The sequence below is a fragment of the Bacillus rossius genome, chromosome 7, assembly GCF_032445375.1.
Source record: "Bacillus rossius redtenbacheri isolate Brsri chromosome 7, Brsri_v3, whole genome shotgun sequence".
Taxonomy (NCBI): domain Eukaryota; kingdom Metazoa; phylum Arthropoda; class Insecta; order Phasmatodea; family Bacillidae; genus Bacillus; species Bacillus rossius.
The window spans coordinates 3,233,684-3,522,041 of record NC_086335.1 but is presented as its reverse complement, the minus strand read 5'-3'; the positions used below and the strand labels follow the sequence as shown (position 1 = coordinate 3,522,041).

The following is a 288,358-nucleotide window of genomic DNA, read 5'->3' as shown; positions in this document are numbered from 1 at the left end:
AGAATGAGCGCAAGCAGTTAAAAGAAGCATAGCGACATAATGCAAGCATGGAAGCCATTGCCATCGGTAAAATAAACGGCGCAGGACTGTACTTACGACCTCACAAGGCAGGTCGAGGCATGAGAAAGAAACGAATGAAAAAATTCTAAGTTCTTTGCCGAAACGTCCGCTCACCAATATAGATTTTATCAGGTATGCTCGAAAACTGAAAATACCAAATTTACGAGGCGTGTTTATGCGAGACACTTTGCCCAGCAAGCCAAAGACACGTGAGCGCGCCATCATTAATTTAGATACGTCGACGGGTCGCGGTACGCACTGAGTGGCTTATGTAAAGACTGGAAAAATGGCCGAGTACTACGATAGTTTCGGTAATTTGAGACCTCCGCCCGAACTGCGACAATACCTGGGTCGAACCACTACATTTTTCTACAATTACGAAACAGAACAGAAGCCTAATCAAACAAACTGTGGTCACTTGTGCTTGAGATTTCTGACAAAATATTAAGTACGAAATATATTAATATTATTTGTTTTATAAAATAAATGTACAGTAGCGAAAATCAATCAGTCATGTCGATAACACTTACCTTGACAGGTCATGCATCTGAGCTGCGGGCGGTTCATTTCCCGCCTCTGGATTTAGACGGAGAATGGTGTATCGGACTCGTAGATTTTCAATCGTATAATGCCATACCTAATATCGACGAAGAAAACTGCAAGATCCGCTTCCTGAAAAGCGATGGGACCGCTCATGAAATACAGTTACCTGTTGGCTCTTACGAAATTGACGACATTGCAAAGTACATCAGGGATATGTTACCACAGGATGTAGACTTTCAACTACGTGGAAATCCAAACACTCAAAAAAGCATTCTAACATGCAGTGAATATGTCGACTTTACGAAACCTGGCACCATAGGTACGATGCTCGGATTCGAATCAAAGGTATATGATACAGGAAGAACGTACGAATCTACGCGCGCAGTAAACGTTTTACCTGTGAATGTCATAAGAATAAACTGTAATTTGGCAAGTGGAACGAATCTCAACGGAAGTCTAAGCAACATGCTGCACGAGTTTTCGCCGATGGTCCCGCCAGGATATAAACTGGTCGAAGTACCGCAAAGTATCATTTACGTTCCAGTCGTCGTGAAGTGCGCACACGAAGTCGTCGTACGAATCGTTGACCAGCGAGAACGATTGGTGAATTTTCAAGACGAAGAAATTACATTACGTCTGCATTTGAAGCGATGGGCATAATGTTTCGTAACACCGAACAGTTATAAAAGAAATCGTATTGGTGTGAATAAGAACAGTTCTCTACCAGACATCGGTGCATTAACACCTGACAGCATAAAGTATCTTCTCAGTATTGGACAAGTGCCGAATAAATATGGAAGACGAAATCCTCAACGTGGAAGATCCGGTCATTTTTGATGACCGCATTACGAAAATGGAATTGCACGAGTACCAGCCTTTCCTGCTCGGACCGTACGCACTTCCATCGGAAGTACGCATTGCTGTACAGCACCAAGATATTTGTACTTTACCTTCGCAGTCATTTATACGTATAAGAGGCACGCTGACAAAAGCGGTTGGTATGCATCCGACAACGACATCAATATCCTGCAATGGTATTCTTCACCTAATCGAGCGCATTACATATGCACTCAATGGTGTCGAGGTAGACCAGACGAGAGATGTAGGCATAACATCTGCTATGAAAAATTACCTTTCGCTCACGCCAAATGAACTGTCTGCTGCAAAGATGGCCGGTTGGGCTCTCGAGGATGAATATAAGCTTCCGGTTTATGCGAAGGGAAGTTCGAAGTTTGTGTTCCTCTGTCCATGCTTCTTGGATTCGCTGAGGACTACAAGCATATAATCATTAATTCAAAACAAGAGCTCGTACTGCTTCTAGCCAACACGCACATTAATGCAATTGTAGCCGCTGCAGAAAACCCTCAAGATGTCACGCTAACACTACAGTCTATCGAGTGGATGCTGCCCCACATCCAAGTGAGCACCATTGAACGAGTCAAGATGTTGAAGAACATAGAAAATGGCAAGAACTTCGATGTGCCATTCCGATCCTGGAGCCTGGAAACTTATCCTGGTTTGCCTCATAGTCAGCGTATCAATTGGATAGTAAAGTCCAGCTTCGCTACGGAAAAACCAAGATACATCATCGTCGGGCTTCAGACCGGAAGACAGCTCAATGCAGGAGTGAGTCGCTCCGTATTCGATAACTGTCAAATACATAATGTAAAAATATTTTTAAACAGCGAAAGTTATCTGTACGTTGACATGGACATGGACTTTGAATGTGGAAGATTTCTTCTCGCATATCAAATGTATGCCAAGTTTCAGCAAGCTTACTACGGGCGGAGACAGTCACCGATACTAAGTCCCGACAGTTTCAAGAACAAGGCTCCGTTAATGGTGTTTGACGTTTCCAAACAGGATCGACTAAATTTAAACATCATCATCTGTAGGATCGAGCGGAAATAGCGGAAATATTCCACCAAACACCTATGCTTCTTGTCTGATACTTCACGATCGGCTGGCTTCATACAATTGTAAAGGACTTACTTCGTCCATTAAGAAGACTTTTTGAATCGAGGAATCCACAAAACTTTAGTAATTTGTCTGTGTTTTTTTGTGTACTTGTAGTATTGTAGAATTTATGTAATAAAAGTTTTTTTAAAAGAACTTGCGGTGTTTTTATTTTCTCAAACCTGCCACTTTTGTGGTACTTTTTTTAAATTAAAGTTGTTTTGTATCGGCCAGGGATCGAACCAAGGACCTTAGTCGATATAATTAATCATTATATAGATTACAAATTTATTTAATGAATTTGGAACTTTTTCCCGCATCTCTAGCATTAAAATTACGGATTTCCAATATGGTGGTCTTGATGTCTGATAGGATGATGGTAGTAGATGATTTAAATTCTCTTTAAGAATGTTGAACATGGTTTATTGAAATTATTTTTTACATAAAATTAAACATTATTGCATCGATCGTGTATCGAACCGAGGACAGGAATCGATCGAATCAATATGAAAATTAATGAGTGATTTATTTAATGAATTTTGGAACTTTTCCCGAATTTCTAGCTAAATAATTACACAATTCCAATGTGCCCAGAATACAAAAGTTTTTTTTTTTTTTTTTTTAAATATTTAACTTCTAAACACACGATTAGCTAATAAAAAGACTAACTATTGCTGCCGGCAGACGAATGAGTTGGTACGTCTGTTGGCGTCTCTCTCAGAGGTAAGCGACCTCCGGGACTTGCGGGAATCAGGGGGGTGTGTGTGTGCGTGTCCGCGCGAGCCTCAGACACGAACGAGATATGATAACACCGCCGGTCGCCCGGGGTGCAGGGGAGGAGGGGATGTCTATGGCCTTGTCAACAGCACCTTCGGGGACGCGCGGTGGGGAGAGGACAGCTGGCTGGCTGACGGACGTCTCGCGCGCTACGCGCTAGCCTAAGTCCAAACGGAAATTTAACTCAAGATAAATTTTAAAATTTTAACTCAATATAACTACAGGGTGTACCAGCGATGAGTTTACAAATATTATTACAAAATTGCTATCATCAAAAAAAAATTATTTAAAAAAAATTTTTTTTTTTGCTTATATTATTCAGGTATGCATATAAAACAGGTAACCACGCTCTGCTACCAAGTTGTTACACCCCTCGTGTCTCAAAATGGAATTATTTTGAATTAATTAAAAGGAGCCTTGGAAACTTGCTGGATAAAAAAAGTTAAATAAATTGATTTACCAGAGGCGACACGAGGTGGGGAACAAACAAAATTTAGGAACTTCCTGTAACAAGCAAGGAGAAAGTTGTTGGTGGATCGTTAAAATCAATAAATAAAAACTACACGATAAACTTGATCTATAGTTTCCCGGTTTTATTTGCCCTGATGAATTATCTTGTTTCCATTACTTTACACACAAAAGGTTTTAACAAGTTTCAAAGATTTAAAAAAAAACAAAAGAAACAAAAAGGGGCCGGCCCGCGATTATTTAAAACAAAGTACATTGTATTGATACATTATTACAACTTGCAAGGTTCTACTACATTAAATTTGTCGCTGATTAGTTTACCATATCAGTGGGTTAAGTGGATAGTCACTTATCGCTGGTTTGTCTTTAAAAAAAGGGGGGGAATAGAAATATAAACCATATCACCCGAGTCTTCCAGGTGTGGAGATAAAAATGCCGAACTGTAGAATGGAAGGAAGCTGCTTCTTCTAATGGGTGGATCTCGGACTGCCGAAAAACATACTGATGGACAATTCGTCCACCAGTAGTTGCTGGATCTCGAATCTAGCTGAATATGTGCATCGCTGGGAGGTCGAACCCCTGACTGTAACAAGTCAAATCAAGACTGATTAGGACTTGAATACAGACAGTATATGGGGCAAGAAATGCCCGGAAAAATCTAAGGGGAGGTAGGGGAGGTCGCGAATTATCACTCACCAAAACAGGGGAGTTGCCTTCAAGCTGCCATCGCGGAGTCAGCCATGGTCCGTAGCTCGCGATTTGCGCGGCTGGGCACGGATGATTTCTTCATGGTTAGAAAATTCAAAAGGAAAATTTCAAAACAAAAAACTTACTAACACTATGCAGACAGACTAATCTACTTGAATTTAGTTGAGGGATAGCATCCCTTATCTAGGACGATTACATAGTCGCTAGCGGTCGGATGAAGTCTTCCAGAGTCTTCTGAGCTCGCCGGAGATCTGTCTGCAAACGTGACGCGCGGTGATCTGTGTGTCGCGGCAAACCGCGTCTCGTAATTAAAAGTGTGCGCCGGCTCTTACAGGAGGAGGGGGGTCTGGGCCGCCGAAAGATTCCGAACTTGCCCGAGTGCGGGCGGAAAAAACTCTGGCAGGAGTTTTGAAGTTGGCATCACTGGGCGACAGTAGAGAACTCTGTCGGAGGGGTCTGAGTTGAAAACAATCGACTCGCCCACGGCGTCCATATAACTCAAGGGAAAGCAGGTGCTGCTCTCTGGCGCCCTAGCGGGTAGGCTAGCGGAGAAGTTCGCGACTTGGTCGCTAGGTAGCGCTTGCGAACAGTTTTGGCGCACTCGTTTTTGCGAAGAGACCTTGGGGACGGTCACTGTTGTCCAGGGGGTTACGACCGGTCATTGGTCTTACTTGGAACTGAGAAGGGGGGGGGTGAGGGTAAAATGCAACGCTGCTAGGAAACTACGTCCCGTCGTGGCTGCAGAGGAGCGAACTTAACACTAATACGTGATGAAAAAGGCCAATCTCAGCTCGTCTCTGAGAACTGGTCGCCTGCAAGCTACAGGCTTGTCTATGCAGTTAGGGTCACGAAGAGAAATGATATTACAGGCTTGAGGCTTGACTGAAGGCGGGGGAAATGGTAAGCAGTCTGCCAGTCAGGGATTAGGCCAGCAAAATATCCGATACGCCGATGGGAAAGGGGCTTCAGAGCACTGAGACAAAGTTTAACTCAGAGGAGTACACCAGACTAACAAAGTAAAATCACACTATAGTAGAGCAAATAAAATTTCCACACAAAAAAAATTTAAAATCATAATAAAAATTTAAAATATATCGTGTCGAAATTACTAATTAACGGCACACCAAGATGGCGGCCAAATGACAAGATGGCGGTTGTCACAGCAATAGTAATAAATGATTACTGCACTCTAGCATATAAAAGAGTTAAACTAACATGGCATCAGCGCACTCTAGCCGACGATACAATGATGATGGCTTCCAGCGGACGAGGACAAGATGGCTGACATGACATCATGCTAACTGGCGATATATATGCTATGAACAAAGTGGTGGGGTCAGTCTGCCAACACCCACCACGGGGGAAGGATCGGTCACCATTTATATTTTTTTTACCCTCACCGGGTTCGAACCGAGGACTCCGAGCTCCATGTCGTAAATGTATGTTTTTAAAAATATTTTTATTAAAAATATTATTATTTGAATTTTTTATAAATTTTTAAATTTTCCTTTAAAATCGGATAATAAATAAAAAAGTTAAAGATGTCGACCGTAACGGAAATTGCAATGGTGACGTCATAATTCAAAATGGCGGAAAACACAACGCCGGAAAGTTCGCGAAAACATAATGACGTAATCCAAAATGGCGGATCCAAGATGGCGGATACAAAATGGCCTCCGGGGTCAAGGTCAAGGGTCAATGATCTACTTGTCCCATTACGCTGTGTCCCGTTACGCTGTGTCCCGTTACACGCATCCAAGATGGCCGCCGTGACGTCACAATCCAAGATGGTGGTCGGCACCTCTGGCACCTCCTGCGAGTGCCATTTGTATACTACTGGTAACCTTTTTAGTTTAAGTATTTCTTAACATTTAAAATTAACCTGCTTTGTTTTTTTATTAAAAAAAATTCACGTAATTATGTTAATGCATTTAAGGTAAACAACGTATTTAGCCACGTAAAACGTTGTTTCTTCTAAAAGATTTTAATTATAATTTTGGTGATGTAAATTAACCATTATGTGTTGAACTCTTTATAAACCATTGTTTAATGATGGTGAATTTGCGTATCCAGATTAAGTTTAGAAATAATAGTAGTTAAGAACCAAGCGGTTTTTTCTGTTATCCTGTAAAATTTATTTATGTTTGGATACAACGATGTTCGTGTGAATGATCAATTTGTTTAAGCAAAAATTCGAAAATAAAAACTAAAAATACGATAATTTTAAATTACTTAAATATTTATTTTTTTGTCGCTGGTTAGATTTTCAGTCCTGTGGTAAATAAAATTAAAGCTTAAAATTTATTACTAAAATAATTTTTCCCATTATCTTTCGAGAGCCTTATAGTCTAATCATCGAGCTATTTTAAAGGAATTTTGAAATCTGAATATGTATAATTTGTAGCTACCATAATCCCATTATTTAATTATTATATTCCACTGAATGAATGGTCACCAGTGTATTTTCAACGAATATTTACTTAATTGTTTTTAAAATTTGGTTACCTTACAATATTTCATATCCAAACTACTTTTATTTTGTGACACTTCTGTCATTAATAACTTTTTGACGTGACATCTAATAAATCGATGAACGCCGTCTGCACGCACGAAAGAGTGTCCCGTACCGCACATTGTCTCACTACGATGTGTCCCGTTACGCTCATTGTACGCTTGCGCCGCATCTCTCTTCCACTCGACTGGAACAACCATCGATTTGACTTTTCAATCATGTTTTCGTCGTTTAAATTATTAATATTATGTAATTTAAAGATCATCCACCGATTTTCAGCACAATCGGTACGGGTTTTTAAAAGTAATGTTGAATTTTCAAATACGTTTTTGTACGAACAATGGTGTTTTACATTTACACATAATAATTCAAATTACACCCGGGATCTTTGCAACAATGTTTTAAAAAAATATTGTAACACAATATAAATAAGTTTGTTGTATTTGCGATGCGTATTTGTTATAAAATCGTATTATAAAAACGAAATAATATTATTCCCCTACGGTGCTGTCATCTACGGTGACGGACGCGAACCGAACGAATCGGCTATCTAGCCGCTTCCGCGGCAACCAGGCACTCTTTAATACATATTTTCCTTTGTTTATCGCGAGGGGCGTTTTATTAATGAATTATAAATAAAATTTCGTGCCCGGGGCCACAATTGAATATCATTTTGAGCACTGGAAGACATAAAAACGTAAAATATTCTCGACGAATTTAATCTCGGCCCCAACGCACCACGAGCGTCTGGGTTGGAGATTAAAGCCGAAATTCTTTCTTAAACTTACTAATACTTTTTTTATTAACTGCAAGGGCATTTTTATTAAATTCTACGTTTAATTTCACTACGAACAAACTTCGTCGTTAAATGTGTAATTGCGAAAAAGCGTAAAACATTCTCGACTATCTTGAAGTTAAATAGCAAACATGTATAAAAGTTATAGTTAAAATAATCTCTTCGTTAAAGTAATAAACATATTTGAATTGATGAGTGCAAATAAAAGTAAATTTATCAATTAAATTGTAGATTTCATTTCACTCCTTCTTTGTATACATACAAAATAGTGATAATTCAATAAAAATGATTCAATTTTATTCATAAAAGTATGCAATCATTTCATCAATATTTTGTTATGACGTTGTCACGTTAAACTATCGTCCGTAAACCGACCTTACAGACAACCAATTTTTTTTTTCTTATTTACACTAGAATAATTGTTAAGCCGTACCATTCTTGATATAGAAGTATAAGTTTCTCCAAGTGCGGAACAATTTTTAGATTTATAATTATTTTTAAAAATGAAAAAATTTGATATCACCTTAATTGTATAATAATATGCTATACTGTACGTTTATGAAACGAATTAAAACTCGCAACACAGCATTTAAAGTGTGTAAATTTATACTGAAACATAAAGTAAATTAATTTTGTTTGAACATTTTTTTCTATTTCTGCTAAACGTATAACCAAGATTTTTTTTTTGAAAGCAGGTATATGTATTTTTTTACGAAATTAATATTTAATTTGTTTGTTACGACCATTCCTAGCACATGTCCACCATACTCTGGCCAAGTTTCCCGACACTGCAATGGCCGGCCAACTGCGCGGGGTGGTTGTCTCGCCGCCACTCGTGTTGGCCTCGGCTCGCTCCTGGCCCCGCCTCCTCCGCACGAGAGATGACTCTGGAAGGCCCTCAGGTCACAAGGTCATGGAAGGTCATGGAGACGGCAGCCGGAAGTTACCTAACCAGGAGTCGAAGCGCGACCTGACAGTGGCGATCCACTAGCGAGTAGTTGCGTAGAGGTTCTACAAGGCTGTAATTAGCTGTGCAGTTTGATAGTAAGCAACACTTCATAGCTAAAACAAAAATCACATATAATAACTTGTTTTTAAAAATATCTGAAGTCTTTATAACTTGGTAATATAATTTCTGATCCCTGGTCTATTAAATAGCTTCCAAATACGACAAATGTTTTTATCCAGCATTACAGTAAAAAAGCATTTCAAAACATGCCAGCACATTTTATTTATCGACAAACAACTTAATTAAAATTATAAAAATACTTAGAAATAATTTTAATAATTGGTCATAACATGTTTTGATTAATGGAATCTTGGATATGAACACCATAGGTGTTTTCAGATGAAGCGATCTAGTTACACAGGTCGTGCCAGGGTCAGAACAGTAAGTGGTCGGACATGCAGGACAGAAGAACAGTGGTCGGACATGCAGGACAGAAGAACAGTGGTCGGACATGCAGGACAGAAGAACAGTGGTCGGACATGCAGGACAGAAGAACAGTGGTCGGACATGCAGGACAGAAGAACAGTGGTCGGACATGCAGGACAGAAGAACAGTGGTCGGACATGCAGGACAGAAGAACAGTGGTCGGACATGCAGGACAGAAGAACAGTGGTCGGACATGCAGGACAGAAGAACAGTGGTCGGACATGCAGGACAGAAGGACAGTGGTCGGACATGCAGGACAGAAGAACAGTGGTCGGACATGCAGGACAGAAGAACAGTGGTCGGACATGCAGGACAGAAGAACAGTGGTCGGACATGCAGGACAGAAGAACAGTGGTCGGACATGCAGGACAGAAGAACAGTGGTCGGACATGCAGGACAGAAGAACAGTGGTCGGACATGCAGGACAGAAGAACAGTGGTCGGACATGCAGGACAGAAGAACAGTGGTCGGACATGCAGGACAGAAGAACAGTGGTCGGACATGCAGGACAGAAGAACAGTGGTCGGACATGCAGGACAGAAGAACAGTGGTCGGACATGCAGGACAGAAGAACAGTGGTCGGACATGCAGGACAGAAGAACAGTGGTCGGACATGCAGGACAGAAGAACAGTGGTCGGACATGCAGGACAGGGAACGCGGGCATGCCGGGGCTCGGGCCGTGAGTAATTGATGCGGGGGAGATAGCGTGCTGTGATTGGCGCGTGTGGCGTCACGGGGCCGACCCCAGGAGTCAACAGCGGCGCCAGATTGCCATCAGGTGAGCGAGGGGCCTGGGGTCACGTGGGAACCTGGCTCATTATCAGCGGGCGTGGGACACTCGCTCGCCGCTAATTGCCACCCCCCCCCCCCGGACTGGCCAGGGGTCGCGTGTTCTGGCGTCACGAGGGGGGTTCAACTGCCCCACTCACCCCCTCGTTCCAGGTCATGTCATTGCAGGTCGTCTGATTTCATTACAGTTTTTATCACCCGGTTTTCCAGTCGCTGAACCTTCTATTTGCGCTCTCGGCATTACTTTTCCTCCGTTATTTACACCATGTTTCTCCAAGTCCGTACCCACCTCCACTCATGGTGTCATGTGACGGAGCACTTACTTAGCTGATGGTTACTCTTGAGGCCTTCACACACTATCAGTCCAGCTCAGCCAGAACTGACAGTGTGGGTTGAAGTGAGGCCATCTTCACACACTATCAGTCCAGCTCAGCCAGAACTGACAGTGTGGGTTGAAGTGAGGCCATCTTCACACACTATCAGTCCAGCTCAGCCAGAACTGACAGTGTGGGTTGAAGTGAGGCCATCTTCACACACTATCAGTCCAGCTCAGCCAGAACTGACAGTGTGGGTTGAAGTGAGGCCATCTTCACACACTATCAGTCCAGCTCAGCCAGAACTGACAGTGTGGGTTGAAGTGAGGCCATCTTCACACACGATCAGTCCAGCTCAGCCAGAACTGACAGTGTGGGTTGAAGTGAGGCCATCTTCACACACGATCAGTCCAGCTCAGCCAGAACTGACAGTGTGGGTTGAAGTGAGGCCATCTTCACACACTATCAGTCCAGCTCAGCCAGAACTGACAGTGTGGGTTGAAGTGAGGCCATCTTCACACACTATCAGTCCAGCTCAGCCAGAACTGACAGTGTGGGTTGAAGTGAGGCCATCTTCACACACTATCAGTCCAGCTCAGCCAGAAGTGACAGTGTGGGTTGAAGTGAGGCCATCTTCACACACTATCAGTCCAGCTCAGCCAGAACTGACAGTGTGGGTTGAAGTGAGGCCATCTTCACACACGATCAGTCCAGCTCAGCCAGAAGTGACAGTGTGGGTTGAAGTGAGGCCATCTTCACACACGATCAGTCCAGCTCAGCCAGAACTGACAGTGCGGGTTGAAGTGAGGCCATCTTCACACACTATCAGTCCAGCTCAGCCAGAACTGACAGTGTGGGTTGAAGTGAGGCCATCTTTACACACTATCAGTCCAGCTCAGCCAGAAGTGACAGTGTGGGTTGAAGTGAGGCCATCTTCACACACGATCAGTTCAGGTGTTAAGTTCGGACCAAGCAGCCCGAACTGACAGTTTGGACTGAACTGAAGCCTCCCCGACACAAGATCAGACTTGTGGTGGTGGTTGTTGTATGTATCGTTTCATCTGAACTAATAAGAAAACAGTTTGAGGCAAAATGTCTGTACATTGGTTGAACTATTAGAAATGGCTACTTAATTCTCGAGAACACAAAAATATAAATTTTAAAAGGCTTGTCTGTTTGTAGTTGTCTTCGAGCATCGAAAACTACTTGAGGATTTGATGTATATTTTTTATTTAAAAGGTCTTTGGCTAAATTTAAGAAAATAATTATATACCTATAAAAAATTTAAATCTTGCGAAAATCAACCCCTAAAGAGTGAAAAATGGTTAAGTATATTTTCAAGATGAATAATTACATCTCCGAATTTCACTAAGCATAATAAATTATAATGTGTGCCAATTTTAAACATACCACTACAAACAGCCATAAATTTAATATTTTGCAATATTCACTCCTAAATGGTGAAAAAGGGGGAAGTATGCTTTTAAAATTATTAATTATATCTCAGAATTTAACTAAGCATAATAAATAGTCTTGCATACCAATAAGAAACACACGAAAACTACCAACCGCAATGTTTGTAGATTGCAAATTTCAACCTTTTAAGATTAATAATTATATCTCCGAATTTAATTAAGCAAAATATATGATATTGGGTATCAATAATAATCATACTAAACCAACCAATAACCAATTTTATATTTTACGAAAGTCTTATCTTAAAGAGAGAAAAAAATTGGTAAGTATGTTTTTATGATTAATAATTATATTGCGGAATTTAATAAAGGTAACTAGTCGACCCGTTCGGAATCCCGCAGTGCGCGCCAAATCGTTTTGTGTGGCATTCCATTCTTTAAAAATTTGAGAGAAATGACATTTTGAAGAAGAATAGAAAAAATTAAACGGGTGTTGGTACAAAATAAGACATGTAATTGAACACATCAGTACAAATAGCTGTTACATATTTTTTTACAGAAGTATTATATTCAAACATACCAATAATATACGCGTTTACAAAACCTCTTAAAATACAATGTTGGAAGTGATGTAATCATCGTTCACTTCTTGGTTGTACGTATCTTCAATACTAACTGATGCTATGAGAAGTAAATGTAAGAGGTTATGTTTGTGATACAAAATATCAACAGTAATTTCAAAATACTTTCTTATAAGAAAAGTCTTTCGTGCCAGAAGTTTTGGTTAAGTGGTTTTTTTGTGGAATTTTTTGGTTAATATAATTTGAAGGATCCTCTAAGATTTCTTTATCACAAGTTCTGTGTATTATGATGGAAGTGCAATTTAAAAAAGAAATATGTAAACGCTGATGTTTCAAGTGGATATCCGATTCGATAATTATCGATTTAGATTCTATATCTATCGAAAAATCGACGCATCAATTAAAGGACACCTACATCAATGATTTTAAATCTCAAATATAAGAGAAGGGGTACATTTTTATTTGTCTATTTTTGGTAATTAGCCGACACGATAAGCTTTAAAATGAGGGGTAAATCATGGCATTTGATAAAGGAATATGGAAGATCTCGCGGACTGACATAAAAACAGGCTAGAGAAATAATAAATATATTAGATGAATTATATTAGGTGAAAATAATAAACATACGAATACAAACAACCACATTTTTTTATATTTTGAGTAATTCAACCACTTTGGGAGTAAAAATTGGTTTTATTTTAAGAATTATTATTATATTTCCGATTTTAATTAAACATAATAAATCATATTAACTACCAATAATAAACATACGAAACATACAATTTTTATAGTATATAATTTTTATATCTACAGAATTTCTAACCCTAAGGGTTGAAAGAGGGGTAAGAATGTTTTAAAGAATATTAATTTTATCTCCGAATATAATCCAGCATAATAAATTATATTGAAACCAATAATAACCATATGTATAATACTGCAACCACAATTTATATTTCTTCGAAATTCAACCTCTAAGGGGTGAAAAAGTTGTAAATATTTTTGTAAAAGTAATAATTATATTTCTGAATGTAATTAAGCATTATAAATTATATTGGGTTACCAATAATTACCATACTAAACCAACCAATAACAATTTTTATATTATCCAAAATTCTTACACTGAGGATTGAAAAAAAAAAGGAGTCAGTATATTTATAAGATATTAATAATTATATCTCCAAATTTAATTAAGAGTTATAAATTATTTTGGGTAGCAATAATAACAAGACTACAAACAACCACAAATTTTAATATTTTGTAAAATGCAACATCTAATGGGGTGAAAAATTTAAATAATTTTTGAGATTAGTAATTATGTTTGCAAATAGAACGAAGCAAAATATATTATATTTGGTACACAAATTTTACCATTTTGTGAAATTCAACCCCTAAGTGGTAAAAAAGAGGTGAATGCGGAGTGAAGAAGATTCTATCTCATAAGCTAACCAAACATAACAAAAGATGCAAGGGACCAATTATAAACATACAAAAAACTACCAACCTGTATGTCCACATTTTTTTAAATTCCCGTTCTAAGAAGTGAAAAAGGGGTGAATATGGTTTTAAGATAAATAAATTTGACTTCGAATTTAACCAATCATATTTTAAAAATTCTGTACAAATAATAAACGAACGAATTTACCAATGAAAATTTTTATATTTTGCGAAATAGAGGTTAAAAAGGGTATGTATGGCTTTAATATTATTATATACATCCAAATTAAATGAAGCATAATAAATAATGTTGGGTATCAGTAGTGTAGAATAGGGGCTCCTGCGGCAGGCTTCAGGCTGGTGGTGCCAGTGCCGGGATCCCGTCACGGCGGCCATCTTGTATGACCTTGACCTTGTTACCTTTGATATTTGACCTTTACTTTCAACATTTTCCAAGATTTGCCAAAAGTTATCCCAATTTTTCCAAAATTTTCCCCTAAATTCGCCTAAATTTCCAGTTGTTTAAAAAAACGCCAGAAAAATCTAAAAAAATTGAAAAAATTGAAAATTTATCTTTTTTGGAGGAACAAAATTCCCGCTTTGAGGGAAAATTTCCCGTTTTATTCCTCGAAAGTTCAAAAATTCGAAATTTGAAAAACCTCAAATGACTTTTGCCTTAGAAAGAACCAAAATTCCCAGAAGGGGCTTAAATTTCTCAACGACAAGAAACCCTAAGACTCTGTAGGCCATCTTGGATGACCATAACCATGAAATTTAATTTCTTTAATTTTTGACCAAAATATTCCGAAAAATTTCCAAAAAATATAAATAATTACTTAAATTAAATGCTTAGTTACTTGGTCGATTGCGTCCTTCGTTCGATTCCCGGCGGGTGTAAAAAAGTTAATTATTAATAATATATTATAAATCTAACTAAAAATTAAAAAATAATAACAATTTCAGTTTTTACCGAACTGCTGAAATTATCGTTACGCTCGCCATCTTGAAAATCTGTAATTTTTATGCTAGAAAATCGTAAAAAAATTTTAATTTATAAAAAAATTTAAATTATAACATTTTAATCAAATATTATTTTAAAACATCGTTGCACATTTCTTTACGCCCGCCATCTTAAAAATCCGTAATTATTATGCTAGAAATTCGGGAAAGTTTTAAATTTATAAAACAAAATATTAAATTTTAATAAGTTTTAATAAATTACACAATTATGTCCTCGGTTCAAACCCAGCAATGACAAAAAAAAATTATGACATATTCTTCCTCCACGAAAGCCGCCGGCAGACTAACCTACCACAACCCGTGGGGTACATTTATCGAATTTGTGCAAATAAAACGAGGTGTTCATTAGAAATACCTGGTATAGTATTTGAAGGACTCCTGCTGTGTATTATTGAACACAGTCTAAGAGCCATATTAAATGGGTTGCATCTAGATGATATACCACAAGAAGACACACATTTTCCTAAACTGAAGAGGAATGGAATACCAGAAATCCCGGATACTAAATATATAGACGATTTTAGATTAAATTATCTTTATGACACCATTATAAATCACAAGCCATAAAAGGTCTCTGGAACTGGTGATGTAAGAGTAGAGATTATATGCAGAATTTATTCCAGCAATATGTGTCTTAATACAAATGAATTCCCATAAATGTGGAAAGAAGATATTTTTAAAATATATAAAGGTAATGGCCAAAACCCTTCTTTGGTCAAATCAACAACCTCTGACTATTTTATGAAAAATTTATGAAAGATTACTTAACAGAAGACTATTTGAACATCTGCAAAGGGTGTATTCTCAGCCAATTTAATCCTTAAGTTTTAGTATTTCTATTAAATTTTAGTAAAGAATATTATAAGTTTTTCCAGACATTTTATATGCTTCGCTACAGTGGTTCAAAGACTGTTAAGTTGGTACTGAGCTTCTAGAATGTTTGAGATCTTTCACTGTAACTTTATATATTTTTTCCTATTTTAGTATTTAATTTTAAGTAATACATTTCAGAGTATTTTTTAATATTTGTTGGCTACCGAACTATGAGTTATAATTTTCTTTCATAGTTTGGTTAGGTTTTCAGAACTTTGTGATGGTTTGAGGGCAGAAATATTTTATTTGGTGTGTGGCGGGCGCGCTATGTTTGTCCACGCTCAGCTGTGTGCCGTGTGCCGTGTGCCGTGTGCCGTGTGCCGTGTGCCGTGTGCAGGGTGGCTGGTTGACGTGGCAGTGAGAGCCAGCTAGAAGCCCTGAGCACTCGCCACCCACAAGTAGTCATGCATGTGTTCCTCTGCCTAATGTCTATTTTATTATTTTATATGTAAAATACACAATTTCATTATATATTTACATCAAACTGCATTTACTGTAAATCCAGTTTATATTGTACTGCACCATAAAATGTAACTTTTTAATATGTCCCCAGACAGAATAAAAAATCGCATTTTATCTTGTGTAATAATTTATGTTGTGATAAGAACGTTTCACTAAGCTTCGAATTTGCATAGGAAATAGACGTTTTTGCCGCGCATTCCTTGTAGCCTACTAGTAATTTTAACGTCACTAATACCCAAGTATAATGGCCGAACATCAAAGAAGATATAATTTAGTAATTTTTTCAAGTCCAAACAAGTGTATTTGTGAAATTATATGAAGAATCTGGAAGTGAATATTCGTTAAATTTGACGAAATATCTGGGGCATAGCTTCGATGATCAAAGATTCATTACGAAGCTGATAATATTAACGACTACAACAGTTAGAGCGTGCGAAATCAAAGTAATAACTACCTATCTGGAAGACTACCTGAAAATTAGTGTCTAATGAAATAACAGCATGGACGCGTTGCTGCAGAAATTCGTCTCGCAACTCCCCGTTGAATCGACACCTTCGTGTGACGACTAGTTCGACGCTGAGCCGATAACTTCGAGGAGTATAGGAGACCTCATCTGGTTCCAGTGTCGTGGTGACGTGATGCCGTTCACTCCGAGGACAACCAGAGTCAACTGTTTCCAGTCTACTACCGGCAATCCGAGGAGTACTACTGGATAGGGAAGGACTGCTACAGGAGTAACTGCTAATAGCATTGTTGTAGAAGTGTTAAAAAAAATTTTGTCACCTATTAACATACAGTTTTGAAAGTATCCCTGCTGAAATATTTATATTTGATATAGAATTAATGTATTCCTGTTAACGTTATTTTGCAAATGTTTAATTTAAACTTCAACTACGTTTACAGTGACTATCAGTTAAATTTCAGCCCAGAGGATACTGAATTTTATTAAGAAGTCTCAGAATTTCTGTACCTAACGAGAGCCATAATAATTTTGCTTTATTTGCTCAATTTGATTTAATAAACAAAAAATCCTTATGTTTGTGATAATTGAGTGATAATTTCTACTATTTAAACTTGATACTAATATCGTTCGTGTTTAAGATTATATTTTGAGGGGAAATATTGATATTCACAACTGTGTGGCATTAAAATTGTTAGTTGTGGGTAAAGGTAATTAAGAATTACATTATTTTTCGTTAGTATAAGCTTAATACAGTTATCTTAATGTCTAAAACATAGCTATTTATTTACTATAAAAGAATATTAATTATATACAGGGGCCAGCATTATCATAACATACATATTCTACTAGTGTTGTATATGAAAGACTGGAATACACCTTACAATATTAATTGAGAAAGCAAGTTAAACCAAGTATTAAATATTTAAGTCAAATATAGTTAATCTTAAAACCAACTTACGGCTAGTTCCTTATAGAATAATTGGCGTCCACATAAACGTAGCGAAAGATTCGCTTAAAGATTTTGGTGCCCATGATCGGGCTAAATTCTCATAGATGTTGGCGACAAGCAAACCCACGCATCCTGTCTGGTCCCGCGCGTACAGCGACAAGAAGCGGCCCTGAAGCGAGCACTCAGCCCAGCGACAACAGGCGGCCCTGGAGTGAGCGCCGGACCTCGACTCATTAACGACCCTCTCCGAGAATAATTACCGTGACGACATTATCGCCGGGGACTTAGTCTCGGTCTCCTTACATATTCATAACTCTCCTTAACGACCTCGGGGTGGCGTCAACACGAACAAAGCCCCCTACTTAGCGCCAGGCCCATCCTCCCATCATGCACCGCGCCGCCTGGCCGCTGAGCTGAACACTGCCTGGGGGCAGACGAGCTCCCGCGAGCAGGGGAAAACTTTCCTGAGCGGACTGTGCTTCTGATGCCCAAGTTTGAAAATGCTTCTCCAACCACCCTAACTTCTCCTAGCATCTTATATCCTTCGTTAATCGCTCCTGGCTTCCTTCTCGTCACTCAGTCACTACGGTGGCACTTCAAAACTGTTCCAATGAACAGGATTTCTAAACAATCATATATCAAATAGTATATGCACTCAAAACAATTATGTTATAACAGAAGTTGAGGTGGCTTGTTATAAATGCATGGCTGTCAAAATAAACTGTTTAACCGGACCAATGATGAAATGTACAGATCTAACGAAGCCCTCTTGCGACCACGGGAGAGCATCCTTCGTATTGTGACACCTTTTACAACAAACATATTATAAATATTTGTTACTTTTTATGACTAGGTTAGATTTAGATTTATTTTTAAAGATTATTTATAAATTGATCAAAAAAGTTAACAAAACATGAAGCAATATTTGTTGGTGAAAACCAGAACTACAATGATTTCCTCTGGAAACTGGTGCCAGTGCATGGATTATGAATTGGGATTGTAGTCCACCATCTTGAATTGCGATGTCACCGCCACCATCTTGGACAAACTCATCTCTACCTTTGACCTAAACACCTACCCTAATCCTGTATAAACTTGAAACCGGCCACCATCTTGGATTCCGCCATTTTTGAATACGATATCACAGCCGATATTTTGTTTTTTAAAACTCTCTGCCAACTAGGATTTTAGAACCTTCCACCATTTTGGATTCTAGGATATTCTGTCAGCTTGGGTTATAAGAATTTCCCCCATCATGGATTGATTCTAGAATATTTTGTCATCTTGGGTTCTAGAACATTCCGGCATTTTGAATCCTACTACCTTGTTTTCGTCTGCTGGAGGTTGCCATCTTTGTATCGTCTGCTGGAGGCCACCATATTGTTTTCATCTGCTGGTTGCCACCATATTTGTTTCTGATGTCTGGTCCAAGACTGCACCAGTGTGGCTCTGTCTCATGCAATAATGTCGATATTCAATTATCTACCAATATTGTAATAACACTTATAGGCAAAATATATAAACATTTGTATACAAAATATATCGGAAGCGAGGTAATTCGAACAGTGGCAGGTTGGACCTTCGGCATGGAATAGTGACACCTTTCACCACACGACTATCGAGACATATATAAAAGACTGAGAATAAAATAGTTTATATATAAATATAACATATTTTGACTGGTAGGTAATGGAACATTGACCGTATATGCACGAGGCAGAGAGATCTGTTGCACTCTAGGAACAAACAGCAAAAGCAAAGGTGGTGACATCCAGCAGACGAGAAAAATATGGCGGCCTCCAAAATATGAACATAAATATGTTGCTTCCAGCAGACAAAAAACAAGATTGTGGACGTTATATCACCCAAGATGGCGGCCTCTAGCAGACTAAGAAAAGATGAATGAATTCAAAATGGCGGAATGTTCTGGAATCTCAGCTTTCGGAATGTTATAGAAAACAAAATGGTGATTGTAACGTCACAATCCAAGTTGGCGGAATCCACGATGGCAGCTGGGGTCAATGTAAACCAAGATGGCGGTCAGGGTCAAAGGCATGGTCAAGTTTATCCATGATGGCGGCCATGATTTACACTCCAAAATTTCGGACTTAAATTGCAGTCCACACACCGGCACCAATTTCCAGAGAAACTATTACCTACTTTTCCAATGGCCCTGTATTTTTTAAATTGAAATTTTACTTTTTCTGGTAAACAATATTAAAATGTTATTATAATAAGTAAAGAATCAAGCTTAGAAAAATAATTATAGAAGATTCATGCGGTACTGCATTAAGATCAACTAGCATGGCTCCAAAGTATAAGTTATGCCTTCTTCAGTATATATGACAAACCCACGGTTTTTCGTTCACCAACACCAACAGTACACGTCGTGGTGAAAAAAATCAACAGTACAAAGTGTTCCTTGCAGAAAATTCATAGTTTTGACAAATACTACACTTTGAAATTCATCAAAAACTGTAAAGGTATATATAAGGAAATTTTCATTCGTCTGCTGAGAAGTAAAAGTCAGCATTTGAAGCGAATCCTTGCGGAACTGTTAAATATCATTATTATTGTACGTCTAGACTAGATCGTCCACAATGGAAAGAAATGTGATTCCAGCGTTGAAGAAATGTAAATGACACATTAAACTAAAAGAACTAAATGAAGATAAGTACCCTACATGAAACGCAAAGGAGTTTGCATCCCTACCTAATTTACAAATAGAATATGTATGCCATAAGTGCGATTTATATTTATGCATTTTAATAAATTTTATTCTAAATTTTTAAAATATTTGGGAGTATTTTATTAATCGCTTTTGCTGGTTTCGAACCTAAGGCCCCAAAATGGTCGACGTACGAAATCAATTTTTCAATACTTTTATATTTTTTAATTTCTTTAATAAATATTATATTTTTTAGTTTTCAGTTTAGAAATGGAATCATAATGTGGAATTACACTAAACGTATCATATTTAAGTTATAATGGTGGTCAGGGGTCACTATTAAGGCTTAGAGGCTTAAATTTCAAATTTAAGGTCTCTTAAGTTTCCTTTAGGGCTTTTAAAGGCACCGGGAATTTTTTGGATTAAAACAGGAAAATTTCTCTTAAAATAGGAATTGTTGTCTTGAAATAGGGAGACTTCATAACGTTTTGAGTATTTTATTTCCTAAAAATCCAAGGTCATTGACTCCCTTCTCAATCCTCAGCCTGCAGCCTGTGCCAGACTCGCCATATGCACAGCACTGTTGTCCTCTAACATGCAAGAGCCTGCCACTTCTATCACGACTTAACCTTTTGCGTGGAGGACTTTTTACTCAATAATTCACTCTCAATATCTGCAATAACTCCACATGTGGCCCTTCGTTAACGATTCAGACATCGATCTGGAATCCATATTAGTTTCTGTGACTGCGGTCAGATTCATAATGAAAATTATATTAAAATTAAATATATAATTTAAATAATCTATTGGCGAGAGTAGATTTTTTTATTTTCAAAACTTTCTGCTTCAAGTATATATATATATATATATATATATATATATACTATATATATATATATATATATATATATATATATAGGTCAGATTTTCACTAACAGATGTCGCATCATGAAATGACTCAGAGTGTGTCAGCTATAAAAATAAATATCTGAATCTAGCCAAGTATAAGGTACTATGATTAGTAACACATAAAACGTAAAACGTAAAACGTGTATTTTTTCCTGAAAATAGGAAAAATTTTATTTTCTCAATTTTTTTTTTTTTTAATTTTTGTTGAAATTTATTTCTAAAATAAATGAAATTTGGCAGATTTTGTTGAATTGTGGGCAAATTTTGACCAATTTTTAGTCATTTTTGTAGAATTTTGTAAGATTTTTAATGGTCAAAGTCAAGTGCATCCAATATGGCCGCCATGGCGTCACAATCCACAATCCACAGCCTGAAGCCTGGCGCCCGACACGGCCGAACATAGTCGAATCATCACTATTGGCAAGCCACCACAGCAATCCTCCACAAATCGTAGTACCCTACCATAAGAAATGCATTCATTGTTCCCATGTGCTCTTTTACATACTACTGACTAACTTTGAACTGTGAACAGGAAATTTAACATTGCCCTGGTTATTTTTCCTTCAACGGTAATAAAGACAAATAGGGTGATGTATCATGCGACTACCTGGTATAAGTTTGAGATTAAACATGTGAAATTCAAAGAAAATGCATTTGCTGATGATCTGTCAGAAATGTTTAATGCTCAAGAATTAGAAGAGGCGCGGATATAACAATGTTTTCCCGTGTTTATGTACAAATACATGGATGGCCCGATAAACACCAGAATGTACCGGCTATGATAACTAACGCAAATGCTGTTACTATAGTACAATACCATCTGAGGACACCTGCTTCACTGGTTTATCTTTGGTAAATGTTGGGCCCGTTTGTCCCGCCACGAGACGTTTGTTTTAATATTCCACCTGAAACACATTTAAGGGCACAAGAGAAACATATCCTGGCCTGTTTACAATGTGGAATCATTAGTCGTGACATCACAAGTCAAAGTCAGGCTATTGTTTTTTTTTTTTTTTTTTAGGTGGCCATTTATTGGACGTGCCAGCAGCCAGAGGGTAATGTGTCCTTATTCGAATCGCTATCATATCTTATCAATCAAATCACAGTATGTAAATTGGGGCATTGTAGCGTAGTGCAATCATCATTGGTAATCAATTATCATGTAAATTTTACACCCATGCCTTACCCGGGACTCGAACCCAGAACCCCTCGCACCGTAAGCCGGTGTGCATCCGACTACGCTACGGAGGTCGGCCAGGCTACTGATATGTACTGTTAAAGACTATAACTCAACAAAAACTATGAGGATTCCTTCCGAAACAGTTTCAAACCCAGGGGTAGCAACCGAGATCTCAGCAAGAAGAACAATACAACCGGGAGACTCGCCTGTGTATCGATTGTTTGGACTACAGTGAAGAACCTTCTAGAACTTCCTGTAACCGTACCAGACTTTCTACTTCATCCCAGAGAGGTTGTGAGTAAAAAGAATTGTGGAGGAAGGGCGGGGGAGAGGAACTAGGGTAACGGTAGTCCAGTATGGAGCAGCCAGGACCATCCAGACAGCGCCACCACGAATCAATGACATCAGAGACAGAGAGGGGCATGAGCGTATGGAGGTCATTGGATAGCTAAGTATAAGTTGTGTTTATTTTCTTTAATGGCCAGTAATTTTTCTAAGTCTGAATGTCTACTCTTGTACAATAATACTTGTATTTTTCACTAATGTTTCTGACACATTTTTTCCTTGGACATTTTGTGCATGATACAGCTGGTTAAAGTGTTAGTTTGTTATGCTCATAATACTAGTCTGCTTCCTCTCTGCTCTTGTTTGTACTTTCTGCACCTTCTGTGATATTAACTATGGTGGCAAAATTTGTTTCAGAGAATTAAAAGTTACTTAACCCTCCCAAGCCTTGAAACTACATGTAATTGTATATTGTGTTAATGTTTTTGAGATAAATTCGTGTGATAAAAAACATGTATAATAACTTCAATGTACTGAAAACAGTAATGTAGATCTGATCATATTTTTGTTATTGTTCATGGAATGTTTTTCATATACCTATATTTTATATTTACAATTGAATAAATTAATAAAACTTACTTGTTTTGTTTTGTTAATGTCCTGCCGTCTTCTAAAGTTTTCAGCATTTAGGTTAATTCCTCTGATTTTTATTTAATATGCAGGTTAGGCCCCATCTGGGGGTGAGTTGTGCTTGCAGCGAGAGTTTGGGACCACCAGGAACCGGCCTATATCTGTGCAGTTCATTCCGGGCCAGTTCATTCTAGTACATAATTAATCACTCAAGTACATTCACTGACGGGTGGTCGGTGGTCTGCTGTTTGCTGGTCGGCGGTCCACTCGTAGACCCACCACACTCCTCAAACTGGAGAGACGCCGACATTTTTGGATATTACGAACATTTTGTCGAACAATTTAGTCAACATGTCTGAAAATGGCCGAGTTCGACCACTTTTAACCACCATATCTTCCGCCCACACCGCCACAGCTGCCGACACGCCACCGCCATAGTGCACGATGGGAGACTGGAGGTACTACCACACACAGACACCTGTGCTCTCCGGTGGGTGTATGTGTGTATAACATTTCACTTGATTTTCCATATCTATATAGAAAACAACCTTAAATGTTCTATGAACATGTTTCTATACGTAAAAATATTTTAAAATATATTTTTAAAAACATCAATTACTACAGAGAAAAAGCACTGAAGTTATAAAATAAGAGTTTTACAAATTCGGGTTGCAAAGAGGGGGGGGGGGGGATATAATTTTCATTAAATGAAAGGTCAGACGTAAAACTCACTTTAATACTGTTTGTTGTACATTTGTTAAGCTTCAAAACTGTATATTTATTACGAGTCCGGCTCGCTAGACCCGAGACCCGAGTGCCGCAGTGTGCACTTTGTTGAGGCCAAGCTAGTCGCTCGTGCTGGGGCAACATTCCTTCCCATTAAACAAAGGTTTTAACTCTCTGTAATATTTCCCCTAAGCTGCATTTAAGTAGACTACAGTGTTAGATAACAAGAGTTTATCACCATAGATAAAATTTTTTCACAGTTTGGTGCCTTTTACGTTGTTCGTTTTCTGGACTATGTGCGAGCTCGTAGCTTACTGCTAAGCTGGGCCGAGGTGTTGGCAACACTGCAGCTCGGCTGACGCTTTAGCAATACTGTAGCAGGGCTGAGGTGTTGGCAACAATGCAGGAGGGCTGTCTTACGAGCTGACAACTCGCTCCAGCGGTGATCCTACAGTCATCTGAGACTAGTTGCCATCTGAACATATATGTACTTGCACTGGTGTAAAATACAGCTCGCTCAGTAATTATGGCTTGTCACGCCGACGATCTTGACGTCGTTTGCGCTATCTATCTTTTACATTGTTTCATTGGTTTTTTTGTCATGTTCGCCCGCCTGGCGGCTGGAGGACAGTTGTTTTTGTTTGGTGTCACTGGCAAAAAACAGCGAGATACGGTCGTTCCCATTGTCGGCCAGTTATAGCGGAAGTCGGCGGACTGCCTGTGTGTGTTTGTGCTGGGTGCTGTGCGCGGGCTCAGTGCTGTCGCGAGGAGGTTTTTTGTCGTCGGGACGGCGCATCCCAAAATACGATTTTGAAAACAATAAGTGTTTGTGTGGTTGGGGGGGGGGGGGGAAGGGGGGCACGAGGGGATGATGTGTGAGCGCGAGCGAGGGTGGGCCGTGAATTCCCACCCTCCACCCCCCGCGTGGCTCTTCTTCCAAACCCCCTTTTCTGTCGAGAGCCGTGAGTGATGTATCGACGGGGGATCGATAGTGAAGCGAGAGGTCGTTCGCAGCGAAAGTGCTCGGAAGGGCGGTAAGGGTGGTAAGGGGGGTAAGGGGGATAAGGGTGGTAAGGGGGCTGGGGAGAGGGGTGCGGCTACAATGAAGCGTTGATTCGCGCGGAAATAGCTAACTACAGCGGCGCCCTCGCTTCGGCCGCGCGCGCGCGTGAAGCTGCAACAACTCCGGTCCTCGTCTTGTGATAGATAGCGCTGCGCCCGTGATGGACCCCCCCCCCCCCCCCCTCTCGCTCGGCGGACCGACGCTGCGTCCAGAAATAAAAATTATAGCGACACCGCTCCCCCGCCCCCTCGACCCAACACAATCCGTCTTTTATTGTTTCTTGCCGAACAACGGGGCGGACGATAAGAGAAGGGCGCTGAAAAATTGCTGTATATTTTATTGTTTTCCTATTGTTTCCCACCGCTCTTTTTTATTTGCCCTTTGTCTCTGTTCGCCCTCCTCTCGAAATTGCGGTGACGGTAAGTCTCGTTTCTACATACGTATAAATATTTATTTATTTATTATTTACACAATTTAATACTTCGAGCCCATTCAAAGCGTCACTTCCATTCTCTAACAAGTAAAAACTGAGAGCTAAGGTACAAAACAATTGTCGTGTTTTACAAACAAACACACGCGTGCATTTCAAACATTGTTGCTTCAAGTTATTGCTGATATTGCACCATTGTAAGGAATGTATGTGAATAATTCCAAACCGTTCTACTAAAGGATTAGGCACAATAAAAGGTTAGGTGCATGTAAGAATTAGTTTATAAGGTTGAAATTTCGAATGTGGTAATGCGTGAGCCTGTTTAATTTTTATTATAGAGTTTGCTGATGTTTCAACTCCCGTTTTAATGTACTCCAGTATATATTTTACTTTGAATAATCACACTTAGCCTATCTCATTTCCATTTTATGAGGGAGCCGATTTTAAAATGTGCAAAACTCACGCATTTTTCATTTTAATTTACCTTATCTCATACTTACAAGTTACACTTTCGTTTAATTTGGTTATATGCTCGGAATTATTAAAATGTGACTTCCCGTTGCTTCGCCTCATCCCATTTACTTACATTATTTTAAGATTTTTTAAACCATCACATTTTTGACGTGTCAACGTCTAATAAATCGATGAACGCCGGCTCAACGCACAAAAAAGTGTCCCGTTACGCACATTGTTCCGTTACGCTGTGTCCCGTTACGCTCATTGTCCCGTTACGCTGTTACCGTTACGCTCATTGTACGCTTGCGCCGCACCGAAAGAAGTGAAAACTTAAAACTTTGTTTATAAATGTGTAATATGAAATAATTTCTATGTAAAATGTACGTAAGAAAATGAATCTGATTACTAGTATAATTTCAAGTATTTATTCTTTTATTATTTAAAAAAAGTAGCATCTGTCGGCGAGTGCAGTAATAATAGGTTATGTTACAATTGACTAAAAAATGATTGTGATTCATATATTTGATGATAGATATTTGATTACAGTTTATTTATATGAAAACTTGTTCATAATTATATTTAAACTTTATAGCTAAACGCTAGTTTTTAAAATTAATTACAAGTCATCTATACGTGAACTGTTTCGTCAACTGTTTATAAAGTGAAGTGAAAAGTTATTGTGGTTTTCATTGCTTATTACAACAACAATTTCGGCAATAAAGGTTAATTAATATTCTTGCATTTTAAAAATCTGATTACTAGTATAATTTCAAGTATTTATTCTTTTATTATTAAAATAAAAATAATTAAATTTTATTCATAAAAGTATGCAATCGTTTCATCAATGTTTTGTTATGACGTTTTCACGTTAAACTATCGTCTGTAAACCGACTTTATAGACAACCAATTTTTTATTCTAAATATTTTTCACAGGTTTTGAAATTTTTGTCTTATGAAACGAAACTCAACCAATGTTCACATTTCCTCCCTTTTCCCCACTATGTGAAAATTCTGACCAGTAGTGTATAATAGCCGGTCCGAGACCTGGGTTCTAGGTGGGGGGGGGGGGGAGGCGGTGACAGCTGCCTTGGAATCTACCACTGCGATTACGTCACGGCTAACAACTTGGACTCTAAATTCCTCAAAAATACCACAAAATGACTCAATATTTAAAAAAAAATCCTATTTAGAGGAAAAAATTCCCTTTTTGTGGCGAAAGTTCCCATTTTATTACTCCGAAATTCAAGAATCGTAATGTCTCAAAGTAGTATATAATATATATTTGTTTATCCGATCCCAGGTTCTGGCTCAGAATGGAGAATTGCTGACGCCATCTTAGATTTTGACAGCACACGGTGGCCATACTGGATGACCTTGACCTTAAACTTTGACCTTGACCCCGACAGCCATCTTGTATCCACCATAATGGATTCCGCTATTTGGTTTTCTATAACTTACCTCCATTTTGAATTCCACCATTTTATTTTCTAAAATTTACAACATTTTGAATTATGACATCACCATTGTAATTTTCGTTACGACAGCCATCATTACAAACCATAATTTTTATGCTAGAAAATCAGGAAATTTTATAAAGAATTTAATGAATCAAATTTTAATAAAATATTATTTTAAAAAACACCATTGCAATTTTAGTTATGAAAGTCAACATAAAAATCCATAATAATTAACAGGATTTTTTTCAAATTACATTTATAAAAAAATCTCATTAATTAAAATTTCATAAAATATTATTTAAAAACGCACTTACATCATGCAGCTCGGAGTCCTCAGGTCGAACCCGGTGAAGATAAAAATATAAATGGCAACCGATCCTTCCTCCACGGAAGCCGCTAGCCTAGACTGGCCTCCCACCACTAATCCCAAGGTACTGTGCCACAAAATACCATTTTCCGGCAAAATTGTAAATTTGAATTTTTACATTATTATTTTAGCAGGAATTTTATAACCAAAATTTAAACTTGTCCATACACACCCACTTAATTTTTGTTCGACTAGTTCTTCGAGTCGTTCCCAGCACCTCATCTGAAACTTTGCAGATATAGCACTTTGCCTCATTTTCCGCCGTGCCCCGCGCATGAATCCTTTTCGCAACTCAAAAGCATCCTGGCCTGCCCACTGTTACCCTTCCGCGGACTACTTCTTGTGAAGTTGTCTGTCTCTCCCCCCCCCCCCCCCCTTCTGGCCATAATACTAACATTTTTGACCTGCCTCGACTTCTCGCACTACTTTCGGCTCCCTGCGCACTGATACACAGTGTATCCCGCGTCCCTCGGCTACCGCCGTGACGCTACAGAGTGAATCCTTCGCGCCAGACGCAACCACCTGCTCGTCTGAGTTCTGTTGTGGTACAAGTGTGGGTGCCGGGTGTGAATTAAGATGTAGTCATTACAGGATGAGATAAGTTCCCAAATATTATTTCTTATCATTATGTAAATATTTTGCCAGCACCTTAAATTTTGTTTTAATCTTCAAGTGTGTAAAACCACGCTTCTAAACATGAACACTAACATGTTCCAACTTCTTCTCGTCATGTCTTGAGACAGTAGTATGCTTTGGTATGTCCGGGCACAGGGTTCAGGGTGTGGTGCCTGGTGCCGACCGCCATCTTGGATTTTGACGTCACGGCAGCCATCTATGATGACCGTGACCTTGAACTTTGACCTTGACCTTGACCCCAGCGGCCATATTGGATCCAACATCTTGTATACACCATCTTTAAATCGAGCGCCCCACTCACTCGTGATGAAATTTTCGTCACGGCCGCCATATTGATTTTTTTTGTTATGTAGGAGGCCGCCATCTTGGATATCGTCGACTTTGTTTCTGCTGTTTGTCCTAGAGAGCGCCAGCGTCGCTCTGTCTCATCACATAAGGTCGATGTTTTAATTTACCTACCAGACCTATTATGGTCCTTATCGACATATTAAATTTAATTTTTTGTGCAAAATACATTAGAAGCACTGTGATTCAAACCATCGCAGCTCTGATCTCTGGGTTGGAAAACATACGCCTTTGACCGCACGGCCATCGAGACATATGCCAGACTTAGAATTAAATAAGGTTTATATAAAAATAACATGCATATACGGACTTGTAATTATTTTTTAATTTGAAGTAATAATAGCATCGCCTGTTCGAGACAGAACCTCGATCTGGTATTAAGGCGTAACTGTTGTAATTATCGTTAAGACCGCGATCTTGAAAATCCGTAATTTTAATTATAGAAATTCCGAAAAAAATTCAAAAAAATATTTTAAAAATTGCATACTTCAAATTTTTAGTTATTTAATTGATTTCGGTCCTCGATTCGATTCCCGGTGAGAGTAAACGAGTAATTTAATAATATATTTATAAAGTTCTCAATAAAAGTAATAAAAATGTCTTACGCCACACCCATCATTTTGAATTATGTCTTCACCATTGCAATTTATGTTACGGGTGTCATCTTGGATTTTAGAAACATTGCTTGATTCATTACATCTGCCATCTTGGATGACTATGAGGTCATCGTCACACTTTTCGTTATGGCTACCATATTGGATTCTAGTACATTGCAATTTTCGTTAAAGTCGCCATCTTGAAAATCTTTACTTATTATTCGATTTTAATGAAAAAAATTTCAAATTTATAAAAATATTCAACTAATTAAAATTTAATAAAAATATTTAATAACGCCTTTATGTCCTTGGTTTAACCTGGGGAGGTCAAATAAAAATAAAAATGGCGACCAATCCTTCTTCCATGGAAACCACCTGCAGACTGACCTCCCATCACCAATACCAAGGTATAAATATATCGCCAGCTAGTATGATGTCAGTCCGCCATCTTGTTTATGTCTGCTGGAGGCCACCATCTTGTTTTCGGCTCCTAGAATGTGCCACCATCATTTTAGTTTAATTCTTACCCGCTAGAGTGTAGTAATCATTTATTATTACTGTGGCACCCGCCATCTTGACATTTGGGTGCCATATTGTAAATTTATATGCATTTATCAAGAAATATGGGGAAAATCCCAAAATTCATCAAAAAAATCACTCAATAATTTACTGGTTATTTAGATCGACTTATGCCCTTGATACGATCCTAGACGATGCAAACAAAAGCTAATAAAATATTACATCAATTTAACATAATAGTGATACGTTTGAGAAATAAAACACCTCAAGTTCTTTTGCAAATGTTATATTTATTACTTAATTTCTATTCTACTACAGGAACACTTGCGAAAGCCAGCAATCTTATAAACATTTAGGCCTGCATAGGCGTGAAATGAATAATTCTTAGTTCCAATCGGTTTATACTAGACAGAGACCAGCCAGAACCTTTAATGACAGTCCTCCTCTTCCTGACAGAGTTTCTGGATACAGTGTTTAACAGTTTGCTTCACATCGTCAGAACTGTAGATTACAGCAGCCGATGTCTTGAATGCACACTTCTTCACTTTTTTATCTAACATATATGGTTTGGCATATATATAGTCCAGCCACATGTTATATTTTAAAGGACCGTTTGTTGCTACGTCATCAGTAATCTGATTTATAATATTCTGCATGATATCGCCAAGGAAAGTACAAATGTCTTTGGATCCAAATGCTCCATCAGCACCAAATGCTCCAACAGCTCCAACAGCTCCAATTGCTCCAAAGCTCCAACATCTCCAAAGCTCCAAAGCTCCAACAGCTCCAAAGCTCCAATGCTCCAACAGCTCCAAAGCTCCAACATCTCCAAAGCTTCAAAGCTTCAAAGCTCCAATGTTCCAGTTGCTCCAATTTCTCGAAGTGCTCCATGTGCTCCATCTACATTTGGCTCCAACTTTTTTCAATTAGAGGAACTTCGGTATTATGGAATACCAATTACTTTTTTCGAAATATTTTTGGTTTATATTTACTTTAACTCAGTTTCGTTGCAGAGCAGTAACAAATAAGAAAGTGTGAAGTGGTTAGTCACCATACAATGATTTCAACACTCTTTACTTTAAAGAAAAAACAATTTATACCGAAAAAGGTAAATGGAGGCTAATATGGAATACTGTGGGTAATATGGAATATTAACATTTCTATTATAAAAAAATGGTTTTTATCACTATATTTATACAATTATACAAAGTGCATGTCTGTAACAACAGTTTTCAATTACTTATCATTATATTTGTCATTGCAAAAATCGCAAAGGTATGCTTTGTTGTTTTCCTCTTCGGATGTACAGTCCAAATGAGCCCACTGACTGCACAGAATGCACTGGACCCATGTTTCCCCTCTTGTGTCCTCAGAAAAATGCCCACAACAAAACATGCATTGTGCAACGTCGTCGTCTTCATTCCTGTTGGAGTTGTCACTGTCCGAAACTCAGGAGGCATCTGAAAGGATGGAATCGTTGTGACTGCTGCTCATTGGGCATGCTTTCAGGCATTTCTTCTTTTTATCGTCTTCCTTAGATGTTCTGCTTGCTTCTTGTCTAGGGTGCTTCTTCTGTGATACCTTCGCCAGGGACTCTACAAGTCTTGTTTTAAATGGAGAACCAGTGATGACTGCTGATGTTCCGGGTCTTCTACCTCTGTTTGATCCCTTCTTTTTCTTAGGTGGAGGCGTAATGTCATGTGGAAGGACAAGACAAGGTAATGCGGAATACCTGTTTAAAGTAGTGGCTATTATGGAATACCTGCGGGTAATATTGAATAGTATTCCATATTGCCCTTCTCGCCATTTTGCCATTTGCAGCATTATTTACAAATTACAGCACACTCCTACATATTTGTTATTATATCATATTCTACATTGATCTTTTAACTATTTAACCCTATATATAGCAGCACAATAAAATACATAAATATGTAGTGTGAAAATTACTCAAAATACATACCTAATAAAGTTTTCGAAACATTAAAAACAGACAAACTGCAATAGAACAACTACGTTACCGCTGACTGTTGGAGTATCTGCCGGCGCTTACTGGCTGTATGGAGAAGTAGTTCAGGCGGTTACCACTAGATAAGACACTTGTACTACGAAACAAAGGGGTATTCCATAGTACCCCCATATTCCATAATACCCGAAGTTACTCTACTTTTTTATTGATCGAATTTGACATGATTACTTGTATGACTTTATTAGTCTACATTTTGTCTGTCAATGGTGATGATTTTTACACCTTTAAGTTATGAGTTTTAATTAGAATTAAGAAAACAAGAAATGAAACATTAAATTTGTACTTTAAATATTTAATTTATTTCTCAACATAATACAAATGCAGGTAAACCAAGTCATTATTGTATGAAGCCTGCTTTCCCTTTTTTTTTTTGAGTATGAAGGATATTTCTTTGATGCTTGTATAGTTTTGCACAAAGCGAAGCATTTAGAAGTCTTAGTCTGTCAACCAATATGTTACGCTCTTCCCATGAGGTATAATCAATCTCTTCTGCTACATTCATCTTCCTTGCATGTTTATAATAAATATTATTATCTCTGGTGTCTTCCGTTTTAACACCAACCGCAGGGTCACTTTCATCATCGAGCCAGTGATCATCACAAGCTTGATAAGAATAATTTATTTTATTACGTCGTATCCATCGTTTTGGTCTCAGGACACCATCACAGTCTTCGATCTTGCCTGCTTTAGGTGCTTCAGCACAGTACTCAACAATGTCAGCCTTAGATGTGTCAGCACAGTCCTCGAACGTGTCAGCCTCAGATGTGTCACCACAGTCTTCAATCATGTCAGCTTCAGATGATACAATACAGTCTTCATCCTTGTCAGCTTCAGGTGGTTCTCCGTCGTTCACATTTTCATGGAGATGACTAGATATTGGTGTAAATATCTTTTCATTTCTAATGAGGTTGCTAATTTTTTTCCTTTGATTTAAATTTTAAATTATTATCGTGATTTAGAGCAGTATTGTTAGCATTAGAATTTTTACATGCTTCGTAATCATTATAGTCGTCTATTATTTCACCTTCGTTCCTCTTCCTCGATGTTGTAGCCCAGTCTTCGTTATTTTTATTCACCTTAGTTGTACAGGTCTTGCAATGTCTATTCAAGAAATATATTCTACCAAAGGATTTCTGACACTGACTGCAACTAAATGGTTTTTGGCAAGGACCCCGAATACACTCGTTTCTCTCATGTCGTTTAGCATTTTTCTCAAGGTAAACACCTTACTGCAGTATCTAAAGTGATGTCGTTTTGATACAGCTACAGACAACGGACCAGGATTCAAGTTAGCTTCTGCGACTAATGTCAGATGCAAACTGAGAGTTTTAAATCGAAACCATTACTTAAATATAATTTTTTTTTAATATTTCATCAGCGAGAGTTAAATTATCTCATGCAAAGGAACTTATTGTAAGTAGTTCTGATTTTCAACAACAGATGACACCATGTGACCATGCGTCATTAGTTAGGTGTGTTTCTGATTCAGGGAATGCCGACACCTGAACCAGAAATGGCGGACAGACACACAGCCACCCCGAAGAGGCGCAGGTGTGAGTGTCAGACACTGGTGGTACACTAAAATGTGACAGGCACACCTAAAGCAGAGTTATCAGAGAATACTGATGGGCCTATGCCGGGAGAATACTCATGGTCACAACACCCCTAACCAGGCATTGCAGGTTCGACCCGGGCTGCGAACAGTCACACTTTGGCCACCCAGATGCGATATGATGGGGATTATCTGCAAAGGTGCAGATCAAGGTCATGACTGACAAATTAGGAGTGAACTTACTGTGATTGGAACAGTGAGTTGCCCCCCTCAATTTCGGGTATATGGGGCTACTATGCCTCAATAGCTGACACTGAGTTCCAAGTGCGGGTAGAAGATCCGGATGAGGCCCCGTGGCGCCGATGGCACCAGTACACTTGTAAGGCTATGCCACAGGTTCGGAGTGGAACGACTTGAAAGGAAGCTGAATGGAGGAAGAATCCCTGCCTGCTTTCCTAGAATGAGAGAGGTGATCCTATAACCTACAACCAAGACAGAAGATGGCACCCCGATTCTGCTCCCAGAATCAAGCATGTGGCTGGCCTTGACCCAGGCTTCTCCAGAGGGTGCACCTGATGCCATACTGGGCCCAGTCCCATCCGCAGGACCCTGTGGTTTTGGAATGTGCCCCATGTTAATATTGTCGATGCCAACAGCCACCACAGGTTTAAGCGAAACTTCTTTGGAAGTGATGGGAGTAATATTTCAAGGTCGGATTTTAATGCAACATTTTCGTGAAACATTGTTGTGAAACAATTTCTGATGCTAAGAGGTTGTGGACGGTGCAGAGAATTTGGCTGGCCCCGGGCTCCACATGGCGGCGTGTGGCTCAGGTTTAACCCTGCCGTGCTGCAGGGGTAGGTGGGTCGCGCCGATTGGAGCCCGCCTGTGCATTACACCACCCAGTCTTGGGCAGAGGGTAACACAACAGGGTTTGAGGTTTTTGTGCCGCGCACCACTGGCCATCTTCGCAAGAAAATTGTGTTCTTTTAAGTATGTATTATTTTAATTATTTGTGAAAATCAGAATTGGTAGTCAGTGTTACATGAGTATTGTTTTAGCTGTGTAACTAAATATTTTTGGTTGGTATAATGCTTTTCATGCATTAGTTGCACAGAGTAATTATGTGTCACATACATATTATTATTTGATTAACTAAATCACACAGTATTATTTTTATCAGCCAACGAACATGTAAATATGCTGAGTCGAACTAAGAATAAGCTAGTTTTAAAAAGTTTAAACAATTACTGTGTGTAGAATATTAATTGTTTTACTTTTCACTTTGTATAAATATAGTAATAATGTAAATAATTACTGTGAGGAAAGTCCAGGCCTTTTAGTTTTCGCGTCGCGGAGCAGCGAAAATGTTACTCATTGTTTGTAAACATGCTGCCATGTGTGCGACATGTTAACTCCCGAAGGACTTGGACCTTGTGACATAAGAAATACAGGGAAAACAGAAACAGCTGAGGGGGTATTGTTGTGGGACATGGAGGCATCACTGGAGAAAATGCAAAAGGAAGGGTCGAACCTAGCGAAAGCCACGTACTGGGAAAAAGGGGTGTGTGATTTGCATAGAGGCTGTTCGGGCGACTGTGTCGGACCAATGTTGCAGAACCAGAAGCCATCATCGCCTAAACTAATTGACTGTGATGCACCTGCAAGTATGGTAGAGCCATCAGGCACACATGCAGTGGCAGAGCATATAATTCTGCTTGAGTTCAGTTGGTTTGCGCACTAAGACCCACATGGGTTTTTGCAGTGCTGTGAGGATGCATGGCACTGTATGTTGTGTCAGAAGAGGAGTGGATACGATGCATGAGCGAACAGTTGCGTGGTCGAGCTCGTGAGTAGTGGACCCTGTGAGGTGTTATGACATGCAGTGTTGGAAGTTATATTTAATGAAAGCCATACTGTCCTGAGCTGTAAGACCCACTTCTTTGACGAGTCCCAGAGGGATTTGTGGGTTGCAGTTTTATTGTCGCTTAGCCCCAAAAGGAAGCACAAGAAAGAGCATTGCCAGATGTGACTGCATTGTTGCAGGAAGAATCACTACCCTTCCTCAGGCCACATTGCAATGGGACTGTTGAGGAGTAAGTGCAATAGGCCATAGCAACCTGCAGTACCTTCTGGGATGGCTGACACTCACATCTACACCTAGACTGAAAACAGACAACAGTTAAGGATGCCCAATCTCCCATATGGAGATGTGCTACCCGAACATCCAAGGCAGGTGGCAACATGGACGATCGAAGGTCCGCCAGATGTGACAGGCAAAACAACCACCAAAGAATGTCGGAATGCAGGAAATCAGTGTAATGGAAGCTGAGTTACACCACCATGACGCCGTCCCCGCTGCCTGTTTTGTAATTACGCTAAATTATTAGGTTTTGCTGAATTTTGATCTCTAGGGCGGGGTTCCTGGCCTCGTGGCTGCAGGCAGGGACGCGTCGGCAAAGGGCTCCCCGGGCTGTTATGGCCTCCCAGGACGCCGTATTAGAAAAAACACACACGTAGTTTTAACTGATTTATTACGTCGCACACGTTACACTTCGCTACGTCACATATGGCACTCGCACGCGACTGGCCGCATCATCGTCGACCTCCACTCAGACTACACCACCCTCAATTGGTGGTACTCGTTACGGTTGCTCGGTAGTCCGGCGGCTAGTACGTTAAGAGGGGTAGTTACCCGGCGAGTTGCGAGATGAATGCTCGGGTGAGCGGCAAGCCTGTTTCTGCACATGTTAAAGTTTGTGCGGGACGTAACGTGAAATACGTTTACGACTGGTCATACAAAGTTACTTAATACAAAACAATACACTATAGTCACTAGGGCTAGTCCCGAGTTCAAGCCAAGTTCGAGTGTCCCACTCAGGTGGTCATACAATGGCGGCTACTCTGCGTGGTGGCGAGGGCCACATTATGCTGGGATATCGCGTCCGTGACTGTGGCACGTCCCAGTTGCTGAATCGTCCGTAAACTTAGTCTCGTGTTTGGCGCAGTGCCGCCCCGCGTGGGCGATGAACTAATTCCCCGTGGGGAGTTTCAGTAGCGTGAGGCGCAGGTACCACGGTGGGTCACCTAATTAACTTACGTAGCACAAGAAAAACCCGGTGGCGAGTCACACATTATATTGAAAGACCGCACAAAGTATCGTACGGCCGATTGGGGCCGACCTGGGAGCTGTTGAAACGGTTTGACTATAATTACCTATTGCTGTTAATGGTGAGATTGGCGCGAAAGGTGAAGGCTCCCCGTGTGCGGGGCTGCCGGCCCTGGCGAGTGCTGGATGGCTACTGACTAACCTCCCTGGCCACCGTGGCCAGGGAGGGGGGAAATTCCGCGGGAAACTGCGGAGCACGGGAAGATGATTTCGGCCAGTTTTGTGAACGATATTGGTTTACAAAAAGATTATTTAATTAACATTAATTGTTAGTTATTTTACAAGTATTAGTTTTTGCTTGTTTTATCGAATGCATGAACAGATTATTTAGTTGCGCAGTGCCACACCTGGCTGGGCGCTTTGCACACGTAGGAGGCCGTGACTGACGTCACGCCGTTCGGGGCACTGCACTACGTTGCACGCACGGGCGTGTTCGAGGCACAGCACTGATCAGGTGTTGAGGACACATAATGGCCTGTGCTCTCCGAGGGAGCACTGACGGCGGCGTCAACCTTGACATAAACCATAACACCATTGGCATGAAGACTGTAACTGCACGTACCATTGGCATAAAGACTGCACAAGATAACAAAGGCATGGCAACAACAATAACCAATGGGAAATGGACATCCATGAGGACAGTTCTGCCCTCTGCACTACTTCACCCCCTTCCCAGAGCCACGAACAAGACATGACTGGCACGACTTACTCATTACATTGGAACACCAACTGATACGGGTCCTCACCATCCTTATCAGAAGATAGATGGCCACTCTCAAGCACACAGGTGCCAACCATGTGTTTGTGGCCCAACATTTGGTGCCACCAGTAGACGTCACACCGAGATGCTGCCTGTTGTGCTTGGCCACGATCACCAGCTTTGTTTGGTGGAGTATGACACAGTGATAGTGTCAGGTAAACACAATTGCCTGACAGTGTATGTGTACGCACTTGGTAGAGCACCACATTCCCGAGAGAGCCCAAGAGGTTAGAAGACTTGGACAATGATGTAGTGCCCTCAGAATATCAGGAGGCATTCAGGCAGCTGTTGAGGGACAGTCAGAACATCTTTACCATTACTCACCCACTTAGGCATACAACTGTAACAGAACACCGAATACTTACCATGCATGACCAGTGGACATATGAAGACCCCGGGGATATGGTTTCTGTAAGCAACAGGTGCTACACGACCAGGTGCATGAAATGTTGTGAGATGACATCATTAGCCCTCCAACAGTGTATAAAACTCAAGCATTGTCCTATATGCTAAGAAGATAGAACCATGTATTTCTGTGCAGACTTCCATCCCCTGGACAGTTTAACTGTCAGTTCTCCATTCCCTTGGGTAATGCCCAGATGTTTACAAACCTTGACTTACATTATGGTTACTGGCAGGTTCCAATCCACCCTGATAACAGAGAGAATACAGCATTCACTGTGCCCAATGGTAGATGCTTGCAGTTCTGGGCCATGCCCTTCCGCATGGATACTCAAGTGCGCGCCGCAAACATTTCACACAATGATAATCCATGTACTGGAAGGGAACATTGGTCAGTTAAAGACAGCCCAACTGGATAATGTGATCATGTACTCTGTGACCTGGGAGGACCATATCCATCACCTGTCCCTGGTTCTAAAACAGCTCAAGATGCATCACCTGACCTGCGCCACACAAAAGTATCACATTGGATGAAGAGAACTGGAGTTCTTGGAGTATGTGGTAGATGTGGTGGGTAATCACCCGCATCCGACACACCTAATGAAAATTGCAGGAGCAGAAACAAATAGAACACACAAGCAACTGCAGAAGTTCTTGGGCCTTGCCAACTGGCTACAGAATTACATCCTGAAGTTCTCCATGCTTTCAGTCCACCTGACACATTTGTTGTTACTGTGTCAGTGTTAATACTGGACCCCGATCGCATAGGAGGTGCTGGACAGCTTTAAGGTTGCTTTTTCCCAATGTCACACTCTGTTGCTGTTAAACCTTGAGTGAGTACTGTAAGTACATATGGACGCGAGTGCTGAGGGGGTAGTTGCAGTGCTATACCAATGGGACGAAAATGAAGACATGTGCATAATTGACTACACCAGGACTAAGTTTGGCTGCACCGAATGGAACAACTACAGTAATGAACAGGAATCCTGGTCAGTAGTATGGGCTCTGATAAAGTACCATCCCCACTCAGGGGAATGTTATTTGTGCTGTGAATGCACAACCAATGCCTCACGTGGTTGTGGACCCTTCAGGGGCAGAAGAGTAAACCTGTGATATATGTGCTGTTTCTACAAATGTTTGACTTCGTCGTGGAACACATCCCCTGAGTGAAAAACGAGCTTCCAGACACCCTGTCCCAGGACCTCGATGAAAGGTTGTCTGGATAATGATGTATCATGGGACGAATTACTGCCGCCTTGCAGCGAGATGTATGACCACAACTTAAAGGTTCCTGATGCCTGTTTACACTAGGTGCGGACGATGTCCTGATTCTGGTGAACCTGGTTGAGTTCAAATGTCAAGTGGACGATGCCTAAAGTACATCCAAGGATGCCGAGCGCAGGCGAGTGAAGCAAGTCGAGGAATCATGAGAGACCTGGGCAGTGCAAGACAGAGTTCTCTACTTGCGAGGAATGAGACCCGACTAGGAGTGGCGCACATGTGAACCACCAGAGATACGCGAAGCAGTGTTGCGCTTCATGCACGAACCATAAATGGCAAGACACTTAGGGGCAGACCAAACATGATGAGTGGTCGGTCGGCATTACTACTGGCCCAGCAAGGCCCTGGACATGCAGGAATATGTGCGAATATGCGAGATGTACCAGGAGCGAAAGGTATTGTGGAGTGATGGAACGAAGCAACTGCAGCCTCGCCTCCCTACTGCCCCTTTCCTGTGTATTGTGCTGGGCATAATAGGGCCGTATACCTGCACATCCCGGGGAAAGAGGTTCATAGTGGTGGTAACCGATATCTTCACCTGCTGAGTAGAAGCATAGCTCATCAGCAATGTTCAGGCCAGCAACATTGAAACAATATAGATGGCTGAATTGTTCCATCTTTGGGGCAATCCCAGGAACCTGCTGATGTACAATGTTAAGAGGCAGTGGTGGAAGATGTGAAACTCATGGCACATCTAACGTCAAACCACAGCCTCCTACCACAACCGAGCCAAACCTATGGAGAGGCAAAACCAGGAGTTGAAAGTGCAGATGTGCATAAGCTGTGAAGCAACCATATCAAGTGAGGCGACCACCTTGGAGAGGCTCTATTATGCAACCAATTTAGAATCAATGTAGCCACAGGGATGACCCCAGCAGAAATGATCCAAGATGACAGTAATCCCATCCATGACAGGCAAATGTACAACCCATAAGGTAGCTGACAAAGGAAAGTATCGAGAGGAGTGCTGTCAGTGGCAAGAGACATAACTGGCAACAATGCCCAAACACCAGAGGGCCTACATCCAACAGATAACAACACAGATGACCCGACCACTGCTGGAAGTGCAGCCTGGAGGACAAGTGTACATGTGTACATAGCCCCGGTCCAGCATGCTGAAGAATTATTGTGCTGGGCTGAGCCATATGTGGTCAACATCTCACCCGATCCTGAAGTATCTGAGTTGGAGCATCTTGTTGGTTAAGAATGGATGGGTGGATGGAAGGTGATTTGCGAAAAGTGTACTGGGACAATAACTGTAGATCAACACTCCCAGAAGTAAATCTCCCAAAAAGAAAACGAACAAACTGCTTACTATAGATGATTTGATCTCGCCCTGAGGCATATTGGGCCTGTTCCATGCCACAACCAGCTCAGGGACTGTAATGCCGGGAACAGCAGGAGGCCCTGCCACAACCTCAAGGTGATGCTGCTAAGGACGTACAACTAGGACTCAGATCTGTGACATCACCAGGATGCCCGCGGCAGACACCGACATGCTGAATGAGTAGCTTCTGGTGACAGAGTCGGACAAGGAGGCAGCTGAGCCATCCTCCTCCACTTGCAGTGGTTGGGGGCAAGGCACTCCCCTCGCTGATGCAGAATTCCTGGTCAAGGTGGAGGAACCGGCCTAGATGACCCCGAGACACCGCGGATGGCAGTGCCAAGTCCCAAATTATATGGCAGAATATGCCACAGGCTAGGAGCTGAATTTGCTGGTGAATGCCAACCTGGTGAGTCTGAAACCAGACACAATCCTTATCCCTTAGATCGTTTTTGGGAGAGAGTGTCCCGATCATGCTGCCTGCAGTAAGTATGTGGACGACCTTGACTTGGGATTATCCAGGGGGCATGTGATGTACCTCCTTGACCCTTAATTAATGTTCGGACATCCTGCAAAGGCAAACTCCAAGACCAGGCGCGATCGGGATGCGAGTCACCAGCTATTCATTTTTGGTTTTCCTACTATTATGCATCTGTTTCAATGGTGTTTTAGTGAATTTTTAATTTAGAAACAGAACTGGCAGCATGACTAGAGCGACAAAGCAGTCTGGTAGATGCATGTCCACAGACTGTAACATGTGGACAACTACTGCAGAACAGCCTGCACAACACCGTTCTCCCACGTGGGTGAAGTTTCTCGGTAGGTAATCAACATGGGCCGGACGGTCCACGACCTACATCGTAGTAGGAGGCTGCCCCTCCTGAGCGAACTGGCGCCAGGCAACGACATAAGCAGCTTCGCTACCGTGAAATATCCACCACATCTTCACACTCCTGCGAAGACGGGACAGCGACAAGTTAACATATTCAGGTGCATACATAGAATATTATTTTTAATATCTTATATTAGAGCAACTTTTCGCAATTTTTACTTTTAAATTCTTTCAACTTGTTGATTAGAATGATAGGTTAGGATGGTTACGGTATATCATGTCCAACTCAATCTCGCTCCTTCTATTTTCTCCCTACATCACCCTGACGCCGCCGTCAGTGCTCCCTCTGAGAGCACAGGCCGTTATGTGTCCACAACACCTGATCAGTGCCGTGCCTCGAACGCGCCTGTGCGTGCAACGTAGTGCAGTGCCCCGACAGCGTGACATCAGTCACTGCCTCCTACGTGTGCAAAGCGCCCGGCCGGGTGTGGCACTGCGCAACTAAATAATTTGTTCATGCATTCGATAAAACAAACAAAAACTAATACTTGTAAAATAACTAATAATTAATGTTAATTCAATAATCATTTTGTAAACTAGTATCATTCACAAAACTGGCCGAAATCATCTTCCCGCGCTCCGCAGTTTCCCGCAGAATTTCCCCCCTCCCTGGCACCGGTGGCCAGGGAGGTTAGTCAGTCGTCATCGGTGACTCGCCAGGGACGGCAGCCCCGCGCACGGGAAGCACTCACCTTTCGCGCCAATCTCACCATTAACAGCAATAGGTAATTATAGTCAAACCGATTCAACAGCTCCCCGGTCGGCCCCAATCGGCCGTACGATACTACGTGCGGTCTTTCAATATAATGCGTGAATCGCCACCGGGTCTTTCTTGTGCTACGTAAGTTAATTAGGTGACCCACCGTGGTACCTGCGCCTTACGCTACTGAAACTCCCCACGGGGAATTAGTTCATCGCCCACGCGGGGCGGCACTGCGCCAAACACGAGAATAAGTTTACGGACGATTCATCAACTGGGACGTGCGACGGTCACGGACATGATATCCCGCCGGATTCCGCCGTGCCCGTACCCAGCATAACGTGGCCCTCGCCACCACGCGGAGTAACTGCCATTGTGTGACCACCTGAGTGGGACACCCGGACCCGGTCCTAACCTGGGACTAGCCCTAGTGACTTTAGTGTATTTTTTCTGTGTTTAGTAACTTTGTGTAACCCCCCGTAAGCGTAATTTATACCACGCCCCGCCCAGACTCTCTCGGGCGCAGAACCAGGCTTGCCGCTCACCTGAGCATTCATCTCGCAACTCGCTGGGTAACTACCCCTCTTAATGTACTAGCCGCCGGGCTACTGAGCGACCGTAACGAGTACCACCAAGAGAGGGTGGTGTAGGTTGAGCATAGGTCGACGATGAAGCGGCCAGTCGCGTGAGAGTGTCAAGTGTAACGTGTGCGACGTAATAAACCAGTTAAAAGTACGTGAGTGTTTTTTCTAAGTCGGCGTCCTGGGAGGCCATAACAGCCCGAGGAGCCTTTTGCCGACGCGTCCCTGCTTGCAGCCACGAGGCCAGGAACCCCGCCCTTGAGATCAATATTAATCAAAACATTTCTAATTCACGTAAATTCAAAACAGGCAGCGGGGACGGCGTCAAATTGTCGCCCAACTTGTGTTGCTATAACATCATCAAACTCTTTCGACACACAAGCCAAGAAAACGAGACGGAAAAATTAGCAGACAAAGGGCTCGAGTAGGGATAGGGCAACAGCGCGCAGCGTGGCAACACCGCGCGACGGAGCGGCGCCGCGCCAGCCAGACAACCTCCCCTCCTCCGCTATCCATCCCGCACAACACCCCTCCCCTCCTCTGCTCGGTACCACCCCTCAACCCGAATGTCACTCCGCTCACCACCCCTCCCCATCACGCTTCACCCCTAGGCCAGCTGTGAGGGGTGACGTCACAAGGCTGCGCCACTACGGAATCGGGACAGCGACGTCACGACCCGTGGCCCGGGCCGTCCTGCCGCGGCGCGATGCAGACCGACGTCAAGATTGACATGGGGGAGTGGTGGAATACGGACTTCTTGACAGGCGGGGCGGAAGGAACCACGAGGACAGAAGCGCAGACCACACGGGAAGGCGGCGCGCGGGAAGCAATGGCCCAGGTCAAAAGGGAGGTTTGGGTCGCGTCGGCGCGACGCTGCCACGCCGTGGGGTGCCACTGCCAGCTCGACGAGATAGCCTACTGCCACCAGTGCGGCACCACTAGACACCGCACGTGCACGGAGGCTAGGGAATTCCTGAACTTTCGCGATGGCCTATTCATGTGCACGACTTGCGAGGGCAAAGTGAACTCGCCCGCACCCGTGACCGTCGTGAGCGAAACCCGACGGGACAACATCCGGGTCAAGCTGCCAGAATTCTCCGGGCACCCATATGAAGACCCGGAGAAATTCACACGGGCGTGCCAGGACCGCCTGGCCAGGTACGGCGTCTCTAAGGAAGAGTGGACGGAACGCGTCACGGAGCAGCTTAGGGGGCCAGCAATGGACTGGTGGTCCATGACAGGCGAATACGGGGTGGAGTGGGAGGACTTTGCGCCACGCCTGGAAGCCCGGTTCAATACAGCCCGCACACGCGCCCAGGGCCAGCGCGCCCTGTTCTGTGAACCGCAAAGAGCAGACAAGGACGTGGAAACCTTCATCCGGTCCAAGGTGAGGCTACACCGACGTCTAGACGCCGGCGGGCCGGTCAACGCGGCACTTGACGTGATGGTAGAGCTAATGAAGAGGGAGCTGCGCCCGCACCTGCGGGGGGCCATGGACAGGGAGCTCGAGGATTTCGTCCAGCTGGCGAAGGAAATCGAGCGGGACCTATGCCTGTCACCGCGCCCGCGGGACACCGCAGACCGCCGCCGAGGGGCGTCCCCGTCACCCACGACCGCCCCGGAAGATGCTTGGGCGGTAGTACCGTAAATGAACCCCCCTTCCCCTTCCGGCACCACCCGCCGGGGTTGGCGAGGCGAGGGAGAGAGGGGCCACGACGCAACCCGCCACGCTCTAGGCCAACACCACCACACCGCGGGCTGCGCGCACTAACCCGCGGGCCGATGGACAGCGAGACCGGCCCCCACGGTGCCGCTACTGCAGGGAGGAGGCCTACCACTGGCACGAGGTGTGCCCCACCCGGGCCGCGCTATGGCAGGACCGCCTGCCCGGCGCAACGCAGTCGGGAAACGCCCGCTAGGGAACAGGATACCGGCGGGCTACTGTTCCTGGATCACGGCCAGCGCATCAACCACGAGGCCAGCCCGCACAGAAACATCGCCGCCCGTCAGACCAGGCGGTGGTGTCCCCCAGCACCCGTCAACGTCCTGCACCAGGTCGTCGGTGAGCGGCGCCGCATCACTGGCGCCCCCGACGCACCTGGCACCACCTGCGGGGCCTGACCGGGCACCATCGCCGCCCGTCAGACCAGGCGGTGGTGTCCCCCAGCACCCGTCAGCGCCCCGCACTGGGTCGTCGGCGAGCGGCGCCGCGTCACTGGCGCCCCCGACGCACCCAGCACCACCTGCGGGGCCTGACTGGGCACCATCGCCGCCCGTCAGACCAGGCGGTGGTGTCCCCCAACACCCATCAACGCCCCGCACCGGGTCGTCGGCGAGCGGCACCGCGTCACTGGCACCCCCGATGCACCCAGCACCACCTGCGAGGCCTGACCGGGCACCATCGCCGCCCGTCAGACCAGGCGGTGGTGTCCCCCAGCACCCGTCAACGTCCTGCACCGGGTCGTCGGCGAGCGGCGCCGCATCACTGGCGCCCCCGACGCACCCAGCACCACCTGCGGGGCCTGACCGGGCACCGTCGCCGCGGCTGGGGCGAGCGTAAAACAACACGGACAAGCTGATGCGGGTGCCCATCCTGTTGAATGGCCAGCCCGTCCACGCCCTGGTGGACACCGCGGCGATCCACACCTACGTCGCGGCCAATTGGTGCCCAAGGCGGACCTGGAGCAGCAGGAGGGAGGCGTCAAGCTGGCCACCTGGGGAGCTAGCGCGCTCACGACGGGGCGCGCCCAGGTAAGGATCGCCGTCAGGGATATGTGTAGTCGGACAACAGCCCTGGTGGTGCCGGAGCTGAGGGACGACCTGATCCTGGGACTACCATGGCTCGTACAGGAGGACGCCGCCATCGACGTAGGTGAGGGTAGAATTCACGTCGGGCATCAGGGGCGGAGGACGCTATACAGCGTCAACCAGAGGGGGACAGCCCCGCCAACCCCCGCCATCACCCTAGCGGACCTGCAGAATGAGGTGCCCCTGAGTACACGAACTTGTTCAACGAGGTACTGGCCCAACAAGCTTAGGTGTTCGCCGCCGCGGACATGCTGCGGCGGACCACAGTCACCCAACACACCATCCCGACACGACCCCACGAGTCCCGCTTTGTCAAGACCTTCGGTTTTGGACCAAGGGAGCGAGAGGCGATTCAAACCCAGATCGCGGAGATGTTGCGGGACGGGGTAATCGAACCGAGTGAGTCGCCGTACAATTGCTTGGTAGTGATGGCCAAGAAGAAGGACGGCTCACTCCGGTTCTGCGTAAACTTCAAGCCCATCAACGCAGTCACCATCCCCGCCCCTCCACCGATCATTTACATCACCGATGCCCTAGCCAGGTTGGGGGAGGCAGGCATACTCACCTCACTGGACCTCAAGTCAGGGTACTGGCAGGTACCCGTCTGCCCGGAGGATCGGCCGAAGACGGCCTTCACCGCGCCCTGACGGCCGCAGGTTCCAGTTCTGCGCCATGCCGTTCGGGCTGATGGACGCCCCCGCGGCCTTTCAGACCATGATGGTGCGCGTCCTGGACGGGTTCGTGGGCAAGTTTGCCGCAGCCTACCTGCATGATGTCATCATCTGGTCGCGAACGTGGGAGGACCATGCGCACCACCTCGCTTTGGTCCTCGAACGGCTGGCCCGCCACGGCCTGACCTGCGCGCCCCACAAGTGCCATGTCGGCGCGGTGGAGCTAGCCTACCTGGGGCACATGGTGAGCGCGGACGGGTGCCGGCCTCTGTCAGCCCAGCTCGATCTGATTGAGTCCAAGCCTCCCCCACGTACCCGGAAGCAGTTGCAACAGCTGGTGGGGCTGCTCAACTGGCTCAGGAGCTTCATACCTAATTTCTCCGTCGTCACTGCCCCCCTGACCGACCTTCTGTCGCCAAAGTACCGGTTTCGGTGGACCCCGGAGGCCGACCACGCCCTGATCGCCGTCAAACGCCTGTTCCGGGAGTGTCACACCCTTGCTCGTCTACAACCCACAGAGCACATATACCTGCAGACCGACGCCAGCCAGGAGGGCATGGGCGCGGTCCTGTATCAGCTGGGTCCCGACGGGGAGCGGCGCGTCGTAGAATACGCCAGTACCAAGTTTGGGCCGGCGGCGCGCCGCTACCACGTGAACGAGCAGGAGTGTCTGGCGGTCGTGTGGGCCGTGGGACGCTACCGGCACCACCTCGAGGGTCGGCCCTTCACACTCCGGACTGACAGCCAGTGCCTGAAGTGGCTGGATTCGGTACAGGGGCGGAAATCAAAATTCACCCTGTGGGCGCTCACCTTACAGACCTTTGACTTCCACGTAGAGCACGTGCCGGGTCGGGAGAATCAGCTGGCCGACGAGTTGTCACGCCACCCCGACCCGGGCACCGAGTTCGAGGATGAGGGGACGTGGGATGAGTTGTTGCCGCCACCAGGAACTTCCCATGACCATCCCGAGGGGGAGGAAACAGCCACCCTGTACGCCACCAAAAACCCAGCAACCCCGGAAGCACCCCGGCCCGACAATCTGGCCAGCCTCGTCCAGGTCGTGCGTCACGCACAACAGACGGACGCGACGGGGCTCGCCGATGTGGCCGCGTGCACGGCCGGGCACCGCTCCTTCCAGCGGTGTCTGGACGGCGAGCTACAGACACGCGCCCCCGGCGATATGGAGAGCTGGCGCACACACGTGCCCGCCGCCGCCCGTCCGGCGGTAATGCACTTCTATCACGACCACGACTTGGCGGGGCACCCAGGGGCGGAACAAACACAGGAGGCGCTGCGGCACACCTTTCACTGGCCCGGGGTAGCACGGGACGTACGGGAGTACGTTAGAGGCTGTCAGCTGTGCCAACAACGCAAGGCCCGGAGGGCCGACGGGGTCGAACAGCAACAGCCCCGCAGGCCGCACGCACCCTTCCACACTCTGGCGCTAGACGTCATGGGCCCGTACCCGAGGACACCTAGGGGGAAACGCTTCCTCGTGGTCGTCACCGATCTCTTCACGCGATGGGTGGAGGCGTTTCCGGTGTCTAACGTCCGGGCTCGGACGATCACCAACCTGTTGGAGGGAGAGGTCTACTCCCGTTACGGCTTCCCGAAGGAAGTCCTGACGGACAATGGAAGTCAGTTCATGGGCAAACAATGGCGGGCGGACTGTCGCTGTTGGTGCATCGCCCACCACACTACACCCACGTACCATCCCCGCGCCAACCCTACAGAGAGGAGGAATCAGGACATCAAGGCCCAGCTCCGGCTACACCTGGGGGATGACCACACAAAATGGGACGTTCACTTACCAAAGATTTTGTGTTGCCTGAGGCGGCGCGTCAACGCCGTTACCAGACACACTCCCGCGGAGATTGTGCAGGGGCAAACCCTGGCACTCCCGGGGGAGTGCCGAGTAGCCAACACAGCCACCGAGAACTGGTGGGGGGAGGAATTGCGGCCCCAAATCGAGGCCATGCGGGAGCAGGCGAGGGAGAGACAGGCCCAGTTCCTCGCCCACAAAACGCCCACCACCACACACGCCCCTGTCCCCCTCACACCCGGACAGTGGGTCTACGTCCACCAACACCACCTCTCGGCGGGGGCAAAGAACTTCTGCGCCGGGCTGGCCCCGAAGTGGTCCCTGCCGTGGCATAAACTGTGGAAGACGGGGCTGTCCACCTACGCCGTGCGCACCCCAAGCGGGCGCCCAGCCAAGGTACATCGGGATGATTTAAGGCTAGTAACTACCCCCCCATATGCACCAAACCCCCACGACCCCGGACTCAGCGGGGGCACGATCTGGGGCGCGGGAAACTCGTCGCGAGGCGACGACGCAACGCCGGGACCGGGACCAACTCCCGACACACCGATCGGCGAGACAAGGGAAAGACGTACGAGGGACTCCAACTCTCCTGAACCCACTGACGTCAACCTCCAGACGAGTCCAGACACCGCCCCCACTGACGACCAGCCTGACGAGGCAGGCGCAACGACGCCCTCCCGTAGCCATCCCGCTACTATCCCTCCCGACACGGGCGAGACCACACCCATCATTAGTCACCCGGACGACGAGACACACGTGCCGGAGGCGGATGAGGGGGACGAGCCGTGGTGGCCACTAGACCTGAATCTGAGCACGTCAACGTTCCGAGTAGTCATCGAGGAACCAGCGGCCGAATCGGGGGACGAGGAGATAACTGATAGGAGGTATCCACGCCGGAGGCGGCATCTAGTACGACCCACATGCTGTACGGGAGAGCCGTCGGCAGTGGGAAGAAGAGACGGGGCAGCTGGTCCGCAGGATAGGGCAGTCAGGAGCACGGGGGACCGAGACGAACAGGCCGACACAGGGACAGTCCGACCCCGTAGGGACCGGCGGACCCCTTCGCACCTGGATGACTACATCACTAGCAACCAGGCCGACAGGGGGACAAGTAGCAACAGGGAGGTGGGGGTCCCCACTCGTGCCCACCTGCCCGAAACTGAGGCCCCAGGTCCCCGTGGTCGACTAGGCCGCACTCGCCATGCCCCAACCCACCTCCGGGACTACTTTTTGGGGACAATCACGTCACTTACCGGAGGCACACAGCCAGGAGCTCCCAGCATCCACAAGGGGGGGGGGGCGCCCTAGGGACCCATCACCGCCCGGGACACGGTACAGCCCACCACAAGGGGGGCCCCTATTCACCTGGAGGGACCACACCTCACCCCAGTACACTACTCACAGCTTAATCATACCCGTGTGCGAACCAGTGCAACGTCAGAGTGCTGCGATCCACCGTGTGTAGAGGTGTTGAGGCACAGAACGGCCTCGTCGAGGGGGGGGGGCATTTGACACTGCTGTCAGTGCTCCCTCTGAGAGCACAGGCTGTTATGTGTCCTCAACACCTGATCAGTGCCGTGCTTCGAACGCGCCCGTGCATGCAACGTAGTGCAGTGCCCCGAACGGCGTGACGTCAGTCACGGTCTCCTACGTGTGCAAAGCGCCCGGCCGGGTGTGGCACTGCGCAACTAAATAATTTGTTCATGCATTCGATAAAACAAACAAAAACTAATACTTGTAAAATAACTAATAATTAATGTTAATTCAATAATCATTTTGTAAACTAGTATCATTCACAAAACTGGCCGAAATCATCTTCCCGCGCTCCGCAGTTTCCCGCGGAATTTCCCCCCTCCCTGGCACCGGTGGCCAGGGAGGTTAGTCAGTCGTCATCGGTGACTCGCCAGGGACGGCAGCCCCGCGCACGGGAAGCACTCACCTTTCGCGCCAATCTCACCATTAACAGCAATAGGTAATTATAGTCAAACCATTTCAACAGCTTCCCGGTCGGCCCCAATCGGCCGTACGATACTTCGTGCGGTCTTTCAATATAATGCGTGAATCGCCACCGGGTCTTTCTTGTGCTACGTAAGTTAATTAGGTGACCCACCGTGGTACCTGCGCCTCACGCTACTGAAACTCCCCACGGGGAATTAGTTCATCGCCCACGCGGGGCGGCACTGCGCCAAACACGAGAATAAGTTTACGGACGATTCATCAACTGGGACGTGCGACGGTCACGGACGTGATATCCCGCCGGATTCCGCCGTGCCCGTACCCAGCATAACGTGGCCCTCGCCACCACGCGGAGTAACTGCCATTGTGTGACCACCTGAGTGGGACACCCGGACCCGGTCCGAACCCGGGACTAGCCCTAGTGACTTTAGTGTATTGTTTCTGTGTTTAGTAACTTTGTGTAATCCGCCGTAAGCGTACTTCATACCACGCCCCGCCCAGACTCTCTCGGGCGCAGAACCAGGCTTGCCGCTAACCTGAGCATTCATCTCGCCACTCGCCGGGTAACTACCCCTCTTAATGTACTAGCCGCCGGGCTACTGAGCGACCGTAACGAGTACCACCAAGAGAGGGTGGTGTAGGTTGAGCATAGGTCGACGATGAAGCGGCCAGTCGCGTGAGAGTGTCAAGTGTAACGTGTGCGACGTAATAAACCAGTTAAAAGTACGTGTGTGTTTTTTCTAAGACGGCGTTTTGGGAGGCCATAACAGCCCGGGGAGCCCTTTGCCGACGCGTCCCTGCCTGCAGCCACGAGGCCAGGAACCCCGCCCTTGAGATCAACATTAATCAAAACATTTCTAATTCACGTAAATTCAAAACAGGCAGCGGGGACGGCGTCAACCCTTTGAACACATAAATGTATATTATAACGAAAACATTTAATATAAGGGTCATTTATAATAAACATTAAACAAACTGGCAGTTAAAGTTTGTACATAATGATTCTCTTATATTTAACTACTTTTTTTCTATATTCGTTAAATAGTCTATAATATTTGTTCTATTTAAATTTAATTTTTTTTTCTTAAATTTCACATTCTAACACATTTATTAACTCATTTCACAGGAGGTCTTTCCCTTTTAACGTGGGCTTCTTAAAAGTGTATAGTATTTTCTGAAACAATTTGAATCTAAGAAATCATTCGCTGTTTCAATCTCGTTAAGAAGTGACCAACGCGCTATCTAGTGAAATTATTCTCGTACTGTTACAATGAATTCACATATTGTTTTCTTCTGTATTTATTTTTCTTCCTGAACTCGTTTTTTTTGTTTTGCGTAATTTCAACTGTCTGGATAAGTGTCAAAGGCCAACGACAACTTGTTACTCTTATTTTGTTGTTGCTAGGTTCATACTATTTTCAAGTAAAAATTGCATTTTTTGTGTCAGAGGTGAACGTGTTGGGTAGATAAATTATATTTGACACTTTTTTTTAAATAACAATATGAGTTCTGCACATTTAGGTTTAGGTAAGATACCATGGTTATTGTGTAAGTAAACAGGGTAAACGTCAAATGTTACTAATAAATGTAAATTCCTTTTTTTTTTATGTGCAGGTTCCAAGTGCCCCCCGGCACATAAGTGCAAGTTAAGGCTCTACAGTATGCGATTCTGCCCGTATGCCCAAAGAATTCATTTGGTTTTGGACGCGAAAAAAATCCCGTAAGTATTTTCATTGTTAATGTTGAAATAATATACAGTGATGGTTCTATATAAGTGTTGGGCAATTCTGATGGCGAACCACTTTTCTAAAAGAAAAAAATGAATAGAATAAAAGGGTAAATATGTAGTTGGGCGGTATTTGCGAATAAAAATGTTAAAAATCCGAAAATACTTTTATTCTATGCTCTTTATCTTCCTCTTTTCATTATAAGCGGCGAAGATAAGAAATTTCAAATACTTTAGAAGATATCGAATTTTTAAATTTCATCACAATTATACCAGTGCATTATGTGGCATTCCGCATTGTTTCTTGTTTACGAGTATATATTTTTTTTATTGGAAAATGATGTCACGTGATTGATCGTAATAGGCCAGAATTCAAATGAACCAATACGTAATTATTTAGTTCATTTATTGTTTTAAAACGGTGTTTAATTACCGCCTCCAACTTAGGCGAGTTTTTAACGTTTCTAATTTTAAAGTCTTATTTTTTATTGTTGCGCAAGTAATAAGTAACAAAAAAATTTTACGTGAGTTGTTACCGTGCTTCCTTTGTCCCGGTTTGTTAGGTCAGGTCAGTTACATTATAAATACTTTAAAACTAAAGAACCATTGAAATAATTTCATATTATTTTTAATGTACGCTTAGTTTCAAAGTATTTATAATGTAACTGACCTGACCTAATCGACCATTTTCATTAATTAGGTATTCACAAACACACGGCAAAATAAAAAAATGGCGACGGTCGTATGATAAACACAGGTCTTGTATGCAAAATAAGAACGGCGATATCTTCTAAAGTATTTGGAATTTATTATCTCCGCCGCTTTGAATGAAAAGAGGAAGTTGAAGAGCATCTAATAAAGGTATTTTCGGACTTTTAACATTTATTTTCGCAAATACCGCTCAACTACATATTTACCTCTCATTGACTATTTACAGGAATTTAAACAATTATTTCTTCACACAAATTATGATGCAACAGTTCAGAACATGGCGTAAGGACAAATCTGAGTAATTGCAGAACAGTTGTAGTGTCAAAGCAACTCGTACAAAAGAAATACTCGCCAGCAGGTACGAATGTCATGCAGAGAAACGTAGTAGAGAGCGCACGCGATTGTCGTGGCAGCACCGAATCCTCACGTCTAATCCGCACGGCCGCCAGTCGCCAACTGAGGAACAGGGACACCAACCATCTGGCTTGCACACACAAAAGTATGCCACGAACCCCTAACAATACTAACCTCGAGCAACACGCACATTTATGCAGAACTAAGGCACCAACCACTCTTAAAACTAATAATAATACTGAACATAAACTATTGAATGCATTAATACTTATAGCTAACAAAGCACTGGATTAGTGCATGTACTGTTCAATGCTTACTGCAATCTGTACATTGATGTTGAGTGGTGAATGGTCTGAGGAGAAACCAGGGGCAATGAAGTTGCACACACACACACACACACACACACATAAATTTTTGTATTTGTGATTGTTGGATTTAATAAATATTAGTTTCAAAAGTAAGATTTCGCAAAAGTAGATGATTGTCGAAATGAGATTCACACACCTTTTACTTTTCGATAATCACCTAATTTTGTGTAAACTTAAATTTGGAAACACACATAATATTTAAATCCAACACACACCAATAGTTACTATAAATTATGAAGAAAAATTAAGGAGGATTAGGCCTCGCCATTGCAATTTAAAATATTTTGACACAGCTTGCAATACCAATGCTTCCGTGCTCAATATTTTGTTTTGACTTGGCTTAGTGGACACTTGTGAACTGGTGTGGTGTGTGGTTATCATGGTAGTTGCAGTCGCCCTCACGAAGTAATAAGCTGTTTCCTCGCGGAGCTGACGGACTAGAGCCTGATAGCAACAAGGTATAGAAGGTCTGAAAGATTTTATTTATGCCTTGACATGCCAACAATTGGGATAAATAGTTCATAATTAGAATTTTAGCAAAAAAAAAAAATTTCGAAAAATCCATTATGACGGGGCCTTCTTGAACCTTCTGGAAGACTGTAACATTCTGAAACATCTTGAACCTTCTGGAAGATTTAAGAACATTCTTGCCAGTCTCTGCTACTAGATTCCCACCTGCTTCGCCGACTACTTCCCATAAAAGTCCATTTGTGTGATGCCTTGTTTTTACACCCAGCCCCTGCAGTTACAAACTGAAACCTTCCTCGCGGATGGGCGTTCAAGGGTTGAAGGAGGGGGGGGGGGGCGGGAATTGTGGAGTTATATCAACATGTAAAGACAAGCCACGCTTACTTAATATATACATACGTATTGATTTTTCTGAAAGATGGTGTATTTAACCATTTGTGGTTTGGTTTTAAGAAACTTCATATTTTATTTTTTTAAAGCAGGGTATTTTAATGTTGTGTTTATATAATATTGGAAATATTTAAATCCATTTTTGCTATGTCAAATTTTTAAAATTTAATTTTACTTCATCGTATATAGTTTTTAAAAAATATATAATGTTTAGGTTATTTCTTATTTATTGCATAGAGTTTTCATGTAATATTATTATAGCATACAAGAAATAAGATTAAAAAATATTCAGTATTCATGTCGGACAGTTAAGAACAACATACGTCAGCTGTCTTGCAGACCTCAGCTCCGGGATTGTCAACTTAAAACGCACAAATTATATCTTCCCACAAACTTGCAACTGGAAAGTAATTCTGCCTCTGGTAATAAAATTAAGCAAATTCACAGTCATCCAAACCCTGCTATTTAGAAAATCTGGCTAATGCGAATGAGCTTATGGTGAAAAAAGGTATTTAAAAAAACCTTGAATAATTTTTAAAACTATTTTTGATTTGGTCAAATCTGGGAAAAACAAAATCAGGCACATTTGTGCCCAGGAAAAAAAAAATACTGTTAAAAAAACATTCAGTAAATGGTCAGAAATACATTAAGAACTACATTGCAACACTACAAACTAAGAATACATTACAAACTTTAAACAGAACAAAATGAACAAACTTTACAAAGTGGCTGGAAAATAAGTAACAATATTTTTCTTTACTTAAGAAATTAGTCGGTTTGTTTGGAGCAGTGAACTGAATCAACTTGAAGCCACAATGTTTAAGTACAAGCTGCAATAGCCTTATCAGCAAGGTTTCCATAACTTGAGCCATCTGCGTCCATTCTTTGGTGTTTCTTGTAACAATTGAAGGAAATTTGGAGTCTTTATTAGTTTCTTCATTAATTTCAGTGATATTCAAGGTCGGTAATAAGTTATACCCTCCATACTTCTTTAAGCACGGATGGGTCGCTCCGCTTGACGATTCAGCAGCCCAGTCTGTGATGTACTTCTTTTAACTTGTTATGCAATGAGAGTTTGCTTCTCCCATGTTCTATGAGAGTCCTGAGAAATGAGCTTCGATGCTTGCGAGACACTTTGTTCCATTGGTCGAAGTAACGCTGTGACATTTGGTGGTAAGAACAGGGCCTTGATTATGCTACAATTCATATCTGGGTGAGATGGGGCATTTGTCCAGCAGAATTGCCTGAGATGCTAAGTTGTTTTTACTAAAACTCTTCACTGCAGGATCTAATTGATAGTGTAACTACTCATTAAAAATGTTTGCCATAATTGTGTTTATAGTACACTGGAAGATTTCTCATCTTATATATTGTGAATGCAGGAGGTTTAGTGTATTAACCATCAACATAACTGTAACGTATGTTTACTCTTAATAGTTCTGTAATCCATCAGTCGCATGTTGCTTGCTCATTTTGAAGTCTGGAGCATAGCTTCAAAAATCAAATCAGCTATTTTGGTTAATGACTCGGTTGCAGTGTGATCGGTCAGTAACATTGGAAATTTTTGCCTGTATCCTCTGGAATGCTGACTGAGTAGATACATAAGCATTAGTTAACTGTGTGTAGTTATTTATTAATACCACAGTACACAACACATCACATACACTTCCTCTAAGTACATATGGTGTGTTGTGTACCGTGCACACAATTGCCGGTATTGCCTTGCACAGGGATTCATTGTATCTCATTGTGAACTATACCAACTTTAGATAAACCAAAGCTATTTTGGACTTGTTGATAACATTTCTGCCTCTCTGTGACCTGTATGCGTAGCCACAGTTACCCACTATCAAAGCTGCAGTACCAAATTTTACCATAAAGAGCAGTAAAAGCATTAAATAAAGTTACTTTTTGTTAATATTGTAACAATAATAAGAAAAACATAAATCACCCCATCTATATATATATATATATATATATATATATATATATATATATATATATATATATATATATATATATATATATATATATATATATATATATATATATATATAAATATGATGTAGGTATGTATAAATTCAAAAAACTCCAACACTTTTTGACAGTTTGCTATGAAAGTTGGCACATTGAAGTGTTTTTTTCATGGAAAAGGTTTTTATGCTATTAATTTTTTTTGTAACTCTCGGCTAGATGGCTCTGCACCGCAACAACTTCTAAACCGTTCAATCAATCGCCATGAAAATTGGTAAATTGTGATTTTTACGGTCATTAACCTTGGTAACAACATACAGTGATTGCAACTGTGATTAGTATTTGGTGAGTGAGTTTAAAATGAAATACCATTTCAAATGCTTTATAGATTTTAGATGACATCCAAACCATTCATTTGAGATAGAGATAGGTAACAAACACCTGCAGGGGGACAATGTCTGCTGGGTTATGCTAGTACATTATAGAATATGATCCGAGCAATAAATAAACACACTTTCCTGGTATTATTATTACTTTACACTGCCATAAAAATTATAGTTTAGAAAGAAAATTTGCAAAAAATGTTCAGTTAAAAAAATTTATTTGTGTACATGTAAATGAAATTCATCAACAATATTATATTTTATGAGCAGGAAATTATTAGTGATATTTACAATATTGATATTCCCAGTATTTAGTTATTAAATTTAAATAATTTTTGTAAAACTTTTTTTTTGTATTTAGATTTTAATACATATGCAGCTGCTATAGTCGCATATATATTGTGCTGTAAAAATTCTTATCGGTTAAAACCATTTACACGAAAGAAAATTTTTAGAGCATGTTCTAAATTTAAAAATAGGATGAAAATTGTTGCTATCAATTGCATGAAAGATATAATAATTTTTCAGTGAATTAATGCACAAGCAAATTAAATAGAAGATGATTTTAACACTATTGATTGGAAAATTTGATATTGTGAGAGGGTCTTAAGAGATGAACATGCATGATGGTGCATCAATCAACATGTCCCACTTGGTTCTTGATCTGTTGTTTGTGTTATGTATGAACTTGGCGAGACTCATTAAAATAAATAACTACTGTTGGTTTATCATTTAGGAACTGTGAAGTGCAAGCAGGGGAAAAGTAAAGATGATGGCCGAGGTAATTAGAAACCAACACAGTCGTATCACAGATCGTATTTGGGGAAGGCAGCTGGTAGTATGTGTGACAGACAGAGTGCAGGTCTGAGGGCAGGCTTCTTGCAGGTACGAGGTGGTGAACGTGAACCTCACTCAGAAACCAAAGTGGCTGTACTCCAAGAGCCCCCAGGGCAAGGTGCCAGTGCTGGACGGAGACTGTCTTCACGACGGACAGAGTGCAGGTCTGAGGGCAGGCTTCTTGCAGGTACGAGGTGGTGAACGTGAACCTCACTCAGAAACCAAAGTGGCTGTACTCCAAGAGCCCCCAGGGCAAGGTGCCAGTGCTGGACGGAGACTGTCTTCACGACGGACAGAGTGCAGGTCTGAGGGCAGGCTTGTTGCAGGTACGAGGTGGTGAACGTGAACCTCACACAGAAGCCAGAGTGGCTGTACTCCAAGAGCCCCCAGGGCAAGGTGCCAGTGCTGGACGGAGACTGTCTTCACGACGGACAGAGTGCAGGTCTGAGGGCAGGCTTATTGCAGGTACGAGGTGGTGAACGTGAACCTCACACAGAAGCCAGAGTGGCTGTACTCCAAGAGCCCCCAGGGCAAGGTGCCAGTGCTGGACGGAGACTGTCTTCACGACGGACAGAGTGCAGGTCTGAGGGCAGGCTTGTTGCAGGTACGAGGTGGTGAACGTGAACCTCACACAGAAGCCAGAGTGGCTGTACTCCAAGAGCCCCCAGGGCAAGGTGCCAGTGCTGGACGGAGACTGTCTTCACGACGGACAGAGTGCAGGTCTGAGGGCAGGCTTATTGCAGGTACGAGGTGGTGAACGTGAACCTCACACAGAAGCCAGAGTGGCTGTACTCCAAGAGCCCCCAGGGCAAGGTGCCAGTGCTGGACGGAGACTGTCTTCACGACGGACAGAGTGCAGGTCTGAGGGCAGGCTTGTTGCAGGTACGAGGTGGTGAACGTGAACCTCACACAGAAGCCAGAGTGGCTGTACTCCAAGAGCCCTCAGGGCAAGGTGCCAGTGCTGGACGGAGACTGTCTTCACGACGGACAGAGTGCAGGTCTGAGGGCAGGCTTGTTGCAGGTACGAGGTGGTGAACGTGAACCTCACACAGAAGCCAGAGTGGCTGTACTCCAAGAGCCCCCAGGGCAAGGTGCCAGTGCTGGACGGAGACTGTCTTCACGACGGACAGAGTGCAGGTCTGAGGGCAGGCTTATTGCAGGTACGAGGTGGTGAACGTGAACCTCACACAGAAGCCAGAGTGGCTGTACTCCAAGAGCCCTCAGGGCAAGGTGCCAGTGCTGGACGGAGACTGTCTTCACGACGGACAGAGTGCAGGTCTGAGAGCAGGCTTATTGCAGGTACGAGGTGGTGAACGTGAACCTCACACAGAAGCCAGAGTGGCTGTACTCCAAGAGCCCTCAGGGCAAGGTGCCAGTGCTGGACGGAGACTGTCTTCACGACGGACAGAGTGCAGGTCTGAGGGCAGGCTTGTTGCAGGTACGAGGTGGTGAACGTGAACCTCACACAGAAGCCAGAGTGGCTGTACTCCAAGAGCCCCCAGGGCAAGGTGCCAGTGCTGGACGGAGACTGTCTTCACGACGGACAGAGTGCAGGTCTGAGGGCAGGCTTGTTGCAGGTACGAGGTGGTGAACGTGAACCTCACACAGAAGCCAGAGTGGCTGTACTCCAAGAGCCCCCAGGGCAAGGTGCCAGTGCTGGACGGAGACTGTCTTCACGACGGACAGAGTGCAGGTCTGAGGGCAGGCTTGTTGCAGGTACGAGGTGGTGAACGTGAACCTCACACAGAAGCCAGAGTGGCTGTACTCCAAGAGCCCTCAGGGCAAGGTGCCAGTGCTGGACGGAGACTGTCTTCACGACGGACAGAGTGCAGGTCTGAGGGCAGGCTTGTTGCAGGTACGAGGTGGTGAACGTGAACCTCACACAGAAGCCAGAGTGGCTGTACTCCAAGAGCCCTCAGGGCAAGGTGCCAGTGCTGGACGGAGACTGTCTTCACGAGGGACAGAGTGCAGGTCTGAGGGCAGGCTTGTTGCAGGTACGAGGTGGTGAACGTGAACCTCACACAGAAGCCAGAGTGGCTGTACTCCAAGAGCCCCCAGGGCAAGGTGCCAGTGCTGGACGGAGACTGTCTTCACGACGGACAGAGTGCAGGTCTGAGGGCAGGCTTGTTGCAGGTACGAGGTGGTGAACGTGAACCTCACACAGAAGCCAGAGTGGCTGTACTCCAAGAGCCCCCAGGGCAAGGTGCCAGTGCTGGACGGAGACTGTCTTCACGACGGACAGAGTGCAGGTCTGAGAGCAGGCTTATTGCAGGTACGAGGTGGTGAACGTGAACCTCACACAGAAGCCAGAGTGGCTGTACTCCAAGAGCCCTCAGGGCAAGGTGCCAGTGCTGGACGGAGACTGTCTTCATGACGGACAGAGTGCAGGTCTGAGGGCAGGCTTATTGCAGGTACGAGGTGGTGAACGTGAACCTCACACAGAAGCCAGAGTGGCTGTACTCCAAGAGCCCCCAGGGCAAGGTGCCAGTGCTGGACGGAGACTGTCTTCACGACGGACAGAGTGCAGGTCTGAGGGCAGGCTTCTTGCAGGTACGAGGTGGTGAACGTGAACCTCACACAGAAGCCAGAGTGGCTGTACTCCAAGAGCCCCCAGGGCAAGGTGCCAGTGCTGGACGGAGACTGTCTTCACGACGGACAGAGTGCAGGTCTGAGGGCAGGCTTATTGCAGGTACGAGGTGGTGAACGTGAACCTCACACAGAAGCCAGAGTGGCTGTACTCCAAGAGCCCCCAGGGCAAGGTGCCAGTGCTGGACGGAGACTGTCTTCACGACGGACAGAGTGCAGGTCTGAGGGCAGGCTTGTTGCAGGTACGAGGTGGTGAACGTGAACCTCACACAGAAGCCAGAGTGGCTGTACTCCAAGAGCCCCCAGGGCAAGGTGCCAGTGCTGGACGGAGACTGTCTTCACGACGGACAGAGTGCAGGTCTGAGGGCAGGCTTGTTGCAGGTACGAGGTGGTGAACGTGAACCTCACACAGAAGCCAGAGTGGCTGTACTCCAAGAGCCCTCAGGGCAAGGTGCCAGTGCTGGACGGAGACTGTCTTCACGACGGACAGAGTGCAGGTCTGAGGGCAGGCTTATTGCAGGTACGAGGTGGTGAACGTGAACCTCACACAGAAGCCAGAGTGGCTGTACTCCAAGAGCCCTCAGGGCAAGGTGCCAGTGCTGGACGGAGACTGTCTTCACGACGGACAGAGTGCAGGTCTGAGGGCAGGCTTATTGCAGGTACGAGGTGGTGAACGTGAACCTGACTCAGAAACCAGAGTGGCTGTACTCCAAGAGCCCCCAGGGCAAGGTGCCATTGCTGGACGGAGACTGTCTTCACGACGGACAGAGTGCAGGTCTGAGGGCAGGCTTGTTGCAGGTACGAGGTGGTGAACGTGAACCTCACACAGAAGCCAGAGTGGCTGTACTCCAAGAGCCCCCAGGGCAAGGTGCCAGTGCTGGACGGAGACTGTCTTCACGACGGACAGAGTGCAGGTCTGAGGGCAGGCTTGTTGCAGGTACGAGGTGGTGAACGTGAACCTCACACAGAAGCCAGAGTGGCTGTACTCCAAGAGCCCCCAGGGCAAGGTGCCAGTGCTGGACGGAGACTGTCTTCACGACGGACAGAGTGCAGGTCTGAGGGCAGGCTTGTTGCAGGTACGAGGTGGTGAACGTGAACCTCACACAGAAGCCAGAGTGGCTGTACTCCAAGAGCCCCCAGGGCAAGGTGCCAGTGCTGGACGGAGACTGTCTTCACGACGGACATAGTGCAGGTCTGAGGGCAGGCTTATTGCAGGTACGAGGTGGTGAACGTGAACCTCACACAGAAGCCAGAGTGGCTGTACTCCAAGAGCCCCCAGGGCAAGGTGCCAGTGCTGGACGGAGACTGTCTTCACGACGGACAGAGTGCAGGTCTGAGAGCAGGCTTATTGCAGGTACGAGGTGGTGAACGTGAACCTCACACAGAAGCCAGAGTGGCTGTACTCCAAGAGCCCCCAGGGCAAGGTGCCAGTGCTGGAGCTGGACGGAGACTGCCTTCACGAGAGCGCCATCATCGCGGACTACCTGGACGACAAGTACCAGCACTGGCCGCTGCACCCCCGCGACCCCTGGAAGAAGGCCAAGGACAAGCTGCTGCTGGACCAGTTCAACAAGGTGGCTCCCATGTCACACATGCCACTTGACACAGTCCGCACGCCCCAGAAGTCACTGTCTTGGCTTGCCTCAACACCATCAGTTTGGATCGCTGGGTCAGGTCCTAACTCTTAATCTGGGTGTAATGTTACTATATCAGCAAAGCTCACCTCGTAACCCAGTTGATATACTGAGTGGGCCTCCGCTAGGGGCAACCACTTGCTGGACAAGTCCTCGCAGTCACCATCACCTGGCCCTGCTGGCTGCTGGTTCGAATCCAGGCCAACTTCCTGGCAATCTTCGTCAGCACCACTCCACAACTGTCTACACTCTCACACAGTCTCTCACGTACAGCTTGCTGACTAGGATTGGCAGTCCGTGACGTTCGAGCTGAAAAACTGAACATTCACCTACTGTATAACTGGGAATGCATGCACTACGAAGAAGAAAACCCAGTGTTGCGAAATTGGTTTTGTACGAACTTAATGTTTTCTTTGGGACAGCTGTTAGGCTCAGAGTAACAAACGTAATTCTTGTTGCACTTTTTTAACTAGCCCACCAAGTTACATTGCAATTTCATATTTGTTACTATTTATTATTTATACATATTTTGCAGATCTTAGGAATCACGATAATCGAAAAAAATTCATCTTTTAGAAGGAAAATTTTGGGGATCAAAAATTTAATGTTGCTTCTAACAAAATTTTACATGAGGTGCATGTTATTCAAAATCTAGCTTTGTGCACTAAGTTTCAGCTTGGGAATGTAGTAAAAGGGTGTTTTTATAAATAGCAGAGAAATGCTTGAGTTGTAAAACATCTCCAAATACCCATTCAAATGATAAGGTATAGTTTCCAAATTCAAACACTGTCTCACAATTATGATACTCTCATTAGACATGGTTCTCAAGGCTTGCAGATTGATAAGTCCACGTAGATCTGAGTGCAAAATATCTACCAACTACCTGAGGCGTATCATCCAAACTTAGCGTTCGTTACGCAGCAGAAAGTCGCGAAGTGCTCCGGACCACCTGTTGGGTAGCGCAGCCTCTAGTTCCTCCTGGTCCCTCCCTTGTGACTGCTCTCTTGGTGTGTGCCGACAGTGGCCCAGCTGTTTCATATTTACTGTATACTGTTACTTCCAAATACTTGTGTATTTTAAAGAAATATAATAGATTTAAAAAATTTAACAAAATACCTCCATAACCAACAATGAGACAAGTGTAACCACCAGTATAGCTAAAAAGCTAAGGCCAAATTGTAGAATAACAGCATCTTACAAATACTAGCAAAAACTAAGACAGTCAACATCTAACAAAATATATATCTATAAATAATGAGAGGGCTGCACGCCTCAAATTACACGTTTAAAACATTAAACATATTGAACACAGAAAACAATTAAGCAAGTTCATTTTGAAAAGTATTGATCATGAAAGTAACAAATCTGGTACTACTTGGATTGAAAATATATGATGTTTTATTTGATTTACATCATTCTCACCAAATTAAGAGGAGAAAATACAAATAAAAATCTTAAAACAATATACAAAGTAAATAAAGACATTTATCAAATATTGGCATTCATAAATAAAACTTATTTAAATGGCACATTATTATGTTACCTTAGCCACAATGATAGCATCCTTGGGAAACGATCATTCCTTTTACGTGTGGGAATTACAAGTGTTCAGTGTTGCAACCCTGGCTTCACCGCTTCTCAAGGATACACATGACAACCAGACCCACGTTCCTGTACACTTTGCTCTCATCACATAACCACGAAGAAGTCAGCCATACTCCACAACCACACACTAGCAGTTGAGCCTAAGGCGCAGAAGACAGATGGATAGGTTTGTTAGACTGTGTCTAGTTTTGAGCAGGATAGGAGATACTAAAGCACAGATGACGGATAAGTTAGTTATGCTGTATTATATACTGAGCAGGTTAGAAATTATAATGGACAGAAGACAGTTGGTGAGGCTAGTTAGGCTATTCAGTTCTGAGCATAATTGGAGATCCTAAAGGACAGTTGATGGAGAGTGAGTTAGCCTGTATCAAGAACTGTGAAGGATGTAAAAGCCCAAGGGACAGAAGATAAATGGTGAAGATAGTTAGGCTGTATTATGTATTGTCAGGTATAGCTGACAGATGGGTAGGTTACCAAGTGTGTGTCAAGTATTGTACAGTTTGGGAGAGCCTATAGGATAGAAGATAGGACAGGCTAGTTAGGCTGTATCAAGTACTGAGCAGGTGGAGAGAGCTGAGGCAGTGAGTTGCAAGGGAGTAGCCGAGAAGTAGGTTTAAGGATCTTAGGAATGTTTTTAAGGGGAGAATGGGTGCACTAAAAGGGTGTAAAACTCAATGATTGTGAGAGCGATAGAGGAATAGTATTTCTTGGACTAGGAGTGTAGCTAAATTAAGGATAGTGACACAAAAGCGGTGTCAATGCTTGCTACCGGGTTGTGCCTAATTGCACCAGTCTTACAATCGCTTGAATATCAGTTGTCCGTATTGAGGAATGTGTGTGAGCGCAGCTGGTGTGTTGGGGAATGTGCAGGTGGTGTGTCTCCTGATGAGGATGCTGCGCAGCCCTCGCAACATCGACAAGCTCTTCATGGAGGAGCTGATGGAGGAGCTGGATGTGTTCGAGGCCGAACTGACAGCGCGGGGCACGCCATTCTACGGAGGTCAGCTCTCTCTTTCATCATGCAGTTCGTATACATTCTAAAAATAAATTATTTAAAATTTATAGTACTGCAAAATTTCTGTAACATATATAGTTTGAATCGCTTTAAAAATCAAATATTTTTTTTAAGGTAGGTTTAGCAAAAAGGTTTAACAAAAGTGGATATTTAGAAATTTATGTTTGCTAAACAGTTAAAGAATATACATCTGTGAATTTTTCTACATTAGGTTTTACAAAAAAATTGTTTTTGTGAATTGAGAAATACCAAAATGTGCTAATTTTCAACCGATATTTTTCAGGCATGAAATAATTAAAAAGAATTAAATATATTTTTCAAATTATTTAAATCAATTTGTTAAATGCAGTAACTGAACAAATCATCTGAAATTTATTGTTTTTACTGATAAAAACTTGTTAAGCTATTCTTATAACATATATAATTTAAAATGTTATTTGTTACATAATTTTTTTGTTGCAATTCATGATTTTGATATATTACTAAGTACTAAAATTATAGCTTAAGCAAAATGCTAGGAAATTCTCAACAAAAAAATATCAGTAGTCTAGTAATGAGGTCACATTAGCCTACAGGAAAGCAATTTACATTTTAATTTAGCTCGAGTACATCATAAAACAACATATTTTACATGATTCATCTTTCCTCAGTGTAAATATAAAGCCACTACAGATATATTATTTTATTAGAGAATGAAACTACGTAAATTATTGCTACAGAAAATATGCCGCAGTGAAGGGTAGTAAACAAATCATTGTTGCATTGTTTGTTTTGTTTTTTATAACTTGAATTGAATGGTGAAAGCCACCAAATTCTCTCCCTTGCACTTTTTAAAGTTAATTCAATTTTGAGTATATAAATTACACATGTTTATTACACTAGTGTAGTCAACTTTGAGATGTATACGTACTACACTCAGCATCATAACAATTGCACCTATTTAAAATCTTAATCAAAGTTTGAAAGGTGATTCAACTCGCCGGCCACTGCATAACAGGGTTCCAAACCTCTTCCATATAATTCCTCATAGCCCAAGAGCTCATGACAAATTTCGGGAAGGTCCTTTCGGCAAAATAAAATTGCAAAAAAAATGTAATTTCGTCAATTGGCGAAACCAGACCTGCAAGTCTGGCAGAGAGTTTGCGGTTATTTTGCTACTGCGCAGCATATAACATTTGCAAAATAAATCTCAAAAAAAAATATTTTTTAAGCAACTAATTTTTTTATCTTTTAATTTAGTTTTAAAAGAATTTTTAAAAAAATCCCAGACTTTTTTGTTGGTTATAAAATATTACCAGACCCCTTTAAATATATTATATGAAAATTCCCAAAAAAAATATAATTTTGGCAATCTGGAATTTTTTTCACATATTTATTGAGTAATTCTGATACTACCTGCCAATGGCCAGACGGATTGAGCGGTTTTAAATAACTCCCATACGTGAATAAAGTTCACAAATGTATACGACGAAAAAGTCTTATGCGTAGCCATAGGTGCGACAACGACAGCTTATTGAGTCATTTTTATGTATTTTTTTTAAAGTTTATTGCTCTAGGATTTAGCATGTGTGTGTGCGCATATATGAACATGTAAATATCTGTGAATATGGTTTTAATTTTTTCGGATTAGTGTAGTAATAATGTTTTATAGTAGCTACTACTTTTAAGGTTACGTACAGATAAATCACGATGAATAAACAACTTTTAAATTGTGTTATGTGTAAAAAAAAATTAGTGGTAAGGTCATTCTTTTTAATGAAGAACAATTGCAAAAGTGCAAAAATGTTTTCAAAATTTGTCAAGAAGATAATTTAAAATATCGTGATGTGATATTACCAGAAAATGTGACCCAGAGAGACGGTTATCATTCTCAATGTTATAGACAATTCTCAGCTTTGATGAAGCATCATGTCTGGGCTCAATCGACATAATGGCTGTATAATTACTAATAATCACAAACTTCTACTGTCGCGCACGGCCGACCTACCGAAGCGATAACAAACGAGAACGAACTGGTCACAAGATGGCGTGGGAGCAGCAGCGTCACGATTCCAACGCTGCGGGCGGGAAATTCAAATTCAACATTTACACCCGGCCTGAACACATCACATTCAAAAAAGTTTCAGCACACATTCTGAACCATCAACATCTTCAACAGGTAAAATACACAATTTTATAATTAGCATTTAGATGAAATAATACATTTACTTCAAAAAATATTATAATTTTACCGAGTTCAGGATAGTTTAAAACTACAGTTACCTTTTTCGTGTTTCAAGCAACCTTCTTTATTTTGATACTTAAGTAACAAATTTTTTATTTGACTTTCCCTTGAAGGTTTTGTGAGTTTGTAAAGAATAAATTTCTATGGTTTTCTATTGTAGTACATGAATAAAGCTTAGTCGAGTTTCGGGTTAAACAAGAACAGTGTACTTTTTAATTTTTATTATTATATTCCTTTTATTATAACAGAGTTGAGCCTGTCTGATGTTTCTATAATTCTCAGCTATTTTGCACCTACCTATATTAAAAAATTTTTTTTTTTAAATTCGTAGATAGTAAAGTTTATATAAAATAGTAAAATTTAAAAAGATAATTGAGTTAATTTTAAGTCGAAATAGCTTCAGATGAGATTTTCATGTACAGACCTTGAAAAATATTAAAAGTTACCTACCTATTTTATGCAATGGAATAATTATTAATTTTTTTCAAGGTGATTCATTGACTAGTATAGATGCAGAGGAACCAATTATGATGAATAAAATACCGTCAACGCCAGAAAATAATGAAAACATTGAAATTTGGTAGGAACATTCAGCACGACTCAATAAGCTATCTTCGTCGCACCTATGGCTACGCATAAGACTTTTTTGTCGTATACATTTGTGAACATTATTCATGTATGGGAGTTTAAAACCCCTCTATCCATCTGGCGATTTGCAGGTATTATCAAAATTACTCAATAAATATGTGAATAAAATTCCAAATTGCCAAAATTATATTTTTTGGGAATTTTCATAAAATATTATTTAAAGGGGTCTGGTAATATTTTGTAACCGACAAAAAAGTCTGGGATTTTTTTTAAATTCTTTTAAAACTAAATTAAAAGATAAAAAAAAAATTAGTAGCCAAAAATATATTTTTTGTGATTTTTTTGCAAATGTTATATGCTGCGCAATAGCAAAATAACCGCAAACACTGTGCCAGACTTGCAGGCATGGTTTTGGCAATTGACAAAATTAATTTCTTTTTTCACAATTTTATTTTGCCGAAAGGATCTTCCCGTTATTTGTCGCGAGCTCTCCGACTATTAGAATTAATACGGTGTGAGAACGAGTGTTGTCATGTGTTAATGTGAACCCATCGCCACCAAAGCCCAAACGCGAGACCAAATGCTCTTGTAGGATCTCTGTGATGTATCATTGAACAGTCAGCGATCCTTGTCCGGGACACGCACACGAGCTCGGTCTAGCCTCGATGGACTTGCACGAGCCACCTCCGTACTCCGCTGTCTCCTCAACACAGGCTTGGGCTTCGCCTGTCGTTGCAGAATAGACGCACCCATATCTCACCCGAGCAGAGCACAGTGCTCACGGGCTACTGCAACCGTTCCCCGTGATGCCGGGCCCGAAGCAGTACTTCTCGCAGCCTTCTCTGTTGTCCTGCGAGCTGCAGCTAACAGCATCGGAGATTGACTGAGCAAACACGTCGAGACAATGGAGCGTGCAACGTCGTCGTCCTGATCCACATCTCCGGACGATGCCACCAGTCTCTGGGAACAGTCGAAAACCCATTAGATGTATTGGCTCGGGAAACTTACGCTTGAAACTTATTTTCGAAGATGTGTGATTTTTGTGATGTTGAGTGTGGTTTTCATTTTATTCTCTGGATATTCTATTCTGTTTTTCAAATCTAATTGAAAGCTAGTTTGGCAGGCAGCTAGAGGTGTGAGGTGTGGGAACGTGGTGCTTGCAGGCAGCCGGCCGGGCATGCTGGACTACATGATCTGGCCGTGGTGCGAGCGCTCCGACATGCCGCGCATCGTCGTGGGGGACCGCTGGAACCTGCCCAAGGAGAGGTTCCGGCACCTGGTAACTGCTCCCACCACTCTGCCACTCTGCCACTCTTGTGTACCGTGGTTCCATACAGTTCATTGAATTGGCTAACCATATCAATTAAAAGGGTTTAATTTCAATTGATGCAATCGCAGTGGTTAGAAATGTATATATTTTTACTTTGACTATAATTCACTAATTAATTTAATTTTAGTGGAGTATTTTGCTGGTTAGAATTTCACATGGTTGTTTGGTCATTATTAATTATTAGAGACATACATGATTCACTTTATTTTCTTGCATTTAGGTGGACTCCATGTCCTTTTACAATACTTGGATGGTTTTGTTTGTTTTTTGGCCATTGCACATGACTTTTTTGCAAATTTGCAAATGGTTTCTGTCTCCCAGGGCTTGTTAATAACCTGTAAACCGCACACAGAGGTGATTAAAATGTACATAAGTTTGCAGTACTGTTTGCTGCTAAAAAATAAATAGATTTTGCACATCCCTATTAATTAAAAATCATTGCTATAGTTTAAAATTGCTGCAAAATTCTTCGTGAATGAAATGAAGCACTTAGTGAAGTTGGTCGGACAGTCATGAGGAAATTCATAAATATGTTTTTGTTATTTAAATGTTCTAAAATAAAATCACATGTTAACTTTCCAGTTACTATAAAAAGTGATGAATGTTTATACTCGGAATGTTTAGCTCATAAGAGATAAATAAAAATTTGCAGTGTGTTTTCTAACAAAATGAGTAGGTACTGTTCTTAAAATGTAATGAAATGTAATAATTTGACGTGTCCCGGGCAGAGACGGATGGTGATGGAGTGTTTAAGGTGGGGGTGAAACCCCCTGAGAGGTGGTGGTCGAGCGGCGAGTCCGGCCGAGGGTCTTGGGGCGGGCAAGGCTCCGGGGGCCGGCGGTCGGGGAGGGGAGGAATGTCGATGGGTAGGGACCCTGAAAAATGGTAAATAAAAACTACCAATAGCGGTGCAAAAAAACTAGAGAAAGCGGTGTTAAAAACCTGGTAAGAGCGGTGTAAAAAAAACCGGTAGAAGCGGAGTAAAAAGTCAAAATTTTTATTAAAGCGGTAAATAAAATTTGTTTCACTTAACACACAGTAAATTTATGGAAAAAAAAAAAAAAAAAGAATACAGGAAAAGTGAAAATAACTTACCTAACTGTTAGCTTTTAACTTTCATTATGAGATAATACATTGAAAACATCTTGCTATTTTAAACACTTTAACATTTGCACATTTAAAATTGTAATATTTATATAAACCCTTGTTGGGAAGTTGAATAAAATGTCTTCAAGAACTGGTCTTCACTTACGCTATATGAATTATTGAAATTACATGTTACAATACACACACCTATGTCAATTGCCAAAGTACATAGAGACCATCAGTTCCATGTTTTCTGGTTTCAGATTTGTTCTCATATCGGTGAGAATATTCCCATATACTGAGAAAGCCCTTTCGCTGTCTACATTTGAAACTGGAATCCACAAAATTTTAATACAGGATTCTGCAAATTCCTGATGGTCTTCCTTTAGCCCCAATAAAACTGATACTAAATCAACAGAAGTGGCACTGTCCAATTGGGATAAAACTTGCCTTTTGAAAGCAGAATAGCCTTCCAAAAAGAGTTTGGAAGAAATTTTCTTGATGACAGGAATATTCTTTGCTGCATTTAACAGGGTGTCATCTACAGTATTTATAGATATATTTCTAATGTCAAAAAGCTTTCCCATGCACTCAAAAAAAGGTTTAGCAGTAGGAGTGTTTTCTAAAAGTAAGAGGGATAGCTTCCTTTCACATGCAACACCCAAAACTTGCAGTTGCTGGGCTACTACAGATTTCATAGTAACAGTCATTGTGTCCAGTGTAGCATTTGTTGCTTCACCAAAATTACCCTGAGCAACACTTCTGAAACTATCTCGAAGATCTTGTATTTTTGCTTGTAACTTGTGGGCATATGGGTAAGACGAACCTTCAAGTTGAACAATTGTTTCAATGACAGACTGGCAGTGTTCAGACAAAAATTTTGCTGAAGCAATGATGTGCACAACTGCAATGTTTGTCAAATCTTTGAAATACTGTACTGCAGCCCCTCCATCATTGTTTGTCTTGAAATATTCAACCAAATCGCTGAGATACTCTGCAATGTACAATGCTGATTTGTACCAAGAATTCCATCTTGTCATAACTGGCGATGGAAATAGTACACACTTCTTTTCTTCGTTTGGGTACTTCTCCCTCAGAAAGGAAATGTATTTGTGTTTCCTCTTCCTGGTGTTAAGGAAAGCCACTTTTGCATTAGCAATGCAATTGTTAAGTTCAGGCAGTTTGGTGGACCAAATGTTCGCAACTAAATTTAGCTTATGGGCCCAACACTGAATATGAAGTAGATCAGGACAAAGTACTTCACACATTTGGGCACAAAGAGTCATGTAGCGTGCTGAATCTGTAACGATTCCAACAACATTGTCGTACTTCACATTGTAGTCAGTTAGTACATCCAAAATAGCCCTGGAACACTCTGCAGCATTTGCATTTTGGAGAACTTTAACACCCGCAACAAACATCTTTTGTTCTTGATTGGGACATAAAGTTCTCAATAGCACAACAAAAACACAGCGCCCATTCCTATCTGTCGTTTCGTCGCACAATACAGTTACAAGCTGATCCTTGACCATTTGGCAGACGAACTCCTTCCGTTCCTGACGAATCTGTGGTACATATTTTGATCTTGCTGTGTCTGCAGAAGGTAGGTCCCCAGCTCCTGCAAAATACAAAAATTCATCTTTTTTTTAAACAGTACTGCTTTGATTTAATCCAAATTTAGACTATGTTTAACATCAAAAAATTAAAATAAAAAACATTGTTACTTTTCGATACCTAAGTTACTTTACATGTATATGGTTAATAAAATAACCTAACTATCTGATGATTAAATAACCTGACATCACATTATCCAGAAATGTGAAAAACTGCTACTTGCACAAATATGAGTATTTATACACAAAGATACTATCCCTTTGTTAATCTTAAAAAAAAAATACCTACCTTGAATGTACTTTCTGAGCCATTGCTTGAGGTTAGGATCTTCTAATTTTTCTAATGGAATATTTGCTTTCATGAATGCAGAAACTGTGTCACAAATAAACTCTTCTTTCTCCGTTTTCATAGTCTTTGCTTTGTGAAGAGAATCTTGCACTGAAATCTGTCGCTTTGGTCCACTACTGCAGCCAGCAGTAGCTTTTTCTTTGTTTTCTTTGTGCTTGCTACTATCTTTCACATGCTTCATGCATGTGTCTCGTCGTTCCCAATCTATTCGAATGTTGCAAAATTTGCACATCATTATTTTTTTCTTTGCATCAAATACATAAAATCCGTCAGTTGCAAATTCCTGCTGACGGTTGTGAATTGATACAATTTTTGGCATGATTTAAACGCTTGTAACGCGTTTAGATATGGCGAATTTGCAATTGTATTAACTGTTGATTAAATTACATGCTTCATTCGAGGGCAAAATACTAGATAAATTCACGAGTAACACATAAATCCACTTTTCAATTAAAAAATAAAAAATAAAAAGTGCGTATTCAACAATAAACAACTTCAAAACAAACAAGCCCGGAGTTTCTGAGCCAAAGATGATAAATCTGTTTTTTCTGGACGTCTCAGAAAAGACGAGATAAAGTGTGTAAGTTTTGTTCACAATACATCAAGGACGTCATTTTGTATGGAAGGACGCCATGTTGGTAAAATTAATGTTCTTTTTGTAAATTACCGTAATTCGGTATTGACTTCAGATATATTGTGAATGGTCTAGAAATTTACTACGTTTTTTTCCCCGTATAAATGGGTTTTGAAAGAAAATAGTAAATATTCACAGCGAAAAATTATAAAATTCAACACGGCGTCGCTATGATAAAGTGTTTATGTACTTTCTTGTCTATGGCTTGCAATGGCCGTAAGGAAAACCGTTGGCCAACGAATGGAAACAAAACAGTTGTGTTATTGTTATGTTAATAAACGTAATAAACCCGTTTCTTGAACCCGAGGGCGTTAAAATACGAAGTTATTTATATTATCAAATTATAAAGTGAAAAGATGATTTGCCTAGGCGTCGTTCTGTAAAATATTTTCGTGTAGTGTGGAGTTTTATCTTTGACTTGTAGAAATGTTCTTGCTCAAATCTTTAAAATAGTGATTTTAAATAGAGTATTTCGTGCGAAATTTCGTGAAATAGAGAAATTTAGCCCCATTTCGCGCAAAACGAGAAAAATGGCAAATTTCGTGAAATTTCGCGGAATTTCGCGACGCATAAACGGTTTGGAACACCATAAAAATAACATAAATTGTTGGTATGTAGACCCTATATGCTTGTATAAAAATTTCGTGAATAAACCATTCGCGAAATAAAAGGGTCCCTATCGATGGGGGTTGACTTGGTAGGGGAGATGAGCACTGGAGGAGTTCCGTAGACTGTAGGTGATCTGGGGAGTAGGGGACAGGGGGAAGTTGTAGGCCGGACTAGGCTTTTCTTCCTTGACCTGCCTGGAGTGTCTCCGACCGGACCTCTTGCTCGGCATGAACGAAGGAAGGGGGAGCCTAGAGCGTAATCCCCAGAGGGCCGCTCCAGGAAGGAAAGGAAGCTAGAGCGAAATCCTCGAAAGGCTGCTCCAGCGACGAGGGAAGGAGACAGAAAGAGAGAAAAGGAACAGTAAAAGAAATAAAAGTAAATGTAGAGCTCAGTAACCGCTTGAAGTATTTACTACCCAGATTGCTCCAGTGTAAGAACTCTCTCCTGGTCAAACATTGCTGGATGGTTATGTCCTCCAGCTTCACAGATTGGTCAGTGAGAAACCATTATAATACACTGTATACACATCACAGCACACTGCATATTATTAATTAAATATTTACAACCCTTATATAATACATATGACAGATAATTAGTGCCAGAGATCCATTGTGGCAAAGGTACAATAATTATTTAGTCTGTTTGTTCATAAATAGGTTGTCGCCATCTATGGGCGCTTGCTGCACTAACGTCCCATAGAGGTGCCAGGTAGGAGATATGTATAATGTCTTTCAGACGGGGGTCTGTTCTTAAAGGGGGCGGGTTTACTGGCCGAGGTCAGAATAAGGGATAAGACAAATTCTTGGACCACATTTGCAAAATATTTATTTTCTGCTCGATTACATTTGATAATCAAAAGCCACTACAGTAGAACCCCGATTATCCGCGACTCGATAATCCGATTCGCGGATTAACCGCGATTTATGTCCATCAAGTCCAATTTTTTAGTTACATATAACCAATGATTCAAAATGTATGTAAATGTTAAAATACTTTGCAAAATGTATGTTGGTCAAAGTACTTTGACTCAGTTATGTTTATATACACAGAAAGTAAAAAAAAAAATTACTAGTACATACATACGTATGTACATAATATTTTTGTGTTCCATTTTACGTGAATAGATTATACACTTGAAGCTAGGTGGAAGTGGGAGATCGATGTAACTTCAACAGGTTAAGTGGGAACCAATGGTGTACCATTCCAGTATGATACAACAGCAGTTGTAAAAATGTTGTTATATTAGAAAAAAAATGAAAGTAGAAAAAAAAATATATTTTATTCATTAAACAAAAATGATAATGTATTAAGGTACAAATAGATATAACAAATGTGCAGACAACACCCATTAATCGTTATGGTTTTTACAAACATGAGTATAAAACAGATGCTTGAAAAGAGAGCATCATGAACAATTTGCGCAATGAAAATGCGCCTGACGTAACACGTATTTAAGTACTGCGCGTAAGGAAAATTCTTTTAATTAATGTACATTTAAAAGACCTTAGCAAGCAGACAAAAATCATATAAACGTCTCACGCAGACCAAATTCGTTATCAAGCAATTAAGTATAAATATTAAGGCTTTAAATTATGCATTAAGTTTACACGCAACATAAGTTTTCATGGCAAATTTAAATGGGAATCGCGAACCCCAGCTAAAAGACATTAAAACAAAAAATATTACGACAGGGAGGAAGCCCAAAGCGCAAAACAAATAATCAAGCAAACACTCATGTAAATTAAGGTCGGTGATAAATGGAACATCCAACAAAATTAGGTACAAGACCCATCTAGACCACTCAATCAAGAGCAGAAGGCTCGTAAGAAAGAAGTTAAACTTGAGCAAACAGACCATTAATGCCCGCGGAAATTACAAGGCAGAGATCCATAGTGGATTTAAAGCGAAGCTTCTAACATAACTAATCAACCATGAGCATAAGTAGCGCGGCCTCCTCCCAGCGGACTGCCTACGAGCGAGAGTGACTGAAGACAGTGCCGGCCTAAGCAAACTCGCGGCATTATATACAGGCGAACTGTCTTTCGAGAACAATAGAGAAAAGCGGCGGAGGGGAAGGTTCGAGTAACGAGGAGAAGGGAAGACGGGAAGCCTCGGGAAAGGAGGGGAAGTGCGGAGGGGAAGGCTGGGGCAAGGTGGAGAGGGGGAAAGGATGGAGGGGAAGGGAGCGCTCTGCTAGCCCGGGAGGCGGCAACTGCTGCAACCCCCTCCCCCCTTAAGTGGCCCTACCCTGAGAGCATAAGATCACGAAGTCGAAAAACAATGCGAAGCCACGCAAGCTGCAAAAACATGGATGCTGGAACACCAGCATGAAGAAATCTTTAGCGGCTCGCAGCTCGAGCCAAAACGTTGACGAGTCCAGAAGCGGGGCAGAAGACGCCATCAGTGTCGCTTGGTGCAGGGAATCCGCGAGTCTCAACCACCCAGGCCTAGGTGGGACTCCAGCGGAACCCGCCGTAGACCGAAGTGCCGAGGCAGGCAATCCAGAGCGGCAATCGTCGTAGATGAGGGATCACCTCTGATGGGCTCTGGAGCATCCGAGCGCTCACAGGAGCGCGAAGGCGTTCAAACTGGAGACTGCCGGCGCTCAACAGGGCACCTCAACAGGGGGCTTGCATCCGGGCGCCGCGAAGGAGCCATGCCATCAGGCAAGAAGTCGAAGCGAAGATTGCTCTCAGGGGGACACGTCCCGGCGGGGGGAGGCGAAGATGACGACGACGCCCTGAAGAGACGTCTCTCCTCGAGGCGAAGAAGCAGGCTGGTGAAGATCGTAGAGATGCGGGGCCAGCAGAGCGAGGGCAGGGGAGAAGAGGATGGCGCGCCAAACTAAAAAGGAGAGAAAAAAAAAAAAGGAGAGCCGCAACAGCAAACACAACAAACAAACAACACTGAAACTTAATAATAAAACAGTTATCTAAACGCAAGCCTAATAAACACTCTCAAGTAATAATAGCAAAATACTTTAACTCACAAAGGCCTTGACTTGACTCACATGAGCCTTCTTAAACTTATGTTTAAACTTACATGACTTAAGTAACAAGGTATTAGCGGCCAAAATCCTATGCACACTATAAGGTCCTTCATAGGGAGGCAAAAGTTTCACATTTAATTTACTGGCCAAAGAAGGGAGGGTGAAGCTGCGACAGAGAACAAGGTCTCCGACTTTGTAACCATGAGGGGATCTGGATTTGTTATAAGATTCAGCGACAGCCTGACGGGCCTTACGTAAATTTCAAGCTACCGAGTCGAGCACACTGTCAAGGCCCGAGGCATCGAGGGCGGAGTCGAGAGGGGGGAGGCCCCACTGGTTAAGTAAGGGATGAGTGAGCTCACGCCCAAGGAAGGGAAGAGAGGGAGGAAATCCAGAGGAGGAATAAGTAGCAGAGTTCAAACCCACGTTAATATAATCCAAATTGGAATCCCAAAGAGTTTGGTCAGAACGATAGAAGGATATAAGGATGCTCTTCAAAACCTTATTTACTCGTTCGACCATGTTACCCTGAGGAAAGTAAGCAGAGCTATAGATGGGTTTCACAGCCCACTCAAAAAGAAAATCACTGTAAACAGAAGATCTGAAATAAGGAGCATTGTCAGAAACCATGATACAAGGGGGACCAAATGATTTAAACACCTGTTCTCTAAGAACCCTAACGATCGTAGCAGCCTTCATGTTTTTAAGAGGAAGGAGAATGACAAATTTCGAAAAAATGTCCAGAACTACTAGTAAACAAATATTTCACTTTTTGGACCGGGTAAGAGGCCCAAATATGTCAATATGTAAAGCGTGCCAAGGAGCAACAGGAGGATCGGCGGCATAGAGCCCTACCTTGGAGTTGTGAGGGGGCTTTGATACTTGACAGTCTACACAAGAGCGAACATAGCTACGAACATCGCTCAGTAACTCGGGCCAGAATAAATGCGCGGAAATCCTGCGCTGGGTTTTCTCGATACCCAAATGGCCACCGAGAAGTGAAGAATGAAAATAATCCAATACCATGGCCCTTAAGGCGGCTGGAACGACTGCCTTGCGAGCTCTACCTGAGGTTCCAGTAAAGTAAAGTAAACCCTGTTCTTCAATATAAGGCACAGGCCTTTTGTGATGAAGATCTCTACGAATCTCCTGGCAAAAAGGGTCATTGCTCTGACATTCTCTAATATTTAAGTATGACTCTGGAAAAATTTTACAAACAGAGAGGAATTCAGTTCTCTCAGAATAGTCCTCATCAACAGGCTCAAACTCATCAGTACAAAACATACGGGAAAGAGAATCAGCAATAATGTTTTCTCTACCTGGGATGTGATGAATGGAAAATCGGAACCGCGACAACCGAAGGATCCAACGACCCAACTTACCCAGCTGGTGTGGGTGGTTAAATAGCCAACTAAGGGCTTGGTTGTCGGTAAATAGGTCAAACTCATTAGCATCCAAATAATTTTCGAATTTTTCAAGAGCAAAGAGGCACCCAAGGGCCTCCTTCTCGTACACACCCAGGCGCTGCACGGATTCCGAAAGAGAACGGCTTGCAAAGGCGATGGGTCTGATCTTACCCTCTTCCAAATGACCTAAAACTGCTCCAAGGGCGATAGAAGAGGCGTCAACCTGAACTGCGAAGCGTCTACCGAAATCGGGTAAAATAAGAACTGGAGGAGAGGCCATACAAGTCTTCAAGGCCTGAAAAGATTTTTCTTGTTCAGGACCCCACTCAAAAGCTACATTCTTTTTTCGAAGGTGATTTAAAGGAGCACTTAGAGAAGCAAAATTATGAATAAATCTGGAAAAGTAACCCAGCATGCCTAAAAAACGCTGAACTCCCTTAATGTTGATAGGCTTAGGAAACTGTACAATGGGTGCAATTTTATCTGGATCCATGAGGAGGGTTCCCTGAGAAATGACATAGCCAAGGAATTTTACTGACGTCTTTGCCAAAATGACCTTATTAGGGTTAACAGTCAGATGAGCAGCTCGTAAACGAGTAAGAACTTCTGTTAAGTGGGCAATGTGATCGTCAAGAGTATCGCTATACACAATAATATCATCGACATAATTAAACACAAATTTATACTTAAGGTCCTTTAGTACATGGTCCAAAACACGACTCATGGCCTGACTGCCAAAATTAACCCCCATGGGTATGCGATTAAATTCAAAATGGCCAAACGGGGTGGAAAAGGCGGTATATTTACGACAAGAAGGATCCAGGAGGCATTGATGGAAGCTTTGATTTAAATCAATAATTGAAAACACCTTGGCCTTGCCTAAGTGCTGCAAGGCACTTTCTACAGTAGGGAGGGGATAAACATCCTCCATGGCTATTTTACGATTCAAGGGAATGTAGTTGTGAACCATTCGCCAATTAACCCCATCCTTCTTACGCACTAGGAAGGTGGGAGTGCTAAAATCAGAAGTGGAAGGAGAAATAACGCCAGCAGACAAGAGCTTATCTACGATATCATGCATGGCCTGAAGTTTAGGAGGGGAAACCTTGTAATATTTACTGCGAACCGGAGTTTCATCCTTCAAGTAAAACTTGTAGGGCAAGATGTCGCAGCGTCCGATTTTAGGAGAAATAACATCGGAAAATCTATGCACGAGGTTGGCAACGGCTTGCTTCTGTAGAGAGTCGTTACTATCACGACATTCAAAAATGACAGGCTTAGAAGAGTCGAAAGTTAAAGGGATTTTGACAGTAGGTGCGAATCCAAAAGAAAGCTCATGAAGACCAAAATTTAAAACTGCTTTAGTCTTGCCCAAAAAATCTAAACCCAAAATAAAGTCAGGGTGTAAATCAGAAATAACAGCGAATTTCCAGTTCCAGGAAAAATGTTTAATCTTTAAATGTAAAGTAACTGACTTGTTAGATCGAATGCATTCACCATTTGCAACACAAATATTAACTGGATCATTGCAATACACATGTGAAGCAATAGTAGGAAACATTTTAATTAAATTCTGCAAAAAACCTTCGCTAATAACCGAATGGGTGGCGCCAGTGTCAACTAGAGCCGGAAAAGAATGCTCCTGAATATGAATTGGAAGAAAATGCAAATAGACTGGCACAGAGGATTTTTTAACAAACCGACAGAAACGACCTCTCTTACGTCCCGTCAGACGGAGTTTCCCGGACACTTAGCCCGGTAATGCCCTGTTCCCTTACAGGAAAAACATTTCCGGTCATTGTGCGGTATGAATGGCTGACCGCAGTCTTTAGAAATATGTCCAAAAATGCAACAGTTTGCACAGCGAGTGCGTACATTTCTTTGATCGCACTGTACATGACCTGTGGCTTTAAGAGCAGAGGCGGCAGCAAGGTGGGCGGGAGCACTTACACGAGGCGAAGAGAATGCGCCCGCTGCCGGCGCGCTAATGCGTTCAGTGTTGTGTGACTGAATGCGTTGCCGGAATGCACCCCGACTAGGATTTGAGGGGCGATAAGAATGACATGCCTTATCATTTGCCTCTGAGCGAAATGTGGGTAACGAGCGAACCTCGCACTTACAGTCGCGAGGCTGCCACTTACTATCAGTGTCACGACGCGATGGAAATTCCGTCTCGTATTTAGAGACGGCTAACAAACGGGCCTCTATTTCACTGCCCCAGGCTCGTAAAGAATCAAAGGTGGAAGGAGGAGTTAACATGCTAGCAAGACTGAGAACACGAGGGGCAAAGTTACCTAAGACAAGCTGAACTAATTCCGCCTCGGGGGTATCAAGTTCCAACACATCCGCGTACGAAAGTACCGAATCAATGTACTGAGTCACCGACTCATCAGGGCGCTGAAAGCGAAAGACTAAGTCTCTCTTGCAGGCGTCCAACACCCGGGGGGGGGGGGGCAAACTCCCCTCAGCACGGATAAATTAAATGTGTGAAAATCCGACTTTTGCACAATAGCCTCAGTTAGCCTATTCACAAATATACCAGAACACTTAGTTAAGAGCGCCTTCATAAACGCCTCAGAAGGAACCAGGTTCAGCTTAATGAGGCGCTCAGCCTCATGAAAAAATTCAAGAACACGCTTAGGCTCACTGCTGTCAAGAGCAGGCATACACTTCAAAGAGGAAAAGAACAACTTTTGAGAAAAGGAATGAGTGGGAGCAGGACTTACTTCCAGTGAGGCTTCCACCTCGCCCCTCACAGGTGTGACGTCACTGCTGTCACGCATAAACCGAACGAGTCGGGCACGCAAGGTCGTGACAGTGTCGCCCGACTCGGCAGGCAGTTGATTTTCTTCACAGTACCGGACAAGTTCATCCCGGTGCAGCTGATAGATCCATGTGACTCCAGGGCGGCTCATGGTAACAGAGAACAAACAACAAAGTAACAACTGCCGAAGCAGAGTAGCGCAGACGTTGAAGCTAGGTGGAAGTGGGAGATCGATGTAACTTCAACAGGTTAAGTGGGAACCAATGGTGTACCATTCCAGTATGATACAACAGCAGTTGTAAAAATGTTGTTATATTAGAAAAAAAATGAAAGTAGAAAAAAAATATATTTTATTCATTAAACAAAAATGATAATGTATTAAGGTACAAATAGATATAACAAATGTGCAGACAACACCCATTAATCGTTATGGTTTTTACAAACATGAGTATAAAACAGATGCTTGAAAAGAGAGCATCATGAACAATTTGCGCAATGAAAATGCGCCTGACGTAACACGTATTTAAGTACTACGCGTAAGGAAAATTCTTTTAATTAATGTACATTTAAAAGACCTTAGCAAGCAGACAAAAATCATATAAACGTCTCACGCAGACCAAATTCGTTATCAAGCAATTAAGTATAAATATTAAGGCTTTAAATTATGCATTAAGTTTACACGCAACATAAGTTTTCATGGCAAATTTAAATGGGAATCGCGAACCCCAGCTAAAAGACATTAAAACAATAAATATTACGACAGGGAGGAAGCCCAAAGCGCAAAACAAATAATCAAGCAAACACTCATGTAAATTAAGGTCGGTGATAAATGGAACATCCAACAAAATTAGGTACAAGACCCATCTAGACCACTCAATCAAGAGCAGAAGGCTCGTAAGAAAGAAGTTAAACTTGAGCAAACAGACCATTAATGCCCGCGGAAATTACAAGGCAGAGATCCATAGTGGATTTAAAGCGAAGCTTCTAACATAACTAATCAACCATGAGCATAAGTAGCGCGGCCTCCTCCCAGCGGACTGCCTACGAGCGAGAGTGACTGAAGACAGTGCCGGCCTAAGCAAACTCGCGGCCTTATATACAGGCGAACTGTCTTTCGAGAACAATAGAGAAAAGCGGCGGAGGGCAAGGTTCGAGAAACGAGGAGAAGGGAAGACGGGAAGCCTCGGGAAAGGAGGGGAAGTGCGGAGGGGAAGGCTGGGGCAAGGTGGAGAAGGGGAAAGGATGGAGGGGAAGGGAGCGCTCTGCTAGCCCGGGAGGCGGCAACTGCTGCACACTGGTGCGCGATTCCACGTCCGCATGACCGGACTGTACACTCCCGCGCGCAGCACGGCGCCGTGCCACAGAGATTACCCGGCACATGGAGACAGTCCATTCCATTAGTGTATGTTGTTGAAGCGTGAAGGTGGTGATAATTTTATGTATTGTAACAGTGATCAGCATTCCGACGGATTATACCGTTGTGTTGTGCGGAAGTGTTGAGCGCAACATTTCATCATGTCATCAAATGAACAGAAAAGAAAGCGAGTGGTACTGTCCATCGACAGCAAAACAAAAATTATAGAAAGATTTCAGAGTGGAGAAACGATTGCAAACTTGCGACTGAGTTTAATGTCGGTAACACAACAGTGCGCGACATCATAAAAAATCGCGAAAAAATCCTTCAGTTTGCTTCACAGGCTGACACTTCAAGTGGATTAAATAAACGCAAGACGATGAACGAATCCACATTTAGCAGCTTGGACACTTGTTTGTTTGAATGGTTTCAACAGTAAAGGTTGGAGGGTGTAGCATTAAGTGGCGTAATTTTATCACAGCAGACGTAATTTTTTTTAAAAAAACTAGGCTCCACAGAACAACCATTTTCCTGTTATATTACTTCTCCGTTATTTTATGAGCACCGACTGTAAGGAAGCCTATCACTTGCTGACGCGGCTTAGTGATACGACGGTGTTTGTTTATTTCAAAACTCAGCTAAGAGTGAACGGAGAATAGATATAACGACCCCTCACGGTTCCCGAGATTAGGGTCGTTATAGAGAGGTAGTCGTTATAAGATTTCCGACCCATCTGCAACACTAAGTCATAATAAGCTGTTTTTGCACTAATTCCACGTTCAGCAAACTAAAAATAAAAAATCTAACATTTTAAATTCATATAAATAAAGGGGGATAAAAACACCGTGAATTATACGAGACAGAGACACCGTTTCAAAACCATCAAATCAAGTCTCAATGCACTGGTATGAAAAATCTTATCTCGAAAAGAATTTTGAAGGCAGTCGTTCTGTAAAACAATAACCAGCCCGATGGTGTTACTGACAACAGAGCAATGAGCGAAGTGTGGCAGCGTCGCTTACGGGCGATGAAAAGAATGCGTGACCTTGGCAGCTATCAGCTGTCTTGGGCCCTCGGACTGGCGGGCGGCTAGTCACACACCTCGGTGCAACAACGACTCGCGTGCCCACGTCTCCGCACACGAAAGACTTAAAAACCACTGCTGCCCAGCACTAAGCAGTCCGCTTCTATGTCAACAACGCACACGCACGCAAAGCATGTGTATATATGTAATCTCCGAATGTCCACAGATGGCTGTCTGTGGGCTAATGACCTTTGAGGCAAGCATGACTCGGCTAACCGCGATTTTCGATTATCCGACTCACTTGTCCCCTTCATTAACACGGATAATCGGGGTTCTACTGTACTTCTAAATAAAGTTAATAATTATTTTATTGTGTTACATTTTTTAATAGCAGAAGACTGTGCATAAAAACAACAAAATTATTACAATTATTTGGCAATGTTAATACCGTATTTTATCACATGATTGTCGCACTTGCATAATCATCACACAGTTATTTTAGGGCATCAAAATTTGGGGGGGAAAATTATTGTTTATAGTCTCGCTGTTGCATTCCAAGAACTTTGTGTAGGTAGTAAACATGACCTGGACAAAGATCACAGGACAAAGCACTGTGCAACAGCAATCGGTTTTCGAGTTGCTGTAATTACAAGTAAAACTTTTAAAATGTACTTACACAATACGTCCAATATAGTAAAATATTTCAGTCCTGCTATTTTCTCTGTAAAACATACTTTTTTTTTCATGTAATATTTTGCCCATAAACTTCTTTTCCTGTATAAAATGATGTGGTTTAAAGTTAAAATCCTTTATTTGTGAGAATATTACTGCTTACTTATTTAACAGGAATACAAAGTTGTGCACTGTTTATAATTTCTTTTATAGAAGTTTTCATACGTTATAACCTTTACCTGTTCAGTGCCGCTGAGGAGTACATATAAAAATATAGCCAGCGTTAGGCTGGATTCACTATTGAAAAAACAACAGTAACAGTTGGTTGTGAGCACAAGAGTTGACAACCATGTTTTTAAACCTACTTAGAGAACTGTTTATATTTATCAATTATACCCTCTTTTTTTTTTCATAATTGTCGCACACGTATAATCGTCGCATGATGTTTTTGGTCCTACTATTATATTCCGAGCTCTTTGTGTAGATATTTTTTTGGTATAAAACAATGTATTTTAAAGTATAAATCTAATATTTATTCGGACATTACCCTTACTTATTTAATTAACGTAAATACGAAGTTGTCTGATGTGTAAATTTTCTTTTAAAGACATTTTTAAACGTTATAACTATAACCTTTATCTGTTCGTTTGCGTCGCCGCGGTGTACCACTTACAAAAATGTAACCAGTGCTAGTTGGCATCATTCATGTTTGGTTATGTTGCTTCCGTTTAGAGCGCGCACACGTAGCCGAATATCGATATCTCGTTGATTGCATGCAACGCGCGCTCTCTGTCAAGTGCCGAGTTAACTACATTTGATGGCCCGCACTCTTTTGTGGTAAGTGTGTACTACAAAGATAGTTATGCATTTGTTCAGGCTCGCATTCGGGTCACAGATTTTGTTTTTCTATTTAAAATTGAAGAAAGGTTTTTGTTGCATGACTTATTAATTTAAATTGTTTGACGTACTCTTGTATACTTCACTTTTAAAATAAACTTACTTTCCATGAATGGGTTTTGTTTTTATGAATAACTGTACCTAACAAATATATATTTTTTTCACATAAACTTCGCTCCCATACTTTTTCAAACTTTATTTTAGACTAAAATGTGTGACAATTGTGCGATAAAACACGGTATTGTGGCAAGAATTTAAGATATTACAATGCTCAGGTGTGATTCCTGCTTTAAAAATTAATTACATAATGCTATTCCTTATAAGTCACTAGCAAAAATTGTAAATAACAAATGTGTGTGGTTAGAATGGTTAGCAAAAAAATTTATATTACACTTATTTATTTACATGTTAAAAACTGCGCTAGCAAATTGCTGGTTAGATGTCACGGAATAATCATTTGTTGGTTAATATAGTTACTTACACTGCCAACAGGTGTCGGATACATCCCGAAATTTCATTGGCTGAAATTAACAGTAAGATTTTATTTGTGAACCGATTTCATACAGGTTGTTTGTACAGTCATGTGCATGGCCTGCTGTGCACTTGCGTGTGTTTTATAATTGTGAACCCAGCCTTAGTTTGCATCAGTCATGTTTGGTTAAGTTGATGCCCGTACAGAATGCGCGCACGTAGTCTACTATCGATAAATCGTCAATTGCATGCAACATGCGCTGTCTCGTGCCAAGTAAACTCAATCAAATAGCTCCCACTCTTTTGTTGTTAATGTGTACTATGTAAGTTGCGACTCACAATTGGGTCATTGTTTTTGTTTTTCTGTTTTAAGTTTGAAGAAATATGGTTTTTTTTTTGCCTAATTAATTTAAATGGTTTGGTGTGCTTTTATATTCTCTGCTTTTTAATTAAACATAATTTCCATGCAATATTTTGTTTTTACAACAAAAACAAAAATGCTTTTCTCACTTAAAAATACATCCCTACTTTTCGAATTTGATTTTAGCATTAAATGTGCGACGATTATGCAATAACACACAGTAACTATATAAAAATACTCTAAATTGCAGCTCTTGTAATATTATTTTACGTTTGAGGTTAATTCCGCTTCCCGGACTTTTCGGCAGTGTTTTGTTTTGTTTCTCACGTGGCGGCGCGCAGCTTTTTCTGCGTCATCATGACGACGCCTCGTGTAAATAAATCGCACGGCTCGGGGACAGTTTCAATATTCCTCTGCATGTTATAAAGTGAAATTTAATTGGCCTACTTGAAAAAGATGCGTACGTGTCATGACAGTGATTGGTCCGTTTTAATGAGCAATGATTTTTATTCAAGAGAGAAGAAAAGAGAGTGAAAAATGATGCCATTCAGCTTATTGTGGAGTTAATTCCCTCAGGGAATTTTAACATATGGCGAGTTTATTTTCAGTGTTTTCATTGTAAGAAGTACGTCTTCCGCAAGAGAAATTTTTGGAGCAGCCCTGACATTGAATGCAAATCTCAGGCATTTATTTTCCATGAGTTACGGCAGATTTTTAGACGGTAATTAATCGTCAAGCTATCAGGAATGGCCGGCGTTAGCATCGCGTAGTGACGCTAACACAATTTTTTCGCTAATATCACCCCAGATATTAATAAACATTGTTCGGTCCATTCTTAATTTCATGATAAACTAAATAAACAGTGAGATTTTGGCAGAAAACTATAAATTAATTCAAAATACTTCATAATAGCTACACACAGGTCTAGAGGTCCTGAAGCAAGGACTCTCGTGCGTGAGCAAACCGGAGCAAAACCCCAACACTTTTACCTTTCGAACACTTTAAAGGAATCTATTACATTTTATTGTTTATATTGTAACCAGTACCACTGTTTACAGTTATATATTATTATTTTTATTATGATTGTAATATTAATTGTATATTCCATGAGCGAATATTATGTATTTAATTGTTTTGATTGTAAAGAGGACAACCAAGGCATAACAAATATGACACATCTTATTACCATAGACGACACACGTTCAACTTCAGGGTCTTCTAAGAATTATTCCTTGGAAGCTTTATTCATTTGGTCTTAGTTCGATTCTTTTACACTCCAACATCCACGTTTTTATTTCACTATGCAGCTTATTCTGTTTTCTGATATCGATAGCTCCTTGGTTGCTAGGGACGGCGAGTAAATAGATATTAGGAGGAAGAAGGGAGACGCCATCGCCATCTTGCGGAAAGAAGACGTTTCTCGGGCTGGGGCGAACCAAAGCCTTGGTTGCCGCCCGAGAAATAGAAGATTTCGCGTCATCCGCGATCGTGTCCTGCTTAGAATTCTCCTCTCTACGAGTTGAGAGAATTGTATCTGGATTAAATAAATCTTAGATAGGGAGTATCGGCGACTTCGAGTGCCAACTTCCGCGTCGGTCCCGTTTTCGTCTCGTAGTGGTTCCAGACATCTGAGGGCAGCGCCAGCTGAGATTCTACCACGAAGATTGGTGAGACCAATCCAGAATTAGACCAGACTTTCCAGGACGAGAGGGATGTCGAGTCTTCAGCTGATACCCGGCGACCTCAGCACCTCTGTAGTTCGCTAATTACAGCATTACAGCATCCAGAGTTCCAGTGTAGCAGCAGACCACCTGGAGGTCCTGTGAAGAGAGCCTCAAGCCTCCGACTACGGATAGCTAGACCCGGCAGTATATTCGACGTGCTCTAGTGACGTCATTTGCATCTAATTTCCGACACCTAGATTTGACACCTTGGTTGTTTCTCAATTAATCTCATTTTTAAATGTAACTTCACACCAATATTTAAGAATCATTAAAATCATCTGTTTTTCAATTATTATTATTTCATTTATATGCAAATTTCCACTATTCACGTAACATCACTAAATTTCCTTTTTATAATTACTCTCCATACAGTAACCCAGGGCAGTGACGTGCTAGCTGGACTATCAGTCTGGGCAGACCATCCAGCAGTAGCGGTCCTGGCATTTACTGCGACGAGGGTAGGCGCCAAGAACCCCGTGAGAACGCAACAATAATTATTTACAGTTGTCCACACAGTAAGATTTAACATTCAGTGGCGAGCCAACTTAGGGGCTTCGACGAGGGTCGACACACACTGGACGAGCTACCAAAAGTGAAATTGTGTAGTTTGCTGTAGCATAGCATACTAGTATTTCGGAACCACAACAAGATGGCCGACGAAGGTATGTATTTCCTGAGGCACAAAAAGACCAGCTCCGACAAGGAGGAAACGTCAGTCGAGGGCCAGAAAGAAATGCTAGGCGTTGTGGAAAGCGAAAACAAAGAGGACACACCCACACTAAGCGTTGAGGCAGGTCAAGAAGTTAGCTTTGCTCCCGAACCCGCGCGCATAGAGGAAAGTAACGCTTCCGAACCAGTTGTGCAGGCAGCTAAAGAAAACACGAATAATATTTCCATGGAGGATTTGATGCGAGCATTGAATGTGGTTACTATACAAATTAATACCGCGTTAGAATCTCAGCGCGTAGAAGTAACCGAACATATATCTAACGAAATGACAAGACAGAAACTTGAACAGGCAAAAACATTATCTGACGAAATGGCTAAGCAAATTAATACTGCGTTAGAATCCCAGCGTACCGAAGTAACCGAACATATGTCTAGCGAAATGGCTAAGCAGAGGTCCGAAGCGGCGGAACAGTCTAAAAATTTGTCTGAAGAGCTAGCGCGACAACACTTTGTTAGACAAAGTAGAAGCTAAAATTGGTGACGTAACCAGACAGCTAGCTACACAAATTCGCGACACGCAGGAGGAAGTTCATAACATTCGTGAAACGGTAATGAACAGATTTGAGGAAATTGATGCGCAAGTAACCGAGTTACAGCAACACGTTATTAACACAGAAACTACGTGCATAGAGGTTGCAAAACGTACTGCAGAGGAACAGCTCAACCATTACGTTCAGCTTAGCGAAACACAATTCGCGAACGTAAATACCGCGCTACAACGACATGAAGCGAGTAGTGCAGACGACATTCGAACCGTGAATAGAAAATTGATCCAACTCGAGAACTGCGTGCAGCATTTATCATTGTCTGGAGCGGCAGCGCATACACCGATAAACGTTGACACAACGAGCGCGTCTGCGGCGGAAACGATGACGTCAGCGCAGCGAGACCCGTCCGCGTCGTCACACCAGGCTACGCCTACTTACCGTTCACAAGACGTGATTACCAACACTGCAACCGGACAACAAGTAATATTAGTGGATACAGCAGCCTTAAACCACCCTGCTAGGCATTGGTCAGAGGAAATGCCTGTATTTTCCGCAAAATCCACGGAAAATCCACGTAAATTTATAAAATTATTTGAAGAATACGCGGAGAGATTCAATCTTTCGGACACAGAAAAATTGCGATGTTTGAACAACTGCTTAAAAAGTACCGCATATTATTGGTGGGAAGTTCACCAAACTTCCATATCATCATTTGGACAGTTTAAAGCAGCTTTCCTACAACAACACTGGAGCTTAAAAATTCAGGGGAATTTACGCGCTCAGTTACACGGAGAAAAGTATGATCCTAAGAAAAACAAAACACTCGAGGCTCATTTAAGCGACATGTTCGAGCGTACCCGCTATCTAGACGTTGTCATGAGCGACGATGAATTCGTGGCAATGATTCTAGGCCAACTTCCGATGCGCTACCAATTACATCTGACAGGTAGAAGCTTTGACGGGATAGCTTCTTTCCGGGAACAGCTACTCGCATATGACAGGCTCGACCGTCAGAATAGAAGTAGCCAGCGAGAGGAAACGGAAAGATCACCGGTGAACAGACAACCACCGCTGTATCAGCCTTGGAATCAGCGGCGTAATGAAAATTACCCGGACAATAACCAACGTAAACAGCCGCACGTGAACAGTCTAATTTGGGGCAAGAATAAGCCGGCCCATAGACGAAACACTTGGTATTCAGGCCGTGACAACAACGATGTTTACCATAGAGGTTCGAAGTCACGCGAGTTTGAACGCTCAAAACACCACCGCTCGTGGCGTAGCAGCGAGGAACGCGGAGAATACAGACGCGGAGGAAGTTCTTATGATTCAACGCCTAGGCGAGAAGGTAGGGGCGAACAGTCTAGAACCCCGCCTACCTCACCGAGACGGCCACCCAGGTCGCCGCGCTATAAGGACGACAGACATTCGCCCAAATATTCGAGTAAAAACTACGACAACTCGAAACATTATTACGAAAATCGAGGAGAGGCGAAGTCTTCCGGTAGTCCGCGGAACCGACAGCCACACAAACCAAACTCCCCTAGCAAGTTATCGGTTAACCAACTGAGAAGTGAAGCCGCCGGTAATGAAGCTATTCAATTCTCACAGAATACATTCCAGAATCAACCTTCATCTTCATCACAGTACGCAGGGTATTTTGCGAGACAAGAACCTGTCAACCCTATCACCTACTATGCAAATCCACAAGGCATAGAACCGATACTGGCTAAGTCTACGTCCAGTACCGTGACGTTTGGCGCCGGTAATAGCCAGGAAAATAGAAAGTTAAACTAGAAGAGGTCGGTGATGGTACGCCCCGAGCACCAATCGTGAATAGTAATAAGGGGTTAATCCTAGTCCAAGACAGTAAGAGTATGTGTACAATAGTAATGCATGAAAATGAGAGAGATTTCTTGTCAAACGAAGATGACATTGTTACTAAAATTCCAGAAGCATTTTGTCCGGAATTAAATTTATTTGTTTGCGGATTACTCGCACCTGTGTTATTGGATAGTGGTGCTGAGATAAGTTGCATTAGCGAAAGTTTAGTATCTGCAATTGAAGATACAGCTTTTAAATTACCTATATTACCCATTTCAAGTCTCAAGATATTAGGAGTCACATCTAGAGCAAGCCCAGTAGTGAATCGACAGGCAATGATTACTATAGAAGGATTGGGACACACTAAAACAGCTAACCCATTGATTGTTAGAGGTCTAGCTAAACCAGTCATTCTAGGAACAGACTTCTTAACAAAGTACGGCATTATACTAGACTTTGGAGGATGGTTAGTAACTACTACTGACAGCACAGTACCAAACACTACAACAAAATGGCAGGTATCTGATAAATTAGTCGGATTGCTACAGCAAGAGATAAGGCTACACCAGATATCTAATGTGAGTGAAGGAAAATCTTTAATGGCCACATCCGAAGATTTGTTGCAAGCCGTTTTAGAGGTAAAGACGATCGAGAATAATCAGAAGCAGGAGTTGTATAATTTATTGGAAAACCATAAAATTGTATTTTCAGATAAACCAGGTCGGAACAACTTGTATGAAGCTAAAATAGTTGTGAAAGCAGGAGAACCGTTCCACAAGAAATCGTATCCGATACCTGCGAAGTATTTTCGGGAAGCCGAAGAATATTTAAATTTAATGTTAGACTGGAAAGTAGTTCACAGAGAAGCTAGTCCATTCGCTAATCCGATGGTCTGCGTAAGAAAGAAGGATGGTAGTGTAAGGCTATGTTTGGACGCGCGAGAAATAAACAAAATAACTGTAAGAGATCGTGAAAGTCCGCACAACACGAGCGATATACTGAGATTATACCAGGGAGTCAAGTACTTAACTACTCTTGATTTATCTGCAGGCTATTGGCAGATTCCGCTCAAACGAGAGTCACAGCAGTACACCGCATTTCTATTCAGAAATCATCAATACGTGTTCAAAGTCATGCCATTCGGACTTTGCAATGCGGTGGCGGAGTTCACTCGTTGTTTAGATGCGACATTGGGTCCGGAATGCAAGAGTTTTGCGCGCGCATACGTGGACGACATATTGATAACTTCCAGTACGTTTGAAGAACACATGCAACATCTAAACATGGTAATATCGAAACTGAGAGCCGCAGGAATGACAATCAAGCTAAAGAAATCGCTATTTTGCAGGGAAGAGGTACCTTTCTTAGGTCACATACTCACACCTTCAGGTATTAGAACTGCACCTGATAAGCTAAATGCTATCGTGAATTTTCCTACACCGAGGAATGTAAAGCAGCTCAGAGCTTTTATCGGAGTGATAGGTTTCTACAGAAATTATTCTGATCAAGTTGCTAAGATCGCATTACCACTTTTTGCATTACTTAAGAAAAGTAAAGAATGGAACTGGACTGAAATTGAACAGCAAGCGTTTGAATCGTTAAAAGCCATATTTTTGAAAGAACATGTAATACACCATCCAATCAAAGGGCAAACGTTTATTTTGTACACTGACGCATCAGCGTATGCATTGGGCGTGAAACTAGCGCAATATGATGAATTGGGCATAGAGAAAACAGTTGCAATGGCGAGTCGTACTATGAACGCAGCGGAAAGAAATTATACAGTAACCGAGCGGGAAGCGTTGGCAATCGTCTGGTCTTTGCAGAAGTTTAGAGATTTACTCCTTGGCGAGAAAATTAAATTAATGACAGATCATCAGGCACTGACGTGTCTAAAAACTGGCAAGACATTCGGTAGCAGATTAACGCGCTGGTGCTTACTGATCCAGGAATACGACATTGAAATACACCACGTGAAAGGTCAAGACAATATAGCAGCTGACTATTTGAGCCGAGCTCCGGACATGTTAGGCGAGTCGTCAATTCAAAACAGAAATAGTAAGGAGTACATGGTAGCGAAATTAATCACGCAAGCCATAGAGGAAAATCCTAAGTTACAGGATATATTTCACAATCTTAAGGGAGCGCAAGAAACGGACGAGTTTTGCCAAGCTGTCAAAACTTAATTATTGGAATTACCACAAACTCACAAGATACATCTATTGTATAGTATATCAGAGGAAGGAATTCTCTTTAGGAATAACGCACCTAAAACACCAGTGGAAAAGTATTGGAAACCAGTGATACCAGCCAGCATGCAAAACACTATAGTTCGAGAAATACACGAATTGGTATATCACATTGGTTCTCCTAAGCTATACGAAATGCTACGAAGACAAGTTTACTGGAATAATATGCCGAAGTGTATATTAAAAATAGTGTCTACGTGTGACCTATGTCAGAAATCTAAACATGCTAACGAAAGTATGGAAGGGACATTTCAGCCAATTTTACTTGAAAAACAGCTACAGCTAGTCTCTATTGACCTGTATGGACCCCTACCCACATCCAAGGCAGGAGTAAAATACGTTGTAGTAATTATGGATATATTTTCCAAATATACTAAGCTTTTTGCTATTAAACAGGCAAACGCTGAGACCGTGCGTGTTAAGGAAGATGAAATCATTCATTTCGCAAATAGGAAAAGTAGAGTGCGTTTTGTCAGACCGTGGAACGCAATTCACCAGCGCTAAGTGGCAGCGAGGTATGCAAAGTTTAGGTGTGATCCCTACTACTTCTTCTGTCCGTCATCCTCAAAGTAATCCTGTGGAGCGGCAGATGAGGAATCTAGGAAATATGCTTAGGGCGTATTGTCACAATGCACAACAAAGTTGGCGAGATTATATACCATTGGTAGAATGCATCCTTAATCATACAGTACACAGTTCGACAGGATTAACACCCCATGAGATAATTACTGCGGAACGATCAGAGGCATTACCGATTACCATATTACCCGACCACGATAAGAACACGAAAGAACCAGAATCGATAAGCGAAGATATGAGGGAACAAATAGAGAAGTTTGTTACAGCTCGTCTACATCTAGCTGCAGAACGTCGAAGTAAGCTACAGAAGCCGACACGAATAACGAAGTTAAATATAGGAGACCTAGTGCTTAAACGAACTAATCCTGTTAGTGACATGTGGAAACAGGTGACGAAGAAGTTGTTTTTATTATACGAAGGGCCATTTCAAGTTTGTGAACGAATAAATGAGAACTGTTACACTCTCAAGGAAACTGACAGTGACAAGGTCATCGGAAGATTTAATCTAACACAGCTAAGGCTTTATAAGCAACCTAAGTCTTAGATACGCTGATCTATAACGTATATTTAAGAGATGATGTTTGGTCAAGTCATCAGTGAAATTCGGCATGAAGTAGATTTATTGTTTGGCTTTAATTAATGTTTATCCCAACAGTAAGGGAACAATATGTTGCATCGCTAAAACAAGCACGCATGCTTGAGGCTAATTTAGTGTCCACTGTGTCGGAGTACCAGTGAGGACATTTCTGTGCGTAGAGCACTTATCGACGATTTGTTTTTGTCCACTGAGCATGTAGGCCAGTGCGGACATTTGTCGCGGATATGCGATTTTCGTCGTCGATGTTTGTCACACCTATAGGTGGTGTGAATTTTTATTAGCCAGTGCGTAAGATTTGAGCCATGCCACATAATTATTTAATTATTGAAATTATTGAAGATTTGATATCTACTGTATGTCTACGTCATGGAAGATTTGAAGATCATGAAGATAACGCGTTAAGATCCAGTAGCGTTCGTCGAGAGGCGTCATCTAAGAGAGAAGAGCCAGCTGTTAGTCAGGCGAAACACGTCACTGTCACATACACTATTCTTAATACCTGAGATTCTTTTGAGAGATAGTTCACGTTACCGTTCGTCCTTCAACTTACTTACATATCTGAACACAGCTCCGTCCTTATTGCGCTGACACATACACTACTTCGTTTCATTTCTCCTAGCTTCGACATTCATATTATTTTCTATTTAGGAATTGTTCCTACCATACACGCTAAGCTAAACAAAGAGATAGTATTTCCTTACTCTTGTTATAAATATATGAATCTGATGAGATTTCATTTAATTGAATTTGTCATTTGGCACATGCTTATTACCAAAGAAAAAGCTTGCCTTATGAGCTAATTTTGAGTATCATTATACTCAACCATTAGTATTGAGCTTATAATAAAGACATTTCAATACTATTATAAACAATTTTGCCTAAGCAGAGAACAACCATTTATTTAAAATATTTTTGTCAGACAAACTAAAGGAAGTGAACACTAGTGAGTGCATTTTCGTCGACAACGAGAAAGTGTTCAAGAACACGAGTGTGTATAAGTGATAACTACGTAATGTTTTATTTGTTATTCATAACTTCGTGCATATCTGAACTGAAAACATTGTCAGATATTTTGTCAACGATCTACGAATTTGTAAATAACATTTCTACGTACTTGTGTCTATTGTACATGTTTATTCTCAGCTACAATATTTTATTAATCTTTATCTACAAAAGAAAACAAAAACACTAAGTCACTTTATTCAGGACTAGATACTGATGATATGTGATATTGTGTATATATAATCTGAGAATTTGATTTGTTTTAAATAATTAATTGATGTTGATTGAAAAGATAACAACATGTTACATATTAGTTTAAAACAAGGGATATGTTTAATTTTATTATCTTGAATATTATGTTAATAATTATTACTTTTATGATATGCTGAATGTAACGTCATGAAACTTATCTCACACAGACTCTGATAGACTTTCAACGAACAGAAGTGAGAAATTTATGAATTGTTACTCAAGAAAAAACATACAAAGTCATGTTAATTCAATGTATATTTAGAAAGTTTATTTTGATTTTTCTGGAAGAAAAGATCACAACAAACATTGAAGCGGCTCTGTAACCAGTACCACTGTTTACAGTTATATATTATTATTTTTATTATGATTGTAATATTAATTGTATATTCCATGAGCGAATATTATGTATTTAATTGTTTTGATTGTAAAGAGGACAACCAAGGCATAACAAATATGACACATCTTATTACCATAGACGACACACGTTCAACTTCAGGGTCTTCTAAGAATTATTCCTTGGAAGCTTTATTCATTTGGTCTTAGTTCGATTCTTTCACACTCCAACATCCACGTTTTTATTTCACTATGCAGCTTATTCTGTTTTCTGATATCGATAGCTCCTTGGTTGCTAGGGACGGCGAGTAAATAGATATTAGGAGGAAGAAGGGAGACGCCATCGCCATCTTGCGGAAAGAAGACGTTTCTCGGGCTGGGGCGAACCAAAGCCTTGGTTGCCGCCCGAGAAATAGAAGATTTCGCGTCATCCGCGATCGTGTCCTGCTTAGAATTCTCCTCTCTACGAGTTGAGAGAATTGTATCTGGATTAAATAAATCTTAGATAGGGAGTATCGGCGACTTCGAGTGCCAACTTCCGCGTCGGTCCCGTTTTCGTCTCGTAGTGGTTCCAGACATCTGAGGGCAGCGCCAGCTGAGATTCTACCACGAAGATTGGTGAGACCAATCCAGAATTAGACCAGACTTTCCAGGACGAGAGGGATGTCGAGTCTTCAGCTGATACCCGGCGACCTCAGCACCTCTGTAGTTCGCTAATTACAGCATTACAGCATCCAGAGTTCCAGTGTAGCAGCAGACCACCTGGAGGTCCTGTGAAGAGAGCCTCAAGCCTCCGACTACGGATAGCTAGACCCGGCAGTATATTCGACGTGCTCTAGTGACGTCATTTGCATCTAATTTCCGACACCTAGATTTGACACCTTGGTTGTTTCTCAATTAATCTCATTTTTAAATGTAACTTCACACCAATATTTAAGAATCATTAAAATCATCTGTTTTTCAATTATTATTATTTCATTTATATGCAAATTTCCACTATTCACGTAACATCACTAAATTTCCTTTTTATAATTACTCTCCATACAGTAACCCAGGGCAGTGACGTGCTAGCTGGACTATCAGTCTGGGCAGACCATCCAGCAGTAGTGGTCCTGGCATTTACTGCGACGAGGGTAGGCGCCAAGAGCCCAAGAACCCCGTGAGAACGCAACAATAATTATTTACAGTTGTCCACACAGTAAGATTTAACATTCAATATATATATATATATATATATATATTTGTTTAACATTCAGGCATTACACAAGAAATACCATAGACAGGACAATCCTAGCTATCTCATATTTGTTTTTGTTTAATTATGACTCAAGGTTTTTCTTTCTGAGATGTGTAATTTAATAAAATAAGTATTATAATTTTTGTTCAAGAATCTTCATTTTTATCACATGTTCTACTCTTCTGGCGGCCAAGGCAATTAATTGCTTTATTGATAGTTTGTCTGTATTAAAAGAAAAATTAATTTACTCGAAAACACGTTTGTGTACATTCTGTCCAAAATCTCACATCAATGTTTGTTACCATTATAAATAAATGTACCTACTGTAGATCTTACAAGCACTCTCAGAGCAGACAGCAAGTCCAAGTAGCAGAGCCCGCACCTCGGTCGGGACTGCTTGCCCTTGTTGCCTTGAAGGACTGGGACGGTGTAGTTGAGGAGTTCTGCCGAACCATTGTTACCATTTCAACAGACAGAACACTCAAAGTAAAATTTTCTAGAACGAAAACGAATTTTGTGAACGTCAAACAATAGCTGTAATCTAGTTTTCATTTGAATTTTATTTATGGAACTTCTTTTTAAGGAAAAAAATTGTTTTTATTCACAAATTTAGCCATTACATATAATTTGATGAAGTGAAGCCAGATTGAATTAAATAGGACCATTCTAATTGAAGGCATGATTTGCCTAATACTTCATCATTGCTTGCATACCTCACCTAGTTTAACGGAATACTTAAAGATGCGGTTCTGAATGTGGTTATTCCAATCTCCTTTATTCTTGTTGTCATTTAAATCACTAATTAGTGTATTTTAATAATTTTGTACTAACCAGCATGATTTTCTTCAACTGATTTATCAATTCAAACACTAGCGAAACAAGCAAAGAGAAATCGGCATCCCTTAAAGCTTTTTCTTAAATCTTATGTAACACAATTACACTCTGTCACGTAGCGCCCCTAGAGGTCATGAATAAAGAGCCGGCAGTTCCTTGCGGATTGACTCCATTGGACCTGGAGAGACAGCAAGTAATGTGGTGGATGGAGGTGTGTGTGAGGAATGCATAGTCGCTGGATTGCTATCAGGCTCGGGAGATTGCACGAGGGGTAGCAGGAGTGTCACAAGGTGAAGAGTAGCTCAATAGTAGTCGGGCACTGGCTGCGGAGCTTATTGCGAAGGAAACAGGGTTTGTTGCAGGGAAAAGTGGGGGAAGGATGGTGCCAGACTGTGGGGAAGGGGGTGGATTGGGAAACTATACAGCATTGGAGAATGCGTGACCGGTAGCCGCAGTGTCGCACGAGATAGCTCAGCTCTGTTACGCTCTGGAGTGAGCTGACTAGTCCAAGAGGAACCCTTGGCGTCCAGGCTTGGTGTTTGGGATTGCGTGAGCCGTACACTGCAGGTTTGAGCTCTTGAGGAAATTCAAGATTGGGTTGGAGAAAGTGAGTGAAGAAGCAGCAGCAGTGGTTGTGTGCTGGAGGGTGGTGACGGGTGTGTGACAGATGGAGTGGCGCGGCGCCATGAAGGACGACGAGGCGGTGAAGAAGAGCTTCCTGGAGTCGTCCGTGCATGCCAAGTACTTCATGAGCGCGCAGGCCGGCTCCCCGGACTACGACCTGCTGCTCCACTAGGAGCTGTAACCTGCTTCGGTATAACATTATTTACCTTTCAAAAATTAAATATTTTAGACAAAAGTAAGGGAGTTTTTAAAATACACGTGGGGACTTTTGAGGCTGATACCTTAAGACCTATCACTACGGCAGCCAAGCTCAACCTCTGGTACTTTGTCTCTTCTGGAAGAAGTAGCATGTATTGCTTTAGCCGTGCCAGCCACGGTTGTTTCGTGACGGTTGCTCCTTTCATCTGGGCTCCCAGAAGAGTACGGAGACTTCTTTTTGTCTACAAAATTTTGTTGTCTTTGTGGAACTCGTTAACTTTTGTATTTAATTCAGTTTTATTTTTTAATTTAGACATATTTGTATAAATAATTTATATCTAATACTATATTATGTTTGAATATGTATTTTATTTAAAAATTTTTCTGGGATAAACAAGATTGTTAATAATTATTGAATGCTTAATTAACCGTAACATTTGTTGCTACCAAAATAGTGGAGATTATTGAGCTGAAGAGAAAATGGTATCAAGCATTAAGCATCAGCATTATTATAGTATTAACCCAACTCTAGTTCAAGACCATTTTGTGCTCTGTAAACACCCATAAAAATATACGGATATAATAAATTTACGTAATTACAGCCTTGCACACGTTGAAAATAACCCTTATTGTTTATTTTTTAAGCTCTAGATAATCTGTGTGAATATCAGATTTTTAGTTCGAATCGATTACGAATACATATATCAAATTATTCTCGAATACAAAATCGAATTTAATAGTAAGAATTATAATCCCACTAAATATTTTTTTCACATATAACAAATACATATTGAAAGATAAAGTAAATTTGTAGTGTAATGGCTTCTGGAAAATTTGATAAATAATACTAAAGTGAAAAGTTTGTTAGGTTAAGTCAGCTACAATTACTATTGGTAAAATTTTGTTTCATATATTCAATATTTGAAAGAAAAATTTATATAATTTATATAATTATTTTTCATAGTAATCAAAATATGATCTGCAAAAAAAATTAATAAACAGTGCAAAGTGAATATTTAAGGCAATTGCAGTATATATGAAGTAACTTGAAGAGGGTGGGTCTAAAAAGATTATTCAGTGAGCAGTTTTAATCTATAGTTAAATATTATGTAGGCATAAAAAGAATTTAAACTTGTTTCAATTTTTTATTATGGAAAATAAATCATTATTTATATTAACATTAATTTATGGATTATATTTTTTTGGCTTGTTTTAACTAAACCTGCTTAGAATGTTCCTCTCTTTTTCTGTCCAGTGTATGTTGCTTGGTAAAAGAGGCAAAGTTTTTTTCCCCCACTTAGTGTATTTTCACACTTTTTTCCAACCATTTGGTATCTCTGTAATTGAGCAGAACAACAACAGTAATAAAGTCTTCAATATTTTGTGTCGTCTGAATATTGAAAAATTGTAGGTGGTTTGACACCATGTACAAGTGGCTATTGAACCCACACAACTAGTGCTAGGTTTTCATCCCTGTGTTTACATCGGGAGCTTCTCGGTGGCCAGGAAGGTCACGGGTTCGCACCCAACAGCCCGGAATTACTCCACTTCACGGGCACTTCGTATTCGGAACCCAGTGTCATCTTAGAGGGTGTTATTAATGCTATTAACATTAACGTAAGCTTTTTTAAGTTTAGTTGATTACAAATAATATCAATGAAAACCTGCCACAGTACATGGATTCAGACGTAATCTTTATCTGGGCGTTGAGTCAGCCATTGTCTTTGGGTGCTGGGTGGCCTAACCTCTATTTTGTTTATTAAAAATGAAAAAACAGAGCTTTATATATAATATATATATTTTTTTAAGTTTGGTGTTTACTACCATAAATGTATACTGGACAAGTAGTGGAGAGTCGAGTTCTAAGAGTTAGTTTGAATCTTGGCAAACCAAATACATACATCTTAAAAAATAAAATAGTGGAATCTTTTATTTCTTTGTCAATTATAAAGCAAGTGGCATAATTTTAAACGTGCCACTTGTGTTGTAAACACTGCAACAGGTAGCCTATTTTAAATTATTATTTACATATTTTTTGAAAAAGCTTTTGTAATTAAATACAACCAAGGTTACTTTTTTTAAAATTCAAAATTCACTTTAAACACAATTTTGTTACTACAAAGTTAGCAGAATAAAAAAAATTAAGAAAAATGTTTTGCCATTATTTTTAAACTTTGTCAATTTGTTTAGCTAATTATTATAGTTCAGTTAACAGTCAACAATTTCTTAAATCACCTTTAAAAAAATTGGACTTTGTGGGTTTTTTTAAAATTAAGTTTCAAGAACAGTATATGTTGCTGTATAAATGAATTTAGCCTTGCTAATAAAAAATTAATCTGTGAATGTTGTTTCCCATGTTGTATTCTGTATAGTAATACACCAAAGCAAAATATGACATATATAGGACTTCAAAACTAGTATTCGCATATGATTCGAAAATGTTACAATTCAATTTGAAAATATTTGACTATCAGAATCCACTATTCACATACCCGTAATATTAACCCTGTGCACTGAGCAGTAGTAAAAGTAAAATACTTATATATTTAATAATTTTACTTTTTTTTTTTCATCTTAGCATAACTTTTGATGTAGTATTCCAAGTGTTAAAAGGACATAAAACTCAGTTCTGTTCACGACATATCATAATAAAAAGATATTTTTTAAGTTTTTAACTTTCATATACACAGTGTACCATCGGTCAGACTACAGGTTTTGTGAAATGCCGGTTGGTAGCACCAGGAAGTTGAAATTGGACAATGAAAACTGTTTTTCAAGACCTACTGCACACTTTAACCTAGAAGTGATGAAACAATTTAGGTACAAACTCTGCAAATTTTACTTGCGTGCCAAAGAAGCCAAAATTCTTTCAGTATTGAAGTACCGTTAGCTCAGTAGCCAGGCGACGTGTGGTTGGTAGTTGGCAGTCGGGAATGGCGTGTGGGCCGAGTGGAGGGAGAAGACACTAGATGGTGTGTAGGCTCTAGCGGGGAAGGGAAGGGAAGGGGTGGAACGGTACTAGAGGTTCGGCAACGTGGCAGATGCTGGGACTCATCACAAGGAAAGGAGATGGTGGAGAGAATCAATTTTGAACTTTTACCTTTAAGTGTAAATATTGAATAAATTTTGAGGCTGAGAATGGTTGTGAAATAAGAAAACTGTTGTTGTTCACTGTAGTGCTTCAGGTGTTAACTCCCAGCTTCCAACAGCACCAGACTTTTACAGCAACTAAATCAAGATGTTACTGTACGGCTAGGCAAAAGTTAAATCATTGAAACCTTCTGATTTAACATAGGTACACTGGACCTAATGTCTATACAGTTAGATATTACTGTCAATGCATTTTTATAACAGTATTTAAATCTCCTAAGCAATTTAATTATGTAATTTCGTGGTAAGCTTTTACCAAACAAGGAATGCAATAAATAGCATGAAAATCAGTTTTAAGTATTAAAAATATCACTATATCAAACAAAACAATTACGTAGTAGTTTTGGTTCCTTTAAGTTTTCATAATGAAGCTTTACTGTACGAGAACAATGTGAATATTGTTCCGTGAAGGTTTCAATAGACATTGCATTATAAAAATATTTATGTCGTATCAGTTCCAGCTTGAAAATGTTATATTCAGATTGAGGAATTTTGTTAAAATTCTGTATAGTAGAAAAGAATGTAAAATAATTATTGACTGTTGGCTTATGATGTTTTGTGTGTATGAGTATGGTTTGAGATCATTTTGTGACACTCACATTTTAACTGCTAAGCTTGTATTTTTTAACAAGTATAGTTCTGCTATTTTGGTGCTTTTGAATGATTTTTCATAACTTTGCATTTTTAAAATAATATTAATGTAGTTCATTACATATTTTGTTACTACTAAATAGTAAAAAATAATAATGTAGTACATAATAAAATATGCTGAATGCTATGTTTTGTGTGTTTTTATGTTATTATTTTGAGCAAAGGCATCCATGTGTCAAGTGTATATTATGATGGCTTTGTGAGAGTACAAATGTAACTTTTGATGTTTCAAGTGTATAATATGATGGATTTGTTAGAGTACAAATGTAACATTGATTCACTTAAAATATACAATTTTTCTGTATTATTTATTGCTGATTTTTAATTGAAATAGATTAAAATCTTGACTAGCCCTTTACAGAACTACTAATTAGGACACATATCTTTAAATTTTTTTAGAGCTGGGCCGATCACCTATTTTGCCGATCATGCCGATGCCGATCATCTGCTGCCGATCTTGCCGATCTTCTGAGCCGATTAGAGCCTTTCAAGTACCTCTGATTACACGTTGCTTTTGACGGATCACTATAAACGGTGAAATATTCCCAGACAAAACTACTTTTCATTGACATGATTACTTATAAATCACCACACACACGTACACACAATTAACTGCATTAAAATGTAATAAGGTCAAACCAAATCTTCAACCTAATCACAACTCCGTCATTCTGTAATCCGTGTGTGCCGGTAGACGTCAGCGATGATAATTTTATTCCCCCCAGTGCCGCCAACAAACTTTCAAGAATTCCCGATTGTAAGTTAATTTGTGAATACGAAATACAGTAGAACCTCGTTAATTCGTAATGGTCGGGACCAAGATAATCACGGATTACCGAATTTCACGGACTAGCGATTATAAGCCCGGAAGGTCTTGTCAAGCTTCTCAGACACCGGCGTGCAGCTGGGTTAAGGCCAAGGTCATGTGACGTAACATCTCCCGAGGCTTACTGCGCCTTGGCAGCAGATGGATAAAAATAGTAAACTCCCCATTATTCATGTTAATTGGGACCCGCCGATGCCCGGATAATTTAAATTCTGTAAAAAAAAATAATACTAATAATAAACCCGGATAATCCGTTCACGGTAAGGGTCGTCTTCGAATTAGTGTCTCGGCTTAAAAAAACACGGCACTGCCTAGCCATTAGTTCACGGTCATTTACAACAGCCGAAGAGAGAAAGATAAGATCGTGCTGACCTTGCACACATAAATTTTGGGTAGCTCCCCACCCCCCTCCCTTCATTCGACCAGCCGAATGCCAGCCAGACACGTCACTCGCCAGGCGCCTGCTGTGCGTTGGCGGGCGGAAAGTAACTCAGCAGAACGTGAAACAATATTCAAACAAACGGGAGACGGGAAGCAGAAGTCAGGAAGCAGAAGTCAGGACATCCCCCTCAAGTTTAAAGAGTGACAAATGTGACAGCTGAAAGGGGGGCGACACAAAGGGTCGGTACAAACAGCGTAGCAGAGTTTGACGGCCCACGCGATGGCTTGCAGTGTTTGCCGGCCACCGGCCTGCGTGACGTAAATTTTAAGCTCTGACAATTTTAGATTCTCTTTTTTTTCTGCACTTTTAAATCGTCCCGGATTATCCGATTCCCGAATTAGCGCGTCACGGATTAACAAGGTTCTACTGTACCACTAAATGGGGAACAAAACTCTTCATCAACCAGGTTTTTATACAAAAGAAAAATAAGCTCTATTTCCCGCTAAACAGGGTAAGAATATTAATTTCGCTAAACAAAACTTTCAATAGGCCATATTTAGCGAGAAAAAACTAAATAGATGAATTCCCGAAGAGGTAGACTAACCACAAGACTACTAGCGCTATTAATCTGTACGATTTCCGTCGCGCGACGCGCGTCACTCTAATCTCTGGCGTCACATAACCAACCTAAACAACAGTCGCCATTCGCCATTCGCCATTGTGGTAATATTAACCGTAAATGGTAAACAAATACATAGTTTTCGGTTCGTAAATGATAAATAACTTTGCAAATAGTATAATGGAAAATAATTTTACCGAAAGTACCGTAAATATACGTGGAAATTGATACTTACGTATGTAACTGTTCAATGTTTATAAAACATACACTTTTTGTTTACTTAATTGGTATATTTTTTTGTGTGCGGTTAGTTTTAAATTATTAAATCCTATTATTTTTCGATGAATAATTGAATTTTCTTCCCGAAAAGTACCGTAAACAAACATGGAAATTCGTTAGATATAGGTAATTATTCAATGTTATAAGTTTGCAGTAGGATACCAATGATCGGCTCAAATAATCGGCTACGTTTTGCCGATCATTATGATCGGCAAAATTAACAAAATCGGCCGATTATTACGATCGGGGATCGGCATCGGCCCAGCTCTAAATTTTTTAGACTAAGGCCCCTTGACACAGGGTCATACGCGATGACCACAAAAGGTCAGATATCTAAAACAACATGCCTATGGCTCGTGTTTAATCCTTACCCATTATTATTTTCTTTTCAAAAATAAATAAGTTGGAAACAGTTTTCCCAACTTGAGTTAAATAGGGAAGACCGAGTATACATTGGACAATTTTGACTTATGATTATTTTTTAGACACCGTAACTAACTTTTTAATATGATTGAAGTATTATTCAATAGTTTAGACCTTCTGCAATTCATTTTAGCTAGAAAAGGTTACCTCACATTCATAAGTACTATTTTGCGACAAAGAAATTGCAGAGTTGCATATTGTCCAAACTATCCCCATATGCGGGGTTACAATGGACATTGAAGGGGGATAGTTTGGACAAATATTGGAAATGGTATGTAGGCTAATTATCTTAGTGATTTCCACATTAATTTTAATTGACTTCAAACATAATTTGTTAGGTATTCCACAGTCACTAACCGATAAATAAAATAATTAACATTGATAGCACATCATTTTTTTCATTTTTGATGATAACTAACGTAAGTCATTGAACTTAGTTAAACTTTTTCCATTAAAGTAGTAATTTCCTCTTCGTTCCGACAGCAAAGGAAGTTTCTTGCAAATGTCTTTGAATACAACATAGGATAAACAAATGATATTCCTGGTCTTCGAAGAAACTTTATTTCATACTCGAACATTGGTTTGATTACTGTCACAATACTACCAATGTAGTGCAGCACTTTTTTCTTTTGTGCAAATTTCACTACAACAAAGTCTGCCTCCTTCAGTTCAGAAACATCTTCACCATCACTTTCTTCGGACTTTGACGAAGAAAACGAAGAATCCCCAGACTCTTCACACAATTTATCGTCTTCAGTACTCGAACTTGAAGATGTCGTAACAACTTTCTTCTTAACACTGGAACTGTTTTTTTTTCCTCCAGGTTCATCTTCTTAGGAGTGTCTGTAGCTATCATACATCTGCCGTGTTTTCGGCCATGTGTGGACTGAACTCTACGAGCTCCTTTTGGAATGGGTTAAACTTATTCTGGCAAGACAGCACCTATTGCCGCATAACTCGTAGCTATCGCTGCAGAGCTTGGAACCTGAAACGAGGAACTTCTTTCTGCCACTTGGATGCTGGGTCCAAGGATGTCTTCATTCATAACCAAGAGGGGAAGATCAGACAATGCAGATGAAGAAATCTTCATCTGAGAAGAGATCTCTGTTGAATGACACAATGCCAGCAACTCTGAAACCAGACTTAACATTTTGTGGAGTTGCTGCTCTGTCCCAAGCAGAACCACACAGTTTTGGGAGAGCGGAAATGTTAAGTGTTACATTTGGGTTGGAGTTCATCCAAGAGTTTACAGCCACACTGAAGAATTTTTTGAAAGGACCAAATACACAATGATCCAGTGGCTGCAGCTTGTTAGATGTGTGGGGGGGAAGTGTCAGCACCAAAATGCCATTTTGCTTGCAGAATTCTAAACTCTGAACACTCAAGTGTGACTCATGATTATCCACTATGAGAAGCACGGGGCTCTCCTGGTGCACCGTACATTGTCTTTGAAAAACTGTAAAACTTCTGCAAAATTGTCTGATGTCATCCAGCCTGATTTATGCACTAGACCAAGAGAACCAACTGGAGCCCCTGACATCATACGTGTTTCATCGTAGCGCACCTGAAGAAAAATCCATACTGGATGCAGTGCATTACCATTGCCACAGATTATCCCCACCTGTGTGATAAGTTCCCAGCGCTCCCGAGATGTGACTTGTCCCACCTGTTTTGAGTCCTTTCAACGCAATAATTTTCTCAGTACGAAGAATTGTTGTCACTCCACTTTCATCTAAATTATAGATCTGATTTGGCTGGAAGTTGTGCCTTTTGAGTATAGTTTCAAGTTTATCAAAGAATACACCCACAGTATGCCTGTTGAAAGCAGTCATTCTCGCCAAACTTGTCGCTTCTGGTGTTCGTATGGTTAGGATAGGTTGTCTTTTCATAAAAGCTGAGAACCAGTATACACCAGCTTCTCCCTTCTCATCCCAAGTAGTTGGCACTAGAAAACCATTCTCTTTTGCATATTACCGTATTTACTCGTGTATAGCGCGCCCTCGTGTATAGCGCGCACCACGATTTTTGCAACTAATTCCAAAGAAAAAAAAATTGAAATTTTTTTTTTCCCCATAAATAAATTTTACTAACATTTAGTGGTACCTGATTATTTAAATTGATGTGTGGTGATGCGTCAGGAAAATACATAAACTCTGCTGTCTAAACGGAAGATAATGAAGCGCTATATCGTCACAACTGGTACGTGGAAGGAAGGAAGGGAGGGAGGCGTGCCGCGCTACGTTGCTAAGCTGGCGCGGAGAACTTGATGACTCACCGGTGAGGAATGGAGGAAGCGAAGAAGTTTAAGGGGGGGGGGAGGGAACTGGTGACAACATTCTCTCTTTCTCTCTCTCTCTCTCTTTTTACTACTTCTGAGCTGGCTATCTGAAAAGGGGGGGAGGTCTAAAAATAAACAAGAGACCGTGATGTGCGAGCTTGCGCGCGCGCGCGTGTGTGTGTGTGTGTGTGTGTGTGAAACAGAGGCCTTGTTGCTTGTGCGTATGTGTGGGGGCTGGCCAGAAACGTCACCCGTCACCCGGCAGTTAACGACTTCCACTCCTCCCCGCCTCCCGCCCACCCCAAAATTTTTTTTTCCGTGTTTAGCGCGCATCCTTATTTTTTTCCTTTACTTGAGGGGAAAAAAGGGCGCGCTATACACGAGTATATACGGTATTTTGCCAATCTTCTTGTAGTTTTTGGAGTAAGTCCATAAAACATTCCTGAGCACTTAACAATATACTCAGCAAGTGATTTTTCCATTGCCTCTGGAATAACTTGCCTATTTTTAAAGGAGCTGATACATACCATGTTGGCAAGGCCACATTCTTTCGCTTTTTGAACTAAATACCCCAAACGGGACTTCTTCACTCCATATCGTGTGGCCCAACACATCCTCGACTGCAGCTTTTGTCCCCCCTTCTCCTGACTGCCTTTCAGTCCGCCTTTTGTAATTCCACACCATTTATTAGGAAACAAAATAGAGGAATATATTGATAATATTTGTAGCAAATAAACAGTGCGAATACAGTATGGCCACACAAAACATACATTGGTTAGACATGGAGATACATTGAACATACACGGGGATACATTGGACAGCTGTCAAATGTATCCCCTGGTCTGTCCAATATAACCCCATACGTCAATGTGAAACTAAAATGGAGTTTGTCAATAATATAATTGAATGATTTCATTTTTGCATAATATTGCGTTATTTCAAATACTTTTAATAAAATTTAAAATAAGATATAACAAAATTCTTTTGCAATAAAGTATTTAAATCAGTACAACATATAGTTTAAAATATTATAACGCTACTTCAAAAAACAAACATTTGTCTCTCACCTTGTGACTTGTCAACATAGGACGTCATATTGGAGGTCAGCTGGTTTGGGAGGACATGAAACACAATATTCACAAGCAATGGTACCACCCATAGCTTCATGGGAGCTAATATACTAATGTCCAATGTATCCCCGTGGCCAAACTATCCCCGGTCACCCCTAGTTGTAGCAGCCTGGCTTATGCTTGTGCGAGTCCTGTTTTATTTATTTGAATCTAATATCTAATTACACTATGCAAAATGATTTTATATGATTCTCTGATCTTAGGTGTTCCTAAAGTGTTTTTTTTTTGTGCTGATTCCAGATCTGCAATCCATTTTTTTCCTATCACCTATCACGTACATTTTTTTTTTTGAAAATTGAGGAAAATCATTTTTTATTCAAACATAAATTTTATAAAAGAAATTTTCATTGTGAAGGGAAATTTTTATTTTGGTAAGAGGGAATAGTTGGCAACACTTTTTACACCCAGCTGGCTTTAGGAGGGAAACAGTAATTCATTGTTTACATGCTATAGTGTGAGGTTATATTGGAGAAATAAGTTCCTGTAAGTGTTTAAATAACCCAAACATGTTCTGTTATATATTTGTGGTAGTTATGTAACTGCTAAGCAGAGACAAAAGCTTGGTGCTCAAGACAAAAACTGGCCACCGCACAAGGTATATCGTACATGTGCCGAGGGACTGAGACTGGAAAAATGGTGCAAAAAAATCAATGCCCTTTGCAACTCTAATGGTTTGGAAGGATACAACATCATATTAGAGACTTATTTCTGAATGGTTAACGTTCAAGGTCATAATGCAAAAACTAAGAAGGACATACAATATCCGAACATTCCTTCCGCCATACAACCAGTTACACATTGTGAATCTCTTTCTATCTCAGTTCCACCTCCCGTTCTCGAAAATGTGCTACAGGAGAGCAGTTCAGAAAATGAATGTGATAATACTGATTACAAGTCCGAAGGAAATACTGTGCTAAAATTATTTACTCAAAATTAACTTAACAATGCTGCTCAGTTGCTTGGATCAAGATTGAAAGCAAAAAGTCTCCTACTGCCTGGAGTTTTGTTCTCTTGGTATAGGACTCGAGAGAAGGAATCAATAAAATTCTTTAAAGACGAAGACTCTCTGGTTTATTGATGTGATATTGAGGGTTTATTGAATTTCTTTAACGTCACTTACATTCCAAGTGAGTGGAGGTTATTTATAGACTCGTCCAAAAGTAGTCTCAAAGGTGTAGTAATTTTACATATTGGAAATTTCTTTGGTTCACTATGTTGATGACAATTCCGATTTAGTTCTTTATATGTATCGTTGTCCTAGTATAGGTACGTAATATAAGTGATTCTGGTTTTGGTATTATTCTGTTAGTGGAAGAGAATGTTTTGTGTTAATGTTGGCACCTTGGCAGTTGTTTTTTTTTTTTTTTTTTTTTTTTTTTTTTTTTTTTTTTTTGAGTGACTTCCGTTGTTGTTGTGTAGGCTGGTGACACACTTCATTTATAATAAAATGTAGACTGTGAAGTCAATCCAATAAAACCATATATATAGTAACAAGTGAACGCATATTACTGTGTTAACTCTAATACACTACCCATTGTGCATTCAGTGCATCTCAAGGAAACACATGAAAATCTTAAGTTCTGCTAAAATGTGTGAACTATGAAAAACAATTTTGAACAATTAGCTGCATTTTAAAAGTTGTTGGTATGCTACTTGGCCTACAATCTGGCTGCACAAAAATGCCATTTTTTATTTTGAGAATGGGACAGTAGAGCCAAAGACAAATACCTGAGCCTTGTGCCCTTCTTGCCACACACCGAGCAACCCACCATCTCTGAAACATTCCTCTTGAAACAAAATGTTTATAGTTAATAATCAATTCTCTAAGTCTAACCAAGCGGAAGTCAATACATTGGGTATGACTGGTATGAGCAATAAAGAACCATTTCCAATTACCATCCTTAAGTGAATGAAAAAGAAATAAATCAGTGGAAGTAAAAAAAATATATCTTCTATGTTTTTGTCCATATCATATGGGTTATTTGAACACTGGGGTTTACTAGTACGTACCAAATATAAAACAAAAATGTTTTAAATCAGTCCTGGGCCTGGTATCTTGAATGTTTAGTGTGATTCACCATCTCTGTAGGTAGCAGCACTAGAGAATGCTTGAGGAGCCAAATTATGTTCCCGCCATTTCTGCCATATGCTAGTTGAGGTTATGTTGTTTTGTTTGTGAACAGAAATTGTTCACCTTCACTGATTTGTAGTCTGCAGTTACACGGTAAGTAAAGATATATTTGCATGTTATATACAGTCCTTAAGAAAATAACAATTGGTTTAGCTGGATAGAGAACCAGTCAACACAGCAGCAAGTATGGTATTGTGAGCTGATAAGCCCAGCCTGTAAGTGGGTCCAGGTAATCCCTAGCTACATATTCTAGTTATACATTTGCAAATTTCACAGTAAGAAGAAATATTAGTTTTGTCAATTTACCTTCACTATCTGTGTGCATTATGTTTGCAAAAAAAAAATGCCCCAAATTACAAGAGGTCTCATGGGAGCAGAAGGTATGCAGGTTTTAAAGCTGACAGATTAGAAGAATGTTTAGATGCTGCTAGGTCAGGAGAAATGTCTCACAGAGACACATCAGCCCACTATCAAATAAGTAAGTCTACTATAAAAATAAGATTGAAAAATAAAATCTTGAAAAAGCCTGGACATCCAATTGTTTTTACTAGTGAAGAATAGCTGGCCTTTGCTAGTCATTTATACAAAAGATGCGATTAGGATTTCCTGTAGATAAACTCGACTTTTGGTTTGTTGTAAAGTCTCACCTTGCTATGTGTGGAAACACCATAATATGTTTCCAAAACAATCTCCCCAGACATGACTGGGTCAAATTATTTTTGAAGAAGCATACTCAGTTAACAATACTATTTAAAATAACATCAAAATAGCTGGTACCGAATGATGAAAATGTAATCATCGAATACATGATAACCTCAGATGTTCCACCATGTAATATTGATAATTATGATGAGACCAGTATGTCTGATCCTGGAAGGAGCAAGATAATATGCCGCCAAGGTTGTAAATACCCTGAGAGGATCAACAGTTTGAGGACGTAGCTGCTTACCCGAGGCTGTTTGTAGTGGGCGCCACCACGTGGACCCGGCCGAGACTCCCGGTCAGGGCGTTACGTGGCCCGTGTGAGGCGAGATATTGGTCCTCTGATTAATCGAGCTAATTTCTTAAGCTCTGGCCCGCTCTAGGCATCGGGCACGCCTACACGGATACCACGTGGCCACACGTCTGGTCTCGGCCGAAGATGAAGAGGAACTGGGCGAGCAGCAGGCAGCTTCCCGCCGGGACAAAACCGTTATTCTGTTCTGTGATCCTGCGCCAAGGGTTAATATTAGGGAAGAGAGATAAAAAACACAATTTATACTAGCCCTCATCTGGGCTCAGAACCTTAAACATCCGCTACTTTATACTTAAATAATAATTGTTCTTGGTTTCTGGGTGATGTTGCACTGCCGCTAAGCGCCCTCTTGCGGTAGTCCGTGGCGCGCAATTTGAACACGCACGTCTACGTACGTCGGCGGCACAGTTGCCGGGAAGGAGGGGAACTGGACAGTGGAGTCGGACCAGGCTTACGAGGCGAAGCCCCGGCTGACGTCAAATTCCTCAAAGTCTAACATGACATGTTTTGTTGCAATTCTGCAGTCATCTCTCACACCATACATCATATATAAAGCTGAGCATCTTTAGACAAAATGGGCAGAATAGACCAGTGGGTGCAAGATACTACCAAAGTAGGCATGATTGGATTGACCTTGCAATTTTTGAGGAATGGTTTACTACCCACCTTTAGCCTGTTCTTAAGGGCACAAAGATTGTGATTGAAGATAATGTGTCATTACATCTTAGCTTTAACATCGTTAAACTGTGTGAAGAGCATAACACGATTTGTCTGCCTGCCACCTAATTCCTCACATTTCACTCGAGCCCTCAATGCAGCTTATTTAAGGCCCCTTAAAGCTAAGTGGAGGGATGTTTTGTGCAAATGGAAACAGTCTGTTGCAGGAAAGAGAGGTGTATCTCTATCAAAAGAGCAATTCCCTATGCTTTTAAGAATTGTCTTCATATGACATGGAGCCTAACTTGGCGAACAATTTAAAAGCGGGTTTTAACAAACATTTCCCCCACGTGTAAAGATGAAATTTTATCTCGTTCACCCAATCAAGCCAGATCACTAAACCTAAATCTTGTTGGGGACGCTTTCTCGGCTCGTCTTGATCAGAAGAGACGTGAGTTTGTAAAGCCTCAGGCTAGAAAAACGAATATTTAAGTTGCACTAGGTAAAAGCATCTGTGCTAGTGATATTATTCTACCTGAAACATCAGAAGTTTCCACTTCTTGTGAAAATGGAAAACAACAAAGAAATAGAGGAACCTCAATTGGGAAGCAGAAAGCTCCCAAGAAAATACCTTATGAAACATTTTGATCACTCTTCAAGTGAGGATGATAATACTTACAGCATTCAGGATTCTAGAGAAAGTGATTATTTTTTGGAGGATTCTAATATAATAATGAAATGTGTATTCCGAACAATGTGCCTTCTTAAACTCATACAAAACCTACAGCCTCTGGTTTATCTCTAAATCCTGTGGTGGATAAAGAAAAGGAAGAAGATGCAGACACGTTACAACTATCTTTACGGGAAGGGAATTTCGTTCTTGTCTCGTGGAATAACATGTTATTTCCAGAAGTGGTACAAGTGTGAACGATAAAGGTGCCATTGTTCACTCACGACACCCGCTCAAGAGGCTTGGAAATGACTGGGAAAAAAGGACATTTTTTTATTACAAGTGGTGTGATATGAAGAAAAAATGAATCCTCCTACACTAATAAAAAGAGGTTTGTTTTCAATTTCAGTGTAAAATAACAGTACCTATTACGTCACGTTAAATAAATATGTTTATAACTAAAATGTCTCGGAAGTGTTTTATTTCCAGATCCAACATTCTATTTGAGTCCATTGCCTGTTTACATTGCTCAAAACATTCAAAATGAAGCTTGGGTCTAAATAATCCCAACAGGCAGCTACTTGGACCCTAATTTAAATAGTTTAATAAATATTTAAATAATTAAATTTTCAGTTCCGAAAATTCCAAATTACATAAAAGTAGAAAAAAATTACATAAAAGTTGTAAAAACAAGGTAATCAGCAAAATTAATGTTTTTAAACATAGGTTGATAAAGAATGTACAAAATTACTCAGTTTTGGGGTCCAAGTAACCCCAAACTACGGTACTCTTACTTATCATTTTTTTGGAATCCTAGCCCCTAAAGGAAATAAAAATTAATTTATGCACAGTATTACGTATCTATTAATTTACTCAAGTGGGAGATAATAAATGGGCAAAATAAACATATAAATTATTTTTTTAATAATTTTATGAATTCACACAAGCATAGTTTCATAATACCACCAAAATTTATGCCAGCAAAGCTATGGCTGATAAGCTATACATGATTATAAAATGTATTAAAAAAAAAAAAGTTTATTACATTGCATTTATAACATGAATGAAAAATATTTTGTACAAAATGTATACATATGTACAGGATTTAGATTTACAAACAGTAGACAGAATAACACTCTTTTGTTACCACAGAAAATAATACAACATAAAAACAAACTACACATTTATATTTACAGTATAGTTACAAAATTCATTAAGGATCAGATATATCCGCATGTATTTATGTACATTTTTATTTCAGAACAATTGTAATATTCATGACTTGTATAGTTATTTTTCAACTGAGTGAGACCTCCAGGAATTCACTTATCCACTTCTGGTCCCAGGGTACTCCACAGTGACTTGAGGAATGTGTTGCCGTTTATAAGTTTGGTCGTGGCGATCACAAACTCCACATTAGCTGTGGAAACAAACCATCAAATGGAAATATTACCTCAAGTAGATACATACCACATTTATTTAAGATTTATGCCTACCTAAGCTTATAGCATTGGATGGTAGGCACAAAAACACTAATACAGACAAAGACAACACAATACTGCACATAAAGACAAAAAAACTTACTAAACAAAAATTAACAAAGGAAAAAAATAATAAAAGTTATATATATGTATATATATATATGTGTATATATATATATATATATATATATATATATATATATATATATATATATATATATATATATATATATACATACATATATACATATACACACACACACACAAAAATACAACAAAAATTATATATGGACATGGAAAACATTGTGATATTTAACTACTACTAAACAACTTAGAAAATACAACATATATTTATATGACACTCAACAAATTTGTAAATTAAATTTGGGATAATATTTACCAAATATTTACATGTTACCTAATAAAGGAAAGTATGTTTTGTACTTATTGAAATCTGTAATGATTCTGTGTAAAATGTAATTTGTTTTGTTTAGTGTACCTGTAAATACATATTAATACATAGTTTCTGACTATTGAAAGTAGGTACTCTAATTTCAGTATTATCTTTGAATATATATACTGTATAGAAGTCGCCAGCCCAGGTTAACCTTTCTAATACGGTTTTGAGGTAGTTGGTTAATTCACCGCTGCAATCGCCACCATCGCTAGGGCATCGACTTGTGGTGGTCCCTAGCGGTCAAGTTTCGAACTCTTCAAACACCCCTTCCCCCTCCCGTTGAACGACGTTGAGCTGCAGTGAATGATGGATGAGGGGTGCGGGGAATGACAGCGGGCGACAGAGCTGCGCTCCAACGTGTAAATAACAATTAAGACGATACAGGGCGTTACGGCAGCGCACTGCAGCGGTGAAGTTCCCAAGCTGCTCATCATACGCTTTTGAAAAACGTAGAGTAAATCCTATCCACTCGCGACTTCTATACAGTATATATATTCAAAGGTATTATCAAGAAGATAATTACAGTTTATAGCTTTTCTGTAGCAGCTATGTACAAATTTTATATATATATATATATATATATATATATATATATATATATATATATATATATATATATCGAAGTAGGGAGTGTAAATCTACATTATAATCAAAATTACTACATATTTAGGTATACACTTTTGATCAGTATGAATTATAATTTATCTAACTTGTCACTAATTGTTTTATTAATGTTGTTCCAAATACAGTGCCATATTAAAGTTTAGATCTCACCAAAACTATATAAAGACTAGGTATGTACCTAATCCATATTAGATGCATTAAAAGTAATAAATTTAATCAGAGTTATCATTGTATTAGCATTTGATGTGTTTCAATACGATTATGAAAAAATAGCTTTGAATCAAGCAAGATACTTAAGTCTTAGACAGAATTGGATTTTACAATAGAATGATTACCTAGTTTATATTCAAAATGTATGTGATGATATTTTGAGAAAGTTTAAGAGTGGTTTTCCCGTAGTTAAAATCAACATAATTGAGATTACACCCCTCAGCAACAGAAGAAATGTCACATTGAAGCAAGTGAAAGTCATGTAATGAAGTTATTTTTCTATGTATTTTTAGGTCATCAGCAAATAGAAGGTCAACAGAATAATTTAATGCTTGAGTTATATCATCAATAAAAATGTTGAAAATAAGGTGGGATTTGTGAGTGTGGGAAATATTGCTTATTGTGTGAAATCCAACCACTTACCATGTTGTATCTCATAATAGTCACACATTTTATGTGAGAATCAAGTCTGAAAAAGTAGGGGTGTGACTTTTATGCAAGAAAAGCCTTTTTGTTGATGTTAATTTTTTCATAGCAACAAAACTGTCGCATGGAAATAATGTTTGATTAAAAAGGGGAGTGTACAAAATCACGCCAAACAATTAAAATGATTAAGTCATTCAACAAAAAAATATTTATATCAACTTAATTAATATTGAAAACGGTGACTCACACACTTGAGGCAGAACTAACGCAGCGTAACCATAGCTATCATCATCGGCAGGGCTATGGAACGCAGCGTTGAATGCAATCAGTGAGCTAACAGCTATACAGCTCCGAGGGTACGAGGGCACACGGACTCCTCGTTAGGGAGGAGGGCCCTGGAGGGGCCCTGGAGGGGACCCTACCTCTCACCCTCTCACCCTCTCACCCTCTCACCAGTCGCCAAGGCGAGTCTCGACCGAGTCATCATGCGCTCAACTGAGGGGTTTACCTTTGGTTTCAATACTGTTTACACATCCAAGAGCTCTCAATGACCTAGTTTGATGAAGGATGATTGCAAGGTGTAACAAACTTGCAGAATTTATATATTTTCCAGCAACTATTAATTCAAAAGTTAGGTTGATTGTATTTGTCTTGTGATTAATTTTGTAGTGAAAAACACTTTGTAATCTCAGAGCCATATTCAGCCAGTTGTGTTTAGCATCGAATAAGACCATTTGAGGTTACTTGTAGTTTTTTTTTACTTTTATAGTAATTTAACCGTTTTTAATTTTCTGTTTGATAATAATTGTTTCACTATCATGATGAGAATTCATGATATCACTTTCTGTTAACTATTACATTTCTTTGTTTATAGTTTGGGTTTGTAGGGTATTCACAATAATTGTGTGCTGCTGTACGTCTTCAAAAATATATGAGTGATCATTTATTTGACTTTGTAAAAATTCCAATAAACCTTTTGTATGTTTCTCACAACACTACAGCAACAATTGTCTTGCTTACAGGTGACACAGTCACGATATAAAATTTAATCAGTATTTAAAATACTTGTTAAAGTAAATGCGAGGAACTCACAGTCTTCCTGCTGGGACAGGAACCTGAGGGCAGACACCTCCGAGAACGTGCAGCCACCGATGAAGAACACAAGCACCACCTTGGGAACATCAGTCTGCGACGACTGGCTGGCCACAGAGTCTCCTGGAACCACACACGGTGCAACAGCGATGAAGAACACCAGCACCACCTTGGGAACATCAGTCTGCGACGACTGGCTGGCCACAGAGTCTCCTGGAACCGCACACGGTGCAACAGCGATGAAGAACAACAGCACCACCTTGGGAACATCAGTCTGCGACGACTGGCTGCCCACGGAGTCTCCTGGAACCACACACGGTGCAACAGCGATGAAGAACACCAGCACCACCTTGGGAACATCAGTCTACGACGACTGGCTGGCCACAGAGTCTCCTGGAACCACACACGGTGCAACAGCGATGAAGAACAACAGCACCACCTTGGGAACATCAGTCTGCGACAACTGGCTGCCCACGGAGTCTCCTGGAACCACACACGGTGCAACAGCGATGAAGAACACCAGCACAACCTTGGGAACATCAGTCTGCGACGACTGGCTGGCCACAGAGTCTCCTGGAACCACACACAGTGCAACAGCGATGAAGAACAACAGCACCACCTTGGGAACATCAGTCTGCGACGACTGGCTGGCCACAGAGTCTCCTGGAACCACACACGGTGCAACAGCGATGAAGAACAACAGCACCACCTTGGGAACATCAGTCTGCGACGACTGGCTGGCCACAGAGTCTCCTGGAACCACACACGGTGCAACAGCGATGAAGAACTCCAGCACCACCTTGGGAACATCAGTCTGTGACGACTGGCTGCCCACACAGTCTCCTGGAACCACACACGGTGCAACAGCGATGAAGAACACCAGCACCACCTTGGGAACATCAGTCTGCGACGACTGGCTGGCCACAGAGTCTCCTGGAACCACACACGGTGCAACAGCGATGAAGAACACCAGCACCACCTTGGGAACATCAGTCTGCGACGACTGGCTGGCCACGGAGTCCCCTGGAACCACACACGGTGCAACAGCGATGAAGAACACCAGCACCACCTTGGGAACATCAGTCTGTGACGACTGGCTGCCCACACAGTCTCCTGGAACCACACACGGTGCAACAGCGATGAAGAACACCAGCACCACCTTGGGAACATCAGTCTGCGACGACTGGCTGCCCACGGAGTCTCCTGGAACCACACACGGTGCAACAGCGATGAAGAACACCAGCACCACCTTGGGAACAACAGTCTGCGACGACTGGCTGCCCATGGAGTCTCCTGGAACCACACACGGTGCAACAGCGATGACACATGTAGCAATCAAACAAAACACTACTAGCGGTAAGTTCGAGAAGTTCAATTAAACTACATATTTAGAGAAAAAAATGTTCTGGATTTTAGTTTTATTGGAAATAATCATTAAATTAATAAATGAATTATTAATTGACAAACAAATAAATGGAGGTTTATTTTCTTGGTGTAACACAAGAAAAACCATTAGTTAATGCATGACATCTTCGGTTATACACCCGCCCCTCGAAGTAGTGCTCTAATTTGTTCCAGAATACAGATCGCTAATCAAAACCGCGCTATTAAAAAGATTTTTCATAAGAGAGCATGATATTCAAAATTATTTGTTTTCCAATCAGTTAAGTATACCTGCTGACTACCATTTCAATCAACACTGCTCCCACTAACATTAATTAAAAGTAGAAATATATGCCTAAATACATTTGAAGTACATTTAAATAAAATTTAAATAACATTGAGACTATAACAACCGAAAATTAAATTTTAAAAAATCCACAAACCACGTATTTTAAATAATACAACTTGGGCATAGCATTCCTAAGTAGGTGCTAACACCATTTCTTAGTACAAAATAATATAAATTATATAGGATATATATTTCAGTTCTAATGTGAATTTTAAATTGCATAAACTTAACATTTTCTATCATTACACAAGATTATCTAACCTGTTAACCTAATTCCCGACTGTTTACTAAAGGTGTGTTTGCTATGATTTGCCACTAATGCATTGGCCACTAGCATATCCTAGTAGGCACAAAGTAAACTAACTAGCCCTGATAGCTTCTGGATTTTCTCTCCAGAGCTGCTGTTGACATACAGAATGGTGTAAAATAAACATTGCTGAACACACAGGCATCAGTGGAGATAAATATGCAATCAAGGAAGCAAATATTTACTAAGGAAAGGACAAAATATTTTTGATCCGTCACATTATTAATTCGTTTAGTGTACTTAATGCTACACAAGTGCTATTGCCATTGTGCATGAACAGAAGTAAAAATTCAAGTAAAATAACACAGCACCGCTTAGAAATTGTGACCGTGCTACTTCAAATCATACCATGATTTATTAGCGTCATTACTTCAAAACCGCGCTAATCGAACAACATTACTTAGAGGGGCAGGTATATATTAATTAGTAAAACAATTTTTCATTTGTCTGCAGTAGGAATCATCTTGGTTTGTGGTACAATTTGTCTATTTCACCACTACTCGCAAACAGTTTTATTATGATGGAAAACATGCAAAATTCTGGTATTTCATTAAAAAAAAAAGTTTAGGATTTAACTTAGGTTTATTAAAGTATATTAGTGTCAAGAGGGACCTAAACAACTCTCTTTGTCCCAAAAAACGTGTTAAATATGACAAAAAATTTGTGGTTTTCAAACAAAGCGAGCTTTGTGATTTGCTTGATATCAAAAGGCGAAAGCATATTGACACGCATTTGGTTTTGCCTAGATTGTTGAGACGGTATGATACCATTTTACCTGGAGAAGGGCTGTCCCTGCGTATGGATCGCACCTATGATTTTGTGCACAATATTCTAACATTTTCACCGAAGGGTCCTCTCTAATAAGGATTGCACCAAATATCTGTCTTCAGTAAAGTTTCATTATCGCATAATCTTCGCACGCGCATAATCGTCGCACATATATTTTAGGGAGTCAAATTTTGGATTAAAAAAAACTCTCGCATAAACAACTTATGATGTTTCTGGTGCCGCTATTAGAATCAGAGCGCTTTGTGTAGGTATATTTTCCGGATAAAAATATGTATTTTAAAGTATAAATCTAATATTTATTCGGAGATTACCTCTTACTTATTTAATTAACGGAAATACAAAGTTGTCTCATGTGTAAATTTTCTTTTAAAGACGTTTTTAAAAATTATAAGATAACCTTTATCTGTTTGTCTGCATCGCCGCGGTGTACCGCTTATAAAAATGTAGCCAGCGCTAGTTGGCTTCATTCATGATTGGTTATGTTGCTTCCTGTATTGAAGGCGCACACATAATCAAATATTGATATCTCGCCGATTGCATTGAAGCAGTGCGGGCACTGCTTAGCGTTCCTTCCCCTACTTTCCCCTTCCTCTTCCTCTTCCAGGGTGTCTACAGAAGTGACAAAATCAATTTTAGTGACTTTTTAGTGACCTTTTCAGTGACTTTAACTGACCTAAATGGAAACATTTTTTTTTTCGGATTTTTTTTTACTTTGTACTATTGACTAAACTAATTGACACTTTTACAAAAAAAATTACATATTAGGCTTAAAATTTATGCCTAAAAACTACCAATGACCACCAAAATTTAAAAGGACATGTTATCCTAATGCAGAGCTGCCTACCTCAAATCACATCCATCAGTAATTACAATTATATGAAAAAAGTACGCGTAAATCATGTACGATAAATTTTTCTTGAGGCATTATGACACACTCACAAGATAAAACAAGGACATTAATATATTTTATATTATCTTATATAGGCCTATGTATATGAATATAATGCAAATTAATGAATTGAAAAAAAAAAAAAACTTTTTGAACAATACAAACTGAATATGTAAGAAATGTCAATTTTACTGGAAATTTTAAATCTTCAATTCAAAGTATTCAAAGTATTCAAAGTTAAACTTTAGAAAAACTGTCTTTTTATTTGCTTCTTTTATCCTAATTGGATAAGAACTGTCATGTAAACAAACAACAGAAGATAAATACAAGGACTTGTAAACAATAACCTGCGTTCGTTACTTTCGTTTCTTCAGATGTAGCGAAAAAAGGACGATATAGATTTATTGCTTATCATGGCTATAAAATTACCCGCATGTTTCTTTGATTCAATATGCCGTCTACAGTCATCCCTTCCACCATGTACAATCGTAACGTCACACGTGCATACATTACAAAACACATGGCGTTCCAAACATTTGAAGACAACAAGCATGGCCATTCTTTTGAATATTTAAGTCGAAAGTTCTAAAGAATTGCATGTTTTTTCCCCCCAGATACACATTGTTCTGTCACACGATTAATTTCTACAACCGGCACTGAAGAACACAACACTATCGAAAAACATAAAACATTTTCACGTCTGTAGACATGACAAAAACACTATGATGAAAAAAATGGCAACACAGGTTAGCCAAAGTACCGTAAAATAATTATCGTAATGTAAGTAGCCTTCAAACGAAAAGTCTGAGAATATGTACTACATAGTTGTATCGTACAACGGACGTAATACCATCCCATTTTTATTTCAAAACACGAGAATTAATCCACTTATTTGGACAGTACATGCGCACACTTACTAGTTCCGTTATTTGCACAGCCAAGCGATGTATTCAAACTGCGTTCACGAAACACGCACAGCAGAAACTGAATTTTCTCCGTTACCATGCAGCACAAAGCCTTGTTTCCATAAGAAATCAGCGATGTTCCGTAATTCCGTAATTCAGTGTTAAATCCGTAATAATTACGGAAAATCCGTAATGGTTGGCAGCTCTGCGTAATGCCGTAATGAGAGATTGTGTATTTACTATTCTTACATGGACGCGGAGGCGGAAAGCATCGTTATCGTAACAAGTTGTACGTACTAGTATACTGTAACATCTATGGTTTGAAAACCTCTGAATCCTCGTACAAATACGAGACTTTTCATACGTCAGGCAATGCTAGACTCGTACGGCCTGTGTCCTAAAAAACGAAACATTAAAACGAACATAGCACGACAATCAGCTTGACATAGCATTGAATTTCCCCACTGCGTTTCATGGTATCTTATTTCAGCACTTTGTTCTTCTATAGCAGGCCAAACCATACTAAAGAAAGAAAAATACGGCTGTGCCCAGTGTCGGACTGGCCATATAGTCGAGGTGGCATTTGCCAGCCGGGCCCCAGCCCGCGCGGGCCCCCACGGGCCTGGCTTGCGGGGCTTGAGGCAACCTTAGGATAGGCTGGGTCCCAGCCTTTGCGACCTGAATGTAAAACTAGATCAGATAGTTTGTTCATACAATTAGAGAGAAATGAAATAGAAAAATTCGAAAATTTGTCTAACCTGAGCAAGCCACCCTCTGAAACTAGTTTTGAATTTTTTTTCTTCTGAACGGCAATAACTTTTTGATCGAATCAACTTATTTAGACGTGTATCATTATAGCGTAATGCATTACAGTTTACATTGTTTCATAGATATTAAAAAAACTAAATTTAATTTTCAAATGTTCTTAAAAAACTCGATAGATTCGGTACTGCAACATTTATAAATAACAATTAACGAACATAACGTATTTATTCACTTTCATCTCATATTTCTGATGAAACGGAACGCATTACGCACGTAAAGAATCTTGTGGTTGGGGAATCCCCGACGCGCGCTCTTGGCTCCTGGCATCATATTCCATTGTTTTGTCGGTTTGTATTATGTTATCGCCGATAGCAAGTTCATAATATTCCGTTTTTTTTCGAATTTATTGATATTTTTTTATGTTTTGAAGTGTGATGCGTGTAGTTTGTTTTAACTCTTCTTATATTATGTTAAACACTTAATACATAAAAAAAAAAAACTGAATTGTCCATTACAATGGAAAAGGTAAGTTGCATATTATTTTAATTGCCTTCTGAAAAAAAGTTTTTCTGGAGCCTTTGTACATATCTAATATTATATATGTATTACTGACTCAAATTGATATACTTAATGGTTCAGTGGCATACAAACACAAATCTGGTTCCAAGAAACGGAAAAACAAAAGAAAGATCTAATTGCAAACAGCGGCTTCGAATCCAAAGCTATCCAGGCTTTCCTTCACGTCTACATCTCAAGAGCTTGAAGTACTTCAAAATCGGAGCGAAACGTAACCAGGTTAATAGATTTAATTTAATACAGTTGTTTTCTTTTCTAATTTAACAAATCTTTACATAATTGCTAGTTTTATCTGTAGTTTCACTTTTTAATTCCTTTTTTATATTCTAAAATCTGTCAAAATTACCTGTTTTAAGCCAAAGTTACGTCTTTTTATATATTTTTTCAGTTGTATGAATTTTAAGCTACAGATAGGTACGGAATATTTTAGAGAATGCTCAATTTTTAGAAATCTTAATGTATTATATACAAAAGTCCTGGCTGATTAACTCAATGCTCAGCCCAAAACCTCGGACCTAGATAGCTGAACCTTTGTAATGAGGCTCCCTTTACTTGTATTATTGTAGAGGAAAAAAGACGGATTTTTATTAAATTTCCGAAACCATGCAACCAATTTCAATTAATTTTTGTGAATGTGTATAGCCATCAAATATGTATATAAAATATTTTATTTTTATAGGACCCTCATCATCATCATCATCATCATCATCATCAATATTTGAGTCAGACGAAAAATTGGATTCAGTTTCGCATGCAAGTACTTCAGAAAGGAACATGGCAGCGGCGGCTGTACCGATACTAATCACGCAGGACACAGCATCATAAGAAACAAATTAATGCATTTCTAATCTTAAAGACACAATTACTTCAATTTCTAGCGATACCGGAGATAGTGACAATATCGATAGCGTTGTGCTAAAGCCACTAACATTTACAGACGATGATTACACTGAAATTCAAAAACTTTCTGAATTTGCTCCGCGAAGAAAAAATGCTACGACTGCTGAGAAATTACGTTTCTTATCTGTTCACCCTATCCAACCTTCCGGTGATAAAAACAGTTTGCCTTTTGATGGAAATCGGGTTTACTACCGAAATTTACTAACAGGAACTTTAATTCGACGAGACTCTGTCTCCTATTCTCTTGAATTAAATAAGCTATTTTGTAGTGCCTGCATGTGTTTTGCGTCTGACGGACGACATAACAAAAAAAAAGGAGGAGGTCGAAGTCTATTTATTGATGGTGTTACTCCGTCCAAAAATATATTTACGAGCAATTCGTCAAACACGAGGAAAGCCACAGTCATCAGTTAGCCGTGGCCGCTTTGCTTACAGCAAAAAAAAAAAGGGGGGGGGGGGGGGAATGTGGAACAATATCTCATGCGAAAGAATATGCAAGAGATTTACAATAGGCGACTAGTCCTGAAAAGAATAATTGATGTAATGCTATTTATATCTAAACAAGGCATTGCTTATCGTGGAAAAAGTCAGGCCTTGTACTCATTAACGGATATCGCTGACGACAACCAGAAACAGAATCACGGAAACTTTTTTAATTTAGTTGTCCTGTTGTCGAAGTATGAACCAGTTCTTAAGGCCCACATATCCGAGGCAATTACTGAAAGTAAAAAAAAAGAAAAGACTCAGGAAAAGGTAAGGATCGAGGTAAGCGGGAAGAATGGGATCCCACAAGAACGGATGCTCAGAATGGTCCCTGTCCGGAAATCAACAGGAGAAGATTACCGAGTTCTTGTAAGCAATGAAGTAGCCCGGTTAGGCTTAGATTTGCAAGATCTTATTAGCGTGTCATTTGATGGCGCGGGAAATATGGCAGGCAGGTATAATGGTCTTCAAGCGTAACTGAAGGAAGAAGTGCCAAAATTAATTTTCACACATTGTTATACACATGTTTCAAACTTAGTGCTAGGAGGCGCGACGTCAAGCTGTACTGAAGCAAAGAATTTGTTTCGGCTCTTGGAGTCTACCAGTGAATCATTTAAGCGAACATCTCTATGGGTGGACACAATTTTAGAATTAACAGCTGGACAAGACAAATGGAGACGATTACAGAATATTGGAAAAACGAGACGGTGGGCTAAAGACAAAGCCTTGACCACTATTATGGAAAAAAAACTCGATACGTCACGTTAATAAAAACTTTAAGTGCCATATCTTCGAGCACGGAGTTCGAGCCAAAGGTTTCTTTCCAAGCAAAGGCATTGATGGATTCCTTTTTGAAATTTGAAACTATCCTGACAGCCTTCACATTCAAGAAAATGTTAGACCTATCAACCCCAGTAAGCCAATATCTCCAAACCCCTACATTTGATTATCTTAAAGCTTGGGGATACATCACATGTTTAGATATGATTTACGAAGATAATTAGATACTTTTGATGTGTTTTCAAAGCAACAAGTTTATTTGCATCCGATGTTCAAGACTTGATGCACACCAAAAACATTGATCTCGACATACAAACCACGTTGCCGTTACGAAGAATGTCTAAGAAACCGAAGAAACATGATGAGTTATGCCAAGATGAAGCAACATTATTGGCTGCAGACCCAAAGAGATTCTATTCTATTTCTGTCTAAAAAGTCATTATTAATACAGCTTTAGTTAAAATAAACGAAAAATTCATCTGCAACGAAGATTTAATGAAAGGTGCCGCTTGTTTGGATCCAAAAAAACTTCAATCAAATCAACAAAAATGGGTTTCCTAATGACGCACTAAAGTCTCTCACATCAATTGCAAATGTCAATCGAGAGTTGCTGTCAAAAGAACCGAAATCTTTAACAAATAATTTTAATGAATTGTCTAAAACTCTCTGGGATGAGCACATTTCACCTAGGCAACATAAGCAAGACTTAGATTCACAAAGTGAAGAAGAAGACGACGAAGATGTCTTAGACTTAGACCAAACAGCAAAGGACGCCATGTGTTGTTTTTCCAGATGTGATTTGGACGTCTGTCAAAGTTGCATACCATGTGCATGTAAACTTTTATCACAGTATAACATGCATATCAGCACGTACACCACCTTAAATGTTGCATATTGTGTAATTCTCACAATTTCATTCATGCAAATGACTTGTGAGGGACGATTTTCAGCGTTGAAGCGCATTAAAACGAGACTTCGCTCTCTACTGGGGCAGGAACTGTTCGATTCGTTGATTATATTAAACACAGAATCGGATCTAATCAAGGATGACGAGAACAGCAGCTTTTACGATCGAGTCATTAACAGCTTAGCTGAAAGTTCTCCTCTTTTTTAAAAAAAAAATGTTGATTGGCTAGCTTTATATATTATTTGTTATACTTATTATTTTATTTTATTTTTGATTGAGATATCCAACAGCTAATATTTAATATACATGTTTGAATTGTGGTATACATAATACAAAAGCCCATAATATGACTTCATTGCCAAAGTAACCAAGCACTCAATGGTTGCAATTTGTATAAGTGTAATTTAAAAACAAAAACAATATTTAAAGGCATGTAGTAGGTAATGTACATGTGCATTAAATAATAGGAAAATAAAATAACCTACAGCCCATTAATGTTAGAGGAGAGACTATATAATTAATATCAGTCTCTTGTGTCAAACAATTTACAAAGAACGCCTTTCTTAAATGTGTGTTTAATATAATGAATATTGGAATATCTATCAGGTTACTATACTTTGACCTTGAACTGAGCTCGAGTTATATGAAACTCGCCTATTAAGAAAGGTCCTTTTATACTGGTAGTGGGTAACCTGATGTGCTATTGTCCGTACCTAATAATTTATTACATCGTTGTTAATTTAATTTTATATTTTGTGTATCTCAGTATTTTCCGATAGTATCCCATCTACCATCGTCTAGTCTCGGGCCCCGGGCTTGTGGGCAGCCGCCCGCGCCCCTCCGGCCCAGCCCGACCCTGGCTGTGCCAATTACACAGCCACTTAGTGTCCAATAAATACACGTGAAAATACGTCAATAGAAAAAATTTTCGTGGGCTTGTATCGAATTCCGTGACTTTTTAGTGAGTTTGTAACCTCGCATCAAAATTCGTTATTTTTTCGTTACTTTCGGGACTTTCGTGACTTGTAGACACCCTGCAACTTCCCCTTCCTACCCCCCCCCCCCTCTTCCTCCCTTCCCCGCCGCGCCACCAGCGCATTCTGCCGTGTATTGTTCCCGGCCTATATAACCTCGGCACCCGGGCTATTTGCCGCAGTCTTCCGGTCGTTTGACACGAGGACCGTCACTTGGGGCTGGCGTCGCGTTGGTATGTACTCGGCTGTGAAACTTAACGTCTGTAATTTTCAGTAATTAGTATGATTTCTTGTTCTTGCTTGCGCGTCGTGGCTGCACTTTCATTGATTCATTTTTGCCATGTTTAGTAATCAGGGTGTCTACTGAGTTACAAAAATAAAAATTAGTGACTTTTTCTTGACTTTTTCATGACAATTTCCACTGAAGTGTGACCATGAAACTTGTCAACATAGTATAATTTTTAAATGTTATAAAATTAAGTGTAGCCTATACCTTACATCAAAAATAAAATGAAAAAATGTACGTTTACTTTTCTTTATCAAAATATACAGGCCTAAGTGCTGGAAAAAAAGACATAAGTTAAGCCTACAAATGAAGGTTAGTTTGAAACTTAATTGAATAAAATTAATTATATCTGCTTTCCCGCATGCCAATTTTTCGTCGCACTTTAAGCGCTAAAACACGTTAACATTTTGTTGGCAAACATTTTCAGCACATTATATCATTAAAAAAAATTACAATTCCATTCCGTAGCACTTTAACCTCTTCGACAAGGATTTCAGTTGGAAAATAAAATAGGGCGGTAATTTAGGGATTTTGTTGTTTTGTAATTTGTAAACATAGTCGTTAACAAAACGAAAACACGAAAATACATCACACATTTTGTGCACAAATTTTTGGCTTTCTTTTATCCTAGCCAAATATAAATTTACGTTTTGTACACACAAGCAAGCAGTAAACAAACAAACTCAACGCTAATAGTTTGATTATGAACGCTCGCGCTCGCCATTTAGCCAACAACTTATCGATATGGACGCGGGTCGCGCGCATTGACGCCTTGACAGCTGCAATCGATTAAGTGCGATCGTTGTGCGATCTGTAGAGTAAGAATGAAATTGACTATGCCGTGACCGTCACGGAACGAATACGATCCTTTATTTAAGCGTGTAAGGTACGAGAATTGAATAAATTACGTTTTCACAGCATTTGAATGGACTTATTTTTTTAAATAAAGAAGAGCAACTCGCTATTATTAAAATTTTCTCTACATTCTATGTGAAAATTATGACGTTGCACGTAGGAGAGTAGAAGCTGTAAGCAACATTTTGAATGGGAATTTAAAGTAAACGTCTTATGGCGAAAATGGCGGGACTGGCCTAGTTAAACACGGGAAAATGTATTGTCTGGGAACATCTTAAGGGCTCGGTTCAAGGTCACGGTTGTGGTTCTGTCCTGCTGGAGAGCACTAGTAGTCACGATCAGTTGAACACTCGTTATCACAGACATATATTCTTCCCGGGCGCCGCTGTCATCCGGGTAGAAGCGGGGGGAACACGATAATTACAACGCGGTGTTGCCAAGCGTTATCTGACACGTGACGCTCGCACCAAGGGCTATGGGCTACCGAAGACAGGCGGTTCCGCGGTCGCTCTGCTAGCTATCCGAGGGCAGCTAGGCAGTGCCTTCTGCTTCCGAATGGGCCCCAATTGGCGGCGTGTGCTATTTGCTTGCTGGTTTAACCATGGATATATTGAATAGCAGTCCGTGGACCATTTGGCCGGCTGGTGGGAAAGGCAGTCTGGTACGATTAAGGAAAAGTTAAATAGAATATTACCTACAAAATTATATTCAAATAAAAAAAACACAGAACTAAGGGCAAAATCCTAATATAGTGATTCAAGAATTAAAACAGAATTATATTTTTGTGTATTCTCAGTTTAAAGTTATTTCCATAAAGGACATACATATATATTTCTTTCAATGGTTTTGATTTTGGCAAACAATATTTTAATAAGTTAACGTAACTTTTTTTAGTTTCCTGATATCATCATCCAATCGGTTTTAAGTACAATAAATATTTGATACATTCAGCAAAATACGTACCGTTTGTTTGTTTCAAATGTTACTATATTTATATAAATTTGAAATTGTACCGTATTAAACTAACACTGGATTGAAAAGCATATGCTGTGTGACAAACAGAAATTATTCAGTGCAATATATACTAATCCAGGCTAATACTTTTTTACCAATAATTTTTTTTTATATATTTTAGGCCTATTGAATCGCGTAGTCTGGGACAATATGTTACAAAACGCAAGCAGAATTAATAATAAATAAACAACATTTTAGCATTTTTTCTACAGTTTATTTTCATCTCGTGGTTCCGGGTTATAAATGTCCAGAACATTTAATGCAATACTTTACTTGACCCAATATTTTTCACCCAATATATATGTAGCCCGCGATTGCCTTGAGATCCTTACAATCTGGAGCCTCGGCTTATAAATTATATTGGACACAAAAATATTTCCTTCATTGCTGCGATGAACCTCCCCGTTTTTCACAGTCATTCGAAAGGAAACTTGATTTTTGACTACTGTAAACGTAAACACTACTTTATATTAACATAATTCCATGTAAACAATTAAGTATTTATAGAAATAATTTAGGCATTAAATAAATAACGCCCAAACGCACCTCCTGTACTTTTAACCTCCGGAAAATCACGAATTCTACTCATTGAAAACAGAGATTTTACCACTCGCATCGGAACTACACATGTAGGTTTTATTTAATTCCAATAAATGATTGATATAAACTTAACCACGCAATGTTATGATTTATTTTCATTACCTACTTTAATTTTCTTACTAAATGAATATGACTGAATTAAGCACAAATAATCAAAAACCGAAATGTCACGTTCATCCGACCTTTTCTTATCCAACATTTCGTATTATCCGACATCTCAAAAATAAAAACTATTCTATCGGAAACATAAACAACAATTTGTGTCATAATAATTTTTGTTGATCCCGACTCTAGGTACTGCAACTTATTATTCAGCCAGATATTTTTGTTATTTTTTGGTTGTAAAAATGTTTATTAGGTTTGAAATGTTTAAAACATTAGCAAATTTTTACTTTTATAATGTTTTTATTAGCAATTCCCTATTAATCCGAAATTTTAACTATCCGACTTTCTGCTGACCCGTTTATGTCGGATAAGCGAGACACTACTGTATAACACCGGGACGGCCTCCACTGGGTGATTGAGGGGTCCCAGTGTGATGTGGGCGCCAGCAGTGCTGCTCCAGGGGCTGAGGTGAGCTGAGCGAGCAGGGGGCCGAGGTGGTGGACATGCCTCAGCCTCTGTGCATAGCCGGAGCTCTAGCGGCTTTTCCGATTGCGTATCCACGCCCGTGGGGGCCCGGGGCGGCAGGGCCTTATGGCTAAGAGCGCCGGGTCAACAAAGAAAAGGGGGGAAACCCCTGAAAGGTCTATGTATGACCACACCAAAGATGTATAATGATTTTGTTATAGGTATTCGATGAAACTCAAGCAATATTTAGTTTCCCAGGTAAACTTGTAGAGTTACAATGTAGATCGTAAAAAAATAAATATTTCTCCATGGTGCGATTTTGGTTTGTGATTATTTGAAGTATCAAAATTGATTTGTCTACTATTTTTATCAAATATGATGTATTAATTACACTTAGCTTTATGCTAAGTAAAAAATTGGCATTCCAAACATATAAACTCTCGTCAGTGTTGTAATGTTACACAAATTTAGGTAAGTAAATATAAAGATTTATCGTGATAAATATTTCAATTTTTCAAACATCATACATTTCACTGATTACAAAACCTAAATTCAATCACAGAATTTGATTTAGTCTCATATTACAATAAATCCAGTTACAGCTTCCTTAAAAAAAGCAGAACGAAAAATTGGTTGTCTGTAAAGTCGGTTTACGAACGATAGTTTAACGTGACAACGTCATAACAAAACATTGATGAAATTATTGATCCAGAAGAAAAGTAAATATCACATTCGGCCTGAGACTGAGACGTAATAGGTTTTTGCAACCAAACCATTTAGGCATTAAAAATTCTTTGAGGAAGAATGTTTTTTTATTTTTCTGTCTTTTGTATGATAAAATCTACCTCTGCATACATTTATGAATAAAATTGAATCATTTTTATTGATTTATCACTATTTTGTATGGAGACAAAGGAGTGAAATGAAAAGTACAATTTAATTAATAAATTTACTTTAATTTGCATTCATTAATTCAAATATATTTATTACTTTTGAAATGTTGCGTGCGCCGTATTTATTTTTACAAGTACAAAAAAAATTCGCAGCTGCCGAGTTTCAACCGACTTCCTTTGGATTGGAAGTTAGCCTTGCTGACCGCACGGTTACGAGGCCATACTTCATAACGATAGTTTCAGTTGTTATATACGTATTTATAAAAATTTTGTTCACGGTAGGGGAATAATATTATTTCGTTTTTATAACACGATTTTATAACAAATACGCATCCCAAACACACCAAACTTATTTATAATGTGTTACAATATTTAAAACATTGTGCAAAAGATCCCGGGTGTAATTTGAATTATTATGTGTAACTGTAAAACACCATTTTTTGATTCAAAACGTATTTGAATATTCAACATTACTTTTAAATAACCGTACCGATTGTGCTGAAAATCGGTGGACGATCGTTAAATTACATAATATTAATAATTCAAACTACGAAAATATGATTGAAAAGTTGAATCGATGGTTGTTCCAATCGAGTGGAAGAGAGATGCCCTGCATGCGTACAATGAGCATGAAGAGAGATGCTACGCATGCGTACAATGAGCAAACAGGACACATCCGTAGTGGGACACTTTTTCGTGCGTGCAGCCGGCGTTCATCGATTTATTAGACGTTGTAACGTCAAAATAGAATAATTGTGGTAATAGTTTTAGGTTGTTTTCTAGGAATTGTAAGAGGCCTGAATCGGTCTGCACTTCAGAGTCAAGATAAAACTTCTACCTGTGTCGCTGTAGTTACTTCGGGATCAGGAGGCTGGAAGTGGGGTCAGTATAAGAAATACGGGAAAATTCGTGAACACAATGCACAGTGATACAAATAAGGCCACAACTGTGATTAATTAATTGCACAAGTACTGCAGTCTTCCTTACTTTACTCTCTAGTTTTGAGTTCATTTCAAAATCGTACTATATGGTAGCAACTCAATTAATAAACGTTACCCACTAATTTTGTGAAGCTACGCAGTAAATAATCAATATCCATGTTTAACTTGAGTAAGTCCCATAAAGAATACATTATTATCAGTTAAAAGTAATAGGAAATAAATATTCTAAAGACCATGACGAATTAATTTTTTAAACTGAATGGTTCCTGCAGTGCACTGTCTTGTGTGCTTTTCTTGTAGATTTAATAAATATGGTATTACATATGAGGGTCTGAATATCCTGTTTCCTTGTAAATTTATCCATGAAGAACTCTCAATTTGGCTGTTTTCAACAATGAGGTTTGGTAAATGCTCATTAAAATCTTCACAAACAGCCGAACTGTAAAATAAAAATAAGAATAAAATGTGCTTAACAATAATAAAATAAGAAATTAGTACAAATACATATTTTAACTTAATGTTAAATACATTACTATTGTTAAGAAAGCATGCTTATTACACAGTTATGATTTGGCATTTGATTCGGAAATATTGTTTTCAGACAAAGACGTGTAATGATGCAAAATGGTCATATGTTAATGAAATGTATCGCTACAAAACCTCGATATTGTATAATCCTATCATCTTATTAAACGTTTTTAGGGCTTAAAAAAACAAACTTTTTTTAAAATGATTATTAGTTCTGATTTTACTTAAAGACTTTATTATTAATGAATGCTCAGGATAACATGCTATATTTTGTTCTTATGTTGAGAATGACAATGGAGAATATTCTGTATGAAAACTAAAATTATTCATAAAATGTTTGTTCACATCGTAATTATCACTGGAGACAAGAATGATTCATTTAAGTGCATTTAAAGTAAATCTTGATTTCCGCATCGTAATAATGTAAGATGTAAACTAGCCCTATTATGTTAAAATTTTCCGTAGCAGGTTTCCTTTAAAAAACTTACTGAGATGTACATCTAAATAGCCTTAGTTAAATATTTATAATTGTTTAATTATTTCATGTATTAAAAATAGCAAGACGAATAGTGGAACGATAATAATGCTGTGGCTATCAGTCCTCGCGTATCTTTATAATATTACTTTTCTGTCGAGGTTTTCCCACTACTATGCCGAAACACACAAGACCTTAAAAATCACAGTGAAAACCTACAGATATAACGAACATTTCTGTACTTCTTAAAAATAAAAGTAACTATTTTGTAGTTTTTTTTTTCCTGTGTATAAAAAAATAATTAAGAAGTTGTGGTTCCCAGATAAAAATGAAATAGCTTCACACAAATTCCTAATTCACACTTTTTTCCAGCTTTATTTAATTCTATTTTAGCTTTTTAGCTAATTTCCTCAACTCTTTCAGCTCTAATATGTATTGCAGTTGTATTTTGTATGCGCTGGCTTGAATATATGTTCTTTATTCGGGTAAATAGTTATTTGCACTGATCTGACCTGAAGAATAAAATTTAGAATACATGTAGATTTTAAATGCTCAGGCACATTATAAAATGTTCATAAACTAATTCTATCAGTTAAATAGTTCGTTCATGTTTATCTTTTTCAAATACATGGTGAACAGCGTGTGCTGTGGATGTAATAAACAACATTTATTATTTTATTTAACAGTCTGAAATAAAAGATGGAAATATTCAGTTTACCTATCTATTTACAATATTAAATGAGTTGTTCTATTTAACTTGCTTTACATGTCATTTAAATGTTCAGTATTTTGAATATATATTCATAAATTAAGAGGTAAAAAAATCGCTGCTACATAACTGTCCAAGCAATGTCACAACGACTCATCCATCTAGTTGCTCACTCAATGGTCCTCAGAAAAGCACTGTTCACCGTAGCTTAAATTGCTAACAGCTCGGCTGTAAGCAGACTATTAACAAGATAACGACTGGACATTGAGTCAGAAGTTCTTTGATGTGGTAATGCACAACATCGCGAAAATTCGCCCGCTAAGAAGTTTGGCACAAATTATACTGAAGATTATGGGAGAAAATAAACGTAATTGCAGTTACTAAGTGACCACTTTACTACATTAACCTAAATGTAATTTATATATATATATATTCCAGCCTCATGAACCATCTAAATTAACTTACAATTAACTTTGTTTAACATAGGCCTAATCAATGGCTACCATATCAAAATTATTTTCAAGGGCCTGTCGAATTACTACAATTTCGTAAATATAGTTTGTAAAGAAAAATTATTTTTTCCTGTTGTTCGAATCAAATACAACCATGTTATAAAAAGAGCAACATAATAACATTGTGCGTATTATAATTGTAGTCATTGGCATGTTTATAGTATTACATTCTCTTCTAAGTAAGAAATTGTTTAACTGATAACAATGTATTAATATCCTACTTAGTAATATTCATTTTAAAACATCCAATATTTCAACTACATTAATTTCAGCACCAACTAGTTTTAAAAACTTTGATACCTTATTTTATTTTACAAGTTCCCGTGTGCCGGCGGGTTTGTTAGGGCTCGGCGTATCAACTACCTAATCTTAGGAACACTAATGCCTAAATTTATTGGCCAATAAATGCAAGACAATGGCCGCGAAAGCCGGCGGAATCTTTATTACTAATGCCTAAAATTTATTTCAAAATCTCTGATCCAGATTTAGACGTCCATAGGTTTTTTGATAGTTTAAATAGTTTCATCGCATTTTTATGCAGTAATTAAGCTTAGATAGTTACTTGTGAAATTGTTGCTTTTCAACGCTCGCTCTTTACGTCTGCCAGTCCGGGGCGGATGGACAAATAAATTATATAAAAAAATTATACAATTTTAACTAAATTCATGGCACACCTGAAATTCTGATCCAAATTCCTTCCAAAGGTAAATAGCGACTTCAGCTACGGTCACCTGAAATAATACTGGGGAATATCGCATATAGTGGTCATTTCATGTTGCACATTTAAACTGTATTGCTTGCAATCTTTTAAAAAGGCTTGCTGAATTTATAGGCAGGCAAAATAATAAAACTTTAAAATGTGTATTATTTTTCTTGTAAGGCTGCATGTACCATACACAACCTATAAGGCCAATAAAAACATTTTACGAATGAAATATATATTCATTTCCCGCTGGAAACCTTTAGCCCTAAGCCGGTTGTTCACTGCAGAATTATATACTGTACTGACTGTGTTCATTTCAAAAGCATACTCTAGCCGTAAAACCCATAAAAATCATATGGACGAGTGGCCGCTATGCGCGTTATAAGTGATGTATCAATATATGTAAGTGATAGGGGAATAATAATGTCTACGAATGTGTGGATTGTGTGCAAGTATGCAAGTGAGCAAGTAGACAAATGCGCAAGTATTCAATTAAGCGAGTGTGCTATAATGCAAAAATTTCATTGAGCACCTCACTCCTGAGCCCCGTTCCCCTATCCTCCTTCGAGTACGACACTGCTGATAGTTACCCTGTAGGCATTACGCTTTTGTTATGCTGATTACAACATCGCCTCATATTACTTTACCAGCTGTAAAAATGTTACAAATAAATTTTCTTAAAATAATTGTTGCATCATATAAATATATACCATTTACTTTGACGTTTAGATGCTAGAAGAAGCTTCATTCGATTTTTCATGGACTTTCTACTGTGAGATAAAGGTCGCGAGATCTTGTAACACTTACGCCAATTTCTTCCCATGGCTGTAGCGTAGCAACTGGAGAATTGAACCGAGGAACAAAATCACTTGAAGTGCGGGTTTACTGTCGCGTGACAGCTGATGGTAAGGGGTGGATGAGGGGGAGATAGGCGAAGTGGCAACTACGCCGTTCCTTCTCTCATTCCACGCGGCCTTATCTCTTGTCCGCCGCCGGCGGGGCACGTCATATTACCAGCGTGCATTGCAGCCTATACATCAGGCACTTCCACAATATTCATTTAAAAAATTTAGTGTTGCTTGTATATTTAACTAGATACATTGCCAAAGCCAAGGACTTTTCGTGAGATTGAGATATGACCAACGTTGTTACGAGATGATTAAGGGGGTAGAACATACTGACTGATAATTGTGACAAAATTAAAACTTAATTTTACAAAAATATCAAACTTAAAAACTTAAATTAAATTAAAATTGTTTTCGTAGAAACCTGTATGCTTATAATATCTACAATTTGGTGTTTGTTTTAGTTTTCTATTACAATAACTGACGGAATCGCGTGCATTTAAGTTTAACCTGTAAATCCCTATCCCGCCATTCGGCTAGCATGGGAGTGAACCGAGCCCTTAAGCGATGATTTTCCTGAAAATGCAAGCTGCCAAAAGCACAAAAAATATGGTATATACAAGATCAGTGCACAAGAAATACACATTATCCTTGTAATTAATTTTTTCGTGACTTTTACCAAAATATACTTAAAAATGGTGACTTTTTCGGGACTTTCGTGACCTTTTACAACATTCGTGACTTTTTCGTGACTTTCGTGACATAGTAGACACCCTGGTAATGTTTGTAATCTCTTTTGGACCCTTCAGGTCAGTGCTTAATTGAATTCTTTGCCTTAGTTTCTCTTGCTCACGCCGAGTACTACCGGTAGCTTATGTAACAGTGTTTTTCTGCGGTTGTATATGGGCATGCCATGATGGCTTTGGACACTTCTTGTCAAGCCCCGTCGTAACGGTAATCGTAATTGTATGTAATTGTAAACTCTATCTTTCTTTCTTGTTGTTGCCTAGCGGCCCATATAATTGTGCTACGTTAAACGCGTCGTCAGCTTGCCCCATTTATCGCACCATTTTTTTAACTTGTTTTGTATGTATGATTCCCGCGGGATGTTTCGCTCAGAACCCATAAATGTTATGTGCATTGTATGCTACATTTGTTAATAAATTACACTGCTTGTTAATTGGTATATGGACTTTGCTTTTTTGTAGCACAGCGAATTTCTGCCGTCGGTCGTACTGGAACGACCTTTTGTTGTTTATGTTGTTTTCAGTTGTAGATGCGGCTACAACTTCTGCGCAACTCTGCTTCGGCAGTGGTTTTGCTGTGTTTTTGATTTTTTCTTTCATGACCATGAGCGGCTCGGGAGTCAGCTGGATCTACCGGCTTCACCGCGACGAGCTGATACGGTATCTCGAGGAGAACCAGCTGCCTGCCGCAGCGAGCGACACCGTGGCTGACATGCGCGCCCGGCTGGTTCAATTCATACGCGAGGTCAGTGACTTCTCGTCTGGTGTTCCGACGGCGCAGCCCACACTGGAAGTAAGTCCGGCTCCCGATAATTGCTTCTCTCAAAAACTATTTTTCTCTGTTCTCAAATCCCTTCCTGTGTTGAGTGGTAGTGAGCCTAGGCCTATTCTAGATTTTTTTCTTCAGGCTGAGTGCTTCGCTAAATTAAATTTAGTGTCAGCTGGCGCCTTTATGAAAGCTCTGCTTAGTAAGTGTACTGGCGTTTATGTGTCTAGGCTAACAGAGGCTATCATACAGAAGGTCGATTTTCATACTTTTAAGACGTCGGTACTTCGTGATGTGTGTCCGCCGCGCGCCATGGACGTGTGTAAGCGCGATTTGATTTTCAGGTTTCAGCGTCCTAATGAGTCAGTGACTCATTACATTGATGAGGTTGTTTCCTATGCCGATGTTTTGGAAATTGACATTGCTGAGCCTGAGTTAGTACAGCTTATTTTAGGCAACTTTGCGCCCCATGTGCTCACCCACTGTGGCATGTTAGCTCCACCTACCACCTTCGATGCTTTGTGTGCCTGTGGTAGTGAGGTAGAGGCGCGTTTATTAGTGGTGTCTAAATACGAGGCTGAGTTCTCGCCTCCCGCTAGGTCTACGTCCATGTCACGTGTTCGTGACAGGGGATTTCACAGCCTACAGGTTACGTCAGATTTTCATGGCAGTGACGCACACGATGCTGACACTCGTGTTTTACGCACGCATCAAAATAATAGTCATCAACATTCCTCCTTTGTGCCTCGCCTTCATGACAGTTCACGTGCGCGGCGTTCGCCTTCACGTAGATTTGAGAGCGGGTCGCGTGCTCGCTTCCCCGCCGGCGGCGCGGATTGTGTAATCCTTCCCCCTGGTCGACCATCTGCCCCGCCTCTTGACACTTCCCAGCCGCGTCGGCGTTTGTCTGGCGGCGGGGTTGCCACTTCTACGCAGCCGACACAGGGTGGTCCAACATTCAGTCGCACTCGCTGCGCAAATTGTTGCGTGTTTGGACACGTAACTCAGGACTGTGATCAGGCACGCGTTGATGTTAACGCACGTAAATGTTTTTCCTGTAGGGGATTGGGTCATTACGGAGTAATTGTCCGGGAAACGGTCATTGACAGGACGGAAGAGAGGTCGTTTCTGTCGCTTCTATAGGAAAGCCTCTAGCTCTGTTTCTCTGAATTTCTTGCCCGTGTCTATTCACGAGCGTTTCTTTTCGGCTCTCGTGGATACCAGTGCTACATGCTCGGATATTAGTGAGACGTTTCTCCAGACCTTAATCAAAACATTTCCTAAATTTTCTTTTCGTGTATTTTCTGAAAACCAGATTAATATTTGCGTGGCGAATGGCGAGTGCCTTCGCGCAAATACGTTCGTGGTTATTCACTTTAAGATTAAACATTTTTCCTGGAATTGGAAGTTTCTTCTTGTTCCATGTCTTTCACCTAATTTTATTCTGGGCTTAGATTTCTTGAGTAAGACTCGCTGTGTTCTGGATGTGGGCCAGGGTGAGCTCCGTTTTGATTTCGCCCCTTCTGTGAAAGTTTCCTTACGTTCGCAGCCTAGTAAGTCTGTTATCTTTGAGTGCCACGATGCTGATAGCATTGCGCAAGGGCAGGCTATTGCTGACCTAGTTCACGCCTTTTCCGATGTTATCACCTCTAAATTTGGACGTTGTGACATTTTGCCTTATTAATTCTATTTAAAGGATGAAGTTCCTGTTCACGCCAAATCCCCTAAACTTCAGGCCAAGCGCGACATCGTGGATAAGCTCTTGGCCGCTGGTGTAATTTCACCTTCTACATCTGATTTTTGCACTCCTACTTTTTTAGTGCGTAAAAAAGACGGCGCGAGCTGGCGCATGGTGCACAATTACATTCCTCTGAACCATAAAATTGCTAACGACGATGTTTATCCACTTCCTACTGTTGAGTCTGTCCTTCAGCATTTAGGTAAGGCTAGATATTTTTCGGTTATTGATTTGAATCAAAGTTTTCACCAGTGCCTGCTAGATCCTAGTTGCCGCAAGTATACAGCATTTTCAACTCCTTTTGGCCATTTTGAATTTAATCGTGTGCCTATGGGTGTTAGTTTTGGCAGTCAGGCTATGAGCCATATCCTTGATCATGTTATCTGATCTTAAGTATGATTATGTGTTTAATTACATCGATGACATCATTGTTTACAGTAACACCTTTGAGGATCACATAACTCACCTGACTGAAGTCCTTTCTCGTTTACGAGAGGCCAATCTCACTGCTAACCCGAAGAAGGTTACATAAGGAAAAACATCTGTTAAATTTTTAGGTTATGTTATTTCACAAGGTACCCTCCTGATGGATCCTGACAAGATCGCCCCTATCGTCCAGTTTCCTAGGCCTGTAAATTTTAAGGTAGTTCAGCGTTTCTTAGGTATGTTAGGTTATTTTTCCAGATTTATTTATAATTTTGCTTCTTTATCTGCTCCTTTAAATATTTTGCGTAAGAAGGATACAGTTTTTGAGTGGGGCCCTGAACAAGAGAAATCTTTTCAGGCGCTGAAGTCTTGTATGGCTTCACCCCCAGTGCTCATTCTAACAGATTTTAGTAAGCGGTTTGTCGTTCAGGTTGATGCCTCGCACAATGCACTTGGAGCCGTCCTAGGACACCTGGAGGAAGGCCAGATTAGGCCCATTGCCTATGCTAGTCGCTTGCTATCAGAGTCTGAGTAGCTATTAGGTGTCTATGAGAAGGAGGCCCTGGTTTGCCTGTTCGGCCTAGAAAAATTTGAAAGTTATCTGGATGCTCGGGAGTTTGATTTATATACCAACAACCGAGCCCTTAGTTGGCTGTTTAATCATCCTCATCAGCTGGGTAAGCTGGGTCGCTGGATTTTGAGGTTATCACTGTTTCAGTTTGTCATCCATCACATTCCAGGTAAAGATAATGTTATAGCTGACTCTCTCTCTTGCATGTTTTGCACCGATGAATTCAAGCCTTTGGAACCCCGCTCTTCTGACGTTACTAAATTTATTACTGCCTTTAAATTTTTTCCTGAATCCCATTTTAATATTAAGGAATGTCAGACTCAGGACCCCCCTCTGCCAGCAGGTACTTAGAGATCTTCATGATAAGAAGGCTGTTCCCTATGTTGAGGAGAGTGGTATGTTGTATTTTACAGGAACTTCTGGCAGAGCCCGAAAGGCTGTTGTTCCAGCTGTCTTGAGGCCTATGGTGTTAACCTATTTTCATGCATCTCTCTTAGGTGGCCATCTAGGAATAGATAAAACTTTTCGCAGAATTTCAGCACACCTGTTTTGGCCCGAGCTTCTTGCTGATGTTCGGAGCTTTGTTCGATCCTGTCTCGACTGCCAGATTTCTAAGCCGCCGCATAATTCTAAGGTGAGTTTGTATGCTGCTGATCCTCCTGTTGCACCCTGGCATGTCTTACATATTGATATTTTTGGTCCTCTGACACGTTCTAAGAAGGGTAATGTATGTTTGCTTGTTGTTCTGGATATTTTCACAAAATTTGTTATTTTATTACCTCTTCGAAACATGAAAGCTGCTACTATTGTTAAGGTACTTAAGGAACAGGTTTTCAAGTTGTTTGGTCCTCCATGTATGGTTGTTTCTGACAATGCCCCGTATTTTCAGTCTACTATCTATAAGAATTTTCTTTTTGAATGGGCTGTTAAACCTATTTATAGTTCAGCTTATTTTCCGCAGGGCAACATGGTAGAACGACAAAATAAGGTTCTTAAAAGCATCCTGATGTCCTTCTACCGGTCTGATCAGACTCTTTGGGATTCAGATTTGGAGTACATTAAAGTCGGACTTAATTCGGCTCTTCATTCAGCTACTGGTTTTCCACCTTCGATCCCGTTCCTAGGGCGTGAGCTTACCATTCCCTTACTGAACCAGTGGGGCTTGCCATCCCTGGACACCAGCCTGGACGCCCAGGCATTGGAACGTGTACTCGACACGGTTTCCTGTAACATTCATAAGGCCCGTAATGCCGTTTCTGACAAGTACAACAAGGCTAGAGCTCCTCATGGTTATAAGATTGGGGATTTAGTTCTTTGAAGAGCATTTAAATTGCCTAAGTTGGCTGATCAATTGAATGTAAAGTTACTTCCTCCTTATGAGGGACCTTATTATATCGACAAGTTTTTGGGTGCCAATACCCTTTTGTTAAGGTGCTGTAAGCGCAAATTTAAATTTCGAAAGGCTCACGTAACCCAGGTGAAACCTTTCGTTAAGTAATTTTTTTATGGGTTTGTTGTAAGTTGTTGGCAGTATTATATCCAGTTACAGTATTATATATCTATATTAATATCTTTGTTGTTGTACCAAATAATTATTATTGTTATGAGAATTATTTATTATTATGAGATTAGCCTATTGGCCTGTTACGTGTTCGTGTTCCTAGGAACTTGTGTTTGAAAATTGAAATTTGTATCTGCATTTGTTTTGTATTTGTTGGATTTGTGCGTGGTGTTGCGGCTCCCTTTCTTCTTTTTTTTTAGTTTGGCGCGCCATCCTTTTTCCCTGTTACCCTTGCTTGCTGTGCCCGACGTCCGCCAGCGATCTTCAGCTTCACCTCACCGAGAGACGTCTCCGTGGGATCTTCCGTTCGTCGCCTCCTCCCTACTGGTGTTACCTGCCTGTGAGAGCCCATCGTGCTACCATGAGCTTGCCTGGCGGCTTCCTCGTCGTGTGGAGGCTCGATGCTGTCTCGCCGCTTCTGGGTCTTGGAGAGCGACCGTGTTGATTCCGGCTGAGTGCTTCCCGCACCGCCGTGAGTCCATGGCTGCGCCTGGCCCTTGCTGGACGGGCTCTGGACATCGTAGCTGACCCCTTCGGCAGCCTGCTAAGGCACTGTGACCTGGTGTTGCCTGCTGGAGTCCCCTCCCACGCCTGGGTGGTTGCGACTCGCAGGACCGCCCTGCTCTGAGCCCTGCATCTGGGCTGAACATCAACTTCATATCTGAACTTCTTACTCCGTACTCCGTATCAGCTGCTGGCTGCTGTCTACCGCTGTTCCGAAGACCTGCGTAGCGTGTGCCTACGTCCGAAGCCATCTCGTTGATCGCCGCGGCGATCCCGAAGTTTGTTGTTTAATGCTGTCTCCAGTCTCCAGTCTCCAGTCTCCGATGTCAACGTCATGAACTTTCTTCATCGTGTGGACCCACATGCTCTCCGGGCAGACACACTTTAGGGAGGGGGGTTGAAGCAGTGCGGGCACTGCTTAGCGTTCCTTCCCCTCCTTTCCCCTCCCCTCTCCTCCTTTCCCCTTCCTCTCTGACTTCCCCTTCCTACCTGCCCTCTTCCTCCCAACCCCGCCGCGCCACCAGCGCATTCTGCCGTGTATTGTTCCCGGCCTATATAACCTCGGCACCCGGGCTATTTGCCGCAGTCTTCCGGTCGTTTGACACGAGGACCGTCACTTGGGGCTGGCGTCGCGTTGGTATGTACTCGGCTGTGAAACTTAACGTCTGTAATTTTCAGTAATTAGTATGATTTCTTGTTCTTGCTTGCGCGTCGTGGCCGCACTTTCATTGATTCATGTTTGCCATGTTTAGTAATGTTTGTAATCTCTTTTGGACCCTTCAGGTCAGTGCTTAGTTGGATTCTTTGCCTTAGTTTCTCTTGCTCACGCCGAGTACTACCGGTAGCTTATGTAACAGTGTTATTCTTCGGTTGTATATGGGCATGCCATGATGGCTTTGGACACTTCTTGTCAAGCCGCGTCGTAACGGTAATCGTAATTTTATGTAATTGTAAACTCTTTCTTTCTTTCTTGTTGTTGTCTAGCGGCCCATATGATTGTGCTACGTTAAACGCATCGTCAGCTTGCCCCATTTATCGCACCATTGTTTTAACTTGTCTTGTATGTATGATTCCCGCGGGATGTTTCGCTCAGAACCCATAAATGTTATGTGCATTGGACTTTGCTTTTTTGTAGCACAGCGAATTTCTGCAGTCGGTCGTACTGGAACGACCTTTTGTTGTTTATGTTGTTTTCAGTTGTAGGTGCGGCTACAGCATGCCACGCATGCTATCTGTCGAGTGCCGAGTTAACTACATTTGATGGCCCGCACTCTTTCATGGTATACGTGTACTACGACGATAGTTATGCGTTAGTTCAGGCTCACATTCACATTTCGCTTTTCTATTTAAAGTTGAAGAAAAGTTTTTGTTGCACGAGTTATTAATTTAAATTGTTCAGCGTGCTCTTTTATACTCCACTTTTAAATAAACATACTGTCCATAAATAGGTTTTGTTTTTATAATTAACTTTACCTAACAAAAAGTTTTTTCCCCGCATAAACGTCGCACCCCTACTTTTCATACCTGATTTTAGTCAGTGACGGCTGAGCGTTCAGTGACAGCTGAGCGTTCATAGCCGACGGAGGGCCTGGAGGAGTGCTTCCTACTCACTTTCCAGTGAATGCCCAATCTTAATGAATGGGAAATTGCATATCAGAATGTTAGAGGACTTACAACAAAATCCGTTGAATTCTTTGATAATCTTATTAATACTCAGTATGACATAATCTGTCTAACAGAAACTTGGTTCAACGAAAGATGTACCAATGCTCATTATTTCACCGATAATTATTCTATTTTTAGAACTGATAGGGATCCGCTACTCTCATCAATGGAACGTGGTGGCGGAGTGTTGATCGCAGTGAATAAACATAAATTCCCTTCTGTTCAGCTAATTCAATTATATGACTATCGTGGAATAGAAGCCGTATGGATTAATATTAAAATAGCTTTTAATAAGTACTTAACATTGGGTAATATTTATCTTCCTCCAACTACATCACCCAATCTATTCACATTGTATTTTGTAGCTCTTGAACAAAAACTTGTTAATTCTCATGATAATGTGACTATCTTAGGTGACTTCAATGTACCTGGGATAGATTGGAAAGGTAATCACTATTTCAATATTGCTCGTGCACATGTCAGATCCAAGGCTCAGTGCCTACTTGATTTCATATCTAATTTGGATTTAATTCAGCACAACCTAATACAATCTTCCAATAACCTTCTAGATCTTTGTCTTTCTAATCTATCCCATTGTGTGGTTGAAAAAGCTGTTGAATCTCTGGTCAAAGAGGATATCTATCATCCTACCCTACTTATTAAACTACTTATTGAGGCGACCTCACACAATTTTACTCCAGATTCTACTTTCAGAAACTACAAAGCTGGTGATTACTTAAGCCTACATAACTCTCTAAACACCCACAATTGGGATGAATATTATAACACCTCTGATGTAGATGATCTTGTAGATCAACTTACATCTTGTATCTGTGATAAAATCAATACTCACATTCCATTATCAACACGTAAGGCCTCTAAACATCCTTATTGGTTCTCTGGTGATTTAATTCATGCCTTAAAATCTAAAAAACACTTTCATAAACTCTATACAAGAAACAATAATACTCAGTATTACCTTCTTTCCTCTAAATATAGAGCACTAGTTAAAAATCTTATTAAGCGTGATAAAACTAATTGGAATCGTAGTATCAATAATAAGGTTAAGAAAAACCCTAAAAAATTCTGGAGATATGTCAATGTTATGAAAAATGGTTATTGTGAACCTCATTCATTAATGTCAATGGTGATATCTGTAATGATCCAGGTATTCTATCTAATGTATTTGCTAAGTACTTTGCTAGTGTATATGTACCATCCACCAACCACCCTTGTATCATTGATCCCGATATTATTCACGATTCAATTCCTGTATCATTCTTATCAGAAAGCCAGGTCTTATGGGGAATTAAATCATTAAAACCAACTATGTCTACTGGTCCTGACGGTATACCAAATTTCATTATTAAAGGCTGCTCTTTTATTCTAATGCCTCTATTGTTGCATCTATTTAATACAAGTCTAAAATCACAAGTATTTCCCACTAAATAGAAAATAGCTAAGGTTATTCCCATACATAAAAAGGGTAGTAAACTCAGTGTATTTAATTATAGGCCTATATCATTATTAAATGGCTTTACTAAAATCTTTGAAAAAATAATATTTAAACATATTAACTTCCCAATAAACAACAGATTAGCTCCTAATCAGCATGGCTTTAGAAATAGTATGACAACTTCTACTAATCTTCTCTCATTTATTAATCCTATATACAATAAAGTTACAACAAGGGGGCAGGTTGATGCATGTTATTTTGATCTGGCTAAAGCCTTTGATACCGTCAATCACTCCATTTTACTAGCTAAACTTTCTAACTTCGGTCTCTGTAATAATTATATAACCTGGTTTACTAGTTACCTTAAAGATAGATGTTTCTTTGTTTCACTTAATAAAAACACTTCTACTTTATATCATGCTACTTCTGGTGTGCCTCAAGGGGGTACTTTATCTCCCTTATTATTCAATATTTATATCAATGATATTTTTAAAGTTCTTCATCATACTACTGGTTTTCTGTTTGCTGACGATCTTAAAATATCCAGAGAAATTTCCTCCTTAAATGACTGTCTGCTTCTTCAATCTGATATTACTGAAATTGATAATTGGTGTAAAATGAATTTAGTTTCACTTAACAAAGATAAAACAAAAATTATTTCTTTCGCAAGGAAAATTCATCCAGTTAAATATGATTATTTTCTTGACAACTCAAAAATTTCCATATCTCTTAGTATAAAAGATCTTGGTGTTATTCTTGACTCCAAACTATTCTTTCATCAACATGTTAATTCTTTAGTATCCTTTTCCCGTAGAACCTTATATTTAATAAATTATATAACTTACTATGCATCTAATATTGAATCCATTCTTACTCTTTATTTGTCCTTAGAAGTAAACTCGAATATTGCTCAGTTATCTGGAACAGTATTAACACCACCGATAGTGACAAAATTGAATCCATACAAAATAAATTTTTCAAAATAACTAGTTCTAGACACCATCAATTACCCAAATTAGAATCTCTTTCAAATCGTCGCATCCATCTGGATGCCCTGTTTGTGTTTAAGTGCTATAGTTCAAAAATTAATTGCTTATACTTACTTGATAACTCTGGTATTCGAGTCCCGCAGTTCAAAAGCCGCCTTCGATCCCTATTATGTTCCTTACACAATAATAATGATTTAATTTACAGACTTATCTCAAATTTCAATAAATATGAAAATTTTATTAAAAAATTTAAATTTAAATTTTTTATGATTACCCTAATATCTTGAGTAATTTTATAATCCTGTTTATTCTTGTATCGTCTTTTATTATCCTGTGTATGTTGTATTTATTCGCTTGTATGTGTCGTCTTTTATTATCCTGTTTATGTTGTATTTATTCGCTTGTATGTGTCGTGTTTTTATTACTTGTTCTGTGCACACCTCCAAAGCTTCGGCTGTTGGTGTGCATGTCACAAATCTAATAAATAATAAATAAAAATGTTGCAACGATTATGCGATAAAACACGGTAAGTAAATTCTATGTGTACCGTGTCTCAGCTTACTGGCACATAAGACACTGTTGACCCATGGTTTTTCTTTGTCTGTTTACTAAGGGAGGCAGCACCTCTTCCCCTCCCTTTCCCCCCACATAGCACGGCTCTCGCTTCCCATTGGTTACCCCCTCCAGCCAGACATGCGCTAAAAGAGGACGCCATCTAACTGCCAACTCACCTCCTTGCCTCCTTGCCTCGGCTCGGTTATCCTCCACCCATCGAAACTGCCTGCACTTCAAGATCTGCAACCTTCAGCTATGAGAGCCTGCCCGTCACTACTGCCACCACCTGCCTGTCGCCGATTATAACGTCCGTTTACAGGCACCCTGTCTCGAAAGGTGCAGGAAGTCTTCAAGAGTGTCCTAGGCAGTTCCGCCTTGCCCTAGTTACATATCCTCTATTCAGTGGGCACTATAGGGGCAGCAGTCAGTGTGATTTGTGTTGGTTAGTATAAATGGCCTTCTAGCTTCTACCAGAAATTGCCTTGACAAATCATTTACCTACTGGAAGCTTGTGCATGCTCTGGTGGGGAACCCCTGCCAAATGAATATTCCTAGAAAAGACTCGGTCGCATCACCCGCGTCTCGTCCACGTATCTCACGATTCGGCCGTGCCTCGTGCAGATCAACCCTCGAGACCTCGATGTTGCTACCTTCCCTTTAGAGCAGAGAGGCCAGCATCGGGAAAGACAACACAACTCAACTTTAATTATTTAAAACTTTTGTCAAGTTTAAAACAATCTTGCTGAGATAAATATTCACAATTTGATATCGTAAATGTTTTTAGCATTCAATTCAATATTCACTTCTCATTCAAAAACCAGTATTCGTACAGACTTAACAATCATGCATTGATAATTGGTCTAGTGTAAGTTAACCTCGCCAAACAAATAAACTGGAGCACACATCGGAGCAGTGGCAGGCCGTCCATTCTGCTGACCTTCACAAGCACACATGCCGCCGGAATCAGACTGGGAACACCCGGCATCAGTTCCCTGCTACCCAATATATTATTTTGTTTTTATTTTTTCAATGCATTAATTTATCTAATATTTTGGAAAATCTGTATAATAAAGAAATGGGCTTGTTATTTTTATCTAATACCATTTTTATGTGTGCGCAACTTTCCAAACATTGGGACGTTGAAAAGACTAAAAGCTGTTGAAAAGACTAAAATTAAAATTTTTTTTTACTCACTATATTCTTAATATATGCTTTACTTACATACGTACTAGCGTGGACCATATATCAATGCCCACAGCAGCCATTCTTCTAGAGTTCTTAAGTACACAACACGATGCATACTAAACATTTGGTCCGAGATAGACTTGAGGTCTCCACATGATTAAATATCAATAATGTGACAAAGTTAAATAAGCAAAAACAAAAGTTCTTTCACTGAAATGATTAAAAATGTAGACTTAATGACAGAGACTTAGTACTAACTGCACCAGGGATAGGTGCAGTTTGTGAACTGGACAGCGCAAATGTCCTTTGGGTGTGGACATGTCAGCCACTCTAACAACACCATCTTTACCTGGTGAGCCACTTTCCTTGAGGCAGCTGTGGAGGTACTGCCGTCTCTCGCCTCTTGCACCTTCTTGCCAGGCATGTGTCCCATCATCATCATCAGCTCAGTAACAACAAGAGGTCCACCAATATGGAAGGCGGTCATGTCCGAAGAGTCGGATGAAACTTGTGTCAACGGTCATGAATCAAAAACAGCTCAAACCATCATGGCAGAGGTAAGAATTTGACTGCCTATCATCTGCCAAAGATAATATTTTGCAGACTAGACTGCAGTTTCCCACAGTCCACCATAATGAGCACATGCTGTCAGTAAAAACTATAAATGAAAAGAATGAGCAGAGGCAAAATATTTCCAGGTTAAGAATTTCAGAACTCAAGTAAAGGCATGATGCAGCTGTTTGGAAGGTCCAATAAAGTTCACCACCATCAACATGAAGAGCACATGGATGAAGCAAGAAAAATATCAGCAGTCATTACCACCTCAGTATGAACAGCCTTGGTGACAGCTGACAGGGCCAAAGAAAATTGAGATATAGGCCTTTTCAGTAACACAACGCGTAGCTTGTCAAGACTAATTAAGATGATTCCTGCACAATTCCCCCACTATTTTCAAATGGCAGCGCTTAAGTTAACTCTATGTGTAGGTTACTTACCAAAGACATTTTGTTGACTGGTCAACAAAGAAAGCAGCGAACAACTACAAATCAACAACAAAGCTAATAAAAAAAAATTCAGAGATTGCAGCAGTTATTAGGGTGCCTGTAGATATTTGAGGTGATAAAGTCTACTATTCTCCGTTCACTATTACCTGAGTTTTGGAATAAACAAAGCCTCTTGTAAACAAACATTTTCATTGGCTGCCGGCCGCCGTGCAAATTATTCGTGTGGAAGAAATACAGTACACTCCCGATTATTCGCGAAATTAAGTGGCAGAGCCACCGCGGATAGTGATAATCACTGATAATCCGCAAAAGAGCCGAAAATGGGAAACAAAAAAGGAAACATTAATTTCAACTTAAAAATCTAAAAGTTTATGTACAATAAAAGTTACAATTAACTGTAAAAATTATTAAATGATGCTAAAATTGTATTATTTTACTGAATAATTAACAAACAATACATTTCAGTGATGAAAACATAAAAGTGCTCGGTAATTACTTCGTAACAAGGATACGGTACTGAACGTACTCAGAGACTTCATTAGACACTAAAAAAGCACAACTCTTTAAATTTACAACTTTTCGAAAAAATCAGTTACCTGTTTTTGTTTCTTGCTTTGGAAACATCTTTTCCTAATTCTTGATTGAATTTCCGCAACATAAGTTTTTCAGCCAACTACACATCGTCGTCTTGTTCCTCTAAATAGTGAAGCAGTCCGACGATGTGTTGCAAAGCCGCTTTGTGAGTCATCTGCGCCTTCGCACTGGGCTCGCCTGTGGCGTTGTACTGTATACTGCACACAATACACTCGTCAGTAGAGTTCCAATTTGCTCACTTGTAATAAAATACAGATTTACATATGTGCTGTATTTTTTCGTAGCATGCGCGGATCATCCGCCCGCGGATATAAGGGAGTTAACTGTAGTGCCTTGGTTACGTACCATTTGTAAGTATTTTTACACTGCCTTTTTATAACAATTGTTATATAGCATTATAGCGTTTCACTTTCACCATTAATATCCAATACAGTTTAATGTGTTAGCAAGTATTTACTTACAATTATGTTAGCAGACGCCGTGTGTACAGTGTACAAATGATGCCCGGCGCAACAGTTGTATTTTGGATTTGCGCGCTCACTGCTTGTTATGGCTCACGCCGGACCGAGTTTTGTAAAGCACAGAACGGGAATGCCTTTGAAAAGTGCACAGAAAACTATTGTGTTGAATGTTTTTAAAACATTTTCAGACAAATATCCAGATTGTCGTGTGAACGATATCGCGAGTTTAACTGCGGAATTTACGGGTGTTTCGAAGAGCAGTGTGCTTCGTGCAAGGAAAGAATTACAGGACACTGGGACATTAACAACTCCCGGGAAGAAAAGGAAACATGAGTATCCTGTTATCAAAACTTGTGATGATTTTGTGAAGACGGCTATTAGGCATAAAGTGCATAGTTTTTTCTTCGCAAATGAACCACCTACGCTGAACAAAGTGCTACGGTGTGTTAACAACGACCCTAAACTTCCTAATTTCAGACGAACAACATTTTATAAACTGTTAAAACTTATCGGTTTACAGCACGTAAAGAGAAGCAAAACAAATGTCATAATTGATAGGGGCGACATTTCACTATGATGAAGAAATTATTTAAGCAAAATCCGTGGTTACCGACAACAAGGACGCAAAATATACTATTTAGATGAAACGTGGGTGAATGAAGGGCATGCTACAAACAAGTCTTGGAAAGATTCTACAGTTAAGAAGAAGAGAGAAGCTTTTCTCTCAGGACTGTCTACAGGACTAAAAAATCCAATAGGTAAGGGGCAGCGCCTTATATTGCTTCATATTGGTAGTGACAGTGGTTTTGTGGAAAACGGTGAGTTAATTTTTCAGTCAAAGAAATCCGGTGATTATCATGAAGAGATGAATGATGACGTTTTTTCGGGATTGGTTTGAAAAAACATTGCCAAAATTAGAACAGAACAGTGTTGTTATGGACAATGCGTCCTATCACAGTGTATGTTGTTATGGACAATGTGTAGGGCCTGGAATTTTTCGCGATCGCGAATTTTGCGAATTTCGCATGAAAACGCGAAAAGTAAGTACATTCGCGAAAACCACAACATTTCTATATTACACTGCGAATATATCCCCGAAAAGTACCATTACAGTATAATCCCGCCGATGCGAGCCCCCTCTGATGCGTCCATTCCGTTTATATGACCGTTTTTTGAGAAAACATGAAAAATTTGAGCAGAGAAAGTCGAAAATTTGAGTAAAATCGGCTGAAAAACAAGTCTGTTACACTTTGTTGGGCTCTATGTGTTCACGTTTATCTTGGCGAGAGCTGTACTGTAAGCAGCCAGGCATACAAAAGACGTCTAAAAATAGATACCACCCCTCTAGACTGGCCACGCGGCAGTGTCTAGACGAGCTCGGCGCCTCCACTATCGCACGAAAAGCCGTCTCAGCTGTCATGTTATCTTACCCGCCCGGCGGCTTGACGTCATACGTGACTTGACGCGACGCTTACCTCTCCCATCCCTGCTAATTCTTCAAGGCCACAAACCATGTAAAAACAATTCCCCCCCCCCCCCCCCCTCCTTTTCCAACTAACATTTCAACACATTCCCTCCCTTATTTCAACCTTCTGCGTGAGACACTGTCAGCGTGTTTTTTTTTCTTTTTTTTTTTACGCTGCGAAGGGACGTGGAAAAGATAATTGCTTGAGCTGTCAAAATAAACATCGCTGACGGCAAGAGCAGGAGCGCATCCTGTCGGTCTGTCGCTGTGATTATCTACTCCAAAAACATGTCACAGCATTTCAGGATAGCATTGTTCTTATTTCTTTCGTTTATAGCCGAATGTTTTCTACTTGATCCACACAAGGTTAAAGTATCCTTAAACCCAAGTCTTGTGTTTCAGCATAATTACCTTATTTTTACATAAGCCGTGTTCGTGTATGGTTTTGATGCTCAAAATTCATCTGGGGTATAGTTCACACTAAGTTTCTTCTCATTTGTGCGCTGGGGTTTGTTCAAGTGGCAACCCTGTGTTCCTCCACTCCATTAAATACGAGCATATCAGTATCAGAAACATGGGTTTTATTGTACTGACAATAGCACAGTGATGTGCAAATTTTGCAACTGTAAAGTTTCATGGGATAGAAAAGATTTCATTGACAAACACCTAAAGTCGGCTAAGCATGTGGCATTGGCAGCCAAAAAAAAAAAAAATTGTAGTTGCAAACATCTATAGCAATGTGTCTGTTTTGTGTAACTGTTTTGGATTTAATTGGCTGTTATTATGCATATTAGCCTATTCCTAGTATACATGGATTGTTTATTAAATATGTAAACTATTATATTCAATAACTGCACAATTTAGTCAACATTTAAAATACCGGTAAAATTTCCATTGCATAACGAAAATACCGACTTTAAACCACCGCTTTTCTAATTTGAAAGTACCGCTTTTTGCATACTGAAAACACCGAAATTTTCCAGGCCCTAACAATGCGTCCTATCACAGTGTAAAGTGTAATTGTGTGCCAAATCATTCGTGGAGAAAACAAAATACTATTGAGTGGTTACAGTCAAAAAATATATCCTCCAGTGCAACGTCTTTGAAAGTGGAGTTGCTGAATTTAGTTCATACAGTACGTTCATATTTTACTGCATATGTGATTGACAACATCGCCGAGAAAGCGGGGCACACTGTACTTAGGCTACCGCCGTATCATTGCAACTTGAATCCAATCGAACTCGTGTGGAGTCAGATTAAAGGTTACATGACACGTAATAACAGAACATTCAAGCTAAGCGAGGTACGTGATTTGGTAGCCACAGCTTTGTCTCAGATTACTCCAGAGAAGTGTGACGACTGTATTCGGCACGTAATGAAAGAAGAGGTAAAAATGTGGAATTGGATGGTATCAGTGATATTGTCGTTGACAGTGTTATAGTTCCTCTCGGTGACAGTGACGACAGTAGTGACGAAGATAGTGGTGGTAGGTCTGATTCAAGTCTGGAAGGGATAGCACCACTGCCAGATAGTGATTAGGTGAGTACCAAATCGTAACACTATCATATTGTTGTCTTACGTTACGGTGCTATTTGATCGATTATTCAAAAAATAAACATTGTTTGCTTTTGTGTCCTGAATGGTAACTGCACCATTTTCCTGTTATATTACTTTTCCGTTATTTTATTATCACCGACTGTACTGAAGTGTGTGTGTTGTAACTAGTGGTTGGTGCGCAGGATGAATTCAGCCTATCACTTGCTGACGCAGCGCAGTGATACGACGGTGTTTGTTTATTTCAAAACTCAGCTAAGAGTGAACGGAGAATAATACTGCTATTGCTGGATGATCTTTGGGCAACACAAAGAGATGTTTGTTGCTCCAGATATCCACCCACCCTGTGCACACCATACTCATCCAAGGGTAACAAAACCATCAAAACTTTGATTCCATCACTATCGGCACATGTTAACCCAAGTTCCAATGGTCCACCCAAGCCTGTGTGTACATGTCTGGGCCTAGCAGCAAGTCAATGGGACCAGGTTTTTCAAAGTTTGTGTTCACGCACAAGGATCTAACGCTGCAAGGGGTAAGTTACTAGTAATTTGTGACACTACAAAAAGTGGGAAATTCAAAACATATTGAGGTGTGTTGGTGACTTAATTTTGCAGTTTATTACTCCTTTCAGACAGACAGCACCCCTCGACAAACTAGGGACACTTTCAGCAAACTCTTGACAGGGGAGAGCTAACACTGCATCTGAGGCTTCATAAAAATAAAAGAAATTTGAGCTGCACAACCAAGTAGGAATTATCACATGATGCACACCTCTGGCACTATAAACATTAAAAAAAGCTGTTGCCAACAGAAAAAAGGTGAAACTCCCAAAAAATAACCTGTCCGTAAATATTGTGACTGGAATACATTGTCTCCAAGAGTAAGAAACCACACTAGACGTGCAATCAACATGAAGCAAAGAATAGTGCTGACCAATGCTGTCAAGATCTAGTTCCTCTGTCTTATCACACGACTCATGGTGTTTGAGACACATGTGAACATGTCGGTGCTGCCAGGACAGTAACTCACGTCGGCCGAGCGCGGTGCGCTGTGTCTCCTGGAAGCTGGGCACGCCCAGCAGGCCCAGCACGTCCTGCAGCGAGCGCCAGCCCCCCGGGCGTGCCAGGTGCTGCGCCAGACGCACGCTCAAGGGGGCGTACACGCTGTGCACGTAGCTGATGTCCGTGGGCTGCACCTCGCTGCCGTCCTCCACCGTCAGGCGCAGCGTCTTGCGCAGGATCGTGTACTGCCGTGCCCCCTGCTGCAACCACACACCACCACCCCTGTCTGCTTCTGGCAACATCACTGCTTGCGCAGGATCGTGTACTGCCATGCCCCCTGCTGCAACCACACACCACCACCCCTGTCTGCTTCTGGCAACATCACTGCTTGCGCAGGATCGTGTACTGCCGTGCCCCCTGCTGCAACCACACACCACCACCCCTGTCTGCTTCTGGCAACATCACTGCTTGCGCAGGATCGTGTACTGCCGTGCCCCCTGCTGCAACCACACACCACCACCCCTGTCTGCTTCTGGCAACATCACTGCTTGCGCAGGATCGTGTACTGCCGTGCCCCCTGCTGCAACCACACACCACCACCCCTGTCTGCTTCTGGCAACATCACTGCTTGCGCAGGATCGTGTACTGGCGTGCCCCCTGCTGCAACCACACACCACCACCCCTGTCTGCTTCTGGCAACATCACTGCTTGCGCAGGATCGTGTACTGGCGTGCCCCCTGCTGCAACCACACACCACCACCCCTGTCTGCTTCTGGCAACATCACTGCTTGCGCAGGATCGTGTACTGCCGTGCCCCCTGCTGCAACCACACACCACCACCCCTGTCTGCTTCTGGCAACATCACTGCTTGCGCAGGATCGTGTACTGCCGTGCCCCCTGCTGCAACCACACACCACCACCCCTGTCTGCTTCTGGCAACATCACTGCTTGCGCAGGATCGTGTACTGCCGTGCCCCCTGCTGCAACCACACACCACCACCCCTGTCTGCTTCTGGCAACATCACTGCTTGCGCAGGATCGTGTACTGCCGTGCCCCCTGCTGCAACCACACACCACCACCCCTGTCTGCTTCTGGCAACATCACTGCTTGCGCAGGATCGTGTACTGCCGTGCCCCCTGCTGCAACCACACACCACCACCCCTGTCTGCTTCTGGCAACATCACTGCTTGCGCAGGATCGTGTACTGCCGTGCCCCCTGCTGCAACCACACACCACCACCCCTGTCTGCTTCTGGCAACATCACTGCTTGCGCAGGATCGTGTACTGCCGTGCCCCCTGCTGCAACCACACACCACCACCCCTGTCTGCTTCTGGCAACATCACTGCTTGCGCAGGATCGTGTACTGCCGTGCCCCCTGCTGCAACCACACACCACCACCCCTGTCTGCTTCTGGCAACATCACTGCTTGCGCAGGATCGTGTACTGCCATGCCCCCTGCTGCAACCACACACCACCACCCCTGTCTGCTTCTGGCAACATCACTGCTTGCGCAGGATCGTGTACTGCCGTGCCCCCTGCTGCAACCACACACCACCACCCCTGTCTGCTTCTGGCAACATCACTGCTTGCACAGGATCGTGTACTGCCATGCCCCCTGCTGCAACCACACACCACCACCCCTGTCTGCTTCTGGCAACATCACTGCTTGCGCAGGATCGTGTACTGCCGTGCCCCCTGCTGCAACCACACACCACCACCCCTGTCTGCTTCTGGCAACATCACTGTTTGCTCACAAGCTGCGTGCAGCAGCAGCAGAGGTCGGACACGTCCACCCACTCCGGGTACCTCATGTTTAGTATTCACCAATCAGGTACCATGTTTTATCGTGTAATTGTCGCATATTTTATACTAAAATCAAGTTTGAAAAGTAGGGGTGCAATGTTTATGCGAGAAAAAAAATTTTTGTTAGGTAAAGTTATTTATAAAAACAAAAGCCATTCATCGAAAGTACATTTAATTAAAAAGTGGAGCGTACAAGAGCATGCCAAACAATTTAAATTAATAACCTTTCTTCAATTTTAAATAGAAAAACAAAATCTGTGACCATAATGCGAGCCTGAACTAACGCATAACTATCATAGTACACACCACGGTGTGCGGGCCATCCTATGTAGTTGACTCGGCACTCAACAGAGCACGCGCATTCAATGAATCGGCGAGTTATCTATATTCGTCTACGTGTGCGTGCTCTATACGGGAAGCAACATAACGAAACATGAATGATGCCAACTAGCGCTGGCTAAATTTTTAAAAGCGGTACACCGCGGTGACGCACACGAACAGATAAAGGTTAGGTATAACGTTTAAAAATGTCTTTAAAAAAAATTTACACATCTGACTTCGTATTTTAATTAAATAAGTAAGTGGTAATGTCTGAATAGATATTAGATTTCTACTTTAAAATACATCGTTTTATACGGAAAAGATAAGTACACAAAGTGCTTGGAATCTAATAGCGAGACCAAAAACATCACGTGACGTTTACAGGATTTTTTTATCGAAGTTTTGACGCCCTTAAATATGGGTGCGACGATTATGCGATAAAAGAGGGCAACTTTAACATTAAATACAATTAAACCTTTGGCTTTTTCTATGTAGCCGGTATCATTTTGTTTCACTGCTTCACAAATAAACCATTAGTAAACAACAGAGGTTGAAAGTATCGTTAAGTGATGCAGTTCAGAGGAGAGCATGTAGCTTTTTAACTAGCGGTTCCCTCATCTGAGAGCACAAGAAGGCTCAGACATGCTAGTAATTCCACAACGAGTAAATAGTTATAAGAAACCAGGGAACATCACCCCACCCCCCCCATAATCTGCTGAACTGATGCACTGTGAACTGTGGTTATGTGCACTGATGCGTTTTGCTCATGTAGTCAGAAATCTTCCCATTGAAGACGCATGCTCAATAGTTTTACTGGTATTCACGATGTATCCAGCTGAAAGCACGAGTGGAATACAACCTCTTTCTTGAGGAGAAGGATTCATGGTCATACAAAAATAAACAAATACAAAAAATTTATACTAAAAAAATAATTTAACAATAGTTTGTGATGGTTACTAACAAACTTTCTCTAACTATGCTAAATGCTCTTTATTTATTTTTTCCCCTTTCCCTTATCTTGTATATGCCTCTGACTGGAATGAGATACAATTTACGAGCATCGAGTTAAGTTTCCATGTGTTTCATAGACAAACATAACTTTCACATTATGTTAGGATATTAGTGAATTTGAGATGTTTTCAATCCCTGTGCAAAATGAACATTTAGTGATTTATTTATTAACCGCCGTAAAGAGTGTGATGCATTCTGTTTATTTTATTATCATAGATTAGCCTTAGTCACATGCCATATGTGTTATAACTTGTCGAAGGTAGCATTTCATTTTGATCTTTTAATGATAATAATTTGAATTACAATATAGGTACTAGAGTTATGTTAAAATTCAAAATTGACATGTAATTAAATAAAGGTAATTTAATTTCAAACTACTCTCTAGACCTAGGTTTTCAAGAATACTGAAATGTTTACTATACAAATTATTGTGTTCTTCAGGTTGTACTGCTTCTTTGCTGTATTTATACTATCATTACCACTACACGTTGTAGTGAACAGCAAAAGTATTATTGACATGCAGCAGACAGGTAGAAAAATGTGTGTTATAAGGAAAGGTGTGGCTCATGAATACATACAATGTATCCAGGGAAACCAAATACAGTAAAACTTGTTCAAGAAATTCCCGCACAATATGTTTTTCCGTTTATAATATTTAAATAATAATTCCCTTGATCACTTCCACAAATCCCTGTGTTCATTTTTCCCATTCAAAACATTTGCATTTATAGATGCTTCCTGCAAATAACGTTCATCATTTAAGGAATAAAATAAAGTAATAAAATAAAGTTTATCTTTAAACTCTTAAACTTTACTTATAGTTAAACTTTTAGATAATTGTTTCAAAACAATAACAAATATGATCATCAAAACCTTTGCCGCATGCAGGACGGTGTTACGATATATTTTTCAACCAATCATCTACTTGCATTTGTTTCCTTTGTGAGACTGTTCCACCTGTACACCATTTCCCTCATTCAAGGCATAATGTCTGATGAATACACAACAAAATCAAAACACTAGCCATTCATTGACCTGATTGTGTGATACGTGACACAACTGGTACAGCAATATGAGCAGCTAATTCGGTTTCATTGTTTGTTGAGCACTGTGGTAAATATTTTATATAGAGATGTACTAACCTGCAAATTTTTAAGTCGAGTCGAGTCGAATTTTACAATAATTAGTTCGAGTCGATTCGAATCGAGTTTGTAGATCATAAATTCAAGTTGAGTCGATTCGAGTCTGAATTTTTATTTGAATCTTTGACACTTAAGTCGAGCTTGAATATTTATTTGCACTTTACTGCTAACAGTCCTTAGATGGTTGTCTTGTTATATCATGGCCCACTTAATCAAATATATTTAAAATACAAGTATTAATACAAATAACTGATTTAGAATAAATTCTTAACTGATATAATACAATTCAATAATTGAGGTATAGAGCATAGAATAAAAGTATTTTCGGAATTTTTAAATTTTCTTTAACAAATATCGCCCAACTGTGAAAATTAAAAAATTCGATATCTTCTAAAGTATTTGAAATTTCTTATATCCGCCGGCTTTAATGAAAAGAGGAATTTAAAGAGCATTAATAAAAGAATTTTCAGATTTTTAACATTTTTTTTCCGCAAATAGCGCTCAACTACATATTTACCTTATTTTGGACCGAACAAGTTAGCTGCGGCCTGCAGCATTCACGAGTCAATAAAAAATAATGAATATAATTTAGGCTTGTTTGCGCGAAGGTTAGGGTAAGTTTCACACAATCATTAGAACATTTTTGAAAACTTTCACTTATGAGAAGTGTAAGGCCGTGCTACAATTGGCGCAACATTACAATAAACGTTCCCATGACAAATATAATACATTTAAAGATTATTGCTACAACACTAACGCCGTTACGTTGCCGGCCAATCGCAAGCTGGCACTTCCAACCAATCCATGCTTTTGTATTTGTATTGAATAGTTACACTTTATAAAATACTTTATACTTCATAATTAATTTTAACTTGCCACTTAACTTGGATAGTAAACAATTATACAAAACTCAATCTCGCCGAACGTAATAATGTAAACAAACACGGAAAAAAAAAATTCATGTTCGCCAACTAGTCTTGTGTAGTACATGTACTATGTACTGTTAAGAATGTATTCCTTCCGCTGTACTAGTACGAACTATTCTGTGTCACTTTGCTTAATAGGTCATACTTAATAGTACACTAGTTTCCAAACAGGATGCTTTCGAACCGATGGACGTTTGTTGTTTACCTCGTTCTCGTTCTCGTTCACATAACAGTCTCGATCTCGTCATCCCTTCCCTTGCGAGTGCGCTCTGCATGCGTACATACTGCGCAGTGCGCACTGCGCAGCTCCATGGTTCACAGTCGGGCAGTGCGCATGCGCGTTTCTTAGCTGCTGTCCTTTACACAGGTAATGTTGTCTCTTTCCCTCTCCTTGGTTCCTGCTTCTTTCTTATCGCTTATCGCCGCCTCTTCTTTCTATTGCCGTGTCACGGACAGGGTGGAGACGGAACGAATAACGTACTAGTACCTTCGGCTTCGAGTTCGAACGACTGAACGAGACAATAACGTGGCGTGCGCGGCACGAGTCCGGCAACAAAATTTAGTACTAGTATTGTTGCGTTTATTCAAATGTATAGCAGTGTAACACTAGATTATTTTTATTGTTTTGTATGATTCATAAGATTAGGTAATGTGTGCTCTTGATTATTGAAAGTGACATTCTAATTAATTGTTCATTGGATTTATTTTCAAATGTTTGCTTTTATGGAAAAAAAAAAGATTTTATGCATAGAAAGATTACATTAAAATCTTTATAAATATAATTAGAAATGCTTATTGCAGGTCACAAGAAAATATCTGATAAGATATTCATATTTATAACATTCAGGTGAACTGATATATGTGTAATAAAAGGTTTTGTCAGTGTCCTTTAACCTAGCGTACTAGTTGAACTATTAGCACTAAAAGACCGAACTAGCACCTAACATGGATCGAACTAGTTCGGAGCGCTCTCTTAAATGTCCGAGCAGGCACAAGACTATCGCCAACCTACACTTCCTAAAATTAGTGGAGCAAAGTTTTTTTTTTAAATGCCATTTCGTGATTGGTGGCGAGTCGCAAACATGCGCTCTGTAACACAAATATAGCGCTACCGTTAATTTATTATTGTAACGTTGCGCCGATTGTAGCACGGATATACTAAAAAAAGTAATATTTGTGCCGATATTATGATTATAAAATTTAATTCGTGTTTTGTTTATTAAAAATGTGTTCGTCTTCTTTGCTATATGGTCACACCTGTTAAGTTTACAATATGTAAAACTAAAATATAAACAATATGGCAGATTGTCGTCGTTTGTAAGTACGTGTTTCGGTCTTACGTACGTAATTTTTAGTGTCGGCCGAAGTCACGTAAGGAGATATTAAGAATTTATTGTAATTCAATTTTATTATATTTTATCATCGAGTTTTACCCGAATTTCCTTTCGAGTTTCGCCCCGTCGAGTAAAATAAACTCGAATGCCGAGCCGAGCTGAGCTGATGCTACTCGCTCGACTCGACTCGAATTTTCGAGTCTCGGCCCATCACTAATTTTATATGGTGGACGTAATGATGAACATTTTATTTTACTAGTCTTGCTATGATTTCTGTTTTTGGCCGGACTTATACCGTATTTACCCGCAAATTGTGAACAATTTTTCGTAAAACGTGTGTTAAAAAATAATGGTACGGGGCTTATTCAATGCCGCATGGCAAAGCTGCATAGTGCAAAGGTTCCTTCAAGCTCCAAGGTTGGTTGACCTGCTACTGCTTAAAGAAACGATGGACATCTTGCATGTACTTATTGTGCTTTGTGATTTTATTTTTCTGTGAGAAAACGTTGCAATGATTGCCGAAGGTTTGTGGTAGCGATCTATGCCTGCTAAAAAAACCTAAAATGATTTTAAAAAAACAGGGCCAAGACGAGTGTCATAGCCTTTTCTTCCTCATCCCAGTTATTCACTTCAGCAGCTGCCTCTTAACTGTTGCCTGAAGACAGGCCATGACGATTAGCCATGAACGGTGGGTGGCTTTGAATTTTGGGTGTGCAGTTGCACCTTCCACCTTCTGTCTCTGGAAGAACTCTGTTTCGTAGCAGATGTAAATTGTAGCTTCCTTAATCATTTGTCGCACTTGTTTGTTGGCCTGCTCGAGGTGAGCTACCTGTTGCGCCATCAGTTCTTCATGTTCGACTAGATGTTGCTTCAAACACTGTACTTTCCCCTCCAATTGAATACTGGTTTCATCCATCTTATTCTTTAATTCTTCTTGAGCAGCCACGAGTTCATTACACATATCTTCCTGACCCCTCTTCATGTCACCGATTTCAGTCTTCATCTCTTTTTGGCAGTTCTTCATTTCATTATTCATCTCTTCTTGGTTATCATCAATTTTTATCTTCATCTCTTCTTGGTTATTATCCATTTTTTTATTTATTTTGGCCAAGAAAACCATTATATTTTTAAGTTCGTCTGCAGCCATCTTACTTGTCCACATACACTATTAATCTGCCACTATCACCACTGTCCTATCAGTACACTTATAACTTTACCTATGGCTAATACTAAAATTCTACTAAATAATTACACTTACTTTACTACACTAACAACTCAGTACAGTTCCTAACACAAATTTTAATCTCAAAAATATAAATTCTAATATATTTTTTTTAACTTTTTACATTTTTTTTAAATTCACTGTTAATTATTTGTAAATCATTTAATTGGGGCTATCCCACTTCCGACACCAAATGTTACAAGTGGGCAAAACGGGTTCGTAAGGATAGCCCAATTAATTTTTATACAGTTTTATTTACTACTAATAAATTAATAATTTATTACTTATTAAATCACCACACTTAATGTCTGTTCACAATAACTTGCACTTAAAAAAGTCTGTTTATTAATCTCTAAATGCCTGTCAAGTTCCTCAGTTTGCACTCTAACTGGAGCTAAGGCTCAACAGTGATTCGCCCCTTAACTCGCACCTATCCGCACACACAGTCTCACGCCACTCATTCGCACTCACACGGTCTCGCTGCTCCGCGTCGTGCCGCTCACAAGGAGGTCTCTTGTTCTCCTCGCCAAATTTGCACTTCACTCCACTCACCGGTTGGACTTTCCGAACTCCCGCACAAGCCAGCGTCGCCACTTTTATAACCTTGGCAGTGTTTCTGGAGCCGACTGGAGTGGTTGTGACGTATCGCATCATCCTGAGCCGACCAGATGCTCGAAGCATCCTGAATGATGACACCTATTCACGCCACTCCATGGAAAACTCCCAGGTCGCCAGGAGACAGATAGCAGCGCCGGTCAAGGAAGGACAGAGCAGGGGCGGAGGGTGGGGGGTTGGTGCCAGGACGCCAGACCCCTGGCACGTGTTGCGTCCTAGTCTCTCTCGTTTGTAACATAATGTCTTTCACAGTTTTAGTAGGTAAAAGATGGGGCTAACTTCAAAACAGTGGCAAGCAATAGTACTATTTAAACAAGACCATTGGGTCAGAGAGTCTCTTAAGTTCAGTTATGATAATTTACAGTTATAGTAGTTCACTTGTAACTAGGAGTGTTTATTACTCAAATTAGTTTTACATAATGTTGTCTTAGTACTTTGTGATCAAATGAAATGTATAACATCTATTACTAGTAAACAAGATGATGCAGTTTTCATGTGTAGGTAAGGATAGAGTTGGTGAAATAGTACTTACCGTGTTTTCTCGTATAATAGTTGCACATTTTATTCTAAAATCAAGTTTGAAAAGTAGGGGTGCGACAATTATGCAGAAAAAAATTTTTTTGTTAGGTAAAGTTATTCATAAAAACCAAACCCGTTCATAGAAAGTACGTTTATTTAAAAAAAGGTGGAGTATACAATAGCACGCCAAACAATCTATATTAATAATTCCTTAAACAAAAACCTTTCTTCAACTTTAAATAGAAAAACCAAAACTCTAACACGAACACAAGCCACTTGAATCTGACGTGAACTAACGTGTCGTAGTACACACTTGCCACGAAAGAATGCGGGCTATCAAATGTAGTTAACTCGGCACCTGACAGAGAGCGCGCCTTGCATCCAACCGGCGAGATATCGATATTCGACTACCTGCGCGCGCTCTATACGGGAAGCAACATAACCAAACATGAATGATGCGCTGGCTACATTTTTATAAGTGGTACGCCGCGGTAACGCAGACAATCAGATAAAGGAAATACAGATTAAAAAGTCTTTAAAAGAAAATTTACACGTCAAACAACTTTGTATTTCCGTTAATTAAATAAATAAGTGGTAATGACCGAAATTAAATTTTAGATTATAGCTACACCGCGGCGACGCAGACGATCAGATAAAGGAAATAACGTTTAAAAACGTCTTTATAAGAAAATTTACACGTCAAACAACTTCGTATTTTTCCGTCAATTTATTAAGTAAGTGGTAATGACCGAATAATATTAGATTTCTACTTTAAAATACATTGTTTTATATGGAAAAGATACCTACACAAAGCGCTCGGCATCCACTAGCAGGACCAAAAACATCATGCGACGTTTACGCAAGAAGTTTTTTTATCCCAATTTTGACAGCCTAAAATATGGTTGCGACGATTACGTGCGTGCGACCATTATGCGATAAAACACGGTACATAAAATCACTTCTACGGTCAATACCTTTTTAGGTATTATCCTACACAATATGTCAACACACTTAAATAAATTCAAAAAGCATCTACAGCGAAACCCCTTATTTACGTTACCGTTATTTACGTTTTCCCGTTATTTGCACTATATTCTTCAGGTCCCGTTTGGTTCCCATATAGTCCAATACAATACTTTCCCGCGAATTACGTCTCAAAAATCGAATCAATCCCGCTATTTACGTCACGTAACAACCATAAACAACCAGAAAATACCGTGGAGCTAGTAGGCAATGAACATTTTAAATAGCAAAATATACATATTTTATAACATGAAAAGTTGCTTTTATTTCTAAACATGTAATAATTTAAGCCTAGGCGTGTAAAAGTACGAGTAATTATAGCAGGAGACAATCTAAAATGCACGAGGGAAAAACGTAAACTCATGAATGTACAAACATGGCTGCTTGTAAGTTCTGATACTGTATTTATGTCACAACTTAGCCGAAATACTGGTACGAGACATAAACTTCACAAGATAAAATGAGCGGTGTCTTGGTAACTGTTTTATACGTCTTTTATAATTTGGGAAGTATTGTACAGTTGACGCCATATTTTTTAAACTAACCATTTATTTCTGGGGATCGTAAATAATTAAATATTGGTATCAAGACATCATGATAAACGTAAACTTGAACATGTCACGGCAGCGAGAAAACTGGTGCGTATACCAATAAATTGGTATTAGAACTGGATAAAATTGGTACACGGGAGGTGGAGCTTATATTTTTTTCCGCTAAGCTCGCATCTATTGGTTGGCGGCTGATGGCGTCATGAGTCTGGGCGGAGCATAGAGTGCGCATGCGCCGCCGCGTCGTTACAGCAGCTGACCAAGTACAATGACCTTTCTCCGCGTTTGGCGCGCTATTGACGGTAAATATTCATCAATTTGCGGCCTTTTCTTAAAAATTTTTTTACTGTGAGCAATGTGTATGTAGCCCGTATTTGTTATAAACCCTGCCGGTTGCAACTGTATTTATAATTTGGAGAGGCAAATAATCTCCTTGAACAGCTAAAAAAGCAAGCAGAAGAAAATTTCAAATTTATTTTTTAGGAAGTAATCAGAAAAACATTTTGGCTTTCATTCTTTTTTTAATTTTGTCAAATGTGGTAAATTAATAATTGATTAAATACTAAAGTAAAATTTGCTGTTAGTGTGTTTGTACCTGCATTGTAGTATGTGCTATTAAACAAAAGGAAAAAAATTCTAAATAAGGTAAACTGTACTCCTTTTTATACTTTTCCCTTTATTTACACTTTCCCGCTTTTTACACTTTTTTACTTTGTCCCCATGAAAAGTGCAAATAAGGGGTTTTGCTGTATATAAATTGTGATGCTAAATTAAGCTAGCACTGTCAAATTTCCGCCCATCTTCATACAGGCGTCATCTAGGCCCAAATCACCATTTTAGAAGAAGTGTATAATTGTTAATTCTAGGGATGGGATTTTCGAATCTTGGATTCGTCGAATATACCGAATCCTATGGATTCGAGGATTCGTAGGATCCGAGGTGGGATTCGAGGTGGGATTCGAGGTGGGTTTTTAAGAGTTTTAGGTAGTAATTGAAAATTGTAGTGCTGGGCGAAGTTTGAAAATTTCGAACCGAACCGAACCCTTACGTTCGGTTCAGTTCGAAACCTCTTAAAATATATTCGAAAAACTGAATGTTCGTTTAAAAAAAATTACGTTTTTCTAATTTTCTAACCCCCATTTCAGACCATTCACAAAACAGCTCAACAAAATTCTATTACTTGTAATATTCCGACTTTTATCGCATAATCGTCGCCTCAACAGTTTCAAGCGCAGACAAAATAAAAATAAAAAATTATTAAATGTCGCATAACTCGCATAGCATTTTTTCATATAGGCGCGCTTTGTTTTTGGTTTACTTTAGAGAATTTTGTATGCATTTGTCGTACTACGTAATATAAACTATCGTACAAATGCCAAAGGTATTGTATATTATACCTTTAACTATAGTGCGTGTACAAGAAGTGTTGTACAATCACCAAAGATTGCGTACCCCATGCGTTAAACTAAAGCGCATGTACGAGAACTCTCGTATTTCGGCAAAACTAACGTGATCAAGTTAACACAAGACAAATGCGGTAGGAAATGATTACGTAAATTACATGTTTTAAATTACTGGGATGTATTTATTTTCTTTGGCCTTTTTGGTTATAACAGTCAGGTAATGAAAGTATTAATTTAATCTTGTGTATTAAAAGTACTGGTCCAGTAAATTTTGCAGTACGGTACTAAATTGACTAGCGTAGTCGCGGCAGCCATCATTATTTCTCGTGTTTTCTTTTTTCCGACGCAAATTTCTATAACCACACTTTTTACGTTACGTTTACAATATTATTGTTCTTGAGGTGATTTGCGATGAGAAGGCTAACGTCGTTTAAGTTTTCCAAATGGAGAAAAGATAATGACGACCCGGATGACCCAGAACCACCCCAAAAAAAAGTCTAAAGTTTCTTCTGACGAGCAGCATTCTTCCAACAAAACAGCAACTGCAGTCAGCGGGTTTTGTAATGTAGATAGGTAACTTAATTCACATTCGCCTTTTTTTTGATGTCCTATTAAAAAGTTTTATTTATTAAAAATGTTAGGTTATGTCTACCACAAAAATATGTAGATAGGTAACTTAATTCACATTCGCCTTTTTTTTGATGTCCTATTAAAAAGTTTTACTTATTAAAAATGTTAGGTTATGTCTACCACGTAAATATGTTATGTGGCCTTATGCTGAATGTTCGTCATCTTTATAATATTTTTTTTAAATGAAGGTTAGTGTACACTGAAAAAGGAAGATAGTCTTTTTGAAATTTAGATGTAACTTCTTCATGAATTAAAAGTTGGTATATATATATAGAGATGTACGAACCTGCAAATTTTTAAGTCGAGTCGAGTCGAGTCGAATTATACAATAATTAGTTCGAGTCGATTCGAGTCGAGTTTGTAGATCATAAATTCAAGTCGAGTCGATTCGAGTCTGAATTTTTATTTGAATCTTTGACACTTAAGTCGAGCTTGAATATTTGCACTTTACTGCTAAGAGTCCTTAGACTGGCCCACGTAATCAAATATATTTAAAATACAAGTATTAATACAAATAATTCATTTAGAATAAATTCTTAACTGATATAATACAATTCAATAATTGAGGTATAGAGCATAGAAAAAAGTATTTTCTGAATTTTTAAATTTTATTTAACAAATATTGCCCAACTATGAAAATTAAAAAATTTGATATCTCCTAAAGTATTTGGAATTTCTTATATCTGCCGGCTTTAATGAAAAGAATTTAAAGAGCATATAATTAAAGTATTTTCGGAATTTTTAAATTTTATTTAACAAATATCGCCCAACTATGAAAATTAAAAAATTCGATATCTCATAAAGTATTTGGAATTTCTTATATCTGCCGGCTTTAATGAAAAGAGGAATTTAAAGAGCATATAATTAAAGTATTTTCAGTTTTTAACATTTTTTTTCGCAAATACCGCTCAACTACATATTTACCTTATTTTGGGCCGAACGAGTTAGCTGCGGCCTGCAGCATTCACGAGTCAATAAAAAAATGAATATAATTTAGGCTTGTTGGCGCGAAGTTTAGGTTACGTTTCACACAATCATTAGAACATTTTTGAAAACTTTCACTTATGGGAAGTGTAATGCCGTGCTACAATTAACGCAACATTACAATAAACGTTCCCATAACAAATATAATACATTTAAAGATTATTGCTATAACACTAACGCCGTTACGTTGCCGGCCAATCGCAAGCTGGCACTTCCAACCAATCCATGATTTGTAGTTACACTTTATAAAATACTTTATACTTCATAATTAATTTTAACTTGCCACTTAACTTGGATAGCAAACAATTATACAAAATGCAATCTCGCCGAACGTAATTGTGTAAACAAACACGGAAAAAAATTCATGTTCGCCAACCTACACTACCTAAAATTAGTGGAGCAAAGTTTTTTTTTTTAACTGCCATTTCGTGATTGGTGGCGTATCAGTCGCAAACATGTGCTCTGTAACACAAATATAACGCTACCGTTAATTTATTATTGTAACGTTGTGCCGATTGTAGCACGGATTTACTAAAAAAAAAGTAATATTTGGGCCGATACTATGATTATAAAATTTAATTCGTGTTTTGTTTATTAAAAATGTGTTCGTCTTTGCTATGTGGTCACACCTGTTAAGTTGGCAATATGTAAAACTAAAATATAAATAATATGGCCGATTGTCGTCATTGTTTGTAAGTACGTGTTTCGGTCTTACGTACGTATTTTTAGTGTCTGCCGAAGTCATGTAAGGAGATATTAAGAATTGTAATTCAATTTTATTATATTTTATCATCAAGTTTTACCCAATTTCCTTTCGAGTTTCGCCCCGTCGAGTAAAACAAACTCGAATGCCGAGCCGAGCCGAGCTGATGTTACTCGCTCGACTCGACTCGAATTTTCGAGTCTCGGCCCATCACTATATATATATAAGCTAAGCTATATAATGTTTTAATTTTACATATGGCTGGAGAACCTTTCTTTCTCACCACTCAGTTAAAGACCAAAATGCTGGTCATTGGTTCATTTTAATTCAAAACAATTATTTCTGTATGAGGTTCGGCTCGGTTCGAAACCAGAGAACTGAGGTTCGTCCAGCTCTAGAAAATTGTATACCTAAACTATATTATAAAGGTAATGGAAATAGAACAAACATAAGATAAACTACGCTGCATTTTGTCAATTAGTATAACTACTTGATCATTTCCAACCTTCAATAATATAACATTGCAGAAAAAATGTAACTTTTTTTAAATGGTGTCTGTTATACAAAAGTATTTTATTGAAAACATAGGAAGGATTAATTTAACAGAGAATTGGACAGATGCAAACTTACGTGTGTGGTTTTTGAGGTTATTTGTCTCTATTTTATATCAGGTGTATACACTATGCACTTATTTTATAATTTTATAAATACACATGTGATTTTTTTTAATACATAGGCCTATGTAATTTTTTAAAATAAATGTGTGATTTTTTTTAATAACATGTGGTGAAGTTTAGTGTGGGACTGGGATTCGAGATTCGATGACAAACACTGAGGATTCGAACAAGGATTCGGATTCGACCAAAATGTGGATTCGTCCCATCCCTAGTTAATTCAAAATTTACTTAAATTGATATGCTGGTGGAAGGCCGTGCAGATAAACATTTTTATGTGTAACAATCAAACAACCAAAATGTCAACAATGACAATAAAGTGTGGAAATTCACCGTTTTAATAATAAATTCAAATGGAATATATTTCATCTGCACATTGACAAGACCAACAGCTCTTACATGGGTGAGAGTATTGCATCTGTGCCTAGAGTCGAAAGTGTCGTAGATATGACACGTTTTTAGCCACAATATTGTTTAGTAGAGCAAATGTGATATAAATTTTAGCACAAGATTTTAAAACCCAAAAATTAAAAACCACAGCCCTACATATAGTGACAAAACCATTAAGCATGTGTTTCCACAGCTAAAGATATATGTAGATCACATTCGCAATCTGCTCACAAACAAATTTTTGGCTTTAACTTTAGGCAGCTTGAGTTTCAAAAAAGTGTTTCATGACAGATGCACTTGCCTAAGCTTAAACTTGGCATAAACCACTTGATATGTACAGTAGAGCACCCCTCAACCGGAATCATCGGGGGGAGGTCTATTCCGGTTATGGGAATATTCCGGGTAAGGGGAGTTGCAGTAGGGCCGGCCTCCGGGCCGGTTGAATGACCTTCATTCAAGCAAGCTGGCAGGCACGTGTTTCTTATCTCAGTGGGTGGGTGCGTGCGTGAGCGAAGAGGATGATGAGGGTTCGGAGGAGGTAGTAGGACTACAACTGCAATGTTGTGTTACTTCTGTGTTGACGTGCTAGTGATTCACACTTCCGGAGAGTGTATAGTCACTGCCACGCACAGTTTACATTTCCCATATACAAGAATAACACTTCAAGCATCTCGTTTAAAAACACAGAGATAGAGAAATACAGGTAAATGTAGACTGCTTAACCATATATTCACGTATAAATATGTACATAACACATATTTGTAAACTAAATTATTGTCTACAAACTGAAAGCAACACACGTTGGAAGTAAATGTTACTCGCTATCACGTGAGTCAGCGTGTGTAGTGGGAGTCTGTGTACATACTCTCGGGCCGGCCGGAATTTTCCGTTTACTTGACGTAGTGAAACAATAAAACTACTTATAGCATAAACATCTTTATAGTAATTCACGTCCGACGCGAAAACCAGCGGTGTATTTACGCAATGCGCGGGAAAGACTGGCTATAATTAGCTCTCTGACAGACGTGTGCGCGCGCGCCTACAAGACATGTACAGTCAGGCAAAAACGCCTCGTTCCAGTGCGGAAATGTTTTGGAGATGTTTTGTAATGTTTTAATAGTTTTGGAAAATTAGTTCCGGATATCGGGAGTTCCGTTTGTGGGAATTACGGTTGAGGGGTGCTCTACTGTACCTACATATTTAAATGCCTTCAATGTGGTGTTTAACTTCATCTAGTTTCCTTTCAAAATATATAATAAATGGTTATCTGATATGTAATAAGAGAGGAAATAATCTACACCAATATTTTGATATTAGTTAAGCATACGGTTCCAAAGAGTGCTGGAACCAGGAGCCAGTGCTCCCAGACGCCTGGCGGCCCGCACGGCCACTGATGTCACGCGTGCATACCTCCGGGGCATCGCCCCACCTGCCCCCACGCACTCCTTCCTCAGCACTTCCTCCCTCTCTTCCGCAGGCTTACAGAGTCGCCGTGTGGAGTGGCGTGGACAAGCACTGCTGTCCTGGATGCTTCGAGCATCGGGTTGGCCCGGGATGATGCGACAAATCACACCACTCCAGTCTGTTGGTTACAGAACACACACACCTGCAGACGCAGCAAGCCGGCCACCTCCAAGTTGCTGAGCGTGAGGATGTGCTGGAAGCCGTACGTCTGGATGATCTCCCGCTTGTAGTGCTCCAACACCTTGGCCTTCAGACCGCTGTTGGTTACAGACTGCATGCATACCAGTCGCAGCACCTGCCAACACATCCTTCAGACTTCAAACACTTGTCCAAGGACTTAAGCCCTACATAACCCAAATTACAGTCTGCTTGTATTCAGATACAACACACTCTCCAGTGTCAGCTGGGAGTGTTTTTAGTTTGACTTGTTAAACACAATGCTCTTTTAATAGAAATCTTACAAAGAAAAATTTGTATGTTAATCCTATGGTCTATCTTTAGTTCATCAATAAATTTTGATTGTTTAAAGAAAATTTAAACTCCCCTTTTTTTGTGTGTAAAGTTACTCTTCCGTCAAACTGTCAGTTTAGGTATTAGGTTTATTTTCATTGACCTCATACCACAAAAACCTTAAAAAAGTCTACGGATATAATTTAACAAATATTAATAATTCAAAAATATTTGAGAAGTAGGCCTCTGTGGTTCTCCCATTTTTCTAAATCGGTTTCAGTTCCTTTAAAGTATCCAACCCTGTGCCAATTTTTGACATCTTGTACCTCCTTGCTAGTTCTGCTATTACTTAAAAAAATTCCACTTTTTTTTAACCCTCTCTTAACCCACATTGATGCCTATACAAAAATTCAAAACTTAGTACATACAAAAACCAACTCATTTTTTTTTCTGCATATAACTCCAAAATAATTATAAGTAACTTATTACATTTATACTGAATTTATATTGATCTGGCCAATACTGTTTTAGTAGATTTTATAATTTTATAACATTTCTTTTTCTTTTTATAATATGAAATTGTTACAATTTCAAGTGTGATATTTTGTAGAACGTTCAATAAGTGAAGGTAGGTTAAGGTATGCTTTTTAATAATTTCCCATATCTTAAATTAAGTTTGATTACATCAGAAGATATTATTTTTTAATGTTAAGACCATATTAACAATATATCATCCCTCAAGAAGTATAAATTAAGCACATAGTAAAAAAAACAGAGTTTGTAGATTTTGTATTTTATTTTATGATTCATACCACATAACGTACATCCCACTTGATAAGCTTCGGATATACAACTTTTATAAAAAAAAATTGACTGCTTTTGTGTAGCTGTTGCTTTTACAGACAATTTATCTACTCACGTTTGCTATGCGATCACTCCTGTCTGTTATTAGCCCCATCGATCGTGTTGAGATTTTAGAGCACTAAATTGTTTCGAGGCTTTAACTTCTTGTCCCCCCGTAACTTATCTTTTAACAGCCTTGTGTGAATTCAAAATTATTTTCAGTCTTTGTTTGGTTTAAAATGTTATTTGCCGCCTTGTTTTCTTGTGATTTTACAAGCTTTGTTCGGAATATATCTCTGTTGTTGTCTTTGATGTAATTTTTTTTTCTCAGAAACAAATCATTTTTCAACAGTTACATGCTCCTCTAGCATCCTGGTACCTTAACAGAGTTTTCTTCGACTTTATGCGCCTTACTCATCAGCAAGACAAACTGTATTGGCAGCGAGTTCGCAACACTACACTTCAATTTTAATACCCAAATAATGATTCTGTTAAGCTCATTAAAATTTTGTGTAGGACTAATTTTTTCTCTCTCTATAGAAACTGAAACAAAGAACCTAAGTTCTCGATGCAAAACCGAACTGACCAAAAAAAAAAACCTTAACCGCATAGCCCTACTACGAAGTAACCCTCCTGCCATATATTTATGAAGATTTTTTTTTTAATGTAATTTATTATAACTTTGATGGCAATTATTTTAGAGATGGACGAGTTGAGGTTTTTTGGCTTCGAGTCGAGTCGAGCCGAGTTTAGCAATTCATATTTCGAGTCGAGTCGAGTTCGAGTCACCAAATTTTTGAAGAGGTCGAGTCAGTTCGAGTTTCATAATTTTATAATTTTTTGCGTCGAATATGATAAATAAAATATTATTACACCCATTGATATAAAAATTGTGTATCCAAGATGCATCTGCATTATTTAAATATTTTAAATGATTAATTAGAAAATCATTATGTTATTTAAATATTTTAAATGATTAATTCAAATCATTATGTTATTTAAATATAAAAAACTAAGCTTTATTTCAACATGATTTCACAGTATCTTTAATGTAGCTATCCTAACCAAATCAACCGTCCACAATGTTTTAAAGTATTTATAATGTAGCGAACCTAACCTAATTGACCATAGTTATCATGAGTTGTCCAAAATAAACATTCACGGACACACTGCAAACGAAAAATATGGCGGCGTACAAATAAATACCATTGCCTTGTTTATGGTATTTCCTTTTATCAACACCGCCATATTTATTTACAATGAACAAAAAAAAAAAACGAAGATGTACGATCGGGAGTTAGGCTCAGGCATATAGGCCTTGTCACATTGTCACATTCTCAATGTAAATACACTTTTCGCGGCAAGATTATTCGCCCGGAACTTGTTACAACTACAAGAATATCAATATGTTTTTAAATAAATATTTCATGCATTTGATTTGGCGATCAGTAACTGATTGCCAAATAAAATGCATGAGCGTTGTTGTTATTATATTTTATTCAAACAAAAGGAAAGTAATTTTATCCTAAACGTTATTGACACGCAGCGCTGCGTAGCAGAGCACAGCTAAATTTAGTTCCAAAATGAAAGGCTGGCTGGCCTTACACGCAGCCATTTTCACGCTTCACGGTTTGGTGTTATTTACTAAATATTACAATATAATTATTTTATGTTTTTATTTTTAGGTTACGTAAATCTCTTGTTTATACGAGTTTTTATAAACGGGGCACGATAAACGTGATGATTATTAATACATGTGCGTTTTGCAACATATTTTTCTTCAGTGAAAATCCATTTGACGTATTTTGTAAACAAATGCGGTACCGTATTTGAAGTAAACACAGGATGAAAAACAAAATGAAAACAGTGCACGCTGTTTTCCAAGCCTTTTTTTTAATATATAAAATGGTCATGTGACATAATTTTGTCCTATAAACTGTCGCCACTATCGACAAAATCACGTTACGACGTCACGTTCATAAATGAAGGTAGGCCTAGGTTTGGTTGCACTTGTGCCTATTTTAGCGCCGTAGCAAGGTACCTAGCAGGCAAGGTTAGGTTTGCACGGGATTTGTTTTGTTTAAAGGTCATTATCATTTATTGCTGTATTAATGACTTGGCGAAAACGTTAAGACAACATATAATAAAGTGCTATAATGTCACTATGCTGGTACTTAAACTCGAAACGTGTTTCGAGTCTCGAACTTGATAAAATATGTGACTCGGTTTTCGAGTCGAGTCAATCTGACCCAACTCGGCTCGGCTCGACTCGATAAACCAAGACTCGACCCATCTCTAAATTATTTGAATAATAATGATATAAGTAAGGTACATTAACTCAGTGCTTTCTGGTGTAGTGACAGTTGTTTTTGCTACATGGGTTGTCACTAGTGATGGGTCAATTTCTGTTTCTTCCTGGTTCTCGGTTCGGTACTGGTTCTTAAAAATCGGTTCTCGGTTCTCGGTTCTCGGTCCTTGGTTCTGACTTCAAAAATAAAATAAACATTATTCACACATTATTTATGAGGTGTTTCAAGTAACAAACTATTTATTGTTTCGGCTACAAAAAAGCACTAAAAAGCCTGTATCTAGACTTCCATCTTCAACAATTTATTGTTTATAACACTGAAAAATAATAATTTATTTGTATTGTTTTTTCCTCAATGTTTTTATTGTATGCTTACAAAGAAATGCATTGGCATAATGTTTCAGTCTTTAAAGATACTATCAAAACAAATTAAAAGGTTTAGTACAGTTTTCAAGTTATAGCAAACACTAAACTATTGCAAATGTAATATGTATTAGTGAAAAATAATTCTAAATAATGTAGAGAACACTAAATAAAACTAAAATTTACTATATTAATCTAGCAATTACCTCAAGAAAGCTACATACACCCTCCTTTAAAACATAGGAATAAAAAGAAAATATTACAATAATGGAAATAAATTAAATTGATGGTGAACTTTCAAAGTATTAAAATAATAAATTGCCTACATCGAAATAAGTTTGTTTGCACAGTGAAGTCAATTACTGCCACACTTCTGATGACATTTCTTACACAATTTGTACTATTTTGCCGGAATAATTATACCTTACAAGTGTCAACAAGCATTTTGTTTAGGGATGGGCCGGTCGAATCCTCGAATCCCACCGAATCTCTAGTATTCGAAAGATTCGAAATTCGAGGGAAAAGATTCGGGATTCGAGGAAAAATATTGATGTAAATGTAGTACTTTAAAAACTTAAATGCTTACAATTTACTTGGCCTGTTTACGTTTTCCTTGTAACAAATCCTATTGAGGTACAGTAGAACCTCGTTAATACGTGATGGTCAGGACCGAGATAATCACGGACTAGCGATTAAAAGCCCGGAAGGTCTTGTCAAGCTTCTCAGACACCGGCGAGCAGCTGGGTTAAGGCCGTTCACGGTAAGGGCCGGCCATCTTCGAACTAGTGTCTCGGCTTAAAAAAATACAGCACTGCCTAGCCATTAGTTCACGGTCATTTACAACAGCCGAAGAGAGAAAGATAAGATCGTGCTGACCTTGCACCCTCCACCCTCCCCCTCGTACAACCGAATGCCAGCCAGACACGTCACTCGCCAGGCGTCACTCGCCAGGCGCCTGCCGTGCGTTGGCGGGCAGAAACAAACAAAGGGAGACGGAAGCAGAAGTCAGGACATCCCCCTCAAGTTTAAAGAGTGACAAATGTGACAGCTGAAAGGGGGACGACACAAAGGGTCGGTACAAACAGCGTTGCAGAGTTTGGCGGCCCACGCGATGGCTTGTAGCAAATACTGTAGAGGGAGAATACAGGACAGCTCTATACTAATAGCACCAGTGTTGCCAGATTGCAACATTCCAAAAGTCGTACCGAAGACTAGAAATAGTCGTACATTGGAGCAAATAGTCGTACATACTATAATTTTTAAAATAAAACGTTAATGAGTACCAACTTTTATTTTATCCGGCGATTTTTTTGCTATTCATTTTGGTAGTATTTTATTGGCATGACACAATCGTGAAGGAAAAAAATTACATGGAAACAATTACACTAAGGAAAAAAACTACACCAAAATTAACACATGCTAAGTTAAAAAAAAAAAAAAACAATTTTCTTAACAACTCAGTCATCCTTTTCGAAGAGAATATCCACAATATCGTTTTCTGGTGCACTGGATGCATACAAGTTTGCTGATGTCATGCGCGATAACATTTCAGCTGTAGGGCGAAACAATGCACAGGTACCACTTTCCTTCACACACTCGGAAGCAAGCAAAGCTCCGTTCACTGTTTTTGGAAGGAGGCGATTTCGTACTTTGGTTTTCACTAGATTTACCTGTAAAGTAAATACACATGCTATATTTTTCTAACAATATTGCAGTTAACAAAAACTCAAATTTTAAAATAAGAACAGTAGGTAACAAAATAGTTATTTATGATGCATATATTTTCATACCTGACTGAAGACTCTTTCACAGTCTGCATTAGAGTGCGGGAGACTAAGCACATGAAGTGCAAATGTAGCCAATTCTTTGAAATGAGCTTCTTGTGTGTCACAGCTTGGTTTCAGAAGCATATTCCAGAAAATGTCAGGACTGTTTACATCATCAATATCTTCTGGAAGCCTTGCCCTTGAAAATGGAAGCTCCCTCCACTGATCATCAAGACGCTGTAAACTTGCATCATCATCACAAGAAACAATTCTTGGGACTACTTTTACTAGTGGAAGAAGGGAAGGGCAGTTAACCCTGAATACTGGTGAAAGAGCTGCTTTAGGTTGCAGGTAGCTAAGTTTCGACAGAACCGGATCATTCATATTATATCTTTTTCTTATTTCTTGCGCAGCAACCTGAAAAATTATGACAAACATTTATCATTATTTCAGTTACAAAAATTAAAATTAAATAACAATGAGGCTTGCAAGTGATTCAACTCACCGTGAGGAAAGTTCTACACCTGTGAAAGAAATGACAGCGAATATCGGGCTTGGAAGTGATTTCTGGTTTATCAATGTGCTGCAGGACTTTAACTCCTAAATACATCTCAGTGTCTGGAAGATGATACTTCTCCAGGGCAGGATCGACTTCCTCGAGTGGTGTTTTCATGACATAGTCCCTTTTCATGAAACTAAGGAGAATGTCAGTATAGAGATCTCTTAATTGGGTATGTAGTTCTGTAATAACAACATTCTTCGTCTGGAAAAATTCGTTGAATTTTGTGAATTTCGGAAGAACCCATGAAAGGAACATGAAATACAGTTTCAAAAAAGGATCGTGAAGTGCATTGAAGATGTTTTCTGCACTTAAGAGTCTCTGTGACAACCAACAGTCTGTAAAATACAATTTCAAAGCATCCCACTGCTCCAAAATGCATTGAACAACTGCCACCAAAGACAACCACCTGGTCTGCGAGGGATGAAGCATTTTCAAAGGTTCCATGTCAAGAAATGTTTGAAACTCTTTCAGCTCACTCTGTCGTTTAGCACTGCTCTTCAAGAAATTGTATATTTCACGAGCCATATCTTCACAAGACCGAGGAAGCACTTTACATGCTTCACTAGCACACAGATGTGCCGAATGACAAATGCACTTAACCACCACGATCCCAGGACAAGCTTCTTTGAGACGAGATGATACTGAATTATGTTCACCCATCATCACATTACATCCATCTGCTCCAAATCCGATCACATTTTCCAACGGAATTCCAAACTCTGTGATTGAAGCAACCAAGCCACGAAACAGGTTTTCTGCACTGGCGCACACAACTTTATTTGAAGAGTCAAAAATTTCTCTTAGTTCCCAGAATTTGCTCTCTATCCTTCCAGACTGGAAATCATGGTACCTTACCACTATGCACGACATTTTTATTGTCCCTATGTCTGTTGATTCATCTGTAAGGATGCTGAATTTGGTGTTCTTTAATTTATTCGCCAACTTCTCCTTATGATCGGCAGCTATTACATTATTTACAATACTGCATGTTTTTGTTCGTTTAAGAGTCAATTTCTGTGCAATTTTATGGTCAGAAAAGATATCTTTTATGACAGCTGTGAGATGGTCTGCAACAGAAAAAGCAACATTGTGCTCCGCAATGAATGCCGAAAGTTTTATTTCAGCAGATGCAACTTCTTTGTCTAAATCAACTTTAGGTGCTGCAATAAATCTAGAAATCGATGTTTGTCTAACAGTAGCAGACATTCTAAGTGCTGTATGTTTCCCACCGGTTGCATGCCGCTTTAAGTTACTTATTTCGGTAACAAGTGTTATCCCACAAAATTTACACTTAGCCTTGTATTCGTCTCCATGTACAGGTAACAGCCACTCTTTAAATTCTGTTTCAGACAACCACTCTTTTCTAAATTTTTGAGCCCTGTGTTTACCTGCACTTTGCTGAATACACACCTTTTTTGGTGGCGAACTTAGCCCATCTTCTGCGTCACTCATATTTACCAAACAATGTAAACAACTGTTAAATTCTTAAATTGTTCGTACTGTTCCAAAGATGATAGGTACTTACAGAATATCACACATATTTTAATAATGTATCCAATATGATATTGATTTATGTGCATTCTGTTGTCATTCCTCTCAACTATTATAATGAAGCTATCAATTGTTTCTTGAATTGGATTAACATTCAGATCAATTTCATTTCAATTTTCGATTTTGGCTTCTTTAGAACTGCATATATTGTGTTTATGAGACCAAAATATTTAACCATAACATCTTAACCACCAAAATTTCAAAATAGTCGTACAAATAGGTGTACGACCCTATGTTCAGACGTACGTCGTACCGAACTACGAAATAGTCGTACATGTACGACTATAGTCGTACGTCTGGCAACCCTGAATAGCACAGCCGCGCGGGCGAAGAGCGTCAGTGCTGCTACCTAGCGGCTCGGCGTGATAACAGCACCCACGGCCATGCATTCCAAGCCTAAAATGTATTAAATTCAACTCGTCATTGCACCTAGACTAATCAACAGATTCTTTTGAAAAAAATTGTGTTGACCGTCGTATTTTTTGCGGCCATGCAGATGTAAATTTATTTGCTGAAAAGTTAGTTGCTTTCGATGTAAAAAATGGTTAACAATGAACAGCATATTTTCAAGGAAAATTGAAGTAAAAATTTTCAAAGCATTCTATTGCTAATCATCGTTCATTTAGGGAATTATCTAATGAATTAATTAAATTATCCAAATTTTTTAGCCACTAAATACTATTGATTTGCTATCGTTCAACAGCCTATTGGTTAAAAGTTTTTTTTATGAATATTTACAATATAATGAGTACAGTTGTTCATATAGTGTATAATACGTATATAATAATTATATGTACAGTTAACAGAGATTTGAGCACGATATTATGAAATTAAATAACATGGACATTTAAATAATATTGAAAATTAAAGGGAGATGAAAAAATACATAATTTCAGTATGACATAAATATGTAGAAGTACATAGCGTTTGACACAATGTAAATAAACAATATAATCCTTAAATTAGAACTTACAATTGCACCATCTTAAGCTACCATAAATATTAAATATGTATTAATACCTCGTTACTTTAAAATAATAATATTTAAATAAATGCATTATTACAATGGTACCAGAGCTAGAACAAGTTTTACAAGATTCACTTCCATTGTAAATGAAAAAGGCAAATAATATACAAGAGACGAATATGCTTGTAAAATTGTAACCAGCTGTACCTAAATAGGTAGCAAAAAGTTTATTTTCCCCGATCATACCTTATAACCACTGCTATGCTAGATATTCCATACAATTTACATGTGCATGACTTTTTTGCTTTTTTGTTTTCTTTACTCCGGGTTTCCCACATTCATCGTAAAACAAATATTTTAATGTCATAATCAATTGTTTTATAAAAGGTGTAAACGATGCAATTGCGAGGAAATACATTATCTGAAAAGGAATTGTGTGAAAATAAGAAGAAAAAACAAAGCATAAAATCACTATAATATCAACAAACCATGAAATAAGGCATATTTAGTTAACAATGAAAGCGGGAAGTGGGAAATAATACAACTCACGATAGTATGTTTTTCTAAAAGAAATATTTTGACTTAAGGAAAATTTTTACGTTCTATAAGGCAATTTAATTTTAAAAAAAAATATATTTAATAATATTTCCTTTCAATTCTGACGGTTACTCTTTGTACTTCAGCGAGTTTAGTTTCAGAGGTTTTCGTATGGCGCGGCCGTGGTCGCGGCAGCTAGGGGTAGTCGTCACGCCGAGCCGCGAGAGCGCAGCACCGTCGGTTTCTCGCGAAAACGAGCGAGCTGTCCTGTATTCTCCCTCTACAGTATTTGCTTGTAGTGTTGGCCGGCCGCCGGCCCGCGTGACGTTAATTTTAAGAGCTGACAATTTTTACATCTCTTTTAAATCGTCCCGGATTATCCGATTCCCGAATTAGCGCTTCACGGATTAACGATGTTCTACTGTATTGTACTTTTAATTCATTATTATATAAAAAAAATTATGAAGCATGTACTGATTTGGGAAACTTACTTTATATTCATGAACATGGATGCATTGTCGCTACATTGGCATTAAATAAGGCATAAATCACATATGTATTCTCAGAATATGCTAAAAAATAAAATAAAGCACATTTAGGATCTAGGCTAAATATGAATCTTGTTTTTTTTTTTTTTTTAAATAACTTTACCGAGAAATCTGTTACTTAGTAATACAACAATAATGCCGACTTTCATCACAAGTTACGGTCGCACATGTAGTAATAACAATGAAATAATGAATGACAAAAATTAATACATTATACAATTATTATTTTAATCGCAATTCAATTTTAAATATTCTGATACACATTCTATTTATGAATTTTTTTAGGACAAAGTTTGGTTTGTGTAGACTACCAACGTTAAAATATGTATTATCTGAGAATTCCATGATGGCCAACCAATAAATTTGTTATGCAATCATTTTGAGCAACATAAAAAATATCTAATATTAATATAAAAAATTTTAATGGGTAAACTAGAGAAAACACCCCGTCACTTTTAACTTCTGGCATATTAATCACTATGTTTTAGTGAGGCTTAATTTTAAAAGATGCACGACAATATTTCTTATGGCCTAAAACCATTGAAGCCAAGATGGCGCCTTTCAGTTTCCATTAAATATTTCAGGAAAGCGTTTTCTTTCATTTGGGACTTTAAACAAATGTCAAGTTGGTAACTACAAAATATTGTTCTGTCGAATGTTGAATTTCGTTTTCCGATTTCCGTGGATACATGAATCACTGTACTCACAGATAATGCCTGAATGCCTTAAATCCACCAAGTCGGATTCTACAGCAATTGATTAAGTGACCAGATTCTTACGTGATCCTACAGTTAACCCAGAAATAAACATTCTCGAATACTGGAAAACTCAGTCTGCGTGTTCACCCAGGCTACATAAACTGTCCAAACAATATTGTGTTCACCACCTGCGACAGTGTTCTCTGAACGTTTGTTCAGCACTGCAGGAAACATATGAGACCAAAAAACGGAATCGTCTTGATCCAGACCGTGTCAAAATCCTTGTTTTTTTAAATAAAAATTTAAAGGGTTAAATAATTCTGCATAATGTTTAAATTTTTCTCTTAATTTATAAATTATTTTATAATTAACCCTTGAGAACTGGATTCGGATTCGAGGGGTGGATTCGAGGTACTGTTTGGGATTCGGATTCGAGATTCGGATTCGAGAAAAATGGGATTCGAACCATCACTAATTTTGTTTGTCCAGTCAATAGTAAAATACATCTAACATCCATACACCACTTTGCAAAAAAAAAACTTTAAAAACATTATCTTTTATTACGAGTCCGCGAGATCTTCATCAACGCTATTACCACTAAAAACAGACGTGCCACTTTCAAAGCAATACAGTTTGCCTAAAAGAGAAATTTACTAGCCATTCCGCTAGATGGCTACAGTTGCAGTGAACTTACACTACACAGCACTGCACAAATAGCATACAATTTTAGAATGTCGAAGATTATTATGGAAATATTTGAAATCAATCCTCAATTCTATTAAACAAATATACTTTTGCACTTTTAATTGTTCTTTATACACCAGTCACGCATACTTACGTGTCAATGAATCAATTAGCTGCCTATTTTTAAAACCAGTGAAACAAATACTATGGCGTCTTTCTGTTCACATCTCTCTACAGAGACACGTTAAGAGTTGCACACATCGACGAACTACATCTATGCACCTTCAACTGTTGTTTTGAATGATAAACGTACTTTGTTTACAAATGTGACGAGAATATTATATATTTTCACATGTAATTTATTTTATAGTTAGAGATGAATATTATTCCACAGAAGTCCAAAAAAATAATTCATATGTGGATTGGACGTGAGTTGAGCCATTTCATGCTGCAGTTAAGTTATAGTGAAGGACTATTTTCGTAAAGGGTTTTGCTATACTGCCGGTACCGGTACCGGCACCGACATTTTAGATGCAGTTCTCGGTGCCGGTTAAAATGCTGAGAACCGTAGGAACCGAGAACCGCGAACCGGTACCAACCCATCCCTAGTTGTTACACAATTCACTATATAATTTAGTCGTTATCTGGCAGGAAAAAAAATTGAAGTAGCAGTCTCACCTTGATGAGAGGAATCTTCTGAGCAATACAGTCTTCAATGTAAGGGTGGATCTTGTCTGTGTCAATTGCATTCATGAACTCCTGCTCTGTCTGCAGCGACTCCAAGAACTGGTCAGAGTCGGTGAACTCCTTGACAAGCTCTGCTATCGTCGTGTCTGCAAACAAGGTCTACACTTACTTACTTTCTTTCTTACTTTCCAAGTCAATTATTCCAACTCATTATGCATCTTCAAAGCCTCTAATTAAAGTGGTACTAATTTCTTTTACACAATTTTCACTCTTCCCAAGAAATAAAATGCTTAAGAGATTTCTGAATATGTGATTCCCAATCTTATGAATTTCTTAGTTCTAGTCACACAACTAACTTTCGGATCACCTAACAGAATGCCATTATGAAATTCTTCCTGAAATGTCAGGATGTAATTACGTTTAACCAAGAATTGCAGAAGTTGGGCTTAGTGTTTAGGTTAGTATCTGTTGTTTCAATACAGAATATGTTCTTCAATGTCCATAAATTTCAAATGCCTAACTCTAGAAGTTTTTTAAGTCAGAGCCATAACAAAAAATTCGAAAATTGTTAACTTGGGCATCCTCAATTCTCTTGTCATTTCAAGAAATCTTAAAATAAAATAAAAAATTAAGTTATATTCCTTTTGATCAAGTATGAAATGGAGGAAGTTTGTTGTAATATTTCTTTTAAGATTCCATGGCCACTATAAGGAAAGTTCTAGGGTAAAACATTCATAAGAAATTTCGTAAATATTTCTTGTTCATAATAGCAGTTTGCAGTGACTTGCACTTGGAAATGAACCCGTACCAAACTTCTAGTTCAGTTTGAGTTAGAAAATATAATTGGGAGCGTGGAAATTCTGAGTCAAATATAAAAACTTGATATTAAAGAGTGAAAAAGTTTATTGTGGTACAGTGTTTATTATTACGTATAAAATATCTTTGGACACGGTGATATCGACTGGCTGGAGAGTGTCACGACGTGGACTCACGAACGGCGAGAGAAGCCTTGGCCGCCATCATGTGAGGCAGCCGGGCCACGAACTGCTTCATCTCCTGCACCGTCTTCTCGCCGTGTCGCTCCTCGAACTGCGACGAGATGAGGCGTGCCTTGCGGCTCAGGGCCGGCCCCACCGCGTTGAAGTTCTTGTCCCTGCGCAGCGCCCCAGCCGTCACTCGCACGCCGCGTGCACTGTGCACCTCAACTCATTTGTTTGCAGTGCTTGCACTGACAAAGCCAACTAAAATCTTTATTCAAAAACAAGTTAATTTCACACCTTATGTTCTAGGTCATTTTGACTGGTTTTGTGTTGTTTACACGAAGGTAAAATTTTGGAATAAGTGTCCAAGAATAATTTTTCTTTTTCTTTTGTGGCGAAAAAGTAAATTTTGGTAGTAAAAAGTGTTGGTGGGTTCTATACTACGCGGCACATCTGGAAACCTGGCCGCCACATGGAGAGGACGTGTCACATTCAACTTCAAAACCACGTGTGGTTGTGAGGGCAGAGAGATCAGAGAGGGGGGAAAACAGACCTCCAGCCAACAGAATACTTTGACAGCGGCACTCAAGCTTGCACGTATGTGGCTCGCAGTGTGCCCAACATTTTAGAATTATTTTGTGAACATTTAAGTTTTGAATTTTCAAACTTGATTTTAGAATAAAATGTGCGACGATTATGTGAGAAAACACGGTATTTCACTAATACAAGATAACTCCTGTAAAAACCTTTGATTAGCGAAGAACTGGATGACGACAAGGTATGACCTGAAGGCTAACTCCACTGGATTTTCTAAAGGAAATTTAGCATAGCTGTGCAACCCGCAATAAAAGAAAGGCATGTGTCCTTAGCTTCAAGCGGCATGGGAAGAGTTTAAATGACCAAGTGATGTGGTTTACCGCATCTAAAGAGGAAAGAGGAAACAAATGGAAGTGTACATTTGGACAGATTGAGAGAATATGGTGGAAGAGATTCGGGACAACCATGTTTAGGAGGGAGCAGTGTTAAGAGGCTGCTAGAGACGTGGCAATCCTACGGGACTCCTCGTGGGGACTCCACACCTGGGGGCGCAATGCCTCCGTCTCCTCTTAGAACTACAAGGACCTTGCATTAGCGGTGGCTTTCCGACAAACCTCTCACCCCCAGCACTTGCTTCTCTGTCCCTCTTGAGGGTTTGGTGGGTTCACAGAGCCACGTCACAGCTTCGACACATACATTACTAAGACGGCGCGACACTTCAGAGGACTACAACTTGAGAGGCGACCTGCGAGCCAGCGTCTGGGTCGGTGTTGCAGCGCAGAAGACAAGGGAGTTGTGTTGGGACTGAGCCAAGGCCGAGCCGAGCTCCAGTAGGAAGAATAAATAGTGGGCTTATGAAAGTGTGATTAATTCATGGACAGTCATTTAGATTGTCGTCATTTAGGAAAAAGTGTACAATGTATTTAAAAAATAAAACTTTAATTAATTAATTTGGGCTATCGTGTCCGGAACTGTTGTTCATACTTGTAACAATATTTTTTTCAAGTTTCCATTGCATTCTACTGGGAAATAAATAATATCTAATGTGTGACTTAGCCACACACTGTAGGAACGAAGCAGCAGTACAGTCGAAAGCCCTGTTACCGAGCCAGGGGTTCACCCTTGCATTGCTGAATCCGTAATAACATCCTACATAACTTACTGTCCAACACTTTCTTTATAATTTAATTAGTATGCTACATTCATGTACATGATGCTGTTTAAGACTGAAAGGTCGCCTTTTCAACTTTAAAACATACTTTAACCGTATGAAACGAAGTGCTCAGGTGCTCAGAAGCTGAACACCTGCGGCTGAGCAGCACTGACCTGAGCTCGGCAAACAGTTCGTCCGCAGAGTTGAGGATGATCTGCTTCGTCTCCAGAGGCATCTCCCCCGAGTCGTCGTCTGCTTTGAACCGAGCAGCCGGAAACTGCGCCGTCGCTGCGACACGCAGAATAAACAATGCACGCTTGCTTCTGACAGTGAACATCAAGGGAATGAAACCAGTCTGGACGTGATTCATTCCACATTAACAAAAACTACTGTTATTACATAACTTATACTACATTAGCGCATTACGTTCCAGTAAATTACTCTATTATACTATTGTACTTTTTTCTAGAGTTAGGTAAGTTCAAGAACATTCAAAAGCAGTTATAATTTCTCACCTACATTAAAATTTTAAAAGTTACTAGTTTTAACAAGAACACTAGTTAACCAACAGCTAGTATTTCTAATTACTTAGAAATCTATTATTATTCAAATACTTTGAATTACTTCATACATGCTTTTTAAACATTTAAGTTGATGTCAAAATATCCCTAGTGCCACTGCTTCTACGACAGGCTGTAATAAGATCCCAACTCCCACACATGCATTGTGTGTGCCAAGTGCTATAGAGCATCCCACTCTTAGATTGCAGTGTGGAAGTAAATGGGCGCATTCTCTCTCTCTCTAACACACGCCGATTGCCGTTAGCACTGTCCTTGTTTCTTCGTGCGTTGTTGCTATATATCAAACGAAATTAAAATTTTAATTTTTGGACCAAGCTTTTTTTCATATCATATAGCATCGAAATACGCATTGGTCAATGCTTATTTTGAATACTTAACAATATTTTAAGTGTCCAAAAAAATTAAAAAACATAACTTATTCACTGCAAACTGTTTTGAAGTATTCCGAGATGTTTCACATCATAAAAAAATAACCTACATGTGTATTTCATTCAGATTTTTTTTATTAAAAAATTAATGCCTTAGGACGCCACCGAACAAATGTTAAGACAAAAACTATACAGTTTTCACTTAAATATATTTTTTAATATATTGAAATGCATTTTCTTACAAACTGACACATCAAAAAGTTGACCAGCGGAAAACTTTTTTTCTATTAAAGATAGATGGGGGACGAAAGCGTGAAAAATGTTCACAATGAATTGAATTAGTTTTTAAAAGCAGCTCCATCTCAATTTCTTCTATAGTTTCCGTGGAAATAGCTGTTAAAGATGTGTCTTATCAGTACAAGAGCGCGCTGCAATAGAGGTTTCTCTCACAAGCTGCCGTCGTAAGAGGAAACAGGGTCGTGTGTTTAGATAAGTGGGGTTCTGTCCTGCAAGCAATTTCAAATACATGGCTTCCTTAGTCAACCATGTATTTCCTTAGACACACATTTCTGAAAACCAGCCTGCCAGTTAGTATCGCGTCTCGCGACGAAGCAACACGTTGTGTCCGGTGACTCGTTACAGTTATAGTTTTGACAAACAAATTATATATTAACATACGTGAATTTATTTTCTACATTTATTTTTATTACGTACATATAAAATATGGAAGTCAGAACACCGAAAAGAAATTATATCGGTATGCTACGCGGGAGGGAGCGCAAGATTGTGTTGAATGTATTTGAGTATTTTTCAACAAATATGAGTGTGTGCAATTCAATTAAGGAAGCTTACCATTCTTCTGGTCAGCTCTGTGCTACTCTTATGGAAGGGGTATCAACATTGGTCAGCGGTAGCGATAGTGATTAAAAGGTAGGTATGTGATTTTATTAATTTCTTAATCAAGTTAACGTTACATTTATCGTATAAATTCCTATGAATGAAATGTGTGTGAACAGATTCTTGTTGTAAGTTAAAGTTAAAAAAATTCCTTATCGGCTCAGCCTAAAGGCGCAGGAAGATTTTGATGATTATATTTCTTTACATTGGAACAAAAAGGGATTTTTATATCCTTAAACCCATATTTCTTTCCTTCCCCTTGCAGTAATGGTTGTTACAAAATATATTTTAATCGAATCTTGAACATAATATGTAAAATGTATCAAATAAATACGAAGGAATTTAATAGCGATGATGGTACAAAATTTTGAATTATTTTTCTATCCTTCTCAACACCAAGCATCTTATCAAACATTGTTTTTGACAAAGTTTTGGAAAATAATTATGATATTTACAAACAATTTAAACAGATTTGATAAGGTGTCTACTAAGGCAGTTACGTTATTTTTTGTCCGGTGAAAATATTTTTCGAACCCATGAAGTTATGGCTGGTCGTATCAAAAATTTATTTAGAAAACATTTTTTGGCATTAGGTACTCCGATTATCATACGTTAAAACGGATGCGATATTATTCATATTATGGGAGTTGTTGCAATTTTTCTGTTTTTCAAAAAATCTTCCCCATTTCGACCCAATTGTTCGGATTTTTCCCATAACTACTCGACCGAGAATTTCCATTACCGTATTTTATTTATCATTTTGGACATGACTTGTCCAAAAATACGGCATTTATCGGGCCCATGAAAATGTGATTTTTTTATATATATGTATAGAGCCATTCCACCTCAATTCAGGCAGTTAGCAAGATAATGTGTCAGGTCACCATCTCAAATTTGCTTTAAAAAATTACAGCAGTTACAACCAGTGCAGACAAGAAGTATGCCAAAAGGATTTTGTCCCAAAAAATTTTTTCCCCATGTTATAGCCTTTTGAAGTTGGTTCAAAATCAAAAAAGGTGGAAAAAGGGGTGTTTTTTAAATGAGCGGCATTTCAAAACTATTTTACTGATTTTGTTGATTTTTTTTTTATTTTGTACCTATTATAGTGAACTACAGAGTGGAATAGTTCCAATGAGCCCAACGACAATATCTTTAAGGGGGGGAAACTAAAAAATTTGGCAAAAAATTTAGATTTTTTTGGATTTTCAAAAAAAAAATTTATGTGGAATAATCAATTTTCATAAAAAGTAATTCTGGTAATATGTAGACCTATTACAGTAGTTTTACAGGAAAAATTGTTTTTAATTCTATGATGCATGGAATTATTAAAATTTAACTTTAAAATTTTCAAAATTTGACAAAAGTGCCATTTTTGATTGAAAATTACTGAAAAACCCCATATTTTAAAAATCTGAAAATTTGTAACTTTGTAGTCCTCACCTTTATTAATAGCATGCACTTTGTTGGATAGTGTGTTTTTGCCTGTAAACATTTCTAGAATTTTTTGAAAATGTAATGTCATTACCTTTTGTATGTTGTGCATGCTCAATTAATAAATGTTTTGTTGGTATCTAAATAGTATGTGATAATTTGTAACTGGTTTTGTATGAGGGGAAACCTTGGGAAATATGAAGGGGGAGTCCCTATCTGAATATTCCCAGGCGCTTGCTGTAAGGGGAATCCCTGGTAGATTGAGGGAAATCCCTGGTGACCATAGGGGGAATCAACTACAAGACTACAAGGGAATTCCCAAACTTTTGCTGTTACAGTTGTGTTGTGTGTGTTCATGGGTGATGTTCAGCTAGTGAACTAAATCATTTCTGACTTTCATAGTACGGAGAGAATTAAATGTGTGGACTACATTAAAAGGCACAAAAAAAGTGTGTATAAAAGTAAATGTGTGAGGATGTGTAAGGTGAATGATTTAGCAGATGATATTCAAAAGTTTGTGGGTGTATCTGTTTCAGTAAATAAAAATGATATTTTGTGTAGCAACTGTGTTACTTTTTATAAAAAGAAATTTCTGGAACTTGCTGAAGATGCAGAAGAAACATCCACATCAGAGAATTTTATTCCGGAGGATGAACTAGTAAGTGTTTTAAATAGCAGTCTCATTAAAACATTAAATGTAGAAGTATCACCATTGAAATCCCCTTCAGAGGTGAGATTGGATAGGAGAGAAGGTTATGCGAGGAAAAAGAAGATAAAATTAGTTGATGAGTTAAAAACTTCTGCTGTGAACAAATTACAAGACATATATCACGTGCATCTTTCAAGTGAGTCTGATGATGAAATGCCTGTGTGTGTCAATTGTAGTCTATGGTTTTCGAATATTGACTCAGCTCTTCATACTTGTAACTACAATGGAAAAGTACAGCTACTAACATTGGTACCACAAACATTTAGTAAAACTGTATTGAAGGAAAAATTACCTTCAGTGTCAAAGTACCTCATTGATAAATGTCGCACAGTTATAAAAAATAAGGGAATTTATGCTCAACCTGACCCCTATAGTGGACATCCTTTACCTACACAGGTACAAGATCTAGCATTATCATATTACCTAGAAGATAGTAAAGACTGTTCAAGGGAAAGTCCAAACAAAAAAGATGTTATTTGCATTAAGGATGGTAATGGCCAGAAAGTAAAAAAGGTTAAAAGATTCATGACAAGGTCCATCAAAGAGGCATACAAAGCATTCAAAAAAGATAATCCTCTTATAGAAATTAGTCTTTCAAAGTTTTATGCCTTACGACCAAGATGGGTGAAAATTCAGCCAGAACAGACTGTGTGTTCTTGTATTTACTGCAGTAACATGCAACTTATCTGTGTAGCTCTTCGAAATGTAACAAATAACCAAATTGATGAAGACTATCTTCTACTGAAGTGTTTGTGTGACGAAACAAGGAATGAAGATTGCTGGCTCGAGGAGTGTGGTGACTGTCCTGGCACAGAAACATTAACTGTTCAAAACTTTGGCTTGGATGAAGGGGAAGAAGTTACATTTGCGATTTGGGAACATGGTGACCTCATAAAAAAAACTGTATCTGTAAATAATTTTCTGGAACATGTAAGGCATTGGGTTAAAAAAGCTATTCCTCACAGTTACATTAGGAAAATACAAAGGGAAGGAATAGCTGAAGCAAGAAGTTCTGTCCAACAAAATAATGCTCTTGTTTTACATTTTGATTTTGCTGAGAACTGGTCAGTTGTATTGCCTGATGAAATCCAAACTTACCACTGGCAAACTGATCAGCTTTCACTGTTTACCTGTGTTGCATACTTTGGTGCGGAAATAAGAAGTTTTGTTATAGTATCTGATGATATAGCTCACGACTCTGCTCACGTTCTCTGTGCTTTAGAGGTTATAAAACTGGAAATTTCAAAATTTTGTCAGTTAGAACTTTTGAGTTCAATAGTGTACATTACAGATGGGGCAGCTGGACATTTCAAAAATAGGTTTCAGCTGTATGAACTATGTAAAAATACTCAAACTGTTGAAAAAAAAATGGATTTTTTCTGCTACAGGGCATGGCAAAAGTGCATGTGATGCAATAGGTGGTTTGTGTAAACACTTTGCAACTAAGTTCAATCTTCGGGCAGAGTGTGTTAATGCCATTAGAGATTCTGCTTCATTTGTTGCTGAAGTAGGTAACCTTGTACCAAAGATAACTCTATTGGCTCTTGAAAGTAAAACAATTCAAACGTATAGGTCATCTAAGGAAAAAGAATGGGCTACTGTAAAACCAGTTGTTGGAATACAATCTAAACATTACTGGCTGATTAAAAATGAGACATACATGGGACGCACAATTAAAGATAAAATAGAAATAGTTGTACAATCTAACCAGATTAAAACACATTATTCAATAAATGATTTCCAAGTAGGCCAGTTCGTTGCTTGTGTATACGATCAGAATTGGTGTATGGGACAGATCACTGGTATATCTAAAGAGTTGAACGACATGACAGTGCCTTTAATGCATCCCCATGGTCCAGCTAAAGGGTTTCAGTGGCCACAGGAATCTGGAAAGAAGAAGGATGAATGTCCGGTGCCACTACAAAATGTTTTGTTAGCAGTAAGCAATCCTACTCCACTTGGACAATCAGCAAGACTCCACACTTTCGACAAAGCTGAGTTGATGAAGATCCAGCAGATCTACTGTCTTTAATCAGCCAAATAATATTTTAGGAAGTTTGTCAATATATGTTACATATAGTTGAGGAAGGGTAAGCAGTCTACATATAATTAATTATAGGTACATATTGTTGGTTTCAATTTTACTTTGAAATTTTGGTTTTCATGCAAGTTAAAGAGTATGCATATGTATTATATGTGTGTATATGTATTGTGCATATTATGTTAATGTGATAATGTATACACAGACTCTCCTTTTGTAATTCCCAAGGTTTCCCCAATTTACAAATTACATCTCACTTTTTGGAAACTAACAAAACATTTGTTAATTGAGTGTGCAGACCTTAGAAAATGTAAGAACATTACATTTTCAAAAAATTCTAGAAATGTTTACAGGCAAAAACACACTATCCAACAAAGTGCATGCTATTACTAAAGGTGAGGACTACAAAGTTACAAATTTTCAGATTTTTAAAATATGGGATTTTTTAATAATTTTCAATCAAAAATGGCACTTTTGTCAAATTTTGAAAATTTTAAAGTTAAATTTTAATAATTCCATGCATCATAGAATTAAAAACAATTTTTCCTGTAAAACTACTGTAATAGGTCCACATATTACCAGAATTACTTTTTATGAAAATTGATTATTCCACATAAAATTTTTTTTTTGAAAATTCAAAAAAATTCAAATTTTTTGCCAAATTCTTTAGTTTCCCCCCCTTAAAGATATTGTCGTTGGGCTCATTGGAACTATTCCACTCTGTAGTTCACTATAATAGGTACAAAATAAAAAAAAATCAACAAAATCAGTATAATAGTTTTGAAATGCCACTCATTTAAAAAACACCCCTTTTTCCACCTTTTTTGATTTCGAACCAACTTCAAAAGGCTATAACATGGGGAAAAAATTTTTTGGGACAAAATCCTTTTGGCATACTTCTTGTCTGCACTGGTTGTAACTGCTGTAATTTTTTAAAGCAAATCCGAGATGGTGACCTGACACGCTCCTGCCTGAATTGAAATGGAATGGCTCTATATATGTATATATGTATATATGTATATATGTATATATGTATATATGTATATATGTATATATGTTTATATGTGTATATATATATATATATATATATATATATATATATATATATGTATATATGTATATATATATATATGGGAGTTTTAGAACATAAAAGAAAACTATAAGAAATTTTTGTCTACAATAGGTAGTTTTTATTTGAAATTTACATAAAAGTGGCATTATTACAAATTTATATGTGTAATAGTATAAAATATTATAAATTACGATATGATTTCTTAAAATGCTTCTTGTTCGATCCGAATTACAAAGACACACATCTCCTGAAATTCGTAATGTGTTAGAGATTTGGCAACAGCGCACGCCATAAGCCGTGTACTGCAATCTAAGAGTGGGACGGGCTATAACATGTGCAAGTGATAAAGGTACACACAAGGAGCTTTTAGCTTTTACCACCTACTGTGTAATGGTACAGACTTAAAACACACGAATATCAATATTTATAATTTGCTTTCTCTGCGAGTTCTTGTATTAATCTTGTTAACTTACTGTATGATAGTGTTACTTATACTTACTTACTTATAGTGCACCCTCATAACCAAAGACATAATTATGGAAGTAGTATGTTCAATAATATAATAGGAAGTAATAAGATGATATGATTTAGTGTATAGTGTAAATTTTGAGTTTAAAAATTTCACATTGTTCCTAATTTGAATAAAAAAACAATTACGTTGTTTGTTTAAAGGGACAAATCATAAACATAACATATCAACCTCACTATAATGAAAGAGTTTAAAAAATGTTACATCATTTTCATAATTTTAGACTGGCAAACATCAATAGTAATATGATAAAATTCAATTTATCAAATTTATGGAATGACTGTCATATTAAGAATGAATAAAAATATCAAAATTGGTATCTAGAAGAACGACACAACTAGCCATGCAGTTCACATGAAATTTAGTTTATCAGCCCTCTGTATTAGTGCGAAAAAGGCATCGAATACAAATATCAAATTATTCTCGAATACAAATATAAAATTTGAATAGTAAGAATAGTAAGTAGTCAATCACAAACTCACTTAGCAACGGCATATGGATCAGTTCCAAAGAAGCCGCGTCCCAGAGATTGGAAGGACGCGAAAACAACCCAACATTAAACGAAACAGGGTTACGGTTTCATCACACTGGACCTTAGCCCGCCGTTATCCAGACAAGGGGTTAGCAAATAAATCAGTGACGGATCTTATTGTTCCGGCTTATAGTTGTGCAAGCTATCAGAAATTTTTATGTACGGTAATTCTTAAAAATAGTGGAAGTGATTTTTTGTACGAAGAAAGAGCTATTGACTTCTTACCACAAGTATGAGTGATATGCCCGGGAGTAATAATAAGCATTAACAGTGTATAGCCAACAGATCTACCGTATTTACTCGCATATAGGTCGCACCCATAATTTGAGGTCTTGAATTTGGTATTTAAGATTCCCCCCATATAGGTCGCACCGGTAATTTAATGACGCGAACAGCCGGCGCGCCCTGCACGAAAGAGTTAACGGGTACTGTAAAACTCCGCTACTACGAGAGCTGATAATGGCGTGATAAATTATTGTAACAAGTACTCGTAATAACCGAATATAGAAAATTGAAGTCAAGTTAGATTCCTGACTTTTTAAAATGTCTTAATTGTAGACTATAATTCGAAAACAGTGCTTTGTATTGAAAAAATGCACAGAATAAAAGTTGTAGTAAATTTAATTACGAATAAAAAAGGCCTGTTATGATTTTTTATATCTACAGCGGTTTTAGTTTTAGATGTGTGATTGGTCTGACGCGTGAGGAAGTTCCCGACACACATAAGATAGTGGCTGGGGAAACCATTGCTTCTCCCCTTCCCTTTTTCTACTTGTTTGCCATCCAGGTGCAACATCGCCCTTCGTTTACCATTTTTTTTGTGTGTTTGATTTCTTGTTATGAAAATTCGCTTGGTTAATTACTGTGCCCGGCAGTTATCTTGGCGTCTCTCAGCGCGGGGGTGCGGGGACAGCGGGACCGGTGAAAGAAGAGGGGGTAAGCAGGCGACACGTAGCCGAGAACCGTGTAGTGGCTGTTAGGAAAATATCGCCCTTCAGTGTATACCCGAAAAAGAAAGGCGAAGGTGGCAGCTCGCAGAGGCGCGGTAAAGTGATACATAGCGGAGAGCGGGAAATAATAAAAACCGTGATGCAGTGTTGTGATGAAGCGAAAAATAAATGTCTGCTCAATCAATTATCATGGAAAGAGAACTTCACACTTAAATTAAACAAATCATATAATATATATGAGGTTTTGAAGGTTATAATATGCATTCTAAAGTGGAAGTACAATGTAAATTGTATTTACATTTATAATAAATAATCGATTAAAGGTGCATTAAAATATAAGGCCACACAACATGTACAAGCATTTTTTAAATGCCATTACGTTGGTAGTTAGGTGTTTCCTAAAGCCTGCCCCACACGACACCCATTTCCTTAGCAGTTTTCATGTAATTTTTATGCTAGCGCGCCTGCTCCCGTGTGGGTAACATTTCAGCACCCTTCCAAGGGGTCTGGCTCTGGGTATAAAAGTTTTCATAACCGAAGTCTTAGCCAAAACCGTAATAGAACGTGTTCTATTTTTCTGCTATACCCACGAGCTGGAGCCGTCAAGATGGCGGACCCACGTGTTGCAATATAACCCCGTATATAGTCTGTATTGTCAACATTAAGGGACGTAACAAATGTAATGGTATGCCAAATGAAACTTTATAATAGTAAAACTACTATGGAATATATTTGTTAAGCTGAAATTGCCACAGAAAGAAGTAATCGGAAATTTTAAAATACGTTATGAAAATACGTTGCATGCTATATTACCCATTATCTCCTATCACATTCATAGAAGTTGCGGTAGCGTAGTGGCGAAGGGCACGATGGCAGCGGCAGAAGGGTGATTTTGAATGTGGTTCGAATCCTCATCAGTCCAATTTTTTTTTAGTTTTTTTTTAAATAACAGATAATTAAATTGTACATACTGTGCTTTCTGCAAATATAAATTATTAGAATTAATTTATGATATAATATTATTAACTACATTTAGGTGTCTCAGTCCATTGATTTTATTCATAGTACTACGTACCTAGATTTATTTTTACTTTTAAAAAAGTAAAGTAAAATCACATGTTCACAAATAATTTAAACCAAAAGTTAATTTTATAATTAAAACGCCAACGTTTATTAAGAAACGAGTGTCCATAAATTAATAATGAATAAACTGATACTTCATAGCGACACACCTGTGAGGGTAAAAAAAAAAACATGCAAAATGTTTTTCTTCACCTAAGATTTAAATTTATTACGCGGTATGTGCGTGTTTATTTGTCTCACTGGGTTACAAAAAATATTAGTTACAATTCCTCTAATTATGTAGTTAAATATATAAGTAATCAATAAATCTTATATATAACATATATGAATCGGTAGCATTTTTTTACTATTACAATGAAATTAGCTTGATTAACTGTATGATTAAATTAATATTAGAATTTAAACCGTACATAAACTACATTTAGTAAACCCAATGTCCCTTGTATCATTTAAATTTATATATTTTTAGATTTTGAAATTAACCTACAACTTAAAAATATATTTGTAATTCCAAAATTGCTCTTAATTTGTTTTTAAATACTAAACCAATTTTGTTATTTATTTGCAAATGAAAAATATAAGATAAAATATCAAATAATATTTCCACAAGTTACATAATTTTTAACACAAACAGGTGTAACTTTCACTTTTTTTTTCTGAATTTTGATAAGTTGACTACGACAGGTTTATCCTCCCCTGATATGTTTACTTTGGTCGGCAACTGCGTTGGCTGGTTTTCTGTTAGCATTCTAGGTATCGTGTGTATGGAGTTAAGAAATCTTTCTGCGGTTCTGCTATACAAATTTTTATGAAAATTTTTATACCCATGGGTATAACAGAAGTTATAGCAGAAAATGGGCATCGTGTGGGGTGGGCTTAAACGACTGACATGAAGTTAAAGCAGCAAATATAACAAAACAAGCTCCATGTTTACTTAAATGTAAATTCAGCGCTAAATGGCACGTTTTAGGTACATAAACCGGAGAACGATAAGGGCTAGACTGGCTCCTGCGTCATCAACTGTAAGATAGCTTTCGCGCGGAGAGCTATAACTGCGTAATGTTTTGGTCGTTTGCTTTTTCTTGTGAGACTTTTTTTTAAAATAACTTTGAGAACACAATGAATTGAGAAGCATAGTTTTAAATTTATTTTATATACTAAGTAACCCGGTTTTCCAAAATAAATAGTGTCTGGTTTTCGCTAGTTACTGAGTTAACAACATTTCAATTAATTTTGTTTAGCATAATAATTAGCAGACACCATAAGTATATTTGATGGGACAAAGTAAAACGTTGCAGGTTTAGATAATACTTTGTTACGTTTCCTGACAGATAAGTAAAAATATTCGAGCACAACCACTGCATATTACACAATGTTACACTTATGTAGTACAAGTACAATTCATAGGATTCCTCACTTTTGGTTTGGTAACCCAGCGCTCTTAGCCAAAAGGCCTTACCGCCCTGGGGTCTCCACGGGCGTGGATACACTTACGTAGTGTAGGAAGTCACGTGCCGAATGTTTTCGGTTCTGCTAATACAAACCTGGCCGCTGACCTTGACAATAGGGTATCGCTTTCTCTTCTCCCTCCCCTTTATCATAGACAGGACTAGGAAGCTCAGACGCCAAGTTATCTGCCAGGCACAGTAACTATGTGTACATTGTAAATAAATTTGCCTATACCTATATACAGCGAAACCCCTTATTTACGTTACCGTTATTTATGTATTCCCGTTATTTGCACTATATTCTTCAGGGCCCGTTAAGTTCCCATTTAGTTCAATACAATACTTTCACGCTAATTACGTCTCAAAAATCGAATCCATCCCGCTATTTACGTCACGTAACAACCATAAACAACTTGGTGCAATCGCCAAAAATGATGAAACTGCAAAAGAATTGTCAGAGAATAAACATGTGAAACGAGTCAAAGATTGCGTTCATATCGAAAACCACAACAAAATGTACTAAGGAAAAACGTAAAATCACGAATGTATAAACGTAACGGGATTGTCGGGAATATTACGTGGCTGCTGATACTGTATTTATGTCACAACTTAACTGAAATACTGGTACGAGACATAAACTTCACAAGATAAAATGAGCGGAGCCTTGGTAACTGTTTTATACGTATTTTATAATTTCGCAATTATTGTACAGTTGACGCATATTTTTTAAACTAACCATTTATATCTGGGGATCGTAAATAATTAATTATTGGTATCAAGACATCAAGATGAACATAAACTTGAACACGTCACGGCAGCGAGAAAACTGGTGTGTATACCAATAAACTAGTATTAGAACTGGACAAAACTGGTACACGGGAGGTGGAGCTTATATGTTTTTCCACTAAGCTCGCTTCTATTGGCTGGCTGCTGATGGAAGGTCATGAGTCTGGGCGGAGCATTGAGTGAGTTATACTGCGCATGCGCAGCTCAGAGAACAGAGAGAGCCAGCCGGCGGCTACACCGCGCCATAACAACAGCTGATCGAGTACAATGACCTTTCTCCGCGCACGGCACGCTATAGACGGTAAATTTCCATCAATTTGCAGTCCTTTTTTTTTAAATTTTTTTACTGTGGTGCAATGCGTATGTGTAATGTAGCCCGTGTATTTGTGTGTATGTGTATTTGTTCTGAACGCTGCAGGATGCGACTGTATTTTAATTAACTTTAACGTATTTCTTACTTTTCCCTTTATTTACACTTTCCAGCTTTTTACACTTTTTTACTTTGTCCCCATGAAAAGTGCAAATAAGGGGTTTTGCTGTAAACTTCTTTTTCGCATTTTAAAGCAAAATATATTGCAAAAAAAATTCCTCAAAAATTTTAAAAATTTTTTCTTCACATACAGGTCGCACTTCATTTTTTCCCCATAAAATATGGTAAAATCTCCGCGACCTATATGCGAGTAAATACGGTATTAGGTAGATAGTGGTGTGGAAGTAGCGAGTATACGCAAAGAATTGGTCAGACAAAAAGAGCATCATGGACCAGTTCTTTCAAAAATACATGTTCCTGCATTAAACATTATAGGAGTAACGTCCAGATCCAGTTCTTGCTGTTAATAGACGAGTGTTGCTGGAAATTAAAGGACTGGGCAAACCTAGGGAGATGTCAGCACTAATTAATTGTGAAAGATCTAGCCAAGCCTTTGATGTTGGACTAGACTATAGTCGCCGCACGGTAAGTTCGTACTTTTGGGAAGAACTGTTGAAAAATGGAACTAAGAATATTTGGTTTACTATTGTGCAATTTGTTTGACAAATAAATAAACAAAATAGGACGACATAATTTATCAAGCTATTACGTTTCCGTACGTGTGTATGAATACTGAAATAATTTGTATTTGTTAATTTTATATGTAAGTTTTTAAACACGCGTGGCAACGATATTTATCGGTATGTTGGCTACACACTTGAAGAAATAGTTCCTTAGTATGTAATTTTGAACAGCTGAAATAACGATAAATATTGCTGAAAATGTTTCACATATGTTTACTTCCAGATCCTGGAGTAATATTGTTTAATATATACGAAAGTTAAGTTATTTTGTTTACAGATGACGTTGCAAGCTGTTGCGGATGAATCACCTACGTAACTGTGTGTCGGCCCGAGCCATGTTGAACGCTTGTTTTTGTTTGCTCAAAACGACTTCTGATTTTCCGAAAACATCCAGTGTATTTGTGTACTAATTTTCTAATTTTAAAGGGTTGTCTTAATTGTTGCTTGTAGTGAACTATTGCTTTTACAGTGTAACTTTGTGTTAGTTATTACGGTTTGTTAGGTTATTAAAATGAATGTAAAGAAGGAGACAGCACGATATTATCGACGTGGCACGAAGAGTTACGATGTTAATAAATACAGGTCAACTGGAACAGGGTGATGTCGCAGAAATGACAGCATTTCTTCTAGATCTGGGCGTCACGACCGTGAAAAAGTGAGTGACTAATTAACACGTTATGAAAGTATGTGCGTGAAAACGTTCCGTTAGGTTGGGGCGTGTTTGTAAAATAGTGTAAAAGTACCTTCCTCGCAGCTTTCTTCTTTTGAATGTCGGGCAAATTACAGACAGACACGTTCTTATATTTTCGTTTATATATTAGGTAATGTCCCACAAGAAAAACATTAAATGTAAGGGCATGTACACAGATACTAACCTAACATAACATATCCTCAACCAACATAATGTAACCTAACCCAACCCAAATGAGGTTTATTTACATGAAATTAGGTTTGGTAAATTTTGGTTAGGTTAGGAAACATAATTGTCAATAATTAGAATGCATTTTAAAAAACTTAAGTAGAAATTCAACTCTACGTAGGTTGTTGTCATGACTTTTTGTTAACACCTGTAACCATAAAAAAATACAGCATTTGAATATATGCTCAGGGTAAATGTGCTAATGTATGCTTTTTAATTACAGGTGTTCTGGATAACGTGTTTAGTGATATGTAATTTCTCTGCTGTGTTTATATGCGATTCTTAAACATTAGTTTCATTAGAGGATATAACATAATATTGATGGTAGTGATAATTTATTGCTCAGTTTCGATTTATTTAATATATTTATTTTATTACAGATTCTTAAGTTAAGTTTTTTATGGCAACAATTTCTTTTCTGCACTGTACATACTTAAGTGATATAGTTTTTATATGAGACAAACCACATACACATAAAAATACACACTTACAGAAATGTTTAATGTATAACTTAGAATTTGAATTTAAAATTTATTCTGCTTGATAGAAAATAATGCCTCTAATTACAAAACACATGTTGGTTAGCCATAACCTTTAACCGATACTTGACTCGGTTCGTAGTGCCAGAAAAGTGTTACTAACTTGGGTAAATATGTAGTTGGGCGGTATTTGCAAAAAAAAAATGGTAAAAATCCGAAAATATTTTTATTTTATGCTCTTCAACGTCCTCTTTTCATTAAAAGCGGCGGAGATAAGAAATTCCAAATACTTTAGGAGATATAGAATTTTTTAATTTTGCAATACAAGACCTGTGGAACCATTCGAGCGACGCCATTTTTGTTATTTTGCTGTGTGTTCGTGAATACGCGAATCGTCAATGCGTAATTAATAAAATGGTTGATTAGGTCAGGTCAGTTACATTACTAATATACTTTCAAACTAAGCCGACATTAAAAATAATGTGAATTAATTTTAATTATTCTTTAGTTTTAAATTATTTATAATGTAACTGACCTTACATAACAAACTCGTAACAAAGGATGCACAGTAATAACTCACGTATTTTTTTGTTACTTATTACTTGCGCAACAATATCAAAATAACAAATAAGACTTTAAAATTAGAAACGTTAAAAACTCACCTAAGTTGGAGGCGGTAATTAAACACCGTTTTAAACAATAAATGAACTAAATAATCACGTATTGGTTCGTTTGAATTCTGGCCTATCACGAACAATCACGTGACATCATTATCCAATAAAAAAAGTAGATACTCGTACGTAAACAAGAAACAATGATAATCGCCACATTAATGCACTGGTATTGTGATGAAATTTAAAAATTCGATATCTTCTAAAGTATTTGGAATTTCTTACCTCCGCCGCTTTTAATGAAAAGAGGAAGTTGAAGAGCATACAATAAAGGTATTTTCGGATTTTTAACATTTTTTTTCGCAAATACCGCCCAACTACATATTTACCCTAAGTTGTTATTTTCTATTCACAAATGACCTCTCGATGTAATGGCAGTGATGTGCCTGGCACTCACGGCTTTAGGAAACTAACAGTTTACATAGCTACATCATACAGAATAATTTCTTAAAGTTAAATTCTTCATAAATGATACTGACATAATTTTCATGCTTTCAACCATAGCACTTTGTGATATAGTAATCTCGAAGCAGCAAAATTTCTTTTGTAAAACTTATCAATTTTTATAGATATTATGTGAAGACACAGCACCACGCTGGGTTTAAACTCTAAACTATAAAAATTTGCTTAGATTTTTTTATATTTAATATTTGAATTATTTAAACATGGTGTTATGACATTTTCTACTGACATTTAACCAATTATAAAAATTGCAGTGTAATTTTATTATCCATTAATTACATCCCTATTTGACAGTTACCCAACCAAAACATTGCCATGTGGTAGTCACATGGTTTTCCACATGGCAATGTTATTGTTGATATTTGGCAGAAGGATACATAGTCACCTTGAAAATAGATCCCAGCTTGAAGCAGGGCTTCCTAAAAGTATGAACTTATCGTGCGGCGACTATACTTAAGCAGTTTGGAGTCGTCATAAATTTCCGACCGTGTACATTAATGACAAGTGACAGTGACAGCCCAATAACTACATATTCAACAGATGGCATGTGAACAGTCAGTACCTAGGCCTACTCAAACAGAATGACTTGGCAAAGGTACCGTGTTTTATCGCATAATCGTCGCACATTTTATACTAAAATTAAGTTTAAAAAGAAAGGGTGCGACGTTTATGCGAAAAAAAAAATTTATAGGTAAAGTTATTTATAAAAACAAAACCTATTCATGGTGACGTGCGACGTGCCGCGCACGTCTATAATCACGAAGCCGTCAGCCCCTTCCTTCCTAAACACGTGTGCGCGCCGCCGCCACTGACGGCCGCGACAGCTGTCACCGTCCGGCCACCACCGCGTCGCCATTGCCAGGGCAACCACGCCGCGTCCTTGGTTGCCGTGCCAACCAGCTGGGTGCGCGCGCACACTCTTACCGGCCGCCACCCCTCGCCTACCCCTCTCTCGCCAGGCCAGCCGTTTTTTTTCCTAACCTAAGTTAAAACTAAGTGTGTAAGGGAGGGGTCTAGGTAGGGAAGACTCTAAGTGCGTCTCAGGGCAAGCCCTATACGCTCTAAACATGCGGGTTTTTAACCATGCAGAAAAGGTCACGTGCATCATGTGCTAGGAGGGGATTGGCCAGCCATGGCAGATGTTTTCGCCATGACAAACTCCCCTCACTCTTAATTCTAGACTAAAACTAGATAAGTTGGGCCCAGGTAAAACCTCCATAGACAGAGGGAAAACCCTGGGCACATACATGCGGGATGCAAAGGTCATGCATTATTACAAGCAGGTGGATTACAGGTTATAAGGATGGTCCTGGAAGAAGAGTGGGGCGTGGTAGAAGTTCTACTATGAGTGCGCGCGCAGCTTCCCCCCTCTTCACCCAGCACCGCCTACTGGCCGCCACCCCTCGCCTACCCCTCTCTCGCCAGGCCGAGCGGGTGCGCGCGCAGCCTCCCCCTCCTCACCCACCACCGCCTACTGGCCGCCACCCCTCGCCTACCCCTCTCTCGCCAGGCCGAGCGGGTGCGCGCGCAGCCTCCCCCTCCTCACCCACCACCGCCTACTGGCCGCCACCCCTCGCCTACCCCTCTCTCGCCAGGCCGTGCGGGTGCGCGCGCAGCCTCCCCCTCCTCTCCCAGCACCGCCTACTGGCCGCCACCCCTCGCCTACCCCTCTCTCGCCAGGCCGAGCGGGTGCGCGCGCAGCCTCCCCCTCCTCACCCACCACCACCTACTGGCCGCCACCCCTCGCCTACCCCTCTCTCGCCAGGCCGAGCGGGTGGCGCGCAGCCTCCCCCTCCTCACCCACCACCGCCTACTGGCCGCCACCCCTCGCCTACCCCTCTCTCGCCAGGCCGAGCGGGTGCGCGCGCAGCCTCCCCCTCCTCACCCACCACCGCCTACTGGCCGCCACCCCTCGCCTACCCCTCTCTCGCCAGGCCGAGCGGGTGCGCGCGCAGCCTCCCCCTCCTCACCCACCACCGCCTACTGGCCGCCACCCCTCGCCTACCCCTCTCTCGCCAGGCCGAGCGGGTGCGCGCGCAGCCTCCCCCTCCTCACCCACCACCGCCTACTGGCCGCCACCCCTCGCCTACCCCTCTCTCGCCAGGCCGAGCGGGTGCGCGCGCAGCCTCCCCCTCCTCACCCACCACCGCCTACTGGCCACCACCCCTCGCCTACCCCTCTCTCGCCAGGCCGAGCGGGTGCGCGCGCAGCCTCCCCCTCCTCACCCACCACCGCCTACTGGCCGCCACCCCTCGCCTACCCCTCTCTCGCCAGGCCGAGCGGGTGCGCGCGCAGCCTCCCCCTCCTCACCCACCACCGCCTACTGGCCGCCACCCCTCGCCTACCCCTCTCTCGCCAGGCCGAGCGGGTGCGCGCGCAGCCTCCCCCTCCTCACCCACCACCGCCTACTGGCCGCCACCCCTCGCCTACCCCTCTCTCGCCAGGCCGAGCGGGTGCGCGCGCAGCCTCCCCCTCCTCACCCACCACCGCCTACTGGCCGCCACCCCTCGCCTACCCCTCTCTCGCCAGGCCGAACGGGTGCGCGCGCAGCCTCCCCCTCCTCACCCACCTCCGCCTGCCCAGCCGCCTCCTCCCGCCTTCCCCTCACCCTCCAAGCTGAGGTCCGACCAAGTCACGTAGGCCGGCTGGAATTCCTGGAAGCGCCCGTGATTCTTGGAACCCTCGGCCCTTCCTACATCACGCCCTGGCCCACAGGAGGGGTATATAAGGCCGGCCCTTGGGCCAGTCAGTCGGTGCCCTCGAGGCACCACTGGCTGCCGAGCCTCGCTCACCGCGCCATCAACCGCTCACCGCGCCTTCACCGGCAGCCGAGCCTGCCAGCCAAGAGCAGAAGACCGACAACCGGGTCCGCGAGTTAGTGTGTATTGGGAGGCTGTCGGTACCAACTACGAGTGTGCGCAATAAAACTCGTACCGCATATCGGAGAGTGTTCTTTCGGGGTAGGGGCGAACCTCGGGGACCTATCCAACCAGCCAGCCAGCCAGCCAGTCCGCCAGCCAGCCAGCCGCCCGTCAGCCAGCCAGCCAGCCAGCCAGTCCGCCAGACAGCCGCCTGCCAGCCAGCCAGCCAACCGCCCGCCTGCCAGCCAGCCTGCCAGCCAGCCTGCCAGCCAGCCAGCAAGCAGGTCAGCCCTACTACTGGGAGACCGCAGAGCCAAACCAGCCGCAGCAAGTAAGTAGGCATCAGAGAGGGACACTGGGAGCCACTTACAGGGCATCCCAAGGTGGGGGAGAATCCTACCTACCCCTCTTAGGAACCTCCAGCCAGAAGTTACTCGTGCCAGTCAGGCCGCTCCCTTCTTATTCAGGCAGCATAGTTAAGATTGGACACAGGGAGGGGACTCGCTCCAGCAGGAAGCAACCCTCACCTCGCGACAATTAGTGGCGCCCAACGTGGGGCCACTCCCTTCTCACTCAGGCAGCAAACTAAAAGATTGACGCTTAAGGCCATTCTGGAAGAGCCAGAGAAGAGCCACGCGACAATTAGTGGCGCCCAACATGGGGCCACTCCCTTCTCACTCAGGCAGCAAACTAAAAGATTGACGCTTAAGGCCATTCTGGTAAAACCAGAGAGGAGCCAACTCGCGACAATTAGTGGCGCCCAACGTGGGGCCACTCCCCTCTCACCCAGGCAGCAAACTAAAAGATTGACGCTTAAGGCCATTCTGGAAGAGCCAGAGAAGAGCCACGCGACAATGGAAAGTATATTTATTTAAAAAGTAGAGTATACGCCAAACAATTTAAATAAATAAGTCATGCAACAAAAACACCGTATAAACCCACGTACCACCCGCACCTTTTTAAAAAAAATCAGGTTCGAAAAAGTAAGGTGCGGGTGTTATTGTTGGTTATTAAATCTTAATACTACATTGTAACACATGCTGTGTAACTATGTATCACCCTCTTGTTGTGACTAGAGTAGTACTTGTTTTGTTTTTAGTTAGTTGTAAGCCAAGATGGCCCTGTGTATGTATTCTTTCACGGGATAGCTCGGTAATAAATCATGTGAAAATGCGTCTCTGGCTATTTTTAATATGTCAACCCGATTCACAACTCAACAGGTTATGGGCCCAGCAGATTGTCAGAATTTAAAACGCATTTTTCTCTGCGCGATAGTTTATCGGAGCGTAAAAGTGGCAGACGCAACACGGTGTTTACAAATGAGAAAGCGCGGGAATCTGTGAAAACGTCCGAAGACAACCCGTGTTAAAGTTAAAATCACCAATTATGGCCAGCAACAAATCAAGGGAAACCCAAATTAGCTGGTTGCCCGGCATCAAAAAACTGCAAGGAACTGAAAATTACAGTTCGTGGAAGTTCGGGATGGAAATGTACCTCACTGCAGAGGACTTGTGGCCGAGTGTAAATGGTGCCGAGGAAGATACAACCAAGGATAAAAAGGCAAAATCCAAGATTTGCCTGATGATTGACGAAAGCCTATATCCAATAGTAAAAACCTGCAAAACAGCTAAACAAGTTTGGACCAAATTAGAAGACACCTACGAAGACAAAGGGCTGACAAGGAGGTTATCCTTACTTAGAAAACTATTCAGAATACAACTGAAGGACTTCAGCTGTATGGAAGAATACCTGAATGAAATTCTGTCCCTGTCGCAGAAGCTAAAAGCAATACATGCTGAGATCGATGATGAATTTCTAGGAGTCATCATGCTGAGTGGTTTAACGGAAGATTACGAACCAATGATAATGGCAATGGAGAGCACAGGAGTAAAAACTACTTCAGACTATATAAGATCAACACTCATCCAGAAAGTGGCGAAACCACACCGCCCCGAGGAATCAGCATTGACATCAAAAGGTAGGAAAGATGATTCGGCAACTATCATGTGTTATAAGTGCAACAAGAGGGGACACAGAGCAGACGCATGCAAGAGCCACATTATTTGTTTCAACTGCCACAAAAAAGGGCATAAATCAAATGAATGCCGTATGAAGAAGAACTCCCACTTTAGAAGGGCAAATGCGACAGAATCCAGACCTACCACCCTAATCGCAGCCTTATCATCAGTGACCACTGGCACCGGAGACTGGATAGTGGATTCGGGAGCTACATCCCACATGACGATGAACAAGCACTGGATAAAAGACATGAAGGAAAACACACAAGAAATAGTTGTAGCAAACAATAATAAAATAATGTCTGAAGGTGCAGGGTTGGTCAAACTCAAGAGTGAAGTCAACATATCTGATGTTCTCTATGTACCCGAGTTATCAGCAAACCTGTTGTGTCAGCAAGATGACCAACAAGGGACTGAAGGTGTTTTTTGATAGTGAGGTTTGCAAGGTGTATGATGAATGCCAAATAAAGGGAAATGCAGTTATAACTGCTAAAAATGAAGAAGGTATTTACAAAGTGAAGTGTAACTCTTACATCAGGAGCACTTGCAGTCAAAGTGATGCCTTAAGTGCTCATGATGTAAACGGAAAAAATCCAAGTAGGTCTGCCAAGAAATTTGTGGCACAGAAGGTTAGGGCATTTGAACAGAAAATCCATGAACAAACTAAGGAGCATGTCAACTGGGATGGAGTTCAGCGATGACATAGACAATGACTGTATAGCTTGTGTAAAGGGAAAACAGTGTAGAAATTCCTATAGCAAACACGCAGGGATTAAATCCAAAGGGGTACTCCAATTAGTACATTCGGACGTTTGCGGACCAATGAGCACGCCCACTTGGGGTGGTGCCCTTTATGTACTAACATGCATTGATGATTTCAGTCGAAAGACCTTCACTTACCTGCTTAGAAACAAAAATGAAGTTTTGGAAAAATTGAAAGACTTCAAAAATCTGGTGGAGACACAAACGGGGGCAAAAATTAAAGCATTGAGGACAGATAACGGAGGAGAGTATGTAAACAAAAACCTTGATCGTTTTTTGAAGGACTGTGGCATAATTCATGAAAGGACAACACCCTTCTCACCTGAGCAAAATGGAGTCAGTGAATGAGTGAACCGCACCCTGATAGAAAAAGCGAGAACCATGTTAGAAGACACTGGCCTGGACAGAAAATATTGGGGCGAAGCAGTCAACACCGCAACCTCCCTTAAGAACAGAAGTCCAACAAAAGCAGTAAAAGGGAAGACACCGGAAGAGGTATGGACTGGTAGACAAACAAACATATCGCACCTGAAGACATTTGGCTGCAAGGCAATGAAGCTCATCCCAAAGCAAAACAGAACCAAGTTGGACTCAAAAAGTGAAGAATGTATCTTTGTTGGGTACAGTGAAGAGTCAAGGGCCTACAGGTTAATCAATCCTACAAATCCAAAAAGAGTGATAATCTCAAGAGATGTGAAGTTTTTTGAAGACAAGAAAGGTATGGAAATTCTATAATGGGAAACCAAAGAAAAAGAAATCGAACAAAATCCTGTTGTGTTCACAGAGGAGAGTACAGACGCAGAGGAAACAGATAGTATATTGGAAGATGAGCCCTTCCATGGCTTCAAAAATCTGCAAGAAAGAAGTGAAAATGAAAAGACTGTCACAAAGCAAAGTGAAACTGTGTTGCGAAAATCCCAACGAAAACAAAAACCAAAAATATTTCCGGATCATGAAACCTACCTCACAAACTGCAATGACACCCATGAGACAGCACTGATAGAAGCAATGAATGGGCCACACAAAACAGACTGGGAAAGAGCCATGAAAAGTGAAATGGACTCCCTAAAGAAAAATGATTCCTTTGAACTGGTCGACTCGCCTACAGGCGAAAAATTATTAAAGACAAAATGGGTGTTGAAAGTAAAGGAACAAGATAACAAAAAGGTGTTCAAAGCAAGACTCGTAGTGAAGGGATGTGCCCAGACCTTTGGGAGAGATTATGACGAGACTTTCTCCCCGGTGGCAAAATATACCTCAATCAGGTATCTTTTTGTTTTTGCCGCAAAGATGGGACTATCCATAGACCACATGGATGTCGTCACAGCCTACCTGTATGGAGAAATCGACAGGGACTGTTATGTACTACCTCCCGCTGAAGTGGTGCATAAAGGTGAAGAAGGAAAGGTATGGAAGTTAAAAAAATCCATCTATGGTTTAAAACAAAGTGGCCGCTGCTGGAACCAAAAGCTGCATGAGGTCTTAGTACAATCAAACTTAGTGCAATCCAAAGCAGATCCATGCATTTACAAGACAGAGAAAAATGGAACCACCCTGATTGTCGCAGTTTATGTTGATGATCTAATATTATATAATGACCACAAATTAGCTGAACAACTTAAAGGACAGCTAAGGAAAAGCTTCGACATGAAAGACCTGGGAAAGGTAAAGAAATGCTTGGGAATGGAGATATCAAGAGATGAAGAAAATGGAAAACTATGGATTGCACAGAAGAGCTATACTCAAGACATCCTGGAGAGATTCAACATGGAACACTTGAAACCAGCAGGCACACCATTGGACCCTGGTCTTACAGAACAGAGAAAAGCAGAAGATGAAGAAAAGTTGAAAAGGATTCCCTACCAGGAGGCGATAGGGAGTATCTTGTACCTGTCACAGATTTCCCGCCCAGACATAACCTATGCGTAGGGATGGTGATTTTTAGTTTTTGCTAAATAGATGCTAAAATATGCTAAATTATATTTTTTCCGCTATAAAATGCGAAATCTAGACTATTCCGAGATAAATGTGAAATCAGGGTAAAAAAACGTAGATTCGTCTTCACTCTACACAATTTATTTACAGATTGTATTTTGTTTCAGTTCAGTATCAAAAGAAACCATCATTTTATGGCGTATTCAGCACAAGTATCTTATTGTCACGTCATTCACAACTACTATTGTTCGTAAATATTGAATGTAGAATGGTCATCCGTGCCTCGCGATTGTAAACAAAGCAAAGAACAACTAGCTGGAAGATTGTCCGTCATCTTGCAGAGTACAAGTTTTTAGGCCACCATATTGCGACATCACTGCTTCGTTGCGCTAACAATTGTAAGTCCCATTTTCTGGCTGTGTTTCACGTGAAAGCCGCGTTCTTGTGTAGTCTGTGGAATGTTGCGTGTTTACAAACACATGCATACTCGTGAATGTGTTGTATACTGTTATTTCTCGTGGTAAAAATGGGACGAAACTGCATTTCCATTCACAATCGCATAAATGAATACAAAAGTGAACAGTTATAGGAAAGTGATATGAATATTTTAATGCACAATTTTAATTTATGTAATCGCCATCTGGAATGGAAAAAAAAAAATTTACTTGAAAAGCACATTAAATCTGAGGAACATCAGACTGCAAAAATAAAAAAAAGATTCACCGAGAAGTCGGTTGAAGGAAAAAAGTCGGTAAAACGGCAAGCAATGGTTTCTTTTTTAAAAATATACTTTGCTTCAGTAATGTAAAATGAGAGAATTGGCTACATTGTGTTTTTTAAATGCTACAAAATGCTAAATTTCAAATTCAAAATGCTAAATGTCATTATTTTAAATGCTATAAATCACCATCTCTATATGCGGTAAGTCTGTTGAGTAGGTTTAATGACTTACACAGAGGTTCACTGGACTGCAGTCAAGAGACTCTTAAGATATATTAAGGGGACACTGGACTACAGATTGGAATATGATGGAAAGGGTAAAAGTGATCTGGTAGCGTATTGTGATGCTGTTTGGGGAAATAAACTGAACAGTAGGTACTCAGTTTCAGGTTACTGTTTCAAACTTCAGAACTTTGTTATCAACCTGTGAAGCAGAGTACATGAGTGTGTCGTTGTCCATCCAAGAAGCCTTATGGCTGAAGGCCCCAATAACAGAAATAGATCCGAGTGTTGTGAAAGGCCCCATTCAAGTTCTATGTGACAACACGGCAGCTATTGAACTTACAAAAAATAATAATATTGTAAACCAGAGGTCGAAACACATTGACATAAAGCATCATTTTATCAGGCAACATGTTAAAAATCGTAACATCTGTGTCAATTATGTACCCAGTGAAAAAAATGTTTCTGATTTCCTGACAAAACCCCTAGCTAAATATAAACATGAAAAATGTCTTGATGGCACTGGCCTCATGAAAGTATAAATGAAATGTTGAACCTGAGGGAAGGGTATCGCAGATAAAATTAAGATTTAAGGGAGGGTGTTGGGTATTAAATCTTAATACTACATTGTAACACATGCTGTGTAAATATGTATCACCCTGTTGTTGTGACTAGAGTAGTACTTGTTTTGTTTTTAGTTAGTTGTAAGCCAAGATGGCCATGCGTATGTATTCTTTCAAGGGATAGCTCGGTAATAAATCATGTGAAAATGTGACTCTGGCTATTTTTAATATGTCAACCCGATTCACAACCCAACAGTTACGTGGGTCTTGGGCCATTTTTGCACGGTGACGAAATAAGGCCGGCGCGACTGGAGGTTGCTGCGATATACAAGAGGGGTAGGGGAAAAGGATGGGAAGGAAGCGGCAGACAGTCAAGGTCACATTCCTTACAGCGTTTTCACACTGCAGCTTCGCTGGTTACAAACGTGCGCTCCCACGTACTGTCCTATCCTCATTTGCAAAGTACCCAGTGGTTTTACACGTGTGTTGGCTGCAAGTATTGTAATGAATTGTAAAAAATTGCGTTCTTTCACAGTTGTGGAAAAATTAAAAATATGTAATCAGTGAAACGGAAGAAATCGGTAACCGTGCTGCTGGGCAAATATATGATGTTGACGAATCATGTGTGAGGAATTGGAGGAAAAGTAAAGACAAACTGCTTTCAGCCAATGGCGATAGACGTGCGTTCCGTGGTGCGGTAGCAAAGTTTCCGGAGATAGAGGAAAAACTCTACGACTACATACAGGACAGACGGCAATTCGGTTACGCTGCAAGCACAGAAATGTGTTCACTAAAGGCGCTGCAAATTGCTCGTGAACTTGGCGTGGGTGAAGGCTTTAAAGCAAGTAGGAACTGGATGCGCAGGTTCATGGTAAGAAAGGGTTTGTCCATGAGGCGGGTACTACAATCTGCTAGCGTTTACCGACAAGCTACGATGAGAAATTAATAGCATTTCAGAGGCATGTGTTAAAGCTGCGGAAGCTGTAGAATATGCCACATTTAGGCACAAGGTTTTTTATTATGCATGTAATAAAAATAGTTTTTATTATATGTGGCTAGGACTCGCGTGCTTTATCGTTTATTTGTTTGAACGAGGTCATTGCCCAGCGCACGATAATGGACGCGGAAGATTGTAACTGTAAACAGCTGGGAGCAAGGCAAGGTCACGCGCACACAGGGCGTGTTGTTAACGCGCGCGGCGATGCCACGTTCTACTCGCGCGATGTTGCCACATTGCAGTTGCCTGCCTTCTGTACACTTTTTTACACAATTGCAGAGGCTGTAATAAGTAGCATAGTACTTTTTTGGTAATTCTTTGCGATTTGTTACTGTTTGAAAGGAAAAGAAATCACGACTAAATTATTTTTTTTTCCATGCAGATTTGCAATAAAAAAAATTTTCCCCACCATAGCATTCTAAAAATAAGGGTGCAGGTCTTACCCGGGGGTGGGTGGTACGTGGGTTTATACAGCATTTCTTTGACTTTAAATAGAAAAACCAAATCTGTGACCTGAATGTGAACCTGAACTAACGTATAACTATCGTCGTAGTACACATTTACCACAACAGAGTGCACGCCATTAAATGTAGTTAACTCGGCACTCGACAGAGAGTGTGAGTTTCATGCAATGGGCGAGATATCGATATTCAACTACGTGTGCGTACTCTATCCAGCAAGCAACTTAATCAAACATGAATGATGCCAACTAGCGCTGGCTACATTTTTGTAAGTAGTACACCGCTGCGACAAAAACGAACAGATAAAGGTTATAACGTTTAAAAAGTCTTTAAAAGAAAATTTACACATCAGACAACTTCATATTTCCATTAATTAAATAAGTAAGTGGTAGTGTCTGAATAAATATTATTTATACATACTTTAAATACATCATTTTAAACGGAAAAAAAATACCCACACAAAGTGCTCCGAATCTAATAGCGGGACCAAAAACATTATGTGACATTTAAGGGAGAGGTTTTTTTTAATACAAATTTTGACGCCCTAAAATACAGGTGCGCCGATTATGCGCATGCGACGATTATGCTATAAAAGAGGGTAGTATGACACAATCAACTCAACACAAGTTTAGTGGCCTCAATAGAAGACTTAAAACTTGTTATACAGGGAATATTGAAAGTAGATACAAATCAGGCTAACCAGATGTATAATCAGAATGTATTCTCAGACAAACCTGGTTTGAATTAATTTTATTAGGGCTGGGCCGATGCCGATCACCGATCACAATAATCGGCCGATTTTAACACATCAGCATCCGTACCGATCTGCAAATTATATACCGATCACCAAATGCAGATCATTACATACTAAATCAAAATTAATAAATACTGAATTAAGCTTACAAATGCAAAGTTGTACGTTTCAAATTTACTTACAAAATAACTAAATAAGGTAGGCCTACAATCACGTATCAACAAAAACACAAATTTACAGTACAGTAGAACCTCGATGATATGTTCCTGTTTCATACATTTTTCCGTGTCATATGCAGCTTAATTTTTGTCCCGCCGAAAGTAATATATTTACAATGGTTTATTTTCCCGGAACATACACTAATAAAATATTTAATTTCCCGTTTCATACGGTTTTACGAAGCGGAAAAGTCCCAAAATTCACAAATGGTTTGATTTTATTCCTCCTTATAAACTACGTTTAATTTCTTTTTGAAAAACGTCCATTGTTTACCTTCGCAAGCGTAAGAAAATAACTTTACTGCGTCATAGATATGGATAGCATCAGGAAGAGTGTGCACTTCGCTAGTAGCATCTATGGCCAGCACCGAAGCGAGACTAGTGGTGCAAACTAGCAATGATTATTAGAGGCCCGTGATTTTCGCAAATGCAAAATAACTGCGATAAAATGCTAAAATCTAGTATTTCTGTGATAAAATGTGAAATTCTCCGGGCAAGGGGCCGAAACGTGGCCGTTTACTAGACATCTGCGAATTGTGATTTTTCAGTTCGAATTGAATTCGAATCGAATTTCAAAAAAATTCACGAGTTTCGAATTTTTTTCGAATCGAATTTGGGAATATTTATTAAAATAACATAGATCATAAAAAATTTCTAACATACCACCTTAGAAAAACTTGTCACATAATTCACAGTTTAAATCAAGTAACTAAAATGAAAGTGAGACTATTTTGAAGAAGCACAACCAGATTCTCAAAAATTAAAAAAAAAAATTAAAAATTATATGTCTATAAATCACTTCGCAAATCATTTCAAATTGTCATGGAGAAAGGTGAGTTCATCGACATGTTGCGGCAAAAACAATTCTCTGCGGCAACAACAATTCTCTGCGGCTGGTAACTGCAGTCTGCGAGCTATCGACATCAATTTTCGACTACGTGCGCGCGCTCTATAAAGGAATACAGGAATCAACATAACCAAACTGGTGCTGTTTACGTTTTTATAAGCGGTATAAAGCGACTCCCGAGACGTTTAAGATGAAGTTTTTAACTTTTAAAAAAATCTTTAAAACACGATTTACATATCAGATTACTTTGTAACAGGATTAATTAAGTTAGTAAGCAGTTTTATCAGAACGAACGGCGTAAACTGCGTAAAGCAATAGGCGCGTTGTAAACAACGGGAATTCATTGCATTACATCCAATGAGGTTAAAACGGGACAGAAATAAAATGGTTCAAATAACGTGAAAATGTAAATAACGGTAACGTAAATAAGGGGTTTCGATGTATAATTTTTTGTAAGTGGAAGATGTAATCGTCCATTTACATTTCTTTTAAAATTGGGGGAGGGGGATGTCAAGTCGAATTATTGTAAAATGAATTCGATTTGAATTTACGAATCGAATATCAAAAAATTCGAACTCGAATTCGGTAATTTCGAAAATTCGCAGAACCCTACCGTTTACCTAGATCCTCGGCAGCGCCACTGGTTACCTAGATCCTCGGCAGCGCCACTGGTTACCTAGATCCTCGGCAGCGCCACTGGTTACCTAGATCCTCGGCAGCGCTGTCCGGCACATCAGCAGCATTGTTAAAGAACAAGATTATATTTCATTTATTTCGTAATTCTATTTCATGGCAAAATTAAATTAAGTCATGGAGTCATTATTGTGAATAGTTTCTTTAATATAGTCGCAAAAAAAATGTACGGACCTGGATCGGGAAATACGGTCCAAATAACATTTTTTTGCAGACATTTTTTGCTGAAGGGTTGGCAAAGCTGCGCATGCATAACAGAATTGGCTTGCGTGCGTGATTTCTACGTCGGTGCTAGTAAAAAAAAAAAACTATTTTTCTTTGACGGTTTTTTTCTCGGCATTCAAGATGCCACGAATGAAAGTGACTATTTCTGATCGGGCAAAACATTACACAGACGATAAATTCTATGTGAGTGATTCTATTTTAATGTGTGGAATATGTGATTGTCGCCTCGAGTGGGAAAAAAAAGACGTTCTTGATAAACACATTCAGTCTCAGGGACACAAGAAAAAAAAGCAAAATATGTTAGAAAAGGGAGTCTCATCAAAACGGCAGACAACAGTATTGGGTGCATTTGAAACACAAAAACGTGCTAAAATTGAAAAGTGTGTTTTTATTCAAGATACAGTGAAAATGTGCTTGAAAGCTAACATTCCATTAGAAAAAATGGATCATCCTGCAGTTCGGGATTATTTTGAAAAGCATATACCTGGGTCTGGGGATTTACCAAGTGCTGATAGATTGAGACGCGAGTATATGCTAAAATTGGAGTTGCTGAAAAAGAAAGGCTTACTGAGATTCTTTCACATATGGAACTCTATGTTGTGGCAGATGAAACTTCAGACTGTAGAGAGCGCTGTGTCTTCATCATCCTTTTGCGTACTGTTAGTGCCACAGCTGCTCAGGAAGTGCACTTAGCTAGCTGCTGCTTTCTTGATGCAGCTAATGGCACAACTTGCAGCCAGGCTATTGTAGATGCACTGATTCAGTACCAGATTCATTTCCCCAATGTGTTGGGACTAGTATCAGATTCTGCTAGGTATATGGGGACATGTTTTACAGCACTACAGATTCTTCTGGGTGGGCACGTCATTCATTTGCAATGCTGGGCCCACAAAGTAAACCTTGTTGGAGATGTTTTTATGTCAGCACTAGCCGACCTAAATGCACTTGTGGTGGATGTAAAAATGGCATTCTTACATGGACGAAAAATAAAAAGTGCCTACCTAAGTTTCTTGCGTGAGAACTTTCCAGAGTTTGTACCTAAGCTGTTTCCAAGCCCAGTTGTAACACGCTGGAATTCCTGGTTTTTGTCAGTGCTTTACCTATCTGAATATCTCGAGCCAATGCAACAATTCCTCTGTCAGTGGCAGCCTCAAAATGCCAGTGTCAAATCAGTTTGCAAGAAATGTTCTGGGGAAACATTTCAAATTCTGAAAATAAAGTGCCAGTTTGTAAGTGATGCTTGCAAAAAGATTGTTAACCTGATCAAAAATCTTGAAGGATCAAGCTATCCTTATGCACACATATTGTGGGATGAACTTGAACAACTTTCAAACCTGTTGAGGATATACTCTGATGGAGTTTTATCACAGAGGACACAAAAATTACTCCAGGAAATACAAAATGAAAAAGAAAAAGCCAATGTAATCTTTTGTCTGAAGATGTGCAGTACTAAAAGCCATACAAAACTCACAACTCACATGTCTCCATCCCCTGCAAACAATCTGTACAAGGAAGCAGGTGAACTATTTAATCCTGCCAAGGCTGGTCAGCATGTGGTCGTCGACTTCAAGAAACTAGCAACCAGTAAAGATAAACTTCCAGCTTTTTCCAAAATGAGCATTGATGAATTCATTGATGGTTACATGTACTTTCATAAACAGCTGAAGGCACATGTGCTTACTAGCAGCAAGATAGACATTGTACAACTTCTTCTGGCAGTTAAACTTTCAAAACCGGATTTTGGAGCTGCTGCAATGAAAACCATTTGGACCCCCGTTAGCAGTGTCGATGCTGAGCGATGCCTGAGTTCCTACAATGTTGTGTTGAGTGATCGGAGGACTCGGTTAAAAGAACAAAAATTGAGATGTGTAACATGTTCAAATTTAATATTTAAATACATTTCCAAACAAAACCTACTTGAGAGGCTTGAGATACATAATACACATTAGGCCTAAATTTTAATATAGACTTAGTTATTATTTAATAAATGGACATAAATCTACATGCATAAATTCAGTGTGATGTATATGTTTAGAGAGTTTTGTAAAATGCGTGAAAATATGAAAATGCTACAAAATGCAAAATTTCATTTTTATTATGCTATAAAATCAATTTCAAAATGATATTTTCACAGGCCTCTAATGATTATGAAAACAGTGCACGCTCTTTACCAAGGCATGGATTTTGTGCATTCATTAATCTTTGAACTAATATACCAGTTTCCTTATGATCTGATTGTTTTGTATTCTAAGTTTCTAAAGTTAAAATTTTATTGAAAATTGTTCTGTTGCATAAAGTTATTTGTAAAAACAAACAAACATTTCTGATAATTTTTTTCTTTATTTCTAATTTAGAAATTAGGGCTTGGTGACTTGTCTGTTTTAGTGATTTTTAAAGCACTTATTTTCAAGACCTGTGAAAAGTGTCGTATGGGTACTTTGGTTTGTGGGGTGGGAAGGTCTAGAAATAGTAGAAATAGGAAATACTTAGTTTACATTATATTATTGTTCATTTTTAAAAACCAATGAACAAATTCTCTTGTCAGAAGTGTTAAATAAATGGTAAGTTATTATAAGGTAACTTTTTCATTAAATTTTTTTTTTAGATTTTTATTATTAACATCAAACAAGCTACATATATAATTCTTAATTTGTCTGATCAGTAATCGGCAATGATCGGCGCCGGTCATCGGCGGAAATGATCGGTATCGGAATGATCGGCAAATTTAGTGATCGGCCCAGCCCTAAATTTTATCAAGCAAAAATAAAAATTATTGAATCCAAACCATATAACTAGAAATCCTACGCAATTCCTGCAAATATCTGCAGGCCACATAGTACCGGCGACTCATGCAGATTGGGTAGTAAGAAGAAAAGCGAGCCCTTATTCCAAACCTGTAGTGTGTGTCAACAAGATGGTACTATAAGATTATGTCTTGACGCACGAGAATTGAACAAGATTGAGAGAGTCCTACAAAAATCATAAATTTTAAGATTATACCAAGGAGTAAAATTTCTCACTAATCTAGATTTATCAGCAAATTATTGGCAAATACCTTTGTCATCGGATTTCTATCAATACACAGCCTTCCTTTTTCGCAACCAACAATATGCATTTAAAGTGATGCCATTTGGTTTAAGTAATGCTGTGGCAGAGTTCACTCGATGTCTAGATGCAACGCTAAGGCCTGAATGCAGACATATTGCACGGGCTTTTGTCGATGACATACTTATTACATCAACCAACTATGAATTGAGGGCTATCTTCTCCACTGCTTCACGGGGAAAGATGTTTATATGGGCGCCACCACGTGAAATGGGCACGTGGACCCCGGCCGATCCTCTCTCTCAGGGCGTGACGTGACCCATGTGGGACGAGTTACCAGCCCTATTGATTCGCTTATGTCGATCTACACCAAACCTGGCCCGCTCTAGGCGTCGGGCACGCCACACTCGTACAAAGGTTGGATTCTCATTACGTAAAATATAACTCACGACTCAGTTAAAATTTAAGTTTAATAACATAACTCACGCCTCCCTACACGTTCTCCATTAAAACAGTAAAAGGCCTGGGCACGGATCAGCTTAGGTAAAGCATGGGCCCACCATGTGGCCATGCGCTATGAGTCTGTGGACTGCGACAAAGAAGCTCGTAGCGAGTTATATAAATATTTAATTAAACGTCCCACCGACCGAGAGCGGCCCCGAGGGCTAGAGATTGGAATTATTTAGGAACAAATTATAAAACAGAAATACTTGATCAGATGCACAAAGATTGCGGCCCCCGGGGTGCCGACGCGTCTACTCTCGATGGCTGTTGAAGAGGAACTGGCGACGCTACCCTCGCAATGGCGCACTTCCGCCGTACAAAAACCGTTACGTTAATTAATGATCCCGTGCCCCGGCGAAAGTGAAGATAATTACAAAACACATCATTTAATTACAAAACACAATACTATTAATTAAAAACCATTAACACTTCTCTAATTATTTAACGTGAGACTTAAAAGAATCACAACTGAGGTCAAATTCCGGTCCGTGCGGATTCGTCCGCGCAACGTCTGTAAAACTAGAATATATTATTAAATTAAGTAAAAGAGCACGTTGGCTTGAACATAAAAACACTGGGGCTAAAAATAAAAGGTTACAATAATTAATTAGGTACATAATTAGGGGCCGTCGCACTGCTTCTACAGCGCCTTCATGAGGGAGGTCCTGGCGCGCAATTCAAAACAAACACACGTTCGCGGTGAAATGCCGGGAGGGAGCGGAGCCTGTCCAGGCTCAGGGCGAAGCCCCGGCCGACGTCAGAATAACACCTCATACATATTCATGCTGTATTAAATAAGTTACGACAAGCAGGAATAATTGTAAAGTTAAGGAAATCAATTTCTGTGGGGAAGAACAGCCTTTCTTAGGACAAGTTTTGACACAAATGGAATATAAACTTCACCTGAAAAACTTAAAGCCATCCAAAGTCCGAAGAATGTCAGACAGTTAGGAGCTTCCCTTGGCATTGTTGGTTTCTACAGAGATTATTGTGATAAAGTAGCTCAAATCACAGTTCCATTACTCAGATTATTAAAAAAAAAAAATTGGAAATAAATGTAGATAGAAAATGAGGATTCTTTTAAAGAAATCAAGAACTTTTCTAGAACTGAACATGTCATTTACCAGCCAGTTCAGAGAAATGAATGTATTTTGTACACTGATGCATCTGAGTCAGTTTTAAGTTGTAGATTAGAACAGTGTGACGAAACAGGAAAAGAAAAAACTCCAGCTATGTGTGTATTACGACAAAGATGATTACTGGTACGCTACGTTAGTTATATCTGGCATTTTGGTCACAGTTTTTGCTGTCAGTTTTTTTTTTTAAGTTGATACAAAATATATATTTCTTTCATAATATTTATTTATTAGTAATATGGTGTCAACTAAATATGAGATTAAACGCAACTTTATAATGTGTGTTTGATGTGCAAATTCTTTCATAAACGTTTTAAACACAACCTCAATTTTCTGTATTCAACCACATAATACTAATAATTATTATTTATTCAATAAGAAATTGAAACTTTTTTTTGTGTGATGTATTTTGGACATGGTTTGAGTACTTATATTAGAACGCTAGCATAAATTAAATTTTTCTTTAATGTAAAGTATTTGCTAAAGAACAAATACAGGAAATGAGCTACGTATTGATTAGATGAGTTTCAGAATTTTCCCTCAATTTAAACTTGTTCCTTTGCTCACTGTTGTTGATGCCGAAGACCTCGTCGACGAGGCCCTCGTAGGTGAGCTGCGTGGCGAGGGGGGTGAGCAGGTCCACGGCGCGGTCCAGCAGCAGCAGGCGGTCCAGCAGGGGCGGCGCGGCGGGCCGGGGCGACACGCGACACGCCAGGTCCCACACGCGGCGGGCGGCCGCGCCCAGGCCGCACACCTGGGCCGCCGCGCCGAACAGGTCCTGCAGCGTGCTCACCGCCTGCGCCACGTGGTGCAGGCTGCCGGGGTCCTTCTCCAGGTGGCACTCCTGCGGCACACCGCCCGCCTTCACGCCCACCCTGATGGCGACCGGAACATACGTGAATCATTTGCCCGGAAGCCAAGCTACTTCAGCAGATAAATAGTTCTCACGTTTACCGATACAAACATTAAAAACAGAAATATTTGTAAAAAAAAAAATCATTTTGAATTTAATATTTCATGGTCATTTGTTTTCTTATTTATCCTCTTCAAATAATTATCAAGTTACATAAATTTCCTAAGAGCCCAGACAGAACCGGATTTAAAGATAGAATAAATTTTGACTTGAAAACTTAAGAAATATGTTATATGTAGGGCCTGGAATTTTTCGCGATCGCGAATTTTGCGAAAATTCGCGCGAATTTCGCATGAAAACGCGAAAAGTAAGTACATTCGCGAAAACCACAACATTTCTATATTACACTGCGAATATATCCCCGAAAAGTACCATTACAGTAGAATCCCGCCGATTCGACCCCCTCTGATGCGTCCATTCCGTTTATACGACCGTTTTTTGAGAAACCCTGAAAAATTTGAGCAGAGAAAGTAAAAAATTTGAGTAAAATCGGCTGAAAAACAAGTCTGTTACACTTGGTTGGGCACTGTGTGTTCACGTTTATCTTGGCGAGAGCTGTACTGTAAGCAGGCAGGCATACAAAAGACGGCTAAAAATATATACCACCCCTCCAGACTGTTCACGCGGCAGTGTCTAGCCGAGCTCGGCGCGTCCACTATCTCACGAAAAGCCGTCTGAGCTGTCATGTTATCTTACCCGCCGGCAAGAAAAGCCGCTGTGGTAGCTTCTGCGAGAGCGTAAGAAACTCGTCCGGCCACTCCCAGAGCCATAAACCATGTAAAAACACCCCCCCCCCCTACACTTTCCCAACTAATATTTCAACACATTCCCTCCCTTATTTCAACCTTCTGCGTGAGAAACTGTCAGCATCCTCCTCCCCTCCCACACCACGTGCGACAAAAGCCAGGTTGTATAGTCCATTCTTGGTAAAATAAATATTTTTATGGGCTTATACGACTGTCCTTCGCCGTTAATAAATACTTTATAAGTTTAAGTTATTATGATACAATTTGTTTATTAGTCACACAGCAGTATCTGCTGAAAAATCACTAATACCTCGAATTTTATTGAATAGAAAAATTTAGCAGGGCTGTAAATATATTTATATTACTGCATAGTTACTTTTCCATCTGCATTCCAATGTGTTTTTTTTTTTTTTTTACGCTGCGAAGGGACGTGGGAAAGATAATTGCTTGAGCTGTCAAAATAAACATCGCTGACGGCAAGGGCGGGAGCGCATCCTGTCGGTCTGTCGATGTGATTATCTACTCCAAAAACATGTCACAGCATTTCAGGATAGCATTGTTCTTATATCTTTCGTTTATAGCCGAATGTTTTCTACCTGATCCACACAAGTTCCTTCGACACGTAGAACGAAAATAACCACCAGCTGGCTAGCATAGCCGAACTCGCGTGACGCGAATTCACTTAGCGCGAGTATTTATCGGAAGCCATTGTTCGGGGTATGCGAGTCCGAGGTGTAATATGAATTTATAAAGTTGTCTTTTTTACACCATAGACTAAGTTTCATGGGAAAGAAAAGATTCCATTGACAAACACCTAAAGTCGGCTAAGCATGTGGCATTGGCAGCCAAAAAAAAAAGAAAATTTGTAGTTGCAAACATCTATAGCAACGTGTCTGTTTTGTGTAACTGTTTTGGATTTAATTGGCTGTTATTGTGCATATTAGTCTATTCTTAGTATACATGGATTGTTTATTAAATATGTAAACTATTATATTCAAAAACTGCACAATTTAGTCAACATTTAAAATACCGGTAAAATTTCCATTGCATAACGAAAATACCGACTTTAAACCACCGCTTTTCTAATTTGAAAGTACCGCTTTTTGCATACTGAAAACACCGAAATTTTCCAGGCCCTAGTTATATGGTGAGTTTCACTTATACGACGTAAAGATGTTGGATAATAGGGAGGTTGTAGCAATGCAGCCCCCACCCTCCTGAGGTGTAAAACACTGTTGAAAGTAATCATTATTTTAAGATTAGAAACAAATTAGTTAGGCTTTTGGTATAATATAAATAACAGTTTATTGTTTTCATTGAGTTTTTATGCTAAAATTTTACATTAGTTGAAGGTTTCAAGTATTCCTGATAATTTACTTACTTTAATATGATAAAGTATCTGAAGGTTACATTTACTGTAGGTGGACGGGAAGGGCATGCTTACTTTGGGATGGGATTCAGTCGGGAAAGATACTGAATTTTTGGGATCAGGAGCCACAGCATTGAAATTATGTCACTTGGAATACAGAACAAAATAATTACTATTAAAATGTGCACATTTATAAGTCTTACATAAACCATCCACATTAATAGTCCAAATGATTTTATGTTCATAAAATGATATTTAAATACAAAGTAAAAATAATGAGTAACACATAGTGGAAATAAAAACCAACATCTCAATCCCCATAAAACTTCAAATTTTTGTGGAGAAATCTAATTTTTCAAGATGTTCACTTGTTATTTTGTTATTGACACTTTTGCCAACACTAGAGAAAAAATTTTCACTGCCAACCTCAATTGCTGGAGTTTTCTTAAGAATGACTAACTCATTTTTTCTTTAGGATTTTTTATTAAATGCCTCCTGTTGTTGAACCATATTCAGTATTCAGGACAGAATGGTAAAAGTGCAATGCAGCCTGCCATCAGGTAATTTCTTGAAGAATTTCCAAACTAGTGCTGAAGTAACACCTGGATTACCTTTGCCACTACTGTCTGAAACGCCAAATTAGTACCCACACATTTTTATTTCATAAAATTTACTATAAACAATTTTTTCATCCACTTTTGAAACACATTCTCATTTTCCGTGATTTACTTTTGATCATACTTGATGACCAACTGCAAAAAACATAAAACTGCTCCAATGTTTCTGAAAATAGAACACAAATTATGGCTTAAATATTTGAAACCAAGATGGCATCTTTTGGTTTCAGTGAACAACTAACGTGTTTCAATGTAACACGTTTGGCAACATTGTTAATAGCTGTAATAATGTGTTTCTTAATGGGCGTGTGTTTTATGCAAGAATGGGATGTACACCAAAATGTGACGTGCTCATGTCAACACTCGTCACGAAAAAACACAACCACCCTTGCAGTAAAGGGGCTAAGGCATAAGGCCTTTGCATAAGAGCCTTTTCAAAGACTTTATAAACCAAGTAAGTGTTTTTCAACTGACAATTACCTCCTAGAGTGCCCCGGAGCTGTTTAATTGTCGTCCCCGTACTTTACTATTGCGAGTGGAAGTGCAAAACAACTTGTTAAACTGGTGTGTTTCATAAAACCCTTCTCGGAGAATAAATACACATCTTTATTTAGGCGGAAAAACACTAACGAAAAAAAGTAATACATTAGCGTGTTATAATGTGCAAGCACAAAACTTTTAAATTAAGAAATGGGAACCCTCTAATTTTGTGTAAGAATCTATTGTAAATCTTTTAACCCTTTCGCTAGTATTAACGTTAATAAACGTGCGTATTTTAACTGTGCCCGATAGAGTATTCACGTAAATAAACGTTTCTAGCTTTGTACAAACTAGTATGCTCGTCAATGAACGGAGATGCGCATCTGGCTTTGTTGTAGTTGTTGTGCTATCTAGTGAGCCTTATAGTAACTAGCTGACAGTGTTTTCTGGTGCCGCATAGATAGCAGCACTAATTCCAATTTGCTGTGGTCTGGAATATCACTGTTTGTTTTATCTCTTGCTAGATTCCGTGGTTGTCACTTTCGCTTCGCGCACATTTTCTAGCAAGATACTTTCGCAAGTATTTTTTGATAGTTTATTTATTGTTGTTAGTGTCGTAATGTTTAGAAATGGCATCGTCACGTAAACGAAAAGCGCTTTCGGAAAAAGAACTTTCAGAAATAATCACGAATTGGGAGTCGGCAAGTGACATCAGTTCGGTAAGTGAAAGTGAAAATGATACTGAAATAGAAATTGATTTTGCAGATAACGAAACAGTATATATACAATCAAATCCAGATGTTACCGCGTGTGTTCACGACTTATTTATGTGGGAAAAAAACGATAATTTTATGCCACGTGACTTACCATTTGACAACACACGTTCGGGACTTACAGGAGAATTAGTGCTACCCGAAAACCCAAGTGAATCGGACGTGTTCAAATTTATGTTTGACAGTGATCTTGTTGAACATATTGCGACAGAATCTGACAAATATCACTCGTACGTAACTCACAGATCTGAGGTGAAAAAAAAATCCAAACTGAACCTATGGACAAAACCAACAGTTTCTGAGCTGTATACTTTCCTAGCTGTAATACTATTGATGCCTCACACTGCAAAAAACCGCATAAATGATTACTGGTCCACCAATCCCATTTTGGCTACACCCATATTTAGCAAATTATTTTCACAAGACAGATTTTTGCTTTTGCTCCGTCTTCTACATTTTTGTGATCCTTACAGCCAGTTAGCAGGAGACCGACTATGCAAAATCAGCTCCATCCTGGAAACAATAAGGATGAAATTCAAATCTGTGTTCCAGCCGAAACAAAACTTATGCATTGATGAATCTATATTGGTACGGAAGGGCCGCTTGAAATTCAAGCAGTATATCCCATCCAAGCGCCACAGATTTGGTGTCAAGCTATTCGTTTTGTGTGATTGTGCAACAGGGTTTATTCTTGATTTCCTCATCTACACCGGTGCACAGACCAACATTGAAATTATTGATGACCTTGGTATTTCTGGATCTGTTGTTACAACATTGTTAGAGCCATATCTTCATTTAGGGCATGTAGTGTTTACCGATAACTGGTATTCTAGCCCTAAGCTATTTGAATACCTGCTTGCAAAACAAACTGGTGCATGTGGTACAGTGCGGCCAAACAGAAAAAAAATGCCTAAATTCCCTCAAAAACTGAAGAAAGGGGAAAGTGCAGTTTTTCACACTAACAACATTCTCGCAGAAAAATGGCATGATAAAAGAGACGTATGCATGCTAAGCACAGTTCACGAACATAAATGGGTTGAAACTGGAAAAAAGGACAGAACTACTGGCGAAAATGTCAAAAAGCCCCTGTCTGTCATTGAATACAACAAAAATATGGGCCTCGTAGACAAAGCCGATATGCAGATAAGTTTCCTTGACAGCACCAGAAAGTCTATCAAATGGTACAAGAAACTTTTTTTTCACATTATAGATATGGCAGTCTTGAATGCACACATTCTATATAATGTGCACACTGGCAAGAAAATTACACTGCTTCAGTTTCGGCTGAACCTTGTACGGCAGTTGTTAGAGGAGTTCAGCCCTACTCGCAACCCCTCAAAAGGAGGACGACGCTCTGCAGACGTTACTCCATCTCCTCTTCGGCTGTCAGCAAGACATTTCCCATCTCCTGTGCCATCAACCGCAGCTAAGGTCAAACCGCAGAGGCAATGCTACGTTTGTAAACATACCACCAAAGGACAGAATCGGCGAAAAGATTCTAAGTGGATGTGTGCTGTGGGTCTTTGCATTTTTCCATGTTTCACTGCATTTCATACAGTCAAGAATTTTTAGTCCTTTATAACATCGCTTTTTTTGAGTTCATAAACATGATGAAGTAATTTGTTTATAATTATGTGTATCTGTATATACAGTATTTTCAACGATATTGTAAGTGAATATGTTCAGCGACATATTTTTTCAAAAATGTAGAAAAAAAAATGTTGGTTATTTGTATATACAAGTTGATTGTAATGGTAAAGGCTTTTTTTTACCAGTGAATTTTATTCATTTATATTTTTCATGAACATTTTGTAGTGTTTTCGTTGACTTGTAATTGCACAAAATTTGCCAACTTGTATAAGTGTGTTTATATACGGTGGAATCAATGACATTGACAGTGAATACATTCAGTTACACAACTGATCAAAAGTAAAATGTAAAACAAATGGATTTGGAAATGTATTACTTTGTGCATTTTCTACCAGTGCAGTTTATGTTCCAATTTATTTTATAAATATTTGTAGTTTTAGAGTTTTTTTATTATGATTGTAATGCGTTTCTTGAAATGAATGGTATAAACAATACAGTATTTAAAAATTGCAAGAGATAAAATTGTTGATAGTGTAGCAATGATGTGAGAGTGTGTCTCGTATATCTTCAAAATAAAAAAAATTTTATTTATGAATATAATTTCATAGACTACTGATAGTAGAAAACTGATGTTTATAAAAATTACACAAAATAATTTTTTTGCAGTGTAGCATTGAAATGTGTGTGTGTCTTCATATTTCTTCAACTAAAAATTTAAACTTTGGTTAATTTCTCTACGTAATTTTGATTATGATACTAGGAAATAAAACATATTTTTAAAATTTTCAGAAAAATTACCATTTTTTGCAGTGTAGCAATGCTGTGAGATGTGCCCAAAAATTCTTCAATACAAAAAAAGAAAATGTATAAGTTTATTTGCAAGTATAATTTTGATATTGATGGTTCGAAATAATAGAACATTTAATATAAAAATTGCAAAATGTTATCGATTTTTTACAGTGTAACATCAAAAACCAAAATGATACGACAAAATAATATGTGATAAATAGCTCATCCATATTTTTTTTTATTTTAGAATAATAAGGCTATGTCCAACAAGCATTGATATATATATATACACATATGTATATATATGTGAGTGTGTGTAAATTTATGCACACATACATAACTTATACATGCATGTATATTTCTCTAAATAACTCACTGAAAAAAATTCCAACAAAAAATTTGCATACTACAATACATATCACTACTTTAAAAATTAATTAAAAAAAAATTTTTTTTGTAAAAAAAACTTCACTCCACAGGGTTAGAGAATCCATTATTAACCTCCCTGGCCAAAGGGTTAATGGAGTATAATTTTGATTGCATGCTTTATAAATTATGTAGTTTTAAAGCATGTTGGCAAATTGTATATTTTAATCCAGGATATAAGGTATTTTACGAGTTTTTTTTTTGCCAAATGTATATTTCCTTTTTGAGCGTAAGGGAAATCAAAAAAGATTTAAACTTTGAGTTTCTTTCTAGGGATACTAATGTGTATTGTAAATATTTGTGCACCCAGCTTATTGTAGCAAAATATTTCAGCATAATTTTTGCAATTACAGTATGTTTAAAGGTCTTGAAAAGTTTTTTATTTTATTTTTTCTTTTTGCTCCTGCAATTTTAACATTGCTGCCTTAAAATGTATTTCTTTTGGAATTTATGAATTGTAGTAAATTTCAATTTGCCCGCATTGGCATGTTAATTTAAGCTGTTCTGATGGTACGATGCACTTTTTCTATAATTTACTTTTTTGGCAAAAGGTATGAGCATTGAAAAAAGACGCAAGTTATTGATGCGGGGACGTGAGTTCATGCCTACTAAGCGAGGAGGTACAAGCCTACCTTGTTATGCAGGCCACTCATCACCAGCCCTGGCACGCCCTTGTACGGGGAGACAGGAGAGAGATGCGCTGTCTCATCAGTGACACTCGGGCCTGAGATTCAGGATGATGTATGGCACTCGGTGGTGTGAGAGATGAGGTACTGGTGGAGCCTGGCTGATCTGTACTCAGTGCAGATGGCATCTCCACAGTAGCAAAGAGGTGAGGAACAGAAAACTACAAAGTGGTCACCCACTAGAAGTAAGTTCGACTCAAAAGGACGGGAAATCCCTGAACTGGAGATATAACGTCACCCATGAGATGATCCTTACTGTAAAGAATCAAAATGTTAAAAAAGAGAGAGAGAAAAAAAAGTGTCTGTGTGACCTGATCAATTTAACTATTTATAAGTTTTTGTTGGGTTTATTTGTCAGCTTCCACAATGGCCACAATAACAAAGGTTATTTTTAATAACTGAGATATAATGTAAATTGTGTTTGATAAAATGTAAAATAATAAAAATAAATATGTACTCCACATAAGCTAGGCAAGTTAAATAAAAAATGGGGCGGGTACTTACGTACGCACGTTAAAAGTTCTACTTACTTGGCGCAATAAAAAACTAATTTTAATTTAATGCAAATATTTAATAGAAATAAAATAACAGAAGAACTGGAATTAAATTATAAATAAGGGTGGTATTGAAACATCCTTAAGCAGGCCCACCACAGTTAATGGACTGTGCCAATCATGTGCATTATAGGAACACTTTTTTTTTTTTTTAATTTTAAAATAATTGAGTTTTTTTTTTAATTTTTTACTTAAATTCTTTGCTCCCTGCCATTTTATTCAGCCCAGTGTACGGCCGGGCCAATTCTTTTTCAGAGTGTTTTTTTTTTCTCTCATCCCCCCTCCCCCCCACACCATCCGGTTCACAGCTTTGCCAATGCTACGTTGCGACTTGGAGTGCTGCTTGAAGCGCCCCGGTCCCATAACCCCCGCTTGCTGTCATGTACTAAGTCTCGTTACACGAAGCCATTTCGTGACCAGACTTGCGGGGGCAAGCAGACATTCAGCCCCTGGTGACTTCCCCGAAGTCTCGCAATCAGCAAGCTTGGACAACCAGCCTGGTCGAATTCTCGGTGCGACAGACACGTCGCGGTGTTTCGTCGCCTCGGTTCTCACGAACCTTGCAGAATTTCCCCCGCACTCGCCAGTCCCCTCGTCCAGAACCCATGCCAGGTCAGTCACCGGTCGTAACCTCCCCCCCTCCTCTCTGGTCCATGGAGGCCATACCCACAGCCGCTCTCACACTCTCGTCCGCACACCCTGCCGGCGACGAGAGGAATCAAGATGTGCCGGACTGCTAAAAGACGTATCCGCGATCCATCTAGCGGAAGCAAGAGACACTAACCCCTCCCTACGGACTGCCACCAATTAGCCTAAAATCGTTCAGCCTAATACCCACTCTGAAACACTATTCAGCCTAAAGTCACACAGCCTAAAGTCATTAAGCCTAAAATCACTCAGCCTAAAGTCATTCAGCCTAAAGTCACACAGCCTAAAATCGTTCAGCCTAAAGTCACTTAGACTAAAATCATTCAACCTAAAGTCGTAGAGCCTAAAATCATTCAGCATAAAGTCGCTCAGCCTAAAGTCACTCAGCCTAAAGTCGTTCAGCCTAAAATGTTTAAGTCTTATGTTTCAAGTATCTGACTGCTGTAAAACCGTTATTTTTTATTACAAACGCTCAGTGATTGTAGTGCCATCTAGGAAGCAGTGTTGGAACTATTCTCGAAACCTAACTCTCGAGATGCAAAGCAAAATGTCTGACATCTGGTAAGGGATTGGGGAACCCACAGAATGATGATAAGCAGCATGTGATCATATGTTTGCATGCATGAAATAGGATTAAATTCGAGCCGAAGAAATAATGACAGGAGACACTTCAGTATAATATACCATATATAAAAATCACTAAAAATTTGTATTTAGCAGCTATATTTTCTTAAACCTAAAATAATAACGTTGGAAGCAGTCAATATCGAACTGTGAACACAAGCTTTGCACAATTTATTTGTGAAATTTTTCCACGTTTTTACACATACATAATAATATAGGGGCAACTCAATAAAAGAACGTGTAAATATTAAATTTTATTATCAAGGAGTTATAAACATAATCGTAACACACTAACAAATATTCAAGTTTATCACAAATTCAGTAACAAAGTAAAGAGCATGACAGCGTATATACTGTACGAAAACTTTGGTACGTGGACGAGTTTTTATGGTATTGGCCATAGTTCTATTGTAGTATGACTGTATACTAAATTTTTAAAACAATATTATTTGTCGTACTATTATCTTTTAGGCATTACTATTATACTTATCGTAGCCTACATATAAAAATTCTGACATAATAGCAAGTGAGTACCTTGGGCGACAGACTGTGTTCCTTTTTAATATGGCAAACGATGGACCGCATAGAAGTGAAATTTCTTTGTTTTTCTTCTCTTAACAGAATCTCTTAATGAAGAACGTCAAAAATGAACAGTAGAACAAAGAATGTGTTGCCTGCAAATGCATTTAATATAAACTTCTTATTGTAAGCACTGATTAATCGCTTACATATCACAAATCTGTTTCTCAGTTTTTCGAGTAAGTTTTCATTTGTATAATTGAGGATTTTTGACACTTTATATTGGGGTTTTTATTGTAAAAATATGTTGTATTTAATTCGCTATTAATAGCATTACTTAAACAAAACCATGACTTAGATCGTACGCTCTGAAATATTTATTTTTATGAACGTAATGCAACATGTAAAATTTTCAAATTTCTCGATTTTCATTATTATCCTATTTACCATTACGTAATTTTTTTATGTTAAATATTTTTTATTACGACACAACTATGTTAACATTTTGATAAAAAGTTGTCTTGATATCATCCACATGTATATTACCTCTATGCTTTGTGTACCATACTTAAATTTTGTTATGGCACCAATTACGCCAGTTATAGAGCTGTGAAGTCCGGGATTAGTATTTCGAATGATTTGCAACTTACCGAATCCCTGCCATTAATAATGTATGATGGATACTTGTTATTTCCTATTTGTGATGGCATGTGTATGTGACGCTATTAGTTTTTCGGCATTTTTGAAACATTAACGGCGTTAGGTACCTGCCATCTTCGGAAAAATCCGCTGGGGCGTGTTGGCAATGTCAAGGGTGCGATGAGATCTACAACTTATTTCGCGACCTACCATGTTGCCATGCTTAACGACAGTAAAAGTCGGGAATAACGTCTGGGTCCCCGGCCATTCCTCCCTTTGACAGATAGTCAATACAGCAGAAATTCTACATAGCTTGGCCGGGGGAATTCCTAGTAAACCTTTAGTTTTTTTTTAAAGCTGTTATTCTACTATACTTGTGCATCCAAGCCCAAGGCAAATTATGTCACTATTTAAATTTTTATTCTGCGTGTATATATAATGATACTGTCTAGGAACTGGATAAATTACCACATCACTTTGCATATAAATACGAAGTAAATAAAATAGATGGCCTTGAAATACATCACGAGAGAAAAAAATCATTATTCAGAAGGTATCAATTTACAAAAGTGAGTAATTGTTGCTAAGATACAGGATACGATTGAATTCGTGGTAACTCTTTTGTCGTTCATGTAACTTATTGTCCACGTGTTTTGTAGCAAACAGCAAAATAAATCAATATATTAAACGAAATCAATAAATATTGTTTTTCTCATTAGAACATGGTTTGTGTTCAATTATATTATTGTAACTGTTATGTTTATCTCTGCTCCCATTATTACTATCATAGTGAATATAAAACGATTTTTTAACAGAATTGTGTTGAACTGCAAATTAAGTCAGAGTTATGGCAATTTTTTTAAGCTTTTTGAAGTATAGAATATCGTTTCATTTGTACAGTACAAGTATAGATTTGTGACATCGTTATTGCTTTTCAAACTAAGTTAACACACTATAAATTTTCTGCTCCTATAAAACTGTATGATTATTTATAATTCTGATGGCAAGTGCCATGCCATCGTGTTCATAAAAGCACGGTAGGTGGTGGCTTCATGTGTATACTGTTGGCAGTATTTATGTAAAAATAGAAGATACCGTTATTGATAGATGAAAGCAAATGCAATGTGCCAACATTTAATGTATAATTGCTTATTAAAAGAAACATAAATTTTAAAAATTATAATAAAAATTTAAGATGTTGTTAAAGTCGCGCCGTCGAAATGATACAGACGTTGATAAAATCACACAAATATAAAACCGAAAACCGTTTCACTAACAGGTCAAGAATGTACTACTAAACATTATTTATGGAGAAAACGAAGTGGTAGGGGAGTAACATAAGTATTTTCTTACTGTTTTGAAAGCAACCGGCTAGAATTTGTAATGTTGCAGAACCCTGCCCTCCTAATTAAATCATTTTTCTTTTAAACTATTTTCATGAATGTATTTCTTAAAAAGTCTTTCTAATGATATTTTACCGTTTGTTATATATTTTAGGGTTGATATTTTTTACTTGCTATGTTTTTAAAAAGATATTTTGTATTTTATTAGACATTTTTAATCATTACTATTTTTTATGTAATTATTCACAAATGAGCCGCTGTACTAGATTTTTGCATGTTTACGCCTACTTTTTCAGGTTATTTCTAAATGATTTTTATTTTTGTAAAGTAATTCGTATTATGATTATTGTTCTTAATTTTAATTAATGTATTGCAATATAATTATAAATCACGGGACTGTGTCTGGGCTGATGTGATGATTAGAAAGAGAGGCATGAGAGGCCTGTAAGTATGAGTGAGAAAGGAACAGTGCTTGTTTTGTGATTGGCTTGTATCTGTAAGCGTGAATGAAGCGTGCGTGTGATTGGTCGGTGAGGTCATGTGACGTCTACTCCCTGCGTGGAGAAGACCGTGGCAGGATTTCACCAGTCGTCTGTCGATCGCTGCCCCAGTAGGTCGCGTTCGGTGGCTTCTCGCTAAATTATAATGTAATTTACTAATGGATAATTTCACGTTGGTGGTCAGAGCCAGGCCGAATATTAAGTCAACCTAATTTGTTTTATTTTCTTTCGGACAATAATTAGAAATTGCGGCCACCTTCATCGGCATTTGGCTCGGGGCGAAATTCGGTTTCGCTGGGTGCGGCCCTGTTCGAGGTCGCACCATCTTCGTGTACTAGTAAAAACATTACTGAAGGACTTAATCTATGCTATTATTTTTCATTAATTTTCCTCGCGCGAGCTACCAGTAGTTTTTCGACGGGTAGATGTAATGAACCATTGGAAGTGTTTGGATTCGTCGGGGCATTCTGTTTGAAACAATAAAAACAAAATTACAATCAGCGTTGAACATCTGTTTATTTTGTATATAACGAACCGTTATAAATTATTTAGCATATTCGAGACCTTCAGGCGCACAAACGCTATACATCCGTACTGAGTGCCTCGTACGTCTACGTGCAGGCCACTGACAATGGGTGTAGTATTTTTTTACGTTTACAGCATATCTTAGTATGCAATTGTTTGTAAAGGATTAATTTTATTTATGTATATATATAATTTCTACAAGATTAATATATATTACAGCCTATATAATTCTACAAGATTTCGGAAACGTAAAAGTATGGGATGGAGTACAGTTGTTTGATGGTGATAATAGCTAAGCAAAGCAAAATCAAGACTATTTTAGTGTAGTATTCGTTGATCATTGATGTGTGTGTGTGTGTGTGCGTGTGTTTTTTTTTATAGAGGTGTGAAAAAATGCTGTTACGCACGCACTAGGACCCGGGTTGAAGATACCCATAGTGCAGTGTCGGACTTGGTCTGGTCTTAGATGATCTTGACCCTGAGCCACCATGGAGGTGGCTCAGCAATTTGCAACCCGTACCGACTAAAAAAATATCCTCTATCACCTGCCTCCTATTCCCTGTGGGATCGCCGTTAGGCATTACTTCACGGGGGAGGGTTGAGCCACAGCTTTTCCTCCATAGATTTGAAGTCCTTGCTTCCTTCCTTTCGGTTGTTCTTCATCTTCCCCTAATCCTTATTTCTCTCTTGTTCGGCTTGCCGTAATTCCTTTAGTATTTCCACCGCGAAGGTGCTGGTTGCTTCCCAGGCTGACTCTGACCGTAGCATAGCTGCCTCCAGGTTTTTAGGCTGTATCCTCTGTCCGAGTGCAGTCTCGAGTGTGTTGCGGGGTATGGTGAAGCGCGGGCACACAAAAAACGCATGTTCCACATCTTCTGAGACTCCTGTGCAGACTGGGCATTCCGGGGAATCCTCATGCTTGAATTTGTGAAGATAGGCCCGGAAAGAACTATGTCCTGTGAGCATCTGTGTAAGGTAGTAGTTGACCTCTCCATGTGGTCGGTTGACCCATCTCTCCACCTGCGGGATTAGGCGGTGAGTCCATCTCCCCTTGGTCGAGGCATCCCACAGCAGCTGCCATCTGTTTAGGCTGTTGGTCCTTTCCTCTGCCTTCACTTGTTCTGCACTTGGTGTGGTAGATCCCTTTCGCTGAAATAGGTATCTTCGTTCTACGGCAAGCACTCCTATGGGCAGCATTCCGGCAATGACACACACAGCATCCTCCGACACTGTTCGAAATGCGCTGACCACTCTGAGGGCACTGTCGGTAGACTGGTGCCACTTTCTGCCTGGCTCCTTGCGCCTAGAGTGCATCAGCTCAGATAGAGATACCATACGTTAGAACCGACGTGACCACCGACGACAGTAGTGCCCTTCTTTTCTGCTTTGGGCCTCCAATGTTGGGCATGAGCCGAGACAGGACAGTCCGGACAGCCGACGCCTTTGTCCCAGCATGCTCCGTTTGCTGCTTGAAGTTGAGCCTGGTATCAATAATCACTCCCAGGTACCGAAGATACGGCTGAGATGTGATTTCATGGTCACCCACCCACAGCGTGATGGTTTCTACCTTCTTTTTGCTCGAGATGAGGACAGCTTCCGTCTTGTGATCTGCCAACTTCAGTCCTACGGAGGCCATCCATCGGCGGATCCTCTCGAAGGTCTCATCGAAAATGTAATTTATCTCCTCCAGGTGTTTTGCGACTATGATGAGGGCCACGTCATCCGCGAATGCAACGAGCCTTGTTGCAGTTGGTAACGCCAGTTTTAGTAGGCCATCATACATGATGTTCCACAGGAGAGGACCGAGTACTGAGCCCTGTGGAACTCCACCGGTGACTTGATATTCTCTGGGACCATCTTCGGTATCATACCTCAGTATCCTGTCAGTGAAGTAGCTACCCACCATCCTCTGAAGGTATTCTGGTACATTCATCCTTATGAGTGCCTCCATGATGCAGTTCCACCTAACGGAGTTGAATGCATTCTTGATGTCCAAAGTTGCCAACAGGCAGTACTTTTTCTTGCCTCCTTTCCATCGAGTGCCGGCAATCGCCTCCTGGGCGATGGAAACAACCAGCTTGATCGCATCAAGCGTAGAGCGGCCTCTGCGGAAACCGTACTGATTGTCGGCTAGCTGTGGTTCTACCACATCTGCAATCCTTTTATGGAGGATGCGTTCCAATATTTTCCCAGCTGTGTCCAGCATGCAGAGCGGCCTGTAGGACGAGGGTTCATCTGGTGGTTTCTTCCCTTTGGGGAGAAGGACCAATCTCTGCTGCTTCCATTTGGCAGGAAAAGTTCCTTCCTGAAGGCATGCATTATATACTTCTAGGAATAATCCTGGTGCTGCTTTGATGGCTGCTTTCAGGGCGATGTTGGGGATCCCGTCTAGACCCGGGGCCTTGGCATCACCGAATCTGCCGCAAGCTTCCATTAGTTGTTCCACAGTCACTGGTGGGATCACCTGAGTGTCATACTGTTCGATGGAAAAGTTGAGTTCCGGTTGTTGTGGGAACAGCACTGTAACAATCTTCATCAACAGCTCGGGGCACGTAGGTGACGGCATCGCTTGTCTCTTCAGTCTCGTCATCACCACCTTATATGGTCTACCCCATGGGTCCCCATCTACCTCATCTAGGAGTTCATTCCAGCAGTTCCTTTTGCTGTACTTGATGGCTTTGTTGAGTTTCAGTCGGGCCTCCTTGTACTTGGCCACACGCTCTGTGAAGTCCAGTTTCTTCCTGCCACGCTGTGATATTCTTCTCGCTCTATTGCACTCCTTGCGAAGAGCGGCAATGGAGTCGTTCCACCAGTATACTGGTGGGAGCTTTTTTGCACTATGTTTCCGGGGCATAGTTGCATCACAGGCTTTGGCGACTCTCCCCATGACCTCGTGTGCAATCTCCGTGGCATTGCTGCCACTAGATGGGTGGTCATCTAATGCCTCTTGGAATGTGCTGAGGTCGAAGGCACCTGTCTTCCAGCCAACAGTTTTGGACTGCTTCTTGGGTGCTGGCCCACCAGTCCGGCCAGTGGATGCTTCCCAGAATATCGCGTGATGGTCGCTGGCGGTGAAGATATCCAGTACCTCCCAGGAGTAATTTCTCCTTACGAGAATGCTGCTCACGAAGGTGAGGTCCACAATTGAAGATGCCTCTCCTATGGCAAACGTTGGTTTGTCACCATTGTTAAGCAAGACTAGGTCCAGTGAGGACATAGCCTCTAGCAGAGCTTGTCCCATCATGTTGGTCGTCCTGCTACCCCAGTCGAATGCCCAGGAATTAAAGTCTCCCGCGATTGCTACGGGAAAGTACTGCTTCGCATCATTGATCAGTCTGTCCAGGAATCCTCTAAATTCACCTATAGTCAGGCTGGGTGGGGCATAACAGCTGTAGAAATGTATTCCATCCAGTTTAGCTCTCACAAATCCCTTCTCTGTACTGTTTACGACATTCTGGAACGGGTATTTTCCACAGGACCAGATGACAGCCTTAGTGGAGGCATCCGCTTCCCAGGGTTGCATGCTAAGATGTCTGTACGGCTCCGAGATAATCACAAGGTCTATCTTCAGCTCCCGCACCGACTGCATAAGCAGGTCGTGAGCATCCTCACAGTGGTTGAGATTAAGTTGCAGTATTCTCATCGTCGTTTCTCAACAAGCACTTGAAGCGCCTTCTGGTAAGCCGGACACCTGTTGCTGCCGGCAATGTGTGCACAGTTGTCTGCGAGAGCTTTCCCAGCGCAGAGTGCGCATTTGGCCTCCCCACGGCATTCAGAAACTTTGTGTCCATTCTCACCACATTTGATGCATAGTTTAGAACGGTCAACTGTGCTTTTACATCTGTTGGCAAGATGCCCGAAGTCCCAGCATTTGTAGCATTTCAGGGGCCTCTCCACTCTTCTAATTCGGCAGTTGACCCAGCCAATTTTGATCTTGCCATGTTCACCAACAATCTTCTTGGCGAAGGCCACAGGTAGTTTTACCAAGGCAGTCTGGGTTCCTCCATATCCATTGCGTAGGGACTTGACTGCCTGCGATGGGATTCCGACATTCTCTCCCACTGCACGTTGTAGTGCTTCAAGAATCTCCTCCTTAGTTGTAGTCTCCTCAATATCTTTTATTTCGAGGTCTTCCTCTGGTGTCTTGCTGATTACTACTGCTTCATCCCCTAGGAGTTTGGTTATGGCATCATGCAGGCAGAGGGCCTTATCCGCATTCTCCTTGGTGAGGACAATCAACATATCCCCTGTGGTCGTCTTCCGGATCTTGTCCACACACTGCTGGGACTCTCCAGCGGCCGCATCTTGTTTCACCCGCTTTAGGATGTCTGAGTATTTCTCCTTATCCTTTGGGCGGATGAGGAGTGCGTTTGGTCTTGTGTCCCGCTTTCTCTGCTTTGGCAGCTCTTTTTTTCCCTTCACCTGCTGCCAGCCGGTTTCCTCCGTTTTTCGCCGATCTCGGGTATCATGGTCAGATGCTTGTGCTAAGTCTACTAGACTTTTTGTCCTCTTCTGCTTCTTTTCCCGCCCAGCAGGGGAGAGCTATGCTCGTTTGTCCTTACCAGATCGGTTAGATTCCTTTGTTCTTCCTCCATCCCATTTTCATTCAAATCTGAGTCCAGGATAATGGAACCAGGCGAATGCGTCACCAGTATCCCATTTTCCGATATTTGCGAGTCACGGGTGATCTCAGTTGCACCTCCCATCAGAGGGCTCTTCTTGTCTTGCTGGCTCTCCAGCAGTCGCATTCTTTGGAATGTAGTGCTGACTGCCCTCATCATGAATCTCATCTGTTCATTAACATGTCTTCTAGTTTTATCATTGAGCAGGTCCACTAGATCAGCAATTTGCCTCTCTTGCATGCCCCATAGCTCTTCCTTTGTATATTCAGGGTTCTTTAGACCCTTGGTGCCTTCTGTGACACTTTCTGTGCTCTCCTACTCCGTTGGTTTTGTTATTGCTTTATCCATCTTGTTCCCACGAGTGTGCCGGATACTAAAAGGTCCACTCCCTTATCCAGCTCTCCGGGAGTAAGGCCACTGAAGTACACTTGGGGTGGGACCAGGTGCCCCAAGGGAATCGCTTACAGCACCATAACCCTGGTACTATCCAGCCCTCGGCACGATGTCTCACCTCCTTGGCTTGGGGTGTTTGGTCCGCGGGAGCTATTTTATTTCACTCCCACCCTCTGCCGCACAAGGCTGACAGCGAGCCTTCCCCTATCCGCCACCTGGGGACGCGCCACGTAGCAGTATCACCTCTGCCTTGTGTGTGTGTGTGTGTGTGTGTGTGTGTGTGTGTGTGTGTATATAGAAAACGTTAATGTAAGGCAGTCAACAACAAAACGTGCCAGAAGATGAGCGCAGTATCCTGTAACCAACCGCGGCCTCTCGTCACATAGGCTACTGTAAATAAATTGTTACGTTGATGTATTACGTTTCTTCGTTTTCTGCAGGTTATCTACCACGCTAGGCCGGTACCTGACTCGCATACCTCTGGGTTGCTATCAAGGGTAGCATGCACGGCCAGTATATTTACATAGTAGAGCTAACATTCTTCCAGCTACGTTGAACCGAAATTTGTTAACTAACAACAAACCAAATAAATGACTGAATATGGCAGGGCTGCATAGTATGAGAAAGCACGTGTTAAACATGTTAACAATTTTTTTTTCACAAAAAGCTGCAGCTGTAAGGACGAAAAGACTGGGGGTTATACATGTAAAAAAAAAATCTGCATTTTCTAAATGTGATATGAAAAGTGCATATAAATATAACATTGCTTGGTAGTACGATAAACAATATTATATTAATGACTATATAACAACTTGATAATGACCGGATATTTTGTCAATTATTTAGTGAGCAAGCAAATTGCATATATTACGGCGTGTGTCAGGTCGTGTCTCAATTGGTTTAGATTGCTCTGACGTGCTCAGGTTTCTACGACATTTATTCATCGTACAGAGCACTCTGGCCGTCTCGATAATGCGCTGAGAGAGTGCGAAAGAGCGCGAGTACCAGAGAAAGTGATGCTATATACTTGCTACACGCTCTCGTACTCTCTGCCATCCGCTATATTGTTTATATTTGTAGAACGTGGTTATTGCAAACGTGGATATGTTAAAAATGGTGCTGAGACATCACAATATTTCAATGCAACAAAGAATTGCAGTTGTAATTTATTTTAATTTGTGCATACACTTTTTGCGCGTATCACGTGTTTTAAATGCATACTAACATTGCTTAGATATCGCATTGTCCCAATTCAGAATGCGAGAGCACGAAATAAGGAAATAGCACTCTTGCCATCAAATAATGCGAAATGATGCCAGGGGATGGATAGAAAGAAGTCAAGGCTAATCTTGGCTTCGCTTTTTGAGGAATGTTAACAAAGGAAGGGGAAGAAAGGTTAACGCTTGCCATAGCTGTGGATTTTCCGAGAAACGAGAGGGTGGCGGGAGGAAGCAATTTTGTTTACCTGATTCAAGAAAGAACTGCAATGTCCGATTGCAGCGCATTTCAATAACCGGGATTCGCGCCTAGGACAGTTAGGGCGGAATTCATAGTGAACTGCGTTGTTTTCATTTCACAGTACAATAAATAAGTATTACTTATTCGAATGCTTTACAGTAATACTTCATTAAGTAATACTTGTTGAAGTACAACTTATTGTGATTTCATAGTCACTATAAGACATAAGTACTTATTTCTCAAGTATTCATAAACAAATAAGCAATACTTACTGTATAAACCGTTCTTCGTCAAGTTTGTTTATTATGCATATGTTGTTAAATGCATAGGCCGATTGTAATTGTTCAGTTATTATTTCTATAGACATAGCCCATTTTTAAATTTCAGATTTCACATTTTTAGAACAGTTTGTTCATGAAAACTTAATTAAAAAGATAACTTTGCAGCTAGTTTGTAATCAGAACATCACCCTACATAACCTTTTCATGTCTGCTTTGCGATGGATGTTGGCAAGTGCAACGATTTTGAACGACTTGTGGAGCACAAAATCTCCATTATTTGAACCAAAGCTGTGGAGTATTGAACGCTCCAGAGTGCCGGAAAGCACGCAAAACCTACAAAAACATTTAAAAAAATTAATAAAAACTTATAATAGTTAAATTTTTAATTTGAAATGAAAATATATTTTAAAACAATATGTAAATATTAAAACACCGAAAAAGCTTGTTTCTATCATTTAAATTACAAAAGTATGGACAATTCACGACGCGAACAAAATGCATTAATTTTTTCAAAAACGGTGGCGTGTACGGCAAAAATGCTGTACGATTTTTTGTGTATTTCAGAATTAAGTTAATGACCACATCGCAACCATCGCTGAACAAATGACGATATAGGCCTATGACTTCCCAATTGAACGCTTCTAAATATGAATGTACTAGTCTACAAAAATAATAATTCAAACACGGTGTGTGTTTTAAATGATGATAGTTTCATTATGTATCTGACCGGCGTATGTAATGATAACTTGGCATCAGCCGAGTGAAAGTTTAAAGTAATTTAAATAAAGTAAGGGTTTTTTTTTTACTATGTCCATGGATTAAATAATCACATGACAGCAATAAGTAACTATAGTGTCACAACATTTGGGAATTTCTGGTGATACGAATAGTATTTGGTTGAAATCATCTAAAAAAGCCTAGATTTATTGGCATTTTTAGTGTACGCTGATTTCCGATTTCATCTAATTATATCAACCACTTGGAAAGGTAATATTAATGGGCTGCTTTTCAGATCCAGACAAACAATATGTTATGTGAAATCACTTGAGATCAATATTCATTCGACAATCTTATTTTGTGGTTATTGTTTCCTTTAATTAAATATATATACAAATATATAGTCTATATATATCGAACTATGCATTTGCTATACTGCTGAGGTATTAAAACAGAAACAAACACACTCAAACGGACAAGAATATTCGGAAAATGTAATTATTTGTATGTTTTTCTTTATTTGTTGAAATAATTTGTAATTCATACAAGATATATCGCAATACAAACTATAAGTATGTTCTGCTCAATACGATCAAAATCCCTTACTTAACTATATTCTAGAGTATAAGAAGTAGTATATTCGGCGAGCTAAACAAATTAACAAATTACTATAGGTCATACACTTTATTTGAAATAATTTATTATTGATTTACTTTTATATTTTAAAAAAAGAGCACTTTTTGCATACTTCATACGATACCAGACAAGCCATCACATTATCCGGGCTTCCTAGGTACAGAGCTACGCACTGTGTTCGCAAATATAGTGAGAATATCTCAAGTTTAAATAGCTGACCGCGGTAACCAGGATATCTGGGACAAGCTTTCAGCCAACGCACAGGCCACCCGCCTTAATACAGTTCACCTGATTACGACTGCTAGCCATTACGTCAGGCGTCGCAGCCAGTCAATGCGGATGTGTTTTAATTATGATACAATCACTGGCCGTCTCCAGCAACACTCACATTGGAGCATTTTTACCAGCGAGATTGAGAAATATGTAATGTTGTGTGGCACTTGTTCGTGTCAGGGGGGAAATATGGTATTGGCGAGGACGTAATCTGCATCCGCATCTACTCGCATACAGCTAAGATTTACATCTGCCATATAGTGACGAGTAAATGAGTCAACTGCACGGACTCAGCGGATACTTTTCCGAATGGTTAGTTGTCAGAATTATTAAGGGTGTTAGTCCCAAATTCATTTATATCATATTATTTTGTCTTTATATTGGCCTCATACGTACAAGTTTCTCTGCAAAACCGATTTTCACTATAACTTATAGTTTTCTCATAACAGGCACTCAAAGTTGAAATATATGACATTTCTTGTAAGTATTATTTCAGTAGCCGATCGATGTAATTTAGTCATTTTTGGTAGTTTACAAGTTCATTATGCATACTATTGAGAGATATATTTAAAAATTTTTAAAAATAATAAGTTATTCGTGTGCTTGAGCCAGAATATGAGAAATTTTCACTTTTTTCTGGAACCAAAAAAATTTGTATAAAACATATAATAATACAATATTACGAAATACCTATCTGAATATACATTCATCTAAAATAAACAAATATGTGACTTTTACTGTATAAAAATCGTAAGCTCCTACGGAAGTAATGTATCCCCTGAAATTCCAAATATATCAAATGCAACCCGCCACTCTAGTGGTGCGGTGTTGTGCCTCTCCCCGGTAAGAGCGGGCGGACTTGGTCCGGCATTGCCAATCACCTGTCCAGTCTGTGATGATCCTCTCTCTACCTGCCTCGAGCCCAGCCAGAAGTCTTCCTTTCCCCACTGAAAAGTAAAAGTGTTGTCAGTAGTGGTAAGTGGTTTCATGCTTACCGTTTCAATATGTTGGATGTATTAGTGTAATTAAATATATTTAACTGCTGTACAATAGCGATTTTTACTGTTGCTATGGCTCCGCAAAAATTAAGAAACAGCAGGCGTTATCTCAGAAGGAATAAACGTTCCATAGCAATGAATAAATACAGAGCTACACAATGATTACTACTAGAAAATTACTGCGATTCTGAACAAATCCGAGATGCGATGCGTCTGTTACATCGACTGGATGTGATCAGCAAATTTGTGAGGAATTAAAATAAGTGATTTATTTAATTAATCTATGATATGAAGTGGATAAGATTTACTGTGGAGCACACTGTTTATATTAATTATTTTAGTCGTTAATTTTTAATTAATTACCAATCGAAAGTTTTTTTAATGATTTATATTAATAATTATGTAGATTCTATACGTCTAGGGTTGCGACTCTCATTGGCTGGTGACTTCCTTTGAAACGGATACTATTATAAAATGTCATACGTTCTTTCATTTATTTTCTCCGAAATTCCTAGCACATACAAATTTACCATCTACAGAACGTTCTACCAAGCGTGTATAAGAAACACAATATTTACATGGGGAAATTGCCGCCTCATTGACCACAGTCTCGCTTCACAGAACTGAGGCTTAGTATTCCCTTGAAGATGGGTGCGACAACCAAATATACCGAAATATCTGGATTATAAACCAACACGAAGTGGCTCCACCCAGAAGCCTAATTCATCATCGACACTGTTGATGTAATGCCAGATTATAAACTAAACTGCATTTGATTTGCAAAAGTGTAAAAAAATGCAATAATACTTGGCCTCTCATAAAGTTTTAGTTATGACTTCAATCTGACTCGCAATCCAACAAGTACATCACTTTTTTATATTCACGGAAAGTTGACAGTGAAGCTGGCTTATACGTTATGAGTGAAAAAACTCACAAAATGTAATTACCAATTGAGGAGAACGTAGTTTTTTGGTAAACCCCCCCCCCCCCCCCCCATGTTTTAGTCCACTGTTCAAATGAAATTACGCCACATGTTATTACGACAATACAACATTACTTGCGGTTATACAAGCGGGCGAAAAAAATTTTTAGGCTGTTAACATTATCCAGCATGATTATGGCTGGCGAACAAGGTGACGCTGCGCCATGGTAATACGCTGCACTTACATTCGTGTGGACCTAAAGTTAGTTTCTCGGAGTTAGTCTTCATTTCTTTTATCCAAAATTTGACGAAGACATTCCAGGGAAATGTCCCGATAATTCTTTCGTACAGGCCGTGGTGAATACTCTCTCCGCTTTTGATTGACCGAATCAGTGACAAAGTGTGTTCCATGTAAAATGTCAAAGTTTTGACACTTCACTTCCGTGATAAACATTGTTATAAACAGAGACTTACCTGTAGATAGATAGATCGTATTTAGCGTCGTTAATTTTTCCCCGTAAAAAAAGTTTTAAATTATATTAAAAAAAATGCCGGCTACTTTGTACCAGTCATAAAATAAACTAATTTATTTATACAAATGACATTCTTCTCGCCTAAATACGATGTTCTTAGTTACTTCATAATATGTTTTTAGTCATGCAAGCAAGCATTTTTATAATTTTAAAAACTTCTTTTCCTGTATTTTTTCTAGATATGTATGAAGGCCCTAAATGTACCTTTAACATCATAATTTTATGATAATTATTTCAATGCAATACTTCAATAGCAGAAGAATTCGTGTATGAAAACTTTGAAAGAGTCCATATCAACCTTTTCAGAAAAATGCGTTTCACAAAAAAATCCTGATGGGGCATCCTAATTTTAATAGTAAGAGTATTATTACACATAGCGTTATATATATTTTTTTTCCTAGAAAAGTAAATTCATATTTTAGGCGAAAAATAGGTGGAAAAGTATCCTATGGTGCCTTACCCTGAAAAGGGATTTCATATTTAAGAACATTTTAAAACTGGAAAAGTATCCTACATTTCAGTTTTAAGGATCTGCAAACTTAGGCCTATCCTATTTTAAAAGGGCATAATCAGATCCTTTCTTGCCACTTTCAAATACTGAAAAATGGAAATGGCTCTTTTCAGGTTTTTGTGTCAATACTAAAAGTGTTATAAAAATCTCAAAAGTATCGGATTTTGAAAAGGGTCTTATCAGGATTCGTTTGTGAAGTTCTGACGGGAGTAAGTAGTACAGGAATGGGGCTACTGGCGCATGGCGCTGGCGCGTGGTGCCTCATGCCGGTCTGTCATCGTAGATTCTGACGTCACAGCGGCAATTTTGGACTCAAAAATTCCACAAAATTCCTCAATAATGACTCAAAATGACTCAAAAATTCATGTTTTGAGGAAAAATTTCTCGTTTTCATCCACAAAAATGCAAAAATTAGGATTTCGTAAAACCTCAAAATACTTTTGCCTTAGAAAGAACTCTAAATCCTAAAAACGGCTTAAGAATCCTTGTCTACAGCCAACATTAAGACATTTCTAGGATTAAGGATACCATGACCGGCATTTTGAATTATTACGTCACCGTGGCAATTATCGTTACGGCCGCCATCTTGAAAATCCGTAATTTTTATGTCAGGCAATCGGGAAAAATTATAAAAATATTTAATCGAATTGAATAATAAAAAGTTAATAAAATATTACTTAAAAGCCACTGTTGCACTTATCATTATGGGCGCCATCTTGGATTATATAATTATTGCATGTTCCGTTACGCCTGCCATCTTGGTTGAGTACGATGTCACCGTTACACTTTACGTTACGACCACCATATTGTATCCTATTAATTATGCATGTTGCATATTTCGTTACGACCGCCATCTTAAAAATCTTTATTTATTATCCGGTTTTAATGAAAAAAGTTCAAAATTCATCAAAAAATTAACTTAATAGAATACGGATTAAATATATCGATTCACGACCTCGGTTAGAACCCGGTGAGGGCAAAAAAATAACAAAAAAACATCACATCCTTCCTCCACAGAAGCCACCTACAGACTGACCTACCACCACCAATAACAAGGTATATATCGTCAACTAGTATGATGTCAGCCATCTTGTCTTCGTCCGCTAGAGACCATCATCTTGTCTTCGTCTGCTAGTGTGCTAGCACCATGTTATTATAATTTTCTGTTCATCATACCTTTGACCTCGACTGTTGGCATGGACCTTGAAATTTGACCTTGACCTTGAACTTTGACCTTGACCTTTGAAATTTGACCTTGAAATTTGATATTGACCTTGAAATTTGACCTTGACCTTACTGAGTGTCACCTATATTTTTATATCTTTGGTGCACAGTTTAAATGAGATTTTGGCTTTGTTAGCAAAAATTCCATGCTGCTGATTCGAACCTTGTCCGATGAAGACGTGACTGAGGCGTAGTCATGTCTCAATTCATCCTAATTAAAAGTTTAGAAACTTAGGGCCGTAATTATATACGTCATTCGAATGACAACCAAACCAACCACCCTCCAGCGCAATCGATGGTTTCGTAGATTATAGTCCTCTTCCGGAGGTCGGTTGACCGCCGGCGAACAACCGACCTCCACTCCAGGGTGGATGAGGTCTGGCGCTCTGCCAGCGGTCCTCCAGCGGACATCCGACATCTCGATTTGTGAAAATGGCAACATATCTGATGAGGTTAGGTGGCATATGCAAAATGTTTTCAGCTTCTACAAACAAATCGAGTAAACGGAATAATTGCTGGTACGAAAAAGATACTTTTGGGACATGGCAGACCCGTTTGATTACTGCTACGTGATAAATTTAAATAGTCGTACAGTTTGTAAATATGTGTGTATCGGTATTTGTAAACAAAACCTAACATCAGAGTGCAATCTTTTAAAGAAGATGATAATCCTACTTTCACAAAACCATATAACATGGTGTGATAATACTAAGTATCACAGAACACTGAAACTTTAGTTTAAATTGTTTATATATTTTTTCCAGTGTTTGTTTACTTTAATTCACGTAATTTTATTTATGTCAAAATTATATGTCTTTCAATTGTAATAATCTCTAGAGTTTGTTTTGTTTATTTCTCAGAGCAGTAGCAATGTCTCTATGTTTTGACAAAATTTTCTAATGTTTGAAAAAGATACGTGATTAAGAGAAGGTGATTGGTCTATGGATCGGCGGACCTTTTAAATGGAAAATTTAGGCATTGTTGGAATTTTGACGATATAATTTTGGAGAGAATAATGAAGAGGAAGGTTTTGTGTGCCATTTTTGTGGCTGGTGTGTGTGGCCGCGACGGGCATTTCCGACGCGGAATTCAGCTATATTTTCAGCAGATATTTCACTGAATAAGTGAGCTGTTGCGCCCCTGAGCCGGGGCGAATGTTACGGTAATATTTAATTACCGGGGCTACCTTTATCTACGGAAATATAAGGTACGAAAGTTTAATGTATTTAGGCCTGAAGTTTTGTGTTCCGCGAGCCCCTTATATTAACTGTTTCGGCCTAGTAACTGATTGTTCCTGTTAATGCCACTGGTTTTCGTCATGGCACAACCTAATTATCTTAACTTTCACCCAGTAGTCTCGACTTAAAGATTCTTGTGTGATCCGAGGGAACTGAGTTAGTTGATTTTTAATTCACTTTAAGTATTATTATTTACCATAAATGAACTTTTGCTTTTGGTTGTGCCCAACATAACTATGTAGATAACTTATATTTGATTTGATTTTATATGAGTTATGTGTAAGCAACCTTGTTTCCCAGTGTTAATCACCTTATGTGTGTCAAACTTTAATGTTATTGTGTTTACACTTATTCATAATTTTAATAAATAGAAGTGATAATTTTCAGTTGTATTAATATTTGAAATGGGTAACTTTGGGCATAAGCCGCAATTGAAAAACCACTTATAGCAGTGGAAATATTTATGAGTAATATAGTAATATTAAAGTGTGGTGCCCGTATAAACATAATAATAATAGTTGTCCTATTACCTATAGCAACTACAATTCATTCATGAAATAATAGTAATTATATACAGACTAGTCATAGAAGTTATACATATATGATATGTATAACACATGATCAGATGATTTAATTACAGAGTACAATTATAGAGTGGCTAACCCAACTTGGAGACAGTCAAACTGCAATTAATATAATTATTGTGGTAACAAGCAAGTAATTGTACAATGAATGTGATGTTTTCTTGGTGGTGTTTTGCAAATCAGTAGTGTTTGCAAAACTCGAATACAACAACCATGTGATTAAATACATGAATAATATAAAAACCATCATTTTCCAAATGCCACTTTCGCTCAGTAGGACAAAACAAAAATGGTACAAGAAGAATTATTAGGAAAGGTTAATGAATCACACTTTATTGGGAGGATCCAATCCTCTCCTAAACCATCCTACCCCGTTACTGTAACTAGGTTATTATGTACACTACCTACTGACATTATTGCTTAGGTTTGGTGCTACAGATGATAGAAAGCACGTTTTTTTTTGTTTTAATTTTAGGTCTACTGTGCAAGATTTCCAACATGCAACCATAAGTTGAACTACAATTCTTTATGGAGTAGTTGACCTAAGTTGTGTAGTTGTTTGTGCTAATGGCACGTTCAGAGTTAACAGATCTTTGTACTGTGAGTGGCCTATGGATCATATTTTCAGATACACCCTGAACTGACATTGCCACTATGCTTGGTTTTTGCTGAGAAAAAAAAAATGCAGGGTAGTAGTTTTTTGATTTTCCCTACTACAGCAGCTTCAGTCATTCTCCAAATCCTTATCCCCATCTTAAAGATCAGAAAATCAATTTTGTTTTAGAACAGGTAAAGATACAACTGCTGTTAGATCTCTAGTCAACATGGTTTTAAATTCATTTAACACTAACAACTTTATCCAAGCAAATATGCATGAGTTGAGTAAGTCATTTGACTGTGTACCATAATATTTTATTATCCAAACTACAATTTCATTGTATATGTGTTGTTGAATTAAATTTTTTTAGGACATATATAATAGGACGAAAGCAATTTGTAGAAATATGTCTAATCCTAATGCACCCTAACCTTTTTACATGTTTAAATTTCTTAATTCAAATTGCCTCAAGTTTCTTGTATTCCGTCACGTCGCGCTTATTTATATTCAAGTAAATAGCATTATTTCTTCAAAATGACAGTATGTTTAACACATACTCTAGTATTTACATTTTATAACCTTAAAACTATTTGCCGACTTTCGAGCCACCTATCTCACAGTCAAAAACAATAACAAGCAAAATGCAAATGATTTTCGAAGGTGTTTTCCAAAATATCGAAAAAGTGTGGTTCGGAAGTATTTCAAACACAAAAATCACAGCAACGTTGCCACATTTCAAGGTGAAGAGCCATCCAACTCTCATTCTTCGGGCGGTCAAATGGCAGATGTTTATAACTAGGAAAGGGTGGATTGCCGCCGGTAAGCCGCTGGGTGGGTGACAGCCGGCGGCTTGCCGGCAGTCATTCGAATGTGGTTTATAAATTCGGCCCTTAATCTTCTATTATCAGCATAGTTTTGGCAGTAAACAAGTTTTCTACAGTTTGAGGTAAAAATACAGTGTTAATTGGTTTAAAATTCAGTTTTAAATAGTTTCTTTAGTGCACGATGTCAAGCGTCACCACAAGAGAAGCCTACGAGGGAGTGATGGAAAATTCGTTTAATCAAATTGTCGACCCATACTTTTCGGAAGTGTATTTTGTACTAAAATATGCGAGTTTAATTCACGTCATCGCTCAAACGTTACTGGTATTCCTGAACTCGTGCTTGACGTATAATCGAATATATTTTAAAATGAACTAGCCCAGAGGTCCCGAGAAATGAATTTCAGTTGATCTATTTACTGATTTACCCAGGGAATAATTCAAGTACTATTCACAAAAGTAAAAGTCCTAGTGAAGAATTTATTGTAAAGCTCTACAAAGCTATGCTATTTTAATGGTAATTGTGTCTGTTATAATTATGTGTGGTTAATGATAGCCAATGTTCATTCCTTGGATGTAAAGTCTTTCATTATTTTATTTTCACATTATGTGATATGGAGACAAGAACATTGTTATTGAATTTTCTTGCCACAAGTCTTATTATATGTATTATTAAATGTGTCTAGTTGCTAATTATTTCCTATTGCAGTGATTATTGTACCGTCTTAAGTTGTATTCTTAGGCTGGCGCTCAGTGACGTGTACTCAAAAAATCTCACAGATAACCAATTTTCTGACATTGTTGAACTTGAACTGCAAAAAACCATGCAAAATGCACACACTTCACAATTATTCAAAAGAATTTAATATTATTGTAATATGACACACATATCGCGTCGCAAGAAAGTTACATCTTCCTACAATATACCAATGCGAACCCTAAAACTTATTAGTGCAATTCTTAAAGAAAAATTGTTGTTAAACATGTCATAGAATACTTACAAAACTTTGAATTATAGGTACACATACAAAACATATTAAGAAAGAAAAGGACGCCAGTGTCAAATGGTAGCGTGATGGATATAATAGTGGTGCACCGATGCGGATACCGATGAATCGTAATCGGCGATTATGGGTACTTACCGATTAATCGTAATCAGCGATTATCTTAACGATTACTTTGCCGATTATTTACGTCCCGGCGTAATTAAGTAGGTTTTTACCGTGTAATATTTTGTTACACAATTTTTAGGATGAAATACAGTAATATTTGTATATATTACAAAATTCATCTTTCTCCATCATATCATAATTACAGATATTTCGTTAAGTTTAATAAATCTCATTGCCTCGAAGAATAAGACATTTTTCCTACACGTTTATTTACGTTTCGTCTTTTGTTTAGTGGCCTTGTACCAACGAGCATTACTCCTACGGAAAGAGTGGTAACTTCCATGTTAAATGCGTGTCACAATAAGCAGACTGCTATGGAGCGACCGCAGCGATACCATGTGTGTCGTGGCAAAACTTGAACTAACGAGCGTGCGGCGCATGCTCATTAGGAGCCCTTTTTTTTTAGCTGCCACGTGCTTGTTTTTCCCGCCATACAGAAAATTAACGATTTGTTTGTAAATAAAGATGCAGAGAAGCAATACATTATTCACAAAGGATGTTACTTCATATTATTTTCTAAACTAAATTGGTCAATTACTTTGATATTGCCTTATAAAACACTTGTAATTAATTTTCTCGGCAAATAATTATGTACTAAATCTAAACAGGCGTAACTCGGACCTATTGCATCTCTGCATGTTTAATTCTAAAAGTTACACTCGTTAAATACTTAACATTCTTTAAGCTTTCAATTGCAAAGAAAGGCTAATATTCTTGTTAAGGTGCCTGATATCTGATTTGTACCATATGAAACCCCGACATCTGTCATGTTAACCATAATAAATATATTGCCAGAATGGAATCACTTTCGTGAGCATTTTGTTTGGTTTAAGTTACCATGCACATGTATAAAACGTACCTATATTTTAAAAACATACAGGCCTCTAACCCAGGTGTGAATACATTTAATTACACTTTTAACACATAGGTCAGGAATGTTCTGTTATGAAATGAATCTAGTTATCATGTTAGTTACTAAAGTTTTTTTCTCCTGTAGGCCTGACTAAATCCTACTTTGTTACCATTAAAACCAATTTTACCACAACTGGGTTTACAGTTTCAACAACCCCCCCCCCCCCCCCACCATCAGTGGTTTTATACACAGTTAATCATTAATAACATATTACCTCAAAATGCTGAATTACATGGTACACAAATAGGCCACAATTGCATTTTGTAATAGATTCTCACTTATAGAATGGGCCTTAAATGTTGGCCAGCGCATACAGCTGGCTTCGCAAGGAGGTGGGAGGGAGAGTTTCACCACAAACTATGTGGCGTTCCTACAGACCATGACATCTTTCTGCACACTGCAAGCCCGACCAAACCCCTGCTTGGCAAGTCCTCACAAGGCAGCAGTAGCTAGGTAGGTAAACTATCTTTCAGGTGGAGAAGCATAGCCATACAGACTATACATTAACATATTGAGAAGCGAGAACATGTTTATACTTTACAAACTACTCAGTGAAATTGCGCTGTTGCACTGCATTGCCAGTCGCCACTTCTCAGAATATTTTTTTGCAGAATAAGAAGCATCTTGAAGGTGGGGATATAATGTAGGCTAACATTGACCCATAATCAACACTGTTAATATTTGTTGAACTATTCAGGTTTTTAATCAGAATATATAAAACTAAAGCAGAATAATTAAATATATCAGTTTTTGCCTAAGTCATGAGCATACATTTATCCAGACGGATCAATAATGCTGTGTACTCTGTTTTGCAAAAATCTGGCTTCTGGGAGCCCTAGTAGATCAAGCTGTCAAAACAACTGTCCAAAAGTTGGCAAAAACAGTTAACCATGATCACTCTGATGTTTGATATGAAACCTATTTCAATGAATGAATTAATGAATGTCTTATTTATGTGCCATACTTTCTGAAAAAAGGAAAGGGGAAATTGAATTTGCTGTAAATAAAAAATGTACCTTCAGACATGTTATACCAATCTATTTAAATTTCATTCAAGATAACAAATTAAAAGGTTCACTGTTCACAAGACACAAAACCTAAACCCATGTTTACTGGTGCCAATAAAATTTGTAAATATAGTTGTCTTGTTTTCCTATATTTACAAAATTAATGTTAAAATTATATTTCAACAATCAAAAACAACACTGTTACAACAAATTAATGCTGTATAATAGTGTAAATATGTACCAAGGTAATTTTTCCAGTTGTTAGGGTTTCACCCACTCACTTTTGTGGTGCAGTAGTGCCATAACTGTCACAGGGTATACTGAAAGCTCCAAAGTCAGGGTATGACCTACTTGGGCCAGATTATTTTGAAATGCAGAATATATTTCATGCAAAGGTAACCTGAATAGGCTATTTATATGTATTACTAGTTTACCTGAGTCAAACAACATAATTTACTCTACTAATTAGTTTATTACATCCACCAGATCATTTCAAGTAAATTTTTTTACAAATATATTGGACAAGTGAATTTTATAAATTAAATATCATGATGAGCAAAAAATCAACCAATATATGAAGAAATGTTTACACTCTTCAGCGGCGAGAAGAAGAAAAGTTATTATTTTATTTATTTTTTAAAATGTCCAAGTCGACTACAAAAATATACAATTATATTGTACATGTAGTATAGGACTCGTCAAGAATATTAAACATTATAAATACACATTTAAGTACAATCATATACAAATAAACGTAAATAATAGTAAAAAACAAATAATGTACATAATAATAATAATAATAATAATAATAATAATACATTTTTAGCATAGTTTTGCTTCCATAATATAATTAATAGAATAAAAACTGAATTCCAACAGCAAATCTTTCAGTTTTGTTTATTTTAAATACACAAAGTTGGTTTTCTGATTAAAAATGAGGTGGAAGTTTATTATAAAAACATATAGCAGAGTATCTCGGACTATTTGCAAAACATTTTGTACGATGTTGTAATATATGAAAATTATTTTTTGATCTAGTCGAATAATTATGTAAATTGAAATTCTGCAGTTCATTCAATTGTGAATGAGCAAATATATGTAATTCATAAATGTATAACGATGGTAATGTTAAGACACCTAAGCTTTTGAAAGTTGTCTGCATGAGGTACGATAATTTACATGCATTATTATACGTACAAATATTTTCTGTATTTGAAAAGTTTTAGATGAGTCCGTGGAATTACCCAAAAATATTATTCCATATCGTGAGGTTCAACATAACCAAAGTAAATAATTTTTAAAACATTTAGATTAGTCCATTTTGAAAATGTTCTCATAGCAAATAATATTGAACTCATTTTTTTAGTTAAATGAGCAATATGAGATTTCCAATTAGGGTTCTTCTCAATATATTTACCTAGTATTTTGATGAATTTGATTGAGATATATTATAACCATTAATCGATACAGTTGGGTCTTGCAAATTGTAGAACTTATTAAGTTTAAAATGCAGCCACGTTGTTTATGTGTTATTAAGAATTAATTCATTAGCCTTAAACCAATCTATGATGTCCCTAGTTAAACTTTTAATATTTGCAATTAAACTTAAAGGGTTATCTCCATGTATAGATATTAGTGTCGTCAGCATATAATACAACATTTTTAGGCAAATCGTTAACGTATATAAGAAAAAGCTAAGGTCCTAGTACAGAACCCTGAGGAACACCAACAGATATGTTTTGCCTATCTGAATGAACATTATATTTTATGTTGGTTAAGGGATATATATGTTGCACTACAACTACTTGTAAATGCTGAGACAAGTGAGATGTTAACCAATTAAGCACTGTATCTCTTACACCATATGTGCTTAACTTTTTAATTAATATTTTATGGTTAACACTATCACAAGCCTTACTTAGGTCACAAAATAGCCCAACAGGATGATTCCTTCTGTGTAGGTCCATAGTTATAATGCTGATAAATTCATAAAGTGCAGTTATCGTAGATTTACAACGCCTGAATCCATGTTGACTGCCCACTAAAATTTTATTTTTCTCAAAAAATGACATTAATCTATTAAACATTAATAATTCTAATATTTTTGAGAATGAGGACTGAAGAGATATTGGCCTATAATTCTGACAGGCGTCACGAGGACCTTTTTTATGCAAGGGAATAACTTTTGAACACTTCCATAAGGTAGGAAAATAACCTTGCATAAAAGATTCATTATAAAGATATAACAATGGGTCAACTATATAATCAATACAAGTCTTTAATAATAAAATCAGGTACAGCATCTAAACCTGATGAACGTTTACCTTTTGATTTATGAACTACTGAAAATAACTCAATTTTAGTTACAGGAAATATGAAAATAGAAGACGATGTATAGGTTGTGCCAGAAATGGAGGCTGTATTGTACACATTATTATTAATAATCTGATGAACAGTACACGGAGTTGGTTATGCACTATTTTATAAAAATATGCACTAAACTCATTAGAAAAAAATCTTTGCTCTTCTGGTTTTGAACGACAGCATCTTACAGCACATTTTCGCTCATAGGCATATCGTCCAGACATTTTTATCTTTTCACGTTTTCTTGCTAACCAAATATTTTAAAATGATTTCTAATTTACCAGCTGCAAGTTGTTGTTTACCACTAAACACAACATGGCGCCAGCAAGTCAACCCTTGCGAGTCAAATAAATATCCTACTTATTTTAGCGGAGTATTTTCAAAGCAAAGTATTTTTATTATAATACTGAATAATTTTAAAAATTGATGTAGAAACCTCGTTACAAGTACAAGTAGCTATGCTATACTTGTTGAAGTCTTTAGTGTGATTGTGTGATATTGCATTTAGCGCGGTCACCTGTATCATGGCGAATGACGAACTAACAAAAAAAAGGGTCCATCATAAAAAAAAGCCTGGGCAACAATTTCCTATTCCAGTTTCCTCCCCATGCCTTGTACATTACCTATAGCCAGAGACGTAAAATATATGGCACACAATCAAAATACCACAGACAGTTGCAGTGGATTCTATGACAATCGATCTTTTCGAGTCATAGTAGCGGTTCAAAATCGTGGTCCCGATACCTTCTAGTTTTTATCTCTGCGTTTTACAAACTCGTTATGGGCGTCTTTGGTAACATTATCCGTTTGTTATTTGTATGACGTGAAAAGTGAAAAAGTATTTATAATTTTAGATATTCAGTCAACATAAATAAAATCACATGTGCTAGTATTGGTTTTTAGTCATTTTTATATAATTATAGTGAGATGGCGAGTAGGGAGAAAAAATGTGAAGTGTGGAAAATTTTTTCTATAAACTCAAGTGAACAAAATAAAGCAGCATGTTTACATTGTTAAACGGTAATTTCTTGATGCAACTTTATGTGATAGTCGATATTCATGCTAGTTTTCCGCAACAAAAACTTACCCATTGTAAATTAAAATTATTAGACTGTAGTTCAAGTTGTTTACAATAACAAATATAAATAGAAGTTAATTTAATTTACACTTTGCAATGACTTAATAGTGTATTTTATATATTTTTATACTGTTATTATAACTTTTTTTAAACTTATTTTACCTAATCTTGTTATTAAATTCACATGGGAATAAAAATTTTTGTGTGCATTATTACATTTAAAAAAATTTCATTATAATCGGTAACTGAATCGGTATCTATTAGAGTTAACACAGTAATATGCGTTCACTTCTGTTACTATATAAATGGTTTTATTGGATTGACTTCACAGTCTACATTTTAAACAAAGTGTTTCAGCAGCCTGCACAACAACAACAACGGAAGTCGTTAAAAAAATAACAATGCTGCCAACATTAACACATAACATCCTCTTCCACTAACAGAATATTACCAAAACCAGAATCACTTATATTACGTACCTATACTAGGACGATACATATAAAGAACTAAATCGGAATTGTCATCAACACTCCCTCCCAATTCCACATTACATTCTAACAAGATTTAACTTCTCAACAAAATATTCAAATTTACAAGCAGGCAGTCCCTTGGTCATGATATCTGCTATCTGTTCAGCAGACTCTACATAGATTAATTTCACCTTTCCTTTCCCTACCAGATCTTTGACAAAATGATACTGTACATCAAAGTGCTTAGACCTTTTGGTCTCTAATGACTTAGCAATCTTAATGGTTGATTGATTATCCTCATGAACATTAATTACATCAGCCACATCTACTACTTCTTTCAGCAAATTGTGTACGAAAATGTCTTCTGTTAAACATCTACCTATAGCATAGTACTCTGACTCACTGCTACTAAGTGCTACCACACCTTGTTTTTTTGAACCCCAGCAGATAACATTGTTATTCAGTTTTGTTACAAAACCTGAAATACTTTTCCTATCATTTGTGTCAGAAGCATAGTCAGCATCAACATATGAGGATATAGTTAATGTGTTACAATATGACTTTGCTAACTTCAAACCTATGTTAACTGTATATTTAAGATACTTCAAAACATGTTTCAGATGTCTCCAATGGTTGTAAGAGTAACATTTTTGGAATCTACCAAAGTATGATACACTGAAACATAAATCAGGCCTTGTGCAGACTGTAAGATACATTAGGCTGCCTAACAGCTCTTTATAAGGCACCTTAATCTTACACTCTCCATCACATGACAAGTTAAGTTTGGGCTGAATTGGAACTTTACTAGGTTTACATTCTATCATGTTAAATTTTTCAAGAACTCTCCTAATCAAATCACTTTGACTGAGAATTAAGCTTCCATCCTCACCTTTGAGGATGTCCATGCCCAAAAAATGCAACTTTTCATTCGAACTCAAATCTCTCATGCCCATCTTAGACTTAAGAGCAGACTTAGTGTCTTCGAGATCTGCACCAGAATTTGATACTAACAGAAAATCATCAACCCACACTAAGATATAAAAAGTACCCCTATGGTACAAACAAGGATCAATTTTTGATCGCATAAAACCCAGGTTGATCAATTCACTATTTACATAGTCATTCCATGCTTTAGGACTTTGCCTAAGCCCATATAAGGCTTTGTTCAACTTAAGAACTTTATCGTCACTGCACTGTACACCATCCGGTGGTTTCATATACACAGGCACTGGTAATTTGCTCTTCAAAAAAGCTGATCGTACATCGAGCTGGTGTAGCTGAAGACCTCGCTCAACTGCAACTGAAAGCAGAACTCGTAGCGTTGTCATCCGGGCAACTGGAGAAAATATATCTTCATTTTCCAATGTTGGCTGTTGATACCCACGAGCAACAAGTCTGGCTTTCTTCTTCGTAGTTCCATCCACACTTTTAGAAGAGAAGATCCATCTACTGTCAATAACAGATGCATCCATGGGTGCTTCAACCACTTCCCAAGTTTCATTACTTTCTAAAGATGACAGCTCCTCATTTAGTGCTTGCCTCCAACCAGCATCTTTAACTGCATCTTTGAAACTGTTAGGCACATCTGAAGATACTGATAATGCCAGAACATCGACAGCAAAGTTGAGCTCAAAATCTTCCAAGTACTTTGGTAGTTTTTTGTGCCTAGAAGATCTGATTCCAGTTGATTCATCGTACACACCCTCAGGATGAAAACCAATGAAGTCACCATCACCATCATCATCAGACTGATTGTTTTCATACATTTGTGTGTCATCTCGTGCAAACTGAGGACATACATCCTGTGTTTCATTTGGAATGTTTGAAGTAACACCTTCTGATGTTGCAGTATGTGTAATACTACCTGAGGATGGGCTTTCAGTATACCCAAGCTCATCAAAGATCACATTTCTTGCAAATTCAACATTTTTCTTTTCAGGATTCCACAGTCTGTAACCATTGTCACAATACCCGGTAAGAAATAACCTTTTAGATCTGTCACTGAGTTTTCCTCCATCTCTATCTTCTTTATGAATGAATGAATATGCAGGACATCCAAAAACTTTTATCTTTGACAGATCAGGCTTATGGTTATACCATCTTTCAGCTGGGACAATTCCATTCGGCAGTGCTGATGTAGCCAGTCTATTTGTGAGGTAGGTGGCGGTCATAATAGCTTCTCCCCACATCTCCTTGCCAAAGTTACTATCTAGCAGGAGACACCTAGTTTTCTCCAAAAGCGTTCTGTTGATTCTTTCTGCCATTCCGTTTTGAGATGGATTTCTGGCCATAGAATAACTAACACTGATTCCTTTCTTTTCACAAAAGCTCTTAAAATTGGAAGACACGTATTCACCACCTCTGTCACACCTTAAATTCTCTATGCGAGAATTAAACTTAGCCTCAACCATAGCTGTGTACATCTTAAATTTTTCAAAGACTTCTGATTTATTTCTCAGCAAATATGTGACACAGAAATGACTATAGTGATCAATAAAAGTCACAAAATAGTTAAACCCATCATATGTTGGTGGGGATATTTTTCCACACACATCAGAAGACACACATTGAAGTACTCTCTTTGCTTTGCGTTCTTCTGGTATAGCCTTCAGATAGGGTAGCTTAGTTTGTTTACCTTTCAAGCACACATCACATAACTCAGTGGGATACTTGGAAGAATGTCCCATTCTTCTATGCATCACATTGCTTGACACAGCTTTCACCATGGCTGCATTAGCATGCTCTGGTATGAGATGCATCTTAACTACATACAATCTTCCAAACACTTGTCCCAACATAACCTTACGACCACACACAATTTTAACACAAGAGTTTTCAAAACTTACTTTACATCCTTTCTCTTCTAACTTACGGACTGAAAGTAAGTTAAATGCCAAGTTCTCACACACTAAAACATCCCTAATCTTTATGTTTTCACCTCCTTCAGACATACAAGAAATATTTCCTTTGCTTACAGCTTTCAATGACTCACCTGCCTTAGCCACATTAATGTCGAAGTTCACATCAGTTCTATCACTTAGATATTTTTGATAGCAACTTTTAATGATATGGCAACTTGCACCACTATCAATAACAAAAATAACTTCTGTTAGTTCACCATCATTCATTGCAGGCTGTTCACTGTCCACATGCCCGCATGACGAACTTTCTGTATCGAACGATGTCAAAAAAGAAAATTCCACCTCATTTGTAGTTGCAGCAGTATCCTTATTCTTCAATTTTGGACAATTAAATTTCATGTGTCCCTGTACTTTGCAATAATAACACTTTCCATTAAAACTTCTACCTGGAACATAATTACCTTTGTTATGCTTATGCTGTGAATACTGATGAGATTGTCCTCTTAATCCCTTGTATGCTGCAAAAACGTTTTGTGGGCTTTCATCTTTCTTCAGAAGTCTCTCTTCTTCTGCTAATAGAGTATTTTTCACATACTCAAATTTCACAGCCGACTTATCTTTATTATACAATATATCCATGGCAGATACAACACTATCAAAATCTGAGGGCATTGCCACCAACAATTGATTAACCATTTCATCTTCCTCAATCTTTCCACCAGCCACCTTGACTTCCGAGGCCATAGACTCGAATTGCTGTAAAAATTCTTGAAGAGGCTTTTCTTTCTTGTATTCCAGTTTCCGCCAAGCTTTCTGTGCAGTCACCATGGATTTCATCCCACGTTTTTCATATGTAGTTGCTAGGGTGTCCACAATTTCTTTTGCCGTGATTTTATTCATAATCATCGGCAACATGTTGTCTGCCAATCCTTGGACGAGAAGATTTCTAGCTTTGACGTCTTCTTGCTTAAATCGTTTAAGATCAGCTTCTACCGTCGGAGGTTCGGTTGTCAACATGTGTAATACTCCATTCTGTTCCAACAGTAACTTCATCCGATAGAACCAGTTACTAAAGTTTACACCATCAAATGGTCTAATCCCAAATGGTACGTTTGCCGCATTCGCCATACTTGAATACGACATGTTTCACCAAAGACCATACACTGATAATAACCATACACACGAGTCACATGAAGCCCTTAACCAAAAACTGCATATTCTCCATAAAACCAACTATATCTCTTGAACAGAAGTTGCCTACTGGCTCTGGGCCCATAACCTATTAGAGTTAACACAGTAATATGCGTTCACTTCTGTTACTATATAAATGGTTTTATTGGATTGACTTCACAGTCTACATTTTAAACAAAGTGTTTCAGCAGCCTGCACAACAACAACAACGGAAGTCGTTAAAAAAATAACAATGCTGCCAACATTAACACATAACATCCTCTTCCACTAACAGAATATTACCAAAACCAGAATCACTTATATTACGTACCTATACTAGGACGATACATATAAAGAACTAAATCGGAATTGTCATCAACAGTATCTGCCGATTATTGCTCTCATAATCTGTAATCGAATCGGTAATCGGTAAAGTCATATCGGTGCACCACTAGGATATAACGTCCACAATTTATTCTAAATGTGTCTTTTAACACAATTTCAAGCCGTTCAGTACGGTTTTAATTTTTTGGCATAAAATAGCACTGAGTCTACAAATAACTGACCTGCCAAAATGTTTTTTTTTTTATTTATTAAAAATATGTTATAGATTATTTTTGTAATTAATGCACAAATTCATTTAGAATCGACCTCTACCAATTAAGTCAAATGTTTTGTATATTATTATTACATTTTCATTACGCTATGGCAATTCTCAACGTATTACTACTATTATTCTTTTTATTATTTGCAACATATTTGTTGTGTTCGCCTTGCCAATTCATTATACATTTAAGTTTAATTTCTGTGGCTTTAGCTGTTATTGCCGCTGAATGAAAAGGTCGAAAATGTAGTGCTCATGGCACCATCTTCAGGTGAAATCTGACACTACCGTCCTCTACGATATATCGTATCAGTGCTGCCACCTAGGAATAAAATATGTTACTACATGAGATGCGAAGCGCACAAAACTTAAACTTTTATGCCATTGCGTATCAGAACCGTCACTCAGCCTAAAATTATTCAGCCTAAAATCGTTCAGCCTAAAAATACAACCGCTCACATACATTAACAGCCAAGATCAGAATTTCGTTCTGCCTAAAGTCATTCAGCATAAAGTCGCTCAGCCTAAAGTCACTCAGCCTAAAGTCGTACAGCCTAAAGTCATTCAGCCTAAAATAACTCAGCCTACAGTCACACAGCCTAAAGTCATTCAGCCTAAACTAACATAGCCTATAGTCACTCAGCCTACAGTCACTCAGCCTAAAATACATCCAGCCTAATTTTAGGCTGAAAAATTGTAGGCTCAGTGACGTGTACTCCTCCCTACCATCCTGGCTGTCCACCTGAGGGCAGCACTGTCGCGCCCATAAGAACAATGTTCAAGCTGAATCGACCCTCGACCTGACCGCTCGCCGGGCGAGTTGTGTTCCCCACTTCTCCGTGCAGAGCGCGCTGGCCAAGGATGTCATCTTCGAGTGTCTATGGCGCAGAGCGCCGAAGAATACCGAAGGCTCCCCCCCCCCCCCCCCCCACCCTCTATCAAGGGAGACTTGGCCTTTAAATTTAGCACCCCAACTGCGCCCCGAGGTCACTTTTCTTTGGGCAGCCAACCGCGAACGTCTCTGGTCAGCGACTCTCCTGGCTTATGCGAGAATTAGAAGACCACCGATCAATCAATTGGAATGTAGTCTACTACAGTTAAGGCCTCCAGGCCCAATTTACTATTTTTAGCTTTTAGTCTGCCCTAAGTAGTCGCCAGTTAAATTTTTTTCTTTTTCTTCTTCCAACTTTCTTCGTAACCATCATGGTTTCCAAAGCCAACCGTGTGCTACCACGTCGGTCTATGGGGCGGCAGCCAGGCAGCTGAATTCTCCCCGCAGTGGTGAGTTTTTTAATGATTTTACCCCATTCCCACCAATCCCAATGGCGAACTCCGCTACCCTACCCAACGCCTGCATCCGAGGTAATTCGTACCGAATGGCCTTTGTTGCAGTGCGGGTTCGAGAACACCCCTGTAACCCAGTTCGTCCTAGATCATCCCACATTAAGATTTTGGCCCAGCAGTTTCACAACACTCGGTGAAACGCCTTTGTCATTTTGCTATCTCTCTCTTCTCATCGTCTGCGGCTCACTATGCTTGACCGCCAACATATATCAAGTCTACCTACCACCCGTGCCAGTTTATAGACTTTTTATTTTTTTAATTTTATTGTTTTATTTCATATTTCAGAACTGTAAATTTATAATTTCAAGTGCTAGCCAATGCAACGAAACAATTTTGTGTAATTATATGTTAACCTTCATAAGTAACCCTGTTGAGGCCCGGGCCGATTGTCAATTGTTTTTCACCTTTTTTTTAATAATGTTATCTTAAATGTGTAATATGCAAATCATATAAAAATTATGAAAGCACAGTCAAAATAAAATAGAAAATCAATCAGAATTTAATGAGAATAAATCGAATAGCTTGCCAACCAAACCTCGGCTTCTCATTTATAAGCCTTACGATCCTCTCCGCCATCTGTAAACCCACAGGGGCGGTAATAAATTCTTGTTCACCCTCCTTAGTGCCTCTCTGAAGTATTATAGACTTATCTTTTTATTATAAGTTTATCTTTCCAGTACGTTTCCAAATGTTTGTATCTTAGAAGTTTCTCTAAGAAATTACTTAATAAAATTATTAGCGCACTAAGGAGAGGCGTAACAGGACTTGGGAAGTTGCGCCTAATGCCAACAGAAAGCAGTTAATGGTAAAGCAATCTAGACAATTGTATTGCAATTTGTTAGGCTTGTGTGACTTTATGTTAGCTATCTGGACTTAGTAGGCGTGTTAACCAAGTGATGTACTGTTCCCCCGAAGATTAATTACATTTCTCCTTATGTGTGTGTGTGTACCGAGCCAATGTAAAGTTCTTTGGTACATATCATCATGGCAATATGATGATTTGTGAAGATTGCGTTCTTTGTTTTAAAATTCTATAAGAACACACATTGGTGCGTGATCCACCACGCGCATCAGAAGTGCAACCTCACAAATAAGACGGATAGGGAATTGTTAGGGTACTCTAATATGTGAAACACCTGTAATCACGCTTTGAAAGCACACTTTTACTAGTGTCTACCCATGTCTTCAAGGAATCAAACAATGAATCAACAGGTTTATGATAGCTAAAAATATTATTATTAACCCTAGTGGAAATGTCTGTATATATTGTCACAATTTTAATGCTAACACTAGAACCAACCACAGAGTTTAGAGTTTAGAGTTGCAAATTACGAGTTGCGAAAGAAGACAAAAGTATGAGAAAGTATTTAAATGTTTACAAAAGTATTTGAAAGTATATGAAATCATACACTGGTGTTGCCATCAGTAACCCAGTGTCATCGAGCAATCACACACCGGCTATCTCTCGTTCTTTCCCCCCTCCACAGCAGTGATAGAAAGTAACGCCAACATTAAACACGAGACCTTCATATAAGAAGTATAACTTCAAGAAGTATTTAACAAATTATCTCCACAAGAGCCGGTTTCAACACTTAAAGCACACATAAAACATCAGGATAACAAAGAGTAGCAGCAGTGGAACAGAGTAGGAAAGACAACAAAAGAGAGAAAGTAGTGTTGTACAATCATTTCTTAACTTTTACCTTGAACGTGTTCTCCAGTTCCATGGACATCAGGTCACTGTCAAAGGGAAACAGGTCACACTTGAACTCCTCGATAAACGTGAAACTGCCGAACACCCCTAGAGCCTAGCAAATAGAGACAATACAATATTGAAAACACCCAGCTAACTTGGATTTTAAATCATTACACTATTTAATTTAATTTAGTTCACCGAAAAAAAAATTGTCACTATTTTTGTTTTAATCTTACCACAAAATAAATTTTAAATATAATAAACAAAAGATCAGATTCCAACTAGTTAAAGTTCACTAATTACTAACCATGAGCCATTTCTCACATATCTTGCTGCGTCTGGGCACAAAGAACAGATGAAGTTCCTTCTTGGAGCCCCCAGACTGAACCTCACTGAAACATCAAACACATGCCAGCACTTGCACCTACTTGTCAAGACTGAGGGGAAAAACATTCAAAAACATTCATATGAACTGAACATCCAAACTCGAAAACATGTCAATGCAGCCATATGTTGGATTTAAATATGGGTGTGCATAGTCATGTTAAGAACCGTACAATAATTATTATATGCTCACTACGCTACGTTGTACTTGAATGACACGATAAAAAGCTCAGTAGCAGCTGACAAATGCCAAACATGGATGTTCTCATTTATTTGTATTGAAAACTATATTTGGCAGTGTCTATTGTATTCAATTATCAATTTAACTAGTAAAATCATTTAAACAGGAAAACATGCACCCAAAAAGAAATACAGGAATTAAATCATCCATCAATCATGAACCGGGAAGGTGGATTTGAATAGAGCACTCTCTCGTAACTACATGCCTGTCTTGAAAACATGCATAAATCAGAAGTGGAAATGGCAACTGGCTAACCAATCAGGAATTCCCTCCTTTCCAGCCAAAAATATAATTAAATGGAGGACTCTACTAATGTCCTGGAGATGGTGACAGAATTGATGACAAATGACAGTGTACATAATGATGTTAATGTGGCTTGAACACACAAGCTGAGTTTTTTCAAATAATTGCTACAAATATTTTAAAACTTTATGAAACATGGATTTTATTAAAATGAACGACTGAATAAACCAAGATCCAGATAAATCATTCCAATGCAAAACTATTTTTTCTATAAGGTATGAAATGTTTAATTGAATGCATTTTTGTTCCCTTCTGAACATTCATTACCATACATGAAAGGTGTTAAGTACTCAGATAGTTGATGTTTGTGGGAAGTAAGGTTTGGACATAATCCTGCACACTTTATCATTAATAACAGCACAGGGTAAAAAAATTAACACAAAACTACTCATCCACAGATGTTGGTGACTAAATGGCCCCTAGTCAGGAAACGTGTATGATGGAAAGAAGTACTGATTGATGTTTGTGACTACATGGCACAATAGTCAGGAAACATGAATGCTGGAATTACGTAATGATATATGTTTGTGCCTAAATGGCACACTAGTAAGAAAATGAGTATGCTGGAGATGCTGGAAGGAGGTACTGATAGTTGTTTGTGCCTAAACAGCACACACATCAGGATACAAGATGCTGGCAGGAGGTACTGCTAGTCAGCACACAGACCAGGACACAAGATGCTGGCAGGAGGTACTGATAGTCAGCACACAGACCAGCACACAAGCCACTGGCAGGAGGTACTCATAGTCAGCACACAGACCAGGACACAAGATGCTGGCAGGAGGTACTGATAGTCAGCACACAGACCAGGACACAAGCCGCTGGCAGGAGGTACTGATAGTCAGCACACAGACCAGGACACAAGATGCTGGCAGGAGGTACTCATAGTCAGCACACAGACCAGCACACAAGCCGCTGGCAGGAGGTACTCATAGTCAGCACACAGACCAGGACACAAGATGCTGGCAGGAGGTACTGATAGTCAGCACACAGACCAGGACACAAGATGCTGGCAGGAGGTACTGATAGTCAGCACACAGACCAGGACACAAGACGCTGGCAGGAGGTACTGATAGTCAGCACACAGACCAGGACACAAGATGCTGGCAGGAGGTACTGATAGTCAGCACACAGACCAGGACACAAGAAGCTGGCAGGAGGTACTGATAGTCAGCACACAGACCAGGACACAAGCCGCTGGCAGGAGGTACTGATAGTCAGCACACAGACCAGGACACAAGACGCTGGCAGGAGGTACTGATAGTCAGCACACAGACCAGGACACAAGCTGCTGGCAGGAGGTACTGATAGTCAGCACAAAGACCAGGACACAAGACACTGGCAGGAGGTACTGATAGTCAGCACACAGACCAGGACACAAGATGCTGGCAGGAGGTACTGATAGTCAGCACACAGACCAGGACACAAGACGCTGGCAGGAGGTACTGATAGTCAGCACACAGACCAGGACACAAGACTCTGGCAGGAGGTACTGATAGTCAGCACACAGACCAGGACACAAGACGCTGGCAGGAGGTACTGATAGTCAGCACACAGACCAGGACACAAGATGCTGGCAGGAGGTACTGATAGTCAGCACACAGACCAGGACACAAGAAGCTGGCAGGAGGTACTGATAGTCAGCACACAGACCAGGACACAAGCCGCTGGCAGGAGGTACTGATAGTCAGCACACAGACCAGGACACAAGACGCTGGCAGGAGGTACTGATAGTCAGCACACAGACCAGGACACAAGCTGCTGGCAGGAGGTACTGATAGTCAGCACAAAGACCAGGACACAAGACACTGGCAGGAGGTACTGATAGTCAGCACACAGACCAGGACACAAGATGCTGGCAGGAGGTACTGATAGTCAGCACACAGACCAGGACACAAGACGCTGGCAGGAGGTACTGATAGTCAGCACACAGACCAGGACACAAGATGTTGGCAGGAGGTACTGATATTCAGCACACAGACCAGGACACAAGCCACTGGCAGGAGGCACTGATAGTCAGCACACAGACCAGGACACAAGATGCTGGCAGGAGGTACTGATAGTCAGCACACAGACCAGGACACAAGCCCTGGAAGGAGGTACTGATAAACAGCACACAGACCAGGACACAAGTAGCTGGCAGGAGGTACTGATAGTCAGCACACAGACCAGGACACAAGCCCTGGCAGGAGGTACTGATAGTCAGCACACAGACCAGGACATAAGACGCTGGCAGGAGGTACTGATAGTCAGCACACAGACCAGGACACAAGATGCTGGCAGGAGGTACTAATAGTCAGCACACAGACCAGGACACAAGCCCTGGCAGGAGGTACTGATAGTCAGCACACAGACCAGGACACAAGCCGCTGGCAGGAGGTACTGATAGTCAGCACACAGACCAGGACACAAGCCGCTGGCAGGAGGTACTGATAGTCAGCACACAGACCAGGACACAAGACGCTGGCAGGAGGTACTGATAGTCAGCACACAGACCAGGACACAAGCTGCTGGCAGGAGGTACTGATAGTCAGCACAAAGACCAGGACACAAGACACTGGCAGGAGGTACTGATAGTCAGCACACAGACCAGGACACAAGAAGCTGGCAGGAGGTACTGATAGTCAGCACACAGACCAGGACACAAGCCGCTGGCAGGAGGTACTGATAGTCAGCACACAGACCAGGACACAAGACGCTGGCAGGAGGTACTGATAGTCAGCACACAGACCAGGACACAAGCTGCTGGCAGGAGGTACTGATAGTCAGCACACAGACCAGGACACAAGACACTGGCAGGAGGTACTGATAGTCAGCACACAGACCAGGACACAAGATGCTGGCAGGAGGTACTGATAGTCAGCACACAGACCAGGACACAAGATGCTGGCAGGAGGTACTGATAGTCAGCACACAGACCAGGACACAAGACACTGGCAGGAGGTACTGATAGTCAGCACACAGACCAGGACACAAGATGCTGGCAGGAGGTACTGATAGTTGTTTGTGCCTAAACAGCACACAGACCAGAACACAAGACGCTGGCAGGAGGTACTGATAGTCAGCACACAGACCAGGACACAAGACACTGGCAGGAGGTACTGATAGTCAGCACACAGACCAGGACACAAGATGCTGGCAGGAGGTACTGATAGTTGTTTGTGCCTAAACAGCACACAGACCAGAACACAAGACGCTGGCAGGAGATACTAATAGTCAGCACACAGACCAGGACATAAGACGCTGGCAGGAGGTACTGATAGTCAGCACACAGACCAGGACACAAGATGCTGGCAGGAGGTACTGATAGTCAGCACACAGACCAGGACACAAGCCCTGGCAGGAGGTACTGATAGTCAGCACACAGACCAGGACACAAGCTGCTGGCAGGAGGCACTGATAGTCAGCACACAGACCAGGACACAAGACGCTGGCAGGAGGTACTGATAGTCAGCACACAGACCAGGACATAAGACGCTGGCAGGAGGTACTGATAGTCAGCACACAGACCAGGACACAAGCCGCTGGCAGGAGGTACTCATAGTCAGCACACAGACCAGGAGACAAGCCGCTGGCAGGAGGAACTGATAGTCAGCACACAGACCAGGACACAAGCCGCTGGCAGGAGGTACTGATAGTCAGCACACAGACCAGGACACAAGATGCTGGTAGGAGGTACTGATAGTCAGCACACAGACCAGGACACAAGCCGCTGGCAGGAGGCACTGATAGTCAGCACACAGACCAGGACACAAGACGCTGGCAGGAGGTACTGATAGTCAGCACACAGACCAGGACACAAGCCGCTGGCAGGAGGTACTGATAGTCAGCACACAGACCAGGACACAAGATGTTGGCAGGAGGTACTGATATTCAGCACACAGACCAGGACACAAGCCACTGGCAGGAGGCACTGATAGTCAGCACACAGACCAGGACACAAGATGCTGGCAGGAGGTACTGATAGTCAGCACACAGACCAGGACACAAGCCCTGGAAGGGGGTACTGATAATCAGCACACAGACCAGGACACAAGTAGCTGGCAGGAGGTACTGATAGTCAGCACACAGACCAGGACACAAGCCCTGGCAGGAGGTACTGATAGTCAGCACACAGACCAGGACATAAGACGCTGGCAGGAGGTACTGATAGTCAGCACACAGACCAGGACACAAGCTGCTGGCAGGAGGCACTGATAGTCAGCACACAGACCAGGACACAAGCCCTGGCAGGAGGTACTGATAGTCAGCACACAGACCAGGACACAAGACGCTGGCAGGAGGTACTGATAGTCAGCACACAGACCAGGACACAAGACGCTGGCAGGAGGTACTGATAGTCAGCACACAGACCAGGACACAAGCCCTAGCAGGAGGTACTGATAGTCAGCACACAGACCAGGACACAAGACGCTGGCAGGAGGCACTGATAGTCAGCACACAGACCAGGACACAAGACGCTGGCAGGAGGTACTGATAGTCAGCACACAGACCCGGACACAAGACGCTGGCAGGAGGTACTGATAGTCAGCCCACAGACCAGGACACAAGACGCTGGCAGGAGGTACTGATAGTCAGCACACAGACCAGGACACAAGACGCTGGCAGGAGGTACTGATAGTCAGCACACAGACCAGGACACAAGACGCTGGCAGGAGGTACTGATAGTCAGCACACAGACCAGGACACAAGACGCTGGCAGGAGGCACTGATAGTCAGCACACAGACCAGGACACAAGACGCTGGCAGGAGGTACTGATAGTCAGCACACAGACCAGGACACAAGTAGCTGGCAGGAGGTACTGATAGTCAGCACACAGACCAGGACACAAGCCCTGGCAGGAGGTACTGATAGTCAGCACACAGACCAGGACACAAGCCGCTGGCAGGAGGCACTGATAGTCAGCACACAGACCAAGACACAAGATGCTGGCAGGAGGTACTGATAGTCAGCACACAGACCAGGACACAAGCCGCTGGCAGGAGGTACTGATAGTCAGCACACAGACCAGGACACAAGCCGCTGGCAGGAGGTACTGATAGTCAGCACACAGACCAGGACACAAGATGCTGGCAGGAGGTACTGATAGTCAGCACACAGACCAGGACACAAGCCCTGGCAGGAGGTACTGATAGTCAGCACACAGACCAGGACACAAGCCGCTGGCAGGAGGCACTGATAGTCAGCACACAGACCAGGACACAAGCCCTGGCAGGAGGTACTGATAGTCAGCACACAGACCAGGACACAAGCCGCTGGCAGGAGGCACTGATAGTCAGCACACAGACCAGGACACAAGATGCTGGCAGGAGGTACTGATAGTCAGCACACAGACCAGGACACAAGCCACTGGCAGGAGGCACTGATAGTCAGCACACAGACCAGGACACAAGATGCTGGCAGGAGGTACTGATAGTCAGCACACAGACCAGGACACAAGCCGCTGGCAGGAGGTACTGATAGTCAGCACACAGACCAGGACACAAGATGCTGGCAGGAGGTACTGATAGTCAGCACACAGACCAGGACACAAGCCCTGGCAGGAGGTACTGATAGTCAGCACACAGACCAGGACACAAGATGCTGGCAGGAGGTACTGATAGTCAGCACACAGACCAGGACACAAGACGCTGGCAGGAGGTACTGATAGTCAGCACACTGACCAGGACTCAAGCCACTGGCAGGAGGCACTGATAGTCAGCACACAGACCAGGACACAAGATGCTGGCAGGAGGTACTGATAGTCAGCACACAGACCAGGACACTAGCCCTGGCAGGAGGCACTGATAGTCAGCACACAGACCAGGACACAAGATGCTGGCAGGAGGTACTGATAGTCAGCACACAGACCAGGACACAAGCCGCTGGCAGGAGGTACTGATAGTCAGCACACAGACCAGGACACAAGCCGCTGGCAGGAGGTACTGATAGTCAGCACACAGACCAGGACACAAGCCGCTGGCAGGAGGTACTGATAGTCAGCACACAGACCAGGACACAAGCCGCTGGCAGGAGTTACTGATAGTCAGCACATAGACGAGGACACAAGCCGCTGGCAGGAGGTACTGATAGTCAGCACACTGACCAGGACTCAAGCCACTGGCAGGAGGCACTGATAGTCAGCACACAGACCAGGACACAAGACGCTGGCAGGAGGTACTGATAGTCAGCACACAGACCAGGACACAAGCCGCTGGCAGGAGGTACTGATAGTCAGCACACAGACCAGGACACAAGCCGCTGGCAGGAGGTACTGATAGTCAGCACACTGACCAGGACTCAAGCCACTGGCAGGAGGTACTGATAGTCAGCACACAGACCAGGACACAAGATGCTGGCAGGAGGTACTGATAGTCAGCACACAGACCAGGACACAAGACGCTGGCAGGAGGTACTGATAGTCAGCACACAGACCAGGACACAAGCCGCTGGAAGCAGTGAGTCGGGAAACAGGACAGGGGTGCTGGCACTCACGCAAGCACGTGCTTGGCCACCAAGTCCATCAGCTCGAGCTGGGGCCGCGTGATGAAGATGAGGTTCTTGACGTTGGAGCGGGGCAGCTTGTCCGCCCCGAGGGGAAACATCTTCACCACCTCATTTTCCCGCAGCAGGCCGTGATACTTGGCGATCAGCCCCACTGGTCCCGCCAGGCTCTTGTCCCACACGATGGCCTGCACATACACACCACTCACCAGCATGTTGCAGACACATGCACCACTCACCACACGATGGCCTGCACACACACACACACACTGCTCACCACACAAAGTCCTGTACACACACACCACTCACCAGCATGTTGCAGACACATGCACCACTCACCACATGATGGCCTGCACACACACACTGCTCACCTGAAGTCCTGTACACACACAACCACTCACCACACGGAAGTAAATTATGCATTTCAATGTCCATAGGCATGTTCAGTGTCCATACTATAAAAAAGCACTACTGGGTTAAGAAAGTGAGCTTAAAAAATATTCAACTAATAACATTTGATACTTTTACATGACAAAAAAATTATTTATTTTGGACACAATCAAGCTTTCCAGAAATAATTGTTGCACCCAAACCTGTTCATGTCACATGAGGAAACCTGTACCACGTGAGGGTAAAAGAAAATCTCGCTACTGTTCCACACAGTTAGCTACCCCATCCCTGCTCTCCGACTAGGCCAGTTCTCCATGAAAAATTTGCGTCTCTGACCAAATGCCGGGAGTGGGCAAACGTAAATAGCAGAGTAATCAAAATTTAAAGCTGTGCGATTAGCAATGAGATATGTATGTAATTCGAAGCCAAAAAATTTATTTAAATTCATGAAATTTATTTTATCAGGTGCAAATGTACGAAAAAATACACAAACATTGCAATGTGCATGGTGCATGAATTTATCAAAAAGAAATTACAGCTAAAATATGTCAATATTTTTTTTACTGAGAAAATTTTTATAGGTTCTTACACTCAAATTTGAACAGGGGCAGAAGGAATTTGCTCAAAAGCTTGAACAAAACCAACATGTAATCAGACAGGATGTTACACAGGTGAGAACCGAAATAGTAACACAGGTACAGAAGGAACCGGTACGGGTAGAAACTAAAATTGATACTATCAAAACAGATGTAAACAAACAAATGTCTACTTGTGCACAAAGAGTCGCAGTATGTAAATCACAAAGAGAAGGAGTTTATCAGGCGTAGAAACTTGTGAAAGGGAAATTGGCATTTTGAAAGAAAACATGAATTTGTGGGACAGGAAGTACAAGAAAGCAGGATGGAAATTCTGAATGTACAGGAAAATTGTAGGCAGATTCAGGCAGGAATTGTCAAAAATCAAAATGATATCACAGAACTGCATGTCAAAGTAAATGAGAATGTTAGGGAGTTCGAAATACACGAGAGAAAAATTTTGAAATAAACGTAGAGAAAGTCTTGACCGACAACATGAAAATAAGACACAAATTTGAAAAGTTTAGGGATGAGGTGGGCACAGAGTGTCTCAACAGAGTTGAGGAAAGACTAAGCAAAGTTAGGTGTGATGCAGGTGGGAATACTCACAGTGGTTGAGGTCAATAAATTCAAAAAACCAGTACCAATATTCTATGGCGATAAAAGGCGGGGCTACACCTATCCAGTTTATCACCAAATGTGATAAGGTGTTTAGTTATTTGGAAGGATCAGACTAACAACAGGTAGAACTGTTTGTGACAAAATTGGAGGGTGCTGCATTACAGTGGAGGATGCAAAAAGAAAGTGAATGGAAAAATGTTGCAGATGCGAGACAAACATTTTTAGATAAATATTGGGGTGTATATGTACAGGATGATTTTTTGCAGTATTTGTTTTCTGGTAGACACAGAGGTAGGGATGGCCCTATGGCCAATCATGATCAGCGGCTGTATGGACAAGCAAAGTATCTGAGCAATCCAGCAACAGAAGAACGCTTCACTTCAACTGAATGTGAGGTTTGAGGGCCAAAGGTAGTTGCGAGGGACGAGCGAGGGAGAGATCCAGAGCACCAGGCAACCAGCAGCCAACCCCGCGACAGGAGAGGTGACGACCGACCACCCCGGACACAGGAGCAGTGCCAGTGGCCACAAAGGGAGGCCGGAGCACAGGACCGACGGGACAGACTACGAGGAGGACTGGACAATCACAGGAATATAAACCAGTAGAACGGGAGGATCGAGCCTCACATCCCTCCCACGCAGGTGATCCAGGGCAGTGTCACAGGTTCTAGTATTGCAAAACACTCAACATAATGAAGTCACGCATGACGGGGACGATTTGTTACAGAGTACTGACGACACTTCGAAATTGTTGCAAAAAAAATCGGAATTTGTCCCTATATTCAAGGAGAATTAATAGCTACGAACTCAAAAGTAAACATGTTGGTTGATTCAGGTAACGAGGTGACTGCGATGTCAGAGGAATTTCTTAGTTCACTAGGAAGTAAGGTGACTAAATATTTAGCAACGTTACCTCTTTCTAACAATACTATTGTATGAGCCACTGGGTTTAGAAATAAAAAATGTAAAGAAACAAGTAATTTTGGAAATGAAAATAGGAGAAGCAGTAATGTGGGTAGTTTTCCTTGTGGTAAAAGGATTAAATATTAACGTGGTCTTAGGAGCCTATTCTATTGGTTACAGGGAAACAATGCCATTGTTGATTACACAAAATAATGTATTCTTTTAACAGGGACCCAAATTGCTTTCGAAACAGACAGGAAAACACAGTTATTTAGTTTTCAAGTAATAAAGGGAAATGATGTTGAGACAGAAGTAGTGTTTGAATGTAATTTTTTGAAAAGAAAGTACATAATAGCAGCTGATGAACAAACTGAGATGCATATTGGTACTGATCAGCAGCAGGCTAAATAGACCAATTTTGCAGAAACAGCATAGGGCATTCGCGAATTTCCTTGGAATTAATAACAAATATGAATTTGAATTGAAATTAAGGGAATACAAACCTTTTATACAGAGGCCATATTCAGTAGCCTATAATTTGAGACCTGCAGTAGAAAATTAAATGATAATATGGTTAATAAATATAGTCATTATTTAAAGGCGTAGTTCTGAGCATTTGAATCCCATGGTAGTCGTTAAAAAGAAAAATGGGGAAGGGGGGTAAGATTAAGTTTAGATGCTCGAAAATCAAATCACTTCATTGTACCAGATAGGGAGATACCAGAATCTATGGAAAAATTTTTACAAAAAATTTGAAGGTTGTAAATATTTTTTTGAAAATTTATTTAGTTGCATCTTATTGGCAGATCCCGTTAGTTGAAGGGTCGAAGGCGTGTACTGCTTTTTTGTATCAAGGAAGACCTATTGTTTCAAAAGATTGCAGTTTGGTTTGAATGTATCAGTAAATCACTTCATTTGAGGGCTGGAAGAAGTTTTGGGGCCTGAAATACTTGGTTTGGTAACTATTTATGTAGCTGACATTCTAGTTGCAACCAAACAGTTGAGGAACATTGCCAGGTAATTCACGTGGTCCTTAGGAAATTGCAAGAAGGTAATCTGAAGGCAAATTTCCAAAAATAAGAATTTTTGAAAGATGAAATAACTTTTTTGGGTAATATTCTAAATACCCAGGGAATTCACATTGACCCTGACCCATCACCCACACCTTGTAAACAACCAGAGAGGTTAATAAGATTTTTTTAAGGAAAATGTGGTAGAGCTGTTGATGCTGGAATTGGAAATAGAAATTTTGCTACACCAAAATTAAATGAGAAATTTTTTTATTGTATGTGATGCATCACATGAGGCGTAGGTGCCATGCTTTTTTAAGTAAATCAGGAATGAGAACAGGTTCCTATCAGTTTTGCCAGTAGAGCCCTAAATTCAGCAGAAATTAATGACACTACCACGGATAAGGAGTTACTAAGTATAGTATTTGCCTGCGCTAAGTTTCCCATCTACATCTATGGTAGGAAAACCACTGATCTCACAGATCACAAGGCCTTATGCCATATGAGTTTGTGTAAATTACTACACAGTAGAATCACAAGGTGGATTTTAGCCTTGCAGAAATACGATTTGGACATACAACACATTCCAGGGAAAAAACAAGTATTGCACATGAACAGGCTACACAGATGAAAGCGTTTCAAATCCAAACTTTATGTAAACAAACTGAAGAACTGGCCTGAAGGAATATTCAGGGGAACTGCAAACTGAAATGGATAGGGATCCTAGATTACAGAAAGTAATACAAGAGTTAGAGTCTAGTAACTGTAGAGATATTATCAAGGACAAATTTGTCATGAAAGCTGGATATTTGTTCCAAAATGTAGATAATGATGTTCCTAAGTGGGTACTGTGTTTTCCACATACTTTGAAGGAGAAAATCGTACATTTGCTGCACACTGAAGGCGGGCATTTTGGGGTGACCAAAAGTGTAAAATATATTCAGAATTTCTGTGTTTGTAAAGATGTATATACAACCATGGCTAAGATTGTAAATTTTTGTTTAATTTTTGCTCAAACAAAAGTGTTGAATCAAAAATGTCAAGGTGTTATGCAACACGTTTTAGCAACTAAGCCATTGGAAGTAATAAGTGTGAATTTATTTGGACCCCTTCTAACAGGAAGGGGTGGAGTCAAGTACATTTTTGTAGTTTTAGATGTTTTTTTGAAGTTTGTAAAATTGTACCCACTTAAACAAGCTGCAGCACAAATGCTTACTGAAAAAATAATGGATGTCTATGTCAATGACACTGGTGTTCCAAAAAAAGTAATCTCAGACAATGCTCCACAGTTCCATAGCAATTTATGGAAAACTTTCGTCATGTACTTTGGACATTGAGTTGGGGTACACTGCTATGTACTCTTGTAGATAAGACAATAATTTGGGACTAAACGGAGTGCATGAATAAATAAATAAATAAAATACATAAATTACCTATTTAAATTGTTCAATGGCTCACTTAAAATTGTATCTGTAGTTGGTCGTAATATAAGGTAAATGGGACAAATATGCATGTATCCCTATTGAAACCATGGAGAATTAAATCAAATAGTGTTTAGATGATAAGTTGGTAAATAGAAAGTGTGTGTTAAGATCCGACAATGTGAGTATGAACACGATTAGGCAATAGGTAGGCTATTCGACAGATAATTCAGAGATATAATGTTGGTAGTAAAGTAAAAATGATTTTTCATTAATGAAGGAACTTAATTTTTTTATGTTTTCAGATTGTCTCGATTTTTAGATTTTCGTTGAGCTTTACAACTGGAACACCAAGGCAATAAAGTAATTTTTGAATTTAATAAATATTGGAGATTTGCACTGTTTGTGTGGGGAGGTATTTCCTGTGTTTGGTTGGCAGGGTCAGAGAAGTGATAGGTACTGCTCACACTAGTGATTATTCCTTGCTCACAATGTGGAATACTGACCAGTTCATTTTTTACAGTTTTACAATTTTTCACAGTTTGATGATTTTTTGCTTACTCTGAATTATCTAATGGTTATCTGAAGTCGATCAACGACTCAAGGGGACTTCAGTGGAGCGTCCCTACCTTCAGCAGATCAGGAGCTAGGGAATTAATTGAAATTTGAATGAGCTAGGTAATAAATAATTTTTGGGTTGACGTAAATAAATTCAAATTTTACATATCAATTTTTAATTTTGCTTTTAACTATATTTTTCAATTTAAATGCTTCTCATATTTTACAGCAATTGATAAATAATAATAATAATTTAAATTTATTTTGCTGGATGATGATTGTTCACATTTTGTGGCTTGTAACTATTTTGAGTGTTGTTTTGGGCAGGGGGAGGGGGGGATATGAGCTGTTGGAAGTGCACATACCAATGCCTTACCTGCAACTCAACTGATTTCAACACTGAAATACTTAGCCAGTTATTTCATTTTTCCAACTTGCAATTTTTTTAAGTGAATTTTATTCTAAATTAACCACATAAGTGTTATGTATGAAGTTTTACACCCTTTTAAAAGTTATAAATATTTAGCAATTAATGCAATATAAGGATATAAGTTGATAATTTTTTTAATGGGTTTTGAGTATAACTTGGGAGGTACTTTTTTGAGACAATATAGTTTTTGTGCATTATAAATAAGAAAGAACATAAAGTAAAATTTAGTATTTCTAACATAATCAGCTGAGTGTTTCACGAATCATAATTTTAAAGAAGGTTACTATCATATTGAAGTTTTATAAAAAATAATAATAAGAGAAGTATTGATAAATTACATGCATAAATGAAAAGGAGTTGTTATATTTAATGTTTTTCTGTAATTAAGAATCAAATAAGATTTGTTACACTAATAGATAATTTTGAATTAGAATTACAAATGCAAAACAATAATTTAAAACTAGAAAAGATTTCTTACAAAGAATATTTTTCAAAATATTTGTTTTTTGTTTGTTTTGTTTTCAATGCGAGATTTGTTGTTATCTGCTGTTTAAAACATACAGTATTGGTTCTTGGTACTACAAAAGTAAATATTTTACATGTTGAAGATTATGTGAAGATTACGCGAAATTGTTTGTATTCTGCCAGATGAGCAGTGGCTCCTGTGTTTACACTGTTTTTTTTAAGCAACTGAGAGGCAAGGGTTTAATATTCAATGTTTTAAATGGCACAAGTCCATTTTTATTTTTTCCTTTTGGTAATCACCCTCCTCAGTCAAATGTAACGATGATGTTATTGCTTGCAATGGAGAATGCAATCTTGACAAATAGTTAAAGTAAACATAAGTATATTTCAATTTGCATCAGAGAAGGATTGTCCGACACTTAATGGTTGCTTTGCAAATAATGTTATCTGATTTTGAAAATATGAGTATAAGTTGTATTTAAAATAACAGAATATTTTTGAATAACAATTATGATTATTAATTTTCAAAATTTATGCAATGATGGTAAGGAAAGTTTAACTTGTTTTTTATATCTTGTTGAGTGGTTTCGTTTGTTCATGAACTGGCCAAGATGCATGTATTTATTTTTCTACAACTGTGGTGAGTTGTGTATTTATGTATTTAGTAGTTTTCTGGCCAAAACCAGCCAGATCTCCTTCTTCGTCGTTTTGTGTGCAAAAGTTACCAAATGTTTCTTCGTAATCGTGGTGACCAAGGAGATTTAATGAGCCAAATGTGTTTTTATTTTGGTGCAGTCATGAATTGAAATTCTCACATTGTAACACTGCAGATATAAATTTGCTTGACAGGGATAAGAAATGAATAAACATTTTATTACTGACCATTGCTTGATACCAAGTTTTAATATTGTAAACACAGTTTTTATGAAATAATATCATTATAATAAAATTACTAAACTTTAATAAGAATATGAGAAAGTAAATATTTTGTTATTTTTCTCAATGAGTAAGATAACAAGTTTTATTGAAATAATATGCTTGTCTTCTTTTCAGTGCTTGATGGTTCTGCATAATTCTTGAAGTGTTATTTCAATAATCTTACAAATTATAATGTTTCAGTAAATATGGATACTTGGCAGATATGAAATTGTGAATCAATACAGTGAATGTTTCTTAACACATTTGATGATGTGAAAAGAATGTTTTTTGAACTTTTCAATTAAATATAATGTTCATTTTATTGAAAAGTTGAGGGGAGGAGTAATGTATCGTTGCAAGACCATGCCATCCCCAGCTTCTAAAGAATTTAAAATAAAAAAAGAATAAATAGTGTGGTTTCTAAGTATTGCAATATACCATCTGAATATATAATTTTCAAGGTCATCATGGCATAGTTTTTCATAATTTCATTTTACTATGGATAATAATCTTGTAATTAATTTTAATGTTTAAGAGTTTTATTTTTAAAGCCTCTTTACTATAATTTTATTGGCTTTATTTTTGCTGGCTTAGATATTATTTATGTAAGGGTGGATTTCAATATTTTATTACATTTAAATGTTCTTTTATAATAATAACTTTACGTATGTGTTTTATTGAGATTTTATTACAGTGAGTATTGTGGGTAGAGAGAAAAATAGACGTATGGTGACACAGTGGCGCCAAAAGACGATAATTTGTTGCATCCTGTGCAAGAGAGAGACAGATGTTAGCCCATACCATGAGAATATCTGTGTGAAATTACAAGAGATGGAAGGTGTGGGAGAATGATGGAGACATTTGACCAAGCTGTGTTTGGTCAGTCGTTATTCAAGAACTGTGCCGAAGAGGTCATGCGGGGGTGGCGGCTCACAAATGTAATGATAATGAGCTGTTAAGAAGGGAATGAGGCCGTACCGCAATTTAGTTTTAAACAAGTAGTTTTTACATTTTTTGGACTTTTAATAGGAATTTTGAAGCCCCAGACGAGCGGCGTAGGCCCGGGTGGCCCGGGTGGCCCGCTGGCCCTCCGGGATTTTTCCTTTCCAGCGTATCTACGTACTTCGACAACAGAGACGTTGTAACAACGCAGATTACAGCCTTCCTCATGCAATCCAGTAAGAATCATTTGTTATAAATGTTTTTGTCAAATTTCAGGTTAGATGTAAAAAAATTTCCTTTCGAAGTTATTGTGAAAACAATTCTCCGGGTTTATTGTTTTTATTTTCAAAATTCATAAATTTATTTTTCAAGTAATTTTTTTGCTGGCTTTTTGCTTTTTTGCTTTGTGTGGGAAGGCATGCTGACGTGATTCTCCTTCGTTTTTCCACAACCGAGGCTTTGTTTCACACGCCAAGCGTGTGAGTCACGGTCAAGGGAGTGTGAGAAAGAGAGAAAATCGTTGCGTCATGGGAACAGAAGTAAGCATTTCATGGAAGTCTCTGATACCATGCGCCGTGATTGGCTGAAAACCATGTCAGCGAGCCAAGAACACTGCCCGCACAAAGGGAGCTCAGTGATTGTCCGAGCACCGGGCCGAGCGGTCGTTGTTCGGGCGGCGGGCCAGGCAGGCCGTGGCCGGGCGGTGGCTCGTGTTTCATCTTTTCTTGATGTACTTTTCAATTCTTTTTTGTGTTCTGTTTGTTCAGTCGATATTTTGATTTTAATTAAATAAAAGAAAAGATAAATACATTGAACATTGTTTATAAATTTCTTCTTTCTTCGTGACCTTCTAACCTGTATGTTCCACTCATCACCTAATTTGAGCTAGCCGGAGGTGGTGAGTGGTGACAACGTTAAGGACTTTATTTCGTGATGGCACAGAGTGAGTACGTAATGATCTGCGAACGTGCGTGTGGTCTGCCGGAGCTATCGAGTAAAGAACATTTATTGGTTTTGACATCGATAAGAATCTAAGTAAAAATTTATTTTAAACGTTTTTATTCTGTAATTATTGTTAACAGTTTAAAGTAAGTTAACAGCCAGTAACAGAATTTTACGCGTCCCCTACTTGCTACGTACAACAGTCGCTGAAAGATTTTTAAGTGTTTTATTTTTGTGAAAGAACAATCACCACCTTAGCTGGGCAGAATTATGACTTGTTACAAACTGTCTTTTAAATTAATAGTTATCCTTTGATACCTGCAAACAGTCAACATATGTTTGGTTTTTTTTAAGTCGATGAAGAAGTTATGTGAGAAAGGCTGTGTACCTTTTTTTGTTGTCTTAAGATGGCTGCCACAATGACTGTGAATTATCTCAAGTACCGGTATCAATAAAAATTCTTTAATGTCAGTCTGTGTTTGAAAGACATTGTTTCAGTAAACAATTTATCGACAGCAACATTTTTTTGGGAAACAACATGATTTTTCCAGCACCCAAATGATTCATGCTGGTGTTTATGAATGTCCACTTCAGACCGACTTTTGAGCTAGCTGGGGAGGCCTGTAGTGAAACAATTGGCACCCAACGTGGGGCACCTTATATTACAACTCAGATCAGCCTGGCTGAAAGAAAACCTGACTTTCAACATCCACAAACACTTCAAAAATAATTTTTTTTAAAAAAGAATGTTCAAAAAAATTTGTTGATGTTTTTAAATTGGAGGTTAAGTACAAATTTGGTTATGCTGTTTTAACTGAAGAAAAAAGTTTAAGAAGAACTTTTAGGTCAATTTTTTTAGAGCTTACAAAACACAAACCATAGTCTGCCATTACAGTATGCTTAAATTCCACACAGTTCTCATAACAAAACCAAACAAAATTTTCCTGCTTGAAAACGTGAATGTTTATTGTTTTTTTTAATACTCACAAACACTTTACATTTAGCAAATAAGTCCCGAAAACGCTTAGCATCAACTGTACAAGCCAAGGACAAAAGTTTCCTTGGGATGATGGCTAAAATTCACTTAGACCCCATCGTGACGACGACTGTGGTCGATGCAACTCTAATTGCAAACCATAGCCGTAAAGTTTGTCCCTTAGTACACATTAATTAATTGCTTGAGCCCTGCCACGACACCGAGCAGAGAACTGGCCCCAGCCGCTCCGAGAGCAGGGAGTCACCTGACCACTGCCCAGTCACAACTGGCCCCAGCCGCACCGAGAGCAGGGAGTCACCTGACCACTGCCCAGTCACAACTGGCCCCAGCCGCACCGAGAGCAGGGAGTCACCTGACCACTAGCCCAGTCACAACTGGCCCCAGCCGCACCGTGAGCAGGGAGTCACCTGACCGCTGCCCAGTCACAACTGGCCCCAGCCGCACCGTGAGCAGGGAGTCACCTGACCGCTGCCCAGTCACAACTGGCCCCAGCGGCACCGTGAGCAGGGAGTCACCTGACCGCTGCCCAGTCACAACTGGCCCCAGCCGCACCGAGAGCAGGGAGTCACCTGACCGCTGCCCAGTCACAACTGGCCCCAGCCGCACCGAGAGCAGGGAGTCACCTGACCGCTGCCCAGTCACAACTGGCCCCAGCCGCTCCGAGAGCAGGGAGTCACCTGACCGCTGCCCAGTCACAACTGGCCCCAGCCGCACCGAGAGCAGGGAGTCACCTGACCGCTGCCCAGTCACAACTGGCCCCAGCCGCTCCGAGAGCAGGGAGTCACCTGACCGCTGCCCAGTCACAACTGGCCCCAGCCGCACCGAGAGCAGGGAGTCACCTGACCGCTGCCCAGTCACAACTGGCCCCAGCCGCACCGAGAGCAGGGAGTCACCTGACCGCTGCCCAGTCACAACTGGCCCCAGCCGCACCGAGAGCAGGGAGTCACCTGACCACTGCCCTTCACAACTGGCCCCAGCCGCACCGAGAGCAGGGAGTCACCTGACCACTGCCCAGTCACAACTGGCCCCAGCCGCACCGAGAGCAGGGAGTCACCTGACCACTGCCCTTCACAACTGGCCCCAGCCGCACCGAGAGCAGGGAGTCACCTGACCGCTGCCCAGTCACAACTGGCCCCAGCCGCACCGAGAGCAGGGAGTCACCTGACCGCTGCCCAGTCACAACTGGCCCCAGCCGCACCGAGAGCAGGGAGTCACCTGACCGCTGCCCAGTCACAACTGGCCCCAGCCGCTCCGAGAGCAGGGAGTCACCTGACCGCTGCCCAGTCACAACTGGCCCCAGCCGCACCGAGAGCAGGGAGTCACCTGACCACTGCCCAGTCACAACTGGCCCCAGCCGCACCGAGAGCAGGGAGTCACCTGACCACTGCCCAGTCACAACTGGTCCCAGCCGCACCGAGAGCAGGGAGTCACCTGACCCCTGCCCAGTCACAACTGGCCCCAGCCGCTCCGAGAGCAGGGAGTCACCTGACCGCTGCCCAGTCACAACTGGCCCCAGCCGCTCCGAGAGCAGGGAGTCACCTGACCACTGCCCAGTCACAACTGGCCCCAGCCGCACCGAGAGCAGGGAGTCACCTGACCGCTGCCCAGTCACAACTGGCCCCAGCCGCACCGAGAGCAGAGAGTCACCTGACCGCTGCCCAGTCACAACTGGCCCCAGCCGCACCGAGAGCAGGGAGTCACCTGACCGCTGCCCAGTCACAACTGGCCCCAGCCGCACCGAGAGCAGGGAGTCACCTGACCACTGCCCAGTCACAACTGGCCCCAGCCGCACCGAGAGCAGGGAGTCACCTGACCACTGCCCAGTCACAACTGGCCCCAGCCGCACCGAGAGCAGAGAGTCACCTGACCGCTGCCCAGTCACAACTGGCCCCAGCCGCACCGAGAGCAGGGAGTCACCTGACCACTGCCCAGTCACAACTGGCCCCAGCCGCACCGAGAGCAGGGAGTCACCTGACCACTGCCCAGTCACAACTGGCCCCAGCCGCACCGAGAGCAGGGAGTCACCTGACCACTGCCCAGTCACAACTGGCCCCAGCCGCACCGAGAGCAGGGAGTCACCTGACCACTGCCCAGTCACTACTGGCCCCAGCCGCACCGAGAGCAGGGAGTCACCTGACCACTGCCCAGTCACAACTGGCCCCAGCCGCACCGAGAGCAGGGAGTCACCTGACCACTGCCCAGTCACAACTGGCCCCAGCCGCACCGAGAGCAGGGAGTCACCTGACCACTGCCCAGTCACAACTGGCCCCAGCCGCACCGAGAGCAGGGAGTCACCTGACCACTGCCCAGTCACAACTGGCCCCAGCCGCACCGAGAGCAGAGAGTCACCTGACCACTGCCCAGTCACAACTGGCCCCAGCCGCACCGAGAGCAGGGAGTCACCTGACCGCTGCCCAGTCACAACTGGCCCCAGCCGCACCGAGAGCAGGTAGTCACCTGACCGCTGCCCAGTCACAACTGGCCCCAGCCGCACCGAGAGCAGGGAGTCACCTGACCGCTGCCCAGTCACAACTGGCCCCAGCCGCACCGAGAGCAGGGAGTCACCTGACCACTGCCCAGTCACAACTGGCCCCAGCCGCACCGAGAGCAGGGAGTCACCTGACCGCTGCCCAGTCACAACTGGCCCCAGCCGCACCGAGAGCAGGGAGTCACCTGACCGCTGCCCAGTCACAACTTGCCCCAGCCGCACCGAGAGCAGGGAGTCACCTGACCGCTGCCCAGTCACAACTTGCCCCAGCCGCACCGAGAGCAGGGAGTCACCTGACCACTGCCCAGTCACAACTGGCCCCAGCCGCACCGAGAGCAGGGAGTCACCTGACCACTGCCCAGTCACAACTGGCCCCAGCCGCTCCGAGAGCAGGGAGTCACCTGACCACTGCCCAGTCACAACTGGCCCCAGCCGCTCCGAGAGCAGGGAGTCACCTGACCACTGCCCAGTCACAACTGGCCCCAGCCGCACCGTGAGCAGGGAGTCACCTGACCACTGCCCAGTCACAACTGGCCCCAGCCGCACCGAGAGCAGGGAGTCACCTGACCACTGCCCAGTCACAACTGGCCCCAGCCGCACCGAGAGCAGGGAGTCACCTGACCACTGCCCAGTCACAACTGGCCCCAGCCGCACCGAGAGCAGGGAGTCACCTGACCACTGCCCAGTCACAACTGGCCCCAGCCGCACCGAGAGCAGGGAGTCACCTGACCACTGCCCAGTCACAACTGGCACCAGCCGCACGGAGAGCAGGGAGTCACCTGACCACTGCCCAGTCACAACTGGCCCCAGCCGCACGGAGAGCAGGGAGTCACCTGACCACTGCCCAGTCACAACTGGCCCCAGCCGCACCGAGAGCAGGGAGTCACCTGACCACTGCCCAGTCACAACTGGCCCCAGCCGCACCGAGAGCAGGGAGTCACCTGACCACTGCCCAGTCACAACTGGCCCCAGCCGCACCGAGAGCAGGGAGTCACCTGACCACTGCCCAGTCACAACTGGCCCCAGCCCCACCGAGAGCAGGGAGTCACCTGACCACTGCCCAGTCACAACTGGCCCCAGCCGCACCGAGAGCAGGGAGTCACCTGACCACTGCCCAGTCACAACTGGCCCCAGCCGCACCGAGAGCAGGGAGTCACCTAACCGCTGCCCAGTCACAACTGGCCCCAGCCGCACCGAGAGCAGGGAGTCACCTGACCGCTGCCCAGTCACAACTGGCCCCAGCCGCACCGAGAGCAGGGAGTCACCTGACCGCTGCCCAGTCACAACTGGCCCCAGCCGCACCGAGAGCAGGGAGTCACCTGACCGCTGCCCAGTCACAACTGGCCCCAGCCGCACAGAGAGCAGGGAGTCACCTGACCACTGCCCAGTCACAACTGGTCCCAGCCGCACCGAGAGCAGGGAGTCACCTGACCACTGCCCAGTCACAACTGGCCCCAGCCGCACCGAGAGCAGGGAGTCACCTGACCACTGCCCAGTCACAACTGGCCCCAGCCGCACCGAGAGCAGGGAGTCACCTGACCACTGCCCAGTCACAACTGGCCCCAGCCGCACCGAGAGCAGGGAGTCACCTGACCGCTGCCCAGTCAAAACTGGCCCCAGCCGCACAGAGAGCAGGGAGTCACCTGACCGCTGCCCAGTCACAACTGGCCCCAGCCGCACCGAGAGCAGGGAGTCACCTGACCACTGCCCAGTCACAACTTGCCCCAGCCGCACCGAGAGCAGGGAGTCACCTGACCACTGCCCAGTCACAACACAGCTTTTGCTAAGCAACTAATCACAACCCATTTCACTACTAGTCCGTGCCATCTTTACTGTCTCTCGCTTTCTTTAGTCGAATGATAAATACTGTGGGAAATGCACAAGATACACTTTTCCATCATAAGAATCAGGGTTGGAAAAAAAACTGTTTTTTTTTTTAAATTAAACCAGGGTTTATTATTACATTAGTTATTTTGATTTGTAGAGTGTACAAATGAAAGCCATACAACATCCTACTTTCTGCCACTCATTCTGAACCAGAAAAGTTATAACATTAAAGAAACGAGACCCAGAAAATCTGCACATCTGACTGGGACAACCACAGAAAGGGTGTTTCGGTAAATATCTTACGTCGCGTCTTTTCCGCAAAGTAAACATAAAATTACGAAAATACCATTTTCCAACACTAGAGACATTCCTGTATTTATCTTGAACACAATGTTAATAAATTCCCACTAGTTTCTGAGAAATGCCAGTGTTTAGCTCACATTTCAATATCCGTGCACTGCCGCTGCCCGCCATGTCTGTTTGTGTGTTTATTTTGGAGAACTTTAGTCAACGGTATTGTTTTGCTCGATGTTGATGTGCCTCGCCCCCTTCACCCCCTCTCCCCCCACCAGCTCCCTCTATGGCCCGGTGTGTGTGCGTGTGATATCCACTAATATTATTAATATATATTATTTTTAGTCAAATATTTGTATGTGTACAAATGTGCACAAACATACCTAGCATTAGCATTAGCTTTAGCATGTGGGAATCATAACCTATAATAATAAGTGTTTTTTTCAAGTTTTCTATTTGTAATTGTGGCAGTTTAGTATTTATTTCAATGGAAGAACATTCACAATGTACTCAAAATGCTGGTTCAATTTTGGATATTTTATTGAGTGGAGAAATTCCTGATGTGTGGTTGTCAGATGACGAGGGTTTAGAAGATGAAATTCCTGCGGTGGTTTCCCCTAGACAGTTACGTGTTGGTGCTAGTAGGGTAAGTGCAAATGCTACACAAACAGACAATCTGGATGATTCAGTAGATGAAACATCCACAAGCCATTCAGGTGGCAATGAAAATGAACAGACTACTTCACAGTTCACAATCATCAACAAGAAAGACATTGCATGGTATCGTAAACCAATTTGTCTTCCCCGAACCATACATTTGTGGCAGTGCTGATGTGAATGAACTATTATCACCTGTGGGATATTATCACCGATATTTGCCTGATTCAATCTTTGAAAAAATGGCAGAGATGACCAACTTGTATGCAGTGCAACAAAACAAACACATTTCAAACACACATCATCGGAGGAAATTCAGAAGTTGCTTGCTCTCCATTTAGCTGCAGGAACTTTGAAATTTCCAAGAGCACAACTGTTTTAGGATGAAGCACTGGGAATTAATATATTCCTAGAAAACATGACAAGGGACCGCTTCTTTGAGTTGAGGTCAACTTTACCCATAGTGAATAGTTTGGAAATGCCTGTTGAATGCAAAGATAAGGTCTACAGAGTAAGACCTTTGTATGACTCAATTCTTTCCAGATGTTTTGAGTTAGAAACTGAAGAAGAATTATCTGTTGATGAACAGATTGTCCCATTTACAGGCAGGTATAGCCTGAAGCAATATGTGAAATGCAAATCTTGTCCTTAGGGGATAAAAATATTTTATTTGTGTGGACAGTCTGGCTTAGCATACAATTTTCTTATTTACCAAGGATCCATGCCAGAAATCGATCCAATAGAGTTGAAGAAGCTAGGTCCTGGTGCATCTGTGGTGCTACATATGGTGAAAAGAATTGAAAATCTACATGGCCACAAACTTTATTTTGATAAATTTTTTCTCCACATACAACCTCTTTCAAATTCTGAAAGAAAAGAAGATTCATGTAGCTGGAACAGTCAGGGTTAATAGATTCGGAAATCCTCCATTGACACTAGACAAAGAATGCCATGAAGAAAGACCGTAGCTACTCTGAAGAAATCATAAATCGAGGAGAAATGTAACCATAGTAAAATGGGTAGATAATAAAACAGTGGTGTTGGCATTAAATTTTGTAGGAAAAGGGAAAGTTGATATGGTTGACAGATGGTCAAAGAAACAGAATAAGTATGTGTCAGTGGAGCGACCAGAAATTGTTCGGCTCTACAACTATGGAATGGGTGGTGTCGATCTTTTGGATCAAATGCTCAGTTATTACAGAACAATTATAAAATCTAGAAAGTGAACCCTGCGCATGATTTTTCATGCTTCGGACATGGAAGTTGTTCAGTCATGGTTCGAATACCGACGGGATGCTGTAGCATTGGGCATACCATCGAAGAAAATACTTGATCTAATGAACTTCAGGATGCGCGTAACAGAAGGGTTGCTCTATGCAGGGAAGAAAGTGACTACAAAGAAACGTTGTCGCCCCTCAAATAATGACATCTCGCCAATCCAGCATGTGCAGCAGCGACGAAGAGGAGAAGCTAGGCCTGCTCCTGAAGTTCAACTTGACTGTGTCGACCACCTCCCAGTTCACGATGGTGACAAATTAGGGACACGCTGTAAGATGTCAAAATGGATGGGAAGATCGAGAATCTCTTGTCAGAAATGCAAGATTCATCTCTGTCTTACGAAGGACAAAAACTGCTTTCTTGCATACCATTCAAGCAAATAGCTTCATTCTGGATCTTTGATTGCCCCCCCGCCACCCACCTATGTTTGATTTTGTATATTGTATTTATCAGTTCTTTTGTTTGAAATGGCCAACAATTGCTTGCTATGATTATTATTGTACAAGTTTCAAATATCCCCGAACAATTTATTTGCTTGGATAAGCGTTAGCTTGTGTTTGAAAGTGCCAATTGATATGCTTCTTGTTTAGTAATTTAATCAACTGATTGTTTCCCCTCTTGTTTGTTATTGTATTTAGTATTTAAGTTGTTTCTTACATTGTTTTTTGGTTTATTTGAATTGATAATCGTAAGTTTATGTTTGAAAATGTTATTTTCGAAAGACCTATAATTACATCAACAAGTGCGTAATAAGTACATTTGTACACATATTTTTTTAAGCTATTCAAATTTACAAAAACCACAATTGGATTCTGTATTTAAAAAATATGCTGATTTCAAACATGTTAACAAATAATTTTTATTTGAACTTTGGAAAAGTCAGGATTGAAAGGGTTAAGAATACATACATGCGATAAAGTACAAACGTATTAAATCCCCACTAGCGTAAACACATACATGCGATAAAGTACAAACGCATTAAATACCCACTAGCGTAAACAAACTAAATAAACAAAAGAATTAACTTTCATAAAGTTGGCTTTCACGTTCAATGCTTGTATTTATGTGGCCCAGCGTTTAGCCAATCAGATAACACATAACCATTACCAGATAATCGGCACTAAAGAAAACAGGTTATTGTGCTACAGCCACCCGCCCCCCTCAATAAATTACAATTGCGAGGTACCTTTGATCCATCACACTGTGTAAGCAAACGAAGTAATTCTTTTTTAGCTAATTCTTGAACCAAAGCAACATTCACCTTACCGCCAGACAAATGGGACGCCATTTTTAAAAATCTACATAGATAATAGTAAGACTTCAACAAAAAAAAATTTCAACAGGACAATATAGGAAATTCATTCCTTTAAAACATCGCGAACGCTGAAGGCAACCACTGCAGTGATCCCAGCGGCTAAAGCTTGAAGAACGACCGCGAAATTCAAAATCCCTTGTAATTCTCATCACAGATTTCTCTAATCTTTTTGTAGTGATGAAAGGAATTTAATCTCCAAATATTTTATGAAAACATTCTATTCAAATTCAAAATAAGTTTTCATAATCTACAAAAATATAATGACATAATAATCATGAAATTTTTTTTAACATTAACATGTGACACATCATACAACTTAAAACAATGCAACATACTTAACTTAAAACTTGCCTTTAAGTAAATATTTTCTTGTAAATAATCACAAGAAACAAAAAAAATAATATCATAATAAAGGTGCTCAACTAATAAAAAGGATAAGAACACTCCAAAAATAGTATTTTTGAGTACCTACCTTGTCGTCTGCTGGGTTGTCCCACGAATGAAGTTAGGAAAGTTTATGCCTGGTGAGTGCTCAAGAACGGTTCCTGGCCAAGTGGCGAGAGACGGTAATTACGAAATGAAGAACAAAAGATACAGAACGACCTAGATTTAATGCAGAAAAGACACTTTACTCAACTCGCCGTGATTCAGTGCCAGAGCACGGTCCTCCCTACTTATAGGGCATGAGCATTACAGTTTGACGTCGTACCTCCGTGCCTCGGCGTTAAAGCCCGGATCACAGCCCTGTCCGCAGCGCGATGCGGCTTTGGAAATGACGTCACTTCCGCTCCGTGCGCGCGAGAGCAGTGCGCTGG

General features: G+C 40.0%; 3 protein-coding genes across 7 annotated transcripts; 1 reads left to right on the top strand and 2 right to left on the bottom strand.

Moving 5' to 3' along the window:
• Positions 1 to 51,020: 51,020 nt before the first annotated feature.
• LOC134533647 (pyrimidodiazepine synthase-like) lies at positions 51,021 to 100,977 on the top strand. Its single transcript, XM_063371179.1, has 6 exons — positions 51,021 to 51,300; positions 51,388 to 51,493; positions 60,925 to 61,144; positions 63,683 to 63,812; positions 67,803 to 67,918; positions 96,715 to 100,977. Exons 1-6 carry the CDS (start codon positions 51,276 to 51,278, stop codon positions 96,841 to 96,843), a joined length of 726 nt encoding a protein of 241 aa, XP_063227249.1. The 5' UTR covers positions 51,021 to 51,275; the 3' UTR covers positions 96,844 to 100,977.
• An 11,007-nt stretch (positions 100,978 to 111,984) lies between these two features.
• LOC134533645 (vacuolar protein sorting-associated protein 33A) lies at positions 111,985 to 287,533 on the bottom strand. 4 transcript variants are annotated; one of them, XM_063371175.1, is made up of 12 exons: positions 287,415 to 287,533; positions 269,505 to 269,701; positions 262,409 to 262,493; positions 262,109 to 262,213; positions 218,440 to 218,716; positions 184,074 to 184,188; positions 182,223 to 182,383; positions 181,222 to 181,376; positions 169,409 to 169,561; positions 152,581 to 152,812; positions 115,371 to 115,493; positions 111,985 to 112,500 (listed from the first exon to the last, which is right to left on the bottom strand). In XM_063371175.1, the coding sequence occupies exons 1-12, from the start codon at positions 287,514 to 287,516 to the stop codon at positions 112,403 to 112,405; spliced, it is 1,803 nt and encodes a 600-aa protein (XP_063227245.1). In that variant the 5' UTR covers positions 287,517 to 287,533; the 3' UTR covers positions 111,985 to 112,402. The 4 variants fall into 4 exon arrangements, with proteins under 4 accessions (XP_063227245.1, XP_063227243.1, XP_063227244.1 ...); XM_063371173.1 differs by lacking the exons at positions 111,985 to 112,500; positions 115,371 to 115,493 and adding an exon at positions 115,524 to 116,303 and having other exon boundaries at positions 152,581 to 152,809; XM_063371172.1 differs by lacking the exons at positions 111,985 to 112,500; positions 115,371 to 115,493 and adding an exon at positions 115,527 to 116,303.
• Positions 173,513 to 178,064, bottom strand: LOC134533646 (uncharacterized). 2 transcript variants are annotated; one of them, XM_063371176.1, is made up of 3 exons: positions 175,502 to 178,064; positions 175,021 to 175,413; positions 173,513 to 174,900 (listed from the first exon to the last, which is right to left on the bottom strand). In XM_063371176.1, the coding sequence occupies exons 1-3, from the start codon at positions 177,008 to 177,010 to the stop codon at positions 174,688 to 174,690; spliced, it is 2,115 nt and encodes a 704-aa protein (XP_063227246.1). In that variant the 5' UTR covers positions 177,011 to 178,064; the 3' UTR covers positions 173,513 to 174,687. The 2 variants fall into 2 exon arrangements, with proteins under 2 accessions (XP_063227246.1, XP_063227247.1); XM_063371177.1 differs by having other exon boundaries at positions 173,513 to 175,413; positions 175,502 to 178,054.
• Positions 287,534 to 288,358: the final 825 nt, after the last annotated feature.

Bases quoted from the DNA above. Each gene is read 5' to 3' on its own strand.
- LOC134533645 (XM_063371172.1), bottom strand. From the start codon at position 287,516: ATGGCGTCCCATTTGTCTGGCGGTAAGGTGAATGTTGCTTTGGTTCAA. The intron at 181,377-182,222 runs GTGAGTCCACGT...CCTTGTTTGCAG, and splicing joins CAAGGCTTCTCTCGCCGTTC to ACACGACGATAGCAGAGCTT. The intron at 152,813-169,408 runs GTGTGTGTGTTC...GTGTGGTTGCAG, and splicing joins CCGGCTTGCTGCGTCTGCAG to CAGGGGGCACGGCAGTACAC.
- LOC134533647 (XM_063371179.1), top strand. From the start codon at position 51,276: ATGAGTTCTGCACATTTAGGTTTAG. The intron at 61,145-63,682 runs GTGGCTCCCATG...GGGAATGTGCAG, and splicing joins TGCTGGACCAGTTCAACAAG to GTGGTGTGTCTCCTGATGAG. The intron at 63,813-67,802 runs GTCAGCTCTCTC...TGGTGCTTGCAG, and splicing joins GGGCACGCCATTCTACGGAG to GCAGCCGGCCGGGCATGCTG.
- LOC134533646 (XM_063371176.1), bottom strand. From the start codon at position 177,010: ATGAGTGACGCAGAAGATGGGCTAAGTTCGCCACCAAAAAAGGTGTGT. The intron at 175,414-175,501 runs GTGAGTTGAATC...ATAATTTTTCAG, and splicing joins GGTGTAGAACTTTCCTCACG to GTTGCTGCGCAAGAAATAAG. The intron at 174,901-175,020 runs GTATGAAAATAT...TTTACTTTACAG, and splicing joins GTGAAAGAGTCTTCAGTCAG to GTAAATCTAGTGAAAACCAA.